Source organism: Pimephales promelas, chromosome 14 (assembly GCF_988280905.1).
Source record: "Pimephales promelas chromosome 14, fPimPro1.hap1.1, whole genome shotgun sequence".
Lineage (NCBI taxonomy): Eukaryota > Metazoa > Chordata > Actinopteri > Cypriniformes > Leuciscidae > Pimephales > Pimephales promelas.
The window spans coordinates 33,465,154-33,743,417 of record NC_142782.1 but is presented as its reverse complement, the minus strand read 5'-3'; the positions used below and the strand labels follow the sequence as shown (position 1 = coordinate 33,743,417).

The 278,264-nt window shown below is 37.5% G+C and overlaps 9 protein-coding genes and 3 long non-coding RNA genes across 23 annotated transcripts in view; 10 read left to right on the top strand and 2 right to left on the bottom strand.

Annotated features, from left to right (window-relative positions):
- LOC120489059 (uncharacterized) overlaps positions 1-20,639 on the top strand; it is a 57,142-nt gene extending 36,503 nt beyond the window's left edge. For 4 of the 10 annotated variants that reach the window (XR_016146566.1, XR_016146564.1, XR_016146565.1 and 1 more), the window contains exons 8-12: positions 3,784-3,852; positions 6,705-6,823; positions 18,189-18,278; positions 18,387-18,504; positions 19,890-20,637. The gene's annotated coding sequence lies outside the window, so the exon portion shown is untranslated. Of the gene's footprint in view, positions 1-3,783; positions 3,853-4,935; positions 5,446-6,704; positions 6,824-13,181; positions 14,324-18,188; positions 18,279-18,386; positions 18,505-19,889 lie in introns of those variants that run through there. The other 6 variants (XR_016146570.1, XR_016146562.1, XR_016146571.1 and 3 more) reach the window with 4 other exon arrangements.
- Positions 20,640-29,268: 8,629 nt separating this feature from the next.
- Positions 29,269-35,055, top strand: LOC120489058 (uncharacterized). 2 transcript variants are annotated; one of them, XR_016146561.1, is made up of 5 exons: positions 29,269-29,623; positions 29,937-30,299; positions 31,769-31,913; positions 32,234-32,281; positions 33,878-35,055. It is a non-coding gene; the product is annotated as an uncharacterized LOC120489058 (long non-coding RNA). The 2 variants fall into 2 exon arrangements; XR_016146560.1 differs by lacking the exon at positions 33,878-35,055 and having other exon boundaries at positions 29,270-29,623; positions 32,234-32,614.
- Positions 35,056-36,778: 1,723 nt separating this feature from the next.
- Positions 36,779-55,147, top strand: LOC120488990 (uncharacterized). The gene is made up of 3 exons (XR_016146559.1): positions 36,779-37,004; positions 38,650-38,835; positions 53,509-55,147. It is a non-coding gene; the product is annotated as an uncharacterized LOC120488990 (long non-coding RNA).
- Positions 55,148-55,855: 708 nt separating this feature from the next.
- Positions 55,856-72,961, top strand: LOC148973753 (uncharacterized). The gene is made up of 4 exons (XR_016146428.1): positions 55,856-56,022; positions 60,108-60,234; positions 70,537-70,648; positions 72,767-72,961. It is a non-coding gene; the product is annotated as an uncharacterized LOC148973753 (long non-coding RNA).
- Positions 72,962-105,719: 32,758 nt separating this feature from the next.
- Positions 105,720-108,145, top strand: LOC120489858 (4-galactosyl-N-acetylglucosaminide 3-alpha-L-fucosyltransferase 9-like). Its single transcript, XM_039687044.2, has 3 exons — positions 105,720-105,850; positions 105,948-106,138; positions 106,434-108,145. Exon 3 carries the CDS (start codon positions 106,442-106,444, stop codon positions 107,543-107,545), a length of 1,104 nt encoding a protein of 367 aa, XP_039542978.2. The 5' UTR covers positions 105,720-105,850; positions 105,948-106,138; positions 106,434-106,441; the 3' UTR covers positions 107,546-108,145.
- Positions 108,146-108,524: 379 nt separating this feature from the next.
- On the top strand, positions 108,525-113,638 carry ctu1 (cytosolic thiouridylase subunit 1 homolog (S. pombe)). The gene is made up of 3 exons (XM_039687045.2): positions 108,525-108,754; positions 110,578-111,094; positions 112,846-113,638. The coding sequence occupies exons 2-3, from the start codon at positions 110,599-110,601 to the stop codon at positions 113,379-113,381; spliced, it is 1,032 nt and encodes a 343-aa protein (XP_039542979.1). The 5' UTR covers positions 108,525-108,754; positions 110,578-110,598; the 3' UTR covers positions 113,382-113,638.
- A 1,529-nt stretch (positions 113,639-115,167) lies between these two features.
- pxnb (paxillin b) lies at positions 115,168-148,233 on the top strand. The gene is given in 15 exon segments (XM_039686800.2): positions 115,168-115,334; positions 136,806-137,014; positions 138,287-138,369; positions 138,480-138,619; positions 138,729-138,921; positions 139,000-139,147; positions 139,561-140,754; positions 141,186-141,452; positions 141,605-141,764; positions 141,767-142,002; positions 142,821-142,967; positions 143,359-143,532; positions 143,699-143,780; positions 143,856-144,004; positions 145,950-148,233. Coding segments are annotated over 15 exon segments (3,462 nt in total). The 5' UTR covers positions 115,168-115,321; the 3' UTR covers positions 146,217-148,233.
- A 682-nt stretch (positions 148,234-148,915) lies between these two features.
- gcn1 (GCN1 activator of EIF2AK4) lies at positions 148,916-217,502 on the top strand. Its single transcript, XM_039686345.2, has 58 exons — positions 148,916-149,012; positions 149,839-149,947; positions 150,816-150,879; positions 151,723-151,854; positions 151,945-152,053; positions 152,157-152,255; positions 153,493-153,627; positions 153,757-153,825; positions 153,912-154,020; positions 154,833-154,907; positions 154,988-155,116; positions 155,795-155,845; positions 156,339-156,437; positions 157,468-157,641; positions 157,732-157,884; positions 158,027-158,119; positions 158,980-159,055; positions 159,997-160,156; positions 161,459-161,648; positions 161,732-161,856; positions 162,758-162,936; positions 163,015-163,108; positions 166,371-166,484; positions 166,961-167,159; positions 169,296-169,445; positions 169,557-169,738; positions 171,431-171,511; positions 171,591-171,734; positions 172,708-172,832; positions 174,537-174,726; positions 174,971-175,041; positions 176,310-176,475; positions 176,556-176,750; positions 178,243-178,489; positions 180,817-180,938; positions 181,546-181,660; positions 183,064-183,243; positions 183,412-183,632; positions 184,767-184,835; positions 184,919-185,057; positions 187,364-187,560; positions 196,021-196,163; positions 197,106-197,223; positions 197,370-197,585; positions 198,845-199,009; positions 199,141-199,302; positions 200,048-200,140; positions 202,605-202,748; positions 203,334-203,603; positions 206,528-206,641; positions 207,572-207,802; positions 208,869-209,062; positions 211,183-211,297; positions 211,960-212,056; positions 212,190-212,338; positions 215,384-215,494; positions 215,871-216,092; positions 217,279-217,502. The coding sequence occupies exons 1-58, from the start codon at positions 148,920-148,922 to the stop codon at positions 217,402-217,404; spliced, it is 8,094 nt and encodes a 2,697-aa protein (XP_039542279.2). The 5' UTR covers positions 148,916-148,919; the 3' UTR covers positions 217,405-217,502.
- On the top strand, positions 187,654-195,277 carry LOC120484169 (uncharacterized). 2 transcript variants are annotated; one of them, XR_016146558.1, is made up of 3 exons: positions 187,654-187,874; positions 188,329-194,657; positions 195,112-195,277. XR_016146558.1 is itself a non-coding variant. In XM_089119884.1 (2 exons), the coding sequence occupies exon 2, from the start codon at positions 188,544-188,546 to the stop codon at positions 194,409-194,411; it is 5,868 nt and encodes a 1,955-aa protein (XP_088976010.1). In that variant the 5' UTR covers positions 187,654-187,874; positions 188,329-188,543; the 3' UTR covers positions 194,412-195,094. The 2 variants fall into 2 exon arrangements, 1 of the variants encoding a protein (XP_088976010.1); XM_089119884.1 differs by lacking the exon at positions 195,112-195,277 and having other exon boundaries at positions 188,329-195,094.
- A 1,999-nt stretch (positions 217,503-219,501) lies between the features above and the next one.
- rab35b (RAB35, member RAS oncogene family b) lies at positions 219,502-228,328 on the top strand. The gene is made up of 6 exons (XM_039686350.2): positions 219,502-219,700; positions 221,638-221,688; positions 222,974-223,097; positions 224,748-224,872; positions 225,954-226,078; positions 227,914-228,328. Exons 1-6 carry the CDS (start codon positions 219,649-219,651, stop codon positions 228,040-228,042), a joined length of 606 nt encoding a protein of 201 aa, XP_039542284.1. The 5' UTR covers positions 219,502-219,648; the 3' UTR covers positions 228,043-228,328.
- Positions 228,329-237,702: 9,374 nt separating this feature from the next.
- On the bottom strand, positions 237,703-269,292 carry bicdl1 (BICD family like cargo adaptor 1). Its single transcript, XM_039686346.2, has 11 exons — positions 268,504-269,292; positions 265,284-265,499; positions 253,566-253,682; positions 253,432-253,443; positions 248,913-249,059; positions 247,095-247,274; positions 245,679-245,897; positions 245,458-245,601; positions 243,810-243,940; positions 243,017-243,137; positions 237,703-237,993 (listed from the first exon to the last, which is right to left on the bottom strand). Exons 1-11 carry the CDS (start codon positions 268,897-268,899, stop codon positions 237,823-237,825), a joined length of 1,854 nt encoding a protein of 617 aa, XP_039542280.2. The 5' UTR covers positions 268,900-269,292; the 3' UTR covers positions 237,703-237,822.
- A 3,129-nt stretch (positions 269,293-272,421) lies between these two features.
- Positions 272,422-274,937, bottom strand: LOC120489553 (uncharacterized). Its single transcript, XM_039686460.2, has 9 exons — positions 274,855-274,937; positions 274,656-274,750; positions 273,950-274,026; positions 273,809-273,859; positions 273,471-273,683; positions 273,239-273,374; positions 272,969-273,153; positions 272,756-272,849; positions 272,422-272,642 (listed from the first exon to the last, which is right to left on the bottom strand). The coding sequence occupies exons 1-9, from the start codon at positions 274,868-274,870 to the stop codon at positions 272,535-272,537; spliced, it is 975 nt and encodes a 324-aa protein (XP_039542394.2). The 5' UTR covers positions 274,871-274,937; the 3' UTR covers positions 272,422-272,534.
- Between the last annotated feature and the right edge of the window lie 3,327 nt (positions 274,938-278,264).

Below are 278,264 nucleotides of genomic sequence, written 5' to 3'. Positions count from 1 at the left end.
ATCTATCTATCTATCTATCTATCTACAAAGTATCTATCTATCGTGTAATGAGAAGCTTTCCCTTTACTCACCTAGAACCACAACAAAGAGCACCCCCCTCAAACTCACACATCTCTCTCCATCACACACTCTTTCTTTTATCCCCACTGAAGCATAAACAGCGCTGTGCCTTTGTAAGTTGGCAGACGCTGCATATTTGCGTCGTAAAGCTCAAATCACAAGCTTCTGTTGTCATTTGTGAGGAGTCACATTGGATGTGGACTCATTTGAAGTGTCATTGATATGCTGCGGATTATTTGAACTCGCTGACACAAGTCAGCTCTAACTAGTTGGACATTTAAATTTCCGACCTCCAACTAAGACAGTGGCAGAAATCGGCACAGTAAAGGGTTTAACGGGATAATGCATTCCTCGATTTAATGAGCTGTGTGGAGGCAATTGTCTGCTTTGCACATGTTGGCTTACTGCTGTATTTCACACTTTTAAAGAGTGTCGGTGCAGATTTTAGCGGAATTGTGTGTCCGTGTTTTGCGTGACGGCGCACCAGTCCGCGGGGAAGTCGCTGCTTTATTTTCACGAACGCGACACCCCTGAGAGTCTCCAGCACCAACACTCACAGACACAAACATCAGCCATGGGAACCTGTAAGCTCGAATCACCTGTGCGCTGATGTCGTGGTTAAGACGTGCAACGAAGGATTCAATTTAGCAGACAGAACACCTGCTTTCACATATGTTTGAGGAGTCCCAGCGAAGGGACCTGGCAAGAGAGGAGAGAAAACCGAGACTCGTGTAAATGAAAGGAGCGCAGATGAAGATGAGCAAACCAGAGGTCACATCAGTTCTGTTTGATAGATACGTGACAGGGCCGTCTCTGATGTTGAAATGCTGTGGGATGTATAAGCTAGATGCTTTTAGTTCTCCCAAGATTGGCTCAAAAGGAGTGTGTTTTATGATCTGCTGGGAATTGCAGCCTCTTAAAGATATTGTTTGCCAGGTTTTGAAGAGTGAAACGGCATCCGCAATACATTTGACTTCTTTCAGAGTGACGATACAGTGGCTTAAAGAGTATGAATCACACAGCTAGAATCTACAAACAAATAATCTGTCAGGAAACGATTGGCTTTCAGAGGCACTTATTTTATTTTCTCTGTATGAACATTGACTCAATGACACCAGTTATGTGTATTAAGAAACTAAATGAAGAGTTCAGATGCAAAAGCCTCTAAATGCCATTTGAAATTTTCTTCTAAAATGACCATTTTTATCAAGCTTGTATGTTTAAGTTCAGTAATTTCACTTAAGTGTCAATTAATAGGTAATCTTCATTGCAATTTAAGTGAAATTACTGAACTGAAAATTACTGAAAATTTCAAATGGCACTTAGAGGCTTTTGCATCTGAATTCTTCAAATACTGTTTTAAAAATGATCCAAATACTGTAATTCTGTCGTAATTTATTGAAAAATAATGAACTGTTTTTGTTTTTGCATGTCAATGGGTTCCAAAGAAAGAAAGAAAGAAAGAAAGAAAGAAAGAAAGAAAGAAAGAAAGAAAGAAGGAAGGAAAGAAAGTCATAATGGTTTGTACCGACCTGAGCGTGTGTAAATGATGCTATAAATAATTGTTTTGGGGGTGAACTGTTCCTTTAAAATGCTTAAAGATATCTTTTGTCGTATCCACGGACAAATGACATCAGCAAAGTTACGCAAGTGCAACAAGTCTTGCGGTGACGTGACCGTATGATTCCAGTATCTCAACAGTCCGTATCGTGTTTCTCAGAGAGCGCTGAAGGCGGAGAGAGAGAAAGAGAAATCTTTAAGAAGTGTTTTACACCACCTGCGTTTCCGGCGGGGCTGTTGGGGTCCTGAGAGGGCTGCCCCACCAGCTGCCCTCCTTCACGCCTGTTTGTCAGGAGCTTTCAATAAGTCTCACATGCATCCAGCTTGAAGGGAAGAGTGAAAAAAAAGAGTGAAACGAGATGCTTCCTGCCCTTTTACTGGCGAGTGGCTTCGTTAAGGGAACCTGTGAAATCAGTTTAATAGGCTGACATCACCCCACGTCCCCCCGAGACCTTCTCTTCTCTTCTCTTCTCTTCTCTTCTCTTCTCTTCTCTTCTCTTCTCTTCTCTTCTCTTCTCTTCTCTTCTATGTTATTGAATGCATGACTTTCATCACACATCACAAAGGTTTTCCACATGATTAACTTGCTGTTATTCCAATTTAATGTACTTACGTTGGGTCAACTTAATGTATTAAGGTTGATTCAACTTATTTACTATGGTTGGGCTCAGCTTAAAGCTTCACTGTGTAACTCTTTTAGTTTAGTCTTAGCTAAAAACACTTAGTTCTTTCAAATATATATGTGCTCATTAGTGTATATTTACTTCGTAATAAAGTATTCTCGTGAGTGTATAATATGCCATTGCAAACACATACGGGTAAGGGGTTCTAATGTTGCCCCTCCATCTTGAAAGTACATTAGCCAAAGAGGGACATACCCGTTAATTCAAGCTTCGCCTTTCGCGTTTACGTTTGAGTTAACACTCATGGACGAGGTCGAACTGGAAGCCATGTTAATCTTGGACTACATTGGCCACCGTAGGATTTAAAATGAAATCGGAATTGAGAGGAACAGAAACTAATATTCCCTGAATAGTCATATACCTTTTCACCACTAGATGGGGGTAAAAATCACACAGTGTAGCTTTAATTTAATATTGTCAGGGAATTTAATAAGGCTCCCTGGTGTGGTTCAGGTATTAAAATTCATAATATTCATTCATCCAATACAATAAGATTCATTTTAGTGTTACACTAACATATTTCTAGACTATAACCATGTATTAGCTACTAATAGCACTTTTTTCATTTTTCAGACCAACCAAATTTATATGGTACTAATAATGGCAATGTAATTGAACATTAAACATAATTAAAACCCATTTTCTCAAAAACACATAAAATAACACTTAATTTAGACATTTATTCTCTCTTAATTCAGCCATATGCAAAGCATGCTGGGAACTAACAAGCACAGCCCAGTTTTATTTAACGCAACACAACACAAGTCCACAAATGTAATCCAACACAAACTGGTTAAGTAAACTTAAATTTTACATATTGAACACAATCAAATTAAGTTTGGACAAAATGTATAGCAAATTGTGTGTTAAGGAATTTCGACATTAAGCAGCAAAAATCACATTGCTTGTTTCCAAACTTATTATTGCATGCTATATTTGTCTACTGTATATGTGCAATTACTCTACACTGAACTGAAAAATGTTGAAAATAAAACAAAGATTAAACAAAATGTACTAAAACATTATTCAAATGTAATTTTGTATTTGTTAATATGTATTAATAGACCTGAGCTAACAACTACTAACAATGTTAAAAGTTGATTTAAGTCTCCAAATACATTCTAGGGAAGCAGAACAACATGTAAATAGAAAATTATTCGCTCAAATGTTGATGTCATTTCCACTGAAACAGGAAGACATGAAGACAGGGCGGGATTTATTAAACAGCTCCTCCCCTTTTTTTTAATTAGCCAATAGTGTTTCGTTATCACAGCTCGGCCAGACAGAGCCGTGTCCTCTTAATCTCTAACCGTTTCTCCTCCTGATCCGTATCGCTTTAAAATACAGCATTCTGTGCAGAATTGAATGAGTCCTTTACGTTACATGTTGTTCTACTTCCCTAGAATGTATTTGGACACTTAATGTTATAAAAAGCATTTATACATCTTCACTAACACCACTCTTTTCTTCATCGGTGAAGTCTCGGTGAATCAACTGGTGTTTCGGTGATTTGGAAGTGTGTGACTCAGGAGTCCAAGCCGAGGAACAGGTGATGTCCATCACACTCACCGCAAACTCGATACACTGACTGGCTTCATTTTCAACTCACATGATGATTTGGTGCTCAATTATATCAATGTTATTTATGCAATGTTGCTGCTTAGTATTTTTGTGGAAAGCATGATACATTTCAGGATTCTTTGATGAATAGAAAGTTCAAAAGAACAACATTTATTTTGTAACAAAAAAAAAGTTTTTACTGTCACTTTTGATCAATTTAATGCGTCCTTGCTGAATAAAAGTATTTATTAATTTATTTTTAAATCTGACTTGCCCAAAACGTACGAATGATATCACGATTTCCACAACTGTTTTCAACATTGATAATAATCACGAATGTTTCTTGAGCAGCAAATCATTATATTAGAGTGATTTCTGAAGGATCATGTGACACTGAAGACTGGAGTAATGATGCTGAAAATTCAGCTGTGATCACAGGATATAAATTATATTTTACAATATATAAAAATTAGGGCTGTCAGACGATCATCCAAAATAAAAGTTTGTGTTTACATAATATATGTGGGTGCACTGTGTATAATTATTTTGTATATATAAATACACACACATGCTTGTATATATTTAAGAAATATTTTCATGTAATATGACATGTAAATATAAATATTTTATATATAAATAAAAAATTTTTCTTAAATATACATGCATGTGTGTGTATTTATATATATAAAATAATTATACACAGTGCACCCACATATATTATGTAAACACAAACTTTTATTTTGGATGCATTTAATCGCGTTTAATCGTTTGACAGCCCTAATTAAAATGTTTTTACTGTACTTTTTATTAATTAAATTTAACCTTGGTGACCAGAAGAACACACACACACAAATGCTTAAGTATTCCAAATTTTATATATAAAGTAATGCTGTATATTTTTCCAAGTAGAGATATTTTCACTCGTGAAGTGTTTACTCTTTTAAACTCACCAGAGGATGAATTGCAGACCCTCCTACCATCTGACATTACTGAATAAAAGATCTTCTTCTTTTCAGACTTCTGAAAGGATAATCACTCCTTTTCTTTATTCTGCCTTTTCTCTTTCCTGAAGCCGAAAGAACAGGAGCAGAGGGAACGTGCACACCGGCTGGGTGAACCTGGGGTCAAAGGTCGGCCGTTTAATGGGGAGGTTCAAACGTTGCTCAAAGCGGATAGGAGTGCGAAGGTGTCATTAATGCCGAGCAGGAATGTTCCAATAAAAACAGCACTTCCTCATGCAAAGCTGCCCATAAAAGAGCACAATAAATATCTCATTAGACTGATAGCTGCTGGAACGGTGTATATATAGGACATCTCGAAAGCGCACGACAACATCCGCTAACAAGATGCAGCGCACTCACCCTTTATGGATGAACCGAAAATATGTCATATTTCCAGAGAAGCATCTGCATTGCAAATGAAGCTTATTGTTCTTTATGGGCCATCTCTCGTTGACTTATGCGGTGACATTGCCGGTGGGTGAGATATGAAAGACACACACCGATTCTTGTGGTGAAGTATGTCTGCAGATCTGGAAATCCAACCGCAATTACAACTCAAACCTTTCTGTTCATGAATGCGCTTGCGGTGGTTGATTGTGTTTGACTTAACAGCCAATCTCATATTTTGATTTTACACTCACCAACGATGCATTTTTTTTGATAAAAAAACAGCAATATTGTGAAATATTATTACAATTTCAAATAGCAATTTTCTATTTGAATATACTATCAAATGTAATTTATTACCGTGATCAAAGTTACATTTTCGATCCTTCTAATATATGCTGATTTGCTGCTCAAGAAACATTTCTGATTATTAGTAGTGACTATGTGCACCAACAATGTGATTATTTCCAATGATCAGTGTTACGACTTAAATGAGTAGTTCACTTTAAAAAAAAAAAAACGTTTGCTGATAATTTACGCACCCCCATGTCATCCAAGATGTCCATGTCTTTCTTTCTTCAGTCGAAAAGAAATTAAGGATTCCAGCATTTTTTACATATAATGGACTTCAATGGGGTCCAAACAGTTCAAGGTCCAAATGAAAGTTTCAGTGCAGCTTCAAAGGGCTTTAAATGATTTAAGAAGATGAATAAGGGTCTTATCTAGCGAAACGATCGCTCATTTAAAAATTTTTTTTAAAAAGTTTAAGTTTTATCAGCTCAAATGCTCGCCTTGCTCTGTTCTGTGATGCTTTTGAGCTTATAAAACTTTAACTTTTTTATTTATTTTTGAAATGAGCGTTCGTTTCGCTAGATAAGACCTTATTCATCGCCTGGTGTCGTTTAAACCCCTTTGAAGCTGCACTGAAACTCTCATTTGGACCTTGAACCGTTTGGACCCCATTGAAGTCCATTATATGGAGAAAAATCCTGGAATGTTTTCTTCAAAAACCTTAATTTATTTTTGACTGAAGAAAGAAAGACATGGACATCTTGGATGACATGGGGGTGAGTAAATTATCTGCAAAAGTTTTTCTTTTTAAAGTTAACTACTCCTTTAAGATGGTGTCATGACACGAGCAAACCTCTTCACTCCGGTTTACAGTACGAGCAATTTTCATTATTCTGATTATTCGCTAAGAACTGTGGTTAATTTTATTACAATTCAAATACCCCCATGAATAGCACAAATGAACTCACATACAGTACAGTAGTGTGTGTTACAGCCAGAGTGCATTACTGTAAATGTAATGTGATATAAAGTCACAAAATTATCTATAAAATCCCTAAATTTCACTTGGATCAAAGCAAGGATGTGTTTTATTTGACTTTCTGATGTATTTGAAGGTGATTGCCTTGACATTAAGTATGCATTTTTCTATTGTTTCTTGCAGTTTACGAGCATCCGATGCCCTCTGACCGATCGGGATGTGCAACTGGAAATGAAATTGTGTTACTGAGGCTGTGAGCGTTTCTGAGGAACAACTAGTCACTGGATTCGCCAGTTTACCAGGTTAGTGGTACCAAATATTTGTATTTTACAAAAATCTTTAATATTTGAAGATCAAATATGCATTTGAAGTGCTTAGTCAAGTCACATTTATTTATACGTTACTTTTACAGTGTATTCTTCAATTCTTCAATTATGAAACACACGCTATTTCAGCTCTAAAAAGACAATAGTGTCATCATTCAGCTCAAGTCAGTGTTGATTCAGTCTCAAAATTGATCAATTTATGAAATGAATGACATGCTTACAGTTGCAAGTAAACCAGAAACCCATTTTTGCCTGATAAACGATACGAAATCCTGAACGCATTTGCAATTTCTTTGCATGGAAAACATATTTCGGATGAACCTGCCTAACCTGATTGGTTGCTGCTTTTTACACGTTCAACTTTCTTTAGTGTGTAATGTCCCTGTTTGAGCATGAAAAAAAAAGCTCAAAGTTATTCTCTATATCAGTGTCAGTGTTTCTGAACTCGCCTCCATTGTAGTCTCGAGTTTTCTTCCGTCGCAATATTTAAATAATTCATACGCAGATTAAAGGGGCGGGGCCTGGTTGAGTTAGTAGTGTGTTAAACTGGCGGTTATGGTTAGGGGCGGGACATTTCCCAAGCACACTCGATGAGCTAGACCAATCACAACACGTCGCTCCAGTCGACCAATCAGAGCACAGTGTGCTTTACAGAAGGAGGGAGCAACTAAACAGAGCGTTACTGACAGACTGGAAAACGAGGAGCCGCAACAATGGGGAAAATAGTGTGTTTTTTTGAAGCATAAAAACCTGTTCTAGAGCCCAAAAGACTGAAAAGGGTCCCGTTTAACTCATTGTTTTTTTGTGATGTTATCGAATCATTAGACATGGAAACACACACATTAGCACATTGTTGAAAGGTGTAGCATCTGGCTTCTACAAACCCCTAGAAAACTCCCTCCCTTCCTTTCTGTTTCTCCTTTCCTCCTTCTCCTGGTTTATCTAAACAAGCTGGACTAATCCCAACTATCAGGGGATGCTCTGTCAAAACGTGCGGCAGGGGCCCTAAGGCGAACCGAGCCGGTGAGCAGCGCGCGCGGCTCAACCAGCTCACCAGTGACAGAGCAGAGGGGCCAGATTAGCATAATGCCTATCAGAGAGTGTGTGTGTGTGTGATGGCTAGAGAGAAGGAGAATATTTTGTGTGTGAGAGACAGAGCAAAAGCATATATGTTATATGAAAAAGGAACATGCCTGCATGTCTCATGTTCAAGTCAACACGGTTCATCTAAGTTTTCAGTCTGCGAAGCTCCATCCAGCCGTCTGTGTCCTCTGGGTCTGACCGCACATACGGAACCAGAGAGTGTGTGAATATTCATGCCCTGGGCCCTCGGCACCACCCAAACCCCCCTAAAATCCTCGGCGCTCTACCCCAGCGACGTGCTCCAGGTGAAGGCCAACTCACGAAAAGGAGAAGAAAGAATTAGTGAGAGGTTTGATGAATGACTCTTCCTTTTTTTCTTTAGCTCTCATTTCCAGGAATTAGAACATCTCGGGGTTTTTTTCTTTTTTTTCTGATTTTTTTTTTTCTGACTAAAAATGTTTGATTAGGATGGAAGAGTTGCAACTGATATCTGTTTAAAATTCGATTTTTTTTTTCATTTAAATTGGATTAATTCTAAAAAAAACAAAAACATGCTGGAGTAGCCATGTATGTGTGGGAAATAGTGTTATTATACTGTAGTATTTATTCATATTTTTAAATATCTACTTTTAATTTTAGTTTACTCATTTTGTTGTGGTTTGATCATTTTTTTAAATATTTAAAAAATTGTATTATTTAGATTTAATTTTGTTTTATTGGAATTTTAACAACGACAACGCTGGTGTGACCAGGGTACAATAATATTAACCTGAATAATTTTGATTTTTATATTTAGAGAGTTTAAACTGATATTTAGTGTTTTTTGTAGAAAACGAGTGGTTGCTCGTGCCAAACGGATCTACACAAGGCTTGATATTTGTCTGTGTTGATGGTTTCTAGGGTGTTCTTGGTGGTTGCCAGGCTGTTACTAAGGTGTTGTGGGTGGTTGCTAGGGCATTGCTAGGTGTGTTGGTAGAGGTCATTGCTTGGCATTTTCTAGGATGTTGTGGTTGCTTGTTAGGGCGTTGCTAGGCTGTTTCCTAGGTTGTTGTGGATGATTGCTAGGGTGTTGCTTGGCTGTGTCCTAGGGTGTTCTTGGTGGTTGCCAGGCTGTTACTAAGGTGTTGTGGGTGGTTGCTAGGGCATTGCTAGGCTGTTTCCTAGGTTGTTGTGGATGATTGCTAGGGTGTTGCTTGGCTGTGTCCTAGGGTGTTCTTGGTGGTTGCCAGGCTGTTACTAAGGTGTTGTGGGTGGTTGCTAGGGCATTGCTAGGTGTGTTGGTAGAGGTCATTGCTTGGCATTTTCTAGAGTGTTGTGGGTGGTTGTTAGAGCGTTGCTAGGCTGTTTCCTAGGTTGTTGTGGATGATTGCTAGGGTGTTGCTTGGCTGTTTCCTAGGGTGTTCTTGGTGGTTGCCAGGCTGTTACTAAGGTGTTGTGGGTGGTTGCTAGGGCATTGCTAGGTGTGTTGGTAGAGGTCATTGCTTGGCATTTTCTAGAGTGTTGTGGGTGGTTGTTAGAGCGTTGCTAGGCTGTTTCCTAGGTTGTTGTGGATGATTGCTAGGGTGTTGCTTGGCTGTTTCCTAGGGTGTTCTTGGTGGTTGCCAGGCTGTTACTAAGGTGTTGTGGGTGGTTGCTAGGGCATTGCTAGGTGTGTTGGTAGAGGTCATTGCTTGGCATTTTCTAGGGTGTTGTGGTTGGTTGTTAGGGCGTTGCTAGGCTGTTTGGATGATTGCTAGGGTGTTGCTTGGCTGTTTCCTAGGGTGTTCTTGGTGGTTGCCAGGCTGTTATTAAAGTGTTGTGGGTGGTTGCTAGGGCATTGCTAGGTGTGTTGGTAGAGGTCATTGCTTGGCATTTTCTAGGGTGTTGTGGTTGGTTGTTAGGGCGTTGCTAGGCTGTTTCCTAGGTTGTTGTGGATGATTGCTAGGGTGTTGCTTGGCTGTTTCCTCGGGTGTTCTTGGTGGTTGCCAGGCTGTTATTAAAGTGTTGTGGGTGGTTGCTAGGGCATTGCTAGGTGTGTTGGTAGAGGTCATTGCTTGGCATTTTCTAGGGTGTTGTGGGTGGTTGTTAGGGCGTTGCTAGGCTGTTTCCTAGGTTGTTGTGGATGATTGCTAGGGTGTTGCTTGGCTGTTTCCTCGGGTGTTCTTGGTGGTTGCCAGGCTGTTATTAAAGTGTTGTGGGTGGTTGCTAGGGCATTGCTAGGTGTGTTGGTAGAGGTCATTGCTTGGCATTTTCTAGGGTGTTGTGGTTGGTTGTTAGGGCGTTGCTAGGCTGTTTCCTAGGTTGTTGTGGATGATTGCTAGGGTGTTGCTAGGCTCTTTCCTAGGTTGCTGTTGTTGGTTGCTATGGTGTTGCTAGGCTGTTTTTAGGGTGGGGGTGGGGGGGGTGGTGGGTTCTTGTCCAGAAGGTGAAAATGCTCATCTAAACACTTATTAAAGTAGCAGCACACTCTCCTCAACACACATGACTTGTTGAATGAACAAAATCTTGCAGTGCAGCTCTCATCTTTTAAATGTGTTACAAAAACAAATTCAGCTTTCAAATTCTGTCAATTTTATTACGAAATTAAAACATACCATTTTGGGACTCTTTAATGTGGCGCCTTCGGTTCATACGAAGCGTGCATTGCATGAACAGCATGAAATAAACATGAATGAACATCAGAAGGTATGAAAGATAAAGTAGGCTACACCTTACCGAAAATCAGCGTTTCAACCACGGAAAGACGTCAATAAAACAGCTTGTAAACAACGTAACATAATGTTTCATTTACCTCCAAAAAACCCATTCAATGTCCGAAAAATCATTGGTCTGGTGGAAAATTTACTTGCCACTATAGATATACACTATATTGCAGATTCATTGGATTTCTACTTAACCTGTTTTATGATTAAACAAATCCGTCACGTTTTTATGACAGCCACCATTTAAATGTTAATGTTAATAAAAAAGCGGAATTACGTAGAAACGTAATTAAAAATTTAATATTATAACGTTGTTATTATAAAAAGCGTCCTTAAATGCAAGTATCCTACAAATCAGCTTATTATATGTTAATATTGTAGTGATGTAACTAAGGGTTTCTGCATGCCAGTTGTAGATTAAAAATCCTTCTAATTACTGACAGGTGCGACGTCTTATTCGGATGCGTCCGGTATTGTGACTGATCTGTTGTCAGGGGTCTTGCCCTCATGATTCCGTGTCTGTGTGTATCGAGCTGTAGTGTTGATGTGGATCACGTCTTGTGTTTGTAACTGGGCCGCATCTGTGAATGCACACTGGGCCTGTGTGTGTGTGTGTGTGCAAGGCCTCATTATCCGAACACTGAGCGCTGGGACACTGGCCTCTATCTGCAGCCCAGTCGCCCCCGGCATCTCTGCATCCCGACTGCCTCATCCGCACACACACACACACACACACTCACAGTCCGATGCCAAGTGAACTCTAAGGTTTAGCATCGGGCAGATCTAGCGCCTCTTATTGTTTTCAGAACCCATGAGCGCAATGGGACCCAATTGGGGCCTCATTACTTTATTGTTCTGAGTTGGTTTGGTTGTGATTTACTCATGGAATATTTGAATAATTCCTAGTTTGTTTTAGTTCGCTTCCATGTTTTTGCCTTTGCTTTGTTTTAAAGAGCATTTGTTCGTTTATTAATGTGCTGCGTGCTTGCATCAATCCCATCAAACTTTTTGTAATATTAATGTCCTGAAAACTAGCCCACCCGTCCTTCCCCCTCCTTGCTCTGTCAATTAATCTCTAATATTCACATGGCTCATTGAAACAAATGAGCATCTTGTGTTTGTTATTGCCTTTAATGGCTTCCTAATGTGCTGGAGTCTGCCTGCTTAATAATGAAGTATCAATATGGCTCAGTTATTAAGGCTTTTCATCATTTGCTGGACACTTGTTTAAAAGCACCTTGATTCGGAACCGAATACACAGAATAATAGACGCGGCGTGACGATCATGCATTAGGCGTACTAATCAATAACGCCTCTGTTTTGCTGAGAAGAAGTCACGGATGAAGTTGTTGCGAGCATCTTAACGGGGGACGACAAACACACGGTTTTGGAAAATAATGACCCGGGCTGCATCGCACGTATGATAAAGCAAAGCCAGGGGGTTTATTAACATCTCGGAGCCCTGTCAATCACGCAAAGGCCCGTCCCAGCGCCCAATTATCTTTGAAGCTCGGGCCTCTGGGCCTGGACGTGATCAATGAACGCGCTCCGTCGTCGATACGGGTGCAGAAGAAGACCTATTGATCAGCCAACACTTGTGGACAGCTTCCGTGAGCCGGATAATGTCAGATTGAACCAGCGAGAAGGTGTGTGTGTGTGTGTGTACAGTACACAAGCCTATATTTGGTCCTTTATAGGTGTGTTTATGTTGTCCGGTGGATTTTCTGTACAGCACTGTACAAGAGTGTTGGTTTAATGGTAATGTGAAATCTGTAAAATTTTAAATAGATTTTATACACTGAAAAAAAAGTGATCAATTGACTTGACTTATGGACTTGACAATTTCCAATAACTTTTTTTTTTTTAAAGTTTATTTAAAGGAGTAGTTCACTTTTTTAAAAAAAAACGTTTCCTGATAATTTACTCACCCCCATGTCATCCAAGATGTCCATGTCTTTCTTTCTTTAGTCGAAAAGAAATTAAGGTTTTTGATGAAAACATTCCAGGATTTTTCTCCATATAATGGACTTCAATGGGGTCCAAACGGTTCAAGGTCCAAATGAGAGTTTCAGTGCAGCTTCAAAAGGCTTTAAACGACACCAGATGATGAATAAGGGTCTTATCTAGTGAAACGATCGCTCATTTCAAAAATAAATAAAGTTTAAGTTTTATAAGCACAAATGCTCGCCTTGCTCTGTTCTGTGATGAAAAAACGTTCATCAAAATGAACAAATCTTTTTTCGAGTCATGACTCGATCGTTTCGCTAGATAAGACCCTTATTCATCGTCTGAAATCGTTTAAAGCCCTTTGAAGCTGCACTGAAACTCTCATTTGGACCTTGAACAGTTTGGTCCCCATTGAAGTCCATTATATGAAGAAAATCCTGGAATGTTTTTTTATCAAAAACCTTAATTTCTTTTCGACTGAAATTTGGGTTAAAACAACCCAGCATTTTTTAGAGGGTAGGGGTCGGATTAGTGTAGGGAGAAAGAATATACAGTTTGGAAAGGATAAAACTCATTACATCCATTTGGATAGCCAAGTAAACCTGTGTGTGTGTGTTCATTAGGTGGCAGGTGGGCAGCGTCAGGGCCAGGGGAGGCAGTGGCACCGCGGTAAAGCCCTAAAGTCCCGCGGGACGCTGGGATCAGGGGGAGGGTCACGATCCGTCCCGTCCTCCTCTCCACAGCACCTCAGCAGGGCTGACTTCCACGAGCAACAACCCCCTTCAGAAATACAGCAGCCTGCACTGTAATTAAAGCCTGGCCCAGACGTGAGACCGCGGCTGACACAGCATGGGACGGAGCAGAGACCCAGCGGACTGGTGTACATAAAACGAGTGCAAAACGAACAGACAGAAACAGACGCGCCGCCTCACACCCACATGCATAAAACACACACATATGCGCGCATGCAATCAAGATTAGGCACAAAAACACACTTTCTCACTCTGACAGGTCTGGAAATCAAAGTTCCTCCAAGTTAACTGAAAAACCACTCGCGCAGTCCCGCAGGAGCCCCCATAAACTAACAGTTTTTCTTAGCGGCGTGTAGTACGCGCCACTTTTGCGTAGCTCGTCGCCGCCTTCTCCAAATCTGTTTCCCATTCGGCGCGCAGGTCCCTCAGCTGGTCCGGTGTCTCAATTATGATGGATGATTATTACACCGAGATGGCTTTATGATGTATGCACTCGTTAAAACTAAAAGCCCGATCGTTGCGCTCGGGTAACCTTTCTGTACATCATTTTAAGTGTGAAACTAATAAAGCCGGCGTTTTATTTGAAGGACAGGAAATTAGGACGCCTTGATTCGGCCCGGAGAACGAGTGCTCAATAATCATAAGCTGCCAGACTGGAATTGTGTTTTTTCCGACTGCCTTCAATGTGACTGGAATATTGGTCGCGGCTTGTTTGGAAGCAGATGAGATTTTTAAGAGAGATGTATGAGGGCTCTGTGAATGCAATATAGCATAAACAGCAGCAGTATCACCCAGGAGTGTGTTTATGCAGTATATAGACATTAGTCAGTGTCATGACACTTTGTGCTTGATCCATTTCTGTTTTAATGTTCCAAACCAGCATATACACTTTATAGTGTGGACCCATTAGTAAATGTTAGTTAATCCATTGACTAAAATGAACAATGAGCAATAATCTTTGTAAATACAACTGTCAGTTCTCTTACAGTTGTATTTAGGGCTTGACATGAACTTTTTTGCCCATTAGTATAGCCACTGTGGCTAGTGGTTTTCCAAAGTTACTAGCCACTCACTTGCCACAATTAAAACTGCCGTATGGATATTTTTTAATATTATCTCATATTTTGGCAGTAGGTATTTTAGGCTGCTGTCACTTTAAAACCTGACGTATGGATCCATTTTACTGTGCGTTTAAATTCGCGGCTACCGCGTCTAGTTATACGCTTGAACACTTTGAATCCATTCGCGTGTCAAGAGCGAAATTGACGCGTGTAAAAACAAAAGTTTGAAACGAAATTTAAGCGCGTCAGAATCGAAAACCGTTGGCAGCCATCTTTTTATGTTGACCGAGCATTCATCGAGAGAGCGGCATAGGGATAATCGTCGCCGTGTTTGTGTCGCCGTACAGACCCTTCAGAAGCGAACCGTTTTTCACCATGTGCCTGGATGTCAGCGGTACTTCCGCCTGTCCCGCGTCTAGTTTGATGACCTGTTGTCCCGCATCGGAGCAAAGATCACGCTCTCCCTCATCCACCTAATCTGTCATTTATTTTTGTTTTGATGATAAATAGAGCCAGCCAAAAGTTACTAACCTGTCGTGTTTTTTTTTTTTTTACTTTTTTTTTTTCTCTCTCACATCCAGACACGAACTTATGCACATGTATGTTGGTTGTCTTTACATTATAATAATATTTCATATAATCTAGAAATGGAATAAATAACATTCGATACAAAATGAACATGTCTCATATATTGAAATAAAGTTTTAAGTGCTAAAATATTTGCTTTGTTGTGCATTACAACCTTAACAGGTATTTAGTCATATTACAAAATAATTGAAGCATCCAGATCCTTCACCACGTGAGCAAGCAGCTAGGCTCCTGATTGGTTAACGCAGACCGAATTGACGCCAAAGTTTCGATTTTTCGACTCGGGCGGCAGGCGCGAATTCGCGTCAAACGTGTGAATTCACAAATAGCACTGACTAATGGCGCTTTTCCACTGCATAGTACGGTACGGTTCGGCTCTGTACGCTTCGACTCGGCGCGGAACAGTTCGGCTCGCTTTTCGTTTCCACCGCAGTAGTACCCCTTCAAAGTGTGTGGGACTGATCGTTATTTGCGCGCGCCTCTACTGCCATGACATCATCTTAAAAGCGCCACATTTTCAAACCCACAACACAGGAACAATGGAGACTATCGAGGGGATGGTGTTCCTGATTCTCGGTATGTGGTTGTTTTTAACTGCTAGACGGAAAAATGTGTTTAAAATGAGGCTGATGGCAGCAAAACAAAATACTGCTAAAAAAGTGTCTCGTGAGTCGTGTCTCGTGTCGCAAATCCAATGACGCTAGTAGTGACACAGGGAATGACGATTCTGTTTGACCAATCAGTGATCTGCAGTGTTTCACGTCACATTTTAGTACCGGTACGGTACGCTTGGAACCTCAACAGACCAGGTACCATTTAAAGCGACCTGAAGCGAACCGTACTGTACCGTACCATGCAGTGGAAAAGCGCCTTAAATCATTCGCGCTTAACGCGGCAGACGTTCAATTCGCGGCAACTTGACACACGCTTCATTTGCGCCGCAGGAATTTTTGACGCGAGAGAGTGAGAAAGCACAGCTATCCTGTATCTATTCTGCGGTAAACGAGTATTCGAAGCGTTTCAGATATTTCAGTATCGAAATTTTTTTTTGACAACACTACATTGCACTTGGTTTGTTATATCCGATGTCTTTTTAAAAGACTACAATTGAAAAATATATATTATATAGGCTTATAAAATTCAACCCAATTCAATTCTGCTGAAATACACACGCATTTGGTGGGTATTAATGTCAAACCCTGGTTGTATTTACGAAAAGATGAAAAGATACTCTTTTTGATTTCAGTAATGTATTCGTAAACATTAGGATTCGATTTTTTTGTTAACTAATGCAGCAATGCCAAGGCCATGGATTCCATTCCTTATAAAACATTGAATGCAATGTAAGTTGCTTTATATAGGATACAAGTGTGTGTACCAAATGCATAAATGTAAAGTTGAAACTCGGTTACGATGCAAATGGGAGCCAATGGTGTTTGACATCATGAGTGATGCTTAATTGATCTCCTTTTGTGTTGCAAAAGAAAATCTTACACACTCTTAGAAGAAATGGTTCTATTTAGAACCAAAAATGGTTCCATCCCCCGCTTCATATATGGAACTCCAAAATGGTTCTATATAGAACCATTTTTTTTTGTAAAAGGTTCTATTGGCCAAGTATGGAACCCCAGGGTTCTATATAGAACCCAGAGGAACCCTTTTTTAAAGATTGTATAGAACCTTTTAGGGGTTCCAAATACGTAGCACTGATAGAACCTTTAAAGGTTCTATTTAGAACCTTTTCTTCTAAGAGTGCAGGTTTAAAAGAACATGAGGGTGTTTAAACGATTGCAGATTTGCTATTTCTGGCTTGTCGGTATACAGTAAGTTTGTCTCTCTTTGTTCACGGTGTATGTCCCCCATTTGACTTCCTGCCCTGGCCGTGGCCAACAGGAAATGAAGCGATCTTGTGAGCTCTCATGCAAATGCTATACACGTCAGTGATCTTAAATTAATCTCACAAGTTTCACATACTCAGCTGAGGGCAACATCTCCCCGACCTGAAGCCATGACACACACACACAGAAAACCCCCATGCTAGAAAAATTAATTAGCTGTTTGTCATCTAAAGCTGATCTCAGGGATTTTTGTTTTGGGGCTGGAGAGGAAGTGTCTGTGTGTGTGTGTGTGTGTGTGTGTGTGTGTGGTGGTGTGGTGGCGGGGTGGCGGGTGATCAGCATTACAATAGCAAACGCAACTCTTATTACAGTATTACAGTATGGTTTGGGGTTCTGAGGAGTGTGTATATGTACAGTAGGTGAACTGCACAAAAACATCCAGATCATGTTTCACCCTAAATTAAAAAAAAAAAAAAATTGCATGTATATTTTGTATGTATAAAATGAAGCATAAAGATGTATTTTGTATCATTGCTATGATACAAAAAAATTAGGGTTGTCAAACGATTAATCGCGATAAAATGCATCCAAAATAAAAGTTTGTGTTTACATAGGCTAATATATGTGTGTGTGTGCTGTGTATTATTATTTTATATATATAAATACACACATGCTTGTATATATTTAAGAAATATTTTCATGTATATAGATTGACATATAATTTATATTATATATAAATATTTTATATATAAATAATATTTTTTTTTTAAATATACATGCATGTGTTTCTATTTATATATATACAGAATAATTATAGGACCATGTGACAATTCAACTTTGATAACAGGAATTAATTACATGTTACCATATATTCACATAGAAAACTGTTCATTTAAATAGGAATAATGTAATTTCCATTTTACGGCTTTACTGTACTTTTTATAAAATAAATGCAGCCTTGGTGAGCATTATATTTCTAAAACATAAAAAAAAATCTTATCGACCAAAATGTTTTATCTTAAAATAAATTTTAAAAAAATTAGTTGGTGATTAATGAACAAAGTGAACTGCTTTACCAACTCTTTAACATATAATGTCAATTAAATCACGTTTTCTTTACTTATAAACTTGTAATGAATAATCATGAAGCTATCAAACTAACTTTAATGGCTGAGGCTGCTGTCATTATTAATATTAATATTACATCAGTCAAGTCATCTTTTAGGAAAGAAGTCATCAAATAGAAAGTCTGAAAAAGATCAAACAAACATCATATAAAATGCTTTTGTGATGTCATGCTTCTTTCTAGCCCGTATAAGATGACGATGTTAATGTTTTAATCACTTCTAGGGTGCGTTTTACTATGAATGACATTGTTTACTACTATACAGAAATCTCCTGTTCCCATGGGTCTTTCTGCAATGTTTGTCAGACCTAGCAACTGTAACCGAGGGGGGCGGAGCTCAGCAAATATTCTCTTGGTAGTGTTGTTCACATTATTCACCAAAACATTAAGAGGGATTAAACATCTGAACATCTATCCTGACAAATCGGCAGCATAACTTTTCCAATGCATATATTTTCTCCAGATTTATTGCATGTAGAGAGCGATGATGATAAAGCGCTCTGGCTTGGCAGACAGCTCATCTTGGGAAGCGTGTAAACTGTCAGATGAAGTTGTAATGGAGGAAGGCCTCCGCTGCTCAGGTTGGTGTGCGTTCTCTCCCACACCCGGTGCTTTCCGCTGTTTTCTTTGTTGTGAGGCTGTATTCCCCTGGCCCAAGGGCTCATGGGTAACAGCTGAAGCTGTGGCGAAGGGGCCTTGCCAGCCTCAGGGCCTCTGCCACCCTCTCTCTCTCTCTTTCTCTCTCTCACTCTTTCTATGTTACCCATATGGTCCGTCAAGCGCTAATTCCCCAGAGGCCTGTTAGCAGCACACAGCTCCAGTTCTGCCCCTCCTCCCTCGCTCCCTCGCTCACTCTCTCACTTTCCTCAACTCTCCTCTCACTCTACCACACAACAGCCCACAATCCCCAAGACTCGGCCTCCTATTGCAGCAGTACTGTAGATAGATAGATAGATAGATAGATAGATAGATAGATAGATAGATAGATAGATAGATAGATAGATGGAGAGATAGATGGAGAGATAGATGGAGAGATAGATAGATAGATAGATAGATAGATAGATAGATAGATAGATAGATAGATAGATAGATAGATAGATAGATAGATAGATAGACAGACAGACAGGTAGATAGATAGATAGATAGATAGATAGATAGATAGATAGATAGATAGATAGATAGATAGATAGATAGATAGATAGATAGATAGATAGATAGATAGATAGATAGATAGATAGATAGATAGGTGGATGGATGGATGGATGGATGGATGGAGTGATTGACAGATGGATGGATGGAGTGATAGATAGATAGATAGGTAGATGGATAAATAGATAGGTGGATGGATGGATGGAGTGATTGACAGATAGATGGATGGATGGAGTGATAGATAGATAGATAGATAGATAGATAGATAGATAGATAGATAGATAGATAGATAGATAGGTAGATAGGTAGATAGGTGGATGGATGGATGGATGGATAGATAGATAGATGCATGGATGGAGTGATAGATAGATAGATAGATAGATGGATGGATGGATGGATAGATAAATAGACAGACAAGACAGGTAAAATGAGAGGATGAGGAGGGATGTATGGATAGATAGACACAGATAGATTAATAAACAGATAAACGATATAGATAGATGTCTTTTGTCCCAATCATATTTTCTGTTCCCGCACATTGTTTTCTTTTAATGTGCCCCCCCCCCTCTCTCTCTCTCTCTCTCTCTCTCTCTCTCTCTCTCTCTCTCTCTCTCTCTCTCTCTCTCTCTCTCTCCAGCCTTCATCTGTCTTCCATTTCTCCAGGCTCTCCTCTGTTATATGGTGTGGCGCAGTTAATACTTGAATTTATTGGTCCCATTAGATGAATGAATTATCTCCTTTTTCGTAGCTCAGGAAAGCCGTCAGACTGAAGCTCTCTCTCGCTCTCTCTCTCTCTCTCTCTCTCTCTCTCTCTCAGGGCCGCAGGTACGAGGATCTCTTCTCTCTCTCCTCAGCCGGCTGTCCTTCAGAAATCACAGCACCCTTCTGCGGCTCTCTCCCTGTGACTGTCGCTTCAGCATGAACAGTAATGACGCTTTTATTTATATTGTGTTACAGTTCTTAACTGTAATTAGTAAAGTTAACTCGATCGAGCGGCTAACACACGGAGCGATTGATTTCTTCTTTAATCACTCATTTGCAGTGACGTCCCTTCAGGGTCCAGAGGGGCCGCTGTCTCTCTAAGTGTGATTTATTCCAGCTAAATGTGAACTTGTGTTCCTTCAAACTCTCTCTGGACCTTCCCCTTTAAAACTCACCAGACTTCATATCTTACATGACAGATGTGTGTGTCCCTCTATCTGTCGGAAACCGTCGTATTTAGGGCTTGAATCGATTCTTTTCTGCTCTTGGTGTTTTAATCATTTAGTAAAACATGTCATAACATGTCAAAAAAGATTGTTTTTGTTACTTTTTGTAAGTCTTTAACCACCGTTCCTTCATTTCAAGCCCTCACACTCTCGTGAATACGGAAATAAAATAATAATAATACATTTAAACAGTTATTCTGCATTATTTAATGCATACACTGGCTTGCATGCACACACACATTGAGTGCTAGCGCCCTCTATTGATCAGTAAAGCAGTTCTACATTGTTCTCGCTATTATTAATGTCATCATTAGTGATAAACATGATCTGTTAAAAACATTCTTGCAAGACTTTCTCTCTCCTGTTTTATTGGACATGGCAACATGGAAAGTGTTTTTATTAAAATGCATTGGTTTTATGTTCAATCGCAAGGTGTTAAGTCACTAATATATATTTTTCAATGATGTATGAGAGCATGACTTTAAATGTAATAAATGGTGTACATATTGGTACAAAATGGTACACTCTAAAATTGCTAAGTTGTTTTAACCCAACTTTGGGTCAAATATGGACAAACCCAGCCATTGGGTTACATTTTTTAATTCCATTTTTAACCCAACGTTTGGGTTTGTCCATATTTGACCCAAACGTTGGGTTAAACATAATTGATATTTCATTTTTATTGGCCTTTCTCCTTGTCTATAGTTCTAAATATTACGTGCAAATACCATAAAGATGAAATGAGTCACAACAGCATCATCATTAATACAACGCACACTGCACTGTATTATATTGCTGACTGTTTGCACTCAGAAACACATTGAAAAAACATGTGCGTTTGTGTAGGATGAAACAAACAGGGCAAACGATAACCCCGACTGTGCCACAGAGCATCAAAGGTGTGTGTGTGTGTGTGTGTGTGTAGACCTGCTGTCAGATGGGTGAATTATTTATCAGCGTGTTCCGCCTCCAATCTGTTTCGGCGACAGGAATGGATATGTGTATTAAAACAAACAGAAGTTCAGATTTGTTCATGTCTGTTGTGGACACAGACACAGGGCTGTGATGGCGGGACGGGGGGGCGGGACCCTTCACAGGGCTGGTCAACGCTCAACCACATCAAAGCCTGCCACAGCTTCTGGGGTGTATTAGTACAGCAGGCCTGACCATACACACTTTCAGGGTTGTTTATTTTACAGACGTCTTTTGTGTAGCTAAATATACACTCGGAACGCATTAAAATGTACACTCTAAACAATGCTGGGTTGTTCTAACCCAAATTTGGGTCAAATATGGACAAACCCAAATGTTGGGTTAAAAATGTGATTTAAAATGTAACTTTCACTTTCAGCTGTACATTTTTTTAAATTACATTTTTAACCCAGCATTTGGGTTCGTCCATATTTGACCCAAATTTGGGTTAAAACAACCCAGCATTTTTTTTTTTACACTGAAAAAAAATAATATGCTTTATCTAATCAATAAAATTGTGGCAACATATTACAAGCAATATTATTAATTAAATTGTACAAATTAGAATTAATTGGATTATTAATTTGATTAACTATAACTCAATTCTAATTTGTTCAATTTAATAAATAATATTGCTTGTAATCTGTTGCCACAATTTTATTGATTAGATAAAGCATATTCATTTTTACAGTGTATGTTATTAGAGAATCATGAAGTGAATAAGGTTTTTACGTTATTAAAAAAATGCTGGGTTGTTTTAACCCAGCTTTGGGTCAAATATGGACAAACCCAGTCACTGGGTTACATTTTTTTAATTACATTTTTAACCCAACGTTTGGGTTTGTCCATATTGGACCCAAAGCTGGGTTAAAACAACCCAGCATTTTTAGAGTGCACCATTTTGCAAACATTTTTGAACGAGAGAACCTGAGAAGTTTCTGGATACATTTCCCAGCACAAATTAATTGAAATATCAAAATCATTTCTGCACGCACACTCTCATAATTTTCTCAAGTTGTTCCAAATCCATATGGGAATTTAGCATGAATGCTAATTTTTTAGTGAACAATGACTTAAGTTTAAGTTAAAATGACTTCAGAATACATGACATCTTTTATGGTGATTTTATAATGTTTTTGCTGATGTCGAGCACCAGGAACATTCTGCTAAATGTTTTATTTTGTGTTTTACAGAAGTCATACAGGTTTGATGGTGACATGTCATTTGGTTGATTCAATGAACGAAATGACTAAATTTGTTTTGTTTTGATGATGAGAGTCACGAAAGTGCATCACAGAACAGAGCCAGGAGAGCATTTGTGCTTATAAAACTTTAAAGTTTTTTATTTATTTGTGAAATAACCGATCGTTTCACTTGATAAGACCCTTATTCATCGTCCGGTGTCGTTTAAAGCCCGTTGAAGCTGCACTGAAACTCTCATTTGGACCTTGAACTCTTTGGACCCCATTGAAGTCCATTATATGGAGAAAAATCCTGGAATGTTTTCATCAAAAACCTTAATTTCTTTTCGACTGAGGAAAGAAAGACATGGACATCTTGGATGACATTGGGGTGAGTAAATTATCAGCAAAAGTTTTTTTTTAAACTCCTTTAAGTTCAAATGACTAGTTTTTTATGGTGATTTTATAATGTTTTTGCTGATGTCGAGCAGCATGAACATTCTGCTAAATGTTTCATTTTGTTTTTTACAGAAGTCATACGTGTTTGATGGTGATGTGTCTTCCTTTAAAAAGTAAGTGCTACAAATGCACTTCATATTTTTTAGAAAAAATGCATCTTCACTTATGTTTTGTTCTAAATGTCGAAAGCACCTTGATATATTTGAGTGTTGTTCAGGGTTTCAGTGCGAGGCGTTCAGATAGACTCACAGGTGTGTGGGACGGTCTCCTCTTCATGATGGATGTGCTGGAGGAGGGCTGACAGCGGCTCGGCGTATGGCAGAGGTTTGGTGTTGGCTCAGCTGTAAAGATAAGAGCTGTCACTTTGAAATGGTTGAGGATTTCTGGCTGATGTCTTGATAACACACCTGTCAGGTTCTTTATAAGGTCTGCAGGAGAGTCTGGCTTTGTGGGTGATCTTACCTGCTTGTGTGTAATAAACAATCATTTGTAAAATAACAGTAATTGTCTAGTCAGACTGTGATTAATGCAGGCGAAGTGTCATGTCTGCGCCACAAGAGGCAACCAAATGGAATTGGAAATATAATAAGTTCTTAGCCTACTATAGATAGCCTTTCCGGTCGACCCTTATTTCGGAAAAAATATTGTATGGTAGTCAATGGCGAGAGACAACAAATACTTCGATCTGGTTTGAATTGTGCCCTGAATTACACTTATATGATGTTTGTCAATTTAAGATACATTTTAAAGTCAAGAAAGTCGTAGTTTGATGTAAAACTGCTGATGAAAGTACATAATTACAAAGACTACAAACCCCAGAGGTGCACATTTTCTCTCAATGAAAGAAGCTAACTTTACTGAGGCTAATGTCATTGTTTCTATAGCCTTACGTTCTAATCGTAACGTTACGCCGTCATGCCTGAGCGTGTTGTACCAGACTGCACACACACACACGAGCAGCGGATCTCGCTCGCTGTTTCGCTTCCTGGGAGATGTAGTTCATTGAGTGATTTTCACATAAAACTAAATGTTTCTTTTTTATGACAAACTGCGACTTTCTTGACTTTCAGAATTATCTTTTAAATTGACAAACATCATATGTGTAATTCAGGGCACAGTTCAGATGGAATAAAAAGATAAGTTGTCTCTCGCCATTGACTACCACACGTATTTTTTTCCGAGATAAGGTCCTGTGAGCGGGAAGCGGAGGGGAGGGACTAAGGCTCTCTATTGGTCAATCAAACGGGTAGCCCCGCCCCAAACTCTCTCCATTGGTTGAGTAAGAATGTCACTCAAACAAACAGGTGAACATGAAATCAACATATTGTTGGACTGGGATAAAAGACCAATATTTGAATCTGCGTCCGCCGATGACTGTCTGATTGGCCAATTAAATATTCATTCAGCAATATTAAATTTTTGAATATATTTTATTCCTGAGACAAAAGCTGAGTCACATGATCCTTCAGAAATCATTCTAATATGCTCAGGAAACATTAATGATTATCATCAGTGCAGAAAACAGTTGCTTCATATTAAAAAGCCCTCTAATGGGAAAAAAAACTGAAAAGTTTACTTTTAAACTTAAAAGAGAGCCTTAATGGAGTAGTTTACTTTAAAAAAAACTTTTGCTGATAATTTACTCACCCCCATGTCATCCAAGATATCCATGTCATTCTTTCTTCAGTCGAAAAGGTTTTTGAGGAAAACATTCCAGGATTTTTCTCCATATAATGGACTTTAATGGGGACCAAACAGTTCAAGGTCCAAAAGACAGTTTCAGTGCAGCTTCAAAGGGCTTTAAACGATTTCAGATGATGAATAAGGGTCTTATCAAGCAAAACGATCGCTCATTTAAAACAAAATTAACAAAGTTTCAGTTTTAAAAGCTCAAATGCTCGCCTTCGTTCATTTTGATGAACGAGTTCGAACGGGAGAGTGACGAACGCTCATCACAGAACAGAGGCGGCCATTTGAGCTTATAAAACTTAAACTTTGTTGTTTTATTTTTAAACGAGCGATCGTTTCGCTTGATAAGACCCTTAATCATCGTCTGAAATCGTTTAAAGCCCTTTGAACTATTTGCAGTTTGCACTGAAACTCTCATTTGGACCTTGAACCGTTTGGACCCCATTGAAGTCCATTATATGGAGAAAAATCCTGGAATGTTTTCATCAAAAACCTTAATTTCTTTTCGACTTAAGAAAGAATGACATGGACATGTTGGATGACATGGGGGTGAGTAAATTATCAGCAAAAGTTTTTTTGAAAGTGACCTACTCCTTTAAAAGAAGAAAAAATTGTTGTGTAAGTAAATGCACGCATTTATTGCCACGTTCTTCATTTAGAGACATTCGCTCACAGATTTTTTTTTTTCACGTCCTGTCAGTGTCCAGTGATCTCCCTATCCGTCATGTCCCGTGTGCCGAGATTGGACGGTTCCCGGCTGGTTATTGGGTGTTTGACTGTAAGATACATCATTGGCTGACGTTTGACCTCCTGCTAACTTCCAGAGAGGAAGTCCAGCCCAGTGGAAATCCTTCTTTGAAACTCTAGTACTCCGCTTCTCTCTGTTGTGTCTTTGAGTGGCGAATCCCCCCCAAAAAACTTTGCCTGTCATCAAGTGTCTCTCTCTCTCTCTCTCTCTCTCTCTCTCTTTCACACATGTTTCTCTCTCTGCGTGGAGCTCCAGAGGACCCTGCAGCTGGCCGGGGTTGTGCCCATGTAGCGCTGCTCTCGGCTGGGGCTCGGCGGGGGGCCGGGGAGGGGCTCTGGATCTCACTGAAAGAGAAAAAGAAAGAGATCAAGGATAAAATGAAAAAGAAATCTGTGATTCCCCCTGGCACCTTCCCCTCCCCTCCCCCCACATGGCCATTCTTTTTTATCTTCTACTTCTCTTACTAGCAGCCGTTCTTCTTTTCTTCTTTTCGGTCTTCTTTAAGAAGATGCTCGCTGTTAGATTCAGTGTCAGGTGCACTCAGACCGTAGTGAAAATGATTTAACAAGAGTATTGATTTCGGATTCACTTGTATGTCTCTGTTACAGCCTCTACTGAGATGCTCAGTTCATTTACTTTTAAGTCATTTAGTATTCTGAGATTTTGAGATGAGATTTGTAAATAGCAAAACAAGTGTATATATATATATATATACAGTATATTGTGCATCCAAAATAAAAATGTGTTCACATAATATATGTGGGTGCACTGTGTATAATTATTTTGTATATATATATATATATAAACACACACATGCATGTATGATTATATATAAATCTATATACAGTATATACATGAAAATATTTCTTAAATATATACATGCATGTGTGTTTATATATATATATATATATATATATACAAAATAATTATACACAGTGCATAATTTACATTATTATATATATAAATACACACACATGCATGTATGATTATATATAAATCTATATACAGTATATACATGAAAATATTTCTTAAATATATATACATGCATGTGTGTGTATTTATATATATATATATATATAATAATTATACACAGTGCACCCACATATATTATGTAAACACAATTTTTTTTTTTTTGGATGCGATTTAATCGCGATTAATCTTTGCATAGTCCTAATATATTTATATATATATATATATATTATCAGTATTAGAGAGGATGCATGTATACGTAACAGTACATGATTGTGAAGAAGATTAGAGTAGAAATGTGTCTTTCAGCGCTAAATACAAGTGTCACTCTTCTTCTGAGTGTGAATCGCTCCCAGAAAACAGATTTTGCATTGCACTCAGCCATGGGTTTGATTCCCATGAAATGCATAAAATGATCAAATGCAATGTAAGTTACTTTGGATTAGAGCATATTGCATAATAATAAATTCCTAGTGTCACTAATGCACATTTTCATTCACTTCTAGATTTAAATACACGTCACTCTTAAACCTTGTTTAGTTTGTGTCTGACTAGAGATACACTACATTCATTCCATCAACTTCAAATTTGGCTTTGATTTTATAAAAAAAAAAATATTGCACAGTATATTTGATTTACTGTAAATGTAAACTTCCATAACATTAATCTGCCGAGTGTTTCCTTTAAAACAAGACCAAACTTAGGTCTATATTCCAAAGCATTCTTAAATTACAACCATTTAAGTTTGAATAGTGCATTCTCAAAAAGAGGGGTGACAGCGAAGGAAATCTTTTGTAACAATCTTAATGAACTCTTAATGATTCCAAACCTTTTAATCAGTGGTGTGACTGTGGAACAGCACATAGCTTTCTTAAAAATATAGTCTGCATTCCCAGCAAGATCCAAACCCGCGTCACAATCTCCACCGGCGAGGCTTTGGCAGTGGAATCTGGCAGCGGTTTAACATTGTTATCAGCCCTCACGCTATTTACCTAATGCGTTTCTGTGTAATTGGATTACATGATCCCGCTTGTCAGCCCAGGTGTGTTGTGCATCTATTAAATGACTGACATTTTTATGTAGCTAAGCTGAAAGCTCCGGGCCTTTTGCACGTTGAGTGGAATCAGGTGCTCGGCTCGGTGTGTGAGAGGCTGTAAAAGTGCACACACTCCTTTCTTTGCTGCCTCCATCCACTTTTCTTTTTTTTTACTTTCCGTCCTGCCTCTTTTTTTGTTTTTTGTTCTTTCCGTTCCATTTGCAAGGTGTGATATTGCTTTAATTCAGCAGAAACATGTGGAATATCTCTGGGGATTACTGGAAGAGGAAAAACTCAACTTTTCTCTCTCTCTCTCTCTCTCTCTCTGCCACTGCCAGACTCGGGCAGCTTGTGTTGTAGAGCAGCAGGGTCTGCTGGGAATGAATGTAGTTAGTGCGACCTTTGACCCCGAGAGCTGTTGACATGGAAGGCGGCCAAGAAGGGCTCTTACAGGACCCTTTTGTTAATCTCATTCATGGCTCGCCTTTGCAAAAAAACCTAGTTGTGTGTGTGTGTGTGGAGGGTGTTGGCAGCTCTACTTGCTGGAATGTGCTCTCTCTCTCTCTCTCTCTCTCTTTCTTTTTTTCCCAGGCTTGTTTGGAAGAAATGGTGGGCCCAGGACCAGCGCGACTGCTTTAGCCCGGACCCTGCCCTTTCAGCTCAATCGACACTGACAGATTCCTGGCCTGGGATTGCCAACTGGCACACAGGAAAGAGTGATGGAGAAAGAGCGAGCGAGTCGGTCCCGGAGCAGGCCATCGACCAGAGCGGCAAACTTGAACTCTGTCCTGCCGATTACCAGGTGAACCTCATGAAAACATGTCCAAGTCATATTTCACCCCCTGCATGACCAAAAGACATTACATTTTGCATAAAGAAATAATGAGTTTTAGGACCATTTAGCATTATTTTCTTCACAAATATGCTCTCTCTCTCTCTCTCTTTCTCTCTCTATAGATACATATGTGACCCTGGATCACAAAACCATTGGCAACAATACATTGCATGGGTCAAAATTATCGATTTTTCTTTTATGCCAAAAATCATTATGATATTAAAGGAGTAGTTCACTTTCAAAAAAAAAAAAAACTTTTGCTGATAATTTACTCACCCCCATGTCATCCAAGATGTCCACGTCTTTCTTTCTTCAGTCAAAAAGAAATGAAGGTTTTTGATGAAAACATTCCAGGATTTTCTCTATATAATGGACTTCAATGGGGACCAAATGGTTCAAGGTCCAAATGAGAGTTTCAGTGCAGCTTCAAAGGGCTTTAAACGATTCCAGACGATGAATAAGGGTCTTATCTAGTGAAACGATCGCTCATTTCAAAAATAAATAAGTTTTATAAGCACAAATGCTCGCCTTGCTCTGTTCTGTGATGCGCGTTCGTGACTCTCCTGTTCGAACTCGTTCATCAAAATGAACAAATCTTTTTTCGTGTCATTTTTGAAATAATTGATCGTTTCGCTTGATAAGACCCTTATTAATCGTCTTGTGTCGTTTAAAGCCCTTTTTAAGCTGCACTGAAACTCTCATTTGGACCTTGAACCGTTTGGTCCCCACTGAAGTCCATTATATGGAGAAAAATCCTGGAATGTTTTCATCAAAAACCTTAATTTCTTTTCGACTGAAGAAAGAAAGACGTGGACATCTTGGATGACATGGGGGTGAGTAAATTAACAGCAAAAGTTTTTTTTTTAAAGTGAACTACTCCTTTAATGCATGCATACATTACCATCTTTCTCTCTTTATTTTTCTGCATTACAGTAATAAATGTGAAACTGTTTGGCCGCTGGTTTGATCCTCATCCGGAACCTGTAATAAGTTGCTCATCCGTGCTGAAATTATTCTATTGTATACTTTGAAATTGATCAGATATTCAACCAATGCCTTCAGCTCTATAGATGTGCTCTTCATGTCATTCTCGTGCGCTATTAAGGGCTCATGATCGCAGCTCTCAGGTCCAATCATGCACAAGTAACGCAAATAGCAAATGCAAACAAACCATGGAGCGAGTTGCACGGCCCATTTGCTCTCACTGTGTCTTTATTGTTCACCTATAGAGTTATCCTTCTCTCACAGAATGGTTTCTCTCTGGTCCAGCTGAGTGAATTAACATGGTCCCAGGCTACAGATTATATAGCACGTTAACCACTGAAAGAGATGTGCGCCGTTCAAGAAAAAATCAATCAAGATTAGCTTAGCCACCTCTCAATGGACCACTGTGAACCTCCTCGGGGGGTTAATAGCAATCCGGCGCGGAGAGAGAGAGGGACGAGAGACAATCGGTGATTATGTGTTTGACTCAACACGCACACTTTAACTTTGACATACAATATTACAAGGGAATACATTTTCTCAAAAATATGATGCTTTCGTTTAATAACAAAAAAATGTCTAAACATATTTAGAAATAAATTGTTAATTTAAAAAATAAAGATTCATATCTAAAATATATTAATTAAATACATTTAATTGAATTATTTAAATGAATTCTTAAAAATAGAAATGAATGTCGACTGATACATGAGAGGCCTCTTCTAACTCTTGTATCTAAATCATCAATGATTCGTGACGATTGTCTATTATTTCTCTCTTTAGGGACTCGTGGTCTAAATCTTTCAGCCGGCGTCGTCTTTAAATGAACACACACTACAAAGGGAATGGCTAACGCTGGAAATAAGAAGAATACACTCACCTGCAAATCAAAGGAATGAATAAATACGTCTCGTCTCGCCCCTCCCCTCCGTCAGCCTGGCGAACGGAGTCTGTTGCATGCTGGGATAGGGGAAGTGCCTGCCGGGGCTCCACAATGGCGTGCGGGTGTATTCGGGACCCTCCTCTTGTGTTGGTCTTGGCGGGGAGGATTTCACAGTCTGCTCAGCACAGCTGGATCCTCACAGACCTCACTGACTCTGGATCAGCCTCTCAGACGCTCCTCATGTGTGTTTCTGTAGGCCAGACGTGAGTATTAGGACGGAGGCAGACACTGTTGCTCAATCTTTCTCTCCTATGGCAGATTCAGTTCTGGGTTATATTCAGGAACCCTCGGTAGATTGTGTTCAGATTCATCTCAAAATACTATTAGTATAAAGCACAGGTTTGAAGGATTGATTATTCACAACACACAGTTGAAATTAATTTTATGCTCTATTTTAAAGTACCAATTTCCTTAAACAGTCCACAGTTAATTATCATTATATTGTTTACTAAAAATAATTATTATATATATATATATATATATATTAGGGCTGTCATACGATTAATCGCATCCAAAATAAAAGTTTGTGTTTACATAATATATGGGGGTGCACTGTGTATAATTATTATATATATATATATATATATATAAATAAATACACACCCATGCATGTATAGATTTAAGAAAAAAATATTATTTATATATAAAATATTTCTATATAATATAAATCTATATACATGAAAATGTTTCTTAAATATATACTATATACTAGCATGTGTGTGTATTTTTATATATATAAAATACAGTGCATCCACATATATTATGTAAACACAAACTTTTATTTTGGATGTGATTAATCATTTGACAGCCCTATATACTGAGTAATATATTGGAGTTATATACAGTATATATATCATCCTACACATATAAATGGTTCAGTTGTTAATAAAAATAACAACAATAATGTATTCCTCATTATTATTAAAATTAAGTATAGATGAAAAATAATGAAGATTTTTGTATTATAAATGTAGTTCTTATTATGAATCTAATTATGATGTATAATTGGAATGAATAATCATTCAATTGTATATCGTATTATTATTATTATTATTAATACAATTTGTATCATTATTAATAATAATACATTATTATTGTTAAACATTTAAAAAAAATATTATTTCAATAAAATATATTCATACTACAATTGTTATTATTAGTAGTAGTATATAGTAATAATAATTAAAGTTTGTATTATTTTAATGAAATGTAACAATATTTAAATATAATCATAGTTTTTGTGGCTGTTTCATGAAAGGCATGATTTTTTTTTTTTTATTTTACTTAAAGTATGCATTGCTGTATTAAAGCTGGTGTGTGTCATCGTCTGAATATTAAAAAACATTCTCATTTCCCATTTTAGTATGCAATGCATAGTCATTAATATGGCATATTCCACACACGCATCCATTGACCTGTTAGTCTGACGAATACAGGAAACATATTTGGAAACAATCATTGTACTGTGCAACTGCTAGTGTTGTAAAAGTGACTCTTCAGCTTTAAATCAGCATCTGCTTGTGTTTAAACTCTTCTCGGTATCTGTGTGTCCTCCTGCGCAGCTGTAAGCTAAACGCTAGTGTGTGTGTGTGTCTGCTCTTGGTTAGCACTGGCTCTCTGTGATTTACCTGCTGTCTGTCTGTCTTAATGTCTTCCATCTGCTTGACAACAGCCAAGAGACACGCTCACGACTCAAAGCAAGACGCGAGTGTCCCGGGAGGCCAGGAAGTCACCGTCCAGATATCAGCAAACGCTGGAGTCAGGACTCATGAAGATGCAGGACATTGAGGGGCCTTGTTTAACTTAACTCAGTATCGGTTCGTATTATGAAATTGGTTAACATTATTCTTGGTTAGTTCTGATAACATAAAGGTCATTTCAAATTCACAGGTGCAGAAAGTTGCATTTTCATGAAGCTATTTTTGTCTGGTGATTCATGCGAAATAAGACTCTATATTCAGTGACTGGTTAATATGCGTCTCTGTAGTTAAGGTTAATTGATTACAACTGGTCATGAATGATGTTTATGAATCTATTCTCCCAAACTAACATATTGATTTCACTGAGATGAAGATGTTAAAGGCATTTAATTGATTTTGTTTTGCTGTTCATTTTGTGTAATTGTCTGTCGTTGCAGTCAAACACCTGCTGGGCTCACGCGAACAGATGACCTTTCACCTTTAGGGTCTGTACTGCTTATTTCACATACTGGTATAACAGTGATGCAATGCTGTACTAAAATGAATAGGCTGCGACCATCATAGAAATTGAGGTGGTCTGATCTTCTACATTTGAATTAGTGGATATTTCATATAATTTTGTCTTAACCCAGTCTTGAATATTTGGTTGCATCCTTGAAGATAGACACTATTAAATATGCTGTGATGTTCTCAGAACCAGGTTTGCCAATATCAAAACTGGGAAATAGTTCAAAAGCTCTTCCTGATATTATTTTTAAAGAGACATGATCGTTTGGGTATAGATACTGTGCAAAAGTCTTAGGCCGTTAGTATTTTTTTACAAAAGAAAAGGGTTTTAAGCCAGATGTCTTTTGCTGTTGTGTGTCAGAAGAAGGAAATATCAGATCCAAACAATCCTTTTGCCAGTATATAACACAATACAATATATAATATTATAATCCAGTGAGAGTTAGGACTATTTTTAGATGCATTGCTGTATTAAAGCTGATGAGTGTCATTGTCTGAATGTTAAATATTAAAAAACATTCTCATATCCCATTTTATATGCATAGTCGTTAATATGGTATAATCCATACATCCATTGATATGTTAGTCTGACGAATACAAGAAACAGATTTAGATTAAAATGCTAACTTTGATATTACATTGTGGGTTTAAATGAATTAGGCTTGGACTTGGTGCTGGAAACCCAAGGACAATAGAGACACAAGAATAAAAATATTCATTATTCTGAAGCTGATGATTTTTTCTGACTAGATATTTTTAATATATTTAGATATATTTCAAATAATGTTGGACACTTTTTACTGGTCAAGTTGCATAAGTCATTTGGCATTATCAGGACACACAAATATTCCCCCTTTGAATTATTATACATTATAGTCAATATTATATATAGTGGTTTAATGTAGTACTGAGACTAAAACTTTTGGGAGAATTTTTTATCACACAGTAACTTATTTTGAGGAACTATATCCATGATACATATTGTAGCATTTTTGTATTGCGATATATTGTGGCACGATATATTGTTACACCCCTAATATATATACACATACAGTATATGTATATATATAGGGCTGTCAAACGATTAATCGCATCCAAAATAAAAGTTTGTGTTTACATAATATATGTGAGTGCATAATTATCTTGTATATATATAAATACACACATGTATATGCATTTATATTTAAGAAAAAAATATTATTTATATATATAATATTTATATATGATATATAAATCTATAAACAGTATATACATGAAAATATTTCTTAAATATATACAAGCACGTGTATATATATATATATATATATATATATATATATATAAAACAATTATACACAGTGCACCCATTATGTAAACAAAAACTTTTATTTTGGATGCGATGCGATTAATCGCGATTAATCATTTGACAGTCCTCTATATATATATATATATATATATATATATATATATATATTGATTTTAACTGAAGAAATTGCATTACAGCCTGTCTGAAGCCTGTGAGATTGATCCATGCGTTTGTCCGGTCTCGTCTGGCCTTAACTCACCTCTCATCATGTCTGATGTGTCTCTGTCAGGGAGGACAAGCCTTTATGAAGATCTCCTACTGAGGCAAGAGCATCCAACTCCACGGGCCCTTCACACTAAATAAACTTATATGTTTACACAAGACGGCGCGCCACAGAGGAGCCAGTGGGGCGTGTTACGCGCTCGGTCACTGGTCCCCGGGGGTTTACTGGGCATGTGGATGTAAAGGTGTCATGATCTGCAGACAGAAGCCGAGAGAGAGAGAGCTTGTAAGAGGATCCTGGTTGTAACTTTCTGAAACATCGTCCAAATCAAACGCAACTCTCTCCTTTCCTCTTTACGAGCTCCTGTGATCGCGCGCTCCGGCGTCCCGCTGGAATCACAGCTAAACCTTTGAACCCGGAGCGTTGCGTCCGAGAGCCCCGTGTCACCGCAACCCTCGGCTCCTCGCATCCAGCACTTCCCCTGCTTTACTTAACCTCTGACCCCTCGGACCCGTACAGTTCTGCGGTTCTGAGGCCAGACGCGAGGAACAGGAAGTATAAGGTTACAAATTAAATATGCGCATGTCATAAGCCATAAATCCGCGGGCTCTGCTGGCGGCGGCGCTACTGAAACGGCATGTGGCACACAGTGTCGACTAATAAAGTTTTAAAGCATTCACTTCCATCGGTATCTCTCGCGGGCGATGGGGGGGGGGATGGAAGCGGGGGAACCTGAAGCGCGCGTCGGCAGGAGGAGAGATGGAGAGGCGCGCGGGGAACAGACAGCCAGTTGTGAATCTTTGTAATATAACTATTAGTCTCTTTCAGGCGGGATGCCTTCGTTCATCCAAAAAGCACCGGGAGGCGTTATGACAAATGATATTTCCCTTTGATTCCTTCCCAAGCTTGTTATTAAACTGCGGTAAGTTATTGTTTCGCTGACTAAAATCTACAAGCCTCTCCTGAGATCCATTTTGAAGTGTTTGAACAAATAATTACCAGATGTTTCTCTATGAACAAGCGATCTTGATGAAAACCCTCAATCAGTGTCCCTCACGTTTCTGGATTTGACATGTTAATGTTCCCTCTCTCTTCTGTAGTTCCCCCGCGGGCGAGGAGGAGGTTATACCGTAAACATCAGCTGATGAGCGGCCTTCTCTCAGCTGATCCATCGCTCACCGCAGACAGGCCGTAAATAAGACACCTGGAGAAGATGAAGACGGTCTAGTACACACACACACACACACACACACAGAGAGAGAGAGAGAGAGGAAGAGGAAGCATTCGTGTATATGTATAGCCTTGAGAATCATTGGTAACACTTTACAATAAGGTTCAGTAGTTCTGAGAATGAACAATACTAGTTCAGCATTTATTAATCTTAGTTATTATTAAAGGAGTAGTTCACTTTTAAAAATAAAACTTTTGCTGATAATTTACTCAGCCCCATGTCATTCAAGATGCCCATATCTTTCTTTCTTCAGTTGAAAGGAATTTAAGGTTTTTGATGAAAACATTCCAGGATTTTCTCCATATAATGGACTTCAATGGGGACCAAATGGTTCAAGGTCCAAATGAGAGTTTCAATGCAGCTTCAAAGGGCTTTAAACGACTCCAGACGATGAATAAGACCGTTTGAGTCATGACTCGAAAAAAGATTTGTTTGATTTGATGAACAAGTTCGAACAGGAGAGTCACGAACGCGCATCACGGAACAGAGCAAGGCGAGCATTTGTGCTTATAAAACTTAAATTTTTTTATTTATTTTTTAAATGGCCGATCGTTTCGCTAAATAAGACCCTTATTCATCGTCTGGTGTCGTTTAAAGCCCTTTGAAGCTGCACTAAAACTCTCTTTTGGACCTTGAACCGTTTGGTCCCCATTGAAGTCCATTATATGGAGAAAATCCTGGAATGTTTTCATCAAAAACGTCAATTTCTTTTCGACTAAAAGTGAACTACTCCTTTAATTTCACCATTTACTAATACATTATTTATATCAAAGGTTGTATTTGTTAACATAGTTATGCACCGTGAACTGAACAATCAATGAACAGCTGTTATTTGATTAAGTAACATTAACAAAGATTAATAAATACTGTATTCCTCATTGTTAGTTCATGTTATTTCATACATTAAATAATGTTAACAAATGAGACCTTATTCTATTCGTTATAGCATCTCTCTAATCTTAAAGCCAAATCAGTTTTTCTGACGACTTTGTGATAGTTTGTGAATGATGCCGAATTCATGATGGAGAACACCAAAATATTGCTGCTTAGTGTAATATTTACATTAAATTAGAACGAAATCAATACTTTTATTCAGCAAGGATGCATTAAATAGATCAAAAGTGACGTATATTGTCACAATTGGGTAATGTTTGCAATAAAAATGCGTCACTGTTTCCACAAAAATATGAATTTTTCATCATTGATGATGATAATAATAAGCAATGTTTTTTTTTTGAGCAGCAATTCAGCATCCTTGGTAATCATAGACAATAGTATAATTGTGAATTAAATAATTGTTGCAAATAATGTATATTGTCAAAAAACACCACCATTTGGTGTAGGTAAGATTTTTTTTTTTTAATGTTTAATGTTCTTTCATGTTCACCAAGGCTGAAGTTAAGTTTTAAAGAAAGTTTTAAAAAAATATCAGATTTCTTTTTGAATATATTGTAAAATGTAATTTATTCCTGTGATCAAAGCTGTATTTTCAGTATCATTAGTCTTCAGTATCGCATGATCCTTCCGAAATCACTCTAATATGATGATCTGATGCTCAAGAAACATTTCTGATTATTATCAATGGTGAAAACAATATTGTTGAAACTATGAAACATTTTCTTTCGGATTCATTGATGAATACAAACTTCGAAAGAACATTTATTTGAATTAGAGTGTTTTGTAAATGTCACTTTTGATCATTTTAATGTGTCCTTGCAGATTAATATGATATTAATTTTAATTGGATGATGCAGTAACAGCATTCAGCAGCTGGGAAACGTCCTGCTAACCAGCCGCACATGATCCGCTGCAGTTCTTCTGATAAAGTTCAGATGTCATCAGTTACAGTAAGTGTGTGTGATCGTTGAACACTTGTTTTATATGCAGCGGACGGTTTGATCATGATCTGATCTGAGTGTATTTTAGGAGCCGTGTGTACAGCAGGCCAGAAGAGTACAGTATGTGAGTCACACTTAAAAATATCTGACTGTCAGATCAAGTGTCGTCTGTAAATCAGTGCCATGTTACATTTGCTTCGCCATTCATCTGATATATGGATCTGACATTGTCTAATGTAATGACGCTCAGACGTTTTAATGTGGGACTTAAGTGTCCACTTTTTAAGGAACGCTGTGTGTGCGTCTATTTGTGTGTCTGTGTGTGTCCGTGTGTGCGTGTTTGTGCGTCTGTCTGTGTGTGTGTGTGTGTGTGTCTGTGTGTGTATGTGTCTGTGTTTGTCCATGTGTGTGTCCGTGTGTGTTCACGTGTGTGCGTATGCATCCGTTTGTGTGTGTTCGTGTGTGTGAGACCATGTGTGTGCGTGCCGAAGTGTGTTTGTGTCAATGTTTGTGTGTGTCCGTGTGTGTGTGTATGCTTGTGTGTGTCCATGTGGGTGTCTGTGTGTGTCCGTGTATGTGCGTCTGTGTGTGTGTGTCTATGTGTGTCCGTGTGTGTGCATGCTTATGTGTGTGTCCGTGTGCATTCGCGTGTTTGTGTGTGTGTGTGTGTGTATGTGTCTGTTTGTCCATGTGTGTGTCCGTGTGTGTTCACATGTGTGCGTATGCATCTGTTTGTGTGTGTGTTCGTGTGTGTGACCATGTGTGTGCGTGCCGAAGTGTGTTTGTGTCAATGTTTGTGTGTGTCCGTGTGTGTGTGTGTGTGCGTGCGTGTGTGTCCATGTGGGTGTGTGTGTGTGTCTGTCCGTGTGTTTGCATGCTTATACGTTTGTGTGTGTGTGTGTCTCCGTGTGTTTGCATGCTTAAGCATTTGTGTGCGTTTGTGTGTGCGTATGTGTCTGTGTGTGTGTGTGTATCCTTGTGTGTGTGTCTGTATGTGTGCATGCTAATGTGTTTGTGTGTGTGTGTGTGTGTGTGTCCTTGTGTGTGTGTGCGTGCGTATGTGGATGTGTGTGTGTGTTTGCATGCTTACGCGTGTCCTTGTGTTTGCATGCTTATGCGTTTGTTTGTTTGTTTGTGTGTGTGTGTGTTTGCATGCTTATGCGTTTGCGTGCATTTGTGTGTGTGTGTGTGTGTGTGTGTTTGCACGCTTATGCGTTTGTGTGTGTGTGTGTGTGTGTGTGCCCCCATGTGTTTGCATGCTTATGCATTTGTGTGTGTGTGTGTGTTTGCACGCTTATGCATTTGTGTGTGTGTGTGTGTGTTTGTGCCCATGTGTTTGCATGCTTATGCATTTGTGTGTGTGTGTGTGTTTGCACGCTTATGCATTTGTGTGTGTGTGTGTGTTTGTGCCCATGTGTTTGCATGCTTATGCATTTGTGTGTGTGTGTGTGTGTTTGCACGCTTATGCATTTGTGTGTGTGTGTGTGTGTTTGTGCCCATGTGTTTGCATGCTTATGCATTTGTGTGTGTGTGTGTGTTTGCAAGCTTATGCATTTGTGTGTGTGTGTGTGTTTGTGCCCATGTGTTTGCATGCTTATGCGTGTGTGTGTGTGTGTGTGTGTTTGCATGCTTATGCGTTTGCGTGCATTTGTGTGTGTGTGTGTGTGTGTTTGCACGCTTATGCGTTTTTGTGTGTTGTGTGTGTGTTTGGATGCTTGTGTATGTGTTGTGTGTGTGTTTGCATGCTTGTGTGTGTGTGTTGAGTCCAGGGCTGTTGAGTGATGTGTTCAGGCTGTGAACAGCAGCACCTGTGTATCCGTGTGGGATAAATGAGCAGAGAAATGGAGATCTGTGCTGTGATACTCGCTGGATCCGATCTCTCCGCTGGGACCCGCAGGACTGACGCAGCGACCCCTCGTACGCCACCGGCTCTCTGCACACTTTCTAATAGCCTGGTGTGTATTTCACTTCAAAAAGTTATTCAGGCAGCTGAATGTGTGTGTGAACATAAATCGGCAGATAATTTTCAACTAAATGTTGGCAATGAGAGAGGCAGTGCGTCAGAGTGATTGCAAAAATGTCCTTTAATGCGGTAAAATTTGTATTACTCGTACGTTATTCCTTCTTTATTTTATAAAACAACAAGCACTATGTAAATATAATGGACAAGTCTTCCACCTTATAAAATGCAACTTTAGTGTAACCAGTGTATATTTATTTATATTATTTTATGTTATTTTAAGTTATTTTATTTTTGCCAGAAAAGAGACTACATAATACCGAATTAGGGATTCCAGAAACTGTTATCACAGTACATTGCAATATTTATTATTGTTATTTATTCAATTAATTTGTGGTACAGACGTGCATTTTATTTCTTTGTATGTGTAGAATTTAGTGTCGCATATATTCATTATAAATCGCTTTAAACTGCAACTCTTCTCACCAAATGTATATTTATCTTTCTTTGTAAATAAGCATTAGCACGTCCCGACTCTCCGCGTGTTTGATCCTTGTGAAGCTCAGAGCGCAGGATAACCTGTATCTGCATTTCAAACATCACGCCAGCCTCATTATCCCACGACTCGCCTGGAATCTGTTTGCGCTGTAGCGGAGTCTTACAGCCGGGCGAGAGATTGGAGAAAGCAATCACTTTCGTTCGGCTAATTTGCCAAAGTCCATCCATAACTAGATGAAGGAAGGTCTCGTTTAATCCGCTGTCAGAAAGTGTGACCCCCCCCTTAAAAACACAGCCGGGATAAAAGTGCAAACAGGATTAGAGCGTAATCCCTACAGATTGTTTGTGTCTTTCTCAGTTCGTCTTTGCCAGCTTGTTGTGGTCTTGTCACACCCTTTAGAGTAAAAACAGATGGAGAGAGTGAAGGAGGAATAGAGAGAGAACGAGGGAAGGAGAGCAAGAAAAAACACAGTGTGTGTGTGTGTGTGTGTGTGTGTGTGTGTGTGTGTGTGCATGCCGCTCTGGCCTCTGCCAGTTAATGAGAGCCGCAATGAAGCGGATACATTCATGGACAACTGAAGGCTGCAATTAAGGACAGAGGAACTGCAGTCAGCCACTTTGGATCTTTTAAATGTAAATATGTCTGTCCCGCTCAAAGAGCTTTGCAAGTCGCTTTAAATTAAAGCTCGCTCTTCTTAATGAGTGAGCTGTGATACCCATAGATAGACAGTAAAAGAAAAGGACACAGCGACCCCATTGATTTCAACGGAGAAAATTGAAGCCTGTTAAAAGCTGATCGCAGACTCAACCTGAGCACGTCACGTGAGCAACCTGTGTGTCTTCTAGTAGCTGTGCCGAGTGAAATCTGAATCTCACAGAGACGGAGAGCAGGAGTAACTTTATGACTCTCTATTAGGGTGACCACCTGCTAATAAGCCCAAGGGGGGACAAGGGGTATGTTTCTGAGGGACAATGTGGGACACTGCTTGGCGCGGCGGTGCCCCCATCCCACGGGAAGACTCTGATAGTGGTTTACCCATATCTAGAATTGTTACTATTGCCTTACTGTTTGTACATGAATAATTGTTAAAAAAAAAAAAAAAAAGCACATACATTAATAATGCCCTATTCCCTAAACATCTGTAATTGCTGATATATTCTCATGAATAGGCCAACCAATGTGTTTTTTTTTTTCTAAATAAAATGAATATTTTGAACATTCAATGAATTGACAGATGCACTTCAACTTACGATTTACTTTAGCTATTTAATTTGATTTATTTTTCATTACAATTAATTCACTTTAAATAAATAAAAATATGAAATTATAGGATTAACAGGAATTATAGTTCCTCAACACCACAGGAACAGTTTTAAAAAAAGTCGAAAAAAATTCTAAACTCACAACTCCAGAGGTTCACGGAACGACAAGGTGTGCTGTCATGACAACAATGAAAAAGTTGACATCAACCTAGTCAGCAGGTCACGTGGGAGTGGCAACCAGTCTTGGGGCATAGACATATGTCTATGGTCTTGGGGAAGTTCTCACTTTCTGAACTAGTTCAAAGTTTAGTTCACACATTTTAAAATGAACTAGTTCAGTTCAAAGTTTGCACAGAAATGTAAGATTGTTCCCATCTTCACCGACCTCGTTATAAAATCCGTTTAAATTATCATATTTGTCGACGGCGGCCGCGGTGCGACACTGGTGGCTTGTGTTGCCAGATTGGGTGTTTTTTTTCGCTACATATTAAGCCCTGTTTACGTTGAGGTTTAGCCGGGCTTTCGCCTGGAAGGCTCTATAGAAATCTGGCACCCCATTGAACGAAGTTAAACTGAGAGAACGTGCGTTCACAGACACCAGAATGAACGCGTTCACACGTTAATCAGGACAGGCAGTAAAACAATACGTTCAGTTCACCCACAATATGAACGAGTTCATGAACGTGAACGAGTTCAGGCACAACGTTTGGCTGCCTGGGTCTCGAGGACTGACCGACTTTTTTTTTTTTTTTTTTTTTTTTTTGAGCAAGCATTGATTATGCGTGACACGGTCTCAATTTGCGGGACGCATGAATTGGGCTTCAAACGCTGTGCGCGCACGCGCTACGCGGGACGGGTGGTCACCCTACTCTCTATGGGCTTCTCCCTTGTTTTATGTCATAGATCAAAACGTGAAAATATTGAGGCTTTGTTAACCACAGACCTTATTTCAGGCGATTTAGCAAAAACTCATTCAAAAAACCCATAGACTTTAGGGCGAGGGAAACGGAAGTGCTAATAAAATGCTAACTCACTTCCGCGTTTGGGCCTACAAGTGACATCACATCTTCGGCACTCTATTTCTCTACTGTGCGACAGAGAGTCGATTCGTTATGGCGCAATCGTTAGCCTATTTTTTACAAAAACTGCTTCTACGGGGCCATAACGTATAGATACAAGGTAATGTAGCCTTTTATACATTATCGTGTTTCTTTAGGAATAAATAATGGACAAATTGAGTATTTGGACGCCTCAGATGTAAAGTTATCCGCTGTCCAGATTGATCTCATGAAGTAGCGCGTGTATGACGCGCCAATTCGTATTTCCATTTTTGCCGTGCTGTCAACACGCATAATCGCTTTTCAGCGTGTTTATGAACGCCGTAGACTTAACATTACATTACTGTATATATAAATATATGACCTACCTCAACCCCGTCCCTAAACCTACCCGTCACTGGGGTTAATGCCATTTATGAGTGTTCCCCTTCCATTTCGCGCGGACATTTGACGGCGTGTCGGACGTTAATGGCATAGACATACATGCATACACGTGGATACACACGGATAGCTCAAAATGCGTAGAGATAACACGCCACTTGACTCGAAAGTAAATAGACAAGGACAGAGTACGGAGATCGAAGGTACAAAAGCTGTCGCGGTCTGTTTTTAGGGGTGCTTTATAGTTTCCTGGTCTGTGACGTCTCGGACTGATTATACAGATGTTTCGCGACGCAATCACGCAGAGCGTTCCCACCGCGTCTCAAACGCAGCTCGAAGTTCCCTTGAAAGGGAACAGCGTTCTTGCCCGCCAGACAGTACTTGTGACGTTATGTGCAAAGTATGAATACAGTATGTGATTTTAGACGCAGCCAGTTGTGAAAGATGGATGGATGGTAAAACAGATTGAGAAATGTTGTTCTCCATCCATAATGCTTGTGCGATCTCCAGATTGCGAGATCTGTATATAGTCTGAATAGAGCGTGTCACTTTCAGGTGGGGATTGAGATATAAAGGTATGCTTAAAAGTCTTTCTTTGAGGCACTATAAGGAGACTGCAACAGATAAGATCCTTTTTAACCTACTTTTGAAGAGGAACTGGAGTCCTTGAGTTTCGTTTGAAGTTTGTTTGCCGTAACAGCTGGAAAGAAGGTTGAAGAACCGCTCAGAACTGCAAACGAGGAGTTGATTAGTCCATGTGTGCGTGTCACCGTTAGACAAACACGTCTTCCACAACACAGTGTTTCTTTGTTTATCGAGCGAAAGAAAAACATAGCGTTGTGTTGTGTATCAGGTCGTTGTTCTCAGCTTGCGTTGCAAGTGTAAGAGGCAGCATTAATGAATAAACATGGAGGGTTAATGAAAGGAACTCAAGGTTGGATATCTCCTCTGCTGAGCAACCGATTTCCCACATGAAGTTTCCGTTAATGAGTATCAACGGGCTTCTTAGTGTTTCCTGTTGGTTTGTTTTCTGCTCCGCTTCACACCAATATTTGCGAGATTACAACAAACAGAAGGTGATAATGGCAGAGGAATATGTAAGCATCCCACAAATGAGACTGTCTGGCAAAATACCCTAAATCACTAAATATATTTTAAGATAATTTAGTCTATTTTTACCATCCATGAAACTTAAAGGCACTATATGTAAGATTTTTTTTTTTAGATTAAAATATCCAAAAACCACTAGAGCAATGTTATATGTGTACTTACATTATCCCAAATGTTTCCAAAAATATATATAAATATATTTTAAGGTAATTTAGTCTATTTTTACCATCCATGAAACTTAAAGGCACTATATGTAAGATTTTTTTAGATTAAAATATCCAAAAACCACAAGAGCAATGTTATATGTATACTTACATTATTCCAAATGTTTCCAAAAATATATATAAATATATTTTAAGATGATTTAGTCTATTTTTACCATCCATGAAACTTAAAGGCACTATATGTAAGATTTTTTTTAGATTAAAATATCCAAAAACCACAAGAGCAATGTTATATGTATACTTACATTATCCCAAATGTTTCCAAAAATATATATATATAAATATATTTTAAGATAATTTAGTCTATTTTTACCATCCATGAAACTTAAAGGCACAATATGTAAGATTTTTTTAGATTAAAATATCCAAAAACCACTAGAGCAATGTTATATGTATACTTACATTATTCCAAATGTTTCCAACAATTTTTAAATCCAGGGAAATTAGCAATTTTAACAGTGTCAATGACATCATTTCTGTGTTACCCTCGAATTCCGGTTCCCTAGAAACCATGGAAACACTAAAGATTCTTTCACATATTATGCTGTTTGGATACCTTTATTTACAGAAAACAAATCATTGTTTTATAGCTCAACATGGTTAGACTTATTGCGTGCATCTCTTGTTTTCTTGATTTACATCTCACATGTTTATAAAAAAAAGAAAGAAAAGTAAATCAAACAACACTATTCTGTTAAGTGGCTTACATGGCTTAATCAGAAAGAGCTTTATTTACAGTATATAGTAACAGTAATAAAATAAAATCATTTTCTCCACATAACCATGCAATGTTTTAAAATGAATTGCATGCCATTTAACAACACAAGTCAACCAACTTTTATTAATATGATATTCTAATATCGATCTAGCTTACTGCACACACTCAAAACAAATCAAACAGCGCTGCGTTACCCCACATTTTTAATTATTCAAAAAAAGTGTCATGTACGAGTAGTAATACAGCACTTGAGGCTGTTTTATTAGAATTAAATAAAATTCAAATTAAATATTATTATTAATGATATTAAGAATATTATTAAAGTTAAATTCTGTTCTTTGTATTTTATAAACAAAAAAAAAATAAAAATAAATGAAATAATGTTTGTTTAAGTGATCAAACGCAACTGTAACAAAGTTCAAGTTCAGGAAAGAAGGAGCCGAACTTTAAATGTAACTTTAATCGTAACTTTAATCGCAAAATAAACATAAACAACAAAACGGCGGCATATAAGCATAATAAAAACATGCTTGGCCCTGCCCTGCTTAATAAAATTTTACATATTAGCTCATTCATGACACGAGTCCCGTCGGATTGCTTTCCATAGGCAGTAACGCTGAAGACAACAACTCCCATAATTCCACACTCATTCACAGCATCATCAAGCTAAGCCTTTGAATAAGAGGTGAAAACTTAGAAACTGAGAAATTAACATGCCCAAACATTAAAGCCATGAATCTGGCGCTAATCGTGTGTTTGAGCGCTTGTGGTTCAAACCCATAATCCTGGTTCTTCCACTGTTCTCTGACTGATGTAAGCACAGCATGGCTCTTTGAAATACTGCCCTTGAAAATCCCATAGGAGTGAAGCTCCGGCCGTGTGTGTGTGTGTGTGTGTGTTTGAAGGAGGAACAAGAGACTTCAGGAGGCGTTTTATTTACATCTGTCTTTGTCATCTCGGTTCAGGACCACAGCGACATCCACTAACCAAAAAGTAGGTCAAAAGAAGTGGGATTTTGGACCATTCTTCACAAAAATGATACCATGGTATACAGTAGTACTTTGGTACTAAAATCTGTGTATCATTTTGCAGATAATCCTGCAAAGATTACTTTAATACTACTATGGTGTTATTTGAAGTACATTGGATAAAATGTATATACTGTACCATATATGTGTATTATGTATTATATATATATATATATATATATATATATATATATATATGTACATACATATATATATATATATGTACATACATATATATATATATATATATATATGTATATACATATATATATATATATATGTATATACGTGCTGGGCATAATCACATCCAAAATAAAAGTTTGTGTTTACATAATAATACATGTGTGTGTTTGTACTGGGTATATTTTGTATGTACACTGTAAAAAAAATATTGATGGTTTAACTTAAAAAAGTAAGTAACTTGGTTGCCTTAAAATTTTAAGTTGATTGAACTGGAAAAAGTGAGTTAATACAATGAAGGAGATTAATTTAATCATCAGAAACTCAAAATAATAAGTTATCTCAACTAAATAAATTATTATAAAGTTGATTTGACAAAAGAAAATATGTTGTGATAACAAATCTTGAAATATTTTTTTACAGTAAATACACACACATGCATGTATATATTTAAGAAATATGTGCATGTATATATTGTATGTATATTTATATATAATTTATATTATATATAAATATTCCTATTTTTTATATAAATAACACATTTTTCTTAAACATAAAACACAAACTTTTATTTTGGATGCGATTAATTGTTGCCCAGCTATGCAAAATTGCTCTGATCTAAGAACAGATCAGAGTTATGGAGGAAAACAATAAATCGTAGAATATATATTTATATACATACACACATTGTTAAGGTTGGTTTAACTATGTAAAGTTGCTATATTTTTTATATATATATATATATATATATATATTTTTTTTTTTTTTTTTTTTTTTTCCTCTAGAACTCTGATCTGTTCTTTGGTTCTGAAAGCATTCCAGTCTACAGGTGGCTGGAGCAGCGTGTTCAGAGCGGGTCACAGAATCCAAAACCCCCAAATAAAGTGGGAAGATTAACCTTGCTTCAGCCGGGGTCGGCCTAATGCTAACAGACAGAGAGCAGTTGTCGGCTCTTGTCGGGTCAGTCAGTGGTCTTGAGCGGTGACCCAGTGTGTGTGTGTGTGTGTGTGTTGGGCAAACACCATGGCTAGCCTGACCCCTAAAGGCCGGGGTGACTCGTGGGCGTGTCTGTGCCAGGATGGGGTGTGTGTGCGGGCCGGTTTAGTGCGGATGGTTTGGAGGAATGCTGAGGGTCTCGCAGCCAGTGGAGCGAGGAGGGGTATCAGAGTGCAGCGAGGGAGGGGACCCGTTCCCCTGTGGGGGTTACAGGGTTTCTTGCCACATCACATGGTCTATTTACCACCCCAGTGAGGGACAGGAGCATTTACCCCGCTGGCCCTCTAGAGCCTCATCCAAGGGTCTTGCACCGAAACCACACAGGCGCTTATACTTATGTTGTTGAAGCCGTTTTTGTACAATATTTGAATCTTTAGGGAACATTCCCTAAAGAAAAATGTTAATAGATGAACATCAGTTTGTTTGGCCCACAAAATGTTATTATATATTACATTCACATCACCATACTTCTGTGCAGTACTTTAACTAGAATTTTGTCTAGTTGTCTTTAACTAAATGTCTTTGACTGACATTTTGAGTGTTAAATTCTTCTGCATGATTCTAGAGTGTTCTGGGTGGTCGCTAGGGCGTTGCTATGCAGTTGCTAAGGTGTTCTGGGTAGTTGCAAGGATGTTGCTAAGACGTTTTGGGATGTTTGCTTGGGCAGTGATGCAGTCAGTTTCAGTTTGGTTGCTAGGATGTTCCTATAAGGTATTTGGATTGGTTGCTAGTGGTTTTTAAGCAGTTTTTAGGGTGCTCTGGGTGGTTTCTAGGTTGTTGCTAAGGTGTTCTGGGTGGTTGCTGGGAGCATTAATATGACATTGTTAAGGTGGTCTGGGTGGTTGGGGGTTGCTATGCAAATCCTATAAGGTGATCTGGGTTGTTTGCTAGGGCACTGCAATATAGTCAGTTTCAAAGGTGTTCCGCTGGTTGCTAGGATGTTGCTATGCAGTTGCTAAGGTGTTCTGGGTAGTTGCTAGGATGTTGCTAAGACGTTCTGGGATGTTTGCTAGGGCATTGATCCAGTCAGTTGTAGTTTGGTTGCTAGGATGTTCCTATAAGGTATTCAGGTTGGTTGCTAGTGGTTTCTAAGCAGTTTTTAGGTGGTTTCTAGGTTGTTGCTAAGGTGTTCTGGCTGGTTGTTGGGAGCATTAATATGAAATTGTTAAGGTGTTCTGGATGGTTGGGCGTTGCTATGCAAATCCTATAAGGTGATCTGGGTTGTTTGCTAGGGCAATGCAAAATAGTCAGTTTCAAAGGTGTTCCACTGGTTGCTAGGATGTTGCTATGCAGTTGCTAAGGTGTTCTGGGTAGTTGCTGGGATGTTTGCTAGGGCAGCCATTGATGCAGTCAAGTGTAGTTTGGTTGCTAGGATGTTGCGATAAGGTATTCGGATTGGTTACTAGTGGTTTCTAAATAGTTTTTCGGTGGTTTCTTGGTTGTTGCTAAGGTGTTCTGGCTGGTTGTTGGGAGCATTAATATGAAATTGTTAAGGTGTTCTGGGTGATTGGGCGTTGCTATGCAAATCCTATAAGGTGTTTTGGGTTGTTTGCTAGGGCACTGCAATAAAGTCAGTTTCAAAGGTGTTCCGCTGGTTGCTAGGATGTTGCTATGCAGTTGCTAAGGTGTTCTGGGTAGTTGCTAGGATGTTGCTAAGCCGTTCTGGGATGTTTGCTAGGGCATTGATTGAGTCAGTTGTAGTTTGGTTGCTAGGATGTTCCTATAAGGTATTCAGGTTGGTTGCTAGTGGTTTCTAAGCAGTTTTTAGGTGGTTTCTAGGTTGTTGCTAAGGTGTTCTGGCTGGTTGTTGGGAGCATTAATATGAAATTGTTAAGGTGTTCTGGATGGTTGGGCGTTGCTATGCAAATCCTATAAGGTGATCTGGGTTGTTTGCTAGGGCAATGCAAAATAGTCAGTTTCAAAGGTGTTCCACTGGTTGCTAGGATGTTGCTATGCAGTTGCTAAGGTGTTCTGGGTAGTTGCTGGGATGTTTGCTAGGGCAGCCATTGATGCAGTCAAGTGTAGTTTGGTTGCTAGGATGTTGCGATAAGGTATTCGGATTGGTTACTAGTGGTTTCTAAGTAGTTTTTCGGTGGTTTCTTGGTTGTTGCTAAGGTGTTCTGGCTGGTTGTTGGGAGCATTAATATGAAATTGTTAAGGTGTTCTGGGTGATTGGGCGTTGCTATGCAAATCCTATAAGGTGTTTTGGGTTGTTTGCTAGGGCACTGCAATAAAGTCAGTTTCAAAGGTGTTCCGCTGGTTGCTAGGATGTTGCTATGCAGTTGCTAAGGTGTTCTGGGTAGTTGCTAGGATGTTGCTAAGCCGTTCTGGGATGTTTGCTAGGGCATTGATTGAGTCAGTTGTAGTTTGGTTGCTAGGATGTTGCTATAAGGTATTCGGATTGGTTACTAGTGGTTTCTAAGTAGTTTTTAGGTGGTTTCTAGGTTGTTGCTAAGGTGTTCTGGCTGGTTGTTGGGAGCATTAATATGAAATTGTTAAGGTGTTCTGGGTGGTTGGGCGTTGCTATGCAAATCCTATAAGGTGTTTTGGGTTGTTTGCTAGGGCACTGTTTCAAAGGTGTTCCGCTGGTTGCTAGGATGTTGCTATGCAGTTGCTAAGGTGTTCATGGGGTTCTATTCAGTTGTGTTTTGATCAAAATCACTGTGAGCACTATGTGAGTCTCACCTTAGCAAACCCCTTTGACTATGATTGTCTTCAGTCCATGTTTTGAAAACATTAGTTCAATTTAAAAAAAAAAAAAAATCTCGTCAGGACAGAACATTCTTCTTGTCCATATTTCCGCTCTGCTTTTATAGACGTCTTGTCATGCACTTACGAGCGTTCATGCACAATAACACTCACGGACGTCTCTCATCAGCCCAACTGTACCGATGCTTTCTTTCTTTCAGCTTTGTTTGTTTTTGTGTTTTTTGGTTTTTATCATTCCTCCTCTTCCTCGTCATTACGCCGAGAAAGCAGGGCTTGCTTTTTTTCCCCCCGCTGCACGCTCTGAAGTCTTCCTCCTCGAGTCCCATCAGACCTGCTTCAGATTAAAGAGCGGGCTGGAAAGTGCTTCCTCTTTGGCAAAGAGCAAAAGCCCATCAATACAATAGAGCAGCTCTCAAGGTCTTTCTTTGCCTCTCTCTTACAAATATAATACCACATACCTGTCGATATTATTGAGATGCAGTGCGTAAACGCAGCCCCTCTCTCCCATTTCTTTTAACCTGTTAATGTGTATTGATTTAGGCCCACCATGCAGGACCGAATGCGTGTCTCGCTGTAGGGCTCTTCTGTTCGACTGCTGGATCTGACTCTTCAAGCTTTCAAGAGCCAGTTTCTTCTTTTATCAAAGCTCAGAGCGTAACTACTGTGGGGGCTTTTTCCAGGGTGGTGTTTATTTATTTATTTTTTACTAACCAATGTGTTACAATAGGAGAATGTGTCTGGATATGAATACTGATTTCCACAGAGTCAAAAGGAAAGGTTTTTTGGAGTGCAAGCAGATGCTTTGAGCCGTCCATCCATTGACTCCGCATCGATTTGTTAATGTACCGTATTCATGTTTCTGCTGTTTATTTTGTCCGATATTTCTTACGCATCTTTGTAAGTAACACATTGTTGTGACAATCCAGTGAAATTGGAAAGGCCTTGTGAAAAGGGTTGCAAAAAATGTAAAAATTTGTGTTGTAGAAGTAGAAAGATTCTCAACACAATCAAGAAGGAAATCAGCCAAAATGATATCTTAAGTATGTTATAAGAAGTAAGATGTCTTTCTTTCTTCAGTCGAAAAGAAATTAAGGTTTTTGATGAAAACATTCCAGGATTTTCTACAGACTCGGACTCGTCTCGGTCTCGAGACCATATTTTAATGGTCTTGGTCTTGTCATGGACTCGTGTCCATTTGGACTCGGAATTGACTCGTACTCGAACTTTTTTTTTTTAGGACTCGGAATTATTCCCGAGTCCACTCGAGTTCAATTCAAAATATTTTTCATGATTATTAATGTATGTTAATAAAATATTTCTTTAAATTGATTGACACGCCCAGTGATTGGTGATTTTCTAGTGCGCAACTGCGCATGACAAATTGTAATAAAATTACTTTTAACACCACCTACTATGTGGCCTTTTTACCCTAAACTGATCATATTTTTTAAACTCCAAGTAAATTCAGTAAAAAAAAAAAAAAAAAAAAAAGGATTTCTCTAAGTAAATAAAAATAAATTAGGTAATCAACCCTCACCGGTCTCGGTCTCGACTCGGACTCGACCGTCTCTGGTCTCGGACTCGACTCTCTATGGACTCGGTCTTGACTCGGACTCGACTCTCTCTGGTCTCGGTGTCGACTCGGACTCGAGTGAGGTGGTCTCGACTACAATAATGCACTTCATTGGGAACCAAACGGTTCAAGGTCCAAATGAGAGTTTCAGTGCAGCTTCAAAGGGCTTTAAACGACACCAGACGATGAATAAGGGTCTTATCAAACGAAATGATCGCTCATTTAAAAAGTAAATAGTTTTATAAGCTCAAATGCTCGCTTTGCTCTGTTCTGTGATGCGCGTTCGCATTTGCATTTGCATGCATAGTTAGACACGATCAAAGACTACTTTCACAGTTTAGATTTTAATTGATCGATTTAGCATGTGTAGTCGGTTTAACACTTGGTTTAACACTTGGTCATCCTAAGTTGTCGACTCTCGCAGGACACACGTCCGATGTTTTCTTTGTGGACTGTCTGTTAGTCTTTGATTTCAATTCAGTTCGTATCACTTCGTTTCATTTCAGTTTAAAACGTGTATTATGTTGACTGAGCTTGCTGGCGAGATCCACATTTGCTGAGTGTACAGGTATAACCAATAATGCATCCTAATTTATAATGTTGTTTTTGTCCTTTTTGAGTGCAACCATCTTGAAACTGATGTTGGATGTTATGAGCAGCACTCCACCAAATGCGAGCAGGTAAATGTATTGATAAGTGCACTAAGACCCTTAGTTCTGTGAAAGTCCTGCAGTGAACATCTGATCTCCTGGACTCCAGCATATGCTCATCGTTTACCGGCTGACGGAGGAACACACGCTCTCCTCTGAGGTGGACTTCCTGTAGCGTGTGCCTCTCTCATCCACACCAGCACTATCTGAGATTCCTGTCTTGTATCCTGTTGGACATGAAAGAGCTCCGGGAGAAATCCCATGAGTCTCGTGGGCAGATGGAACGGGAGGACGGGAATGTCGTCGGCAAGAAAGAGATCATTCTCTCCAGATGAAACAAGCGTGTGAGGATGAGAGAGATCTTTGTGATCTCCGCACGTTCGACAGGCTCAAAGTAACTACAAACACGTCCGGTAGTGATTTGTGTCGAAGAATTTATGAAAAATGAACGGTGGCCGTATTTTAGCACTATGGGCTCTGTCTTGCACCCTGGACAAATGACTTTATACACTAACGCATGTCTCATTCCTATTTTGCACCTGCGCAAAGCGGGCTTTTTTCCTCCACCGACACACGTCGGTAAACTAGGAAATGAACTTGCGACTAGGAAATGAAAATGTCGGAGTGATCCCGCGTGTATGTACGCCGTTTAATGTTCGAGCGAAACGAAGTAAAATGTAGATCTACATCTTGGGAGCGATATTTTTTTCCTAGGATGGTAGGGGAAAACTCATAAATGGCATTAACCCCAGTGACGGGTAGGTTTAGGGATGGGGTTGGGGTAGGGGTAGGTCATATATTTATATATACAGTAATGTAATGTTAAGTCAACGGCGTTTATAAACACGCTGAAAAGCGATTATGCGTGTTGATAGCACGCCAAAAATGGAAATACGAATTGGCGTGTCATACATACGCCATTTCATGAGATCAGTCTGTCCGGGGGCATAAAGATGCATAACAATAAAGATGGCGGAGGGAGATGACCGCGATAGACGTAATCAAAAACACACCCAAAGCTTGGAAAGCGGTCACAAAAACAAATCTGGGCACATTTCGGATTCTACAAAGTTAAAGGAGTAGTTCACTTTTGAAAAAAACTTTTGATAAATTTCTCACCCCCATGTCATCCAAGATGTCCATGTCTTTCTTTCTTCAGCCGAAAAGAAATTAAGGTTTTTGATGAAAACATTCCAGGATTTTTCTCCATATAATGGACTTCAATGGGAACCAGACGGTCCAAGGTCCAAACGACAGTTAATAAAAGTTTCAGATGCAGCTCTTTAAACGACACCAGACGATGAATAAGGGTCTTATCATGCGAAACGATCGCTTATTTCAAAGCTTATTCCAAAAATGTAACTTTTCTAAGGACAAATGCTAGCCTTGCTCTATTCTGTGAGGCGCGTTTGTAACGTCACGTAATACGTAATTACGTTCAAAAGGTCACGGGCGACGTAGCCGGAAGTACAGAATCAAAATCGTCCGACATCGTTGTTTTACCTTTTAATTCCTTTTTTTGTAAACGGCGTTTGAGTTAGTTTTCACGTTCAACCTATGCGTTCAACTTGTAAACACTCTGACTCTGTACTTCTGGCTACGTCGCCCGTGACCTTTTGAACGTAATTACGTATTACGTGACGTTACAAACGCGCCTCACAGAATAGAGCAAGGCTAGCATTTGTCCTTAGAAAACTTACATTTTTGGAATAAGTTTTGAAATAACCGATCGTTTCGCATGATAAGACCCTTATTCATCGTCTGGTGTCGTTTAAAGAGCTGCATCTGAAACTGTTATTAACTGTCTTTTGGACCTTGGACTGTCTGGTTCCCATTGAAGTCCATTATATGGAGAAAAATCCTGGAATGTTTTCATCAAAAACCTTAATTTCTTTCCGACTGAGGAAAGAAAGACATGGACATCTTGGATGACATGGGGGTGAGTAAATTATCAGCAAAAGTTTTTTCAAAAGTGAACTACTCCTTTAATGGGAAACTAGATAAGACTTACGCGGTGTGTAAAACCTGCCACACTAAAATCAATACAGCTAACTTCACGAACCATGTTGATCGTCGGCATCCTGCTGAGTTGGCTTCAACAACAACAACACACAAAGTCGACACATCCCAACTGATGAAAAATTTGCCGTAGAATTTTGAAGCATCGACATGAATCGAATCGTTACCTGGCGAATCGTAATCGAATCGAATTGTGAGGGCAGTGCCAATGCACACCCCTATTATTTTGCCCAACAATCAGTGTCATTCTCTTTCCCACAGGCCTCACGGAGACTCACCCGTGCGAGGAGGCAGAAAATAAAGAGGCTGGAGAGGCCGAGCAACATCACTGACCATGTAATTATCCACTCATGTCTCTGGGATGGCAGACGCCACGGCTCCCTGACATCTCTTCACCCGCTTCACCTGTCACTCATCTCGTGTTTCTGGCAGCCCTCGGCTGACCCGTCTCGCCCCCCCTCGTGACATCCACCCCCGTCCTCTGTCACCTTTCCCACCTTCCCTGTCACGCGTACGTGTCGACCAGTCTCATTTTCGAGTGAGAGGGCCACCCGTGGACGCGACATCTCTCTGTCTGCACGTCTCATTAGAAACAGCTTGGCTGTGGGGCTGACAGCACTAATCGAGGATCTCGACAGGAACCGGCCAATCTCGAGATCTGGCCCGCTCGTGAACCTCCCCGACCGCTGGCCAGAGGGAAAAAAACATCTGTCCGCAGGATAAGTGCAGTTTAATGGGGTTCCGCATCAGTTTGGGCCGAAAAGGGACATTTTCAAGGAACGGTCATTATTAACTGGTCCTCGTGAGGTGAATTTGGCAACACTTTGGAAACACTTTCGAATAATGCAATCTAAACGTTTTCTGACACATTATTAAAATCTAAAGTTGCACCTGTTAATGTTATTTAATGGACCAAGAAGTAACGATGATAATTTAACGTCATTCTCAGTGTAAGTTAATGCATTAACTACTGTAATGTCAACCAATGGGAATTTATTGGAAAGTCTCTTATTAATATTACAGTAGATTTATGAATGATCACCATGGTACTTACATATTATAGTATTGTCATGTCTAAAAATGATCCCAACCTGATGTTTTATCTGATGCATATTCACACCAACATCTATAGATATAATACAGAAGAAGTGTTTTTTTTTTTTTAAATTACGTTATTTTATTATTACGTTCACGTCACAGTATTATGACTTTGTCACTATCATGGTACTTTTTAATATTTATTTCTATTATATAATCTGTCTGTTTTTTCTTCATTCAAATATTAATTATTATTTTATTTACTTACACAGCAATATTACTTACTTATCATAAATACACATTACATTCCTGTAATTTTATTACAATATTTCAAGATACTTTTTTTACATTTTATTTAATTTAATTATTTTATTTTAACCTACTTTTTATTTTATAATTTAATTTGATTTATTTGACCTTTTTATCGCACGCTGAGGTGTTGGTTATTTCATTTTAGTTCTTAGCTTTATGTTTTTAGATACTCTCATGCAGGTTGGCGATGAACTGTACGATGCAGCGTAAGGTAAAACGAAAGCTTGCTTACCTATTCAGTTTCACATTGATTTTAAGGTCAGATCACTGACCGATCATTGATCACGAGCGTCCACATCCACACTGAATGCGACGTTTTTCTCCTCTTGTGTTTTTAATGTCTTGTGAATGTTTATTTTAATTTTGGGGATGGATCTAGATATTTCTTGCACAGCACTTTGGTCAACCAAGGTTGTTTTAAATGTGCTTTATTAATAAATTAGAGCTGTGCAAAGATTATTATCCAAAATAAAAGTTTGTGTTTACATGATATATGTGTGTGTGCTGTGTAGAATTATTTTTTATGCATGCATGTATATATTTAAGAATTATTTGCACGTAAATATATAAATACATAATCCATATTATATATCAATATTTTATATATGAATATACATGCATGTGTGTGTATTTCACAGCACACACACATATTATGTAAACACAAACTTTTATTTTGGATGCGATTAATCGGAATGCACACACATGTATTATGTAAACACAAACTTTTATTTTGAATTAATCGCAATTAATCTTTGCACAGGCCTAAAGTGACTTGAACTATTTGATGCATTTGATGGCCTGTTGCCCTGAATGAATCTCCTCAAACGTATATTTCTGCTATAGATCTGATGTCAGCGTCGGTCTTGTTGTGTTCTCGGATGTGACTGCACCAAACTCATCAAAGCTTCAGCGAGGGATGGAAGATGCAGCGTTTTCTGCCGTCAAACTAAAAAAGGAGGTCAGTTGCAAACCCTGCAGCTGTAGATTAACAGACATTATGAGGAGAATATGAGATCAGCTTTCAGATGGCCTTGTGCTGTTTAAACACAAAGACACAGAGTTAAACCCTCTCGCTCTTATTTCAGGCTTTGTTTGTCCTTGAAGGTTCAGCGTTAAGAGTCGAGGCTGCGTTTGATGTGTCTGATAAACAAGCTCATCGCTCTTATTGTTGTTCTAACAATGCTTTTCTAAAGAAAAAAAAGTGATAATTTCTTTAAAAAATAATTAATGAGTGAAATCCTGTGATTGCTGCAGATCCAGAGCGAGCTGTGAAATTCCGTCATGAATATTTATGAGGACGCGTGTGACCCGGGGCAGGATGTCGACGGAGTGCTATCCCAGCATGCCCTGCTGAGAGGGAAGTTGATCAGATCATCTTCAGCTTATTGGCTTCATTCTGTGTCCTTGTGTGAAAAACAGAAGAGAGTAAGTACACACTTCATCGAGAGCACAGCATTTCATGTGACTATTCATAGTGGAAAACAATCATGCTGTACAGATAGAAACCCTTAAAAACTACAGTAAGGTGATGGTGTCAAATGCTACACATTAAAAAATTGAACAGTAAAAGGGCCGTTCCACCGAATGGGTGACATTTGCTTGTTGTAACTCTTCAAAAATAAACTTTATTTTTGAACTTTTTCAACATTGAATCTAATACTACACATATTTAACTATTTAAAATTTGTATTGGTCAATCTCAGGCAACTTTATTTATTTTTTTACAAGGTTTAAGCAGAATATGGATGCATGTTTTCTCAATCCTGTTACCAAAAATCATGTCATTTAAAAAGCAAGTTTAGAAGCATGTCAATTAATTCCTTTGTTTTTCCCACAAGAAAGTGTTTATTTTAAAGAAACTGTTGGTTATATGTTCAAAAAATGGATATTTGTGCCAATAAAATCACTATTAAAGCAAGGTGTATTTTGATATAAAAAAACACAAAGGCATTTTTTCATTTTAAAGACGACCGAAGCCTCAAGCTTATATATTTTTTTAGAATTAATTCATTAAATAATTGTATAAATTATGGGCCAAACAAAAAATGATAAAAATAGTGGTTTAATTTTATTTTTTTAGAAAAAGTAACAGGACTGAAGGTAACAGGATTGAGTTTTTAAGCAAAAAGTTATCAAATATATGGCATATGGCCACATAGCATTGATGCTAATAGCGTGAGGACACTGAGCCATTTCTAGTGCCTTACCAAAAGTTAATATTTTTAAAATAAAACAATTAAATCTAAGAAAACGTTTAGATAACAGGACTGTATGTTGAGATTGACCTTCTCATTCATAGTTACAATTTCATCCAATATACAGAAACGAAAATGAGAGGAGTGACTTATAGTCGGCCCATTGCCTTCAGAAGATCCAGATGATGAAACTTACTGTTGAAAATGTGTCTTGTGGAATATTCCACGTTATTCAGCAGGGGGATGTAATAGTGTAACAGGACTGAGTGAAAACCTAGGGACATGACTAAAATGTGTATTTTATCTAAAATATTAGATCAAATGTTTTTTTCTTTTATCATTTCAGTTTGGAAATAAAGTCATACAAAAATGCAAGAAAAATCAGATTTCTGAAGGATTTTAATCATAATATTTCATGGTAAAATTTAGAGATCGAGAGTTGGGACATGCAGAAAATGCTTTTTTTTAGTGTTCCGTGTCGTTTTTGTTAATGTTTTTAATTATACTTTTTAAATTTGTAGTTAGCTAAATGTGCATGACATTTTGCTTAATAATAAAATGTATTTTAGAGATAATTTTCATGCAATTTTATACATATAAGGTCCTGGGGACAGAAATGTCACCCTTTCGGTGGAATGGCTCAAAAATGCTACAGTGCAAAATTGTTAATTGGTTAACCAAACGTTTTCTTACTAGATACGGGTAAATGACTGTGATAGATCTGGTTTTTGAAAGTGAAAAGAACAACTTATTGTGTGATTTACAGTGAAAAACCGCAAATTGACATTCCCACAATTCCCTGCACAGAAATGATTTCCCTTTATCCTTTGAGTCGGATCACAGGTTTTGGTAACAGGCCGATGCCTTAAATGAAACACATGCAGGCTCCGCTCGACACACTTTCTTAGGTAGTTACGCGGACATCTCCATGCTAACCGTGTTCCCCGACTCGCCTCCTCTCCAGAGTTAGTTACCGCGGCCTGTGAAAATGCAGGAGGGAAACTATTATCTGTAGTCTGGCGCTGGAGTGCGCCGCCTTCATTTCCCCAGTCAGCAGGAGTCCTGGCAGGGTTATAATAGCCTTACATGTGTAATTAACACATGGAAAGGCGAGCGGGACCTGTCGCGCAGGGACAGCAGGAGAAAGCGCTCTCATTCTTCTCTTGACTTTCTTCTCCTTTCTCTCGCTCTCTCTGGACGCGAACACACTTACAAACGTCTCCCTCTCACCTCCTCTCTCACTCTTGCTCTCTTTCACACGAGCTTTGTTCTCCTCTTTCGCTCGTTCCCTCGCTTTCACTCGCCATCTCCCACCTCTTTCTCTCACTGATGTCTCCTGCGCTTCTCTTGATCTCTTGTACTCGACCCCTCTCTCTTTTCCGGGAGCTGTAAAATGGTGCCGGCTCCACCACGCCGCTTCCAAGAACTGGGAAAGACACCCTTCAAAAGACATGGACACATGAAATGTGTAAGACTGAACATGAACTGGCTGCTTGCATTAGGGAAATAAACACTGGGTTAAATCTATGCCTTGTTTTGGCACTTTTATAAGGCAGGATTGCATGTATGCTTTGTAAAGGAGGCAATCCCAGAATGCAATGCGGTAAGGTCCAGGAAAAAATGACTCTGATTTGGCAAACTAGTAGTGAGAAATGTTCTGTATACACTTTAGTTAAGGGTCCAATTCTCACTATTAATAGTTGCTTATTAGCATGAGTATAACTGTTTATAAAACACATATTAATGTCTTATGCTAATCATATTCTACATCCCTTAATCACCCAATACATTATACCGTAAGAGTTTACTGAGGCAAAAGTAGTTAATAGTTAGTTAATAGTGAGAATTGCACCCTAAACTAAAGTGTGACCAGAATGTTACTGAGAAATATCAAGAAATGTTATTTTTAATCAAAAATGATCAGATTTTTAATCATATTTAAATATTTTACTCCATGTATGGGTTTCAAAAGTGGATTTCTATTAAAGATTCTTATTTCTGATATTCTCAAAAATTAAAGCTTATTTGTAACTCTTTTTTTTTTCTCGTCTTCTATTTTTCAAATACTTATTTTTTAATAGTTTTACCCTGGTTCCAGACATGGAATTTAAATTAAAATACGACAACATGAACAAACAGTACGATATTTATGTGTGAAAATGAAATCTTCACTTAAACTTTAATAAATGAATAAAAAATTCATACATTTCATTTAACTGAAACAAACTAAATACATGATTTGTGGTGAAAGTTATTATTTAAAACGGTGCCATTAAAGTGGCCATGGTTGAAGAAACACTTATTCAAGACTAAATTGGAAAATCTTTGTTGAAATACATAAATAATATTCAAACTAGCTTCTAAAACTGGTCCACGCTCAGTGCAAACAAAATGTAAATATTTTACTTTTCATCCAATTCTAAAAAATAATGATTTCACTCATTAAGTGTTTTCATGCTATTTCAAGACAGTATTGATATCTTATAAACATGCTAATGTCAAACTGAACTAGCATGTGGGTGGCTAGTCGAACCACTCGACTAGCAATTAACTTAGTTAGCGCTGACCAGTTCTACTTTACATATTAAAATTAGACCAATCTACCTTTTTATGTAACAGGCTTAAATAAGCAATGACCAGAAAAAAAACGAATTGGCTAACTTGTAGCTGCTAAGTTCTAGTCTGAGCGGTTTCTGGAGTTAGCGTCGAGTGTGTTCATAAGAACTGCTGATTAAGTGACTTCTGCCGGTGTAAAGCTTTTCAAATCACTCGTTTCTGAAGTTCACTTTGTGTTGTGTTGTGCTGTCAGTGTAGACCTAGACTGCTGAATTGGTTTAGGAACGGATCTGATGTAAAGAAATCCTCCTAAACCCCCCACTGAGTAACCCAGCGAGCGCCTGACAGAGCCCCGCTCGCAGAACCTGTAATTAACCGGCGATACATTAATTAAGAGTTAACGCCGAGAGAAAGGCTGTGGTCTAATTGAGGCCGACGTGGGTTGTAATTAGAGCTATAGTCACACATTGAGATTTTATGAATGAGTGACTTTGCCAGGTTTTGACGCCTTCTCGTTCTCGAGCACCAGCCACTAGCTGTTATTAGCCCGTGCGGACGTGAACGAGACAATATGTTGCCGGTCAAATTTCTTTTCTTTTTTTTTTTTTTTAATCCAAACAGCAGATTTTTTTCTCCGGGCTTTCTCTGACTCTCCCTGTTGTTAATTAGCGGTGTCCGACGCGTGGGGGAAGGAGGAGGTGGAAGCTGGGAATCCAATTATTTCTCTCTTTTTTGCCCCAAACGTTTTTTTTCCTCCAGCCGTGTCTGGTGGGGAAGAGGAGGATGAGCTGCAGAGATGTGGACAAGGACACAAGCAGGAGCGGAGGAGATGTCCAGGACAGACAGAGGCCGTAGCAAGAGTCTGTTCTGAGGTGTTCATGATGAGGTGACCAAATACATTTACACATTAATTCACTACTTCCCGTTTTAAAACTTAGCAGTTTTGTTTATTTATGGACACAGCACAAAGCTTCTTCACTTTACATAGAATTTGCACATTACAGTTTTTAAGATTGTTTATGAAAGAAGTGATGGGGAAGGCTGCATTTATTTCAGTAAAAACAGAAATATTGTGAAATATTATTACAATTTCATATAGCTGTTTTCTATGTGAATATATTGTGAAGTAGAATTTGATCAAAGCTGAATTTTCAGCATCATTACTCCAGTCTTTAGTATAACATGATCCTTCAGAAATCACTCTAATATGAGGATATTTAATTTAAAATTAAAGTATAGAGAGAGAGAAAGCTGGAGATATACATACACACACACACACACACACACACACACACACACACACACATATATATATATATATATATATATATATATTTACACACATACAATTTGTATGATCAAACGGCGTTAGCATTTTGTAACTTAACTTTCTGTATTTATTAATTAATTTTATATATATATATATATATATATACCGTATATATATTACCCATTTATTAGTTTATTTATATATTTGTTATTAATTTGTTTATTTATTTATTGATTCATTATGTCAAATTTACTTAAATATTCTTTCAATATTCTTCTTTAATTGTCACTGAAAATGACGTTTGGAATGACTTTAGCTGAGTACCTGGATAGTAATGACAGGAACTTTTGCTTTATTTTTAATAACTTGATTAAAAAAAAAAAAATTAGCTGTAATTTGTGAATAAAATTTTCATTGTCAATGAATTGTTATGGAGTCAAAATGAGTGAAGCAGGAGAGTCAGGATCACAGAGCAGAGCAAGGTGAGCATTTGAGCTTATAAAACTTAAACTTTATTTTATTTTTTTTAAATGAGTGATCGTTTCATTTGATAAGACCCTAATTCATCGTCTGAAATCATTTAAAGCCCTTTGAACAGTTTGCAGTTTGTACTGAAACTGTCTTTTGGACCTTGAACCGTTTGGACCCCATTGAAGTCCATTATATAGAGCAAAATCCTGGAATGTTTTCATCAAAAACCTTCATTTCTTTTCGACTGAAGACATCTTGGATGACATGGGGGTGAGTAAACTATCAGCAAAAGTTTTTTCAAAAGTGAACTACTCCTTTAATCACCCAATATCTAAACTTAACAACCTCTCTAACTATTAATAAGCAGTAATTAGGAGTTTATTGAGGTCAAAGTCATATTAATATGAATTGGACCCTAAACTAAAGTGTGACCGAATAAACAAAGTGCATTTTTGTGTTTCACTCTTAGTGTGAATAGACCTTTAGTCCACGATTTGTTTCACTCGTTCTTCAGTCGCACAAGCGAGAGAATCTCCACCTGGTGAGCAGACAAATCCTGCACAAAAGATCTCTTTAAAGTAAAAGTCTGTATTCTTATATCCATCATCACAACAGCTTGTACTTCATGTACAATCACATGTCGTCTCGCGTAGCCAGAGCTCCAGACTGACGGCAGACTGATTGTGATTGCAGCTTTACTTGGCTAAGGACGTTTGACTGACATTTTTGTTCATTTTTGACGTTTTGTTCCGTGTCATGTTTAGGGGCGTGCCAATGTGATGTCGACGTCCCTATAGACCAGTGTGCGTCTAATAAATTATTCATTCAAGGACTTTGTGCAAGTTTGCAACAATAGAGCCGTGAACTTCCAGGGATGTGATTTTTCCGGATTAATCCGGAATTCCGGATTTTCCGACCTGAAAATGTGACCTACGTGAATCATGCAGATCTGTAAAAAAAAAAAACTCCGTATATTTTCCTGCTTTTTTGTCCTTAGCCAATCACATGCCTGACTTGGCATACTTTTGAAAATCCAGCGTTGAGTTGATCCTGGTGAGCGCTCATTGTCACAGTCGTAAACACAACAGCTTTCTTCTTACACGAGGGGTTTAGGCATCAAGGCTAGAGCCCGACGGATAAAGGATTTTGAAGGCCGATACAAATATTTCTTGGTTTTAAAATCCGATATATCGGCCGATGTTTTTATTTTTTATGTTTTTTTCAGAAACGCACAACAAAATATTAACAGATTTCCCTAACATTTAGTTATTTGTAGCTATTTATGAGTTTTAACTAAAATAATATAATGCATTTTAATAAGAAACTTGTTTCTTTTATTGTCAGAACAGACTGATGATAGTGGCATTAGCTAGCTTTGTGATTAGCTAGTCTATGATGAGCCATAATTTAGCAATGGATAACGTTATACTGCAAATTGGAAAAGATATATTTTCAATATAACAGGCCAAGAATAGATTTAATTGTTATTCAAGCAATGTATGTGTCGTGACCAACTCAACGAGTGTTGCTAACAGGAACGGTGTAGAGTGCCCTCTGGTGGACAAACTATACAACTCCAACACTCATGACATGGTTCAAGCGTGTTTCGTCCGTTTTTATTTTATTTTTGAAATATTCATTTATCGGCCATTATAACTGCCGATACCGATAGTTTGGAAAATGCCTAATATCGGCCGATATATCGGTCTGGCTCTAATCACGGCAGATGAAAAACACGACACACACGTCTCCCGGGCATCCTGTAGAATTCAACCAATCAGATCGCGACTTTGAAACTCCTGAAGTGTTTCTAGAAAAGTGTGCCGTATGCATCCGGCGTTCAGCCAACGGTTGGTGTTCGTGAGACTAAATCACATGTAGTCTAAAATCTCTCTAATGTCTCTCAACCGGTTGTGTGTTTTCAAAACAATTGAAAACAGAAGCGCCGAGGATGAGCCGCTCAGGTCTCTGAGTGCAGATGTGCAGAAGATGAGCTTGTCTCTTACACCTCTGCTGCCGGCCGGAGGTCAACGGCTCCAGCGACGTGATTTACGAGTGTTTCTCCGGTCTGGAAGTCCAGTAGCTGTCGCTGACGCTCTCGTTCCTCTTCTCCTCCACTCCACCTCTCATCAGCTCGTTCATCACTTCCTCCAGCACATCGCTTCAAAGCGTCGCTGATCCGCGTGTGTCCGCGGCGAGGGAAACGGCCTTAATCTGAGTCACACTGCTCCATTGATCTTCAGGCAAGAGCTTCAGTTCACGGCTGTGTGTGTGTGTGTGTGTGTGTGATTGTGATTGTGAACCTGGAGATGCACGGCGAGCTTCTCGAGGCTTTAGGAGACCCAGCGAAGGGAGTCACTGGTGGAATAATCCATCCCTGGATCCTGTGAGTTTGTTGATCATTTACAACAGTCATGATTCAAATCGTCTGATAGCAGAAGTCTTACACACACACACACACACACACACACACACACACACACACACATTACAATGATCAGAGAGTGATGACTTAACTTTCAGTCTGTTTCTAGTCATGGTGACCACTTCTATCTGTCTATTTACCTGTGTATCTATCTATCTATCTATCTATCTATCTATCTATCTATCTATCTATCTATCTATCTATCTATCTATCTATCTATCTATCTATCTATCTATCTATCTATCTTTTGTATGTCTCTATCTATCTATCTATCTATCTATCTATCTATCTATCTATCTATCTATCTATCTATCTATCTATCTTTTGTATGTCTCTATCTATCTATCTATCTTTTGTATGTCTCTATCTATCTATCTATCTATCTATCTATCTATCTATCTATCTATCTATCTATCTATCTATCTTTTGTATTTCTCTATCTATCTATCTATCTATCTATCTGTCTATCTATCTATCTATCTATCTATCTATCTATCTATCTATCTATCTATCTATCTATCTATCTATCTATCTTTTGTATGTCTCTATCTATCTATCTATCTATCTATCTATCTATCTATCTATCTATCTATCTATCTATCTATCTATCTATCTATCTATCTATCTATCTATCTATCTATCTATCTTTTGTATGTCTCTATCTATCTATCTATCTATCTATCTATCTATCTATCTATCTATCTATCTATCTATCTATCTATCTATCTATCTATCTATCTATCTATCTATCTTTTGTATGTCTCTATTCAATTCAATTCAAATTGCTTTATTGGCATGACTGTACATATTACAATATTGCCAAAGCTTGTAACACATAGCATAGTGAAGACATCAATAAAAACAAAGTATTATAACAACTTAAATTGAAATGTACAAATTAAATTAATTGCAAAAAATAACAGTGTAACAGATTATAAATTCTATGAACGTTTGATACCACAGTGTTTTAACATATATATACACACATACACACATTACTGAGGGTCACTGTGGTGGACATTAGGGAAACACACTGAGGTCACACATTCACACACATTCACCTATCTATCTATCTATCTATCTTTTATGTCTCTATATAACTATCTATCTATCTATCTATCTATCTATCTTTTATGTCTCTATCTATCTATCTTTTATGTCTCTATCTATCTATCTATCTATCTTTTATGTCTCTATCTATCTATCTATCTATCTCTATCTATCTATCTTTTATATGTCTATATCCATTTATCTGTCTATCTATCTATCTATCTATCTATCTATCTATCTATCTTTTATATGTCTATATCTATCTGTCTGTCTGTCTGTCTATATCTCTGTGTATCTATCCATCTATTATTTATTTACTTATTTATTTTGATCTTATTTGTATTTTAAAAGTTACATGAAGACACAGTTTGTCTATTGTTTATTTATTGATGTATTTAATACCTTGAAAGATGTGGTCACTGTGAACTATCATGTAAAAGCAACAATCTCTTTAAACACACAGAAAGGGACATGAGGAGGAGTAAATAATGACTGATACTATTCCTTAAATTTTATGATAGCATTATGAAATAAAAATATTAAGCGATCATTTGTTCCAAAGTGGTACAACAAATATTTTACGAACTGGCATCGACCTGGCTTCATCATGACATATAGTATGTATATATATATATATATATTATTTTATTTTTTTAAATGACTGTATTAAGGTGGATTTGCATAATGCTGACAGCACAAACACCAGATCCAGTGAGACGAGAGACGATTCTGCTGAGCTCGTGTGCTTATGCTTCACAGTCGAGTCCGGCCGAGAGGGAAGACGGTCATCAGGGCAAAGGTCATCAGTGTCTTTCTGCCCAGTCATCAATCTCACAATCCAGCTGATCCTACACAAGGGTCAAGGTTTGGCTGGACATGATGGCCAATAAAAGCTGTGTATTCTTCTGATGCAAGACCATATTTAATCATAGATGTTTACCACCCGTCTCACAGCTTGCTATTGAAAAGCACATCAGCCAATAGAGATGTCGGACGCCTCCAGGTACTTCTGCGCCATGTTTCTCTCTTGCGTATTATCGCATGTTATAGATTCCACCCGCTAAAACGTGGCTCTTTTTCTTCCTTTCCAACTTCCGAGCTCACAGTCACAAATACTCCCTTAAAGCACAGCTCCAGCTCCTCAACAAATAATGGAGCGAGCACATCCGAATCAAACCTCCTCTCGCCCAAACCACAATTTTGTTTGGCCATTTCAAGGCCACCGGTGACACTAATAGCCATGCTTGTTTCACCATGACTACTTTCAGGCGGTCAACACACTCCATCAGCTCTCTCTCAAGACTCCATTTGGACTTTCATCTTCAGAAACCATTTTTTTCCCCCTCAAATATCCACCTTATTTCGCCCCCAGCGAGTGTGTTTGTTGGATACCCCACGTCTCTGCCCATTAAATGTAGCCTATCCTATGGCCTACTGACAGACATCAATGTAGCTTGAGGGTCTTTGGGTGCAGTTGAATATTTTTAGCTTTTGCCCCTCAGAAAGCTTCTTAATTATCAGGATGAAAGGTTCAGAGAAGGCGTTAAGTGTTGGGAAGCCTGGCTGGCAAGCGTTGCTCTTTGATCAATCACGTACTAGCGCACGGACCTTTCGCTAAATTGTGACTGACACCAAGCCGTTCATTTTTGTTGAAATAAACGTATTGTGCCTTTCGTTTACCTGGGTAAATGTTGGAGAGCAGAGCTGTTTGAAGTAAGCAACGTGATTTCTGTCGACTTTCGGCTGCGATAGCCTCGTAAAAGGCTTTCTTGCCCCAACAAGGCTGGTTGGAAAGAGGTTCCTAATCTTACCTGAAAGAAAACGAATTTGAGCTGATTATTTGAAGTGGACCAGGGTCAGACACTGCAGGATATGGTTTATGCCTGAGATGTTCGGCTCTGTCTTATTCTTTGTTATTACTGTGAAAGCCTGCACTGAGCACTGGATATGACAGTTTTATGTGTTATTATCTAAAATGTGCTCTCGCTGGGAATCAGCCTTTCCCCTCCCAAAAACACACGAGAGCATGGACAATGGAGGCGTTTATCATGAGCACTTTTAAACAACTTTATTATTCTAATTGTTTTTTGGTTTTTTTTTTTTTTTTTCATTTATTTCAACTTGTGCTGTGGTTGAGTATTGTATTTTTTTTAAGTTCTTTTTAAAATTGTTTTGCTTTCCAGAAAATACTTCTGGATACTTCAGGATTTATGGAAATGCAATAGTTTCTATAAACAAACTACTTGCCACTCTTTGCACTACGATAACTGTTTTAATTAATTTTTAGACTGTTTTTATTCTATTTTATTTATATATAATATTCTTATTTCTTTTTTTAATGTACTGTAAGGATTATTTATTGTATTTATACACACCCAGTGGAGAGCGCTACTAATTTCGTTGTATTGTAAAGTACAATGACAATAAAGGCATTCAATTCAATTCAATTTAGCATTAAGCTTTGTATTAGTAGGAAAACTATAGTATTTTTTTGAATTACCAATCTTTCCACTCTCATATCCCCCTGAGACGAGAGATTTATGTTTTTTTTTTTTTTTTTTTTTGTCTGGAAAATATCCTCCGATGATGCAAAAATTGTTCAGTCAATCGTCCACACATGTTCTCAACCCGCCTATAGAAGGTGGGTCTCACTCACAGAATGAACACATTGTGTCGGCCATCTTTGTTGGGAACAAGGGGGTAATCCATCAGCCGGAAGTTGAAGCTGCCGCCATTGTAGCGGGCTATCACCTGCTGTTAGCATCCCATTGACTCCCATTCATTTTGGCGTCACTTTGACAGCGAATAACTTTACATCTGAGGCGTCCAAAGACTCCATTTGTCCATTATTTATTTCTAAAGAAACACGATAATCTATAAAAGGCTCCATTACTTTGTATGTTACGTTATGGGCCCGTAGAAGCCGTTCTTGTAAAAATAGGCTAAAAATTGCGTCATAACCACTCGACTGTCCGTCGCGCAGGCAATCTTTTACTGTTTGTATTCTGTTTACAATTATTATTTTTATTCATTTATTTATCCTATTAATTTGTGGATTTGTCACTATGACTTAAATATGCAACCAGAATTATTATTAAGAATGATCTTATTTATTTTATTTTCGGCTTGTGTTTTTGATGCTTTATAGAGATTTATTGTGAATATATTTTCTACCCTCCAGCCTTTTAATCTCTTCACTGTAAAAAATATCCGTGATTTTAACAGTAAAAGACTGTAAAAATGCTACAGAGCAAAACTGTTAATTGGTTAACAGAAAGTTTCCGTACTTTATACGGTAAATAACTGTGATATAATTTTACAGTAAAATACCGTTAAATTTACAGTTTTGAAAGTGAAAAAGAACAAATCGTTGTATAATTTACAGTGAAAACCCGTAAATTGACATTCCCACAATTCCCTGTGTGACACTTCACATTTGATGTATTTTTGTTGAAATAACTTTAGTTCCTCATAGTTTTATTGTTTTTTTTCTAATCAGTTATGTACATTAGGGTTTTATGTAATGTTGTTAAATTAATGTTTATTGCATTTTTTAATTTCATGTGTGTTACCATGATGTTTGTGTGAATGACACTGTGCAGCTTCTTTATATAAATATTACTTAAATAAGTAATCACTTACGATGAGCTGTGATTGCTCAAGTAACTCTCGTCACTGCTGTGATGATTGATGGTTGTCAGTGTATTACAATGGTCTAAAACAGATATCAATAAGTTGGTAAATCAACATTTTATCAGAAGTCTGTAAAGTCTGTAAAACCATTAATGTTCCTACCGTATTTTTAACAGTGAATTTCTGGCAACCACAGCTGCCGGTTTTTTACCGTAAAATTTACGGTTTATTTTTTACAGTGTTAGTTAAATTAAAGGTCTAATTAAGTAATCGATTAGTTGGTTCTGTGTTGACTGTACAGACTTCAGTATTGTGCATTTAACTTTATTTATCCCAGATAACGAAGCGTTTAGTGTACATCCTCGGCCTCTCGGTGTTGAGAAGCCACAGCAGTGCCAGATGCTTTTAAAAAGCCGTCGTATCGTCCGCTCAGCTCCGTGACAGACCTTGCGGAAATATTATGATAAGCTCTCAAGTTTCTATTAATATCATAAAAGGATCCTGTTCAGGTCCTGCACAGCAAATGTCAGGGTGGGGCTTTTTTATTCATATATTCATCCATATGCTTCCGAGATTTACATGTTTTGCTCTGGGCCCCTTAAGCTTACGGGCCCCACTGTGGGGAAGTCAAAGAGGGGAGTTTGGAAGGGACAATGAATTACATTTACATTAAGAACGGGCTGTGCGTCTTTTGCATGCATCTCACGGGACTCTGTACTTGTTTACAACGTGTAGATGGGTTATTTAGTAAAAGAATGACCTTATAAGCTCTTTTCCTGCTTCCCATCTGTCCTCCACTCGCTCTCTTGTTCTCTTTGTCATGTGACGGTGTGTTGGAGTGGGTCGTGGTGCCGGCCCGTTCACGCCCGAGTGCTCCGAGCGCTCATGGTCATTATCTGACCCCAGCGCTCCTGCAGCTGCACCAATTAGTTTTGACCCAGAAGGAATTTCAGGAGACAGTGAGACAGACATGCTTCCGTACGAGGATGCTCACTGCACCCTCACACACACGCGCATGCATTTCTGTTTCTGCAAGTGTTTGAGTGCAGAACAGAAATAAGACGGGTCTATTTTAGTGCATTTTAGCATGTTTGTAAATAAGCTAAGCTGAGGGAATTGTCTTCTTTAAGGAAGCGTCCCGACTCAAACCTGGATTAGTTTAGTGTTTCCGACGTGAAGTGCACACGAGACATTTTCCTCAACAAAGCCTTAATTTGCATACAAATTATATGAGTTTTTATGACCCTACAAGTTTGATTAAACCATCAAAATAGGAAAATAGTCATTTAATCTTTTTTTTTTTATGAGGGAAGAACAAAACATTAAACTTGGTTAAGGGATTTATCTGACAAAATTATTTGGAAAAAAAGGGAAATAAATATGTATGCATAACTGTAAAAAATAAAACCGTAATTTTTACGGTAAAAAAACGGCAGCTGTGGTCGCCAGAACTTTACCGTTGAAAATACGGTGGGAACGTTAATGATTTTACAGACTTAAATTAAAATTTACAGTAATAAACCGAACATTTTTTTGATGAAATGTTCATTTACCAACTGATTAGAAAAAAAACAAGAAAACTATGAGGAACTTTATTTATTTTAAAAAAATATACAAAATTATACAATGAGTTGTTCTTTTTCACTTTCAAAAACTGTAAATTTAACGGTATTTTACAGTAAAATTAAATCACAGTTATTTACCGCATTTAGCACGGAAACTTTCTGTTAACCAATTAACAGTTTTTCACTGTTGCATTTTTACAGTCTTTTACTGTTAAAATCACGATTATTTTTTTACAGTGTATGTACGTATATGATATATGTGTGTGTGTGTGTGTGCTGCATTCATTAATTACTGCAATTTAATTACTTTTCCCTTGAAAATGTAGGCTAAAGTAAGGGATTACTCTTCTTAATTTTTCTGTAATTAAATTACATGTACTTTTTATAGATTTACAATTCAACAGTATATTCAACATCAACATTTTACGTCTAATGTCAAAATGCATGTTTTTAATGTAACCTTCTCCCTTTATTACTTTAATCTGTTCAAGAAAAATGCAATATTTACTTTTTTATGTGAAAGAATTAAAAGAGCAGTTTTATGTCTCTCCTTGTATTGTTCGACTGGTTGAGGTTGATGGTATTTAGACAAAGTAATTAGTAGTAATAAAGTAATGCAATACGTTTTAGAGAGAGTAATTCGCATTAATCAAACTCCACACTGTATATGTATACAGTATATACACTCACATAATATGTACTTAATACTAACATAATATTTTATAATATTTAATAATACATAAATTCTACTGATGTTCCTCATTATACCTGCAGCGCTGGTGCTGAAGACGTGAGCCGGCGGGACGGTCCCGAGTGCTCGAACGGTAATACTGTAATCTTCAGCCATTAGGGAACATCAGGACGGACAGACTGCGACATCACTGCGGTAATGAGGACACTAAACACACACTTCACTGTACCTGTCCATACATTAACTTTACAGGACGCATTTAATTTAGTATGTGGTCAAATTTGAATTAAATCAAATATGCATTAAAGCATGTGTGTGTCAGTCAGAATATTTAGTGGCCTTAATTAGTCTTAATCATTTTATTCACAAATCACTGGTCAAGAAATGAGTCATAATTGCACAAATACTGCAGATAAAGTAAGTTTGCCGACAGCTTTTTCCAGAAGAAGAGTCCGTCAGTCCTCTCGATGTTAATGGCTTCAGTGAAAGTGTCTCCCAGTTTGTTTGAGTTGAAATATTCACTACAGGGTTCAAATCTCGACTCTGTCATGAGCCTGATGGACTTGTTCTCGTGGTTGTGTTTTGCGGTGTGTGCAGGAGCATCGTCTTGTTGAAATATAACATCTGCTCGTTCCTGTTTAGATGACAACTTTTCATTTGTGGGAAGTGATTGTGTGATATTCTCCTGTCCTCCACAGCCTTAAATGACTTCTCACAGTGAAGCGGCATGCTAAAAAGCTGGAGATGCATTTATTATAATATTTCTTAGCAGATTTTTGAAGACATCACCATACAACTCGTGTTTCAATGCGATTCATCCACACACAACTTCCCATATTCTGCCACAAACTGCAATCTATCTTTGATGGCTTTTTAACCCTCTGGGCTTCTTCGTTAATGGGTTACACTTCATCCCGGTCAAAAACAGACAAAGCCTTAAAATTTAACTTTACTTTTTCCCAGGATAACCATTCAAATATATTTTTGTTCTATAATATTTTCGGATTATTATTTAGAATTTTTAGAGTTTTTTACGATACTTTGCATTAATTATATAATTTTTATGAGCTATTTTTTTCCATTTGAAATAATATATATATATATATACATATCAATATCATATCATATCATATCATTATTTCAATAAATGCAACATTTGACATCAAAATAGAGTGCCAGCTTAATAAAAATGTTCATGTAGAAGAGATGTTCAAGAAATTGAGATATTTCAAGCCTTTTATTTATTATAATTGTGATGATTATGGCTTATAGATATGAAAACCTTTTCACAATATTCTAATTTTGACTTTGGGTTTTTCATAAGCTGTAAGCCATAATCATCAAAATTATAACAAATAAAGGCTTGAAATATCTCTCTTTGCATATATTGAGTCTATATAATATATTAGTTTCACCTTTTAAGTTGAATTATTGAAACAAATGAACTTTTGCACCATATTCTCATTTTTTGAGCTTCACCTGTATACTCACACACACACACACACACACACACACACAGTAGTGTGATGTGGATATCTGTGTTTAGAGGTCATGCACTACAATTATGTCTGACAGTGACGCATGAGAAGTGATGCGTTGCCGTGTCCCATCATGCTCTCTGTCTGTACCGGCCAATTTAGTTCACCATTTCACATCAGATTTAAATGTGTGTGAACTTCAACACGGATATGTTTCATTCTGGATGCATTAGTTATCTTTTAACCAATATTTCTTAAAGCGATCATGGCTTTCCCTGTTGAAAACATTTTTAATCTAAATATCTGAATAACTGACATTAAAACAATCAGTGGACGTACAAATTCAGCGCGAGAGCATCTATTAGGCAAGGCAAGGCAAGTTTATTTATATAGCACATTTCATACACAATGGCAATTCAAAGTGCTTTACATAGAGGAAATTAAAATAATCAAAAGAAATCAGAATAATTAAAACAGTTTAGAATAAAAAATAAGAAATAATGAAAAATAAAAATTATGATAAAAAAAAATACAGTAAATTAAAACTATTTAGAATAAAATGAAGTGCAGGAACAGTGGCACAGTGGCATCTATTGGCATAACATAATGGGAATGTTTACTTTTTATTTAAAGAATTAAATGGATTTTAAATGCATATGTCCTGTCAGGCAATACACTAACATCCTCTTATGATTTTAAACCAATGCATGGCTGAGAAATGCAGATCAGATGTGATCGGATGTTTTTGCTAATTAAAGAGAGCATATCTTCATACACGGCATCATACAAGGCATTTAAGTGCATTGGTGTTCTGTAAATTCCTCTGTGCCCGTAGGCCGTGTCCTGCTGTCCCGTATCCGATCGGCCCGTTTGCTCACGGATGGATGACCTGGCCTGCTCTTCTGCGCTCTCTGGTTGCCGGTTGTTTTTGATGCCCTCGGGGTGTGATATAAACCAAGAGGACAGGAGAGGAGAAGGCATTTTACTAGGACTTCTAGTGTTCTTATGCAGGACTTTGAGCAGCAACACATAATAGATTGTTAGTTAATCAGGAAAAGTTAGCTCTCGTGATCTCTGTCCTGAGATATAGTTGTCGAGTGTCAACAAATAGAGGTTCAATGGTGCATTTCGCTGGTTGTCTCTCTGCCCACATACAGCAATAAATAAAGTGATTTTGATTCATGCATTTATAATAGTTCATGCTGCTCATTTTGCACTGCTGCAGTTTAACCCTAAAACCGTATTCTTGGACAAATGTGGGCAAAATAGTTTTGATTTAATTTTAAAAAATACTTCCCTTGATCTGAGTGCTATAAGACTTGGCTACTTTTCCTAAGTTTGCCTCCTGAACACACACAATTTATTTTTGACTCAATTCTACAATGTTAAGTGGGTGAAAAAAAACCCTCCTTAATCTTGTATTTGAGTCAAAAATGGGAAAAACTGTAATTCAGAGCATTCTAAAATAAGCCAAAATAAGACACCAGATGATAGCAAAGTCACTTCATCTTTAGGTATTAGCTCTAAGAACTTATTGGAATGATACTTTAATGTAGTTAAAAAAATAAACATAATTTACATAGAAAATATGGTACTTTTTGAAGTAAATAAATTCAAAAATACCCCCAAAATAAATAAAACCCCCATAAATGCATAGACAAAACTTTATCGAAGACAGTGACATAACATTTATAATAAATAAAAATTAGAATCACACCTGAGTCCTCTGTGCCCACATTTGTCCACAATTACACACTGTAAAAAAAATATTGTTGGTTTAACTTAAAAAATGAATCTGGTTGCCTTAAAAATTTTAAGTTCATTGAACTGGAAAAAGTGAGTTAATACAATGAAGGAACTTGATTTAATCACCAGAAACTCAAAATATTAAGTTGATTTGACAAAAGAGAAAAATGTTGTGATTACAAATCATGAAAATATTTTTTTACAGTGAATAAAGAAGTGCAGTAAACTATGACAAAACATACATTTATAACATGATAAATACCAGTTTGCGAAGCGACACCGGAAGCCGTATTGCGTTAGAAATAAGAGACATCGTGGCATCGATTCGGGAGCACAACAGTATCTGATTGGTACATGAGGATTTGAGAGGCCTCACCCCATACGCCCTCCTCCAGCTCACGGATCACTCTCCCCGTACCCCTGTTAATTGGCTGTCAAAAATGTGCAGAATTAACGGATTAATGACCCCAGTTTGTGAATCTTGAAGTTGTGGATGGAGATGAGGTAAACCCCCGCCCATGCCAGCCCACAACACCCACCCCTCCTTTACTTCCTCGTGCAATATCGCCACAAATCTGTATCCAGGACATTTGAGGGGATTGTGTTTCATTAGTTTGATTTGAGCGGACAGCACTAAGCTGCTGTGGGGCTCTGCGCTGACAGCTAATTACAGGAATCTGCCTCGTCTACTGATAGAGAACAATGGGCTGAGATGAGCCTCCGCCAGCCAAGGGGGGAATGACTGCATGGATCTTTATACATTTAATCTACATCTGAATATGTGGAAAACAGTCAAACGCAGCGCGTGCATACGGTAACGCACCTGTTCGCGGAGAACACGTCAATTACGCGGCTCTCTCTAAACGGTTCAACCCAAAAGCAAACAGAACTCCTCCACCGCCAGCAGAACCATTAAATGGTTTTAGTTGCAAACTGTGCAATGACTAAGCAGGCAGTAGTGATGCGCGATGGACGTTTAGAAGAGCGGTAGGCCTGGTCCTGTCAAGCGCACGCATCTCGTGCCCATAACCTGAAGATATTCCCCTTGAGCAGCTTCAGCATCATCCGGGGCCGTCCTCGTCTTCAGATAATCAACATTAAAACATGCCGCTCCATTCATGTGGACGCTTTCCCCCTTAAAAGAAAATTAAATAGATTAGCGCAAACGTCAGTAAATCAAACGACACATTACGCTCGCTACATTTGAAGCGGCCAGCGCGCGCATGTCAAAACAATCCAATTAGCTGTGTTTCTGGCCCTGGCATATTCTTTTGTTATGTTTTCCATTTTTTCGTATGAAAAAAAAAACTCGACTCGCTCTGTGAAATATTTGCTAGCCGATTGCACCACAGCGCTGCGCTGTCACGCGCCATGCAACAATGTTAATCCTACAAGCTGTCCCAAACTCCTACGTTTTTGACACACTTTTGCCAAGTTTTTTGTCTCCCAGGTAGCTGATGTCTGAGCTCCTGACATGTTGTCAGTGAGCGGCGAGAGAGAGAGAAAAAACTTTGGTGAGATGGAGACATTTCAACATAACGGCCATAAAGCTCAGGTCAGTCCTCCTCCTCGACGTCTCCTGCCTTTTTGCGGTTTCATCATCAACTCTTGTGATTGAGGCTCCGCTCGGCCCCCTCTCACGCCGCGGCTGTCGTTAATGTCACTCTGTGTCAGGGTGACTAAGCCGTGGCAACCGTGGTGACCCGTTTGGTCTGAGCAAAGGGTCTGCTAGTCTGTCGGCCACGGGGTCAGCGGTGCTGTGGCGATGTGTTTGAGTGACAGCTCGCGTGGGGGGATTGTTAGTGAGATTTTCCTGCATGGAGATGCCCTGTCATGGGTGGCACAGTGCCGGCCCCGCGGCGCCTTCGTTGGGACGCTGGCTGACAGGTGAGCTGTACAGGGGCTCCTTGGCCTCCTAATTGCAGCCCCTGGTCCTCCATTCTGCGGAGCGATCGGGTGGCGGAGGCCGACTCGTGTCCAGCTGCCCTTCCCTGTGCCGGTGACCACCGCACCTCCCTGGAGCCAAGTCTGGACGTGCAATGATGATATGACATGAGGACCTGGCACAAACATGGCAGGTGAATTTGATGGGTCAACAAGGACTTGGACACGCACGAAAACGTGCACGCACAAAAACCTTGTGTACTTTGGTGGCTTCCTGTCGGCAAGCGAGCATAAATTTGACACATGTTCGCATTTTCTGTGCACAATGCAATGCATGATCATAATTTGAAGGCATGCATGTGCAAAAACGTGCATGCACGGAAATGCTTTACAGCTTACTGTTGGCTTGCAGAAATTCGACTGGTTTTATAAGTATGAGGCTGAACGGAATATAGACATAGCAACTGTTTAATGCACTATAGACGTACACAAAGTGCCATTAATTTGCATGCACTGAAAATGTGCATGTGCAAAAACATGCATGCATAGTAACATTTTGTTCGTTGGTAGATTTCCGGTATGCATAAATTCAACATGTTTAATCAATGAGTATGAGGCTGAACAGAATATAAACACAGCAAACTGTTTAATGCACGTCGGTACACAATGCATGAGTTTAATGCACTATAGACTTGCACAAAGCGCCGTTCATTTGCGTGCATTGAAAATGTGCATGTGCAAAAACATGCATGCATAGTAAGTAACATTGTGTTCCTTGGTAGATTTCTGGCATGCATAAATTCAACATGTTTAATCAATGAGTATGAGGCTGAACAGAATATAAACACAGCAAACCGTTTAATGCACGTCTGTACACAATGCATGACTTACACAAAGTGCCATTAATTTGCGTGCATTGAAAATGTGCATGTGCAAAAACATGCATGCATAGTAACACTGTGTTCTTTGGTAGATTTCCGGCATGCATAAATTCAACACGTTTAATTTATGAGCATGAGGCTGAACGGAATATAAACACAGCAAACCGTTTAATGCATATTTGTGCACAATGCATGAGTTTAACACACTGGACTCGTGTAAAATCATTTTAATTTGCATGCACTGAACGCATGCATGCATACATGGAAATGTACTGTTGGCATGCATGCATAAATTTAACACACATTTGCCTTATGAGTATGAGGCTGAACAGAATATAAACTGTTTAATATATGCCTGTACTCAACGCATGAGTTTAATACACTAGATTCATATAAAGTGAATTAATTTACTCTCAAAGAAGCCGTGATATTGTGTCTGTTCCAGATGTAAAACACGGGAGCAGGTAGATTTATGTTTTACTGTTTAAAACATGAAGAGACGTATTTGTCAAAAGATACTATTAATGAATTCCCCAGTGTATTTTTGCATGTAAATGAATGTCATATGAATATGTATGTTTCTAGGGAAGCAATGAAATTACACTTTGAAGCAGAAGACAATAGAGGCAACGAAACTTTATTTGTCTATTGCACAAGTAATGGTTTGGTGCTTTAAATTGCTTGACAGTGAATGTCAAAAGCATATTTAATCTGACTAGCTTTGAATCTATCAAGATATTTATGGGATTTATGAAGCATTTGTCTTCATATTACAACTATACATAATCTAAAGTCTACACTGAATATGTCTGCCGTTAAGACTTTTAGATGTGGCATTTTACACAAGAAAAAAAATCAAATAAAAGGACAGTTGCAGTTTGTATAAATATTGACTTTGATCAGAGTGGCATACTAATCTTAATATTTCTACAGCCTACGCCTACAACAGTGCAATCAGAAAGATTTAATCAGACTGTCAAAATGTAAAATGCATACGTTAATGCCACTCGCATGCAAAATTATGAGACAACAATTCTCTTAAGGAGGGCAGATTACAATGTGCAGTTTATTCACTGAGAATGCATCGCCTAATTTACTTAATAACTACAAATAGTGAATGTTGTCAGGCCAATTTAGAGGCAGATATCCTGGTGTGCGCGCATGTGTGTTGCACAGGGTGCTGTTCCTGGCACTTCTCGGTGGCAGCTGTGCGGGGCTGGGGCTGGTGCTGGATCCTGGGGGCAGAAGAGCCTGCAGTGATCTCAGAGACTCATGGGAGATCACGGAGCCACACGCGCACAGATCTCGTGCTGCACCCAGATCCAAGATCGCTGTGCATGTAGGCCCATATTCAGAATCAGCACACGTTGCTCTGTGACGCGCGCGCGCGCGCACGCATACACACACGCTGCGCTCGAGAGTTTTAATTAGGCAGCCTGGAAACACACACAGCGCTCGCCTCGATCAGATTTACTCATCTCACGAACAGCCACATTCAATCGCTCTACGAGGGAAATGACACGTGTGCCACCTCGGAAATATTAGGGAACACCGATATGTGTGTGTGTGTGTGTGTGTGTGTGTGTGTGTGTGTGTGTGTGTCTCGGCTGGAGGAACGGACCGGACAGCGGCTCGAAGCGGCTTTTAAAACGTTGTTTGCTGGGGGTTCAAACATCAGATGCATTCAGACTCAGACTGATGATAGTGTCACCACACTGCCATCCAGCGGTAGCACACACTCACAACGATTGAATATGATTTGGTGAGTATTGTTTTTTAATTAGCATATGCTTTACATAATATAATGTGAGGCCCAATCAAAGCATAGCTGTCGCCTGTTCCACTCTGCATTATTCAGATGGTGAGCTCGTTCACATGACATAAAGCACAATAACATGATTCAAATACATTTTGTTTAAACAAACGTAGGCTATATAATGTGTGCATTGCAGTAAAACTGTTCACAGTGTATTATAGGCACACTATGTAAGATTTTTAAATTATCCAAAAACAACTAATCAAGTGAAGTCGAGCACTTTTTACAATATAGATCGTTTCAAAGGAGATAACAGGAAAATAATGCAACAAAGTTTGTTTCGGCTGTACGGCAGATCTAGAAGAAAATAGCTTCGTAGTCTTCCGTTTTTAATTTCACTGATGGGTTATTTCTATTGAAAAACATTTTAGTTGATTTATCTACATAGCCGCTCTGGAGAAAACAGTGATGTCATCATCCAGCTCAGATCATTTCTCATATAATGGTGTCAATGCTGGCAGATCAATAATGTTGTTAAATATTAAACGTCCCCAACTTAGCAAGCCAAAAGCCAAAAGCCTTGGGAGAAACCAGGCTCAGTCCCTCAGTTCTCCTCTGGCCAACGAGCGAACAGTGTATGATAATGATTCAGGCATTACAGGTCAGAGGTCAGATTGGATCGGAACATTCAGAATGTTATCCATTTCCATCTGGTTGAAGATCAGAGTCACGCCGGTATGGAGATGGGTTTGTTGAGGATCAGTACTGATGAGGCCTTCACATTTGCGAACCCTTCAGGGTTGCGTTGTGGTCGTGTCTAAGCGCAGGTCCTCCATCTGATCTGGATACGGCCCAGATCCGGCTGACTACATCATGCGTTGTGGTCGTGACTAGGCCAGATCCTCCATCTGGATAGGGCCTGGATCCGGCTGACTACATTATGCAATGTGGCCGTGTCTAGGCTCAGGTCCACCAATAATAGGGAAGACTAAAAAGACTATTGTGACTTCCATTTCATGTCGATTTTAAAAAATAGTTATAAATTTGGTAATAGCACAACTTTCCTCAACAATTCTATCATATCTGAGCACAGATGATGCCGTGTGAGTTATGCACTGCAGTGAGTGAAGCTTCTCCTGTAAGCAGCACTAATTAATATGAAAACAACATAAAAATAGACATATCTGACCTCAAGTCAGAGTAATGAACTGTTTTGCTTTGCGTTCAGTGTCTGAAGCGCTGGTCCACTCTGAGTGTGGGAGATTGTGTGTGACCGTCACAGTAATGGAGACTCAAGATTGACAGATTGCTCCCATGGTGGGCGTTAACGGCTGTGTATATGATGCATAGATGAGAGGGAGAGCGAGGAAAGCAGGAGGCAGGGAAGAAGCCATAGTGATTTTCGATAGGTCTCTCGTCCTGATCTTTGCATGGCCTGTGGCCTCTCTGGCCTCAAAACTAATCAATCAGCTCAACCTACTGCCTGCAGTACACTAATATCGAGCAGTGTGTGTTTGTTTATGTGTTGACTGGTTAATGAAACCCATTGATACATTTCCGTGTGTGTGTGTGTATGCAAGCACTTGCGTTTATGAATCTTTGCAACAGCTGCCTAGATAATGTCTTACTTTTAAAATGAATTCATTTTAAATTTCAATTTTAAAAGAATTGTTCTGCTTCAGCTCTCAAGTCTCATTTGCATTCATTTGCATATTCTAGTTTTTGTTTGTGCTAAAATTACTAAAACTAAAGCTGAAAATAACTCAAATAAAATGGAATAAAAGGACATAATGATAAAACCCATAAATAGACATATTTATAAAAAAATATTTAAATGGAAAATATAAAAATATAATCAAATAAAAAATACTACTATGTTAATGATACTAAAATGACATTTGAGTTGAGAACCAGTGATGTTCCTTTATGTGCCACAATATGCACAAATTATGCAACATTTTGTTGTTCAAAATCAACAAAATTTAAGTCTATACCTCATCAATATTTCTTCAAAACATGTTTTTTTGTCTGATTCACTATGGTAAGGCTATAACAAGATAGGTTTTGTGGGAAATTGCATACATGCTTCACTCACACATGCATGTCTCCTCATATCCCTAAATAGAGTAAAGTTGCTCCGGCTGCTACTGTAAAAAATATTTTCAAGATTTGTTATCACAACATATTTTCTTTTGTCAAATCAACTTTATAATAATTCATTTAGTTGAGATAACTTATTATTTTGAGTTTCTGATGATTAAATTAATCTCATTCATTGTATTAACTCACTTTTTCCAGTTCAATCAACTTAAAATTTTAAGCTAACCCAGGTTACTAACTTTTTTAAGTTAAACCAACAATATTTTTTTTTCAGTGTAGTAATCACAACATTTTTTCTTTTGTCAAATCAACTTAAATAATTTATTTAGTTCAGATAACATATAATTTTGAGTTTCTGGTGATTAAATTAATCTACTTCATTGTATTAACTCACTTTTTCCAGTTCAATGAACTTAAAATTTTAAGGTAACCAGGTTACTTACTTTTTTAAGTTAAACATCAATATTTTTTTACAGTGTGTGTGTGTGTGTGTGTGTGTGATGGGAGTGGCAGATGTAGCCGCTAAATCTCCAACATCACCAGTTTAAACAAACGGCGAACAGAGGAGAGTCTGCTGGAGAAAGAGAACGAGACCGAGCTCGTAATAAAACAAGAATCAACATTAGCTTGGCTTTTCAGAGATGGAGAGAACTGGGGGATGTGAAATGTTGTCGAAGTGATGCTAAAATGGTGTTTTATTAAACAGATAAACTGCGATATGCATCTCTCTAACAGAGTTCATTAAAGCATTATCTGCGAAGGCTCATGTTCATCCGCACAGAAGCACAAGCAAAACAATGTTCCTCCACAAAAAGCATGCAGTTTTGTTTTTTAACCACTTGAAGGCCAAAAGTAACAGTGTACCTTCTGAATTTTGGTCTGTTCATCTCACAACTGCTCAACATCTTCAATATTGTAGCATAAATCTTAAAACATCCTTCTGAAATTGTAAATGTAAAGACACTCTTCATACTTGTTTCGATCATGTATCTGTCAGTAAGCTTGAGTGTTGGACGTTCTCAGTATGTGTTCTTCTGCACAGCATATGTTGGCGTCGAGGAGCCCATGGGACCGGTGTTGCTGATGTATTGTGCTGGGCTGTTGGGGGTCTGAGCGGCTGGTCATCTGTTGTGTGGTGTTGGAGATTATGCAGCTTTATCATTAGAACAGATCCAGGAACAGCTGATCCTTGTACCAACCTCCTTTACACCTAATTAGCCTCATCAACAGCCTCACCTGAACTCAGCATGAAGCGCAGCCACCTGGGAGAAAGCGACAGGTAAAAATACCTCTCAGGTCCCGCCCAGCTCTATTATTACACCAGCTGCACATTAACTCACCTTTTACACACATGCATGAGTGGCAAAGCCTGCATAAACACCCCAAACACAAAGAAGCATGTGTGCATGTTTAACACAAACTGTGTTTCACAACAATAAATAAAGGCACAAGCATTTTTTCTTACATAAAATACCTTGATTTTATCATGTTTTTTTTGTGCCCAGCATTTTTTAGAGTGTACACTCCCATACACACACACACACACACACGTATATAAATTAATATATGAAGAGTTCAGATGCAAAAGCCTCTAAGTGCCATTTGAAATTTTCTTCTAGAATGATCATTTTTATCAAGCTTGTGTATTTAAGTTCAGTGATTTGACTTAAATGGCAATGATAATTACCTATTACTTGTTATTTAAGTGAAATTACTGAATTTAAATATACAAGTTTGATAAAAAATCATCATTAAAGAAGAAAATTTCAAATGGCATTTAGAGGCTTTTGCATCTGAACACTTTATATATATATATATATATATATATATATATACATACAAACTTTTATTGTGATTAATCATGATTAATCGATTTGATTTATTTGTACCATGGTAAGACTAATGTACAATTTTGTTATTGTTAATTCAAAAATATAAAATTTTAATTTAAAAAAAAAATCAGTAATTGGAATAAAGCTGAAACTAAAAATATTAATCCAAAAAGTCAAACTTTATTAAAAAAAAAATTATTTAAATTAAAAAAAAGGGAAAAACTAGAAATGTTGGCAACTAAATGAAGTAAGTTTATGATTGTACTAAAATTACTAAAACTGGCCTAAACATAAATTAAAATATAAAGAACAAAAAAAAAACATAACATAAAGACTAAAACCTAAACTAAAATTAAAATAACAAAAATAGTATTTATTAATAAATCCTATAATAGTATATTATACTAATAAAGTGCGTGTGTGCGTGTGTGTGTGCCCAGCTGCTGGTGTCTCACACTGTTAGTGTCCTGATATCCCCGTGGGTCTCCACCGTCACCAGGACAACAGCGCCAGATGAGCCGCTGTTGCATGCGGTGATGTCTATTATAGCATGTTGCTCGAGCTGCTCACTTTGCCTTCTTTATATTATGGTTAATAGTTACACATCAAAGTATAATAAGGCGGGTATCACTATTTGCGTACTTTTTTTCCATCATAAACAAAGTATTAAAGTCGAGTGTGTAAGTGAAAAAAGGAAAGTCCTCCAGCTACTTTACTGAGAGACAGGATGCACCAGTTTTACCAGCTGGACTGGAAAACACATCCAGAACAACTTTGTACGTAAGATTTCGTAAGTTTTACCTTTCACTAAACATATTTAGATATACGGGAAATCTTAATATGTTTAGTGAAAGGTAAGACTTACGAAATCTCGATGTAAACAATGCGTGAAGTTCACGCGCTAGCGATCACTTCCGGCGCATGCGCACGCAGACCGAAGCGCCCGTTGGACATGACTATGGTTACAAGAGGTAAAAACGATATAAATACAGTTCGTTTTCTCACACAAACCGCTCGATTCGTGTCTTAGGCCATCAATGAGTCATTAAATCATGTTTAATCTTGACTTCTCTCTGCATGTTCTTTGAGGTGGACCCAGGGTGACCCCCAAATGTATTAAATGACTGATAGACAACAACGGGTTGACCGAAAAAGATCAAAATTGAAACTACTGAGGAAACAAATACACCTACTACATCTTGGATGCCCTTGAGGTAAGCTAAAACATATCAATAATTCATTTCAAAGTAAACTTTCCCTTTAACACAGCAGCAGAAGAAGAAAAAGAAAGATAGTAAATGTGTCATTGTTCATTTGAAACGACTGCCTGCCATAACTCAATCCCATCCGCTGAGCCGCCCACCCACAATTCATTTCCTCCGTCTCTGTTGTCAGTCCCGTGTCTCTGCTCTTCTCCCCTAATGACGTGTGGAGTTTAATTAAACACAATCTCAGTCATCTCACCTGTCAGCTCTTCTCTTTCTGCCTGATCAGTGTCTGGCCCCCTGGGAAAGAGCCATCGCTCGCTCTCTTTCTTTAACTCCTTCTTCTCACATCTCACATCAATACACAAGCCAGGGACGGGTCATCTGAAGAACCTCATGTAACATTTAGAGACCATGGTATATGAACATGGACATCATATGAAAGAAGCATATCTGATATCACTGGACGGTGGTTTAAATATTAATTTTATACCATGAATTTCGGTAACACTTTACAATATGCTTAACTAATGCACATTTAATCACGTGTTAATGTTAGATAAACCATTTATTAATGATTCCTGCATCAGCAATTAATAAAGATTCTATGATTAATATGAATTGTTATGAATTAAATGTGTCATAATTCCATATACTGTAATATTAACTCGAAGCCATTTCATCTTCCAGTTGTTTGCTTTAATTAATCATTAGCTAATGATTTGCACAAGATATCATAATGTTATGACTTTACTGTTGAGGCACAACAAGTAAGGTTGTTAAGTATTAATTAAAAATCCTTTAAAACGGTTTTCAACGTTGATAATAATCCGAATCATCACATTAGAATGATTTGTGAAGGATCTTGTGACACTGAATAATATTGTAATAATATTTCATAATTTGATCTAATAAATGCAGCTTTGGTGAGAATAAGTGACTAAAAAAAACGGCAAATGTTATATGTGGTGTGTGACCCAGACTCCTTCAAACTTTCCAATGATTCCCATTCCTAAACATGACCTTAACCAGTATAATTATATTAAGACTTGAGACTTGAGTTTAGTCCGTTCTAGTTCGTCATGTTACTCTCATCATAATGATGTGTCGTCTTTACTGTAGCCACAGGCTCTTGTCAACTCTTTCTGCATGTCTCTTCACACACTCGTTGTTTCCGTGCTCCTGCTCAGGTGTTTCCTGACTATGCTTTTAGTCTCTGTTCTTTTTCTTTGTCCTTTGCGTTCGTCAGACTCTGTGTTTGGGACGGGTGGCTGTGGTGTGTGTGTGTGTGTGGGGTCAGTCAGGCGTGCGTGGAGACGGGAGTCCCCCGTGCCGAGATTCCTCGCTGTCTGCCTTAATTGAGACATACTGTCATAGTGACAAACACATTTGCATGGTGAGTGTGTTGAGGGGTTTCTGTGGATGGAGGGGGCAGGGAAGAACGAGCTGTTAATCAGCTCTCCATCTCAGAGAACGACAGAAAAGAGGCTCGTCTCCTGATGCTGACAGCTCTGAGAGGAGGGGTGCTTTCATACTCCTCTCTTCTCTTTCTCTCGCTCTTGTCCACTTAATGTTCAGCGCACACTGAACTAAAGTCTACGACTGAAGTCTTCCTCAGTTGAGGAAGCATGTTAAAGGAGTTGTTCACTTTAAAAAAAACTTTTGCTGATAATTTACTCACCCCCACGTCATCCAAGATGTCCATGTCTTTCTTTCTTCAGTCGAAAAGAAATTAGATTTTCTCCATATAATGGACTTCAATGGGGACCAAACGGTTCAAGGTCCAAATGAGAGTTTCAGTGCGGCTTCAAAGGGCTTTAAACGACACCAGACGATGAATAAGGGTCTTATCTAGCGAAACGAGCGGTTATTTAAAAAAAAATACAACAGTTTAAGTTTTATAAGCACAAATGGTCGCCTTGCTCTGTTCTGTGATGCGCGTTCGTGACTTCGTGAACTCGTTTATCAAAAAATCTTTTTTCGATTCATGACTCGAAGGGTCCTAGATAAGACCCTTATTCATCGTCTAAAAGCCCTTTGAAATTGCACTGAAACTCTCATTTGGACCTTGAACCGTTTGGACCCCATTGAAGTCCATTATAGGGCGTTTTCACACTTGAAAGTCCGCACCAAGGTCCAAACCAAAGGTCATGTTTTGAAACATTTTATTCTTTCAGAAAGTTTTGGTTTGGTTTCACACGAGCGCACTAAAGAACTTTACGTGACACACTTTTACGTCCTGTCGTCATCATCTATATGGGCTGCATCTTGATTGGTTTAGTAAATGGACGCGCGTCTGACGTCAGCGTGTGGTCAATTCGGCGGGTAACTTTGACAACATGAACGAACAGACGCATATCGTTATAACTATATTGTTTATTTTTATGGCATAATTATTACCGGCAGCACCAACTATACACAAGGCTAGCTCGAATTCGCCAAATGAACGTCCTCGTCGTGCAAACGTTTTATCGTCGCCGACAGGAAAGGAGGAGAAGACTGCAAGTTGACTTCTCATTATGTCATCAGACCATACTTCTATTAAAAACCACGTCTCCTCCTCTCCCCATGTGCTACACGGCTCAGTTTTTCCGGCTTTTTGGGAACCACCGGGACTTCCTGTAAAAGGTCTGAAAGTCATACATAAATGCTGTCACACTATAAACAAACCAAACCTTTTTTCAGTTTGATCCGGACCGAGACTACCTCTTTTCATCGGACCAAATTTCATCTGTTTGGTCCGGGGGAGGTTACACACCTATAATTTTGATGCGGACCAAACTGAAAAGTCCAAAAGTCTGGACCAAACAAGGTACAGTAGGTGTGAAAGGGACCTTCATTTTTTTTTTTTTTTGTAAACAATAGGCTGTATTTTCATACGCTTCACATGCTTCGTTAGATGGCCAACTCATAAAATACCAACACATTCTCATCCTCGGGCGTCATTTAGTGACGCTTTTTCCAATGTGTATACACCCTTTAGCGTCAATATAACTCGCTTCGGTCATAGGTTTAGGTCTGGGGTAGTGTCAGGGTTAGACCACTAGGCGGCGCCTTCTGGCCCATATTTATCTGCGTCTCATATTGACGCTAAAGGGTGCTATCATGTGTGTTGGATGTTTACGTATTGTCAAAAGCATCAGTATATGACACCTTGGGAAAATACCTACATGTTCCCATGAGATCGGATGAATCTAAAATAAATAAATAAATAAAAATAAAATATAATAAATAATAATAAAATAAATAAATAAAATGATCGGATGAATCTCACGACACCTCAGACTTTGAACGACACTCATTTTGCGCTACGGTATGGGTTAATGACAGTGTTTGATCGCACTCCGACAGACGTAAGAAATCCTAATTGCCCCGATGCAAAGATTTAAAGCGAACAGAATCCCTGCCGCTCAAATGCATTAGCGGCGGCTGCATTAAACTAACATGGAAACACGACGTAGCCGTTCTCATTGGCGGAGCGCTGAGAGAGAGAGAGAGTCCCTGCGGGTGCATTCTGCGCTCTACCATAAGCAAACTGAATATGCATTAATGAACTCCATTGAAATGCAAAGTCTAGCAGCAATTTGTTCCATAAAGCTCTTAGGGAAATATGGATTAGACAGAGGGGCGATACATTAGGTGTTTCAGATAGCTTTGAGACGTTGTCTTTTTTTTCTCCACCTTGCTTTTTCTTGACTGAGAGAACCTGCTGTGGTTTCAATATGCATGAAGCCCTTTTCATGTGGGCCGCTCGCTCTCTTTGTCTGTCGCTGTAGGTGGCATGAGGTGGTCAGTGTAAGGCTGGCACGCTGAGCACAGTGTTCTTCACATGCTAAAGGAGTCACACACAACAACACCTTAAATTGTGTTCTGTTGAAGATAGTCAAATCGGGCTAAAGTTTGGATGAGCTACTTAAACGACTTTTAATTTGACACAAGAAACACTATATGGCAGGAGAGCATAATTTATATGTAGTAGAAAACTACATTTCCCTGTAACGTCATCAGAAAAAAAATGCTATATTCTAGAGCCAGACCGATATATCGGCCGGCCGATATTAGGCATTAATAAAATGTACTATTATCTTAATGACTCGTAAATGTTTGTACATTTAGAAAAAGTTGATTGTGGTTTCCAAGCTCATTAATGTTAACGTTAGCGGTCTTCCACTGATGATAGTGGCATTAGCTATAGCTTTGTGGTTAGCTAGTCTATGATGAGCCATAATTTAGCAATAGATAACATCATACTGCAAATTGTAAAACATACATTTTCAATATACAGTGGTCTGAATAAGTTTTGGCACCCATGCTAAAGTTGCCTAAAAAGAGGACTAAAAAATAATCTTTTGGATATTGATCTTAATGCCTTAATTAGAAAAATGAGGAAAACTCCAACCTTTAAGGACACACATTTTCTTTGTGAATGAATAATGCATCATAAATAAATAAATGTTTTTCCTTAAAATACAGGGTGCATAAGTCAGGGCACCCCTATGTTAAATTCCCATAGAGTCAGGCAGATTTTTATTTTTAAAAGCCAGTTATTTCATGGATCCAGGATAATATGCATCCTGATAAAGTTCCCTTGGCCTTTGGAATTAAAATATCGTAAAAATTAAAATATATTGGCATGGTTTTACTTCAGTTCGCCTAATAGCTGGTTTGATTTGCATTGAAAGATGATCTTATGGAAAGTACCCCATGCCAATCTCAAGGCATGGTGAATGGTGTGTGATGATGTGGGGATATTTTAACTCCAAAGGCCAAGGAAACTTTATCAGGATGCATATTATCCTGGATCCATGAAATAACTGGCTTTTAAAAAAAAAAATCTGCCTGACTCTGTGGGAATTTAACATAGGTGTGCCCTGACTTATGCACCCTGTATTTTAAGGAAAAACATTTATTTATGTATGATACATTATTCATTCACAAAGAAAATGTGTGTCCTTAAAGGTTTGAGTTTTCCTCATTTTTCTAATTAAGGCATTAAGATCAATATCCAAAAGATGATTTTTTATTCCTCTTTTTAGGCAACTTTAGCATGGGTGCCAAAACTTATTCACACCACTGTAACAGGCCAAGGAGAGATGATAATTGAAGCGTGTTTCATCTGTTTTTATTTTATTTTTGAAATATCCATTTATACTGATAGTTTGGAAAATGCCTAATATCGGCCGGCCGATATATCGGTCTGGCTCTATTTGGAACTTGATGGACACAAAGCAAACCATGTCACAAAAACCACGGTATATGTGTAACGGTATAGATTGATGTATACAGCCTCGGGCCACCTGAGTGAGTCTGGTTCACACACACTTTCAGGAGGCCCCTGGTGTAGAGAAGAGAGCCACACTGAAGGGCCGAATCAGTGACAGCAGTGGCTGTACGGCTGCTGTTAGACCCTGAAGCGCAGACTTAATTAAACAGACCTCTCTTTAATGAAGTGGTCTCCTCCATCGATCCTGCTGAACATTGGGTCTCTTCCTCTGCTGGGTTGGCTGGCAGCCATTTGGCTTCGCTCTGTCAGCTCCGCGCGGCTAATTAGCTCTGTTGTTCTTTTGCCTCCCTGAGATTTCCTCCCTGTTTCATGTTGAGGAGGGAAATGCAAAGAGGGCTGGATCAGGCATATAACAACACAACTGCCACCCGTCCTTACATCCAAAACACGCTGCAGCGGAGACTGAGACATGTCTTCATGTAAAAGAGCACTCATTGTGTCTGTATGACTGTGTGTGGTTATATATGGTTAAGGGATAGTTCACTTTGAAATTAATTTTTGGTTTTACCTCTAAGGCATCCAAGATGTCTTTGTTTCCACAGTAGTTTCAATTTTGATATTTTTAGTTCAAACCGTTCTTGTCTGTCAGTCATATAATGCAGGTCTATGGTCACCACCTCAGAGCATGCACAGAGAAGTCCAAATTAAATATGATTTAATGACTCGTAAATGTAAGTAGATAGGGTTGGGTATCGTTTGAATTTGAGCGATTCTGATTCCGATTCCTTGTTTCGATTCCGGTTCCTAACGATTCTCGATTCCGATTCTTTTAAGAGGCAGGGTCAAAAAAGTTTAACTAACCTTGCTAACCAACGGCCTTTCTGAAGGAAATACTCCTGTCACAAATACTTCTTTTGTCACAAATTTTGCATTTTGCCGAGATTTCGTTATTTTTAGAAAAGTGTAGCCACACTTTGGATCGCCGACGTAAGCTACTCATGTTCGACACGCGTGGTTATGCCAACACTTCCGGTAGACGCTTCTTCGTAGGTGTTGTTCAGCGGTTTCTTCTTCCGCTCGGCGGACTGTGAATATCGAAACTAGGAATTGAAATTTAAACTTTTGAACGATTTGAAATTTGAACGATTCCGGGAAAAACGAAAAGTTAGTCCCGATTCCAATCGATACTCGATTCTCGATACCCAACCCTATAAGTAGAACACATTGATGGCCTAAGACACGAAACGAGCGGTTTGTGTGAGAAAACGAACACGTTATTTTGTTAGTGTGGGGCTATTTTGAGCTTTGTTAGTGGTATTAACTAGCGATTTTGAATTTTCGTTACTCTCTGCCCTAAATAGTGTTATACTAATCAGTTTTTAGAGATAAAACTCTTTACATTCGATTATCATAAAACAAATCTCAGAGAACGGTCGACTAGGTACCGATGTTTTATTAGACCAAAGGTTCATTATTGCGCTATGATTGAATCTGGAAATAAAGAAAAATGACTGTAATGACATGTCTGTAATTTGACCTCAAACAGATTAATTAATACAGACATCATAAACAACGTGGTTGAACGACCAATTTGCTACAATATGGTTTCAGGAACAGTCATAGCTACTTGATTTCTTCGACGATGCATTGATTTATGTCTTTGTACAGAAACTCACCAATAAATGAATCTGTTTGCAAAATAAAGTACTAGAAACCCAGTCTTGAGTAAAACTGTAAGTGCTCTATCAAAAAAGTAACTTGAGTAGAAGTTGAAGTGCTCTTTAAGCACCACACTTAAGTAGAAGTACTAAAGTATTCAACATTTTTTGTACTTAAGTATGGCAAGTAGTTTATTTAAAAATTCACTACTTAAGTACTAAAAGTACAAGTATTGTGTCATGTAATTATTAAAGAAAGCAGTCAAAAGTTTGAACTAGCAATCAAATAAGGCGTTTTGGCGGGATACAAATTTGCTTTGGCGGCCATTGCAGGACAACCCCTGCATTAGTTGTCAATGTGTGTGTCAATCAATACCATTACCCTATAAAACTGGCGCGTGATTTAGGCAGCATGAAAGCCAAATTGCAACGAATGATTCGTAAAATTTTTATAATTGTAACGAGTAACTAGCAGAACATTAAAAAAATATCGAAGTAAAAGTATTAAATTCATCGAAAATATCTACTGAAGTAAAAGTAGAAGTATGAGAAAAAAACAATACTCTAGTAGAGGACAGATACAGCATTTTAGTACTTAAGTAGTCCTACTTTGTTACTATACATCTCTGCAAACATGATATGAGGCAGGATTGGGATAAGCAGTCTCGATATAGATTTGCCTATATTCTTTTCCTATAGGGGTTTCAAAAAGGTTTTTGTTAAGAGTTGCCATGAACTATGCCAAGGTGAATCACAGCATTATAACCTTTTATTTGAAGCAAAAAATAACTTTGACAATCGGACAGAAAGACAAAGGTACAAGACTGAGTTTTTTGATTGTTATACAGTATGCATGGCCGGCACCTTCAGCAGCTTTGGAGGAATAACCGGAAATAACAATGTGAATACGTGATTGAACTGGCTGATTCGCATCAGTTTTCAGTGTTTAAAGAGGCATTCTTTGTGTGTGGAGCTTTAGACCACAGCAATGACAGGAGATGTTGAAGGTTAGCTCATATCAAGCGCACTCGCTGCAGAACGGCTTCATTCGCCACATTCACACTGAGCCAATTTAGCATCCGCGGAGCAGCATAATAATAAGATATACAATTATACGTATGCTGGACTGACCCGAAACCCTTAGACTGAAATCATGTCCTTATGTATGTATTCAAATAAGACGAGAGGTGTCTCCTTATGTGGGCAAAATGAGGCTCGAGAACGACGCAAATCTGTGAATAGGCGGGAAAGAGGCTGGCGAGGTGAGGCCGCGGCGTCCAGCTTCGCGTTTGTGAGATGCAAACACACACTGTAAAAATTGATTCATGGGAAATATTGAGAACATTTCACTAATGAAACCAAGAGATACATTTTCCTTATTTTTTTAAGGAAACATGCACAATTTTGAGGCTTGAATTGAGGAACCGATTAAGCTGATAAAATTAAGGAAAAAGGGAGATTTATGCGGTTTTATTTTAAGAAAAATAAGACATTTATGCGGTTTTATTTAGAGACACCATTGTTAGTTCCCAGCATGGCTGGTAATGGAGAGGAAATATTGAAGTTGTGTTATTTTACGTGTTTTTGAGTAAAGCGAAACAAGTTATGTTTGACATTTGAAAGAGTTTCTATTATCTTGAAGTTTCGATCGTTCACATTGTGCAGAAGAGTAGGGTGTGCATGTATATGTAGGTATGATCATTGAGTAAACATTTTGCTTTAATACTAGTGCAGTATCAAGTTTGGTTATGTGCTGTATTAGTGGTATACAGTCTTTTAATAATGTAATATAATTCATTCAAATTAATTTAGTCAAATATAAACAGGTTATTTCACACACTTTTGAGCGTCAACTTATAATAAAAAAGCATCTTCACTAAAAATATTATAGACTAAATAATTAAAGGGATTTATTCAGGTAGATGAAGGAAAGAAATCAAGTCAAGTCAAGTCACATTTATTTATATAGCGCTTTTCACAACACAGATTGTATCAAAGCAGCTTCACAGTGATAACATGAAAATCACTCAAAAATATTATGTGCATTATTGTTACCATAATTTTATTCATTAAAATAGCAGTGACATGTTTTACTATTATCATTGACTGAGGTATTTTTACCTGGTAATGAGGAAAATGAAAGGTTAACAATTCAGCTTACTGTAAATGTGAAGCTATTAAATGTTGTAAAGGTCGGATATTTTACAATTCAGGCAAAATTACATTTATCTTCTATTCTTACTTGTGATTCAGTTTTGTTTTATACATTTTTCTGCGAATATTTCAAATCAATTGTTTTTTTTTTCTCCCTTAAACCACTGGTTGCACCATGACCAAAATGGTCAGCATGTTTTTATTTCACTAGCATGATTTAAGAGTAACTTCAAAGCTCTTTCCACCCACTGAGTAACTTAAAGACATGAGACACACAGGCCAGTGATCGCATGTGTTTATTCTGCTCTCTGCTGGTGAAAAAGGTACAGTGCTAAAAAGTGAAGAATAGATAGGCCTACATCAGGACTTAACTACACACATAAGAACGTTCTGCTCAAAGCTGCCAGATACCAAAAAATAAAAAAATAAATAAATAAAATTCAAGATGCACTGAATCCAGTAAATGGCATCTAGTGTTTGTATGGCCTAAAAAGGAAAAAACCTAGTCACTTTTTTAGTACACTCTCAGAAAAAAAAGGTACAAAAGCTGTCACTGGGGCTGTACCTTTTCAAAAGGTAACCTTTTGTCCATTGTAGGTGCTAATAAGGACATTTTAGGTGCTAATATGTACATTTTAGGTGTTGATGTACATTTTAGGTGCTAATAAGTACTTTTTTAGGTGCTAATATGTACTTTTTAATTGCTAATGTGTACATTTTAGGTCCTAATATGTACATGTTAGGTGCTAAAATGTACATTTGAAGTGTTAATGTGTCCATTTTAGGTGCTAATATGTACCACGAAGGCAGTGTTTCCCAACCCTGTTCCTGGCGGCACACCAACACTGCGTGTTTTCTTTGTCTCCCTAAAACACACCCGATTCAACCCATCAGCTCATTAACCCACCTGATTATGAGCTGATGGGTTGAATCAGGTGTGTTTGATAAGGGAGACAAAGAATACACGCAGTGTTGGTGTGCCGCCAGGAACAGGGTTGGGAAACACTGACTTACAGCCCCTGTGGCAGCTTTTGTACCTTTTTTTTCTGAGAGTGTATGGCCTATCAAATTGAATTATATACTAATCTGGGTACTTTCCTGTTATCCGGACCCCACCATATACCATTTGGGAACTATAGTCATCCCTGATTGTTCTTAACCCCAGTGACAGGTAGGATTAGGGGCGTGGTTAGGGGTAGGCCATCGTGGGGTCCGGATAACAGGAAAGTACCCTAATTCAGGTCTAAGGCTATATTTAATAGACTGAATTGGTGGGTCAGTAACATTGTATAAACCTGGGCAAAATGGTGCCAGTCCAAGCCGGTCACAATTAACCCTCTGGGGTTGTTCGTTTCAGAGTCACACTCGAGGTGTTCGGGCCCAAATGGACCCAAAGGGCGGGATTCATATTTAAAAAAAAAAAAAAAATGATTTACTCTTTTTTTAATAATATTTTTTCTTTTCTTTTTTGGTGTTTTGATAAAATTAAAAAAAATATATAATTAGTATTAATGCAATAATTATGACAAAATTTCCCCCCATTGAACATAATAGAAAAAATATTTAATTTTTTTTTTTTTTTTTTTTAAGCTGTATTTCATTTTAGAGTCAAGCCTAGGCCTCATAAAAGCAATTTTTGAAATGAGATGGATACCATCTGGTGGACAAACTGAGCATTTTAAAAATGCAAAACACATGTATAATCTGAATTTTTAGTGTGTTTGTGTATAAAAGTGTGTGTGTGTGTGTGTCTGGATGTGTTTGTTTTGCACTCTTGATGTTTTATAGATTCACCCCTTCACTGTTGTGTGCTTTTTTTTCAAGATCGTGGCTGATTTGTAGGTTGTACGCACAAAAAAACTCAGTATTTTCACATTTTTGCCAATTTCCCATTCATTTTCCATGCGGGTCCATTTGGACCCCAATACCCCAAGTGTGACTATTATTTGTCCCCAATTTTTTTGGGTGTTCAAATACCAAATACCAACAAAGTCACCAAATTTCGGACCATTTCGAGAAAGCTGTGATATAAAAAAAAAAAAAAATTATTTAAATTCATCCATTTGGGCCGAACAACCCCAGAGCATATTGTCACTGCACATAGGCTCATGTAAATCAATATTAATATCTAGGCCTAAATTAGTCTCTCTTCCTCGTGTCCCTCATCTGCTGTGACTGTCCTGCAACACCACATGGTGGTCACCCTACGTCCAACATCAGCAACTGCATAAAAATCATGCAGTTTAAGCTACAAGAATTATATTGTAAAAAAAGTGCTGTGCCTGCAGGAAAAAAATGCACATCGATAGGATCGCTCTTATCTTCCACAAGCCTGTCTGAGAATACGGTTCTTCTGAAGGATTTCCAAGCTCCACGTGTGTCATCGCAACGACATCTCCCGCTTTACCTCAAACACATCCGCAAATGAACGACCAATGCCTGTATGTTTTTAAAATCCCTCACTCATCCGCGTATTCCCCTCAGAATCAATGGCGAGCGCTGTTTCCCCGCTGACAGCCCCAGAGAAACGCACCTCTAATCATGGCAGGGTGTCTGAACGCAAACACCGAGAATGACATCCCGTGCCAACAATGCACATCCGACACTTCTCTCTCCCTCCAGATCCCTCCTCTTAGCTCCCTCGCATTGTTTTCCACGCTTGTCTCCCGGCAGCGGGAGCGTTTCCCTCTCTTAGTGTCAATTAAAAGAGTGAACTCTCTGCATTTGTCAACATATCATCTCCGGGCCCCGGCGTGACGCGCCGATGATTTGTCGGTTCTTCCTGACACGGTGTGGGAGACGGTGATCTCCCTCATTAGAGACAGAGCGAGAGCCATCATATCTGACATGATACTTACCAGCTGAAACCCCTCCACCCTCATCCACGAGGCTGTCAGGCTTGACATATATGGCAAGCCGTTTTAGCTTAAATTTTATCCAACCATACTCGTCATTATTGCATTTTTACCAGTAAGAATTCAATTAGGAAAGCTTTACAATTTAATTCCTACTAGTAGCAATTACAATTATAGAGCTCTCTAATTAAATTCTTACTAATAACAATTACGATTAGAGAGCTGTCTAATTCGATTTTTACTAATTGCAGAGCTCTTTAATTGAATTGCTCTTTAATTTACTAGTAAGAATTCAATTAGAGAGCTCTCTAAATCAGTTTTTACTAGTAAGAGTTACATTAATAGAGCTCTTTAATGCAATTATTACAATTAAAAACTGATTTAGAGAGCTCAATTCAATTCTAAGAATGCAATTGCAGAGCTCTGCAATTCAATTAGAGAGCTCTTTAATGCAATTTTTACTAGTAACAATTAAATTAGAGAGCTCTACAATTCAATTCTTACTAGTATATAGCAATTACAATTAGAGAGCTCTCTAAATCAATTCTTACTAGTGAAAATACAATTACAGAGCTCTATTCAATTATTACTAGTAACAAATACAATTGCAGAGCTCTCTAATTTTGACTTCCATTCATTTTTAATTACAGAGCTCTCAAATTGAATTGTACTACTAAGAATTACAATTAGAGAGCTCAACAAATGCATTTTTACTAATGTCTCCATTGATTTCCATTCATTTTTAATTACAGAGCTCTCAAATTGAATTGTACTACTAAGAATTACAATTAGAGAGCTCAACAAATGCATTTTTACTAATGTCTCCATTGATTTCCATTCATTTTTAATTACAGAGCTCTCAAATTGAATTGTACTACTAAGAATTACAATTAGAGAGCTCAACAAATGCATTTTTACTAATGTCTCCATTGATTTCCATTCATTTTTAATTACAGAGCTCTCAAATTGAATTGTTACTAGTAAGAATTAATATTATTGAGTTCTACAATTAAATTCTTACTAGTAACAACTCAATTGCAGAGCTCTTTAATTCAATTAAAGAGCTCTTGAATTGAATTGTTACTAGTAAGAATGCAATTACAGAGCTCTCAGATTCAATTGTTACTAGTAACAATTATATTTGTAGAGCTCTCTAATTCAGTTATTAGTAAGAATGCAATTTTAGAGCTCTTTAATTCAATTACAGAGCTCTGCAATTATTCATATCTTTAATTCATTTTTTTACTAGTAAAAATTAAATTAGAGAGCTCTCCAATTGCATTCTTACTAGTAAAAACTGAATTAGAGAGCTCTCTAATTGTAATTCTTATAATAATTGAATTAGAGAGCTCTCTAAATGTTATTCTTACTAGTAACAATTCAGAGCTCTCTAATTAAAAATGAATGGAAGTCAATGGAGACATATGACTAGTAAAAATTCATTTGTAGAGCTCTCTAATTGAATTGTTGCTAGTAAAAATGCAATTACGACAACGTATAATTTAAGCTAAAACGGCTTGCCATGTGTCATATCATAACCATTAAAAAGATGATTGCGACTTTTTTCAATTACCAGTTTTCATCTCACAATTCTGACTTTATAAATCGTAATTGCGAGAAAATATAAAGTCATAATTTTGAGATATAAACTTACAATTCTGACCGTTTTGCTCGCAATTCTAAACTCGTTTGATCAGAGTTGCGAGATACTCGCAATAGCGAGAAAAAAGGTCAGAATTGCGAGTTTATTTCTTGAACTTGAAAAAATGCTTAACATAGCTTAATGTAGCTACAAAGACAGTGATGTTAAAAGGCCAAACTCAGTAAACGCCACACTAATAAAGCATACACTGTACAAAAAAGCAGATGAGCCCAGAATATGAAAGCAACACGTTTAATTAAGTGGAAACAAGCTTCCATGGACTGTAACGTAAGAACACTGTGTGTAACTCACAATCTGTTATGTTATCGCTAGCAATTTAGCGATATGCTAATTAGCATGTGCACTAGAATTTGATTTAAAGTTGCTGTTGAATTGCTATGTGAAAAAATTAGGGCTGTGCAAAAATTAATTGCGATTACTCGCATCCAAAATAAAAGTCAGTGTTTACATAATATATTTGTGTGTGCTGTATATAATTATTTTGTATATATAAATACCTATGCATACATGTATATATTTAAGAATTATTTGCGCTTAAATTCTGTATATATATATAAATACATAATCTATATTATATAAATATAAATATTTTGTATATGAATAACACATTTTCTTAAATATATACATGCATGTGTGTGTATTAATATATATAAAATAATTATATATAGCACACACAAATATATCATATAAACACAGACTTTTATTTTGGATGCGATTAATCGCAATTAATTTTTGCACAGCCCTAGAAAAAATACTTAGTATTTTTTTTGTACTTTAAATTATTTAGACATTGCTCTCAATGCTGTGTGCGATAACTTTACAGTATATGTGATTCCCTTATCTTCATTTGTCCTCATGTGATGATGTCATGTGCTTCCCTAGTCTCATGTGTTATGTTGTCGTTCGTCTTGTTTGTGTACGGGTGTGTCTTGGTTACTCAGTTCCTGTGTATTGAAGCCCTTGTGTTTGCCTTGTAGTATTGTGCCTGTAACATTGTCATGTCATGTTTGTTGGAAGTTAATCTGCACTTGGATTCTCACTCTTGCCTTCAGTGGGCATTCATTGCATATGATTTGTTTTTTTTACTGTATACAGGTTATTTAGCTACATATGATTTATGTACTGGATTTAAGAAAGTGAATGAAGATCAACTTCATCAACAACAAAAATTCATCAGTGATCACCAGCGCTTTCGAGCCCTTTTTCAAAATGAATCAAGTACTTCTCAAACAAATATCACTGATAATATTGTGGTCAATAAAACAAAATACATTTCATTATAATTAATATGACTATATACGAAACTAAAGTCACCTAAATTCACGTTTCTGTCAATCTGAGGTTGCTTTTGATTGCGTAATCTGTTGTCATCATCTTTACCTTAAAGGAGAACTCCGGCGAACAATGAACCTTTGGTCTAATAAAACATCGGTACCTAGTCAATCGTTTTCTGAGATTTGTTTTCATGATAATCGAATGTAAAGAGTTTTATCTCTAAAAACTGTTTAGCGTATAATGCTAGTAATAGGGGCATTGACTAAGTAAAAAGAAATCGCTAGTTTATACCACTATTAAGGCTCAAAATAGCCCCACACTAACACAGTAACATAATGAGGCTCCATACATGCAAAACGAAGCATTGAGAACTTTGTAAGTGTACAGACCGTTTAATAAGAAGATACTTTATGAAGACAGTTCACTTCGTGTATACAGACAGGAGCCATCTTAGAAAATAGTCTCGATAAGTCGATCCCCGAACGCCGCTCATACAGTTCAGAAGTTCGCTAAACTTCATAGTTCAGATCACTCAGCACGACGTTCGTGGTTTGACTTATCGAGACTATTTTCTAAGATGGCTCCTGTCTGTATACGCGAAGTGAACTGTCTTCATAAAGTATCTTCTTATTAAACGGTCTGTACACTTACAAAGTTCTCAATGCTTCGTTTTGCATGTATGGAGCCTCATTATAGTATATACATATACATTAACTTTATGTGTTATTTTTAATTTTTATTTTATTTTTTTTCTCTCTCTCTTTTGTGTTACATGATTTATGACATGATTTCTAAATGACTGACCGAAGAAATAAATAAATACAATAAATAAATACAAATTATGTTACTGTGTTAGTGTTGGGCTATTTTGAGCCTTGTTAGTGGTATAAACTAGCGATTTCTTTTTACTTAGTCAATGCCCCCATTACTACTGTAGCATTATACGCTAAACAGTTTTTAGAGATAAAACTCTTTATATTTGATTATCATGAAAACAAATCTCAGAGAACGATTGACTAGGTACCGATGTTTTATTAGACCAAAGGTTCATTGTTCGCCGGAGTTCTCCTTTAAATGCTAAATGCAATGTACTTCCCATTCTCTTCAATCTAAAACAGATTCTTACATGTGTAATCCCACAGTTTATTTTAATTATTGTGATCACTTCGCTTTTCTGCTTCTTGATTTGTGGTGGAGCAGGGCCTCCAAGAAAAAGAAAAAAGGAAAAACCTGAAACAAGAAAATAAAGATCATTTTGTTACTTCTAATACAGAAATCGTGTCCACCCAGTCGGCCTTCGTCAGGTAGCTTAGTATAATATAACCCAAAAGCTCCATCTGACCACAGGCCGACAGTCCTTATTGTTTTAACAAAATTATATTATAAAGACGATCGCTGTTTTAAACGACATCCTTTTGCCAAGTGCACCCAGCCTGTTTCAGTAGTTCTTCAATCATTTTTTCCGGTTTTTCCAGTCTTGCAACAGTATTAAAAGGCTAAACTAGCCTACTGATGATGCAAACTACAGGCAGACAAATGAGCCCAGAATATGAGCAGAAAGTGGATACTAAAAGACACTGGATACAAAATTTGGTATGTGAAAATCACCATCTTAGTCCATTAAGTTAAGCATTCTTTTGTGGTTTTCTACGTGAGGAAAACTTTTAACATGCAATTTGGTTTATTCTGGCTTGTTATATTTGATTGTACAGTATATATAAATCTTTTATACTGTTTTAATGCACGTGCTTCTGTGTCTGTTGAACATTTTAGAAATTTTTTCACAGCCATAAAGAGGTACAGCTACAGTTCTTCGGCATCCCTCGGGCTATCGTTATAGGGGGTTTAATACTTATTTGAGATTCTCATTTGTTAAATAACATTTGTCTCTCGCAGTCGTTCTGTTGGATTTCCACTCCAGAGAACGCTATAGACGGATTCACACACTGTCAAAAAAAAAAACTGTTTTTGTTTTTTCACTGTTTGTTTGATGCTAGGAATAATTTGAATATCAAATAAAATGTTATGACCAAAGGCAAAGTCAACGTACTTTTTCCAGTAACCTTATACCTCTCTTTCCATGAAGGTGTCATATGGCCAAACCTTAAATATTTAGTGTGTGTCTGAAGATCCCGGTTCCCCAGGTGTCTTCTTTAAGGTTAAGACTTAAAGGTGCAATGTGTAACAAAGTTGAGTATCTATTAACAGAAATGCAATATGACATCCATAACTATGTTTTCAGTGGTGTATAAAGAACTTACTTAATTAGCCGTAATGTTTTTATTACCTTAGAATGAGACATCAATAGCTCCATAACCGCGGGAATCCCCTTCTATGAAGGTCGCCATGTTGTGACGTCATATTCCTACCGTAGCCGAACGCGAACAAACAGCGCTACAGAACGCGTTTCATCACTACCTTGAAAGAGAAGTAGCGGAAAGCTGGAAGCTAGCCTTACACTCCGTGAGTAGTGTTTTTTCCCTTGTGAGTGGTGTAAAATATGTAGTTAGGATTGTTTCATGTAACTTAGTTCTCCCTCGCTGTGTTATGGGTTTGTTATGTTGGGGATAGATGTGCTGTTACGTTCGTGAGACAGCTGATGATTAGTATTCATGTCATTGACCGTAAAACAGTACGTTACAGGAATCACTAACCCGTCGATAGAGACTTTTACTAAAGTCTTTTATCACTAAAGTCGATCGCGAAGAATTTTAAAAATCAGAGAAAAAAAGCCTATTGTGTGTAGTAAATAGTATCTATGGGATGCGGAGATGACATGATTGTAACAGCGCGCGCACTTCCGACCTTTGGACTCATGCAGACGCGTCCCAGCTCAGCCACAGTAATGCCAGACGCTCAACAGCTCATATTAGCCAGCTAAACTATTACTACCCTGTTAGAAAAAATATATAGCTGCTCCCTCGCTGTATTATGGGTTTGCTACAGTATGTGGGGAGAAATGTGCTGCTGGTTACGTTTGTGAGACAATCAGCTGATTATTATTTTATTAAATTATATATTAAAACCCTTGATCCTCACCTGACTATGGCTTTGTAAACAGACAGTATTCATGATGTGGTTTATAATGGACTGTGGTACAGAAACAGTGACAATGTTACACACTCTTGGCTTACTCTGGCTATTCTCTGCTGTCTCAGCCGACGAGATGTTTGTCCCGTTTTAGCAACCGTAGCTTCTTCGAAAGGGAGGGGTGAGCAGTGGGCTGAGCCCTTGGTGCAAACTCGCAACCGAACCACTAGATGTCGCTAAAAGTCACACATTGCTCCTTTAAATTGATGCAATATAACTATAATAAATGACCCCATACGCACCGCAGACAAGTGTTTGTGCACAAACATCCACGTCAAGAAAGTAATACAGGAATTTGATCGTATTGTTGTGGATATACTGGATCTCCTGGTTGTGTACACACTGGTTTTGCCGGCCTGTGTTTTGTACTGTATGTTCCCACACAATAATGTCTTCAAACAAACTCCTTAAATTTGCTCTGTAGGATTTGTGTTTACATATCTGTAGCTCTGCCCTACTAACCCTCAAGTTAAACCTGTATAAATGTCTTTTTTTTCTGCTGAACGCAAAGATAAATTCTCTATATATTGATATTAAATTATTTTCTATATTTTTAAAATAATTTTTAGGAGACATTGTTTTTCCCAGCAGGTTTTCCACCTTATATTGTTAACGCCATTCTTTCTTCCTCATATCTTTTACAGTTGAATAAAATGTGTTTTATTGTCTCTTGTGTGTTACAGTGGGTGCAAAGTCCAGTGTGGTGTTTTCCTTTTCTATGTGATGTGAAGTCGAGTAATTATCTTTTCTCCTTTTGGATTTCTGGCCCGCCTAAAGCTTACGTCTACTTGTTTTTGTACATTATATAAATGTCGTCCAGTTTCAGCTATATCCCAGTATTCTTGCCATATTTTGTTTATATTTCCCTTTATAATGGTTTTCATTTCTGCTCTACATAACGGTACTTGTTTATCAACTTTTTTCCTGTTTTATCAACCCGATCTCACGACCAATTCGTACGAATTCGACGAATGATTAAAAAGTGGCTAATTCGTAACAATTCATACGAACTCACTCGTACGAATTAATACGATTTTGCTAAATCGTACATATTTTACGAATTGGCCAATTCGTATGAATTCGTACGAATGACCTACCCCTTACCCCGCCCCTAAACCTAACCATCACGTGGGTTTAGACAAATCGTACGAATTAGTACGAGTGAGGTCGTACGAATTAGTACGAATTAGACACTTTTTAATCATGCGTCGAATTCGTACGAATTGGTCGTGAGATAGTGTTGGTTTTATTGATCCTTTAGCCAAAACATCTACAATCTCATTTCATCATTTTATTTTTTCCCGCATTAATTTCCCACATGTCTAGTACAATTATGTGGTTTTGTTTTATTAATACTATGTATACTTTTTTCTTGATTTACCCTGAAAGAATGGAAGTGAAATGTGACAACATGCCCCATAGGTGCCTCACATTGTAACATCACCATATAACAGTTTAAAATGCTATCTCATCTAATCCAAAAAAACAAGTCAAACCAAAATATTTTCGTAATAAAATACAATTATTAACTTTTTCACATAAAGTAAATGGCATTTTTTTTAATAATTAAAAATAAATAATTTTTGAATATGACAACAAACACACCATAAAACACAGCTATACAGCATAGTTCAAAGCAAAATAATAATTAATCATTTCTGTACATTGACTCTCAGTCTTTGTTGGTCATGTTTTCTCAATAGAATTCATCAAAGTATAGAATATAAAAGCATATTTCTAATAGGGGCACATTGTAACCCAGTATGATAACATGCCCCGACTGCACAACTGGGTTTAAACCCTGCTAGTGTCTTCTGCTAGTTAACGAAGCATTAAAGAACAAGAATAAAATAATATGAGATTTGTCTAAACTTAAGTAAGAATTAAATGTTCAGTGATATCTTACAAAGATTTCAGATTTCATTTGGTGCAGTTTTTCTCTATATAGTGTTGAAATGGCAACTAGTAAATACACCAAGTTTCATCATGCCAGCATGTGTGGTGTAAGTATTTAAAACAAGCGTGTTACAACTAGCCCCGCGTTACTTTGTGCCTCGTGCTGCCCTACCTCTTTTTAGCTCAAATAGAGTAAATGCCAAGTGCAGATCTCTTAGATCTTTCTACTATTACTGGATTTTGAGCAAATGTCTGGTCTCTACACTGTAAAAAAAAGTAAAATAAAAAAAGTTTTCCTGTTAAAAATACAGTAGCAACATTTTAGGGTTTACAGACTTTTAATCATACATAATTTTACAGCAATAAACCGTCTTTTTTTATCTGATATAATGTTAATTTACTGACCTTTTGAAGTAATAATATCTGTTTTGCTCCATTGTAATACACTTACAGCCAACAATCTACTCAAGAGTCAAGTCACATGACCAATCAAAGCTCATCATAAGCAGCTCTTCCACAAGAAAATCAACACTATTGAAATTTAAAAAATGCAATAAGCATTAATTTAACAACATTAAAGCTAACATAAAAACGTACATAACTGATTAGAAAAAAACTAAGAAAATTATGAAGAAACAGTTATTTTGTGTTAACTCAAGGAAGGGAATTGTGGGAATGTCAATTTACATTTTTTCACTGTAAATTTTACATTGATTTATTCTTTTTCACTTCCAAAAACTATTTTTTCAGTAAAATTACATTAATGTACCATTTATATACATATACATATCACAGCTAGCATTTTTCTTTTTTGTATTTACCATTAAAATCACAATTTTTTACAGTGTGCACAGCTGTTATGGATAGATTTTCAGAGCTGTGAATCTTCAAAAAAGATCAGCTTTTTCAACATTACTTATTGCATTTTTATCATTACTAGCTACATTACACATGGTATTTACACATTGTTTCTTATTCCACTCATTTTCCTTATTGTTCTCCATATGTCTGATAACTGAGTTTCTCTTCTAATTCTAATACAGAATAGTAGGAAACAGCTGAGTGCAATCAATGAATGAACTGATGAGTGACAGACAGAATGCTGGGAAATGTCAAATGTGAAAGACACTGTGTGAGAGCCATAGAGTCTAATGGAAAACAAGGGAACACAACCAGACACTTGCTGCGTCCCAATTCGCATACTACCCGTCCTAAATAGTATTCGAAAATAGAATTAGTACGTCCCAAATCGTAGTATGTTGAAATGAGTGTTTCAAAGATACCCGGATGGTCTACTTTTTCCAGTCAGAATCCGAAGTGTAGATCGATGCACACTCTAACGGCTGATATTGCCCACAACCCTTTGCGCGTTGAACGAGGATTCGGTTAGAACTGCAAACACGAGTAAAAAGTGTTAAAAAAAAACTACAGACACGTAGTCGATACGGAGGACGCGCGAGTCCCCGCGGTTGTGTAGAGAGGTTTAGATAAAGAACTTCGAGTGATTAATTATCAGTAGGCCTATCTAACCTGACGAAAATTAATTTATTCAATGTTGTCCACATTATATTGCATTTGCAGCAGCATTGTGAACTTTTGTAAAGACAGGTTTAGCCATTACGTTTTAAATGCATCATCATATTCAAATTGCAAACACGAGGAGAGCATGAAAGACCCACAACTGACAGATGAACCTGCTCTCGTTCGGAAACCCGTTTGGTGCTCGCTCGTCTCGAAACGGTAGGAAATCAAATTAGATAGAATGGAGGATTTTAACTGTGACAACAAGATGATTGACATGGCAGTTTACGGTGACAGGATGCAACGCAGCACGCGACAGAGCTGTCCGTTAAAGATGACGTGATAGTATGTCCCAAAGCTTTTACTACACACTCAAAAGTATGTACTTTTTCCTCACAAAAAGAGTACATACTTTTAAGGGCGTAGTATGGTAAGCGAATTGGGACGCAGCAATTGTGACAGGTAAAAAAAAAAATAAAAAAAACAGTTGACATTTATTGTCAGATCAATAACACTTTTTGTATTATGTGAGCTACTATTGCTTGTACCATACCGAATTTTACCTCCACACTTCCCGCCTGCACATCTATACCACTTCTCTGTTATGTGGTAGATGTGCATATTGCTATAGAAACATGACCATATTTATGCCACTTAAAGCACCACAGTGGTCAGGTGGAGGATATGCCTTTTTATAGCTCATGCATTCTACACTTTATCACCAGGAAGACTCGCTTCATCAAACATAATTAAAACAGAGAAGCTATTGCATTTCTGTTGCCCCTGTCATATTACTAGCCTATCTTTCATTTGTTCTTCTGAAACATCTGTTACTCCTCGAATCATTTTTTTGTACTCACACTTTCTATAATTATAATTTATTCAGTCTTACGGCTTTTTATTGCTGCACTATATTTTCTACAAACAATCAACTGATCCGTTTCTCAACACCTTCGCTCAACAACTTGTTGAACTGAACAAATCAACGATTTGATTTCGCAAACATTGTAGAACGAATCTGTAGTTTTGAGGAACCGAAAGACAGGTAAGTCGAGCCCAGAGGGAAACTCCCATGCACCGACGAGGAGAAGGTGAGACCAGATGCCGGAAGCACTGGAGCTGATTGTCCGCGCGTAATGACGATTGTCTGGACCGCATTCGTGTGGAACATCATTTCCAGTTAAGAGTTTACATTATTTTGTCTGCAACTATATGTATTGAATGTCATACCTGTTATTTAGACTAGAATCTGACTGTATTTTTTTTTTAAATTGAGGTTGTTACTGATCTAGCTGGTCCGGGTTTGTTTGGATGAGGAGAGGCGGTGTTTCGAAACGTCAGAGCTTTACACTTGATTTTATCGGGGTTGAGTTTATATGTTTTGAGACTTCCGACTTTAGGCGACAGTGCGGTGCTCTACTGCGGAACACAACTGCAAATTTCTGTGAATGAAGGGCTCTTAAATCGGTGAGGAGGAGTTCACTATTCATTCCAAACATTCTATACTATCAGAATGTATAGCCTAGATCTAAACATTCCATTTGATTGTACGAGTCAAATGTTTTAGCCAGTTTTTTTTTTTTTTTTTTTTTAACTCTGACACAGTCTACCTTAGTCTAGTCTAGTCTATACCAGTCTACCTTATATTTCATTTAAACTTATTTTTGGAAATCAATGTAACATTACTTTTAATATGGAGGCACTTGTTTTTATTCTTGTGTATGTTCGAGGCTGATCATTTACTTCTCATTATTGTTTTTAGATCAGAAAATGTCAGGCACAAAGGGCTCATCGCTATGTCGCCTGGGTCTAATAGTGACGCTGGCTTGTATCATCTCTCTGAGCTTGATGTTTGTCATGTTTCAATCTCCAAAAAACTGTCCTCTTCCACCTCCTAGACCTGAACAAAGTTTGTCTCCTGAGAGCAAGAGCTCTCTTACTAATGCAATAGAAGACAAACCCGTTCTTCTACTTTGGTTCTGGCCGGAAAATTACAGGTTTGACTTCAGCGACTGCAAAACAATTTACAATATCGACAATTGTCATGTAACGGATGATAGATCTCTCTACGACAATGCAGATGCTGTCCTCATTTTTCACAAAGCCATCAGTTGGGACCTGACCAACCTTCCTCAATCTCCTCGTCCTCCGTTCCAGAGGTGGATTTGGTTTCATGTCGAATCGCCAACCAACACCCATAGAATACCAGGTCTGGAAAACCTGTTCAATCTCACTCTCAGCTACAGACATGATGCTGATATTCCTGTACGGTTGAAATTAAACACTAGGAAGAAACCAGATACGGAGTTTGTAATTCCCAAAAAGGACAAACTGGTGTGTTGGATTGTGAGTAACAATGCTCCCTCAACAGGTGTTGGCACAAGGAACAAGTTTTACCAAGAATTCAGCAAACACATCCAAGTGACTATGTTCGGAAAGGCTTATGCAAAGTTCTTGGATCCTAGCGAGTACTATCCCACCCTAGCTAGCTGCAAGTTTTACCTTTCCTTTGAGAACTCCATCCACAAGGACTACATCACCGAGAAGATAAATGGGCCGTTCGCTGCAGGAACCGTCCCTGTGGTTCTGGGTCCTCCTAGAAAAAACTATGAAAACTTTGTTCCCGGCGATGCCTTCATTCATGTGAACGACTTCCCAGATCCAAAGTCACTAGCAGACTATCTGCTTCAGCTGGACAAGGACGACGAAGCGTACCGCAGGTACTTTAACTGGAGGAAATATCTCTATCCGACTCCTCATTTAGTACAACAACTCCAAGAGTTTATTCTGCCTATTTGCACCGCCTGTGACCATATAGGACGACACAGAGAATATAAACAAGCTCATGATCTCTATGAATGGTATTTCAACTGAAGTCACCAATGATTCATTTTTCTACATGTATTTTTTGGATAATCATTATAGGTTTGCTTGTGTAAGGATGTATAAAAAGTCTTTTTCGAGATACTGTATTTTTAATATCATTTTGTAACCTTTTATTAATCAATTAAACCATAAATAATTATTGCACAAGCACCCGTGGAGCAGTCCCTAAGTTTTACACTTTTGGCGTGACTCATGAACTTGTTTTATAGTCTCTATGCAGGAGGCATTGTGAACAGAACAATACACGCTAATGTCTGTATTGTAAGATGCCTAAGACAGAACTAGGCTACAGGTCTGAGACAAACCACGTGTGCCACGTGACCCCGCAAGTGCCTTGGTGGAGTGACCTCTCACAGAACTGGCAGATCTGGCTCAGGCCATGAAAATGAGATGAACTGCAGGACTTAAAGCAGACTCGTCATTCAATGTCTGAGTTGTTAAATCTCAAATATTTAAATAAAGCAGTTGTAATTGAAAGGACATTACTTGAGTTTTATACAGATTTTCATGTCTTTCATTGTTGCCTGGTTGTTTCTTGTAATACAAATGGGGAACAGATTGTAAGCAAATAAAACTGGCTAACACTGATTCATCCTTGGGCGTGGTAGCAGCTTGTTAGCGTCTATTCAAATCGCACTGTTTTTATTATATAGCCTATCATATTATAGTATATTTACTGTAATTATAATTAGGCAGTGTCAAGGAAGAAGGTTTCCAACCTTCTTGCGTTGACTACTTGCACTGTTTCTGAGATTCATTTACTATTGACACATGGTCTAAAAATTCACTTACACCGACAAACGAATTGTACATTTAATATAGAATACATTTTTATAACTGCTATCTCATAATCATAACATTTGTACATTTTTGACATACAAGTTTAAATTTAAACTCTTATGCCAGGACAAAAGATGGCGCCAGAACGCAAACTGTGAAACAGGAAGTGACGGTCTTGAAACGTGTGATGTTTTATAGTCGTTTCACACAGATATCATGTGGATTTTCACGGGTTTCACAGCAGCCGAGATGTTCTGGGTTAAAAGCAATCATGAGATTAGTTTTAATTTGTCATTTAACTCATCAGCTATTTGTTTTGTAACCCTGGTTTAGCGTTTTATTTAACGTTACTCAAACACGTCATCGTCCTACATCTTCACTGTGGTTAATGATTTACATCCGTAGGAAGCACTAAAGGTTTGTAGTGTATTTTTGATCGGTTTCATAAAGTTCAGCTACTATTTCGTGTTCTACTTTAATTCTGTAATAATATGTTTCTCTCGAAAATTATTCTGAAATGCTTCGATTTTCTTAAATACTTTCATATTCATTCATACAGTTTCTGACCGACTGTTAACCCTTCAGACACTGAATTTATTTTAGTTATTAACGTTAGTTTGTTTAAATCGGCCATAGACTAGTTACAAACTCTTTATCAAACTGTGCATTGTGGTTTCTGCGTGTAATGACTATCCATTGGAAGATGTAAACAACACTGGTCCAGAAACACTTCCTGTTTCAGTTTGTAACTGTTTTCTTTAAGAAAACATCTTAAATATGTTTGTTTAACTTTTTGATTCAGTTTTATATGTTCTGTTGGTTGTATTTTATCCCAGCTTTTATGTTGTGTTAAAAAACTGAAACAGGAAGTGCTTCTGGACCAGTGTTGTTTACATTTTTCAAAATGCTCTGTAAGCAATTATGTTTGGATAAATAATCGTGTACATGTTTATTTTTTTTTTATTGAAATAATTATACATTACAGTAAATAAAAAAATACAACATAAATTAAAATAATAATACAATAAAAAAGAAACAAAAAAAAAAACAAAAAAAAGAAACCGGTATGAGATCATGAAGTAAATAACATAAAAGCTTCACATAAAGACCTCATACGTTTTGCTTTACTATTTTTTAACCCAAGAAGTAACTCACAATAATTTTTCATTTCTATCTGAAATAAAAAAAAATTTGGTTTCCCTTTAGCCCATTTTTGCTTGTGTATATGATATTTCCCCATAATCAAACAGAGGTTAACAACAAAGGCCACATTTGGAGATAAACTTTGTCTATTAAAATAAAAAAAGACCATGTTTATTCTTTAACATCTTTCGAATCAAACCGTACTGTATTGGGTTAATAAATATTACAAATAACTGTAATTCGTAGAATTCATATTCAAGCTAAACAACATTAGCTACGTTCATTAAATGGAAGTATTCCTGCTTTGAATTTTTATGTAAATTGCCGAAAGGGTTAAATCAGTGGTTTCAAACTTATGATTAAAAAAAAGCATCCCAAAATGTGATCATTTATTGTCATCCTAAATTTTGAAAGGCAGATATATATTTTCTAGGGCTGTCAAACGATTAATCACATCCAAAATAAAAGTTTGTGTTTACATAATATATGTTGGTGCACTGTGTATAATTATCTATCTATCTGCACACATATATTATGTAAACAAACATTTATGTTAGATGCGATTAAAAGATTTGACCACAATAACTTTTATATTTAAAGGCAAAAATTATCCAGTAAAAAATGCATGAAATATGTTTGTGAAAATATTTACGTTTCTTATGTTTTTTTTTTCCTCTACTCACTATAATACTGTACTTTCTGTAGATGTATTATGTATTTCTTTGAATCAATTTTTGAGATCAATTTATTTATTTTTTTTTATAATTTTATTTTAGTGACCTAATTAGTTCCTCTAGTCTTATTTTTTATAATTCAATTATACACTTTTCACACTTTTCCAAAACCCCTAGCACTTCTTTGTAGCGTATGTAATGTAATCTAATAAAAACAAAATATTTTCCATAATGTTTTTATAATATACATATTTCACTGTATAAATTTGGTCTTTGTATATGAAAAAGAAGTATGCCTTTGAAATGACCAGACGTTGATATTCTGAGGACAGTGACATCTAAAAGCTTGAAAAGGCCTGTGTGAAAGATCACTTCAGCGTGTGTTTCGATGAGTTATGTGATGATATGTGAAATGCTCTGCAGGTCCGCGTGGTCATCCCCATCATGCCCGTCCAGTGCAGTCACTGCGTTCAGAGACGGGCCGTGCTGAAGCGGCCCAAGACCGGACACTCCCTCTGTAAAGACTGCTTCTTCTGGGCGTTTGAGGAGGAGATCCATCAAACCATCATGTCCGCTGCGCTCTTTAATCGCGGGGAGACCGTGGCCATCGGTGCCTCGGGCGGGAAGGACTCGACCGTCCTGGCCCACGTGATGAAGCTCCTGAACGAGCGCTACGATTACGGCCTGAACCTCCTGCTGCTGTCGGTGGACGAGGGCATCACGGGTTACAGAGATGACTCCCTGGAGACGGTGAAGAGGAACCAGCAGCAGTACGAGCTCCCGCTGAAGATCGTGTCTTACGAAGAGCTGTACGGCTGGACGATGGACGCCATCGTGAAGCAGGTGGGCTTGAAGAACAACTGCACTTTCTGTGGTGTGTTTCGCAGGCAGGCGCTGGACCGAGGAGCCATGATGCTGAAGGTGGACAAGATATGCACAGGCGAGTAATGTCCTTTCCAACATGTGTTCACGAGACATTCGGCGAGAGTTAATGCATTGCATTTTGTGAATTAATACACTTAAATAAATGCAATTTAATTCTCACAGTTTAGTTTTGTTATATATTTCCGTTTTTGTTTGTGTGTTATTCAACATTGGGGTGATTCTAAGATCATCCTCTACTGACGAACAATACTAAATAAGATAAAGTTAACATAAAAGAGTCGACTCAAATTGAATTCACTTCTTGGAAGGATGATGATGTCGTTCGTTATTGATATGGAGTAGTTCATTGCTTTAGGCAGCTTAAAGTATATAGAGACGATAAAGTCAGAATGCTAGCTTTTGATTTTGTATATATTATGTTTTTGTGTGTGTGTGTGTGTGTGTGTGTGTGTGTGTTAAACAGAGCATATTTTTAGGACCATTTTCATCACAGCCAAAGTATGTAATTATTTGCAAGTAATGCAAAAAAAAAAAAGTATATAATTTTTATTATTTCCAAAACAATTTCACTGACTGTCATTTGTGTTGTACTGCCTTTATTTATGCTCTTTTAAATTAAAACTGTTTATGCATTTAAAAAATGTGGCAATTGTTTAATTGTTATCAAAAAAATAATGTTCTTAAAATAGGCATTTTTGTACTATATATATATATATATATATATATATATATATATGAAGAGTTTAGATGCAAAAGCCTCTAAATGCCATTTGAAATTTTCTTCTTTAATGATGATTTTTATCAAACTTGTATATCTAAAGATCAGTAATTTCACTTAAATGGCAATGATAATTACCTATTAATTGTTATTTAAGTGAGATTAATGAAATAAAATATACAAGTTTGATAAAAATCATCATTAAAGAAGAAAATTTCAAATGGCATTTAGAGGCTTTTGCATCTGAACTCTTCATATATATATATATATATATATATATATATATATATATATGTGCTGTAAAATCGATTAATCGTGACTAATTGCATCTAACATAAAAGTTTGTTTACATAATATGTGTATATATTAGTATATTTATTTATTAGGGCTGGGGAACGATTAATCGCATCCAAAATAAAAGTTTGTGTTTTCATATTATATGTGTGTGTAGTGTGTATAATTATTTTGTATATATAAATACACACACATGCATGTGTATATATATTTAATAAATATTTGCGTGTATATACTTATATATATATTTATTTATTTAATATTATATATATATATATATATATATAAAAATTTGATATATTCATAATAACATAGTTTTCTTAAATATATACATGCATGTGTGTACGCACTGAATTAATCGTTACCCAGCCCTATTATTTATATTATATATATTTCTGCGCTTATATATATATATATATATATATGTATGTATATATTATACAGTATTTGCACACACACTAAGTGTATTTCCACACACACATATAATTATAGACAGTATATTATGCAAACGAACTTTTATGTTAGATGCAATAAGTCGCGATTTGACTGATTTGCACTAATATATACAATTATTTGGGGCGGGGGGAGTGCTTGTTTCATGTGGTAACATCTAAATGAACCAATTTAATATGACTGAATCATCCTGAAACATTAGATTACACCTACAGATGTCTATATTTTCTGAGTTTCAGTATATTTTATGCAGTTCAACTCGTATTAATGTATTGTGAAATACACTTTGATTCTCTCAGAAATAGATGTAATCAAATGCGTTTGTTTGGTTGAATGAGCAGGTCACAATGCGGATGACGTGGCCGAGACGGTGTTGATGAATGTCCTGCGTGGGGATATCGCACGTCTCCGGCGCTGCACCTCCATCAGCACGGCCAGCGAAGGAGAGGGCGCCATTCCTCGCTGCAAGCCACTTAAATACGCCTACGAGAAAGAGATCGTCCTCTACGCCTACTTTAAGAAGCTGGATTACTTCTCCACAGAGTGCATCTACTCGCCGAACGCCTACCGGGGTCACGCTCGCGCCTTCCTCAAAGACCTGGAGTCCATCAGGCCCAGCTCCATCATAGACGTCATCCACTCCGGGGAGACGCTCTCCGTGAAGGCAGGGGTGAAGATGCCGGTCCAGGGGACGTGTTCTCGCTGCGGCTATATCTCCAGTCAGGCCTTGTGTAAGTCCTGTGTTCTGCTGGAGGGCCTGAATCGAGGTTTACCCAAGCTGGGCATCGGGAAACATCACCGTCTGCACGGGAAACTTCTGTCCCAGGAGCCTCTGACCGAGCAGGAGGAGAAGAAGCTGAAGGCTGTGGACTTCTGACAAAATCAAGAGTTTTTTTTGTTTTTTTTAACATGCTTGGGGTGGATGTTTATAATGTGAGGTGATTGTTTGAATTTCAACCACAGGGAAATGAATGTCACACATGTTGTATTCATAAGTTAAAGTTGTCTTTTAGAACCAGAGACACTCTTTTTAAACTCAAACACTTTCTCAACTCACAGGAGGAACGTTTAAGATGCTTTTTTTCGTCTTATTTAAACAATAACATGACAATAAAATGTTTTAATCATTTCTTATTTAGTTTTTATATCTGAAATGAAGATATTGGCTGCATCCAGAATCATATACTCTCTTATTATGAATAAGTAATTACTTCACGGCTGCTAAAAAGGTATGGGCACTTTAATTGAAGGGGTGTGCATAAGACTGACATAACATCTTGAAAATGAAGTAGGGTTTATGCATGTTTGTGACAGTCTTTTGTGCAATAATGACATTTTGAATGCAAATATGACATTGTTTAAGATGTCTGTCATCACATCTTGACATAAACCAATACATCATAACCTGTCAGAGACTTTGTCATGACAACTTGACATAAAATGAAGTTAAACTGTCATGACATTGGCTGTCATGAGGCATTTTAACTTTGTCATGTATATTTTTCGTGACCTCAACTACAGTGGTACTAATTGAATTTGTCATTAAAAGTTATAATGGCTTCATGACAGCCAATGTGAAAACCAACCACCTGACAGTTTAATATCATGTTAACCAGTTAAAATAAGTGCTTTCTTAGGTTTAATAATTAATCTGCTATGTCATATTTTTGAATTAACAAGTTAATTATCTCAGAATTAACAGATTAAGTTTTTGCTCTGTTTTTCTGAGTTTTTGAGATTATCAAGTCATTAATTCAGAAAAACAGAGCAAAAACTTTTTTCCATTAAAAAATGATCTCATCGTTCTGAGATGATTAACTAGTTAATTCCGAAAAACAGATTTTTTTTTCTTCAAGTGAATGCAATGCTTCCGTAATCCGTATAATATAAATAGCTTTAGAGTCAATGAAGCTAAAAAGTGACTACATGTGAGCTTAAATGTTCAATTCTCTCTATACCTTTATCAACTGTATAAACTAACTTCGTTACTCTTACTTGTCCTGATATAAAGTAGTGAAAATTTCTTCTAGTTGTGCTCTTTCATAGACAGATATTTGGTTCTTGTTGTGTATTTTGTTTAAATTATCAATATTTTAATACTTTTATTTAATAAGTGATTTGCGCTGCTTCTCTCGCGAGAAAAGAATCGCATTTTCACTCTTTCTCAACATTTATTTTTATTTTTTTTATTATTATTAACAACCACATGAAATACAAAGAACAGAGCAAACACCAGAGGGGAAAAAGAAAGAAGAAGAAGAAAAAAAATTCGACAATAGTACAAATAATGCAAAAGAGGATAATCACATACATAAAGGAGATCACTCTTTCTCAGCATGTGATTGGCTGTTCGCTACTGCTGATGTCACCTAAACTCCTAAACTGAGTTGACGGAGAGAGGTGATGATCAGCATCATGGTACCAACAAAGCCTGGTTGGATTGGTTTGGTTTTGTCAACTCAAAACTAATCCTGCAACCCTGATTTTGTTCAACTGCCATCATGGCGCAGGCCACATGCCTGTATTAAATATAGTCAGTAAGATAGATAGAAATTAACAAATAGTTGTAACGTTTCCATTCAAGACCGCCGCCGGTGTGGCGCTCTTCGACCAGCAGAGGGCGCTGCAGTGAAGCGCGTTTCTCGGTTGTGTGTTCAGTCAGTGTGATGTTTCGGGGGTCCAGTCCTGTCCAGCAGCCACAGACCAGCGTCTAGAACAGCAGGAAAAACTTGAGCTCAGACTTGTCTTCTGAAACGAGCTCTACACATCGTCTTCAGAGTCGGATTAGGAGCTGAGCACTTTCGGAAGCGCGCAAACATGGACGATCTAGGTAAAACGCATATTCCCACATGTTGTTTACAGACAGACACAAACATAGCGGAAAAATAAGAGAGGGAGAGGGAGAGAGAGGCTAACTACAGTAGCCAGTGAGCTAACGCACTAGAGTTGTGATACAAAGTAACGTTAATACTTTCTCCGAACGCGACGTCATAGTGATACAGTGTAACTCTTGACGTTCCATCCTTCTGAACGCGCTATTAGTGTCTGTTACAGTTACAATATTAGACTATCATGTGTCAACAACAACAAAATACTAACACTGAGGATGACTGTTGTTGGGCTGTACGCGGTTTTCCCCCTTTGACAAAACATATTCCGTCATTAAATAGTTATTAATCTTTTTCAAATGATTCTGCTTATTTGAAATCTCATTGTTTATCATTAATTACATTTTTCTTTCGCTCATACTTTCAGTCAGAGCCAAAACGCAGGTCGAGTCAAAGAAGTTGATCAGTAATCACAGGTTGTAGGTCCAGAGATACACAGATATGAGCTAAGACTTCAAAATATACATAATAAATATAAAATATAATACAGCTACGCCTTTGTATGTGTATGTATAAACGTTACAATGTGTGTCAACGATCAGGATAGCACATTTGATAGATATGCAGTGTGTAGTTCAGTATGAGTGGGACCTTTGCTGTGAGAATGAGTGTCGTGATGACCAGCAGAGACTGATGCCAATGGAAACATTACGAGTCACTTTGGATAAATGCACTAATAAGCCTCGGATAAAATGCATAAATGTTTTTGTTGCATTCGATTAATGCAATGCAACAAAAACATTTATGCATTTTATCCAAAGTGACTTTTTTCCCCCGCAAAAATGCAACGTAGATCACTTTGGATAAAATGCACACATGTTTTTGTTTACGTATTTATTAATTAATAATGTGAAGTTAGACAATCATTATCACGAAATTGTTTTGCAGTAATGACTGGTTGACTGCATTACTTTAGCAAACCGCAGGAATAATTTGACATCTGAAGAAGGAAGATATTTAATTGTGGTAGTTCAGTTCATGTTGTTTATCGGGCTGGAGATATAGAGGCGCAGGTCTGGAAGAGCCCGAGTGACGGGCGAGTGCATGCCGTCTTGGATGTGATGGTGTGAGGAGGACGGGGAAGTCCAGTGCCTGTGTTTGGAGTGGGGGAGGGAACTGAACTGACTCACTCGAGGGTCAAAGGTCGAATGAGAGGAGTTTTTTCCAACCAGCTGCTCACAGTGGAATGCTTTATTAGCTTTGTTAGAGGCGATCAGTGTTTCGGATTTAGAATTGGCCTGTTGATGAGGTCAAATGTGTTTGGACACTAATGCAGCGCTCTATGAAATCCATTAGTATTTTCGGGAAAAATTCAGTTCTAGATTTCATTTTAATGGTTTCATGAAATTCCAATAACTAAAATGGATGTCTAATCAATTTCATTAATACAACAATTTAAAAGTTTATAAATATTTAAACATTAATAAGGCCCTATGAAATGTCTTTTATGTTGTTTCTGGATCCTATGTTTACACATTTATTACCAAAAATGGTGGAAATCAAATGAATGCATGACTTGATTAACCTTTTTTAAATGTAATCAAATTCAATTTGCACAATTCTTTCTATTTTTTTGCCAAGTGCTGCACCACCAAGGTTTACAGGTAATTGTGCAGAAAAAAATGTGATATTCCTTAAAAATGTTTTAATAAATTCCTTTTATTAAATTATAAATATTCCGTTTAATAAATTATTATTATCATTACTTTGAGAAGTACATTCTTCAAAAGTAATATATTTCATTAAAAAGTCAGACCAAACTTTTATTTTGATGGTCTGTCGTGAAGACCTTTTAAGTTCCCTTATGTATATGATATGATGATAGTTTTACCAAATGAATTGGTGAAATGCTTCTGAAGTGACTGAAAACACCTCATTTTACACCTCAAACACCACCAAGGGCATCCTATTAAGTAGTTTGGCACGCAGGGATTGTATTTGTGAGAAAGAGAGAGAGAGAGAGAGAGAGAGAGAGTTGCTCTGGATCACCCAAGTTACACACACACATTTTTTCCAATTGGCCTCTGCATATAAACCTCAGCATTCTGGTACTCACACGAGGTTGTTGCGGTCACGCAGGTGCACAATGAGGGTGTTGTTCAAGCGAACGCTCTTCCTCATCTGGGCCTCATTGGACAAGTCGTTAAGGTAGTCGTTTGTGGAGAATCTCAGAACAATGATGATTTGTCTGTTCATTTATTTAAAGAATTTGGCTTTGGCCCACTCAACCACTTTTGTGAAGTAAACGCTTGATCATTTCCATCGGACGAGGAAACGCTCGTCTGTGGTTTATTTAAATAACATATAAAATAATACAGTAAAACAGTGATATTGTGAAATATTATTACAATTCAAAATAAGTGTAATATGCATTTTCCGACCCAATTTTAAAAAAAAAAGGCACGGTTTAGATTTAAATATGCAAAAGCTTAAGAGTCTGTGATTGGATCATTATTGCAGTGATTATTATGTTTCTAGCATGTCATTTCATTTCTTAAACACACATGTAGGAACTAGAAAGAAACACTTAATGACCATACACTCTTAGAAGAAAAGGTTCTATATAGAACCTTTAAAGGTTCTATCAGTGCTACGTATTTGGAACCCCTAAAAGGTTCTATAAACTCTTAAAAAAGGGTTCCTCTGGGTTCTATATAGAACCCTGGGGTTCCATACTTGGCCAATAGAACCTTTCACCAAAAAAAAATGGTTCTATAGAACCATTTTGGAGTTCCATATATGAAGCGGGGGATGGAACCATTTCTGGTTCTAAATAGAACCTTTTCTTCTAAGAGTGTATTCCACCAGGTCCAGACCTTGATCAAACACTCATGCACATCTAGATGGAAATAACATCACGACATTAATTTACATCAAGATGTAGATGAACATCAGTCTCACACACTCTCACCGATTCATCTGTGGAAATGATTCTTCATGCTCCTCACAATCTGAGCCTGATGAATCTTAACATTATCATCCTGCAATATGACCATGATGTGCTTCACACAATTAGATCTAAGAAATAGATTCTTAAGCATTTGCCTATTTAACCCCTTAACTGTCACCGACCCAGTACCGGGACGCCTAACTTTACTTCACTATATTTCTATTAAATCCTAATCTAATTATGACAAATTATATATTTTTGGAAAGGTCTAAGACTTCTAATTAAATATTCGACCCCTGTTTTGTGTTAAAAATTATGTAGGAAGAGTAATTAATGAATTTATGACAAGAGTGCACCTAAAAAAATCTGCATCATAACAGGAGGTCTGACCTTTGTCACAAAAAGTTGATGCACCCACTTTTAATCATTGAAACTTCTGTTTTTATGCTAAAAGTTCATAATAAAACATATAATCTAGTATTTTTAAATAAAAAATAAAAAGTATAGTATAACATTATCCTCTAAAAATTATAATATATATGTATATATTATCCTCTAAAATATAATAATATTTTTTATCGCCTTTTTTTATTATATCACATATTTTAGTAGTTATCATAAATTAGGTATCATTTGAAAGCTTATAAACTCAGAATTCATCCTGTAAAAAACATTTTATAATTGAATGTTGCGTTACCATAGAAACGGTACTTATTTTATGAGGCTCCTCCCCCTTTGGGCATCCTTATATTTCATAATTTATGATCAAAACCTTTTCTAATCTTGACAAAACACATATTGTCAGACAGGTCTGAGTCTCAAGGTTCCAACTTTTGTTAAGGCAGAATGTACACAACTAAATTCAATGGAATTCAATGGCACCCGGTGGCTATTTTTGGTACTACGCCTAAACAAAATCTCATGGGAACTTCAATTTTTGTGATATCAACTTCAAATTTGGAACATAACTTGGTTAGATTTATGGCTTTGATTTTATAGTAATTTTAGAGTAAAAATATTTTGTAAAATATATATTTTATATAAAATAAAAAATATATAGTACAGTATATTTGATTTACTGTGAATTAAAACTTCCATAACTTTTTCATACTTTCATTTTTTGAAGTGTTTTCACTTCAGCAATATTCTGCTGAGTGTTTTCTTTAAAACAAGACCAAACTTGGGTATATATTCCAAGGCATTCTTGAATTACAACCATTTAAGTGTGAATAGAGCATTTAACCCCCATTATCAAAAAAAGGGGGGGGGGGGGTGACAGTTAAGGGGTTAAATCCAAACAGTGATCCTTTTATTTTTGTATTTTGAAATGTAATTTATTCCTGTGATCAAAGTTGAACTTTCAGCGTCACATGATCCTTCAATAATCATTCAATTTTAGTTTTAATCATACCCTTTTTCCAGGATTCTTTGATGAATAGAACAGAAATATAATATTTGTAACAAATCACTTTTGATGCATTCTTTCTGAAAAGTATTAATAGCTTTATGAATAATCAGACTCACCCCAAACTTTTGAATGGTATATGTCATTTTCAGTTGAAATGGATTCAGAAGCATTGTGATCATGCAAACACAGAACTCATCCATCCTCGCATCAATGGCTGACGTTTTGTTGATTGATCACATAACACTTTCACTCTCTGTATGCATAGAAAAAGTGCTTGTCACTGTAATATTTTCACCTTGTGCTGGTGGTTAGGACACGGTGTGGGGAAAAGGGACGATTAGAAAAGTCTCATGGCAGTAACTCAGACTAAATCAGTTCCCTTTCGCAACACACACACACACACTGTTCCATGGCCCAACCTGCCCTCAGACCAAGGCTTCAGGGTCCGCCTCACTTCCTCAGGAAACAGTGGTGAAAGGAAGTGGCTTTGTGTTGAGCTCTTTGGCCACACTTTAAACCCACTCCAGAAACACACAGCGTCTCTGAGATGAGTCAGAACAGTGCTAGCATATCCTTTAAAGGCACAGCCCACCTGAAAAATAACTTTCTGTCATCATTTACTTGTTCAAAAACCTGTATGGCTTCCTTTCTTCTTAGGACCAAAAAGGCGATTTTTTTTTAAAGAATGTTGTGGTCCAAACAACATTATATGGACAAAAGAACACTTAAAGGAGTAGTTCACTTTTAAAAAAACTTTTGCTGATAATTTACTCACCCCCATGTCATCCAAGATGTCCACGTCTTTCTTTCTTCAGTCGAAAAGAAATTAAGGTTTTTGATGAAAACATTCCAGGATTTTTCTCCATATAATGGACTTCAATGGGAACCAAACGGTTCCCAGACAGTTTCAGTGCAGCTTCAAAGGGCTTTAAACGATTTCAGACGATGAATAAGGGTCTAATCAAGCGAAACGATCGCTCATTTAAAATAAATAACAGTTTAAGTTTTATAAGCACAAATGGTCGCCTTGCTCTGTTCTGTGATGCGCGTTCGTGACTCCTGTTCGAACTCGTACATCAAAATGAACAAATCTTTTTTCGTGTCATTTGGTTCATTCAACGAACGAATTGACTCTCGCGAAAAGATTCGTGGTTTAAGTTTAATGGTTTAATGATTGAAAATAAAGAAATTAAGATGGTTATAAATGATAATATTTTACAGTTTTATGTATAATAAAATTATTTTGTAATCATTATTTAATAATTTAGTAATAATAATGCTAAAAATTATTATTATTATTTTAGCCGTATTCATATATAATACAATTTTGTCAATTTTGATTTTAAATCACGTTTTCTATTAATCGTTTTTTTTTTTTTTTTTTTGAAAAACCACAATAAAATGTTTTCCCCCAAATCGTGCAGGCCCACATTACAACCCATAAAAGTTCCCAATTTGATTTCTATGCCAAGTTTTCTGAAGTCATCTGGCGCCGTGTGTGAGAAGCGCGAACATTCATTGCGTCAGGCTTGAGGTCAGTGATGCCAGACTTACAGCGTCATGTTATTCGAAAACTATTTTCAGTTTTTCCTCTCTCATATCCATTAGTTTCAGTCCTCATCATCAAACGCATTTTTAGGGAATTTAATCTTAGATTGCTCATAAGTGCATTCAGTCTGAAACAAGGGCTTTTTATGTGTGCCATTAAACAAGGCACGTAGAAACCTTGATGTTTAACTTAATAAAGTTAGCATGCTTTTATCGGTGGAGAGTCTTTTGACTCATAATCCTGTCATTTCCAGAGTATTGGCCTATCTGTTCTCACTTACGATCATGGCGTGTGCTGAGGGGCGATCAAAGCCAGACTTTGCCATGTGTTTTCCTGCTGTTATGAGGTGATTCAGATGAAAACGCTCTGCATGGCCTTTTCTTTCTCTATTTCCTTCGACCTCTTTTCTCGATGCCCCGCTCCCCCTCTCCCTGCTTGGCAGGGCGTCCGGCCTGAGACACAGCGGTGATTGTTTTCCTGATGGCCTTGGATGCTCCAGAGCTCGTCGTTACAGCAGAACTCTTCCCTCATGAGTGGATTTGGGAGATACTCCCTGTAAACGCTGCTGTGGAAAATGTTCCACGTAACGCTCATCAAAGTTGTGTGTGAGATCCACAGAAATGTGCAGATGTTTATTCGTCCATCGTGCGTGGTCGACCGAATCAATATTCAGTCAATAGAATCAATAGAAATATATTTTGATTAGCTTGTAGCCCTCAAACCGTATTCATATTATAGCCTTTAATCCTGTAATTGTGGACAAATGTGGGCACAGAGGACTCCTAATTTTTATTTATTATAAATGTTATGTCACTGTCTTCGATAAGTTTTGTCTATCCATTTATGTTTTTTTTATTTTGGGGGTATTTTTGAATTTATTTACTTCAAAAGTACCATATTTTCCATGTAAATTATGCTTATTTTTATGTTTTATTTTTTAACCCTTATGCTGCATTAGGGACATTTTTGGTCTTTTGCAGTTTAATTTCTTTGACCATTTTGGCTGTTTTAATGCAAATGGTATGAAATTTGGCAAAATTGTGACTTTTTGGATACATGTAAAAAATGTGATCCCATTTTGCAAAATATGTATAACACACACTGTGTAGATCAAATAGTAACACTCAGCACCATAAAGACCAAAAATGGCCCATTGAAACCCATTAAAACGTTGTTTAAATCTGAGGCTGTCAGTAATACATGAAACCTGATTTTTGCACAAACATCCTTTCATTTTGAAGCAAAAGCATTATATTTGCATTATATAGTGTATTCCACCAGATGACGTCACTACATATTTGGAAATGCACCTTATTTTAGGCAATAGGCAATGTTTAATAGGTGGCCATTTTTGGTCTCTAACGCGCTAAGTGGGATTTTTTGCAAAGTGGGACTGTGATAATCCAAATCTAAAGTTTTCTCTTTGCATTTAGTTTATTGAAAATAATTGAATTTTTGTGTTTTTTCCTCTTATACAAATCGATGGTTTCGCAAACAAAACTGGTAATTAAAGGGTTAAAATCCTGAAATTGAATACATTTTTGGTAGTTATGATGAGGACTGATGCTGGTTAAAAGATTTAACTTGGTAAAAGTGGAAAATAATAATAATATATAATATTTTAGGCAATGTTTAATATGTGGCCATTTTTGGTCCTTAATGCACTCAACGGTGTTAAAAATCTAATGCAGCACAAGGGTTAAACTACATTAAAATATCATTCCAATAAGTTCTTAGAGCTAAAACTGAAGATGAAGTGACTTTGCTGTCTTATTTTGGCTTATTTCAGATCAGAATGCTCTAAATTACAGTTTTTCCCCTTTCATTTCTATGGGTGCCCATTTTTGACCCAAATACAAGATTAAGGAGTTTTTTTTTTCACCCACTTAACATTGTAGAATTGAGTAAAAACAAATTGTGTGTGTTCAGGAGGCAAACTTAGGAAAAGTAGCCAAGTCTTTATACCGCTCAGATCAAGGGAAGTATTTTTTTTTTTTTTTTAAATAAATCAAAACTATTTTGCCCACATTTGTCCAGAATACGGTTTTAGGGTTAATTATAATACTTTTTTTAGATTGCAGAAAGAATGCAATTGTTAACATCCATCCAAAAGCAATGCAAAGTCCAACATATCCTGCACATGTTTGCAGATGCGAATACATAAAAATGCGCAGATTAAAAGAGTACTTACTTTAAAAAAAGTATATTATTTAGTGTTTTCCAGTACAAATATCTAAACATTCGTAAATCAAGATGTGTTTACTTGAGAAGCAAAATGACCTCATTGAAGAATTGATAAAAAATGTTTATTTCTTAAAACAAGAAAATAATATCACTTGTTTTCACTTGCGATTTAGTTTATTTTTTCTGACCCAATTGACATGAACTCGCTTAATGATGATTTTTTGAAGACTTAAAATCTTACGTAATTTCCCTTCTCAAGTAAATTTCTTTATTTAAGAATATTTCTTGTACTGGAAATCAACTAATTTCGTAGTCACTCGGGCTATTTTAACGATGTCTTTAATAACTTTTTGAGGCCGGCAAGTTTCAATCCCTCAAGAAGCCTATGGACTGGTATGCAGGAGTGATCCAGCTCTCAGATTTAATCAAAAATATCTTAATTTGTATTCCAAAGATGAATGAAGGTCTTACTGGGTTGAAAAACATGAGGGAGAGTAAATTTGGGTGAACTATCCCTTTAATGTAGAAAAACAATGAAAAGCAACGCTATGTGTGAACGGCCACTAGAAGTCATTTTTAATTAGCTAATCAGAATGATAAAATCAGTTAAATGTTATTTTAGTTGTATTTATTAAGTGAGATCGTTTAATCCAAATTAATTTGCGAATGAGTGATCACGGCACTCACGTAATCTCTGATTATTCTCTATTACTGGTTTTTGTGGGGTGTTTGTGGTCTCTTTTCCTGGTTTAACAACCTGGTTTATCTAAATAACCATCCAATCAGATTTGAGCTGTTACGAGTCGGTTGGATGTTCTCGCTTCACTGTTTGCGTAGGTGTCAGGAATAGACAAGGGACCCCCGTCTGCTTGGCTTGAAGTCCCGTTGGGAAGAGCTTTTATTTTGGGTGCCAAGTGTCAACTTTCCACAGGGGTGGGGTCGGGCACTTGAGATTTCTCTCGAAAATATCTGTCAATCCTCTCCTTTAACGCATTTCATGCTCTCGCTCCTCCTCAGACTTCCACGACCCCCATCCGTTGGTCTCGTTTCTTCTCTTGTTGCTCCTGGCTGTCTTTTCTTTCTCTGTTGTTTCTTTTGTGACCTGTGCTGCAGTCATCCTGTTGGCCCCCTCGCTCACCCCCTCTTGCCTCTCTGTTATAAATATCAGAGTAAGTTTGGTTAGAAGGTATAGAGTTTCCTTTGGTGAGGTCGCCAGCTTTGGCCTCTGGTCTCCAGTCATAAACAGGCAGAGTTTGGCCTCTTCTGACCTGCAGGAGAACGTCCACTGGTGGTTACACTGACCAGGACCTAAATGTGACCTATCAAGCATTTAAAAAAAGGTCTATATTAGAGCCCGGCCGATACGATACAAATATTTTTGGGTTTTAAAATCCGATATTCCGATATATCGGCCGATATTTTATTTATTTATTTGAAACTGGACATGATAGTCACAAATTCTGTCATGCTTATTTGAGTTAAGAGAACTGATGGGGATGTTCTTTTAATTGTTATTCAAGCAATGTATGTATCGTGACCAACTCAACGAGTGTTGCCGACAGGAACTGTGTAGAGTGCCCTCTGGTGGACAAACTATACAACTCCAACACTCATGACATGGTTCAAGCATGTTTCATCCGTTTTTATTTTATTTTTTGAAATATTCATTTATCGGCCATTATAACTGCCGATACCGGTAGTTTGGAAAACGCCTAATATCGGCCGATAATATCGGTCTGGCGATATATCGGTCTGGCTCTAGTCTATATATGAGTTCAGATGCAAAAGCCTCTAAAATTTTCTTCTAGAATGATCATTTTTATCACACTTGTATATTTAAGTTCAGTGCACTGTTAGATCCTACCAGGTTTTTTACAGTAAAATACTGGCAACACTGTTGGCAGTAATTTACTGTAAAAATGCACTAAAACTAATAAGTTGTATTTTTTTGTTAACTTGAGTTTTAGTGCATTTTTACAGTAAATTACTGGCAACAGTGTTGTAAAAATGCACTCAAACTAATAAGTTGTATTTTTTAGTTAACTTGAGTTTTAGTGCATTTTCACAGTAAATTACTGGCAACAGTGTTGTAAAAATGCACTCAAACTAATAAGTTGTATTTTTTTAGTTAACTTGAGTTTTAGTGCATTTTTACAGTAAATTACTGGCAACAGTGTTGTAAAAATGCACTCAAACTAATAAGTTGTATTTTTTAGTTAACTTGAGTTTTAGTGCATTTTCACAGTAAATTACTGGCAACAGTGTTGTAAAAATGCACTCAAACTAATAAGTTGTATTTTTAGTTAACTTGAGTTTTAGTGCATTTTTACAGTAAATTACTGGCAACAGTGTTGTAAAAATGCACTCAAACTAATAAGTTGTATTTTTTAGTTAACTTGAGTTTTAGTGCATTTTTACAGTAAATTACTGGCAACAGTGTTGTAAAAATGCACTCAAACTAATAAGTTGTATTTTTTTAGTTAACTTGAGTTTTAGTGCATTTTTACAGTAAATTACTGGCAACAGTGTTGTAAAAATGCACTCAAACTAATAAGTTGTATTTTTTAGTTAACTTGAGTTTTAGTGCATTTTTATAGTAAATTACTGGCAACAGTGTTGTAAAAATGCACTCAAACTAATAAGTTGTATTTTTTAGTTAACTTGAGTTTTAGTGCATTTTCACAGTAAATTACTGGCAACAGTGTTGTAAATGCACTCAAACTAATAAGTTGTATTTTTAGTTAACTTGAGTTTTAGTGCATTTTCACAGTAAATTACTGGCAACAGTGTTGTAAAAATGCACTCAAACTAATAAGTTGTATTTTTTAGTTAACTTGAGTTTTAGTGCATTTTTACAGTAAATTACTGGCAACAGTGTTGTAAAAATGCACTCAAACTAATAAGTTGTATTTTTTTAGTTAACTTGAGTTTTAGTGCATTTTTACAGTAAATTACTGGCAACAGTGTTGTAAAAATGCACTCAAACTAATAAGTTGTATTTTTTAGTTAACTTGAGTTTTAGTGCATTTTCACAGTAAATTACTGGCAACAGTGTTGTAAAAATGCACTCAAACTAATAAGTTGTATTTTTTAGTTAACTTGAGTTTTAGTGCATTTTCACAGTAAATTACTGGCAACAGTGTTGTAAAAATGCACTCAAACTAATAAGTTGTATTTTTTAGTTAACTTGAGTTTTAGTGCATTTTTACAGTAAATTACTGGCAACAGTGTTGTAAAAATGCACTCAAACTAATAAGTTGTATTTTTTAGTTAACTTGAGTTTTAGTGCATTTTTACAGTAAATTACTGGCAACAGTGTTGTAAAAATGCACTCAAACTAATAAGTTGTATTTTTTAGTTTACTTGAGTTTTAGTGCATTTGTACAGTAAATTACTGGCAACAGTGTTGTAAAAATGCACTCAAACTAATAAGTTGTATTTTTTAGTTAACTTGAGTTTTAGTGCATTTTCACAGTAAATTACTGGCAACAGTGTTGTAAAAATGCACTCAAACTAATAAGTTGTATTTTTTAGTTAACTTGAGTTTTAGTGCATTTTCACAGTAAATTACTGGCAACAGTGTTGTAAAAATGCACTCAAACTAATAAGTTGTATTTTTTAGTTAACTTGAGTTTTAGTGCATTTGTACAGTAAATTACTGGCAACAGTGTTGTAAAAATGCACTCAAGCTAATAAGTTGTATTTTTTAGTTAACTTGAGTTTTAGTGCATTTTCACAGTAAATTACTGGCAACAGTGTTGTAAAAATGCACTCAAACTAATAAGTTGTATTTTTTAGTTAACTTGAGTTTTAGTGCATTTTTACAGTAAATTACTGGCAACAGTGTTGCCAGTATTTTACTGTAAAAAACCTGGTAAGGTCTAACAGTGTGATTTCACTTAAATGGCAATGATAATTACCTATTAATTGTTATTTAAGTGAAATTACTGAACTTAAATATACAAGTTTGATAAAAATCATCATTAAAGAAGAAAATTTCAAATGGCATTTAGAGGCTTTTGCATCTGAACTCTTCATATAGTTTTTTCGGTCTTCTTTTTCCTAGAACAGGTTGTGGTGGATTTTCTTCCCTGAACCTGACTACTCTACAATAATGCTCACTCTAGTTGGCCAAGTCTTATACTTTTACCTCAGCGCGTCTACAGTCGACGACCTACCGGGTACTAATCCTATAACCCTAGCGCGTCTACAGTCGACGTCCTGCCAGGTACTAATAATTCTAACTTACTTGTTCTTTCTGCGCAGCTTAAATGACAGACAGACTTCAGCAAATGTCCTTCAGATGCTCTTTATTTCAGCTGGGAGTTGTTGAGCAATTCTCAGAGAATCTCAGCTTAAAAGAAGAAGTACACATGTTTTATATGATAAAGCCAGACACATTAAAAAAAGAATCATCATGACTAATTATTTCATTATGACTGTTAATGTCACACTCTATCAATATGATTGGTTACACTGTTTAAAGCAAGCCCCATCCCCTCATCATCCTTCGTTAGTGACGTCAGCAAAATATCCTATATCCTCAAAAAAACAAACAAAAAAAAAACAGTTTGTAAGGGGTTAACATTTCAGTTAATCACGTCCTAATATAGTAAAAGAACAGAACGTTCAGTTCATCGTCAAAGTTATATTGGACAAGGTTACATTAAGTCAAAAAGTTGTTAGATGGTTAGTTCATATTGAAAGTTCGTCTCATGGCTACATCCTAAATAGAAGGAACTAAGATTTACCTTTTTTTATTGTTAGATCTAGATTAGAAAGTTTAGTCACCTTGAGACAAAGAAGTAAAAGCATGATAGGTTTTATCACATGTTAGAAATATAAAATCAGTACTTTATGGTTAGTTAACATAATTAATCTTTGAATGTTAAAATTTCTATAACAAGGTTTTCTTGCTTGATTGTTCAAAAAACACATTATTTCCCCCATATTCTCCCCTCTTTCCCGAAAGCATCGTTAGACATTTTAAATTGAATTTCATAAAATGTTTTGTTTTATTGTATTGTTTGCTAGTGCATTTGTGACCAGCGTCTTACACACACTCATGATGCTGTGTGTGAAGGAGTTTAGTGGGAGTCCTGTTGCTGTTTAATCATTAGGGCTGGTTTTCTGGAATGTAGTGCTTTCATGGTTTCTGGTGTTTTTAAATATAGGTGGGTGATAATGGGTGGGATCGCAACAGTGAAATGAACTCCAGCCATTGTGAGGCCGTTTGCACCACATTCCTCTGCCATGTCACAGTTCAGCCCACACGCTCCATGCCTCTCTCTCTCTCTACATCATTTATGGGCCAAAATATAGAAGTAATAGAAAGCAAGTTCATGTTTTCATAATTTTTTTTTATTTAGGCAAGCAAAACTGGCCATATGGTTGTCACGGAAAAAGCTGTTGATTGGTGATGCATCAACTGATGATTTAGGTTTACTAAAATCTCGCATTAAAATTGAATTTACTTTCTATAAATTGGTCAGAGACATGGAAATGTTTAGATATAAGTGGGGAATAAATCAATGCATTTGTGATGTTAATGAAGATGGCTGCTTGGAATTGTATATTTAAGTGTATCTGTGTTTGAAAAAGATTTTAAAGCAAAATTCAAATCCACCCCAGATCACTCAGATCTAACTCTGGAAAATTTGTTTATATAGAAAAATTAATGTTTTTTTTTTTCATTCTTTTTGTAAATTAATAGACTATTAAAAGTCAAAAGTCTACCTCTCTCTCTTTCTCTGCATCTCTCTCTCTCTCTCCCTGCTTTTCTCTCTCCATACCCCTCTCTCTCTCGACCCCGCCCCCCTCCGTCTCTCTCTCCTCTATAGTGTTTCTGTGGCCGCTCTCTGGTGGAATGTGTGGAATTCTCTCCTCAGATTCTGAGTATGAAGCGATAAAGTGGTTAACAACCTCATGAAGGAGTAATACGATTAGAAACGAGAAGACCGAGACTCTCTGCCTGTTCAGGAGATATCAATGTCACACCAGGCCTCTGTTCAATAATGTGCATTTGTATAACCTTTCATATTGATCGCTTTTTATAAACCTCTCTCAGCTCTTAGTTTTATATGATCAGATTATGCTCAGCAATGCAGAAGAATGTAACTATGATAATAAGAAACGTGTCTTCCATATATATATATATATATAAAAGGATGTGTATGAGAATTGTGAGTAGCTGTTATACCACAGACAATAATTAAATTGTAATCGTGTGTTAATATTGCTCGTCTATGGGGCAATACATTTCTTTTGAATGCGTTTTGTTTGTTTCATGTCCATATTCATATTCTGCTGCATAAAAGGTCTGTAGTTTGACATTTATTAAGCTTAGACCCTGTGGATTTCTTCAAAACTAGTTCAGCTGAGTGTGGACTGCTGTGGATTAAGTTTAAGTTTGGTTTCACACCACTGTTTGCATGCATAATCACATTAACTAACCACTAGGTTATGTTCTCCGTTAAGTGAGTTGTCGGACCCTCCCTGGCCCGCAGTACATCCCTGCCTCAACACTGCCGCCTGCTGGCGACTCCACAACTGCGGTCACTGTGACATTATAACACTTAAAGGCAGTTTGCTGTCTCGCACAGAGACTAATCTAACAAAATCACCAACATTTAATATTTCATTTCTCATAGCCTTTTAAACATTTACAAAAAAAAATCTTTTTACATTTACAAATTTGGCAACACCCAAAACAGGATAGCCATGTGGTGCACAGGATATCCTGCCTCGACTCGCACCTCTCTGCCTTTTGTTCCTGTGTGCACATTATTGTTCCAACGAAGTGTGTTTCATTTTTGGTCACTTTTGTGGGCTTTTAAAAATATACTCTCTAAAAACACATGTGTCAAACTCTATTACTGTAAATGTAATTACACACGTCTCAACTACTGTCAATGATATTACCATGAACTGAACTGAATAGGCTTAAATAATGTACAGTTATTTAACAGATGCAATATTGCCTCTATTAGGTTCCTCATTTTCTTTTGGATGTCTCCTACAATAGGCTTCCAAGGTTAAAAAACACTTTAATATAACATAATCTAAATTGCACATCACCTAATTTCTTAAAGTGTCTGAAAACGGTTTGTTCAAAAGTTCAGTCTCTTTCAACTCCTCCTTTCCGAGAGTCTACTCTGCTCTGATTGGTCAGATGGCTAAGTCTACTCTGCTCTGATTGGTCAGACGCATAGATCAGATGGCCTAGTTGTGATTGGTCTACTCTGCTCTGATTGGTCTACTCTAATCTGCTCTGATTGGTCAGACGGCTCAGTCGTGATTGGTCTACTCTAATCTGCTCTGATTGGTCAGACAGCCTAGTTGTGATTGGTCTACTCTGCTCTGATTGGTCAGACGGCCCAGTCGTGATTGGTCTACTCTAATCTGCTCTGATTGGTCAGACAGCCTAGTTGTGATTGGTCTACTCTTCTCTGATTGATCAGACGGCCCAGTTGTGATTGGTCTACTCTGCTCTGATTGGTCTACTCTAATCTGCTCTGATTGGTCAGACGGCTCAGTCGTGATTGGTCTACTCTAATCTGCTCTGATTGGTCAGACAGCCTAGTTGTGATTGGTCTACTCTGCTCTGATTGGTCAGACGGCCTAGTTGTGATTGGTCTACTCTGCTCTGATTGGTCAGACGGCCCAGTCGTGATTGGTCTACTCTAATCTGCTCTGATTGGTCAGACAGCCTAGTTGTGATTGGTCTACTCTTCTCTGATTGATCAGACGGCCCAGTTGTGATTGGTCTACTCTGCTCTGATTGGTCAGACGGCCCAGTTGTGATTGGTCTACTCTGCTCTGATTGGTCAGACGGCCTAGTTGTGATTGGTCTACTCTGCTCTGATTGGTCAGACGGCCTAGTTGTGATTGGTCTACTCTAATCTGCTCTGATTGGTCAGACGGCCCAGTTGTGATTGGTCTACTCTGCTCTGATTGGTCAGACGGCCCAGTTGTGATTGGTCTACTCTGCTCTGATTGGTCAGACGGCCCAGTTGTGATTGGTACTCTGCTCTGATTGGTCAGACGGCCCAGTTGTGATTGGTACTCTGCTCTGATTGGTCAGAGGGCCCAGGTGTGATTGGTCTACTCTGTTCTGATTGGTCAGACGGCCCAGTTGTGATTGGTCAGAGGGCCCAGCTGTGATTGGTCTACTCTGTTCTGATTGGTCAGACGGCCCAGTTGTGATTGGTCAGAGGGCCCAGCTGTGATTGGTCTACTCTGTTCTGATTGGTCAGACGGCCCAGTTGTGATTGGTACTCTGCTCTGATTGGTCTGTACAGAATCGCTCTGTTTATCTGCGCTTTGATCTTTGTAACTTTGCAGACCCTTTACATTCACGAACAGCTCTAATACACACTACATGAAAGGTAATATCCCGACAAGAATAATTGGGGCACTTCAATATGCATGCATATTATAACATAAAACACAATGTATATTCATTCCAACTTGCATTTATTATAATCTTAATAATATTTTCTTTGACTTTGTGTAGTCTTGCCTATATTTTTAGAGCACGAGGGCGCGTCACACAACCTGTCCATGTTGACATCTGTGTAATTTGACTATCTTTTACCACATAGATGTATTTGTTTTAGAGCCTGCCTGACCAATATGGATTTTTGGGGGGCTGATACCAATATTAGGGAGTAAAAAAGCCTGATATCGATTTTCTTCATGTGTATAGTATCAGTCAAAAGTTTGGACACACTTTCCCATTCATGTATTCATGGCCCTGACCCCATCAAACGCACCTGTGATTTATTTTTGGCCGTGACCCATCCATCAGTCATGCATCACTGCATTAGACGGCTATTAGCCCATTAGTCATCTCTTCTGCCGCATATAATGCAATGGTTTAGGCATGTGTGGCATTGCCAGTGTGTGTGCTCTTGACGGTTGTAATGGTTCTGGTGGGCGCGCAGCACCAGGTGCAGGTCCTCTAGGGCCCTGAAGAGTCGCTCAGTTTATTTTCAGTATGTTTGCGCTGATCTCCATGCTGTAAATAGACGGGCTGTGTGCTGTCAGTGCCACGCGGTTGAACAGCAGGGGTTAAACATGGACATTCCCTGTTTTTGTGTGTGTGTTTTGTACAAAGGTCTTTACATGCACATTTTGCATGCAGTTTTTAATTGACCACACCTAATATTTCAGATGAATTTAGGATGCCAGAATTAGTCCCACCGCAGTCCTGCTGACATCAGCAGACGGGCAGACGTGTCCCAGGAAGAGGCTCCTGGGAGTAAAACACACCCGACTGCCATTTAAGGAGCACTTGCTGTATCTGCTGACTTTCTCACATATTTTGCTTGATGATGATGTGAAAAGGTCTCCATTAAAGTAAGAGCATAAGTAAGAGTTCGACTTATTTTTCTCTTGATCTTACACAGGTTTTAATAGGAAAACTTCTGCTTATTTATTTATTTTGTTTGAAAATCATCCAGAAAAACATTTATTTCATTCCATGTTTTGTTCAAGGTATAATTCCCATAATTCCCATAATTATGTGGAATATAGTCAGGATGTTGTAAACACTGTATGTGTTTAAAGTTGTCAGAGCAAGAAAGGGTTAATCGCAAGCCGTCTGCTGTGTGTGCCACCCTGTCACCTCTCCGTCTCTCTTCTCACACACACACACACACACTCATGCGCTCACACTCAGGTGTGACGGAATACTGGGAGACATTCTGGAATTCTCTAAATTCCGTGAGTACACGTTTAAATAAGCCCATGTAGGCAACATTAATGACCATTAATGATACACTTTGACCCTTGTGTAACCAGGATAGTAGCAGACGGTACTCCGTTTCACTGTTAAAAATAGAGCGAGTTCAAGAAAGAGACGGTTTCTGTTTAAAGTTCAAATTTATTCAATGTGTTGTGTCAGTTTTCCAGTGAATGTCACTGATTTTTGCATGACTACAGCTGCACGATTCTGGATACATTTAAGAATCATGATTTTTTTTTTTTTTTTTTTTTTTTTTTAAATAGAGATTGCGATTCTGAATGGACAACTAAACTCTGACAAAACATTACTTGCTGAAGTCGATTTAAAATTTTTTTTATTTAATTTGAATGAACGATTCAATGAGCCAGTCATAAAGACCACACATGTTTCATTACTGGATGAATCAGTGATTTTGAACTCTTTTGAATGCATGATTCAGTGACAAATATTTTTAAGTCACTTGTCGCCACCTATACATGACAACTACTGTAATGTTCGATGTGATCAATTGACATCATTGAGCCGAATCATTGTTGAATAAGATCGCATTGGTTTTTGAATCGAGATTGTGAGTAATCATGTAGCTTCAATGACTAGTTGTTTGTTCTGGATAACATTTTTTTAATAAATAATTTTGAATAAATGAATCCATTTCAAACTAAATTTAGATTCAGATTGATTGAAATGGGCTGTAAAAACCATTCAAGTTCAAATGGATTTGCTGATGAATCATTCAGAGTTCAGACTGTTGAATGAATCAAATCATGAATCACAAAAGGAGTCATCTCTAGCCACTAAAATCTTTTAGAACCGAGCAACTAGAAAATGTTGATCAGCATGACCTTTTAAGCATTTCAAAATGTACACACATTAACTGTTATGCAACATATATTTTGCCTGCATATTTATGCATATACAAAAAATAAATAAAATTGCCAAAGCTTTAGAGAACAAATGAGAATTTCCATAATATCTTTTGATATTTTCAGGTTTCCCATGACTTTGTTGCCTTGCTTAGTTGGCGACATTTAATATTCAACAATATTATTGATTGTGCTGTATTATTTTCATGTTATGACTGTGAAACTGCTTTGATACAATCTGTATTGTAAAAAGCACTATATAAATAAAGGTGACTTGACTGTCAACACTAACTGTCTCTGTATCAAACACTATCAAGATTTCAGGGACTGTGAATGGAAGCTCGGCTTCTCTCTAGGGTTTCATACACTCATCTCTGAGTGTCATTACGATGTCGTCATAGTTGATCTTCAACCATTACGTTTTTATAGCGTCTGCTGTGAGGTTGGTTTTGATGTGTCTGCTCATGGAAGAGTTCCAGTCGCTCAGGTGTCTCTCTCTCTCTCTCTGTGTGTGTGTGAGATCTCTGCCTGTACGGTATGTGACGGCTGCATGGCTATTATTGTCCGCTTGGATGAATGCATGAGAAAAGAGTGAGGTAAGAGCTTTATTAGGAGCTTTAAGACGGCATGTCTGAGATGTCTCTCCGTCTGTCTCTCCAAAGCTTCCCGTTGGCGGTTGTATGCATATAAAGGACAGGCTGGATTTAGAGTAGGCATGGCCAAAATATTTTATATTGATAAATGTATATAACAAAATAATTATAGTTCCTGTAAATCCAACCGCAAAATGATTTAAAAAAGAATCATGCGGTGATGACAATTATAGGATTATACAGTTATGTTTTAAGTAATTTATAACTGCTATTATTAGTTTGCTGTGAAAAATATTGTAAATAACAGATTATTAGTGTTTTACAAGACTTTTTACATGATTAAACCATCATGTTTAATTCAATGTGCTACTTGCATTTCTTTGTAATTGTAAAATGTTATAACAATTTCTGATTTCAAGTCACGTATTTTAACTAGACTAGAGTATTATTTCAAAAAAGAGGCACATTTTAAGTTTGATCGGATTGGTTGCATTCAAAGCCATTGCAAAAGTGAGCACAATGGTGTAATGGTTGAAAACTGCACTGCTGCCATTAAAATCAACACATCTGTCGGTCATCAGTAACAGAGTGGACTAGTTTTGTGTGGTTTGGGTAGACGGGGTTCATTGCTCGACTCGTACGGCAGGACAGCTCAGACAGACAGGGTCATCACAAACAGTGCTTTACAATTCCGAACCAAGATGTCCATGTCTTTCTTTCTTAGGTCGAAAAGAAATTAAGGTTTTTGATGAAAACATTCCAGGATTTTCTCCATATAATGGACTTCAATGGGGTCCAAACGGTTCAAGGTCCAAATGAGAGTTTCAGTGCAGCTTCAAAGGGCTTTAAACGATTCCAGACGATGAATAAGGGTCTTATAAGACCCTTTGAGTCATGACTCGAAAAAAGATTGTTCATTTTGATGAACGAGTTCGGACAGGAGAGTCACGAACGTGCATCACAGAACAGAGCAAGGCGAGTATTTGTGCTTATAAAACTTAAACTTTGTTATTTATTTTTTAAATGAGCGATCGTTTCGCTTGATAAGACCCTTATTCATCGTCTGGTGTCATTTAAAGCCCTTTGAAGCAGCACTGAAACTCTCTTATGGACCTTGAACCGTTTGGACCCCATTGAAGTCCATTATATGGAGAAAATCCTGGAATGTTTTCATCAAAAACCTTAATTTCTTTTCGATTGAAGAAAGAAAGACATGGACATCTTGGATGACATGGGGGTGAGTAAATTATCAGAAAAAAAAGTTTTTTTAAAAGTGAACTACTCCTTTAAGGGCTATTGTTGGGTACAATGTATAGTGGACTACCCAAACCTGAACCTGTACCGCGGAGAGGGATTTGGGCTGGTGCTACAGCTGGTAGAGCTGCGCTGAAGGACTGGATTTAGTAACATGACTGAGGATGGTTAGAAAGGTTGGAATGCACGACTGCGTTGCACAAGCAAACATCATATCTGTGTGTTTGAAGACGCTCTCTCTCTCTCTCTGAAGGAGAGACATATCATGCTACTGTCTCTTATTTTTAACCCTGTTCTTTCAGACTGTTATCTTTGGTCTAGCTGCATTATTATAAAAATATTATCGGTCTTTACAAACATACACTACCATTCAAATGTTTGGGGTTGGTAAGATTATTATTTTTTTTTTTTAAAGAAATTAATACTTTTATTATGAAGCAAGGACACATTATATTTATCAAAATTGACTGTAAAGACATATATAATGTTACAAAAGTATCACAGTTTCCACAAAAATATGAAGCAGCACAACTGTTTTCAACATTGATAATAATCAGAAATGTTTCTTGAGCATCAAATCATCATATTAGAGTGATTTCTGAAGGATCATGTGACACTGAAGACTGGAGTAATGATGCTGGAAATACAGCTTTGATCACAGGAATAAATTAACATTAAAATATTAAACAGTTATTTAAATTGCAATAATATGTCCTAATATTACTCTTTCTGATCGCATACTTCTTTCTAAAACATTAAAAATCTCAAACTTTTGAAAGACTGTTTTTATTTTTTACTTTAAAACTTTTTTACTCCAGCTAAACATACTTTTATATTATGACAGTCAAAACTAAATGATTTGATTCTTTCCCTGTAACTTGAAGGCAATGTACAATAAAGAATTTGTTTCTTCTTTCTGCACAGACGCATTGCTTGCGGATCTCGAGTCTTCCACCGCCCATATCTCCAAGTGCCCAGTGTTTCTACCCGAGGAGACGCCCTATTCCTACCCCTCCGGAGGGCACCTTTTCCAGGATGACTCCCCTCCTCCTCCCCTGCCCCCTCCCCCCTCCGCTGAGGCCCTGAACGGGTCCCTCTCGCCCCGGCCCGACTCCCAGCACTCCTCACAACAGGTTCAGCACAAACTATCTTTGGGCTTTCCAAAATAAGCTAGTCACATATAATATTCACAGCATCTCAGTGTGTCTTGGTCTTGCTTATGGGTACAAATATGTAGTTTATCTGTGGTTCTCTATTGATTTTACTTAGTACCCACTTAGTACCCATATTTTACATTGGGCATTAATTGGTTATCCAACATTTAGGATTAGTTGGTTATTCAACATTTAGGATTAGTTGGTTATCCAACATTTTAAGAAAAAAAGGTTTGGGAATCCTAAAAGTTGGATAACCAATTAATGCCCAATGTAAAATATGTAGTTTATCTGTGGTTCTCTGTTTATTTTACTTAGTACCCATATTTTACATTGGGCATTAATTGGTTATCCAACATTTAGGAAAAAGAGGATTGGGAATCCTAAAAGTTGGATAACCAATTGATGCCCAATGTAAAATATGAAGTTAATCTGTGGTTCTTTATTGATTTTATTTAGTACCCATATTTTTACATTGGGCATTAATTGGTTATCCAACATTTAGGATTAATTGGTTATCCAACATTTAGGAAAAAAGAGGTTTGGGAATCCTAAAAGTTGGATTACCAATTAATGCCCAATGTAAATATGTAGTTTATCTGTGATTCTCTATTGATTTTACTTAGTACCCATATTTTACATTGGGCATTATTAATTGGTTATCCAACATTTAGGAAAAAGAGGTTTGGGAATCCTAAAAGTTGGATAACCAATTAATGCCCAATGTAAAATATGTAGTTTATCTGTGGTTCTCTGTTTATTTTACTTAGTACCCATATTTTACATTGGGCATTAATTGGTTATCCAACATTTAGGAAAAAGAGGATTGGGAATCCTAAAAGTTGAATAACCAATTGATGCCCAATGTAAAATATGAAGTTAATCTGTGGTTCTCTATTGATTTTATTTAGTACCCGGGCATTTTATTACATTGGACATTAATTTTATTACATTGGGCATTAATTGGTTATCCAACTTTTAGGATTCCCAATCCTTTTTTTAACCCCTTTGACCTAAAATATTTATTAATGATTCTCTGATTCTCTGGCTAATGGTCACATCACATGCAGATAATTGGATTTTCATGAGCCCACTGCTGTACAATTTTTTTGTTTTTAAAATAAACTGGTAAATGAACCCATTTTGGATTGTCATACAGCCGTTTAGAATCAATGTATTGCAATGCATTACATTTTCAGTCAGATTTGCATAAACATTTATGCATTTTGGTTTTCTTCTGTTGAAATCCAGTCTCTGGGCCCTGCTCATAAAAGCACGTTGTCTCGGGACAGCAGTCCACCAGCCTCTCATACAGAAGAAGACCACGTTTACAGGTGAGTTACAGTACCACAGAAGCAATTCCGCTTAATCACTCAGCCCTACTTTCTTTGTCCTGCTATAATGAGAAAATGAAACCCTTATTGGCACATTTCTATTTGTCCAGTTTTCCTAACAAGCAGAAGCATTCAGACTCCTCATCCACAGCCATGACTTCTGCCCTGGGCAGCAACCTGTCTGAACTGGACCGCCTTCTTCTGGAGCTTAATGCTGTACAGCAAAACGCCCCATCTTACTCTAGTACAGGTAAACATGTAGACACACTTAAGGCCTGTTCACACCAATAGTGGTGCAAGTAATGCAAAAAATAAGATATAAAACCACATAATTGTACTTTTAAATCTCCTTTCTGCAGAGGATGCAGCACCTCCATTGCCACCTTGCAGTGTTGCCCACTATATCCAGGAAAATGGAGCCCACCCAGGGATCACACTGACACCTGCAGCACAGGACAAACCTCAGAGGAACGGAACGAAGGGGACAGAAGATGGTCGTCCCACTGTGGAAAGTCTTCTGAATGAGTTGGAAAGCTCCGTGCCTTCCCCAACGTAAGATCACCAGCACGGTCATCTCCAGATTGTGGATTTGCATTGTGGGTTTTAATGGAATGTCATTTGCATAAACAGGTCCAGCCCCTGTGCTCTAAGAAGTGATCTGACGGACGGACAGGTGGACACACCTTCGGAAGAGCAGGGCAGAATATCAGCCACCTCTGCTACACGAGAACTGGATGAGCTCATGGCCTGTTTGTCAGATTTTAAGGTGCAGAGCAATGTGAGTGTGTGTGTATATGTGTTACTAGGACAGTGTAAGTGAGTTGAAGAGACGTTGTGTCTGGGAATGTGTTCGGGAGATCTATTTCCAGGACTTACTGCTCGACAATCTGGGCTACGTTTGCCAAAAAACATTGTAAACAGATTGTAGAGACCTTTGGTGCCAATGGTGTCTACAACGCTGCTGTAGGGAAACTCAGTCCTGACCTTTTCTTGCTCATCTATGACTTCTAGCTTCAGTTCCATCTCATTGCTTTAACATTGTGTCCAGAATCTGTTTGGTTTTTTTCCTCAGCTGTTCTGTACATCTCATTGAAGCTTTTTCTTAATTATTTCTCATTCTCTGCCTCCCTTAATCTGTCAATCTCTTCTGTTTCCCCTCTTTCTACCCCTGTGCCCTCTGTATGTCTCCAGCCAAGTTCCTTAGGCTCCCTGAACTCTGAGCCAATGTTTGAGCAAACTACTACCATTGCTGAAATCCACCCTCCTCCTACGACTGCTGTGTCCAAATCCCTGTCCCATACCCTCCCAGTGGAACCAAGCCGACATTCCCCAGGTCTCTCCCCTTCTTTAAACTTTGATCTGCACATCGTGGAGGAACCTGGTGAACCGGGGGCTGCGCCTCCACCTTCCTTTCGACTGTCTCCGCCTGCAACATCAAGTCCTCGTTTTTCTCCGGTATCTGACCTAGGCTTGGATTCTGCCATAGACGTTTCCGCTTCCCTGCTCACCTCTCAAGTTGAGTCTCTAGTGGTTCTGTCTCAGACTATAACCACGACTACTTCACCCGGAGTTCGCGATCTTTGTTCCATCTGGGAGGGAAATCCATCTGCCAAACTAACAAGCTCTGGTCCGAAATCCTATTCACCTCTCCAGAAGTCTTCCCCAGCGTTCAGCAGAACCCCTGAACGAGTTAGTCCAGTGATGACACCTGCATCTATTGATCTGTATCTCTCCAGTTCTGAAGCAAAACCTTTGAGCCCAGTGCCATCGTTTCCCAGATCCCCAATTCCTACAGACTCTGGATCACCATCTCTGTCTCTTCCCAAAGCTGTTTCACCTCCTCTATTCCTTTCCTCTTCCCCAGCTTTAGCGGCACCCAAGTCTCCAAGCCCAAAACCATCACCAGGACCGCCTGAGCCAGCTGTTTCTCTCAAACCCCTTCCTCCGTCTAGACTTGAAACACCAACCTATGAGCCTTCTCTTGACGACGCCTTAGATAAACTTCTTGCCATGAGCTTCAGCAGGCCTGAGAACGAGATCACAACATCAGCAGCTTGTTGTGTAGGAACACAACCGGAAGTATACGAGGAGACGATAGTGGCGGCGGATCGCGGCGACAGTCATCTATACACGCACACGGAGAGCGAAATGGGGGACGGGATCTTGGAGGATCAGTCGGACTGCAGGAGTGACATTGACTGGGCTGACATGGAGCTGAAGATGGCTTATGAAGGACCTGATGGCTCCATGACCCCCATGACTGAAGCAAGCTGGATGGATGACTCTCTCACTCCCTCGTCTTGCCCTGGAACTCCAGACGGCCAAATGGACCTTCCCATGCTTCAAATGGCTGGTGCAATGGACCGGATCTCAGCCTCAGGACACGTATGGATGAGACTGCAATGCTTGTTGATTGAGAATGCTGTGTGCTCTGGAGTTATTCCAAACAAGGCTTGGAGTGGTTTGTTTGCCGGCATGTAAATTAAACATTTTTGGCTAAAAGTTGGAACTGTTCCTAACTCTGTACCCTAAATTATCCTTCTTCTTATTCTTTAATTTTCACTTTATTGTAACTGCAAGAAAAGCAGATGCACTTGAGTGTTGGTGTGTGTGCACTTGAAAACCAGTGGTACCTCTGTGCACTTGATAACCAGTGTTAACTACCACAATTTCCGTGCTAGAAATGTCGGATTCTGCATCTGGATCGCATCTGAATGCTTCCCCAGATCCCTGCTTGTTGTGATTGGTTTCTTTTGGAAATAAGCACCAATTCTCACAAGGCTTGTGGCATCTCAAGACGTTTACTGCTGTCTTAGATCAAATCGGTGATTAGACGCACCAAGGAGATTCAAAACGTCCACCCTATGTACCGAGATGGCCTGATACGTAGGAAGATGGGTCCCCTCATTTTCCACAAGAGCAACTCCCAGGACCGGCTCATTGAAGAACTGCAAGGCAAGCTGGGAATAGCCCGTAAAGATCGTCCGAAAAAGCAGCAGCCGGACGATTGGCTCACAGAAGGCGTCATCGTTATGTCCAACCCCAAACGCTCAAGGGAAGACCACAACAAAGAGGTGGATAAGGTAGACGGGACGAATTTGCGCATTTGTGCAGAAAATTCTGTTTCCATTAAATTGCTTTAAAGTTTCTCTATAATCACCTGCTTCTTTCTTCTCTATTCCTACTTTCCATCTCTTCCTCTCTCTTCTTCCGTCTGATTGGTGTCTTCCTCTAGATAATCATACCGCCCGAGTCTCCTCTTCCTCAGAGGAAGGTGATCCTACCTCCCCAATCTCCCCCGATCCCTCGCCCGCCTCCTCCTGCTGAGGAACCAAAGCGCCCCCCTCCGGTCAAATTAGCTCCTGCTCCTATGCCACCTCCACCACCACCCGCCCCCTCCCCCCTCCAAGAGAGCCTACCCCACCTCCCCAGCCAACTCCACCTCCACCTCCAGTTCCACCCAAGCCCCTGACCCCCGAACCGGTGGAACTTCCAGCTCCCTCCCCAAAACCCAATCCTGCACCCCTGCCCATCCCCACCCCCACCCCACCACCTGCCTCTGTGACCCCGCCCAAAGTGCTGGCGTCAGTGGGCTGCCAGACGGAGTACGACCCGCTCTTCCCTCCGTTGCAGGTGCAGACGTGCCGTCATTGACTAAGCATTGACTGTCTTACTGTCCTCTCCTAGAAAAATCACAAAACTTTAATGGATTTGTAAATTGAATGTTGTATGCTTGAGGGCTTGGAGAGATGTGTATGTTTGTGTGTTTCGAAAATGTAAAAATGCAGAAAGTTTTCGGGTGGTCGAGTTAGTGTAAAGAGACAGAATATACAGTTTGGACAATATAAAAGCCATTACGCCTATGGAGAGTCCCCACCAAACATGTGTGTGTGTGTGTGTGTGTGTGTGTGTGTGCACGTGTGCGCGCATCCCTCAGCCTCTTGTCCTGGTCATAAATATTAGATGCACATCAGCAGTTTGGACAAAGCACTTGGTCTGACAATAATTTGATTGGATTTGATTGGATCCAATTGAATTGGATTTCCATTCTTTACTAAATTATACTGTAAAATTTTAAATACAGTCACAATTCGTTGTGTTGGTATAATTTTGGGTTAGGGGGGTGTCATTTCTACAATAAGTACATAGTATGTTCATGCAAAACAGGACTGTAAAATAAAGTGCTACTATATTACCATAGTAATCAGGGCTCCGATGGTGTGAGGACCCTATTGGAATTGCTCCGTTTATTATATATATATATATATATATATATATATATATTTATTTATTTATTTATTATTTATTTATTTATTTTTTTTTTTTACTGACGCCTCAATGTTTTTCAAGTTTTAGGTGCTTTAAAAGCTCCCTGTGTTTTTGTGCTTGAGTAAACATTTTTTTGAAGACATTTTTCTTTTGATTCTGACTTTTGTCCTATCTATCTGTAGATCATGGCCCAGGGGAAGGGTCCACACGGACAGGTTAATAAACTAGACAACATGCTGGGCAGTCTTCAGTCTGACCTCCACAAGCTGGGAGTGCAGACGGTTGCTAAAGGAGTGTGTGGTGCCTGCTGCAAACCCATTGTCGGCCAGGTGAGAGTTGCAGAGATATACACAAACTATATATCACGCAATTCTGATAAAAAGTCAGAATTGGTAGAAAAAAGTTGCAATTGTGTGATATATAGTGGCAATTGCATGGTATAAATTCAGAATTGTGAGATATAAACTAGCAATTCTGACTTTTTTTCTCACAATTGCATGTTCAAATCTTGCAATTCTGACTTTATAACATGCAATTGCGTTTTATAAAGTCAGAAATGTGAGACAAAAATTCACACTTATCTTTTAAAATATGTTTTATTCTGTGGTGGAAACAAGCTTCCATAGATTTTAGCTGTCAGCCAAGATTATATGTTGTGTGTTTAGGTAGAAAGAGTTGTTCACATCTAAACAAAGGTTGTGTGTGTGTGTTTCTGTACAGGTAGTTACTGCGATGGGGCGCACATGGCATCCAGAGCATTTTGTGTGTACACACTGCCAGGAGGAGATTGGTTCCAGAAACTTCTTTGAGAGGGAAGGACAGCCATACTGCGAGAGAGACTACCACCATTTATTCTCTCCGCGCTGCTACTACTGTAACGGACCCATACTGGATGTGAGAACCAATTTTGTAATTTGATTTTTCAGTGTGAACAGCAAACAAAGCTCATCAAATCGAATGCTTAAGTGAGGGTTATTACCCAGTTAGAGTCATAACTACAATAAATACATAGTACACTGTTCATGCAAAACAGTGAAAGCAAATTTTTCTCACGTCACAGAAAGTGGTCACGGCGTTAGACAGGACGTGGCATCCTGAACACTTTTTCTGTGCCCAGTGTGGGGCGTTCTTTGGTCCTGAAGGCGAGTAAACACATTTTTCTTTGTTTTCTATTATTGTAAACTTATTATAAATCCAACTTTGTTGTACTTTTTCAGGGTTTCATGAGAAGGATGGGAAGGCGTACTGTCGTAAAGACTACTTTGACCTCTTCGCTCCTAAATGTGGCGGCTGTGCTCGTGCCATCCTGGAGAACTACATCTCTGCCCTGAGCTCTCTCTGGCATCCAGAGTGTTTCGTGTGCAGGGTGAGGGAGTGTATAATTAAAGGGATACTCCACCGTTTTTTTCATATTAAACTATGTTATTCCCTTAACTAAGACGAGTCCATACACACCTCTCTCATCTCAGTGCATGCACTCAATCACTCTGGCGCGCGACACACTTTGATTGCACTTAAAGGGTTAGTTCAGCCAAAAATGAAAATTCTGTCAGTATTTACTCACCCTCATGTTGTTCCAACCCCGTAAGACCTTCGTTCAACTTCGCAACACAAATTAAGATATTTAAGATATTAAGATCGCTCCTGTATACTAGTCTATAGGCTTCTTGAGGGAATGACTCTTGCTGGCATCGAAAAGTCATTAAAGACATCGTTAAAATAGTCCAAGTGACTACAGGGGCTCAATATTAAGTTTATCAAACGACGAGAACACTTTTTGTGCGCAAAAACAACAAACATTTATTTCAACTGTTCGTTTATTTCTCCCTCTGCCTCGAGTCAGGTTACTAGTTTAATAGCATAAGCTTCTGCTATTGTACGTCACACGCATCACACACACATGACCAGCGTCGGCCAATAGTGAGCCTTCGTGTGATGAAGCTCTACGCAATCACACTACGTTAACTGACTACAGGCCCATAGAGAAGGAAGTGAATAGTTGAAATAAAGTTGTTATTTTTGTTGTTTTTGCGCACAAAAGTGTTCTCGTCGTTTGATAAACTTAAGATTGAGCCCCTGTAGTCACTTGGACTATTTTAACGATGTCTTTAATGACTTTTCGATGCCAGCAAGTGTAATTCCCTCAAGAAGCCTATGGACTAGTATACAGGAGCGATCTTAATATCTTAAATATCTTAATTTGTGTTGCGAAGATGAACGAAGGTCTTACGGGGGTTGGAACAACATGAGGGTGAGTAAATACTGACAGAATTTTCATTTTTGGGTGAACTAACCCTTTAACTAGCCCAGTTCATTCAATATGGGCCAAGCAGAGAAGTGAGACGAGAGAGGTATGTATCATCTCCTCTTAGTTAAGGGAATAACACAGTTTAATAGGAAAAAAACGGTGGAGTATCCCTTTAAGAACATTCATTTTTAGTTGGTTTATTGCTTTGGTTTGGAAATACACTACTACCAGTTCAATTCCGAGTGATTACAATTTTTATCGAGATGTCGCTTCTGCTCAACAACTAAAATACAGCAAAAACAGAAATAATGTGATATATTATTACAATTTCAAATAACTGTTTGCCATGTTAAATATATGAAGAGTTCAGATGCAAAAGTCTCTAAGTGCCATTTGAAATTTTCTTCTAGAATGATCATTTTTATCAAGCTTGTGTATTTAAGTTCAGTGATTTCACTTAAATGGCAATGATAATTACCTATTAATTGTTATTTAAGTGAAATTACTGAACTTAAATATACAAGTTTGACAAAAATCAACATTAAAGAAGAAAATTTCAAATGGCATTTAGAGGCTTTTGCATCTGAACTCTTCATATTTTAAAATGTAATTTTATTCCTGTGATCAAAGCTGTATTTTCAGCATCATTACTCCAGTCTTCAGTCACATGATCCTTCAGAAATTGCCGCTCAAGAAATATTTCTCATTATTATCAATGTTGAAAAAACAAAACAACTTTCTGCTTAATATTTTTGTGGAAACCATCATACACTACCATTAAAAACTTCAGGTCAGTTTAAAAAAAATAAATGTATCACAAGCAACTGTTTTCAACATTGATACTAATCAGAAATGTTTCTTGAGCATCAAATCATCACATTAGAGTGATTTCTGAAGGATCATGTGACACTGAAGAGAAGACTGTAGTAATGATGCTGAAAGTAATAATATTTTACAATATTACAGTGTTTTTGATCACATAAATGCAGAAAAGACCGTAATAAATCTGAATCGTTCCGCACGTGTGTGTATCAGTGCTTTAACGAGTAATGGTGTGTTTCAGGAGTGCTTCACGCCCTTCATCAACGGCAGCTTCTTCGAGCACGACGGTCAGCCCTACTGTGAGGTCCATTATCACTCCCGCCGCGGGTCGCTGTGTTCCGGCTGTCAGAAACCCATCACGGGCCGCTGCATCACCGCCATGGGCAAGAAGTTTCATCCCGAGCATTTCGTGTGTGCCTTCTGCCTGAAGCAGCTCAACAAGGGCACCTTTAAAGAGCAAAACGACAAGCCTTACTGCCAGGGCTGCTTCATCAAGCTGTTCAGCTAGAATGATGTGTGTTGAGTATGATTTAGTGTAAAGTTTGTCTGTTGTTGTGTGTGTGTGTGTGTGTCGTTCAGGTTTATGTCTGACTCTCGACATCCCTACATGACGGTGCTGGTTAGGTTGAAAAGATAAGAGGGTATTTTTGAGAAAGTTTTATTGAGAAAGTGCTCACTGGTTGAGCTGCAGAGAAACTGTTTGATGAAGAGAACGGTTCTGGAGGGATGATGGGAAATTTAAGTTTGAGACACAATCGACTGAGAACTGGAAATCAACCGAATAACCAACTCGAGCCAATAGTCGCTGGGTGAATTTCATGAACAGATATCCAGGTCATATATCAGCCCCAAACCAAAAGAAAAACACGAAATTACATTGTACGGTAAAAATATTTTAGGACTATTAAGAATTTTTTGTATTGCGCCATTGTTTTCAGAAAAATTTAACACATTTAATTGAAATTTTGCACATTTATATGTGCATTTTTTTTCATCCAAATTCTCATTATTGTGATGCAATGATGCTGTAATATAATAAAAAAAATCTGCCAATAACAATATTTTTATTATTTTAAATTTGAATGAACTTAACAAATAATGCCATTGTGTGTACATTCTTCATTGTTAATAGTCCTAAAATAGGCTTCTTATAATTTATTGTTATTTATTGCTATTTCTTTATATTTTGGAGTGAAATATGACCCGGATGTGTTCTTGACGCCCGAAACGTTTAACATTGAATTCCACCTCGACGAATTGCTACTTTTAGTGCCTTGTTTTGTATTACAAATTTGACTAAAAGACTTTTAAACTATATACTAAACATGTAGTTTTGCATACAAGATATAACGTGGCGTTTCTAATCTACGTTGAAGTTGTATTTTATTACAGGAACATATGGGGTTAAATAAGATTACCACAGAAAATCATTTCTGCTCATCCTTCAGGTTGTTAAATCTAATGAAAAATGTATTTACAGTCAGTTTTGAAAGTAGTTAACTATGATATATATATAATTAACCCATAATATTCCTTCGAATGAACCAGTCACATAATAAAAATGACTGTTTTATTCACAAAACAATTACTACACAACCACTGATGATTCTGATCATCCTAGAAATCAAAGATGTGATATTGTTCATCGAAATAGCTGTGATTTTCAACTCTCGAATAGAGTATGATTTGATTGGAAATGAATATCCAATATTGTCTTGACACAATTCTAGACAATATTGTAACTGCTGTATTATGAAATTGTGATATTATACTATATTAATCCTTTTTTTTCTTTCTCTCTTTCATTTTGCATGGAAGTCTTAAGTGTCTTTCAGTCATTTTAAAGGGCGAGTTTGGAAAACTTGCTTTGATGGGTGAACCGATGAACACTTTCTTGTATTTTAAGAAACATGATGTCGTCACTGGAATAGAAGTGCTTTTTGCGATCAAGAGTATTAAATCTATATATGCGGTCCCTGATGTCTATTGTAATGGTGCGGCTTTCTGGATGCCTGATTGCGAATATGATTTATTGGATGCGTTGGCCGAATATACCAGCAAGTGTTTATTAAATGAAAGCTTTTATATGACCCGATGTGCCAGAGACACTACTTTGAAAGTAGAGGATAATTGCTTTATTAAATTGACTATTCTTTGATAACTCGATTGTAATAATCCGTCCTGTCTGTTGCTGTTCGTTTTGCTCCTAATCGCTTTGTGCCAAAAGAAATCTAGGGATCATATGATGTCCTGATCTGTTTTAATCACACATTTACACTGGTCGGATGTTGTGCCTTTGTTTATTTTGAGATTTTCTATCATATAAATCGATCTGATGCTTTTCTATTTCTGTTCATGAGTGTTTTAGTATCCCTTTACACATTTGAGCATATACCCAATGTGAAAACAGCTATGCATATTTTTTTTTCTCCTGTAACACTGTCACATTTTGTCCTGTGAGTATCGGTTACTGTTTCAATTCATGCAATTATATACAAATAAATCTGGTGTTTTAATGCACTGAATATTTTCCTCCTAATGTTGTTTTTTATTATTATTAAAATAACATATTTGTACGCAAGATAAGTGTTTTTGATCACACTTTTTGTTTGCTAGATTTATTAATTTTTATATTTATTTATTTTACTTGGTCTCTTTCATTTTAATGTATATTGATTAAAAAAACACTATATAAAATAAAAAGACAGCTTTATTAAAAGAAGAGAAAAAGTTTGAGCAGTGCTGGACTGGCTCCCTCTAGAGGCGCTATGCGGAAATTACAAACTCAAGCCCTGAGAAGCACGTGGCTCTTGAGCATAGAAATATACACTAGATGTCACCTTGGCAGTTCATTAGAACGAATGCGTCAATAGAGCCGCCATCTTGGAACAGGGGAGCCCCTCCACTTTAATGCATCAACGTCAATGTAGACAAAGGTCTGACGGAAATAAAATTATCATTTTTTTTTTGGTTCGTTACATGGTCAGACATGTATTAACCATTGATTCCAGAAAAAAATTAAAACATTCTACTTAGTTCAGATTTCATTCGTGTGAACATCATACAGCTCAAGAGTCCGCCACCATCAATTAATTCCAAGCAAAGGCAGAAAAATCAGCGTTCCCTACCTACTTCCTATGACAAAACGCCTGTTCCAAGATGGCGGCGGTTTTGACGCATGCTTAGAGCCCCAAGTTGACGTCTAGTGTATATGTCTATGGCTCTTGAGGACGGTAATGACTCCGGAAGTGACGACTTAAATCCTTTCCAGATCGAGGCCGGCAAGATGGCGGCGGACACGCAGGTTGGTGTGATTCGAACCGCTACTGCATGATCGTTAAAACTCAAACTTTTCTTCTGCATCTCACCACTTTCGTATGAGTTTTCTCATAAAGATGACGTGTGATCTGCGAGCGCGTGATGTCCAGACACACCAGAAAGCGCTGTGCCCAAGCGAGTGCGTGAATGTTCATTAATAACGACAAACTGAGCATTAACGATAGCTCAATTGCATAATAACCACATTAATTATGATTCTACTGTAATGTGGAGTGATTAAAACTGTTGTAAGTGTGTAACCCACTTAAATGCGTATCTGTTGATCTCAAACACGCATTCACTTCAGTTTCTCTCAAGAAAGTGCTAGAAGTACCATGTTTTGTGTGGTAAAAACATGTTTTTTTTAAACAATTTAACACTATATTATTATTATTATGAACCTCAAAATGCTGTGTAACTAACGTATACTGTAGCACATAAAAAAGCTGGCCAAACCACACAAATCACAAACTGTACCACAGCAATCATACATTGAGTCTAAAATACTAATGTAAAAGTATAATAAATGAATATCCTTCTGCCAGTATATGATGCTTTCATAATCGTGCATTTGTTTTATAAGAACGATGACTAACGATGTTATCTCGAGCTTTAATATAGTATCACTAAACGTAGTGATAATTATTGCAGTGGAATGATGTTTACCATGATGAGCTTTTGTAAGTTGTGCTTAAGATACTAGAAACAGACCCATATTTTCAATATAACTCCAATACATGATATATGATTATGATGTGATGTGTTTATTTCAATCAGCAGTGCTCTGATGGCTGTTATTTGTGTGTTTGTAGGGGCAGGTTTCAGACACACTGAAGAGATTCGCTGTGAAAGTCACTTCATCCAGCACTAAAGAGCGCAAGGAAATTCTTGGAGAATTGAAGGAATGTGTAAAAGGAAAGGGTGAGTTGATCTGACTAAAGGAATAACATGATTTTTCAGTTGCGGTCAAGCTCCAAAAATCACATAAAAACATTGTTAAAGCTTCATAACAGTTGTCCGTACCACTCTTACGAAATTTTGGTTCTCTTATGCTCATCAAATACAGTAAATCGTGAAATAATTTTGCAATTTAAAATAAAAGTTTTCTATGTGAACATATTGTAAAATGTAATTTATTCCTTTGATCAAATCTGAATTTTCAGCATCATTACAACGCTAAAAAGACGTCACATACAGAAGTTACATTACGTGTTTATTTATAGTTTGATCTGTCAGTGAAATTAAAGGAGTAGTTCACTTTTAAAAAAGCTTTTGTTGATAATTTACTCACCCCCATGTCATCCAAGATGTTCACGTCTTTCTTTCTTCAGTCGAAAAGAAATTAAGGTTTTTGATGAAAACATTCCAGCATTTTTCTCCATATAATGGACTTCAATGGGGTCCAAATGGTTCAAGGCCCAAAAGAGAGTTTCAGTGCACACTGCAAACTGTTCAAAGGGCTTTAAACGATTTCAGACGATGAATAAGGGTCTTATCAAGCGAAACGATCACTCATTTAAAAAAAAAATAAATAAAAAAGTTTAATTTTTATAAGCTCAAATGCTCACCTTGCTCTGTTCTGTGACGCACGTTTGTGACTCTCCTGTTCGAACTCGTTTATCAAAATGAACAAATCTTTTCCAGAGTCAATTCGTTGAATGAACCAAATGACACGAAAAAAGATTTGTTCGTTTTGATTGAACAGGAGAGTCACAAACGTGCACTTGGCTGTGCCTAAAGGGCTTGTCTGAACTGTTTATAATTATTTGTGGTTTAATTCTCTCTTCAGACCTTCCTGAGCCGGCCATCAAAGGACTCTGCAAACTCTTCTATCTCACCCTGCACAGATACAGGTGTGTGTGTGTGTGTGTGTGTGAGCGATCTCTATCTTTTAGAGTCTACGGCCCATCCTCGCAACGGACCCTCATCAGAAATTAAGACTGCTATAGATGCAACATGTATAAAGGCCCAATTTATACTATACTGAAGTATTATTTGGACAATATTTTTAAGTTTGCTTTCTACTCACTACGGTACTTTTTTTATGTATAAATTATTTATTTAAATTCAAACTTTATAGTTCACTCATTTATTTGAATTAAAGTTGTAATATTTATTTTAAACATATTATTACTACTTATATCATTTTATAATAATCTAATTTCTATCATTTTTATTATAAAAATAAAATTTTTAACAATTCATTTATTTTATTTATCATTTGAACTTCTTTTTTTTTTATACAATATTTTTCTCTAAACTCTTCCGCTGACCTCCAATAATAAGACCATATTATGCCCTTTTATAAAGTCTCGATATAGTTTTTGGACTGTACTAGAAAAGATTTTTTATGCATGAATGTTCAAAAAACACATTATTCTCCGTTGTTGCGACTCCTTTCTTCCTAGTCTGTCAGTAACGCTCTGTTAAGTTCCCGTCTCATTGAAGCCCCTCCTTCTGAAAAGCACACTGTGCTCTGATTGGTCGGCTGGAGAGGTGTGTTGTGATTGGTCAAGTGCGTCGAGTGTGTTTGTGAAATGTCCCGCCCCTTTCCATAACCGCCAGTTTCAACACACTACTTACTAACTCAACCAGGCCCCGCCCCTTTGTTTTGCGTATGGAATATTGTGACATGTCCTCTTTAAAACATGCGAGAGGGATTTTCTGATGAAGGTGGATTTGATTGGTCTTCTCAGGGATGCCGCATCCCGACGGGCTTTGCTGTCGGTCATCGAAGTGCTCGTCCAATCACAGCCTGATGCCGTCGCGAGCAACCTCCCCCCCGGTCTGCTCAGCTGCGGGGTGGTCAGCAGGGGCGGGATGCCTGGGTGAGCGACCGCACACATCTTATGCTAATCAGATGCAAATTTACCCAAGCCATGATCTATACATACGATATAATGTCAAAAATCCCTCAGGAAGAGCACAGCGTCCGGAGCCTGCTGCGCCCTGCCATGGACATGTCTGATCGTCCGCACCGTGTTTCCCACCGCAGACAAGAGAGAAGGTGCCAACTGGAAGAAACTGGTCCGTTGCTTTCGTGTGTTTATTAATCACAGCTTAGTTTAGCCGTCGGTCCGAGATCTCTACATGCAATCTATCCAATCATATTCTCTGTTTGTCCAATCAGGTTGAGGTTCAGAGTTTGCTGCTGGCTGAGGCGGTGGGCGGAGCTTCTGGGAACGCGCTCAAGTCAATCAGCAAACGCTTTCACAAGCTGTGGAAGGAGGTAGAGCTAAATTAATTCAGTCTGATGTCTCGTACAGTGTGGTTTAAAAATGTAGGCTCGGTAAGATTTATTTGATTAAAAATACTGTGATCTTGTGAAATATTATTGCAGTTTAAAATAACTGTTTCCTATTTGAATACTTGTAAATGTAGTTTATTCCTGTGATGAATGAAAGCTGAATTTTCAGCATCATTACTCCAGTCTTCAGTGTCACATATTCCTATTTAAAAAAATGTACAAAGAAATTATTTTCAAGAGGTATCAAGAAGCACTGTAGTGAAAGTAGGAGTACTCCATTGTTTATGTTGTTTTTCTTTGTTTGTTTGCTCAGTCATTTTTAGTCGTACTTTTTATTTTGTTTTTTTATGTTTTGCTGCTTTTATATATCTGTATAGGTGTATGGATGTATAGAACAACATGATGATAATAATAATATGTAATTGTAAATGTAAGACTGTAAGAATTTAAGGGGTAGGAGTATATAAGTTTTACTTCTTCCTACTCCTTTTCGCACATATAATAGAAGTATGTCAACAGCAAAGAATTATACATATATATTTTTGCGGCTCATTTGTTTAGATTTTTCCTAAGTTTTTTAAACATTGTTTCATTTTATATACTTTCTTTTTATGTTCGAAATAAAGATTTCAAATTCATAAAATTAAAATTCACATGATCCTTCAGAAATCACTCTAATATGAAGAAACATTTCTGATTTTTATCAATGTTGAAAACAGTTTCAAACTGCTTCATATTTTTGTGCAACTGTGATGCATTTTTTTGAAATGGAAATCTTTTGTAAATTTATAAATGTTTACTGTCTTTTTTTATAAATTTAATGCATAATTTCTGCATTAACATGTGTCATGTTAAATGTTTTTTAACACATTTTTTAATCTTAGAATGTGTTATTCATATATAAAATATTTATATTTATATATAATATAGGTTGTGTTTTTATATATATATATATAGTATTCACGTGCAAATAATTCTTAAATATATACATGCATGCATATGTATATATATATATACCAAATAATTATACACAGCATAAACACATATATTACGTAAACACAAACTTTTATTTTGGATGTGAATTAATCTTTGCACAGCTCTAATATATATATATATATATATATATATAAATGAAACACGGTTTAGTGCAGTTTTAGTTTTGTATTTCTATTTAAGTTTGTATTTCTATTTCTATTTAAGTTTGTGTTTGTGTGTGCAGACCCCGGGTCTGGTGGATCAGTACATGAGCACTCTGCTGAGTCTGGACCAGAGCTGTGTGTCTGTACCTCTGCTGGGAGTGTGTGTGGACTTCTGCACTGCGCAGAAAGACATCGCCACCATCAACAAACACAAGGTGATACACTTACGCATTTATATATGTTTCAGTATTTATTCATATTTTGATTTAGCTCTTTTATTATGACATAAACTGCTATTAATAATTTAACTTTTATTTAACAATATTAACACTGTTGTGTTTTAGGCGGCTCTCTTGGACCTGTACATGAAGACGGTCCTCATGAGTAAGACCAGACCGCATCCGCACATACTGGTGAGAATCTGTGGCAGGACTTTGTTGCATCAATACTCTTTGCAGTGTCGAGATCATAAAACCTAAAGATGAATGTGTGTGTTCAGGAAAAGAGCGCCCCGATGCTTCGTCACATGACTCACTCTGAGTTTAAGGAGCAACTGCTGCCAACGTTACAGAAAGCTCTGCTGCGTAGCCCGGAGAACTCCATTCAGAGTGTGTGACACACACACACACACACTATATTTATATATGTATATTTAGACACACTGTATACAATATTGCAGTTAATGTTTATTTTATTTAAACAACAAAAATGTTTTGTATGGTTTTAGTTAAACATAATAACTCTGCTGGATTTTAATTATTAACATATATATAACAAAATTATATATATATAAAAATGTTTTCTACCAGTCCATAGATAATTGCTTTTGTTTATAGAATTGCTCACATGAGATAGTTAGTGTATTAGTGTCAATTACAAGAATTGTTTTTTAACGTTTTTTGGAAACCTCTTTTTCTACAAAGCATGAACAAGATATTTCTTATTACTATACTGATCATTCATTAGGGCTTTGGGGGTTCATTAGGGTTAGGGCTGTGCAAAAATTAATTGCATCCAAAATTAAAGTCTGTGTTTACATAATATATTTGTGAGTGCTGTATATAATTATTTTGTATATATAAATACAGACACATGCATGTATATATTTAAGAAAATGTGTTATTCATATATAAAATATTTATATAAGATTAGATTATATAAGATTATATAGATTATGTATTTATATATATATATATATACAGAATTTAAGCACAAATAATTCTTAAATATATACATGCATGCATAGGTATTTATATATACAAAATAATTATATACAGCACACACACGTATATTATGCAAACACAGACTTTTATTTTGGATGCGATTAATCGCAATTAATTTTTGCACAGCCCTAATATAAATATATATATATATATATATATATATATATATCAATCTCTGTTATTGGTCTTTCCTCCAGCGATCTCCTCCATGTTGGCGTCTCTCACACTCGACCTGAGTCAGTACGCGCTGGACATCGGGAAGGGCATCTCCAGTGAGTCGTCGTCAGTGATTGAAAGGTTGGTCTGAGGGGTCACATGCAGGTTTAATGTGATGTGTGTGTGTGTGTGTCAGGTCAGCTGAAGGCCAATAACCCAGAGCTCATGGACCAGGCGGTGGCGGCCCTTCAGAATCTGGCCCAACAGTGCAGCGACCCGAGCGCCGTCCAGGACCTCGTCAAACACCTCTTCGCCATCCTCGGAGGTCAGTGACGACTTTCAAGCTTTCAACGGTCATGTACTCTTAAAATTATCATTTCTAATAATGGAAAATACATAGAAATCATATTAAAAATCATTCATATTTTAATAGTGAATGTATACACTACCAGTCCAAATTATTCATGTTTTTGAGCATCAGCATGAATTTTCAGCATCATCACTCCTTCAGAAATCACTCTAATATGCTGATTTGATGCTCAAGAAACATTTCTGATTATTAATGTTGAAAACAGTTTGACTAAAACTTGACAGAAATACACATTTCAAAAGTTACGGTTAACTAAAATGATACTACATGCTAAAAAAAAATGTAGATGATACTTTTATTAGGCAAGGATGCATTAAATTGATCAAAAGTGACAGTAATGAACATTATAATGATACAAAAGATTCTATTTCAAATAAAATGTTAATTTGCATGTTCTATTCATCAAAGAATCCTGAAAATAATGTATTACAGTTCCCACAAAAAATATTAAGCAGTAAAAACTGCTTTCAACATGATAATAATATTAGGAACCATTATTAATAATTATTAAAAAATAACATGGAATCTCAATAAAAGTATAATATGAAGCATATCCAATAATCATAACACATCATCTGACACACACCACCAGATCCTGGTCACTTTTAAAGCAGGATATGTTGTTTTGCACAGGCTCCGAGGGGAAGCTGACTGTTGTGGCCCAGAAGATGAGCGTTCTCTCGGGTGAATATCTGCTCATTACACCTGTTTGCTTTTCTTTTCTAAAAGCTACTCTTGAATTAAAGTGTGAGTGTCTTTTGATTACTGCTAATTTCCATCAGGAAACCTGTTTGTTTTTACTTTGCATTTCTGCTGCACAGTGGTTTTCTGTGTAACATGCACTAGACGGACATCTTTGACCCCTCTGCTTGTTTCTTGCGTCTTTTGCAGCATTTTGTGTCAAATTAAAGGAAGTTCAACTTTAAAAAAAATTACTTTTTTTCCATTCCACTACCGTACGTCTTGCGTTTTTAAATGTGAAAACACACGTTTTGTTAAACTCACTTCTCATGAATATGTACTTTATACTTTATTTGTTCCTTTTAAGGGAAACTTGTTTTGAGCAATACAGGTAAAAGCTGCGTAACAAGATACTCGCATCAATACCATAACGATCACTCAGTTGTGAGTCTTTAAGTAATGTATTAAGCTTCATTTATGTGTGTTTTTGCATCAGGAATCAGAAGTTGCAGTCATCACGCAGTCTCTGGCACTTCCTCTCAGTCTCTGAGCTCCAGTGTGGCTGTGATGTTCATTCCTTTCCTGCAACAGGAAGGTGAGAAACATAATGGATTTTAATTACATTAAAAAGTAACTTTTTTTTAATGAACTTTTTTCATACTGGTTTAAACACTGAACATCCACATTAGTCTGAGAGCTTTCATAAATGTTTTTTTTTGTTTTTTTTTTTAGTGGACTGGGGTTCATGAGTTGTTACGCTAATAAAGAATTAAATTATTATTATTTTAAATTCAAAAATAAATTCAAAGCACTAACAAGTTTTATGTTTACTTGTCATGACCATTAACTGACAAACTGTAAACATGCAAATTCATTGTTAAATCTTTGAACAGTGTTGTTTTAGTATCACTGAGAGACTATTATAATTTTTATTAGCAGTTTAAATTAATTATTATTTTTATATTGTCCATTTTCGTTTTAATTTTGTGTTTCATTTTTTTTTTAACTACATCAAATTAAACTAAATGAAATGAGAAATGTTTCTATGGCAAATAGCTAAATAAAATAAACAATTTTTTCTTTCTTTTTTTTTTTTGTTGACATTTATTTTATCTTAAGTAGCCAATATGTTTTTATTTTTATTTTAACCCTAACCCTTAACTTAAAATCTCAGTAGGAGTCCAAATAAATATTTTAAATTAAATGTTGTGAATCCCTGACTTAAAATATCAACATTTTATTTCTACCCAGTTTGCTATTTCAAAAATTTAAATTTATTTTTTTAAATTGTTTTGTTGCAAAATTGGTTTTAAATTAATAATTTAATTTACATTAAACAATCTTTTTTTAATTTTTATTTAATATGCAAGTGCATCAAGTTAAACTCAATTAAAAGAAAAATGTTTCCATGCCAACTAGCTAGTAAAATATCTTACTAGTAAAATATTTTACTTATAAAATATAAGTAAAATATCAAGATTGATTTTTTTTGCTATTTATTTGCTATTTAATGACTTAATGTGAAACTTTTTGTTACAAAATTGGTCTTACTAGTAATTCAATTTACGCTAAATAGTCTTTCATAAAGCCTACTATCTGCTGATTGTTGTATTGTGTGTTTCTAGTCCATGAGGGCACACTGGTACACGCGGCGTCTGTGTTATCGCAGTGGACGGGCCGTTTGACGGTGGACGTACCCTCTGAGTTGAGGGAATGGTTTAAAAAAGCCTTCGGCCTCAAGACGTCCACGTCCCTCGTGCGTCAGGCGTATCTCCAGGCCATGATCGGGGCTTTCAAAGGTCAGTCGGACTGCTGGGATGCTTCACATGGGCTTATTTGATTTTTTTTTGTCAAAATAAAAAGCATCTCTATGTCTCAATTCTGTTCAGGTGACACTCTCAGTCAGGCTGTTGACCTCCTACCTCTCCTCATCCAGACTGTGGAGAAAGCTGCTGCCCAGAATACCCAGCATGCACTGCTGTCTGAGGGCGTGACGGCTTCTGTGCTGCTCTGTCGGCTGTCTGTGCTCGACTCTGTGTCTGGTGAGCGTTTTTACATCCACCTATTTTTGGATATTGCTTATAAACGCTGGATTGAAATTTTTATCACACAAGATAAATTCACAACTTTGGATGGAAACATATCTACTGAAACTGTGTGATCTTCATGTTCATGTGTCTTTAGAAGCGAAGCTGGTGTCGTTCTGGAACCTGATACTGGATGAAAAGAAACCTCTGTTCACCACTGAGAAGTTCCTCTCTCAGGCCAGTGAAGAAGGTCCGAAACGCCCCGTTTATCAAACTTATCCAGAGGCCATTTTAGGATTTCATTGACGTGACTTAGATGAAGAAGGCCATATTAGGCTTTTTACAAAGTCTTGATTTTGTTTTTGAGCCCTACTAGAATAGCTTTTCATGCTTGAATGTTCAAAAAAACACATTATTCTCCACATATTCTCCATATTTTACTGCTGTTTCTAAATATGCAGTTTTTATGTCCCGGTGACCAGTGAAAGCGCAGCTCTGACTCTCTGCCCATTCATTTAGATAGGAGCCTGGACTTGTTAGTCCGAAATAGCTGCCCGGAGGCATTGCCAAGATGGCGGCCGAGTGGCACGACTTGCACTTTGATTTAAATGATAAAAGTTGAGACCATTGGTGGCAATTGTTGTAGTATGCCGTGGGTGGAAATGATTTAAATGAGGAATATTGTGATGTTCCCGGGAGGCGTTTCATGGAGTTCAGAAACACTGACACTGATAATGAGAATAGAGTTTTTCATGGTCAAACAGCAACATCACACACTAAAGATAGTTGAAAATGTAAAAATAAGATTTGAACAGCTGGTAAAGGGAGGATTCAGAGTCAAATAACCTCAGGTTATTAATTTTATTAATTTTAAACTCAGGTTAATATCTTAATTTATAATTTCAGTATTTCAATTATTTTTATTTTAGTTATGTTTAAAGTTGTTTTTCATCTAAGGTTTGTATTTTATTCTATTTCCGCTTAATTTTTATTAATGAAAATAATTTTTAACAGTTTTAGTTAACAGTAAGAACACTGATCAGTAAATCTGATGATCACACACTCTCTCTCACACACACACACACACACACACCTGTTCTGTACCCACAGCTCTGTGCACAATCCTGCTGCTGTGTGAAAGACTGTTCCTGGATCAGCCACAGAGACTCAACAACAGCAAGTCTCAGTGAGTCACTACTATTTTCCCTGAAATGTTTTGTGTAGAATTGAATTATTCGTTGAATTGGCAGAGGGAATTCTATTTCCTGTGTTTAATTTTACGTTTTAGTGTAAACAAACATCTAAACTAAGCATTTGTAAATCATTTTAATTTCGTAATGATAAAGAATATTGAATCAGAAAACTTTAATGCAACTCTAGTATCATTAAAAGTGGGCTATGATATGCAGAATAAAGCCTAATGGGATCTTGGGTCACCCTAAAAGTGTTATTTTACCTTGATTTGTTTTACCTTATGATGTAAAAAATATTGACTGCTCATTTACATATTATTTTTGTATTATTAATATACTTAAAGGATTTATTAATATTTTAAATTAGTTTTAAATTAGTAATTGACCCTAATGCAACTTTGACATCTCTGAAATTATGCTAATTGTATTTATTAGAAGAATTCATAAACATTTCAGATGCCTTCTGGTTCTGTTAGTGATCATGTGACTCAAACTACCAGGCATGCACCGATATTAACATTTCGGACGATACCGATAACCAATGATTCTTTATACTTGAAAGCCGATGAATCGATATATTGGTCGATAAATCTAAATCCAAATTTTTATTTCATTTTTGAGAGTCTGATTACTAAAACAAAAGTCTCACCATTAAAATCCATATCCCAAGCACACATTTATAATATTCTCATTATTATATGACGGGCATAAAACTATTTTTATTTTTTTTCCAATCATATTTCAAGCAATTCCAAACCATCATGTTAAACAGTGCATCTGCAATCTACATGAATTATCAGCTTTAATATATCGGCCTAATTTTCTTATCAGGCCGATAATGATAACACTAAAAATGAACATATATCGGCCAATACCGATATGGCGGCCGATATATTGTGCATCCCTAACTCAAACCCTTGTTTGCCGTCCTCAGGATGTATCATCAGGCCACAGTTATGGCGCTGCTGTCCCGGCAGTGGTGTGTGCGTAAACATGCTAAGCAGACCGTGAAGAAGCTCCTGTCCTCGCTGGGCGGATCCAGCCTGGCCCACGGCCTTCTGGGAGAACTACGTGTCATTATTAACAAACACAAGGTGAGTGAAAACGCTTACTGTACGTTCACACCGCCGCCGACTTGAGCGTCAAAGAAGCACTCGCCCCGTCAAGGACGCTTGTCAAAAAGTACGGGGAAGCTTGTTGAGAATCTGTGAAATGTAATAAACAGAAAAAAACAGCCAATACATCGAAGAAACCTTTTATGACAGCATTTTTATAACCGTCTTGGTCACATTTGGTCGGGAAAAATACATTTTTAGCTGTTATTATTATTATTATTTGCTGTCAAATCGGTGTCACCGTGAGCACATGAATTGCATTCCCGCTTTAAGACGAGCGTTCGTAAATATTTCAAATAAAAGTTGCGCTCATGCGGGCCCTATAAGCAAATAACTTCAAGTCATAAATGAGAGGAAACCTTTAGGCGAATATTAGCTCCTCTTCCATTTTCTTGGAAGTAATGTTTTGGTAGGAACGAAAGTTTACATTAGGGCTGGGTATTGAGACAAATTTCTCAATTCGATTTGATTTCGATTCACAAGCTTGCAATTCGATTCGATTTCGATTCAATTACGATTATTTTGGATATCAGTTACAATAAATGGCCATTTTTCTCAAGGAAATCAAATCTCTTAACTAATGCTGTAAACTATGGGAGTCTAGTTGTAGCCTATAGGCTTCATTAGCCTAATATGAAGGTAATAATGAACTGTTTTGTAGCTATACGAACACTTAAATTACACTTTTATATTTTTTTATAATAATAAGATTATATGAAATATAAACATTTAAATGGTGTCTGTCATAAAAACTTGCCAGATTTATTCAAATATGCATTAAATATTGAAGAACATTAATATTATAATGCATATGTAATATGGTGTATATATTTATCAAAGATTATTGCGATTTTTTTTTTTTTTTTTTTTTTTCATTCATTCAAATGAAACAGGATGACTAATCGATTCTTGAGATTTAAGAATCGATATCGGTTCGTAAAAATGAGAATCGATTAATATCGAGAAATAGATATTTATTACCCAGCCATAGTTTACATTGTATGTTTCTCCGGAATCAGCCGGCGCGAAGGACGTCTATATTCCGCTGAACCGCGTCACAGCTCATTACCATAAAGTTGAGCTTCTTTCAACTTTCTGATTGACACTCAAAACACCCAAAACGCGGCATCGATGGATTTGACCGTAAGCCAGCTTCCAATGAAAATGAATCATTTCCGGCCGCTTTGGAAGCTCAAGTCGGCAGCGGTGTGAATGTACGGTTAGGCTACTTTACGCTTAAACGTGTTTTGAATTTGCTAATTTTTTCGTCTCTTGAATCAGATTCTGCCGTCAGAGGCTCTTTACACGGAGACGGGCGAGCTGACTGAGATGGGGCGCTCGTATGTTGCTCCGCGGGTCCTGCTGGACGCTCTGAGGGTGATCTGCTCGGCGGCGGCCCAGTGGAACGACCCGGCAGAGGCGGAGAAACTGGCCCTGGATATTCTCATCGTTACCCATCATCCCTCCATCGGTCTGTCTCTCTCTCCCTGTGGATTTGATTGCATCCGTACAGGAATATCCCAATAGATGTTAATCGCGCTCTTTCTTTTCCAGTGGCCATCAGGTCTGAGTTGTGGCCTTCTCTGCTGTCCACTATGAAGATGGACGCTGCGGATTTCATCGAGAAACACCTGGAGAAGATTCTACCTCGCCTGCTAGAAGCCAACACGGACAACCAGGTGCATTTAAAGTTGTGATTATTGTGACATGTTCAAGTGAAACGGATTCTGGATCTGGAACAAGAAAAAAATGTAGGGCGGGGCTTGATTTTGTCCTTGTGGTTTTCTATTGGTGGACCTCATGTGAGTGACAGGTTGCCCCGCCCTCTTCATCAGAGATGAGATGTCGCAAGTTTTTCTGGTTCAAGATTATGAGGCACATGAATTTAAAAAAAGAGTGATGTGCATGGATAAATATTGTATAATAATTACTGAAAAAAATAGTATTGTCTATTTTGATTTCATTGTGACTTTAATTTTGTATTGATATGGTAGGGCAGACATTTTAAGATCAATATCAATAGATAACGGCCATTTTCTGATTTTCCTAAAAAAAAAAAAATATTGTGTAAAATTTATGAGTATAATTTATTTGCTGTAAAATAAAATATGAATTAATTTTTATACACATCTTATTTGATATATATTGTATATACTATATTTTCGATCAAATGCATTTAAGAGACTTCATTCAAAAACTTCAAACCATCTTAAATTATTACATTGATGTAATAGGACACACATTTAAAAGAGTAGTTCACTTTTAAAAAAACTTGCTGATAATTTACTCACCCCCATGTCATCCAAGATGTCCATGTCTTTCTTTCTTCAGTCGAAAAGAAATGAAGGTTTTTGATGAAAACATTCCAGGATTTTTCTCCATATAATGGACTTCAATGGGAACCAAACGGTTCAAGGTCCAAAAACAGTTAATTTCTTAAATTCCCTAATTTCTTTTCGACTGAAGAAAGAATGACATGGACATCTTGGATGACATTTTTTTAAAAGTGAACTACTCCTTTAAGATTGGGGTCAGAGTTTCTCTGGATTTCTGGTTGTCATTGTGTCTCTCTCGCTGTAGGCTGTTCAGAATGCTGTCGGTTCTCTATCGCTTCTGTCTCCAACTAAACTGCTGCCGCGTGTCATGGATCACGTGACCCAGCGCTTGTCCAATCATGCGATGATCCAGGTGACGCGTCAGGAATATGCAATCATGCGAACGCCAGAGGGAGAACTTTATGATAAGAGCATCATTATGAGGTAAATTGGACTGAATCAGTTCAGATGGAATGAATGAGGTCTTGGTTGTGCTGTAAACACCGCTGTTGTTTTTGGCAGCGCGCAGCAGGAGAGCACAAAGAAAGGCAACATGAAAAGAGAGAACAAGGCTTATTCCTTCAAAGAGCAGATCATTGAAATGGAGCTTCAAGAGGTGAGAGAGAAACACACAAAAAAAGTTGTTTTGGACTTATGTTCTAGTGTGCATTAGGGGTGGTTAATCTGTCTGATTTCCCGATTCGATTCGATTACGATTATTGAAGTCCCGATTCGATTACAGTCGATTTTCGATTATTAACGATTGTCGATTACCGATTATTGATTTTCCATTTCACAACAGTAAACGAAAATACACTAGACCAACACATGATTATAATAGCAGCAGCAACATTTTGGTATTAATTGCACTTTTTATTTGTTTGATATTCATTGAAAATATAATGATGGTTAGTGAGGACATGCAAACATGCTTGTTGTCTACTACTTAGGCAACTCATTATCTTTAAATTTATTAACTTTAAATTTTTTTTCAAAAGCAATTGTGTTGCATCATAATGCAAATGCACCTGGTTCTATTAACTCTTTCCCCGCCAGCGTTTTAAAAAAAAGTTGCCAGCCACCGCCAGGGTTTTTGACGATTTTCGCTAAATTTGAATGCCCCCGCTGAATATTTTCTTCCATGAATATATGAAGATGATATATATAAAAATAAAGATCTGAGCCTCTGCTTTTAGGCAAAAAAAACGTTTTTATTTTATCTTCATCTGTTCTTTTTTTATTGCCTCTTGAACAGAGGTAGGTTTTGTCAAAAACACAACATTTTGGACAAAAAACTGAGAAAAAGGTGTTTTTATCAAACAAGTGCATTTAAAAGCAGAATACATTCAGATGTTGTTTCCTTCATATATAAAACTTTCCAAAATAAATTAAAAACATAAAATAAATGTAAAATATATCAAATTTCCCAGGATGTAAGGGAAATGTAACTTTTGCAATAAAACTTCTGCCTCTCTGTGTTCTACCTGTGAATAATGAATAATTGGAATTACAATAAACAGGCCTAGACACACACACACACACACACACACACACACACACACACACACACACAAATACATATTACAATGTGGTAAATGTGCACAAAGAGAGAAATAATTTGACAATTACACCTTCATATTTAGACAGCCACACATAAATGCCTGCACACACACATACATAATATAGTGTCATAATATTATACGATCTATCTGCGGCACGTCCATGGCTAGCATGAACATGTGCATCTCTCTCACTGACTACTTCGTCCCGATCAGATTCAGAATTATCAAATAAAGAGTGATCGGACTCCGAGTCCATTAACCTCCAGTACTTCAGCCATATACCTCTGCATTGTCTGTCTGATACATTCTCACTACTCCACTGTTTGAGACGATTGCAATCTGTTTCTCTAAACAAAGAGTTGCGCAATCATTCAGGACATGCGCGCAGGTCTTCCTTACCGTATACCACCTAAAACACGGATACCCGGAAAATTCCGTGTTTGGCGCAGATGCGTTTTTTCATTAAACACGGAAAATTCCGTGTTTGGCGGGGAAAGAGTTAATTGACAGCATTAAAATGTATTTTGAGATGTCCTTCAATTGAAAATATTTGAAGCAAGTTTGGGGGACTTGAAGGGCACCTGATTCAGAGAATCACCCAGAAATTCAAAAGAACAGCATTTATCTGAAATAGAAAGCTTTTGTAACATTAAACAATACCGTTCAAATGTTTGGAGTCGGTAAGAATTTTTATTTAATTTTTTGGGCAAAAGAAAAAAGAAATCTATACTTTTATTCATCAAGGATAAATTAAGTTGATCAAAAGTTAAAGTACAAGACATTTATAATGTTACAATTTGATTATCTGAATCTTTTGTGTGTGACTATAAATAATTTGCTTTAAAAGTACAAAGTAATGACCCATAAAGAATTAATGCACAATATATTTTATTAACATTACAAAGAACGACCAGGAAAATAAATGTGTGCCTGAACTAGGAGCATACTTGTAGTAAATAAATAATATAACGACTGGTGCAGCCGAGTGTTTTTCCTCCTCTGGCTGGAAAGGTGTCATATGGCTTATCATATTTGTCGTGTTTCCGTCGTTGGTTTTATTCCACAAAGCGTACAACTAGTGCGGCTCTTGTCCAGCTCCTTTCCCCCTTCAACTTCCGAAGCCAAAATATCCACACGTCAGCTTTTAACCTAACAAGGAAGGTGTTTGGATCTCGCGTGCCATCTCATCTCTGTTATGTGCACGCCACAGACGGTCCGGCCACTGCACTTCCGCGCTTCAGAGTTCCGTCTTTCGCGTTCCGTCAATATTACGTTATTATAAATACATATAAAAATTTTTTTTTTTTAAATCGATTTTTTGACATTTGTGAATCGATTCAGGATCGTCCACGTCCGCATCGCGATGCATCGAGAATCGATTTTTTCCCCCACCCCTAGTGTGCATACTGAATAGTTACTTAGTCAAATACAGTATGCAACAATAAATATTTCCAAATGAAATACAGAACGTTCTCATCTCATTGCATTACCTGTTTAATTTAGTTGTCATGTTAAAGATAAACAGTTATTTAGCAAATTTATACAGTACAGTGTTTTGCATCAAAACTTGCTGCCCTATTAAATATTGTGTAAAATGCATAGTGAATGAATATATAATAAAATTTCAGTGATGGTGATAATTATATGTACATCTTATTTCCTGTCGAATATTTTATTATATATTGGCTATTCTTTTATCAACATTAGCCATTATCATTAAATTATACCAAATAATGAAGTCTAGTCATTAAAAATCATGGCCAATAAAGCATCCGGTTCATCCACCACACTAGCCGCGTTTCCATTACCCTTCAAATTGTGAATTAAAAATACGCACAATGGAAAAACGTCAATTTCGCAAAAACTCCTGTTTATCACAAAAAGGTTTTTACGCTCACAGGAGGTTTTTCAGGGATATATTTCGCAATGGAAACAGTTTTTGCATTTACAGTCACCTGACTTGCAGTGTGTTTGGACAATACGGGACATTATTAAATTCATAAAAAGAATTACAGGAATACTGGATTCTAAACCCTTAAAGAAATGCCACAATCAAGACCAAATGAGGGAGAAGCACAAAAACTCCTCATATTAATATAAGTTTTTGTTTTAGTCGCAACGGTTCATGGAAACGGCATCAATAGTTTTTAATCAATATTTAGAAAAAATCCCGTGCAAATCTGTGATGGTAACGCGCCTACTGACAAATGAAACGAGGTTAAGCGCATTGCATTGTAGGATACAGTATCTGGTGTAGTGTGTGTTCTGTTTTAGACGGCACGTTTGACTGAGCCTCCGCTTGTGTTTGTCCTTCAGGAGATCAAGAAGAAGAAAGGCATCAAAGAGGAGATCCAGCTGTCCAGCAAACAGAAGGAGATGATGCAGACCCAGCTGGAGAAAGAGTCCAGCATCCGCAAGAGATTGCAGGAGGTGAGAGGTCACACGCTACCGAAGTCCACCCGAGACGCATCATCGTCAACTTTAAGACATTCAAAAATGTGTTCATGCACATGTATACCTCTATGCTAAATATTGTTTAAGATTGCACATGACACGAAAGGAAAAAGGGGACTCCCGGAAGTGCGTTGTTGTTGGTTGAGCGAAATATGTAGTCTTATTAAGTCCATTTCATTTTTTTCCCCAAATTCAGTTTTTTCTGTTTTCATTTATGCAAATAAATTTTTTACAGATTTGCTTCCCCCGGTCTGCTTTTTCTCCAGACATACGTTCCTCTCCCACACAAAAACTGAATTTCATTTATTATTATTATTATTATGATAAATTCCATGAAATTGAAATTGGCCAATCCCGTCCGCGATTCCATGATCACAGAAATTATAGGCCCCTAAATATGGTGTGCATGAATAAACGGGTGATGCTAACTAGTGTCTCTTGTTCTCTCTCAGTTGGACGTGGAGCTGCAGTGTGTGATGGGTCTGTTAGAGGCGACTCTGGCCCGTCGTCCTCCTCTGATCTGGGTTCATCTTCCTGCAGTGTTGCAGGTTCTTCTTCCCCTCCTGCAGTCTCCTGTGGCGGCTCCACGCGTCACGCCCGTGTTCCTGCGCATCGGCGTCACTCTGATGCCTAAACACCTGCACTACTTGGGTAACCCTTCCTTTTTTCACATTTACGTGATTTTTGTGAATGCAAATTAGTGTTGGGCGATATGCTCCATTTTCATATCGTCCTATCGTCAGCCTGTGAGATCGGCGATACACGATATTATCGTGAGGGGGCGGGGCTAACTTATTTGATTATTAACTTGATTATTTAGCCTACTCATTAATTTGCTTGTTTTATTAGCCTACTTCGTTTTATATACGAGAATCTTTTTTCTATTTTGCTAGCAAAGGTGGAGTGTTTATTAATAGGATCAGGTTATTTCCTTATTAAAAAAAAAGAGATCCTAATCCTTTTGTTTGTCAACGGGAAATTTACGGACACATTAGCCTATCCTCATGCCGTTACATGCAGCATTTTGACTAGGGCCTATTTCTGCACGAGATGAAAACACGTTTTAATAATTTCTTGGGTCAGAAAAAGTCTGAGTTTGCGATATGTGCCCCCCTTCACATGCGCACTTCAGTAAGCACGAAGTACGCGGGTTAATGTGTTTTAAATGCCGATAGAAACAAGAGCAAGGGCCAAACGTCTAGCTGAGTCGATCGGTTTATACTTGTACTTATGACTTGACTCTGATAAAGGAAACGTTTACATGACCACATGCATTGTCAAGTTTATTCAACATAATCAGGTTAAGAACGTCGTCGCATGTAAACGCGCTCAATCTCTGAAAGTGAAAGTAAAAACGGACTGCTTTCGGCATCTGCATTAACTCCGCGTTCCCTCAGAGACGACGATGATAACGGTAACTATAATGCTATTTTAGTGATATTATTATTAATACTATTTAGTAATTGTATTGTTTTTAGTGTTAGTGTCATTAAACGTTTTGTCAATGTGTTACGGAAACAAATACTGACGAACAACGATGCCGTTTTCATCTTGGATCTGTAGGAAATTGAATTTTGCGTCTGTTAAAACGAGCACTCTTGATAATTTGTGAATGGATCACCTTGCAATTAAATTTTGATGTGGGATGTTTTTTAGTCTGTTTTAAAAACATTCTCTTAGAGGAGTCCTCATTAGTGCGTGTGTTGTTGCAATTGTTATGAGGTGATGTCGTTGTAAATTTAGGCTACAATAATAATACTAAATTTAATAACAATACTAGCTTTATAATAATAATAATAGGCCTAATAATAATAATTTAATACATTATGGTAAAACGAGCCAATTATCGTATTGATATCGTCAAAGGCATCTGCCATCGGCGATATGTCATACTATCCTCGATACACGATACTATCGTCTATCGGCACAACCCTAATGCAAATGCATGTTTAACTCTATTAAACTACTGTATCAGGTTTGATGTGCCTCTGGGTTATCAAAACCTGTCGCTGCTACTATATGCCTTCTAGTTCGTACTTTATTAGCAAGTAAAAGGCCTTTTAGTATAATGGTGGTTCAGGTTTATTTTGCTGTGAAATCTTTAATGATTTTTGTTTAGTAGACATAAGATTATCTTTAATATTATTTGTAATATTTCAAGATATAAACACTTTTGTTATCCATGCATCAAATCCATGTTCAAATCTGTGAGTGTCAAATATGATCATCAGTCGTTTGAAGAAGGTTTATTTTTTCATCTCTTTATCATCATTGTATTGCATTGTTGGATCATAAAACATAAATATCATCTTACTAAGATATGTTATTGGCAGGTATAGAGTGACAGCTGATATTAATATGCATTTTATGCAATTTTTAGCTATACTGTTATAAAGATCTAACTGATTTACATTACGAGCTAGAATTTCATCTTGGGTTTTGGCCAAATAAATATCAGCATTTGCACCAAATTGCATATTTTCTCTTAATAAAACTGAGGTGTTTTTCTTCCTTGAGTTTGAGCTCCGTATTCTCACTACATCAGACTATTTAAGTCATTAAAGCCCGATGCATCAAATATGATACGCCAAAACACGTATGCAAACTTTTAATCTTTTTTAATTTTGTCTGAAGGTTTGATAAAATGTTCCATTTAAAAAAAAAAAAAGATGATTCTGACTTATTTCGTATGTTAAAGTGTTAAAGCTGTTCGTTCTGATTATTTTAACATTTGTGATTAACAGATGTGAATGTGGCTCAGATTTGTTTTTCTCTGTATATTTTTAGCGGTTCTGGTGGGTCATGTGACCTTGCGTCAGCTGAAGCCAGAGTGTGATTTGGATCCTGCTTGGGCTCAAGAAGATCTGAACACAGCGACGCAGCGAACCATCTCACTGCTGCATACACACACGACACCTCAGAGAGACGCCAAAAGCGGTGATTAACACACACCCACATAAACACAAATGGATATAAACTGAATTACAACAGGTCTAAAAAAAGAAATAAAGAGCTTCTGTAACTTGGCAAACCTCTCAATGATTGCAGGGTCAGAAGCGGTTGCCCTGTCGGCGCCGGCGTTCTCCTTCTGTTTCCCGCTTCTTCAGGCTGTGTTGAGTCAGAGCAGCGGATCCTCAGAGGACACGGAGCTCACAATGACCCGCGCGCTACAGGTCATCAACACTCACGCACAGCTGCGGGCGCATTCGGACGACACGGTCATAGACGAGGTACGGCTGGGTTTGCCATTAATCTGTGGTTTTCATTTAGTGATCCATCAACTTGGCTTTTACTGAAGTCATTCAGGAATTTTAGATTTCAGATTTGAAATCGATCCTAATTTTGTTGGGTTTGCTCAGATATTAAAAATGAGGAACAAATCGTGCCAGAAAATTACACGTAAACGCCATTCATAAGGGCCGTTCACACCAAAGATGATAATTATTAGAGCCAGACCGATATTAGACATTTTCCATAATATCGGTATCGGCAGTTATAATGGCCGATAAATGAATATTTCAAAAATAAAATAAAAACGGACGAAACACACTTCAATCATCTCTCCTTGGCCTGTTATATTGAAAATTAATGTTTTACAATTTGCAGTTTGACGTTATCTATCATAGACTAGCTAACCACAAAGCAAGCTAATGCCACTATCATCAGTGGAAGACCGCTAACGTTAACATTAATGAGCTTGGAAACCACAATGAACTTTTTCTGCCTAAATAAAGTAATGATTACTGTATTTATAACTAGCGTATCTCTAGTTACAGTCCCTGCATTGTAAAATGTAAGTTATACTTGCGAGGAGTGAACATTTAGACATAGAGAAAAAGTATCAAACGTATCTTGTGCAGAAAAGTTAGCTTTTCTTTTACACGTGTGTGAAATCCAACAATATTTAATAAAAAAAAAAATATCGGCCGATATATCGGAATATCGGATTTTAAAACCCAAAAATATTTGTGTCGGTATATCGGCCTTCAAAATCCTTTATCGGTCGGGCTCTAATGATAACTATAGTGATAACGATAAAGATATAGTTCAGAAAGACTGTTCTGATTATATAACGAATTTCAGAGTATGATTTTTTCCAGCTGATGAATGATAAAAACAACCAAAACAATCAATTGTCAACCAATCAGAATTCATCCTGCTTTAAGAGCCTGAGCATTAACGCGGCATTAAAACTGCAGTGCGCTAATGATAAACAGGACGCTGTTGTCCGCTGGTGTGGACGCTAATATAGTTAACGTTATAATTCTTGATTTGAACAGGCCTTTAAACTGGACCAATCATGTTATTTGATTATTTGTCTGAATGGTTGTCATTGCTACTGCAGCGATCTCATGGGATTTTCTGATGACTGAATTAATAATTGGTTGACCACAATTAGGTGCTCTAGGATATGATGATATGAATTTTGTGATACGAAATATTATTATATGAATTTTATTAAATTAACTATGAATGTTTCATGTCAGTGGCTTAATCAGAATCTCCATTTGCGTCTTATGGAGATTAAAATCTCTTATGAATATCAATAATAATTTCTGTTTAAAATTTCTTTTGAATAAAACAAACTTAAGATTACATTATTAAAAAATTGTTAAAATATTTAACAAAATAAAATATTATTAAAATATTTTTCTATGACTACTATATATATAATTTAAACATAGTATAAAATGTTATATTTTTTATATTTGAAATGCACAGTAAAAATAAATAAATTAAAAATGTAACTACAAACGAAATCTGTGAATGTTTATAAAGTGAAATCTCATTCATGTGCCCTTGATTTTAAGATGATTTGCAATTACTAAATTGTCATGCTGGCATATGTATGCTGAGTCTATCCATGTGTGTCTAACTGAAACGCCAGGAGTTTCTAATGATGTGTTTTCCTGTTTGTCCAGACTGGCCCAGAGCTGCTGCCCAGAGTCAGTATGCTACTACTTTTGACCAAAGTGATTGGCACGTCCACCATTCGCCTTCAGGTAGAGTCTCAAATCAAAACACACACACACACACAGTATTTGAGGAGAGTTGTGTTGTGACGGTGTGTGTTTGTTGTAGGTGCTGGCATCAGACTGTCTGACGGCTCTGTGTGCCAGCGCTGGAGGACAGGAGGGATGTGCGCTCGCCGAACAGCCCGAGATCGACGTTCTGCTGGAGGCGTTACTGTCCTCGTGCTTCTCTGTCAGAGACGCTGCGCTGCGGGTCAGTACCTTTCTGACGTCATCTTGACTTTGAACACGTTTGTGTTGACAGTAGAGCCAGACCGATATATCGGCAGACCGATATTAGGCATTTTCCAAACTATCGGTATCGGCAGTTATAATGGCCGATAAATGAATATTTCAAAAATAAAATAAAAACGGACGAAACACGCTTCAACCATGTCATGAGTGTTGGAGTTGTATAGTTAGTCCACCAGAGGGCACTCTACACAGTTCCTGTTGGCAACACTCGTTGAGTTGGTCACGAGACATACATTGCTTGAATAACAATTAAAAGACCATCCCCATCAGTTCTCTGAACTCAAATAAGCATGACAGAATTTGTCACTATCATGTCATTTAAAAAATAAATAAATAAAATATCGGCCGATATATCGGATTTTAAAACCCAAAAATATTTGTATCGGTATCGGCCTTCAAAATCCTTTATCGGTCATCTCTCTCTCTCTCTCTCTCTCTCTCTCACACACACACACACCCCACATATCCACCTGAACACCAGAGGGCGTCACACACACACGCCATATATATCCCTATCTCTGCATCTGAATAAACAGAAGATTGAAACACTTTGATTAAACATGACTAATAAACACACGACTGCCTTATTCTGTGTTAGAAGCACATCATCTCACAGGAGGATGAGCTCAGCTGTTTGGAGTAAAGGCATGTGATTAAATGTTGTCTATTGTTGGACAAGAGGATCATAAATGCTTCTCATGTTTGAAAAGATGTTCATTTTCAAATGTGTGACTCACAAAAAACTCAGTGCTTTCAGATGCAAAGCTCATCAATGACACGCTGCGCATGACAAATAATCACAGCCTTTCTATTTCTAAATCGCGATAAGCCAAATCGGTTTTAGTGCGATTACGTGGGAATCGTGCAGCCCTACTTTGATTGACAGTATACTATGAAATGTTTTTCTTAAACCTGTGGCCTGACTGTGGTAGGGTCTTCTGGAGATGGAGTTGGCGTTACCCACCGACAGCGCTGACGCCAGCGGTCTGAAGATGCTGAGGAGACTGTGGGTGGCCAAATTCGATGTGGAGGAGGAGGGCAGAGCTCTGGCGGAGAAGTGAGTCATGCAGTTTCACACTGCAGCCTGTGGTGCTGGCTCTCATCAGCTTCACACATCAGAGTTTGGGTCGTGATAAAGCTGTTTTCCAAACTCACTCCGGGGAATAACACTCAAGCTCATTTAAAAACAGGCCTCTGGGAAATGGTTTGTCATGTGGACTCCAGTGCGGTTCACAGTTGTTAGGAAAGCCATCCGGGCTATTCTGTGGAAATCAACTGCTGTTGATGTATAAATTTATAGCAAACATTTTCTCATTTGCGTAAAAAAAAAAAAGAAGAAAATTTTAAACATGATTTCTCCATCCTAAACGAATGGACATTTAAAAAAAAAATGAAAATGCATTTGTGTTGAACTAAAATGGAATAAATTTCTCACGATAAAATGAAAAAAAAAAACACAATTTCTTTTTATGCATTTGTGTTGAACTAAAATGGAATAACATCAAATCAAATAAAAAAATACATTGTCAACAGCTAAAATCATGGACATTTCTAAAGTTAAAAGATAAAAAATTATACCGAAACTTGTTATTTACCTAAACCTGGAGTCACAGCAGGTGTGTAAAAGAGAAGTCTTACGGTATTTTTGATAATTTCATTTTATTTTGACACTAGTGCATTCACTTTAGAAATGTAAATAATTGTAAATATGTAAATAAATAAAAAATATTTTTTTTAATGACTTGAATTTTTTTATTTTTTACACAAATTATTCATTTTTGGCAATGTTATATATATATATATATATATATATATAAACTTGAAAAAAAAACTTGAATTTTTACATATATATATATATATATATATATATATATATATATATGTATAATATTACCAAATATATATATATATATATATATATATATATATATATATATATATATGTATAATATTACCAAATATATATATATATATATATATATATATATATATAAACTTGAAAAAAAAAACTTGAATTTTTTTTTTTTACACATTAAATTTTTTTTTAAAAATTTAAAAATATATTTTTTATTTATTTACATATTTACAATTATTTACATTTCTAAAGTGAATGCACTAGTGTCAAAATAAAAATGAAATTATCAAAAATACCGTAAAACTTCTCTTTTACACACCTGCTGTGACTCCAGGTTTGGGTAAATAACAGGTTTCGGTTTGTATTCAATCTTCTAAACCCGTCAGATTGTCTGCTTTTTGGCGATTGCCAAAGCAAATTTTTGTCCCGCCAATAAATAAAATAAATATACCCCGGGCTATTATTTGCAGTTTTACGGTATACGTTATTTCACCAGACTAAATCCAGAACAACTCTTGCAACATCTCAAGACGCTTGAAGAAACCTACGTCTCGAAGACGTTAACCGCAGTTCTTCTGGATTTAGTCTCTCAGTTTCTTCATGTAATCACAGACAGACTCGATGATGGTGAGATCAGACCGGCTGTTGGCTGGTGTCATCTCTCTAGATTATTACAATTAACGGCAAAAGGAGTGTTTGGAACTGACACAACAGTAAACAATATAAATATCTGCCTTAAAACTATTTCTTGGGTTGAAAATACTAAAACTAAGACTTAAATCCATTATTTCACCTGCTATAAGATGATTTGTAAATGCCGAATCCATCAGTGAATCATTGATTATTGTTGAACCGCTCTGCAGTGGCGAGTGTTGCTCATGCTGTGTGTGTGTGTGTCCGTCTCAGACTCTGGCAGGCTCTGTGTCTGGATCTGGTCCCTGAACTGTGTCCGCTCCTGATCGAGGACGTGATCCACCACGAGGAGGCGGTGCGGTCCGCGGGCGCCGAGGCCTTGTCCAGCGCCGTCAGCCAGTACCGGGAGCAGTCGGCCACCGTTCTTGCCCAGCTCACCGAGCTCTACCATCAGAAACTCTACGTGAGTGGAGACACTGGAGATTTAGGACCACGCATCAATATTTCATCAAGCCCCTTGCAGAGCTTAATTGAAATTCATCTGGGAAATTAAAGCCGTTGTGTTAAGTGTCATAAATCACTCAGACGGGCTTTTATAATTCGTTTTTCTTTTTTAAATCATTGCCCTAATATTTAAAATTGAAATCGTCGTTTGAATGGGATGGCTTTGAGTGATGCTCAGGGATTTGTGTGTGTTTTGTGTTCAGAGGCCTCCGCCGGTTCTGGACGCTCTGGGACGCATCATTTCTGAAGCTCCTCCAGACCAATGGGAGGCCAGGTAAGAGCATTTACATGATGGCTGTGGAGTTATTATAGATATTTACTTGGAAAAATTACTTAAAGGAGTAGTTCACTTTTGAAAAAACTGATAATTTACTGATAATTTACTCACCCCCATGTCATCCAAGATGTCCATGTCTTTCTTTCTTCAGTCGAAAAGAAATTAAGGTTTTTGCTGAAAACATTCCAGGATTTTTCTCCTTATAATGGACTTCAATGGGGACCAAACGGTCCAAGGTCTAAATGAGAGTTTCAGTGCAGCTTCAAAGGGCTTTAAACGATTTCAGACGATGAATAAGAGTCTTGTCTAGTGAAACAATTGTTCATTTCAAAAATAAATAACAAAGTTTAAGTTTTATAAGCTCAAATGCTCGCCTTGCTCTGTTCTGTGATGCGCATTCGTGACTCTCCTGTTCGAACTCGTTCATCAAAATAAACAAATCTTTTTCGAGTCATTTGGTTCATTCAGCGAACGAATGAACCAAATCGAACGAATTGACTCGGAAAAAGATTCGTTCATTTTGATGAACGAGTTCGAACAGGAGAGTCACGAATGCGCATCACAGAACAGAGCAAGGTGAGCATTTGTGCTTATAAGACGTATACTTTTTTTTTTTTTTAAATGAGTGATCGTTTCGCTTGATAAGACCCTTATTCATCGTCTGGTGTCGTTTAAAGCCCTTTGAAGCTGCACTGAAACTCTCATTTGGACCTTGAACCGTTTGGACCCCATTGAAGTCCATTATATGGAGAAAAATCCTGGAATGTTTTCATCAAAAACCTTAATTTCTTTTCGACTGAAGAAAGAAAGACATGGACATCTTGGATGACATGGGGGTGAGTAAATTATCAGCAAAAGTTTTTTAAAAAGTGAACGACTCCCATAAAACATTTTTTTTTCTTTTAGTTTGTATTTACTTGATGAATTTGAACAACATCTGTGACTATTTTTCCTTTTGTTATGTAGTTCAGGTAGGCTAGATTTCATTCTTTAAATCATTACATCAACAAAAAGTTGACTTGATTAGCAAGTAAGGACAAGGTTGTCATGTCATCCTCATGCAAAGACGTGTAATATTCTGGTTATACCTTCAAAATGTATATTAAACATCATTTCCAGTGCTTCACATTTGCCAAATTTGCAAAATACAAAGGATTATTGTGCGATAATCAACAACATGCTACAGATGGACCAGCATTGGGTTGAGTCATATATCAGGTTCCTCCCTGGGACGGGCTTGTGAGTGATGCGTTTCCTGTGTGCAGGTGTGGCATCGCCCTGGCGCTGAATAAGCTGGCTGAGTTCTTGGATGAGAGTCAGGTGTTGCCCCTGTTCCTGTTCTTTGTGCCGGACGCTCTAAACGACAGACACGCAGAGGTGCGGCGCTGCATGCTGGAAGCGGCCCTGTCCGCCCTCAACACACACGGCAAGGTAGCGTTTCCCCATCCTCAGGACACGCTCTCGTTCTCCTGAAGCCACGCTCACTCTCTGATGCGGTTTCTGTCTCTCAGGACAACGTGAGCTCTCTGCTGCCCGTGTTTGAGGAGTTTCTGAAGAGCGCGCCGCAGGACGCCAGCTATGACTCGGTGAGGCAGAGTGTGGTCATCCTCATGGGCTCGCTGGCCAAACATCTGGACAAGAACGACCCGAAAGTCAAACCCATCATGGCCAAGCTGATCACTGCCCTCTCAACTCCGTCACAGCAGGTCTGCTGCTATTCTTGCTTCTGTCCATTTCAGATGGTCAAGTTTAGTCTTATAGCACTTTCCACAATACTCCATTGTTTCAAAGCAGTAGGGCTGGGAGAATAAATCCATTCACCTAACTATCGGGATTTTTTTGTTTACATAATCGATATTAATTCACATTAAATTGCTTTATTTTTGTCCTTGCTTATAGATGAGGTTGACAGAAGGATGGGATATGCTGTTATCTATGAGTGTTAAGTGTCGTAATGTGGATTCGTGAAAGCGACGTGCACTGAAAAGCCCTCACTGTGATCTCGATTTAAACACCCACGAGACCTTTTTCCAATTCGTCGGTCTATTAAACCTTTGACAAAATCATAAAACAGCTTCACAAACACTCTTTTCAACCTTATTTCTGTGATACAAGAGTTCATTTGATCACAGAAGTACTTGGATAAAAGTTAATTCCAAATATAAACGTGAGCGATCGTTTCGCTAGATAAGACCCTTACTCATCCTCTGAAATTGTTTAAAGCCCTTTGAAGCTGCACTGAAACTCTCATTTGGACCCACTTTTTCAGCATTTTCAAATATTGCCAGTGGGTGGAGTCAGGCTCTGAACAGGGGTATAGTTACCCTTTATAATAACGCATTTAATGATTACATTGTTTCGCCACTAGGTGGCAACAAGTGACTGTTTTATTCAAGAAAATTTAGTACTAGTTCACTTTTAAAAAAACGTTTGGTGATAATTTACTCACCCCCATGTCATCCATCCATCACCGTCCACGTCTTTCTTTCTTCAGTCGAAAAGAAATTAAGGTTTTTGATGAAAACATTCCAGGAATTTCTCCATATAATGGACTTCAATGGGGTCCAAACGGTTCAAGGTCCAAAAGACGGTTTCAGCGCAGCTTCAAAGGGCTTTAAACGACACCAGACGATGAATAAGGGTCTTATCTAGCGAAACGATCGCTCATTTAAAAAATAAATAAAAAAAATTTAAGTTTTATAAGCTCAAATGCTCGCCTTGCTCTGTTCTGTGATGCGCCTTCGTGACTCCCGTTCGAACTCGTTCATCAAAACGAACGAATCTTTTTTCGAGTCATTTGAACATAATGACTACTCCTTTAAACTCAGCAAGATGTGATGAATCGCTTTTGTAAATATGACTCATCGTATACATAATGTATAGTCTGTGTGTATGATTTGGCTTTTGTGTAAAAAAAAACTGCAATACGTATTGTATCGGCTCCCAAGTATCGTGATAGTATCGAATCGGGAGAGGTGTATCGTCCCAGCCCTACAAATCAGCTTTTCCATGCATGATTAACATGATCGTAATCTTCATAATTGCATTTAGCAGATAAGAGCCAGGCGATAACACAGTTGATATTTGCTCTAAAATGTGTATATATAAATATAAATATGTATTTCTAATTACAGTGATCCATGTAAATGACAGCGTTGAAATATTCCCATGCATCTCTCTCGGTGTGTTCCTGCTCAGGTTCAGGAGTCGGTGGCGAGTTGTCTTCCTCCTCTGGTTCCCGCTATAAAGGAGGACGCTGGTGGGATGGTGCGGAAGCTCCTGCAGCTCCTGTTGGAGAGCGATAAATACGCCGAGAGGAAGGGCGCCGCTTACGGGCTGGCCGGGCTGGTCAAAGGTCTGGGAATCCTGTCCCTCAAACAGCAGGAGATCATGAGCACTTTGACGGACGCCATCCAGGACAAGAAGAACTCCAGACGCAGAGAAGGTGAGGGGGCATTAAAGGAAAAACTAATGCATTCAATTTCAGTGAAGTGGGCTTTATTGGCATGACAAATTGTGTTTGTGTGTATATATATTAGGGGTGTAACGGTTCATAAAATTCACGGATCGATACGATACACTTGTCACGTTTCGGTACGTTTTCGATACTGCAAAAAGAAAAAAAATGCCTTGATTTAATTTTTTTAATTACATTATCATAAAGTATGATTTTTTTATTTTTTTTATTTTTTTTACTTTGAGCAATGATGGAGCTTCACTTGACTTTTCTTAGGAGCGTATAAAACACAACGGGTCTTTTAAAACACAAAATGAAATGTAATATTGTAGTAGGTATAAACAAAGGTTTATTTTAGTTCAGATTAACATTTGAGGGCAGCAACTGTATTCATAATGTCAAAATCAAACTGACATGATGAAGCATTATAGCCGACTATTCCTGCCAAACTCCCATGGTTACAGTTATGGTTACTACAGTTAACCCATGATGAATGTCACTGATCTGTGGACACTGGAAGTTCATTCATGGCACAATGTTTCTCCTGGTTTCTCCTGCCATTTGATGTTGGGCAATGTTGTGGTCACGCCAGTGTCTCTTACATTATGAACGCGCTTGCCACATGCAACGGGCCTACATTTGAAATAACGAAATTTTGGTCTGCAGGAAAAAGGGTCCAATGAACCGTTCTGTTTAACCCCTTAACTGTCACCGACCCGGTACCGGGACGCCTAACTTTACTTCACTATATTTCTATTAAATCCTAATCTAATTATGACAAATTATATATTTTTGGAAAGGTCTAAGACTTCTAATTAAATATTCGACCCCTGTTTTGTGTTAAAAATTATGTAGGAAGAGTAATTAATGAATTTATGACAAGAGTGCACCTAAGAAAATCTGCATCATAACAGGAGGTCTGACCTTTGTCACAAAAAGTTGATGCACCCACTTTTAATCATTGAAACTTCTGTTTTTATGCTAAAAGTTCATAATAAAACATATAATCTAGTATTGTTCAATAAAAAATAAAAAGTATAGTATATATAATTATAATTGAACGTTGCGTTACCATAGAAACGGTACTTATTTTATGAGGCTCCTCCCCTTTTGGGCATCCTTATTTTTCATAATTAATGATCAAAACCTTTATTAATCTTGACAAAACACATATTGTCAGAAAGGTCTGAGTCTGAAGGTTCCAAATTTTGTGACAAAATTGATATTTGGACAGAAATGTATTAATTTGTTAAGGCAGAATGTACACAACTAAATTCAATGGAATTCAATGGCACCCGGTGGCTATTTTTGGTACTACGCCTAAACAAAATCTCATGGGAACTTCAATTTTTGTGATATCAACTTCAAATTTGGAACATAACTTGGTTAGATTTATGGCTTTGATTTTATAGTAATTTTAGAGTAAAAATATTTTGTAAAATATATATTTTATATAAAATAAAAAATATATAGTACAGTATATTTGATTTACTGTTATTTACTGTTTTCACTTCAGCAATATTCTGCTGAGTGTTTTCTTTAAAACAAGACCAAACTTGGGTATATATTCCAAGGCATTCTTAAATTACAACCATTTAAGTTTGAATAGAGCATTTAACCCCCATTCTCAAAAAGGGGGGGTGACAGTTAAGGGGTTAAAAATGCGAACCGAAAGCCTTGTACCGAACGGTTCAATATGAATACGTGTATCGTTACACCCCTAACATATATATATAATTTTTTTATATATATATATATATATATATATAAAACACACTGCATAACCAGAAAAAGTTTGGATTTAAATAGGCAAATGTTTAAGAGTCTGTGATTGGATCAGTATTGCATTGATTATTATGTTTCTAGCATGTTATATGTTTGGCTCTTGCATTGTCAATACAATGCTCCTTGATGGAAATAAATGCATACATTTTTGGTCAAGATCTTGTATTGTCAATGCATGGGTCCAGCACTCTGTAAACTAAAGTCTTGTCCAGCACATCACAAAGACTTTCAACGAGTTGTGAGGAGGTTAGAGCGGAGGTAATAAACTAAATAAATGCATTTAAATGAAGCAAAAACTGAACTGAGATTATTAACAACAATGCAAATGAAGTAAACCAGTGATTTGATGAAAAAAATGGACTGATTTTGAGCCAGTGGTTAGTGCATGAGTTGTGGTCTTGTGTACTGTTCCAATTCCCTCCTTTCCACTGAAAATTATACATTTAAGAAAAAAGCTCATGTTATAATTGGGCTACCAAATGAAGTCGAAGGTTAAATACATACTAAGCTCTTCATTTTCTGTCTCACAGGTGCTCTGTTCGCGTTTGAGATGTTGTGTAACATGCTGGGGAAGTTGTTCGAGCCGTATGTGGTCCACGTCCTCCCGCACCTGCTGCTCTGTTTCGGTGACGGGAACCAGTACGTCAGAGAGGTACGACATCCCTCCGGTCTCACACTGCATCATAACCAGGTTTTGGCCCACACTTGTGGTCTTTGCACTTGACCACTTGTCTACTTGCATGACGTATTTCCTGTATTTGGCCCAAGAGTTAAAGTAGGTGTAAAGACTTTCCCTTTTTATTGTGACTGTCGCACATTAATGCTAAAACAATATATTGTCCAGCCCTAATCACTGCCATTATCACATATGCTATGATAATTTGATTTGATTTGAATGCCTTGCACATGAAACAAAAAAAGGCATCAAATACGTCTAATAAGTCCAGGACTTATTTCCATTGTGGTCTTCAACACATCACATCAAAACAAGAAAGACACTTACAGATTGTGTGATAATCAATAACATAAAAACCCCTGATTCTAATCCGCTACCAGGCATTGATTCTCTTTTTGAAAGAGTTCATGCTGGAAATGAGTTTAATTTGTGGAAATTTAATTAATTTGACTTGATGATTACTTGATTCACTTTTTTCTGCTTTCACTAAGGATGGATGGATATGTAATATTGTAAATGAATGCATCTGTGGCTGTGCTCTATTCTCCATGCTGAATCATGATTGGTTGTTTGGCTGTTTCAGGCTGCGGACGACTGTGCCAAGGCCGTGATGAGGAACCTGAGCGCTCACGGGGTGAAGCTGGTGCTCCCGTCTCTGCTGGTGGCGCTGGAAGAGGAGTCCTGGAGAACCAAAGCAGGTCTGCTGCTCTATCTCAAATATATTACCATATCAATGTGTAAAAAAAATAAATAAATATATATATATATATATATATATATATATATATATATAATATTATATTTATATATATTTTATTTTTTTTGTGAATTCCTGGGAAGCTAAATAGTTTTTTGAGAGTGTAGTGTTCAGCCTTATAATTATTGTTTTTTAATTTTTATTTTAGTATGTGTTTTTTTATTATAGTACAAAAAAAATTATAGTAGTAATTTATAAAAAAATATAAAAGTATAGTAGTAAAAATTATTTTATTTTAATTATTATAATTATAATATTTTTTATTATAATTACTATTGTTTATTTTATATATTATTATTACTATATTTTTATTAATCATCGCTATCTCACATGGAAATGCAGAGCACTGTTGTCTAATTATTTTTTATAGTATTTGAATTATAATTATGGTTTCTTTCATACTTATGTATTTTAAATTATTATTAATAGGAGTAGTATTTTATAATTGAAGAGTTCAGATGCAAAAACCTCTAAATGCCATTTGAAATTTTCTTCTTTAATGATGATTTATGTCAAGCTTGTATATTTAAGTTCAGTGATTTCACTTAAATGGCAATGGTAATTACCTATTAATTGTTATTTAAATGAAATTACTGAACTTAAATATACAAGTTTGATAAAAAAATCATCATTAAAGAAGATTTCAAATGGCATTTAGAGGCTTTTGCATCTGAACTCTTCAATTATTCATTATCATTGTCTCACTTAGAAATGCATGTAATTTTATACATTTTTTTATTATCAATCTTCGTTGTCTCACGTAAGCAAGGTACTCGAGGCTGTGCTGTATGGTGAATCAGTAACGGCTGAAGGGCGTTGTTAGGCTCGACACAAACAGCTGTTACTTACTCACGAGACAGCACTTGCCTCAAGTACCTTATTGCTTTTATACAATGGTTACCACACAATTAAAAATATTAAAGTAAAAAACATGTATCAGTGCAACTTTCATGAAGTAAAATCACTAAAAGCCTTCCTTCCGCTAGAAAAAATAGTCCCTGACCGTGAACAGCAACAACGCTCCAATGTGTAATATATGCATGAAAGCTCAAAAAAACACAACATAGGAACTGCAGTGTTGCGCAGTGATACATAGAGCCGTTGGGTGAAGCGGTCATAGCCATGTTTATCATGAATAAAGCACAGCTATTGACCAATCAGAATCAAGGATTGGAACTAATGTTTTATAAATGGAAATACAGATTTTTTTTAAACGGTTTATTTTATTATTTATCATATATAAAACTATTATTTAATATATATATATTTTGTTGTTGTTCATTATCACTATCTGACTAAATTTAGAAGCATAGTGTTTTAGTTTCCTGTGTAATGTGTGTGTAGGGTCCGTGGAGTTGCTGGGTGCGATGGCGTACTGTGCTCCTAAGCAGTTGTCCTCGTGTCTGCCGAACATCGTCCCCAAGCTGACGGAGGTTTTGACGGACTCTCATGTGAAGGTGCAGAAGGCCGGTCAGCAAGCGCTCCGACAGATCGGCTCTGTTATCCGCAACCCTGAGATCCTGGGTATGAATATTCATGTTTGAAGACAGTGCTTAAGTCATTATTTGCCAGTCTAGGATGACAGGCGGTCTGTTTGGTGTGTAAATCTGCTTGTTTTGTTTGGGTGGGTCGTGTGGCACAGTGTTAAAGGAGTTGGGCTTTAATGTTAAACTGATATTGTGAATTCGGCAGCGATCACCCCCATCCTGCTGGACGCTCTGACTGACCCGTCTCATAGGACGCATCACTGCCTGCAAACGCTGCTGGACACCAAGTTTGTGCACTTCATCGACGCTCCGTCTCTGGCTCTGATAATGCCCATCGTCCAGAGGGCGTTCCAGGACCGATCCACCGACACGCGCAAGATGGCCGCGCAGATCATCGGAAACATGTACTCGCTCACTGACCAGAGGGTAAGACGTGATTCTCACATGACCTCGTTTATATCCTAAATATTGTGTTGATGTTAGAAATGTTAAAAAGTTGAGTCAGTTAGCCCTGTATTCACTGCAATAGTGGACAAATGTGGGCACAGAGGACTCTAATTTTTATTTATTATAAATGTTATATCACTGTCTTGGATAAAGTTTTGTCCATCCATTTATGGTGTGTTTTTTTTTATTTTGTGGGTATTTTTGAATTTATTTACTTCAAAAAGTCCCATATTTTCTATGTAAATTATGCTTATTTTTATGTTTTATTTTTTTACATTTTTTAACTACATTAAAACATCATTCCAATAAGTTCTTAGAGCTAAAACTGAAGATGAAGTGACTTTGCTGTCTTATTTTGGCTTATTTTAGAATGCTCTAAATTACAGTTTGTCCCATTCATTTCTATGGGTGCCCATTTTTGACCCAAATACAAGATTAAGGAGTTCTTTTTTCACCCACTTAACATTGTAGAATTGAGTCCAAAAAATTGTGTGTGTTCAGGAGGCAAACTTAGGAAAAGTAGCCAAGTCTTATAGCGCTCAGATCAAGGGAAGTATTTTTTTAAAATAAATCAAAACTATTTTGCCCACATTTGTCCAGAATACGGTTTTAGGGTTAAAAAAAATGTTGTTGGAAAAATTAATTCAGCAAGGTTGCATCAAATTGATTAAAAAAATACTGTTCTTTAGAGTTTTTTTTATAGATTAAAGAATCCTGAAAAAACGATCAGTTTCCACTGAAATATGAAGCAGCACAACTGCTTTCAACATTGATAATAATACGAAATATTTCTTGGGCATCATATATAGAGTGATTTTTGACGCAAAACAAAAGAAACAAAAAAATCTTAAGGATTACAAACTTCACTGTATATTGTATTTTTTCTTGTACTTTCATATACACTTTTAGTGTATTTTTATAAATGTGGCGTTTAAAATTGTTCATTCTGATTATTTATTTGAAATTCTGTTGGAATGAAATGCTTTAAAAAGCTATAAGCCCCTTAGGCCAGTGATTTCAGATAAGAACACCTGTTAACCGTGGTAAATCACTGTAACGCACAGCCTCGAGTGGCTCATTACTTTAATACCTTTTTTTTAAATTAATTTGCAGGATCTTTCTCCATACCTACCCAGCGTGATTCCAGGACTCAAAGCGTCTCTGTTGGACCCCGTGCCCGAGGTAATATAGTCTGCACTGACCCGTGGAAACTCTTAAAGCCCACTCATAAACGGTTTTTAATGGCGTCTGTCAATCTCTCTCAGGTGCGGACCGTGTCTGCTAAGGCTCTGGGTGCCATGGTGAAGGGTATGGGCGAGGCTTGCTTCGATGATCTGGTGCCGTGGCTCATGGAGACGTTGGCGTCGGAACAGAGCTCTGTGGACCGCTCTGGTGCCGCTCAAGGTGATTCACTGCACCGTTAGAGGGCAGACGCAGCACAGTGCACTTTTGAAGTGAGGACGACATATGCTCTTAAAGGGATAGCTCACCCCAAAATGAAACTCAGTCAGTAATTACTCTCCCTCATGTTGTTCAACCCCGTAAGACTTTCATTCATCTTCAGAACACAGATTAAGATGTTTTTGATTAAATCCGAGAGCTGGATCACTCCTCCATAGGCTTCTAAGGGATCGAAAGACCAGAAAAGTTATTAAAGACATTGTTAAAATAGTCAGAGTGACCACAGTGGCTCAATCTTAAGTTTATCAAGCGACGAGAATACTTTTTATGCACAAAAAACTAAGTTTTCACCCCAAAATGAAAACTACTGACAGTTTTCATTTTGGGGTGAAGTATCCCTTTAAGTTTAAACATTTATGCAGATGCTAAATAGTTGTTTTTCCCTAATAAAGGAAAAATCTTTATGTTGAAGTTACTAAAGGTTACGGTGAATTAAACACCGGATGCAGTTATTTATAATTATAAGCAAGCCCAAAATAAACAGAATATTATTTTGAAATGTCTAGTATTTGGTATTGCTAGATGCTCATTCAAAATGATGAGAAAGATATGAAAAATATGCACTAAACTAGGGATGCACCGAAATGAAAATTCTTGGCCGAAACCGAAAACCGAAAAAGAGGAAACCAAGGCCGAAAACCGAAAACCGAAATAAATTATGCCAATTATTAGTATCATTGCATTTATGGCTATGACTGTGTACAAACTTTACTAAAATCAAGGCATTGCAATTGCATAAATTAATATAACATTTTCAAAGAATAAATCAATTACAATATATGCAAATATTTATTTAGCACAATGCACAGTATAAAATAAAATTCAAACTAAAATGTTTAACTTGACCCCACTCATGTGTACACTAAATAATAATCTGATGGCCTGCAGAAAGGTTTTAAAATGAAATGTTCTCTCAAAAACAAAGCCGAGCGCAAACTTCTCATCATAGCACCCAGTTTGCATGTCTAAATTAGTTACATTTTAAAAATGTAGCATACAATAGCATAAAAAGCCTTTTTAAATGAACAATGGTCCATGTTTAATACAAATGTACATGAAACTTAAACATGTTTAGTGAATGTAGAAAATATTTAAGAGAGCATTAATTTAGTTCTATACATACATGTTCCCATATACATATTTTTTTTTGTAATGTAACAAGCAATAATCTCAGGGTTTACTGGGTTTTACATGATTATTTTTGTATTGGTGGAATACTAAAAAATAAACATTGTCATGTATTTATCTGTCTTCTTCTCATCGATTCCTGATGGTTAGAGGACAGGTACACTTGAGTCGTCCCCTGTCGTTTCAAGGAATAGTACAACAAGACGCGCAACGGAGTGCGCGTCAAGTATAAACGCTTCGACCGTTTGGAGCGGTGCACGCGCTGTTTGTGGAGACTCGCGCTGCCTTGTTTACTTTCGCCTGCCTCCGCTGCGCGAGTCTTATTTATAATTTCTAATTGTTTCATCCACCTTTATCTGCTCTAAACTGCGTGCCGCCATGACGACGAATCCGTTGCGAGCGGGTCAAGAGCGGTGCGCGCGCTGTCTGTGGAGACTCGCGCTGCCTTGTTTATACTTTCGCCTGCCTCCGCAGCGCGAGTCTCCACAGACAGCGCGCGCACCGCTCTTGACCCGCTCGCAACCGGAGTCGTCGTCATGGCGGCACGCATTGTTTAGAGCAGATATAGGTGGATAAACAAGGTTTCCGTCTCCTCGCGGGTTCAGATACACTGAAATACGTCCACACCGCAGACATGTTGCTTCAGACAAGCACGTGCAGGTCGCGGTTTTTGTTTGCGTCATCACAACATTTCGGCCGTATTGTTTCGGTGATAAAAGTCTTTCGGCCGAAAACCGAAAATGCACTTTTGGGCCATTTTCGGCCGAAAATTTTCGGCGGCCGAATATTCGGTGCATCCCTACAAGTAAACATTGTCATAATCCATCAACAGTAGATCATTAGCAATGTATTGGCATAAATGTGTAGTATTATTAATTGATTGTAAACTGCTCTGAAAGCGTGAGCCTGCAGAATGTGAAATGGCGTCATGTTCCTACTTTTAATTAAATCATCGCCTTGTGAAATTGAATAATCACATTAGGCTCTATCACGGTTACTGTTTTTCTATCCCCAATTTAAGACCTCTTAAAAATATTAATTTGTTTGTTATGCCATTTAAGACTTTTTATGACCTTAAATTTCATGGAACTGAGCAACGCTGTGCTGTATTCCTCTGTTAGGTCTGGCTGAGGTGATGGCAGCGTTAGGTGTGGAGAAGCTGGATAAACTGATGCCAGACGTGGTCCAGACGGCCAGTAAAGTGGACATCGCTTCTCACGTCAGGGACGGATACATCATGATGTTCATCTACCTCCCTCTGACCTTTGGGGACAAATTCACCCCATACGTGGGTCCCATCATTCCCTGCATCCTAAAGGTCAGAGAACACGTTTAAATACTTATTAATCATTTCGCAACATTTCAATGTGTGCATTTTGAAGTTCAACAGAAGAATTTCAACACAATTGTAAAGAAGGACTCGTTATTAATGTCTTGGTAACGGGGATCAGCCAATCAGCGCCTTTGTTCTGGAGTCACGGAGAGGACACCCGTTTTGCGCGAACTGATAGGTTTCGTTTTTGAGTTAACGGTGAGAGTGGCCGGGAAGCCCATCGTAGATATTTCTGAGGAGAATAGTTAATAAATCAGTCATCTGTGCTGTGATCCGTGCATGTGTGCGTTCAGAGACATGTGAGTACCCTGGTGAATGTTTTACATATGTGTATTTTGGTGTATTAGGGTATTTATGAGTGTTGTTGAATCTGAGGTACTCAGTTGAAATGCAGTATTGTTAGCTAAAAGTTCGCTAACAGCACATTAATGCCTAGTATTATTAGTAATATACTACTATTGTGCTTATGAGTATTAATCTGATACTGCATAGTTATTCATGGAGTGTTTATAATGATTATGTAGTCGAGAACTATGTGTTTTGGTTGTTGTTACTGAGAGAAGGCGGTTTAATTTAATAATAAGCTAATGTGTGCTGGTATATTATTTTGTTTATTTGATTTAAATAGCTAAAGTTACCTGAAGGGAAGATTATACTAAATGACAAGTATTAGCTTTAATAATTGTATCCTGACAGCATTTTTTGTTACTTATATGCTGATATTTTTTCTTTTCTTTATTGTTGTTGTTGTAGAACCACACACATACTGTACATTTTAAGAAGACAGACAATCATCTGTTGGCTATCAATAAACCCCTTCAAGAGAGTCAGAGCATCCAGTTGCATTCTTACCGATGCACCACAGTGGTCACTTATCCCAACAAGCTATAATTACAGTCCTAGCTATCAAGGTCTTCGTTTCAAATTGGTCCTTCGAGCCGGAGGTTGTGTGACTGCTGTGAAGGAGGATGTTTCCATATGGTAGAGGTGAGGCGACGCCACTTCCTAATACCCGTCCGAGACGTCAGACACGTCCGCCAACCTGGTTTGCTGATTATGAAGTCTCCCTGCCTGTTGTGGAGGGACCCCCCCAGGCTGCATCACTCTCCTCACAGCCCTCCTATCAGATGCAGGAGCCCTATTACAGTAGTGAGAGGATTGACCAGATGTCAAGCACTTCACAGCTACTTGATCAGTGGAACCGGACTGGTGCTCGCTCTAAGTATTCCAGAGAGTCAGTGTTCTCGGGACCCCATTATGAGAGCACCCCAGCTAGACCACTGTCTCACAGAGTAACCCCAGGGGCTTCACCTGAAATATTAGATGAGCTGCAAAGGATAAGAGAGGAGAACCAAAGGCTTCAACTCATCGTAATGGAGATGCAAACACAGCTTAATCTAAGTAAAGGTCCAGATCCATCACAACACACTGCATTCTCCCCCCCGGAGTACAGCCCGCACGCTCAACCCTCAGTGCACACTGCCGCCACTAGCTCACTAAGACCCACACCACAGGTTACGGCCCATACTACATTAGCACCTGTGCAGGTATCCAGTAAAATAGAAGTGGACGATGAAGACTGGCCCCTTCCCCCCCCTCCAGTGGCAGATGATGAGGAGAAACCACAGCTATCCACTACCACACTGCCCACAGAGTTAGTGGTAGAGTTGATGACATGCCTTAAGAAGATGGGGATTACTCAGGAGCAGCTTCCTGAAATGTCAGCATCAGAGAACAGTAAGCTGGTTGCATCTGGTCGGATGGTGAGGTCACACCAGCCGACAGAGCCGCAAGACCGTCCACATATTTTACCTCATGTGATTCCTCCTGAGCCAGGCGCAGCTGATGGACAGAGACCCGAAAACGTTCACTCCCGCCAAGCAACAGAGTACATATATCGGGGTCCTCAACCCACCATCCCAGATTTTAGTAGAGGGGACCCACGTGAGTTTGCTAGGCTGAAGACCTCCCTGGAGAATCTCCTCCCCAAGGATGCTACGGAGAGGTTTAAATATCAGATTCTAGTTGACCATCTAAAATTTGAGGAAGCACTCCTCATTGCTGACTCATATACCAACTCTACCCAACCCTACACCGACACTATGGCCTCCTTAACAGAGCACTATGGGCAACCTCACCAGCTAGCATTAAGGCGGATTGCCGATCTGATGGAGGCGCCTAACATCCGTAGTCAGGACATTGCTGCCTTTAAAGGATTTGCCCTCAGAGTGAGAGCCCTGGTTGGCATGCTCGATCAGCTTGGAGAGAAAGGCCATATTGAGCTTCAGTGTGGGTCCCATGTCACTAGGCTTATGTCCAAGCTCCCGCAAGACATGCGGTCTGGATTTCTGAGACACCTACAACCCCTCGGCATCCGTGTCCCTACGCTGTTAGACTTCGCTAGCTGGCTGGAGTTTGAGCTGCAGATTCAGGAGTATGGATATGAATCCCGACCCAGAGAGAACCCGGAAGGTAAAAGGGAGAGACGGAAGGACTCAAAGTATGGCAGGCCAACCACAGTCCTCCATGGAGCGGAACAGTCTTCAAGTGGCCCGACTGTCCCAGTATTCCCATCCACTAGTGCCAATCCACAAGGCAAAGTCACTCTGCCCTGCCCATACTGTACCGATGCCCTGCATTACTTGAACCAGTGCAGTAAATTTAGCCAGCTAACAACTGAGCAGCGGAGAGATTGGATCAAGAGAAACAGGCGGTGCTGGCGTTGTGGTCGCTGTCATCAGGCCGCACAGTGCAAACTAAAGGCCAGGTGCAAGAATTGTAATGGCAGACATCTGGAAGCTCTCCACGACCTTAACATTAGGTCAGCCATAGTGACACCAGCCACAGAGAACACCTCCTGTTTAGTGAGTACCGCCAATGAAGTTCTCTACTTGGATAGGCAGTCTGGCTGTAGTCAGGTGCTCCTGAAGGTAACAAAGGTTGTGCTACATAATGGAGAGCAGGCCCTGGAGACCTACGCGATACTGGATGACGGGTCAGAGCGGACTATGTTACTTCCAGCCGCTGCTAAAGAGCTTAAACTTAAAGGGGAACCAGAGAGCCTCGCTTTAAGGACTGTGCGCCAGGATCTTAGAATTCTACAGGGTATGTCTGTCTCCTTCTCTATTTCTCCTGCCAGTCACCCCCAAAAATCCTACAAGATCAGGAGAGCCTTTACTGCCGATCAGCTGGGGCTGGCAGAGCACTCACAACCGGTGAAGACACTCCAGCGCAAATATAAACACCTGAAAGGACTCCCTTTGCAAACATTGGAATGTGTTCATCCCATGGTCCTGATTGGGTCAGACTACACGCATCTGATCACGCCAGTGGAACCGGTTCGTATGGGTCCGCCTGGAGGACCAGCCGCTGTAAAGACCAAGTTGGGCTGGACTATTCAGGGCCCAACCAAGATCCTCAGACAATATCTCCAGCCACAGCAGTGTCTGCATATCGCCACACAGTCACCCTCTGCAGAGCTCCTTCATCATGTTGAGAAGCTATGGCAAATGGACGTATTGCCTTATAGGAGTGAGAAGATGGTGATTCGCTCAAAGCTCGATCAAGAGGCAGTTCGCATGCTGGAAACCAGGACAGTGAGGGTGGAAGTCGACGGAGTCAATCGCTACGCCACCCCTTTGCTTCGTGTAAAGAACATGCCCTGTCTCCGTACCTCCAAGGATGCTGTACTGGCGAGTCTGCGGAGCACCGAAAGACGTCTGATGAAAGACCCAATACGAGCATCAGCCTATGCAACAGAGATCCTGAAATTGGAACAGGCAGGGTATGTGAAGAAGGTAACAGAAGAAGAGCTGAGTTTGTCTACAGAGTCCTGGTTCATACCTCACCACATGGTGAGTCATAATGGGAAAAACAGACTCGTATTCAACTGCTCCTTTGCATACAAGGGCTATAACCTGAATGAGCTTCTGCTACCAGGCCCCACATTGACCTCCAGCCTGTTAGGTGTCCTGCTAAGATTTCGGGAGCATTCTGTCGCTATAAGTAGTGACATAAAAGGCATGTTCCACCAAATCAGGCTGCTGCCAGAAGACAGATCCCTGCTTCGTTTTGTTTGGAGGGACCTGAACAAAGAGGCGCCACCCTGCACTTATGAGTGGCAGGTCCTCCCCTTCGGAACGACATGCAGCCCCTGCTGTGCAACGTTTGCACTACAGAAACATGTGACCGACCATAGCCAGCCAGAGGAGGACGTCAGGGTGGCCGTTGAGCGTTATTTTTATGTGGATAACCACTTACAGAGCCTCTCATCCCCTACAGCAGCAAGACAGCTGGTTGACAAATTGAAGATGTTGTTAGCCTCAGGGGGTTTCGAGCTGCGTCAGTGGACTAGTAACGTTCCAGAAGTTATCAGTCACCTTCCAAAAGGGGCGAGATCCGAGAGCAGTGAGTTATGGTTCACAGAATCAATGGAGGATCCACAGGAGCTCGCACTTGGACTCCGATGGCTTTGTGCCTCAGACACTCTGGCATACAAGTGCAGCCTAACTGACCGTCCCACACCTACTATGAGGAATATCTATAGTACACTGGCACGTCTTTTTGATCCACTTGGCTTTCTCGTTCCCTTCGCCACGCGGGCCAAAATCATTGTCCAGCAATTATGGAACAAAGAGAGAGAGTGGGATGACTCGTCACTGCCAGATGACGCCCTCAAGGCCTGGTTAACTTGGGAGAATGAGCTGCAGCACCTTCCAGAGATTGTCTTGCCACGATGCTATTCAAGCCCCCCTCTGGATCACCCAAGTTCCGTCAGGAGCCTCCACATATTCTGTGACGCATCTGAGAAAGCTTACGGATCAGTTGCGTATCTTCGTACGGAGGGTTCAGGTGGTAAAGTGGAGGTGGCCTTTCTGACTGCACGTTCTAGAGTGGCTCCTAAGCGCCAGCAGTCGATACCTCGATTAGAGCTATGTGCGGCGGTGACTGGAGCTCAGTTGGCAAGGTTGTTGCAGCGTGAACTCACCCTGGTACTTCATGAAGTGGTACTCTGGACAGACTCCACCACAGTTCTTACATGGCTTCAGTCAGACTCATGCAGGTTTAAGGTGTTTGTGGGCACCAGGGTCTCCGAGATCCAGGAGCTGACTGAGGCCCAAGCATGGAGGTACGTGGATTCTGGAAATAATCCCGCAGATGACATTACGCGCGGGAAGACCCTAACGGAGCTGGGGGGGGAGAGTCGGTGGAAGCACGGCCCAGCATTTCTGCGCATGTCATCTGAGTATTGGCCTACTAAGCCAAAGGCTGAGCAGTTGGACGCCACAGAGCTTCGCAAGGCTACATTCTGCGGCTCTATCACCACCACCCCTCTTCCGCCCTTACTTGATGCCAGCCAATTCAATGGTTTCAGGGACATGTTAGAGGCGGTTGTGAGGTCTCGCCATGGGGCGGCAGGTAGCAAGTCAACGCCAACTGCACAAGACTATCGGGATTCTGAGAGAGATTTACTGAGGCAAGTCCAGTTAGACTGCTTCGGGGAGGACTTTCAACTCCTCTCAGAAGGAAAACCTGTCCCTTCCACCAGCCGGTTGATTACATTAGCCCCTGAATATGATGATCGACTGCAGCTGATCCGGGTTGGAGGCAGATTGCGTCGCAGTGACTTTCTGGACACAGAAACCATTCATCCGATAGTTCTGGACCCAGCTCACCAGGTGTCTAAACTCATCATACAAGATGCTGACCGTGATCTTCGTCATCCAGGCTCAGAGCGACTCTTTGCAGAGCTTCGCCGACGGTACTGGATCCTTCGGGGAAGAGAAGCTGTGAAGCGGCATCAGCACTCCTGCCCTGATTGTCGGAGATGGAGAGCAAAGCCTGCAGTGCCACAAATGGCAGACTTACCTCTTGCCCGCCTGCGGTTAATGAAACCACCTTTCTTCTCTGCAGGAACAGATTGTTTCGGGCCCTTCATGGTCAAAATCGGACGGCGTAATGAGAAGCGTTGGGGTATATTATTTAAGTGCCTTACTACCCGAGCTGTCTACATAGACGTCCTGACTAGTCTAGACCAGGATTCCTTTCTGATGGCCCTCCGCAGATTCATCTCACGCAGAGGAAAACCAGCGGAGCTTCTGTCGGACCAGGGCACAAATTTCAGAGGGGGAGAGAGGGAAATCCACGAGTCTTTCAAGGCACTGCACCCCACTCTACAAGCAGAACTGGCCAAACATCAGATTGAGTTCAGATTCAACCCTCCAAGTGCGCCTCACTTTGGTGGTGCATGGGAGAGGGAAATCAAATCTATCAAAGCTGCCCTGTATGCTACGATCCAGATGCAGACAGTGACAGAAGAAGTCCTGCGCACGGTTCTGATCGAGATAGAGGGCATCCTAAACTCTAAGCCCTTGGGGTATGTATCCAGTGACGTTGCAGACCCTGACCCAGTAACCCCCAATCTGCTTGTGATGGGGCGGCCCGACCCATCGTTGCCTCAAGTGTTGTATCCAGAGTCCGAGCTGTTGAGCCGCCGCCGCTGGAGGCATACGCAGGTCCTCGCTGACCAATTCTGGAGGACATTTATTAGGCACTATCTTCCTGCCTTGCAGACACGCACCAAGTGGCAGAAAGAAGTGGCCCCACTACAATCTGGTGCTGTTGCCATGATCGTTGACCCACAACTTCCGAGGGCACTTTGGCCTATTGGCCGCATCACTAAGGTTATCCCAGGTGCAGATGGGAGGATTAGGACAGCAGAGATCCAGGTGAACAACAGAACTTACACCCGGCCAGTTGCCCGTCTTGTTCCACTTCCTGCCATACCTGAGACAGCACCTGAGACCAATAGTCCTTCTCTGGGACAGCAAATTTGACTGTGCAAATTTGGGGGCGGCTGTAAAGAAGGACTCGTTATTAATGTCTTGGTAACGGGGATCAGCCAATCAGCGCCTTTGTTCTGGAGTCACGGAGAGGACACCCGTTTTGCGCGAACTGATAGGTTTCGTTTTTGAGTTAACGGTGAGAGTGGCCGGGAAGCCCATCGTAGATATTTCTGAGGAGAATAGTTAATAAATCAGTCATCTGTGCTGTGATCCGTGCATGTGTGCGTTCAGAGACATGTGAGTACCCTGGTGAATGTTTTACATATGTGTATTTTGGTGTATTAGGGTATTTATGAGTGTTGTTGAATCTGAGGTACTCAGTTGAAATGCAGTATTGTTAGCTAAAAGTTCGCTAACAGCACATTAATGCCTAGTATTATTAGTAATATACTACTATTGTGCTTATGAGTATTAATCTGATACTGCATAGTTATTCATGGAGTGTTTATAATGATTATGTAGTCGAGAACTATGTGTTTTGGTTGTTGTTACTGAGAGAAGGCGGTTTAATTTAATAATAAGCTAATGTGTGCTGGTATATTATTTTGTTTATTTGATTTAAATAGCTAAAGTTACCTGAAGGGAAGATTATACTAAATGACAAGTATTAGCTTTAATAATTGTATCCTGACAGCATTTTTTGTTACTTATATGCTGATATTTTTTCTTTTCTTTATTGTTGTTGTTGTAGAACCACACACATACTGTACATTTTAAGAAGACAGACAATCATCTGTTGGCTATCAATAAACCCCTTCAAGAGAGTCAGAGCATCCAGTTGCATTCTTACCGATGCACCACAGTGGTCACTTATCCCAACAAGCTATAATTACAGTCCTAGCTATCAAGGTCTTCGTTTCAACAATTGTTAGAAATTATTTAAATTGTTTGATGTCAACATGAAAACAAAATTATGTGATGCTTTATTTTCTTTAAAAAAAATAGATTTATCTTTTTTAATATTTAAGAAATATTAAATGTTTAATTAAATGTTTTTTCAAATGTTTAATTTTAATATTTAAGAAAATGTATTTTCTTACTAAAGAATTATTATTAAAGTGGTTAATGCTTGTTTTTATAATATTTATTTACAAAAATTAATCTATTTTCTTAGAAATAATAATTTATAACTAAGAAAATAAATATTCAATTTAAATATTAGTTACTTATATAATATTAATATTTAAATTGAGAAAATAATTGAGATTTATTATTATTAAAGTAATTATACTAATTATATTTAATAAAATAAATATTAATAGATAAATAAATATTTATTTTCCTAATAAATGTTCCTGTGCATTGATGGATCAGTCCATGTTTCTCTAAAGAACAAATTTCATTCAAATTTAATAACTCTATTTTTCGTTGACTTGAACAAGGCCAAAAATAGTAACCAATAATATCCTAGAATACTCTGACATTTCAAAGGATGGCATTAGGGTCACATCTTGTTATTTGACACTAAATATTGTTTCTCTCTTAAATTCATCGTTACTTTGTTTATCCAGGAATATTGTTCTCATCTAGTCAGAGATCAGCTGGTCTGTTTGAACGACTCTGGGTAGATAAAGATCTGTGTGTGTATGTGTGTGTTCAGGCTCTGGCCGATGAGAACGAGTACGTGCGAGACACGGCCCTGCGTGCGGGCCAGCGCATCATCAGCATGTACGCCGAGACCGCCATCGCTTTACTGCTGCCAGAGCTGGAGCAGGGCCTGTTTGATGACCTCTGGAGGATCAGGTACCACACACACACACACACACACACACACACACTCCCATCAGCCTTTTAAAGGGATAGTTCACCCAAAAAGGAAAATTACTCCATGATTTACCAACTTTTAAGCCATCCTAGGTGTATCTGACATACTTCTTTCTGACTAATACAATCGGAATTATGTTAAAATATGTCCTAGCTCTTCCAAGTGTGTGTTGAAGTCCATAAAAGCACATTCATCCATCATAAAAGTGCTTCACATGGCCCTGGGGGGGTTAATAAATGCCTTCTGAAGTGAAGCGATGCGATTGTGAATGAGAAGCATCCATATTTAAAACTTTATTGACTAAAATAACTATCTTCCGGTAGACGGCCTACGCGGCTTAAGGCAAAAGATATACTGGACCTGACAAAAAACAAAACAGTCAAAAATAAATAAATGAAGAGTTCAGATGCAAAAGCCTCTAAATGCCATTTGAAATTTTCTTCTTTAATGATGATTTTTGTCAAGCTTGTATATTTAAGTTCAGTGATTTCACTTAAATGGCAATGATAATTACCTATTAATTGTTATTTAAGTGAAATTACTGAACTTAAATATACAAGTTCGACAAAAATCATCATTAAAGAAGAAAATTTCAAATGGCATTTAGAGGCTTTTGCATCTGAACTCTTCAAATAATAAAGTGTCGAGCATTTTTATAATGGATGGATGCGCTTTGAAGGACTTCCAAAAACAAAAACCCTTTCACTCCCATTATAAAGCTTGGAAGAGCCAGCACATTTTTTAATATAACTCCATTTGTATTCATCTGAAAGAAGAATGTCATATACTCCTAGAATAGCTTGAGGGTGAGTAAACCATGGGCTAATTTTCATTTTTGGGTGAACGGACCATTTAAATGGTCCTTCCATCAGTTCTGGAGTTTAGACTGGTGCTGATGCGGAGGGTTTGTGTGCTCTTAGATTCAGCTCGGTGCAGTTGCTAGGAGACCTGCTGTTCCATATCTCCGGGGTATCGGGAAAGATGACAACAGAGACGGCGTCAGAGGATGACAATTTTGGCACGGCCCAGTCGAATAAGGTAACCCATAATGAGCCCCTGGATTCATGGCATTCAGGACAGCTGTGCTTTCATTAGAATACGGAAATATATTCCTCGTTTCCTGTTGTGTCTGTGTTCTAGGAAACGGTGTGTGTAAAAGTTGTGTTTTTTCGGACTTTCCCCAGGCCATCATTGGAGCGCTGGGCGCAGAGAGACGTAACCGTGTGCTTTCGGGGCTCTACATGGGCCGCTCAGACACACAGCTGGTGGTGAGACAGGCGTCTCTTCATGTGTGGAAGATCGTGGTGTCCAACACGCCACGCACGCTTCGAGAAATCCTGCCCACACTCTTCACGCTTCTGCTGGGCTTCCTGGCCTCCACCTGCCCGGACAAGAGAACGGTACAGTCTCAGCCGAAACACATGGTGCATGGTGTTTGGAAATTGGCTTCCATTCAAATAATTGCATTTTACTTTATTTGGAAAGGGGTCATACCCATACGGCGTAATGATATTTATTTATACATAACTTTTTAGATTTTGATTCGTAAAATACAGTAATACAATTGTAGCAGGACTTTTGTGTAGTTTGGAAGTCAATGTGTATTTACCTTCATATGCATTGTGCTGTAATGTTTTTATCATTATTATTATTTAAATTAGATTTTGATTGATAAAATACCGCAAATAATTATAGTAGGACTTTTATGTAGTTTGTAAAGCTTCGTGTATTTAGCATCATTCACATTGTGCCTTAATAATATATATATTTTCAAGATTTTTTATTAATTTTCTTTAAATTATTTTTTTTATTTTTTTATAATGATGACGATGAATAAAATGCCATAATGACTTTTATAACAGGACTTATGCACCGGTAGTTTGTAAATCAATGTGTATTTACCTTCATATGCATTGTGCTGTAATGTTTTTATCATTATTATTATTTAAATTAGTTTTTTTTTTTTTTGTTTAGATTTTGATTGATAAAATACCATTGTAGTAGGACTTTTATGTAGTTTGTTAAGCTTTGTGTATTTAGCATCATCCACATTGTGCCATAATAATGTGAATTATTATGGCATAATAAAATATATATTTTAGGGAGGGGTTCAAGATTTTTTAGTAATTTTCGTTTTAGTAATTTTAATTTTTATAATGATGATGATAAATAAAATGCCATAATGACTTTAATGCACCGGTAGTTTGTAAATCAATGTGTATTTACCTTCATACACATTGTGCTGTAATGTTTTGTGTTATTATTTAAAAGAGTTTTATTTTTTTTTATTTTTTTGTAGTAGGACTTTTATATCATTTGGAAAGCATTATGCATTTTATAGAATTATCCACATTGTACTGTAATAATGCAGATTACAATTAAGCCATAATGAAATCATGCAATATTTTTACTATTATTATTATTTATTTATTTTATTTTTCAAATGTATTTATTTATATTTTGATGAATAAAATACCGTAATGAATTATAGTAGGACTTTTACGTCATGTGGAAACCAATGTGTATTTAGCATTATCCGCATTGTGCCGTAATGTTTCCGTAATAATTCTTTATTTTTTCATTATACATTATTACAGTTCTTTTCATCCTAGATTTTCTTAAAGTGAATGGTCTGTGTTTCGCCTCTGTCCTGCTTCAGATCGCCGCTCGTACTTTGGGTGACCTGGTGAGGAAACTGGGTGAGAAGATCCTGCCCGAGATCATTCCCATCCTGGAGGAAGGTCTGCGCTCGGATAAGAGTGACGAGAGGCAGGGCGTGTGTATCGGCCTCAGCGAGATCATGAAGTCCACCAGCAAAGATGCGGTGAGTTGCACCTACCATTTTGCAAGCAGGGACATTTGGAGGGGGAAATCTTTACCAGGAACTTCATTTAGACCTTGCTTCCTGTGGTGGAAACGCTTCTGTTGATCATGTGACTGATGTTTGTGTGTCAGGTTCTGGTGTTCTCCGAGTCTCTGGTTCCCACCGTGAGAAAGGCCCTGTGTGATCCTCTGGAGGAGGTCCGTGAAGCGGCCGCTAAAACCTTCGAGCAGCTTCACGCCACCATCGGTCACCAGGCCCTCGATGACATTCTGCCTGCACTGCTCAGACAACTGGTACTGCTTTCTACCCACAATCCTCGCCTTTACTTTGCACTACTGTTCAACAACAACAAAAACTAGAGCAAAATGTTATGCATGAGTGTGGATCGTGTTAAAATTACAGTAAAAAGGTGAAAAATTATTCCAGTGTAAATCAGCTGTTTCCTATGTGAATATATGAAGAGTTCAGATGCAAAAGCCTCTAAGTGCCATTTGAAATTTTCTTCTAAAATGATCATTTTTATCAAGCTTGTATATTTAATTTCAGTAATTTCACTTAAATGGCAATGAAGATTACCTATTAATTGTCATTTAAGTGTAATTACTGAACTTAAATACACAAGCTTGATAAAAATGGTCATTCTATGTGGGCATTTAGAGGCTTTTGCATCTGAACTCTTCATATAGTAAAGTGTCATTTATTCCTGTTTAAAAAAAAAAGTTAATCAACAACCTTTCTTGTCTTCTTTTTTGATCCACTTCAAATGTTGACTACAGTATTTGCAAATATTTTTAAAGATTATTTGATGAATAGAAGGTTTAAAAGAACAGCATTTATTGTAAATATATTTTTTGTAACGTTATAAATGTCTTTACTGTCACTTTTGATCGATTTAATGCGTCCTTGCTGAATAAAAGTATTGATTTCTTTAAAAGATGTCAATCTTCTAACCCTAGCTGCCAGTTTCCATCACCCAAGCTGCTTTGAATCATGCAGGCTTTGTGAAAAGCACTAAAATGTTCATGTTTTTTGTTGCAGGAGGACGAAGAGACGTCAGAGTTTGCGTTGGATGGATTGAAACAGGTCATGGCTGTGAAGAGTCGTTCAGTCCTGCCTTATCTGGTTCCCAAGGTGAGTTCTCCTGACTCGTGGCCTCTTTTATCTAACCCGATTTGTAGACTTTGACTGACTTCATAAAAGCAGCTTTCTCAGGCCAAGACCCGCCCATCTCACTGACATTTAAAGTGATCAACCACAGTCTGGGGTTTTAATGTAGTTATTTACAGCATTTGTTAACTTGTTGCTAAACATCTAAATCTAAACTATGATATTTCAAAGATTGAATATCACAAACCGCACTAAATTTACTCCTCAATTCTGACTTTGTTTCCCTGTCCACACCGATTTAGTATCGCCACACAATGAAAATTGAAATCTATTCAAATTATACAACTGTATGTATATCCATCCTTATCCAGATACATACACTATACTCACAATTAGCCGAATGCACTGTATAGTACATCTCAACCGCTTGATTTATTAAATCAGAATATTAGTCAGCGATATTTTAAAAGTTGTAAATATTGTAAATTCGGCTTTACCTGCAGACACACATTACACTCAGTTAAAGCCATATATAATAGCAAATCTCACCTGCATGATTTTTAATTTTGTAGCAAAATGTGACTATATTATCGCCCAGCTCTATATATAAAGTTGCATATAGAAGTATGTTCAACTTCATCCACCTTCATGTAGGGTGAATATACTTTATACTCTGCAACTGCTTTATTACTTTTATCATTGCAATATTTATACTGTACTATTTTGTCAATATGCTAAATGCAACTATAAAGGCCATTGCACACTGAGTCCGAAATTTTCGCACGTTAAAAAAAAAATTCGACCTCTCGTTATGTCAATCATGCTTGCACACCGCCTCCGAAACTTTCGTCCGTCATAAAAAAATTCGGATCGGGTTCGATTTTCTGCGTTTTTCGCATACACAGCCAGCATTTTGAGAGGTTTTTTGGCAATTCAGGGCCGGCTGGAGCTCATTCCGCACATCATTTCACATATGTGCAGTGCTTTCAGTTTCGGGATTCAATTCGATCAAGTTTTTTGTTTTCTTCTCTCGATTGGATTATGAAATGAATAAACCTCCCCTTTCAATCAGATTGAAATTTCGGATCGATTAAAAGGTCTGATTGAGCAGCCAATTCGATAACTAATGTATTATTTGGGTACAATATATAACAGCCTATATACAGCTGTTTTGTATGTGCTTCCACCGGGCCGTGTGTGTGTGTGTGTGTGTGTGTCTCCATACCTTGGACATATTGCCAGTCTCTGTTCAGAATCGATTGGTTCATGGAAATTGGTGGTCTTGTTTTTAAAATGTGGCTCCAGCATCAAACTTTTGAAGTACATTTTGAATCGCAACTCCTTGATAAGGAACTCGACTTCCTCTCGGCGCAATTTCAGGATTGGATGGAGGCAATATTTTCTCTTTCTTCTCTTTTCAATAAGAGAGAGGGCAACAAAATCATACTCGCTGCAGCTTGACGAATTCATTTTGTATTTTTGCGTTTTTTCCCGCAAAGGTTTAATAAATACGCATCGGTCTCAGTGTGCAAGGTTTCTGTGCGTGACGAATTTTTAGGCTGACAAACACGAAAAAACGCATACGAAAATTTTGTACTCGGTGTGCAACGTCATTAAGATATTGATTTTCTGTAAAGCTGCTTTGAAACAATGTGTGTTGTAAAGACTGCTATAGAGAGTCTAAGTCCCTCCCCTTCCGGTCGACCACCATGGGACCTTATTTCGGAAAAATATTGAGTGGTAGTCAATGGCGAGAGACAACAAATATTTTGATCTCGTTTGAATTGTGCCCTCAGTTACACATATGATGTTTGTCAATTTAAAAGGTACATTTTAAAGTAAAGAAAAACGCAGTTTGATGTAAAACCGTTGAGGTATAAGACTGTGAAAATACGTAATTACAAAGACTACAAACCCCAAAGGCGCACATTTTCTCTCAATGAATGAAGCTATCTTTACTGAGGCTATTGTCTGTCATTGTTTCTAGTGTCTTACGTTATAATCGTAACGTTACGCCGTCATGCCTGAGTGTTTTGTACCAGACTGCACACACACGAGCAGCGGATCTCGTTTCTCTTCCCGGGAGATGTAGTTCACAGAGCGATTTTCACATAAAACTAAATGTTACTCTTCTGTTTTATGACAAACTGTGACGTTTTTGACTTTCAGAATTATCTTTTAAATTGACAAACATCCTATGTGTAATTGAGGGCACAGTTCAGACGGAATAAAAAGATAAGTTGTCTCTCGCCATTGACTACCATTCATATTTTTTTTCGAAATAAAGTCCCATGAGCCGGAAGCGGAGGGGCGGGACTTAGGCTCTCTATGATGACTTGATTCTGTGGAACCAGCCAATCAGATTAGAGCTTTCTGCATTGAGAAAGCTCTTGCCCATTTTAGATTTGCCCAGTCTGCATGAGATCTGTGGGTGTTTTGTCTCATTCCTTTCACTTGTTGAACTGTTGTATATTTTTCTCCTCTATAGCTGACGGCTCCTCCTGTAAACACGCGTGTTCTGGCCTTCCTGTCCGCGGTGGCGGGAGACGCTCTGACGCGTCACCTCGGGGTGATTCTTCCCGCGCTGCTCTCCTCTCTCAAACAGAAGCTGGGCTCAGAGGAGTGCCTGCAGGTGAACACCACATTCACACTGATCCTGAAACAGAAATGATGACGAGTCAGAATAGGTCGATGGTGTAAATGTGTCTTTTCTAGGGCTGTGAATCTTTGGGTAGACAGCGAATCGATTGGATTCACGATTCATAGGTTTTCGATTCGATTCATGAACGATTTGTGCAAATTCAGAACGATTCGATTCGATGCGATTCACATCCAAATTCGATGCGATTCGATTGATTCGATTCTTAATTTTTTATATGCATTATAGTATTATTTCAATGCTTCACCCATCTTTGTCTGGGTTTGTGAGCGCCTGAAACCAATCAAATGCGGATGTCGTATGACGGCCAATGCGCGAGGCAGCTTGTACCAGGAACACTTCAAGGTTGTGTTTATATATTTTAAACCACTGAATCGCTATAAAATCGTGATTAATTCGATTCTTAGCCTTTTAAATCGATTATTCACGTAAATAAACGATTCACGATTCAAAATACATGTTTCAGGATCGATGCATATGCATCGCCAGGATTTATAATCGATGCATCGAGAAAACGAGTGAATCGTTACACCCCTAGTCTTTTCTGTCGTTCGACAGGAGCTGAGCAACTGTCAGACGGTGATCCTCTCGGTGGAGGATGAAGTCGGCCAAAGAATCATCATTGATGATCTCCTGGAGGCCACGCGAGGAGCAGACGCCGGGCTGAGACAGGCGTCCGTCACCATCCTCAACGGCTACTTCTCGCGAACACGACTGGACTACAGCGTTCACACACGCACGCTGCTGTCCGGCCTCATGCGGCTCATGAACGACCCCAACCCGGAGGTGCTCAGCCAGAGCTGGGAAACCATCAACTCCATCACAAAGGTAAACAACGCTTTCATCCGTGCAGATCTTCTCAGAGACCCTGTTTATACCTGCCATTATCATCTCATGTGATCACAAGACATGTGTAGATTAGCTTCATGACTCTTGACCTCTAGTATGAGACTTCTGTAGCAAAATAGACTTGTTTGATTCAACCTCGATTTAACCTCACTGAAACCCCTGTGTTTGGTTAAAGGAGCAATGTGTGATTTTTAGCGACATCTAGTGGTTCGGTTGCGAGTTTGCACCAGGTTTGCACTAAGGGCTCAGCCCACTGCTCACCCCTCCCTTTCGAAGAAGCTACGGTTGCTAAAACGGGACAAACATCTCGTCGGCTGAGAGAGCAGAGAATAGCCAGAGTAAGCCAAGAGTGTGTAACATTGTCACTGTTTCTGTACCACAGTCCATTATAAACCACATCATGAATACTGTTTACAAAGCCATAGTCAGGTGAGGATCAAGGGTTTTAATATATAATTTAATATAATAATTAGTGTTGTCAAAAAACTCGGTACTTCGGTACCAAGTCGGTACTAAAAAAAAAAAATGTTACGGTACCAGCTTTTCTAGGTACCGAATACCAGGTTCGTCCAGTTCTGTTCTAGACGCGATGTCTGAAACGTGCACAGTTGCGTCCTCTTCATAACGCTGATATGGCTCTCTCTCTCTCTCTCTCTGAATCCACTTGTTGAAACGAAAGGAGGAAAGAGCCACATATGGAAATATTTTGGATTAGGCTAATGTCACGTTGCCATAAGAGGCCGATTACATGCAAATTCGCAATTTCAAATATAGGCGCGATTCAAGCGCGCTCATAATAAAAACTCGCGTGAGAGCAAGCGCTTTGGAAAGAATAAGCACGCGCAAAAATATAATTAAAAAACACGCGCGACATGTGAACGGCCTCTAAAGTGCTTTCGGGGTAGTTTTACGAGTACATGAGCACAGTAGTATCCACCCGACACCAGAGTACTACTGGTATTAGTATTGTCATTTAATGTCAGTGCCAGTTCTAGGCGTATTCTTGCCTTTATAACTCAGCAGGTTTAAAAAGCCTTTTTAAAATTAAATATGAATTCAGTTTTAGATTAATAAAAGGACAGTCAAGTCAAATAAAACATGTTTTATGGTAATGCTACAAAGATACCATTCATAAACATTACTTGGTTATCAACGCATTGAGTGAACAATATATTTTTACAACATTAATTAATGTTTGAAAATGTTATTTATTACAAACACCTGATTGTTAATGTTTGTTCACTTAATTCATTGTGCATTAAATAAATAATGGATTAAAACTTTACAAACAACTTTAAAAATGTGTTAGTGTATACTATTGTTTATTTTAGGTCATTTTATCTAATCTTTTTCTAAAGTGTTTATAATACAAATGTACAGTTTCCATACTTGTAACCGTGATAAACACTTAAATATATGTAAATTTAAACTAAGCTTTGGTACCGAAATTGGTACCGAGAACCGTGAATTTTAACTGGTATCGGTACCGAATACTGAAATTTTGGTACCGTGACAACACTAATAATAATAGTAATCAGCTGATTGTCTCACAAACGTAACCAGCAGCACATTTCTCCCCACATAGTAAACCCATAATACAGCGAGGGAGCAGCTATATATTTTTTCTAACAGGGTAGTAATAGTTTAGCTGGCTAATATGAGCTGTTACTGTGGCTGAGCTGGGACGCGTCTGCATGAGTCCAAAGGTCGGAACTGCGCGCGCTGTTACAATCATGTCATCTCCGCATCCCATAGACACTATTTACTACACACAATAGGCTTTTTTCTCTGATTTTGAAAACTCTTCGTGATCGACTTTAGTGATAAAAGACTTTAGTAAAAGTCTCTATCGACGGGTTAGTGATTCCTGTAACGTACTGTTTTACGGTCAATGACATGAATACTAATCATCAGCTGTCTCACGAACGTAACAGCACATCTATCCCCAACATAACAAACCCATAACACAGCGAGGGAGAACTAAGGTACATGAAACAATCCCAACTACATATTTTACACCACTCACAAGGGAAAAGTCACTACTCACGGAGTGTAAGGCTAGCTTCCAGCTTTCCGCTACTTCTCTTTCAAGGTAGTGATGAAACGCGTTCTGTAGCGCTGTTTGTTCGCGTTCGGCTACGGTAGGAATATGACATCACAACATGGCGACCTTCATAGAAGGGGATTCCCGCGGTTATGGAGCTATTAATGTCTCATTCTAAGGTAATAAAAACATTACGATTAATTAAGTAAGTTCTTTATACACCACTGAAAACATGGTTATGGATGTCATATTGCATTTCTGTTAATAGATACTCAACTTTGTTACACATTGCACCTTTAAGTGTATGTTGGTATATATTGCAGTTTATTAATATGAATCCATGTATTGTTGCTAATGCACTACCATTTAAAAGTTTGGAGTCAGTATGTTTTTATAACAAAACAAAAAAAAATACATATAATTTCAAATAAATGGTGTTCTTTTGAACTTTCTATTCATCCAAATTTGAGCTGTTTTCAACATTGATGATAATCAGAAATGTTTCTTGAGCATCAAATCATCATATTAGAGTGATTTCTGAAGGATCATGTGACACTGAAGACTAATGAGTAATGATGCTGAAAATACAGCTTTGATCACAGGATATAAATTACAGTTTAAAATGTATTCACATAAAAAAAGGTTATTTAAAATTTTAATAATATTTTTGATTTTACTGTATTTTTGTAAAATGAAGCAGAATATATGCATTCCTTGTATATGCATTAAATATGCATTTTTGCCACTACTATGGTTTAAGGGGAAATGTGGTGAAATATAACTGTGGGATCTCGTCGCTACATTTCTCATAGTTTCATTATGTTGAGAGTGGTGAATATAAAACTGTGTGTTTGTGCAGAAACTGGATGCTGCCAGCCAGCTCTCCATGATCGATGACCTGCACCGAGACATCCGCTCTGCCGCCGCTGAGGTTAAAGGTCAACACTTACCTGGCTTCTGTCTGCCCAAGAAGGTGAGCATCAGCAAACGTCAGCACATATCATCTCTGATGGCACATAATCAATTTAGAAGTGTTCAGAATGACACTGTCTTTCCTAAGGAAGTACTAGGAACTACATGGGTTAGGTATACCCAGTTATTTTGATCACTATCAGTAAATGGTATGTACATGTGGAACATGACTCTAAAATAAAGTGATAAACCCAAATTAGATTAAAAGTGCAAAATTACAATTATGTTCAAGATTATAACTGGATGCCACTCACTGTATTAAACATAGTGATGTCATTTGATAACATTGATAACAAACAACTACATATTGCACACAATTTTACATACTATTTTAAAAGGTTAGCATACTGTATAATAAGTATAATATGAAAGAGGGTTGTTATTATTAACCTAAACTATTATACATTTTTAATTAAATTTTTCTTCTTTTTTTTTCATTTTTAATTAAACCTGAAATAAAATATATTATAATAATTACAAATATCAGATGAAAAATTTAAATAAAAAAATTTAATTTGAAGTACCAAAATATATGGAATAAAAAGTAAAAAAAAAAAAAAAGCTCATTTTATTGTGCAATTACAAGATTATGTTTCACAATTCTGCCTTTTTTACTCAGAATTGTGAGAGATTAAGTCTGCATTGGGAGATCCAAATTCACAATTTCTGAAAAAAAGTCAGTTTTGTGAGATAAAAAGTCGTAATTGCTGTTTTTTTTTCTATTGTTTTATTTTTATTCCATGGCGGAATTACTAAACCTGTAATAAAAATAAAGCTAAATCGATATATATGAAAAATAAAATGACAAAAGCACATAACAAAATAACTAAAATGAAAACCTGAAAACATTAAATAAAAGCAAATTCAAAATATTATAATGATGTATAGATATGATGTGAAATGCCCTCTACTCAACATATATTTCCTTCAGGGAGTGACGTGCATTCTCCCCGTGCTGAGGGAAGGCGTGCTGACAGGAAGTCCCGAGCAGAAAGAGGAAGCGGCTCGAGCGTTGGGAGGAGTCATTAAACTGACGTCAGCGGAGGCGCTCCGGCCGTCTGTGGTCAACATCACTGGACCGCTCATCCGAATCCTAGGGGACCGTTTCACTTGGTCTGTGAAAACCGCTCTGCTGGAGACGCTCACTCTACTCCTGGCCAAAGTCAGTGTCCATCATGCCTCTGTCCTTATGTTGATGCACACTCTTGATTAGTGTCAAAAGTATAGATTCAGTACCTGAAATTTAAAAAATGTGTCGCTGTGAGCTCGAGCCCGACCGATAAAGGATTTTGAAGACCGATACAAATATTTTTGGGTTTTAAAATCCGATATATCGGCCGATATTTTATTTATTTATTTATTTTTTCAGAAACGCGCAACAAAACATTAACAGATTTCCCTAACATAGTTATTTGTAGTTATGTAGTTTTAACTAAAATAATATGATCAAGCATTTTAAAAATAAACTTGTTTGTTTTATTGTCACAACAGAACAGAGGAACATCAAAATATATTAAAGTTCTGATAAAGAAAATAATAATTAGTCCCTACATTGCCTTATAAGCTACCTTATAATTACAATGTCAGCTTGCTTATCCCTTTACCTGCACTTTTTAAATTCTTTCCATCAAACCATTTTCAATCATTAGTTACGTTTGATACTTTTTCTCTCTGTCTAAATGTTCACTCCTCACAAGTCTAACTTACGTTTTACAATGCAGGGACTGTAACTAGAGATATGCTAGTTATAAATACAGTAATCATTACTTTATTTAGGCAGAAAAAGTTCGTTGTGGTTTCCAAGCTCATTAGTGTTAACGTTAGCGGTCTTCCACTGATGATAGTGGCGTTAGCTAGCTTTGTGGTTAGCTAGTCTATGATGAGCCATAATTTAGCAATAGATAACGTCATACTGCAAACTGTAAAACATACATTTTCAATATAACAGGCCAAGGAGAGATGATTAAAGCGTGTTTCATCCGTTTTTATTTTTTAAATATTCATTTATCAGCCATTATAACTGCCGATACCGATAGTTTGAAAAATCCCTAATATCGGTCTGGCTCTATTAGCGCTGTTGAGCAGAATCATAAACACCTCTGATTGGCCTTTGAGTATGTCGGTGATTGGGTACAATGATCAGGCGTCGCATTTTTTATATTTCAGTATCGACTTCGGTATTTTTGACAACACTGCTCACGATTCCTCTGTGTCTGTGACCCGTACAGGTGGGCATCGCTCTGAAACCCTTCCTGCCGCAGCTCCAGACCACCTTCCTCAAGGCTCTTCAGGACTCGAGCCGGGCCGTGAGGCTCCGGGCCGCAGAGGCTCTCGGTCAGCTGGTCGCCATACACACTAAAGTAGATCCACTGTTCACCGAGCAGCTGGCGGCCATACGCAACGCTGAGGACTCTGGAGTCAGGTAGAGTGAAAACAGTGTTACGCTTCCTCCTTCTTTCAAGGTGTGTGTTCTCGAGACACCAGACACTGTTGTTGTGCGAATGAGCGGGTTTTATGTTAACTGATGATCTTTGCAATGAAAGTGAATCAATCAAAACTAACTTTAACTGGACAATAACTTTATTCTAGAGCTTAGGGCTGGGCGATATATCGAGTTTGTACGATGTATCGTTATATTTTTTGAAACGATATGGAATGAGGCAATACCGTTTATATCGATACAGTAGTTTGATATGAGCACATCTGAAAAATAGCGGAGGTTGCAGTGTGAGCTGCTGCAGTGAAAGTAGCTAGGCTACGTAGTACAATTTGTCCTAAACATGACACAAGCTTATATTAATTGCGTCAAAATCACTTTGATATAGTTAACAAGTTTAAGGCAGCTTGCCGCCCTGTCAAATGCTCTGACAGACACTGTTGCTGACTGACAGATATACTTGCGCTGTTTAATGCGTTTGAGATGTGCTTTCCTCAGTGCTCAACTTACATTTCACATATTCTCCATCTGTAAATGTTAGAAAGTAAAGCAAATATGTCCATTTCACAACAAATATGTCCATGTCAGAAGAGGACGAGCTTCTGCAAGTGAATCTCCGCTAAAATTCATGCTTCCTTGAACGAGCGCCGGCGCGCGCATGCGCGTGAATAGTACTACGTAGTACGCAATAATTCGGACTAAAATAAACATATTGCTAAAATATTTGTTGTTGGAGAAAATAAATGTGCCATATGTGGAATTTTAAACCTACAAGTATATATTTTTAATGAAAGTGAAAGTGATTATAATGGGGTAATCAAATGCAGGCTAATATAATTAGTTTGTGCGTTTGTTTTTGTTTTTATTTTCATTTTTAGTTTAGCTTTTAGTCAATATAAAAACAAAAGCTTTTTGCACATAATATATTGCAAGGATATCATTGGGCCGAATGTGAATAGCCTACATATATATATATATATATATATATATATATTAAATATAAAGATTTTCTTTATCTAAATAGAAAACGTAGAAAGTACCGAGATATATATCGTATATCGCCATTTGACCAAAAAATATCGAGATATGATTTTTTGGCCATATCGCCCAGCCCTACTAGAGCTGCTGTAAAGCCACAACCTGTTACTTTAATGTCCCGTTATCACTGTAAAGCTGCTTTTTGAAAAAAAATCTATATTATTAAAAGCGCTACATAGATGAAGGGTGACTTGACTTGAACACTATTCAAATACACTTTCTTGTTCGTTTCTTTGTTATTACAAGTGAAACTCGGGAAATTAGAAAATCGTGCAAAAATTAATTTATTTCAGTCATTCAACTTAAAGCTACACTGTGTGATTTTACCCCCATCTAGTGGTGAAAATGTATATGACCATCCAGTGAATATTAGTTTCTGTTCCTCTCAATTCCGATTTTGATTTTAACTCCTACGGTGGCCAATGTAGTCCAAGATTAACATGGCTTCCAGTTCGACCTCGTCCATGAGTGTTAACTCAAACATAAACGCGAAAGGCGAAGCTTGAATTAACGGGTATGTCCCTCTTTGGCTAATGTACTTTCAAGATGGAGGGGCAACATGGCGAGCGACATTAGAACCCCTTCCCCGTATGTGTTTGCAATGGCATATTATACACTCACGAGAATACTTTATTACGAAGTAAATATACACTAATGAGCACATATATATTTGAAAGAACTAAGTGTTTTTAGCTAAGAATAAACTAAAAGAGTTACACAGTGTAGCTTTAAAAGGTGAAACTAATATATTAGACTCATTACATGCAAAGTGAGATATTTCAAGGCTTTATTTGTTATAATTGTGATGATTGTGGCTCACAGATATGAAAACCATTTCACAATATTCTAATTTTGAATTTGGGGTTTTCATATCTGTAAGCACTAATCATAACAATTATAACAAATAAAGGCTTGAAATATCTCACTTTGCATGTAATGAGTCTATATAATATATTAGTTTCACCTTGAAAGTTGCATGATATTGTAATTTTTCGAGTTTCACGTGCATATCAAAGTTTGTCAAAAGTAAAACTGTAGTTTGTTCTGTGTCGTTGCCCGTGCCGCAGGGAGACCATGCTTCAGGCCCTGCGCTTTGTCATCCAGGGCGCAGGGGCAAAGGTCGACCCCAGTATCAGGAAGAGCATCACCACCACACTGCTGGGCATGCTGGGACATGATGAGGTACAGCAAGTGTTTCATTTTTTGTCTTTGTTTTACTTGAGAGATTATAAATCATTCAAAAATAAAGTAAAGACTAAAGTCCCATAGTTCACTCAAAAATACAAATGTATCCCATGATGCACATCCTAGGTGATTATGACTCAACACAGAGTTATATTAAATAATATCCTGGCTCTTTCAAACTTTAGGCCACTTTTGATCTTACAAATGTAGTAAATGTTAAGATTAATATTAAATAAGATTAATAAATGCTTCAGAATTATTGTTTATTGTTAGCTCATGATAACTAATGCTTATTGTAAACTGTTACCAATACTATGAAGGCAACGTTTAAGTTTATAATATTTTAGTAAATTTTGAAACTAAGATTAATAAATATTTAATAGGATTTTTCATGCTAACAAATGTTAATAAATGGAACCTTGTTGTTTTTACCAAAATCAAAGTTAATTCATATTTAAATATATTAGCATTTATGAATGTAATTATGATTATTTTCCTATTCATTTTTGTTTTTGCACTTAAAGACAAAAGAATGTGAATGCATGATGTGTTTTTGTCTTTATAACAGTATCTAGCACAGGATGTGGTTGTGAGAGTGTCAGTGTAGCCTTACCTTTCTCTCTCTGTGTGTGTGTGTGTGTGTGTGTGTGTGTGTGTAGGATGCCACAAGAATGGCCTCTGCAGGCTGTATTGGTGAACTTTGTGCCTTCCTGTCTGAAGATGAGCTCAAGAGTGTCTTACAGCAGCATGTCCTCGGTAAGATCACCCACAAATCATGCACACTTCCTGGTTGTAATTTGTGATGCGATGAGCCAAGAAAACCAGTGTAATCCAGATCATATTATGCCCTTCTCCTCCGTCACATGTTTGTCTGTCTCCGTCTCTCCAGCGGATGTGTCTGGTGTGGACTGGATGGTGCGTCACGGCCGTAGTTTGGCTCTGGCTATCGCAGTGAAGTCCGCTCCTGAACGGCTGTGTGTGGATGAATACAGTTCCTCTGTGCTGGAGACCGTCTTATCAAGCGCCACCGCAGACAGAGTAAGAGCCGTGTGAAATCGGCGTGTTTAGGGCCATGTAGACCTGAAAACAATGACAACAGTCTAAACTCTTGAATATACCAACATTTGTTCACAGTGTTGGGTAAGTTACTCTAAAAAAGTAATTAATTACTAGTTACTAATTACCTCTTCAACAGTGTAATTAGATTACTATACTAATTACTCTCTTTAAAAAGTATTTAATTACTTTTAATTACTTTCAAAATCCCATATCAATCTCAACCAGCTGAATGATACAAGGATAGATATGAATCTGTTTTAATTCTTTCAAATAAATACTATAAAATTGCATGAATTATCCTTAAACTGTCCGAGGTGGAGAAGGTTACATTATAAAAACATACTTTTTAACATCAGACAATACACTTTGATGTTAAACCCACTATTGTTTTATGTCTGATCTCATGACATTTCACACTTTTTTCATACATATTTTACAATAATTCATACGAATTTGTATGAGTGCGGTCGTAATATTTAGGTAATATTTAGGTAAAATAAATACGTAATATTTATTTAATATGACACCTCATAGAATGCATACGAATCGCTGTGAGATCGGATTGATCCATACACAGTATTTACCTCAATTACATCAGAAGTAACTGTAATTAAATTACAGATAAATGAAGAGTAATCCCTTACTTTACATTTTCAAGGGAAAAGTAATTAAATTACAGTAACTAATTACTTAGTATTTAGTTACACCCAACACTGTTTGTTCATTGCTTAAACCTTACAAGCTTTGCTAAATCCTCTGGCTGGATTGGTGAGCTATAATCCTCATGAATATAATCAACTAATTTCATAACCTTTCAATCAATATATGTAGAGGCTTCAATCACTTTTTGGCAGGTGAAATAGTACTGCAATAATGATGGTTGTATTGGCCCTTTACAGCTATTTTAATAAGTAAAAAGTAGTAGGTGAGTTATCAGTCAGATTTAACCCTTATGAATATTATTAACTAATTTCAGGGCTGAAATAACCTTTTAATTAATAAGTAGAGGCTTTAATCAGTTTTTGGCAGGTGAAATACATGCATTATAATGGTTGTATTGGCCCTTTACAGGTATTTTAATAGGTAAAAAGTACTTGCACGTTATGCCTGTTTGATCCACATAAAAGCAACTGCATTCATAAAGAGAATGGGCGATACATGTCCCGCGACCAGCAATTTATCGCTTTTATCCTAAGCGACTTACAATTGCCATATATGTCAGAGGTCGCATGCCTCTGGAGCAATTAGGGGTTGAGTGTCTTGCTCAGGGACACATTGGTGTCTGACAGTGGATTCGAACCCGGGTCTTTCACACCAAAGGCATGTGTCTTATAAACTGCGCCATCACCACCCCATGAAGTATCAAACTCATGAAGGCATGAAAGCGACGTTGCGATAGTCCTTTCTTCCCTATTGTGCCTTATATCCAAGTGAAACAGAACAAGAACAAATGTTGGGCGGGGTTTGATTTTCTCCATGATTGGATGGTTGTGGTTTGCTATTGGTGGATCACATGTGTGTGACAGGTTGCTCCGCCCTCTTCATCCGAGAAGAGGAGAGATGCTGCATACAATATTCTAACTCATGGATTAAAAAAAAAGATATATTTTATACACTGTAAAAAAATATTTTCAAGATTTGTTATCACAACATTTTTTCTTTTGTCAAATCAACTTTATAATAATTTATTTAGTTGAGATAACTTATTATTTTGAGTTTCTGATGATTAAATGAAACTCCTTCATTGTATTAACTCACTTTTTCCAGTTCAATCAACATAAAATTTTATGGCAACCAGGTTACTTTTTTAAGTTAAACCAACAATATTTTTTTCAGTGTAGTACTCACAACATTTTTTCTTTTGTCAAACCAACTTAAATAATTTATTTAGTTCAGATAACATATAATTTTGAGTTTCTTATTATTAAATCAATCTCCTTCATTGTATTAACTCACTTTTTCCAGTTCAATCAACTTAAAATTTTAAGGCAACCAGGTTACTTACTTTTTTAAGTTAAACCAACAATATTTTTTTCAGTGTAGTAATCATAACATTTTTTCTTTTGTCAAACCAACTTAAATAATTTATTTAGTTCAGATAACATATAATTTTGAGTTTCTTATGATTAAATCAATCTCCTTCATTGTATCAACTCACTTTTTCCAGTTCAATCAACTTAAAATTTTATGGCAACCAGGTTACTCACTTTTTTAAGTTAAACCAACAATATTTTTTCAGTGTAGTAATCACAACATTTTTTCTTTTGTCAAACCAACTTAAATAATTTATTTAGTTCAGATAACATATAATTTTGAGTTTCTTATGATTAAATCAATCTCCTTCATTGTATCAACTCACTTTTTCCAGTTCAATCAACTTAAAATTTTATGGCAACCAGGTTACTCACTTTTTTAAGTTAAACCAACAATATTTTTTTCAGTGTAGTAATCATAACATTTTTTCTTTTGTCAAACCAACTTAAATAATTTATTTAGTTCAGATAACATATAATTTTGAGTTTCTTATTATTAAATAAATCTCCTTCATTGTATCAACTCACTTTTTCCAGTTCAATCAACTTTAAATTTTAAGGCAAACCAGGTTACTTACTTTTTTAAGTTAAACCAACAATATTTTTATACAGTGTAGTAATCACAACATTTTTTCTTTTGTCAAATCAACTTAAATAATTTATTTAGTTCAGATAACATATAATTTTGAGTTTCTGATGGTTAAATTAATCCCCTTGATTGTATTAACTCACTTTTTCCAGTTCAATGAATTTAACATTATAAGGCAACCAGGTTACTTTTTTAAGTTAAACCAAAAATATTTTTTTTACAGTGTAATAATAATAATAAATACTAGAGATGCACAGATTAAAATTTTCTAGGCCGATTGTGATTATTCAGAGTTTGATCTGCTAATTCCGATTTCATTTTTCTAACCACTTTATAGCACACACAAATATTTATTTTTACTTGTATCTCATCGATTTGTGTGTGTGTGTGTGTGTTCTGCAGATCCCCATCGCCTGCAGTGGCATCAGAGCCATGGGTTTCCTGACGAGACACCAGCTCCGCACCGGAGGAACCGAGGCCGTGTCACCGCGCATCATCACACAGTTCGTGAAGGTGAGCATGACGCTCCTGGACTAGCATAGACAGCCTGCTGCATAATTTAAGTGTTACCAAAAAAGTATAATGCGTTAACTACACTGAACAATGATTGTATATTCATGTGTTAGTAAATGTTGAAATTGCCATTGTTTGTTCGTGTGAACTAATATTACCAAATGAAACCTTATTCTTTGTGCAACTAACATTTCAAAACTGTGGAGTGGTACAATTTTGATCAACGTTTGTCTGTTATATTCCATGCGTACAGAAAATGCACACTTTCTACAGTATACATGCTACATACTGCGTATTTAAAAGATGCTTCTTAGTATGTCATTGCGAACGTACACGCACATCAGAAATGTTGACTCTGTCGTGGCTCCTCCCACAGTCTTTGCAGAACCAGTCGAGCGACATCCGCCTGGTGACGGAGCGCGTGCTGTGGTGGGTGTGTAAGGAGGCGGAGACTCCCGCTATTGAGCCCAATCTGGTCAAACCGGTCATCAAGGCCCTGCTGGACAACACCAAGGACAAGAACACCAGCGTCCGAGCCCAGAGCGAACACACACTCGTCAGCCTGCTGCGACTGCGCCAGGGAGAGGAGCGCATGCAGGTCAGGACTTATAGTGTTTTACCCACTTAACCCTTGAGGCGCCAGAGGTTTTTTCCTAAAACGTTCGATTTTGACATCTTAATTTCAAAATAGCTATATCTTAAAAGTGATAAAAGATAGAGACTTTCTGTAAATTAGAGAAATATTAAGAATGATCCAAAGTTTATGTAGGGATTACATTTTCCCATCTAACTTGCATGTTATGAGTTCATATGGTGGTGGCAGTCTTGGATTATAGAATTTTCATGAAAAGAAAATGATAAATGATTAGTTGAAATGATAAAATGCAGCACTTCTTTTCACACAAAATGCTATATTGAGCAATACTGAATGCTCAGGTATATAGGAAGTTGTAAACTTTTTGCTACTTTATGCATTCGGTTTGTTTCTACCATTTATTAGTAATGATTTACACAGTTTTACAGTGTTAAACTGTGTAAATCATTACTAATAAATGGTAGAAACAAACCGAATGCATGTAGCGGATGGCCTTTTTTTGTACAGTAGGCACTCTGATTCCATATAAAATCCTAATAAAAGGCCTTAAAAATGTCTTGCATTCAGATTCGATGGGCCCTTAAATATCTCGGGTCACATTACCGCTAAAATTTCTCCAGTCTGGCGGACCCAATGTCCGTCAAATAACCAGCGAAGCATCGAATCGCAAGAATGACTCTCAATAACGATCGCTTTGATTTTCTTTTAAAAGCACATTTAGCACATTTGATTATATTCTGTTATATTATATTCTATTCTATATTATATTCAAAGCACATTTGATTATATTCTATTCTATATTTTATATTATATTCAAAGCACATTTGATTATATTCTGACCTCATTATGGAGGTTCATTTTTAATGCAGCAGTTTACATTTTTTGTAGCAAATAATTAAACTGAAAATTAACGTGCATTACTCAAATATTAATATGCACGTATATAAAGTAATGCATTACTTGATTCATTACATCAAAAAAGTAATCTGATGTGTGTCATTATCCAGCTCGATTCAGTTCGAATCCGATAATGCCAGTGCGTCCAGTGGAGTTCTTTTCTAATAATAGCATTACTGAAAATGAAGTGTCTTTTAAACAAACGAACCAAAGGCGAATATTCACAGCTTGACCTCGTGACCAATCACAGTGCAGCAATTCAACTGCCGTTTGCATGTGTGGATTTTTTCAGAGCATCAGTGCGATCCTGGACTCGGCCAGTAATGATCTGCTGTCAGAATGTCACCGCAGATCCTTGAAGAAGATCTCCAGCCTTCCCGACTCCAACGAAGAGATCGACGACACCATCCTCACATGATTGACAGCTTCTGGTGATCACACTCTCCTCACGCTAGCTTTGACTGTCCTCATCATTTACGCCTCAAGGAAAGCCTGGGAAAGTATTTATTGAGTCGAGCCCCTAAAATCATCACCTGAAATTGGCATTTTCCTTAATTGCCTGGTAATTTGTAAATGTGCATTTTTCTTTTGGTTTTCTTCTGAAAAAGGAAGTATTAATTTGTGCCAATTCTTTACAAATTGCTGTTTTGATTCCCTTTTTTATTTAGTTTTGATGGTGAGCAGTTCATCGCTGTGTCAAGCTGTTGTTAACGTGTGTGTGTGTGTGTGTGTGTGTGTGTGTGTGTGAGTGAGAGTGAGAGTGAGCCATTAACAACCCAAAGGATGTGATGCTGATTTTTTCCAGTTAGCGCTGTGTCCTCTAAAAATGGTTGTATGAATACATAGAAAATGAAAACCTTGATTTAATAAACGGTTTGACTTAAAGAAATAATCTTTGTTTGTTTTTTTAATGCTTGACATTTCATGCATACTAATAGCACAATATTAATAACTCACTGAAGTATTATTTTCTAGAGAAATTACCCACTTATATTACCCACGCTCAAGTAATTGAACTGAAATAATTCAGAAATCAAAAATGTGAGTTATTACGCTGGATATTCTCTAAACTAATCCTGGGATGATTATAAATGCTATTTAAGGAGGAACATAAATGCTGGAGACTTTACTGTACACTAAAAAAAATCTGAAGTAAAATATCAGTTTTGTAGAGAGAAAAAAATTATATATATATATTGTATACATTTCAGACACATCTGTGGATTTACTGTAGTCACCCATATTCATGTCAGTTTTGAGCTCATTAGCAACAATTCAGCCGATCCTGGGGAATAAAATCTGCAGTTTTTTGACAGACTCAAAGTTTAAACTGCTTTGAAAAGTTTTCTGGCTCTCGCCGAGAAAGTGCTGAGATGACATGGATATATTTCTGTGTCGGCACAAAGGGAGAAAGAATGACGCATCAATTGTCATTGTCAAAAAGGCACTGTTGTGGTGCCATGGTATCAGATGGGAATATTTAAATAATATAGTACTTGTCTCTAATGAGTAACATATTCAAATATCATGCTATATACGTAAAGAACAACATTTTTAAAATTTTAATTTTTACGTTTTATCAATTTCAAACTTTAATGGGTGGTGAAACGCTTCAACGTTTTGCTGTAATGATGTTATATATACAAATACGCATATTTTACATTTATACACTGCTCGGCAGGGAAAAAATGGCTGTTGTTAAAATATGCAGATGTTGTGTTATTTAATGTAAATGTAATGTTATTTCCATCACGAGGTGCATCAGTTTTTGGTCAAGATCTTGTATTGTCAGTGCAAGAGTCCAGCACTCTGTAAAGTCTCGTACAGAACATCATAAAGACTTTCAATGAACTTGAGCTCTGGATTCAGGAGCCGATTCATGTGTGGAAATTATTCTTTATGCAAAATCAGTGCAATAATGATCCAATCAAAGATTTGCCTATTTGAATCCAAACAGCGACTTTTTCTTTTCCTTTCTTTTTTTTTCTCCTTTTTTTTTTTTTTTTTTTGCCGGTCATTCACAAATAAAGATGCTAATATTAAGCCAGTGTACAAAAAATGTTAACGTTTTGCAAATGAAAAACTACATCCTGACACTTAAATTCTTTTAAATTAAATAAAAAAAAAACGTTTTGGATATATTATTTGTCATTAACATATGTTTATATATATATATATATATATATATACATGTAAATATATATTAAATGAGTGTGATATCCTCTGATCTGTTGCCGAAAACGTTTTTCAAAAGAAAATTTACATCCTGACGCTCATTCTTTTTAATTAAATAAAAAAATAATATTTTTGTATATCTCATTCGCCATTGACCTACTTTATGATTTAAAAGAAATAATAATAATTTAATGAGCGTGACATCCTTTGATCTTTTGTATATTTGGCTCGTTGGCGGCTGCTACGTCATATGGCGTCGGCGCGCTCTGATTGGTCCGTTAGACGCCCTGGTGCAGGAGGAGGAAGCGCCGTTTCCGGTAATGAGCGACTGACTGACTGACTCCTGACACCGACAAACCCGCTGCTTTCGGCGTCTATCGGGGTGAAATTCCGGGCAGGACCTCAGACGGGTTCCAGCCAAGCGTTCGGCTGGACAGAGGCGTAAAGCTGAAGTGAAGGCGCGGGGTTTGAGGCACACTCCACCGGCATGGCCCGCGACTACGATCACCTCTTCAAGCTGCTGATCATCGGGGACAGCGGTAAGAGACGCCGGGGATGCGGGACGGGAAGCGGGCCGGGGCGAGGCTCTGTGGGGGTTTGAGTGTCTCATTTTGAAGCTGTGAAGTCCGACGGGCTGTAAATAAGCGCAGGTCTGATTTAATGGACAGATGAGCGTGTTTATGTCATTGTGCTGCTGCTTCGTGGGCCGATCGGGCTGATCACAGCAGACAGGCCCGAGATCCACAGTCTGATCTGCTGCTCATCACTCCCATCATTTATTCACTACTAGAACAGAAGTGCATTGATTTAAGTGACCACAGAAAGCATTTGATGTCACACTAAATGTGTCTGAATGTCAGTGCATTAGATAACACGATATCAAAGCAAAACAAACACTTTTACAATAAGGATACAATAATAGATCTAGCTGAAAATGTATATGGTATTGTGGCACTTTCTGGTACATGTTGATGTTCATATTCAAGTCTAATGACGAAAACTGAAGGGAAATAATCCTGCAGGAGAGATGTCATTCAGACATGATGAAGGGGTGTCACTGGTCTGAGCAGCTGATCATTTCTGCTGTTTGTCATTTGACACAGAAATACTTGATTTGTTTGATGTGTGTGACAGCTGAAGTAATTGTGATGTAGTGTTTGATTTGTTCTTTGCACCAAAGTAAGGCGAGTGTCCTGTTTTTATTAAGAGCAGCAACACCTCACAGTGGTTCTTGTGGTTTGAGTGTGTGCACCTCGTCGTGTGAAGCAGTCACACACACACACACACACACACACACACACACACACACACACAAGATCAGTCAAGTTTGGATTTGATAATGGCATACATTTTGCACTGAATTCTGATATATAATCTATATAAAGAAGTTCATAGTATGTTTGTGTGTGTGTGTATATATATATATATATATATATAAAATGTCTGTGTTTTTGTATTTCTTTGTTTATTTCATCTTGCATTCACTGGGAATTGAACCCATGACCTTGATGTTGCTATACTCCTCTGTCCGGTGTGTGTATATGTATATGTAGACATTTTTTAATGACGATTTTTTTTTTAGCTTCGTCAGGTACAAGAATTTCTTTACTGTCATGTTTTAATACGGTCAGTCACCGCTCAGCACAGCTGTGCATACATGCGTGAAGGACGGACGCTGGCACTGACCCTACAGTAGATGTTTCTGTCCTCTGAGGGCTTTTATTTGACCTCTGGTTCAGATCTGACCACTAATAAAGGGTCTGCATGATATGTTGCAGATCTGTGGTCTGTGAAGAAAGGAAATGGTTTGGACACTGGAGATCTGGCATGTGATAGCCCTTATATTGAGATCTGGCATGTGATATAAGATTTCAGATTTAAACTTTACATTGCTATATTTAGTTGCGGCTAGATTTGTTCGATTATGTGGTCTTTTTGAGAGAGCTGAAATATTAGTCTGCAGTTGTCCATGTTTTTCACAAGTTCTGCTCATTCTCCAGGAATCTGTGTTGTCTTTCACTAAATAAAGCCTGTAAACTCTTTTATCCTGTGTGTGTGTCAGGAGAGGATGTTTGCTTGGTTTATCTTCCTTTCTGAGAATCAGCGGTCGGTCTGTTGGCTGAAGTCTCAGACGTTCACTGACAGTAATTCGTATTTCACTAAAAAATCCCACGAGCTCCCTGATATGGCCTTCTCTATCATCACTGTCGGCATACAGCACCTGCAAAGAGCAAACCCACGAGAGCTGAAGAACGTGACCGCTCTAATTCTTGTCTGAATACAATAATCTGCAGTCAGTGTGGATGAGATGTTATAATTTGAGAAAATGTTAGGTTTTATCTATAAGCAGTAAGCGTTGTGAGCAGACGTTAGCCTGTCTGGTTCAATAGAGCCTGTATTGATCATATTCATCTGAAACCTGCTGCATCATATGTTGTATCATTCTTTGCTTTTGTTTGTCGTTTTTTTGTCCCAGGTGTTGGAAAGAGCAGTCTTCTGCTGCGTTTTGCAGACAACACTTTTTCAGGTAAGATCAAGATGCGTGATGTCATCGGTTTGATTTATCATTATTGAGTACAGACTCGAAGCCAGGAATGTGATAATGTTACAGCTGTTTGTGTGTTGAATTTTCTTTTTATTTAATGAACGAATTAAATAAAAATTCGTATTAAATAAAAATAAAAATGTAAAATACATTTGTACAAAAATGTACAAATACTTCCAAGTTCTTATTTGCAGATTTTATTGTCATGAATTAATTTATGGAACTAAACAAATTTAAGTAACTCTTCTTGTAAAAGAGAAATAATATAATTTTATATTATAATTATATTTTATATTATATTATATTTTATTTATATTTTAATTATATATTATATTATAATTTTATCCATAAGACTTTTCAGCAAGGATGCATTCAGTTTATCAAGTTGTTAGAGTAAAGATATTTTATAACGTTAAATAAAAATCTATATTTCAAATAAATGCAAGATCTATTCATCAAAGAATCCGGGGAAAAAAAGTATCGTTTCCACAAAAATATGATATTTAAATAAATCTTAATTAAATATGATGTATATAGCAAATCATCATATTAGAGTGATTTCTGAAGGATCATGTGACACTAAAGAGTAAAAACTGGAGTAATGATGCTGCAAATTCACAGGAAATAAAATATATTTTACAATATATTCACATAGAAAACAGTTATTTGAAATCGTAATAATATTTCTGATTTTACTGTATTTTTAATCAAATTAATGTGGCCTTGGTGAGCAGAAGAGACTTCTTTCAAAATTCTCAGTGACCCCAAACTATATAATGTTAGTGTACATGGCAAAGAAAATATATGAAGAGTTCAGATGCAAAAGCCTCTAAATGCCATTTAAAATTTTCTTCTTTAATGATGATTTTTATCAAACTTGTATATTTAAGTTCAGTAATTTCACTTAAATAACAATTAATAGGTAAATATAATTGCCACTTAAGTGAAATTACTGAACTTAAATATACAAGCTTGATAAAAATGATCATTCTAGAAGAAAATTTCAAATGGCACTTATAGGCTTTTGCATCTGAACTCTTCATATATCACTGTAAATATTAGTAGGGATTATTCAGTACTCCCTTAAATTTAAATATGTTAATGCTGAAATCGTTGTCTCGTGATGTGTAAGCTGTATGTAGGCCAACAGTGTGATGTGCCTAAAATTACTTTCTGTACAATGTTTGCAGAACTAATAATAGAAATTAATGGGTAGATTTTCCCCGTTTGTACATGCATCGTTCATCGGTGTTATATTGTGTTGTAGGTAGTTACATCACCACTATAGGAGTCGACTTCAAGATCCGGACGGTGGAAATTAACGGAGAGAAGGTGAAACTGCAGATATGGGACACAGCGGGACAAGAGCGTTTCAGAACCATCACGTCTACGTGAGTCACATGACATGATCAAACCTGCTGCTATTTCAAAGTTAACCATGATACAAAGAGGTTTCAACATTTCGTACTTCATTCTTGAGAAAATATTGTATCACCACCAGAACTGATTCATGCTTGAAGTTTGTGTTTGATACTGTCTGACAGGAAGTAATCAACCCAGTAGATATCAAACCTAACACTCATTTATATCTGGTATTTCTCTCTAGAAATGTATTAAAATAGTGCTTTCACTCTTAGCTTCAGTAATATTTTAGAAAGTGAACTATGTTTCAAGACGACTGTTTTTCTGTGTGTTGTGTGTACGAGCGTGGCTCTTCACTAACAGAACACCTCAGGGACTCTGTTTGAAGTTTCTCATTAGTTGTGTAACGACTGTGAATCCTGGGACTGAAGCTTTCCATGGGTTTTATTGCACAGTTGCATGTGGCAAGAGAATCCAGTCATTTGCAAACACACCATTTATTTAATAAACTTAATTTGTCTAGAAGCTTTCGTACAGAAAATGCTTCATAAAATAGATTGAAAGTTTCAATTGGTTAAATATTTCCAGATTTTTAAGGTATTATTGGTAAAAGCAGCTTTACCTGAAAACATATGGCTTTCATTAAAGTATTCAAAACTTTAAACCACATCTTTGCCCTACAAAATGTACAGACGCATTTCTTGTATTCGGACTGGTGTTAATGTGGCGACATTACGTAGCTAACAAGAGAATGTATGCCACTTCATTAGTGTCTCGTTAGGGAATGTACATGTTCCTGCATGTTTATGCGCTTTGATCTGCTATGATGGCAGAACTGTGACAGGCTCGGCCAATGACAGAAGGGCTTGGTCGCTACAGACCGCTCAAAGAGCTCTTTGTGTGTGCACTTGTCTTTGTGTCTGTGTTTGGAGACAGACGATGGCCTGTGCTTTAAGTCAGAGGGCTGTTCCTCTGTTCACTGTTGGTTCCTGCTGGGAAATGAAAACTAAACACTTTCTTAAAGGGACAGTTCACCCAAAAATGAAAATTAGCCCATGATTTTGTCATCCTAGGTGTGTATGACATTCTTCTTTCAGTTATATTAAAATGTCCTGGCACTTCCGAGCTCAATGGGTTTATGTTTTTGGAAGTCCATCAAAGCGCATCCATTCATGATAAAAGTGCTCCACGCGGCTCTGCGGGGGTTAATAACGGCCTTCTGAAGTGAAGCGATGTGTTCGTGTAAGAAAAATATTCATATTTAAAACTTTAATGACTAACATAACTAGCTGACGGTCTACGCTAGTCGAGCTGCGCCAAAAGAGTAACACTTGAACTTGACGCACAAACGCAGTTGTCCAGCTCTGTGTGTTTGAACCGCGAGAGGCGTCAAAGCTTACGCTACTCCTACATCTACATCGTCCAGTGTTACTCTTTTGGCGTAAGTCGACTTGTGTAGACCATCAGCCAGAAACTAGTTATTTTAGATGATGAAGTTTTAAATATGTATATTTTTCTTACACGAACACATTGCTTTACTCTAGAAGGCCTTTATTTATTTATAATGTCGTAAACACTTGGATGGTTACTGGGTGAGTAAATCATGGGCTAATTTTCATTTTTGGGGGAATGATCCCTTTAAACTAAAGTCTTTAATACTCTTGATTTTCCATTTTCAGGTATTACAGAGGAACCCATGGGGTCATAGTGGTGTATGACGTCACCAGTGCCGAGTCATTTGTCAACGTCAAACGATGGCTGCATGAAATAAACCAGAACTGTGATGACGTCTGTCGAATATTAGGTCAGTTCACCATTGCAGGCTCTACACCAGTGTTTCTCAACCCTGCTCCCGAAGGACCCCAACCAAGCCGGCCAAGGGCTCTCTCGCTCTCTCTCTCTCTCTCTCTCTCTCTCTCTCTCTCCCTCTTACACCTGATTCAACTCATTAGAAGAAACTCCAGGACCTGAAATGAGTGTGTCAGAAAGACACTTTCAAAATGTGCCATGTTGGGGGTCCTCCAGGACAGGGTTGAGAAACACTGCTCTAGGGTTGTGATGATTTTACCATGATGAATCTTCTAAAAAATGTATTTTATTTTTTTTGCATTTTAGTTACAATAAATGGTCAGGGTGGACAGGGGGAGGGGGTGCAGTTAGTAAAACTCTTATTTATAAAGAATAGAGCCAGACCGATATATCGGCAGACCGATATTATCGGCCGATATTAGGCATTTTGCAAACTATCGGTATCGGCAGTTATAATGGCCGATAAATGAATATTTCAGAAATAAAATAAAAACGGACGAAACACGCTTGAACCATGTCATGAGTGTTGGAGTTGTATAGTTTGTCCACCAGAGGGCACTCTACACCGTTCCTGTTGGCAACACTCGTGTATAGATGGATCTCTCCTTGGCCTGTTATATTGAAAATGTATATTTTACAATTTGCAGTATGACGTTATCCATTGCAAAATTATGGCTCATCATAGACTAGCTAACCACAAAGCTAGCTAATGCCACTATCATCAGTGGAAGACCGCTAACGTAAGTTTCCTTTTAAAGTGCATTGTCATATTTTGGTTAAAACTCATACATAACTACAAATAACTAATGTCAGGGAAATCTGTTAATGTTTTGTTGCGCGTTTCTGAAATTTTTTTTTTAAAAATGTGGCCGATATATCGGAATATCGGATTTTAAAAACAACAATTAGAAGTTGAACTGGTATCGGCCTTTAAAATCCTTTATCGGTCGGGCTCTAATAAAGAACTAAACAAAAACATCCATGATATGAAACCTTTAGTGCATGAATTAGTAGTACTGCCAAAGGTCACTTCTGTATTAACGTCTCTCTCCACTTCTGTCATGTTGTCCCTTCAGTGGGCAATAAAAACGACGATCCAAACTCTAAGGTTGTGGAGACGAATGACGCACAGAAGTTCGCAGAGCAGATGGGCATCAGTCTGTTTGAGACGAGTGCAAAAGAAAATGTCAACGTGGAGGAGGTGAGTTCCTCAGGGCTCTGTCTTAGGACCTTTCAGATTGGGCTGTAAAAACACTTTCAAACACTCCTGACTCACTCATGTGCAGCTTCCAGGCCTGGAAAAATCACTGAAATGTATTTTTGCTCTCTTCTAGAATATTTTAATTCATATTTCACAGAATGATTACTTGAATAGTCGATTACTTAATTTCAAGTTGTCAAAGAAAACTTGGCAGATTGAAATTTAACTAAACATTGAAATTAATTTAAAAAAAGGGTATAAATATTAGTACTGGGCAACGATTTATCACATTCAAATAAAAAAATTGTGTTTACATAATATATGTGTGTGTATTATTGTGTCAAAAAAAATTGTATAATTATTTTGTAAATATAAATGCACACACATGCATGTATATATTAAGAAATATTTGCATGTATATACGGTGTATATATATTGGGGCTGGGTATTGAGACAAATTTCACAATTCGATTCGATTTCGATTCACGAGCTTGCAATTCAATTCGATTTCGATTACGATTCGATTCAATATCGATTATTTTGGATATCAGTTACAATAAATGGCCATTTTTCTCAAGAAAATCAAATCTCTTAACTAATGCTGTAAACTATGGGAGTCTAGTTGTAGCCTATAGACTTCATTAGCCTAATAGGAAGGTAATAATCAACTGTTTTGTAGCTTTACAAACACTTAATACACTTTTATTTATTTTTATAATAAGAAGATTATATGAAATATAAACATTAAATGGTGGCTTTCATAAAAACTTGCCAGATTTATTCAAATATGCATTAAATATTGAAGAACATTAAGATTATAATGCATATGTAATATGGTGTATATATTTAGCAAAATGCTCCTCTCTAGAGTTATTTTTTCTAGCTGACTAACGAGTTTATGTGGGTTTTCTGAGGTAAATATGACGATACATGACATTGATTACAAGCTGTTTAACTGACGTCTTTCCACGTTTGAAACGCTGATTGAGCGAATCAATGTGACATGATACGGATTTCGATAAGTTGTACTCTATCTTTTAACACACTTTCAGATGCTCATTCATGTTTATTTGGCGCTGTAACTGGTATTATTATCCCGGAAGAGAGATCAGCGCTGCTGCTTCTCCAGAGCGATCTCACGCCACAGCGCCAAAACGCTATTTGTGTCTTTGAATTTCTAAAGAAAATGGACGTAATTTAAAAATTGAGACTTTGTTTCATATCAATAGTAACAAAGGACAAAGATTATTGCGATTTTTTTTATTTTTTATTTTTTTATTATTTTATATATTTTTTTTTTGGGATGCGCGCAGCTGTGATACAATGCTCCATTCATTCAAATGAAACAGGATGACTAATCGATTCTTGATATTTAAGAATCGATATCGGTTCGTAAAAATGAGAATCGATTATTATCAAGAAATCGATATTTATAACCCAGCCCTAATATATATATATATACACAGAATTTATATTATAAAAATATTTTGTATATAAATAACACATTTTCTTAAATGTATACAAGCATGAAAGTGTTTATATATATATGCATACACAAAGTAACTATACACAGTGCACACACATTATAATGTAAACACAAACTTTTTGGACGGCCCAGCACTAATGCATATATATATATATATATATATATTGTAGGCTATAGGCATGCATGCGTGTGTTTCATCTGTTCATCCGTCATCTACAGCGGCTTCCAACACGGCTCATCCATTCAGATTTTAAAGCTGGATGTGTTTAATAAAGTGTGTTAGCTTTTATCAGAATCAGCGCTGGATGGTTCAGTAACGTGTACGTGTGTGTTTCTGGTCTTTGTGTAGATGTTTAACTGCATCACAGAGCTGGTGCTCCGGGCAAAGAAAGAGTCTGTGGCCAAACAGCAGCAACAGCAGCAGAATGATGTGATTAAACTGGGCAAGAATAGCAAACGAAAGAAAAAATGCTGCTAGTGCACGGACAGACGTTCCTCTGCACATGCGGACGGACTGTGATCGTCTCAATTACACAAACGCAGGGCGGACACAATGCAGTCCTTTCTGGACCGAGTCAAGCCACAAAGACTTTTTAAAAGAAAATGTACAGATTTTATCGGAGTCGAGGAGTTTCACGTGGAATTGGTGATATTTAATAAAAACATCCTCCTCCTTTATTGGAGGACCAGCAAGCTGACATGATCGCCAAACCGCTTTCAGAATTACTCTCTATTATCCGCCATCTCAGGAGTGATTTTTTTTTTCTTCTTCTTCATCATCATCTTCTCTTTCTCACATTTTTGTGGAATGCCAGTGTTTTTTTCTGCAAGAACAATTAGGCCTTTTTTCCCCCTTTTTTATGAAATAATGCAATTACAGACATTCACTCATCATGGACTCCGTGCAAGACAGATGCCAACAATTTTTCAGTTCTAGCTCAGTCTTTTGATTCTCTCATTCCCTCAAATCTGTTCCTTCCTTTCATCTCAGATGAAGAGCATGTCTGTTTTAGATGTGAAATTAAGTCAGACCAAGTCCATTTCCCGCCCAAATTCTCATTTTACAATGCAATATTGTACAATTTTTCTACGTCATGATAGTATTTGTTGTACTGCCTTTAATACTCCTTTAAAATAGTCTTTTTTTTTTATGCGTTATTAGTAAGAGGATCGAGTCAATCATTATCATGAAAAAAAAAATGGCCTTGTAAAAGGCTTCATGCAAAATCTAGTTTCTTTTTTTCCTTTAGATTTAGGGCTGAACATGTTTCGATGAGGTTAGTTATCCGGTGGACGTTCACAGACGTCTTTTTCCGCGTGTTTTTCTGCTTTTGTGCTTCCCGTAATCTCAGACGGTATCGTGACCGAATCGCCCTCTCGTTCGGTGTTGCCATAGACTTGCTGGAGTCGCATCTTTGGGTCTTGAAGCCGATTTGTTCTCCCGCATCTCATCGATGAGTGATGTCAATGTCATACGAGGTTGTAACACATTGCTACGAGTCCTGTATGGAGCACAAGATCCTCAACTCATCCGGACACTGATCCAAGCAAAGTTAGAAAAAAAATAAAAATGCACAGTTGCAAAGGGTGTAATATCAAATGTAATATGTTTTTATATATGGGCGGGAGATGTTATGTTAAAGTGTGTAAGCCAAAGGGGTGTTCATCCCTAAACAGACACATTTCTTGAATTTTGAGTCTTTATGGCAGATACCCGACCTGTGAGATCTTCCTTTGGGGGTGAATCTCACGAAAACGTGACCGTGTCACAATTCAACCCTAAAGAAAATATTTTTCATGAAGAAAAAGAAGCCTATTTTCCTATGTTCTTTGCATTTAAATTGTGAGTGTATTAAAACAAATGGAGATGTATGGTGATTATATGACGCAATGGATTTAGATATGCAATTCACAATATGCAAAACATATTGCTTCATTGGTTAATTGTTTTAATATCTATCTTTTTTGAGCGTTTTTGTGAGATTCACCAATAGGAATCCTTTCATTATTAGTATTAATTCAGTGAGCCAAAACACGGCAGAAGCCCTAGCTGTGCCGTGAGCCAAATTCAACCTAGTCATGTGACTTCTGTTCATCATATTTGTGCGTATACTTGCACGTATTATGTCCATGCAAACTGTGCTGGTTGAAACACTTTTTTCAGCTGTGGTTATATTATACACTGGAGAAAAGAAATGTATTATGGACCTCCCCTTTATGAATTAAGTCATTAATAAATATTTTAAAGAATCAATATTTGACACAAGCTTTTTTTGTCCTCGTCTTTATTAAGCATCTTCAGGGAACATCTGTTCACAAGCTATCTGGCTGTTTATTGCAGATTCCTCCGTTTTATTAGCGGAATAACTGATGATTGAGAGACGTTTGCATTTGTGTTTTTTATTGTGATGCATCACAGTGCGTTCCACGTGAAGACATTGGAAGCTTTTTAAACATGTTTATGTTTGCATTTGTATATAACTTGGTATTTTCAAGGAATCTGTTGGAAAAATAACAATTTGGTCATTATAAAAACATACACCATATTGTACTTGCAATGAGTATAAATGCCATACATTTAGAAGTATAAAATCTTCCTTATTTACATGTTTACCATGATGTTACTTACAAATGTACAGGTAAATACACTTTTTGTCTGCAGTCTTTGCCTGGAAGTGAAAATATTATTTAAAAAAAAAAATATTTTTTTCTTCTTTTGAGAGACCAGTTGCATATGGCAAGCCGTTTTAACTTTTCATTTCCAGGATATGAATTCTTGATATCAAAAAATGTAATTGCTAATATCTGTAGTAATTGTGAAATGTCACTATAGGCTGCCATTCAAAATCAATTGTTAATATCAAGAATTGCGTTTTTACTATTAGAAATATCATTTTTGATATCAATAATTACATTGTTACGAATTCCTGATATTAATAATTAAATTGTTACTAGTTGAAATGTCTATTCTTGAATTTTTACTAGTGACAATGTTCATTTCGGATATCATGAATGTGATTGTTACTATTAAAGCCATTTTAGATATCTGAAATAAATATTGATATCAGAAATACAAAAGTTAAACTTTTTACTAGTAGCAATTGAATTATTGATATCAGGAATTCACATTTTTACTAGTAACAATGTATTTATTGATATCAAAAATGATATTTCTACTACACTGTAAAAAAAAATTGATGGTTTAACTTAAAGTTAAACCTGGTTGCCTTAATTTTAAGTTGATTGAACTGGAAAAAGTGAGTTAATACAATGAAGGAGATTAATTTAACCACCAGAAACTCAAAATTATATGTTATCTGAACTAAATAAATTATTTAAGTTGATTTGACAAAAGAAAAAATGTTGTGATTACTACACTGAAGACAAAAATATTGTTGGTTTAACTTAAAAAAGTAAGTAACCTGGTTGCCTTAATTTTAAATTGATTGAACTGGAAAAAGTGAGTTAATACAATGAAGTAGATTAATTTAACCATCAGAAACTCAAAATAATAAGTTATCTCAACTAAATAAATTATTATAAAGTTGATTTGACAAAAGATAATATGTTGTGATAACAAATCTTGAAAATATTTTTTACAGTGTAGTAAAAACTCAATTCTTGATATCAATAATTGATTTTGAATGGCTAGGCAGCCTATAGTGACATTTCACTAGTGAAAATACAATTACAGATATCAGAAATTAAATTCTTGATATCAACAATTAAATTTTTTGATATCAAGAATTCATATCCTGGAAATGAGAAAGTTCAAACGGCTTGCCATAGTTGCAGACGATTGATTTAATCTGATGTTCTGATTTGTATTGAGGATCATGTTCACATGAAGTTGACGTTTTAGCAGCTGTTTTTTAAGATTTACTGCAAGGATAAATATATATATATATTAATAAATATATTACATTAATTTTCAGAAAGTGCATTTAAGGAAAGAAATGTGGCGCTAATGAAAAAAAGCTGGTGAGAACAATTAATTTTAGCTTTATACAACATTACTCTCATCCTACTTTTATCAAATATGTTTTTCCCCATGTAAAATAAGCTTTTTGGTTTGCTTATAACAATCAGATCAACAGGATCAGGACAGAATTGCTTAATATTCAATATTTCTATTAAAATAATCTTATAGAAGGTTTAGTGATTGTTTTTGTCTTATGAATGAAATCTACACAGAAAGACATGCAAGTGCTGCTAATTTGACTGATGTTTTAGAGAGGGTTTTTTCTGGAAATGAGAGAAAGACATTCACAACAGCAGCTCACACAGATATAACACACTGGAGAGACTTGCAAAAACAGTGTTTAAATGGCAAAAGGACAGATAGTACAAAGTCAATGTGACACGAAACATTTACATAAGTGTGTAAAACGCAAGACAAAAAAATCTAAAGAAATGATAGAAGAGACTCATTGAAATGTTTTCACATGGAGAACAACAGAAAAAAAGATGAGTAATACTGTAAACGTGGAGCGATTCAGGCTGTGGCTGCTGTCTGGAAGATTTAAACCACATTTGTGATTTATGTTTGACAATTTGCTAATAAAACGTGTTTAATTCATGTGTCAGTCAGGAGAAGCACGACAGGAATTCATCAAAACATCAAAAATCCTGTTTGCATCATCCAACTGCAATTTTCTAAACTGGTATTTGCTTATGTAGTCAATAATATTCAATTAAATGTAATTGAGAAGCATTTTAACAAGACTGTTTATTTACATAGTTTATTTAGTTTAAATAAAATGCTTAAAGGTGCACTATGTAACTTTGTTCAAAATTAGTCGCTACACATTCAATGCTTTTTCCAAAACGTGTTTTTGTCTTACACTGATTCACTATGGTGAGGCTATAGAGTGCCGAATGATGGCGTCACTCTGTAGGCCAAAACTTGAAAGCGAGTTAGCATTTTAGCACTCCCGGTTCCTTAGCTCTTAAGTCAATGGGATTTTTGAATGGGTTTTTGCTTAATCGCCTGAAATAAGGTCTGTGGTGAACAAAGCCTCTAAATATTTTCCCGTTTTGACCTATAAACTTTATATAGGCTTCAAAATGTATACATTTTGGATTAACTTGTAGAGATTATTTTGATAGACAAAACGATTTTCCAAAAGTCTATAGGGAAAATGCATAGCTTTTCGATCGAGGGAATCCACGCGCCGCTAGCTTCCGAGTTGTCCTACAAAGTGACGTCATCACTTCGGCACTCTATTATAAATGTTTATATTTCAGATCTGTCTGGATGGTTTTCGCGGGAAATTGCGTACATGCGTCGCTCGCCCGCGTGTGTCTCGTCATATCTGTAAATAGAGAAAAGTTGCCGAGCTCGTAATAAAACAAGAATCAACATTAGCTTGGCTTTGTGAAATGTTGTGAACGTGATGCTAAAATGGTGTTTTGACTATTTAACAGATCAGTAAGGTGTTTTATTAAATAAAATAAAATATTGTAGATACATTAAACTGCCAAATGTATCTCTCTAATAGAGTTCATTAAAGAATTATCTGTGAAGGCTCATGTTCATCCGCACAGAAGCACAACCAAAACAACGTTCCTCCACAAAATGCATGCAGTTCTGTTGTTTAACCACTAGAAGGCCAAAAGTTACATAGTGCACCTTTAAACACTGAAGTTGATCAGTTTTGTTATAAAATGCTTTTTTGTGCAAATTTAGTAAGATAATGCCTTATTTGCAATACTGAAAGATCATTATGGTTAATATTCATGTGACTTTGTTACAACGAAACTTGCATTGTTCACCTGTAATACCTCTCCAGACTGGATCAGTCATCTTTATTCACATTGGATCGCTATAGAATGATGTATTGAGTCTGGATTCGACGGGTTAAGATGGTTTACATTCAGCTCTAATCAGACAGCGGACCTGTTCAATCCTCCAATCAGACTGCATGACAGACACACGCTTGCATGAAGAGTTTTCTAAAAAAAAAAGTGTTGATTTATCATTCAAAAGTTATACATTTACAAATATATTGATTCCTTTTCTTATTCCAAACCTATTTGTGTCTTTGTACGTATAAAAAAAAATCACTCTTTGGGTTTCTCCGAATCAGAAATCACCTCTGCGAGAAAGAAGACAGCTGCATAGCTTTGCTCAAAACCTGCCCAACTTTCACTGACTGAACACACACACACACACTGAACACTTTTGAAAGACACAAGACACACCCATTTACAGCTCACGATCAGGACACAAGTCATTCTCATAGGCTGGAACCTCCACATGCCGAGTGGCTGGAGGAAGTACACACTAAAAATGACCCTGACTGCGTTCAGAACACCATACTAGCACACTACACTACTCATGATCTATATACAACAAATCAATACTCAAACAGTTGCCAAAAACAGCATTGAATACTGCTTCCCACAATGCAATGCACTTGACTTGGCCTTCCATTTACAATGAATAAACCGAACGAAAATAAAACAATTTTGACTCATTTGATTGGATTATCAAAAGTGAAACTGAATTTAAAAATTGCTTAATTTCATATTTTTTGTGACTGCGACGTAGCGTACTGCGCCTTTAAACAAGGTTACGTTCTGCATACAGCGTCACAATATTCATTTAAATAATAGTAGGCCTACGTCGTATATTTTGCGCCGTCTTCTAATATTGCATTCTGAACACAGCCGCAGTTTCAGTGCATCTCGACTCGGAGGACTGCTATTTTCTAACGGTGAGTATTTCTGTCTGATTTATACTGTGTGTGTGTGTTTGTAAGTGTGTAAACGATATTTCCAACGCAGTATTTTCAGTTCCATTAATTACAGCTCAACACGTCTGCTCTTTGGTTCATTCACATCACAGATGGGGGACACAGACGGCCTGAACGCTTTTCTCCAGGTAACGTTACGTCTGATTAAATAAACACAATATGTTTCCGTTAAAGGGGACCTATTATGCAAAGTTCACTTTTGAATATAATTATGTGTGTACACAGCCATCCTGTTGTGGTAAAAAAAAATCCGTACACTCCCGGTTGTAATTTTATCATATCTAATATACACATGATTTCTCTTCCTGCTTTTTATGTTCACACACATCGACTGTTTTGTGAAATTTGTGTGTTTTTTTGGCATAACCTTGTGTTTATACGTCAGTTTAAGCGCAATATGACGTGAAGGAGAACTTGGTTTAATACTAACGGCCGGTTTTCTGCGCGCGCGCTTCGGGTGTGTGTGCGCGCGCAGAGAACCACATATCGGAAGTTTAGCTAGACTGATAAAACACTTTAATAAACTTTTATGATGCAGAACTGCAATGTCACGTAAGTGTGACCGCGGTAGAGATGATAATTGAAACCAAAGAGATGTTTTAGTTTTTGTCTGAGTATCCGAGGCACGAGCTGTTGTACTGATATTTTTCCTTTTACTCAAAACTGGGTGTAATATTCACTCAACGCGGTATAATAAATGATCTGTGGGATATCTTGAGCTGAAACTTCAGACACATTCTGGGGACACACGACACTTATATTACATCTTGTAAAAAGGTGCATAATAGATCCCCTGTTGCATTATTATTTTCATGTTGCGTGCTTTTCATAACGATCTTTTTTATATAATATTCATATGGTTGTTAGAAAGTTAAAGGGATAGTTCACTTTGAAATTAATTTTTGATATGTTTTAGCTTACCTCAAGGGCATCCAAGATGTAGGTGTCTTTGTTTCCGCAGTAGTTTCAATTTTGATATGTTTAGCTCAAACCGTTCTTGTCTGTCAGTCATATAATGGAGGTCTATGGTGACCACCTCAAAGAGCATGCACATGATTTAATGACTCGTAAATGTAAGTATTTAGATACTGGAAATCGCTATGGAAGACGATTTCGATATATCAACAGACAACGTTGAATTTTTTTCGCAACTGCGTGAGAGATCACTTCCGGCGCTTGCGCAGCCTTCAGATCACTCGGACGTGGCTGTGATTACAAGAGGTAAAAACGATATAAATACTGTTCGTTTTCTCACACAAACCGCTCGTTTCGTGGCTTAGGCCATCAATGTGTACTTACATTTACGAGTCATTAAATCATGTTTAATTTGGACTTCTCTGTGCATGCTCTTTGAGGTGGTGACCATAGACCTGCATTATATGACTGACAGACAAAATATCAAAATTGAAACTACTTTGGAAACAAAGACACCTACATCTTGGATGCCCTTGAGGTAAGCTAAAACATCCCAAAAATGTATTTCAAAGATATCTATACCTTCAATTACATTCACCTGTGTGTGTGTGTGTGTCTGTGAGTGAACCCAAGAGCAGACGACTGTTACTAATTTCGACTTGTTGCAGCATTCAAACATCATCTATAATCAGGCCAACATGGAATCTGTGTCCGAAAATAACCATACGCCATCCACGTCACGCTACACATCCTTCGAGTAATACCGCAGTACACATTGGGTCGGTCCACAGATTCCATCAGGGCCTGTGACTACAGCGTGACGCTGAAAACATTAGTCCTGAAGTCTAGTTCATCCTGAGTTGAGTCTCTAGCGAATCCCGTGATTTGTCGGTAAGCGGATGTTCCTCCGTCAGTCTCTGGCAGTGAGGTGAGGACGAGCTTTCCGAGGCACTCGCAGGGGAAACTGACCTCTGATAGGACTGGAGAATTCTGGGAACCCTGTTGAACAGACCCTGACGCAGGGCTGCGTCTCGTCAGATTCCTGTTCAGCTCCTGAAGCTTTCCGAGTGAGGTTTGAGGGTACAGATAAAGTGCAAAATGTCTCAAAAGCCGTCAGAGGACTCGTCCGTTAGCGCAGTGCTTCTCAACCGGTGGGTCGCGACCCAAAAATAGCTCTATGACTTTGCTTCTACAGTCAATTTTTGGGTGTTGAATTGCATATCAAATTTAGATTGCACTGTTTTAACAAAGTAACACATTTAAAGGAGTAGTTCACTTTTGAAAAAACTTTTGCTGATAATTTACTCACCCCCATGTCATCCAAGATGTCCATGTCTTTCTTTCTTCAGTCGAAAAGAAATTAAGGTTTTTGATGAAAATATTCCAGGATTTTTCTCCATATAATGGACTTCAATGGGAACCAAAAAGTCCAAGGTCCAAAAGACAGTTAATAACAGTTTCAGATGCAGCTTCAAATGTCTTTAAACAACACCAGGCGATGAATAAGGGTCTTATCATGCGAAACGATCGGTTATTTCAAAACTTATTCCAAAAATGTAACTTTTCTAAGGACAAATGCTAGCCTTTCTCCATTCTGTGAGGCGCGTTTGCAACGTCACGTAATACGTAATTACGTTCAAAAGGTCACGGGCGACGTAGCCGAAAGTACAGAGTCAGAGTGTTTACAAGTTGAACGCATAGGTTGAACGTGAAAACTAACTCAAACGCCGTTTACAAAAAAAGGAATTAAAAGGTAAAACAACGATGTCGGACGATTTTGATTCTGTACTTCCGGCTACGTCGCCCGTGACCTTTTGAACGTAATTACGTAATACGTGACGTTACAAACGCGCCTCACAATATATTACAAGGCTAGCATTTGTCCTTAAAAGTTACATTTTTGGAATAAGTTTTGAAATAACCGATCGTTTCGCATGATAAGACCCTTATTCATCGTCTGGTGTCGTTTAAAGAGCTGCATCTGAAACTGTTATTAACTGTCGTTTGGACCTCGGTTGGACCCCATTGAAGTCCATTATAAGGAGAAAAATCCTGGAATGTTTTCATCAAAAACCTTAATTTCTTTTCGACTGAAGAAAGAAAGACATGGACATCTTGGATGACATGGGGGTGAGTAAATTATCAGCAAAAGTTTTTTCAAAAGTGAACTACTCCTTTAATGTGATGCATATTTGTCAGTCATACAGTACATGGATGAAACTGATATTTACTGTTTGATTTTAATCTTAATCAAATTGCGGAAACAAGCAATATTCAATTAATTGCATTTATGAGATTCTGGATTTATTGATAAATGTGGTTATTGTGCATTTAAAACATTCAGTTTATGAGTACTATAAGTTGCATGGGGATTTTATATGAAATTCAAACACACATAAATTGAAATATAAAATCTATATTTATATTTTTCGAGTGCATCGACGCAATCAATCAAGGCATTTTAGTTGTGTTTTTTTTTTTTTAGGTTTGTACGATAAATGAGCAGCACCGGTTGAGAAGCACTGATTGTGTCTTTCGTTTGTTGTACCCTTCCTCACTGTCTTCCTCCATGTCTTCAGAGAATCTCAGTTCTTCTTGAAGAATGAAAAGAGGCGCTTGTCTCTGTCCGAGAGGCGATGGCCTCTTCTGGAAGAGGCGGCTCCTCCTCGCGACCCGCTGAAGGAGAAAGGAGGATCCTTCCACTCCTCCTGGTGTTTATCCATCAGTTGTTGATCGATAACTCTGTGCATATCATCCTGAGAGAGAGAGAGAGAGAGAGAGAGAGAGAGACATCAGCGCTGGACTTTGAGACAGAAAAGAGGCCACAGAAGACAGTCTGAGGTGAGTGAGAATGGATGAACATGAGTCCTGTGGGGCATGAAGGCTGTTTTCACACTGTTCTCTGAACGAAATTAAAACTATTAACTCTTTCCCCGCCTTGACGGAATTTTCCGGCTTTCCGTGTTTTCACTGTAATAGGGTAGGGGGCGCTATGACACATCTAATGAAAGAGCACAGAATCTCCTGATCAAAACACAGAAAGAAGCGATGGCACATGTAAATACACGAACATCAACATTAAACAGCAGATTCGTCAACACTGTCAGGACCCAGGACGAGCTTTGAGTGCGTTTGACTCGATCTACACCATCTGTGTTTTGATCATCGTTCTGAATCCCATATCAAAAATGTTGCTTTTTTTACTAAACTTACCCACTGATTTAAAAAAAAAAAGAATAAAACAATTTTGTTTAAAAGCTTATATATTTGTTTGATATATTGCATGTTCAGATATTCATAAAAAAATATTTTGGGGGGCATGTAAAATTTTCAAAAATGCTGGCCGTGACTGGCGACGTTTTTCGGAAACACTGGCAGGGAAATAGTTAAAACATTTTCAGTGACTGAAATAATATTAAATATAGATATTAGATTCAAATGAAAAACATGGATATTAGATAACTTTTTGGCAAATAACTGAAATAAATGTAATGCTTTATAACAAGGTCTTATTATCTAACATGACTATATACAGCATTTATTAACTTTTTTTCATGTCACTTCATCTTGTATTAAATAATATTAACCGATGCAGCTTTTGATTTTAAAAAAATGTATGAGTGAATGTTGAGATTAACAAAGATTATGTAGTATTTTATCATTGTTAGTTCATGTTAACTAATGTAGGTGAACCAATGAAACCTTATTGCAATGTGTTACAAAAAAACGTTACTAAAACTAAAGCTGGAATAAAAAATAAATGAAATAGAATAGAAATAAATGTAATAGCTAATTAGAAATATATAAAACAAAAAATTAACACTTGGTTAATTACATTAACATAACATGAACTAATAATGAGAAACACTTAAAAAGCGTTTATTAAACGTAATGTTAATTTCAATATTGTATCTGTTAATAAATTGCATTTTATTAACTAATGTTGACAGAGACTGACCTAGAGTTAGTTAAATTAATAAAATAAAATGACTAGAATTAAAACTGAAAACACCACAGTCGATACTAGGGATGGGCAACGATTAATCGCATCCAAAATAAAAGTTTGTGTTTACATAATATATGTCTGTGTAGTGTGTATAATTAATTTATATATATAAATACCCACACATGCATGTATATATTTAAGAAAAATGTGTTATTAATGTATCAAATATTTATATTTATATATAATATTAATTGTGAATAAATATATATAAAATATATACATGCACATATTTCTTAAAAATATACATGCATGTGTGGGTATTTATATATACAAATTAATTATACACACTACACAGACATATATTATGTAAACACAAACTTTTATTTATTTTTATTAATCGTTGCCCATCCCACAGTTCTCTTTTCACGCAAGCATTCTCTTATCATGTTTGCTCTAGTGTGAAAATGCCCTGAAGAACAACACCACAATGACATGAACGGCGACCTCGTGACCTCATGACCCGGGATGAACATGGATACGGGGAAGACGGCGAACCCGAGCTCACCTCTAAGGCAGGAGGGAGTTACCATAGGGGAGAAGGGGTCTGTATGGAAGCTGAGAAAGGCCACTAGATCAGAAACCACAAGAGCCACACAGTGAACAGCCCTGAGGAGGCAAACTGCAGGCGGAGAGAGAGAAAGAGAGAGAGAGGGGGAAGCTAAGAGTTAAACACACACACACACACACACACACACTCACGGGATACTGGTGAGGCAGAGCGACAGAACCGCTGATCTTTGCTTTAATATGAGGAGAAGGACAGATGACCACACACTCAAACGGACACACTGACAGCTAAAGTCAACATGAAACTGCACTCACAACACATTAAACATCTGTAATGGACCATAGTTCCCTTTTAATCTGTGACTGGAAACTCATGAGCATTTACACGGATCCCAATAGTAATGTCTTTTTCAAATCTATTATTATCTTATATTGCCGTAAACTTTATAAATGTGAACGTTATCTGGCTTTAAATTACCATTAACTACTGATTATATTTTCCAAATGTTGTCATGTACAATAGTAAATTTTTTAATGTCGTGAAAGCATGATTTTCATCAAGACCAACTTATTTTGTGAGATGGACCAAGAAAACCTTTTTACAATTTTTATCACAAGTGCATCGGCAACACTTTATAATAAGGTTAACTTTAGTTAGCAAACATCAACTAACAATCAGCAATATATATATTTTAGAGCGTTATTAATCTTTGTTAATGTTAGTTAGTAAAAATAGAATTGTTCATTGTTTGTTCATGTTAGATCACAGTGCATTAACTAATGTTACCAAATACAACTTTTGATTTTAATAATGTATTAGTAAATGTGAACAAAAAGTGTTACCTATGACTTTTATAGAGCGGTTACATACAAAACTGTTTAGTCCTTGAATTTTGAAAGGTGAATTTTATAAAAATGAGGGCTGTCAAATGATTCATCACGATTAATCGCATACAAAATAAAAGTTTTGGTTTACATGTGAGTGTACTGTGTATAATTATTTTATATATATATATATATAAATACACACACATGCTTGTATATATTTAAGAAATATTTTAATGTATATATATATAAAATTTATATTATATATAAATATTTTATATTTAAATAATATTTTTTTCTTTAACATAAATGCATGTGTGTGTATTTATATATATACCTATAGTATATATATACACAAAATAATTATACACAGTGCACCCACATATATTATGTAAACAAAAACGTTTATTTTGGATGCGATTAATCACGATTCATCGTTTGACAGCCTAATAAATATTTTTGTAAAATGTTAAGTCTGTATCTGCCCGTGAAGCTGATATAACAATACATTTAAATACATCCAACCAACATCATGTACAGTAATAGCCTGAAACAAAGACTAAATACATATTTGACTTCTGATTGACATTGACTGTACAGTCTAGGTGACGACATCCAAAAAAAAAAGAAAAAAATAGAGAAACTGTTTTAGTACATTTAGATTTTTTAATATTACAAAAACATTTAGATTTTGTTTAGATGGTATGGATTAATGAATTGTGTTCAATAAGATCAGGAACGCGTCGTAAAGTAAATACAGTCAATGTTGACTTCATGTTGACTTTAAGGATAAAGGGCCAAAGGAGAGAGAAACAGACAGAGAGAAAGAGGCTGACCGCTGCCATTCATTACAGTTTAGCATCACAAAAGCTCATTTACTGTGTTAATGAATGTAGCACGTAAATCTCGCCAGTCTTTTCACAGAACGAGGGTTACCATCACGACAGTGGGTTGGAGTTCTTGAATGGCTATTTGTAATCTGAATGTCTAATATGGCACACAAATTTCTCATGATCTGACCGCTTGAATTTTACAGTGTATGTCGGTGTATGTGAGGTAAATGTAAAGCGCTTTGGTGGCCGTTGGGTCTGTTAAAGCACTATATACTGTAAATGCAGTCCATTTCACCAGTTACCATTTTACAGGATAGTCAGGAGACGTGTGTCGTGTTCTTAAAGGGATACTCCACTTTTTTTGGAAATAGGCTCATTTTACAACTCCCCCAGAGTTAAACTGTTGAGTTTTACCGTTTTTGAATCCATTCAGCCGATGTCCGGTTCTGGCGGTACCACTTTTAGCATAGCTTAGCATACATCATTGAAGTGGCTAAGACCATTAGCATTTCTCAAAGAAAAAAAAAATGACCAACGAGTTTTAATATTTTTCCTATTTAAAACTTGACTCTTCTGTAGTTACGCCGTGCACTAAGACCGACGGAAAATGTAAAGTTGCGATTTTCTAGGCTGATGGCTAATAATTCCTGCGTAATAATCAAGAAACTTCACTGCCGTACCATGAGTGCAGCCGGCGTAATGATATGGGGTCAGGCTAATACCGAGCTGGGGACTATTTTCAGGCGCTGCGTCATATCATTACACCTACTGCAAGTTTTAAATAGGAAAAATATCGACACTCTTTGGTCCTTTTTTTGCTTTGAGAAATGCTAATGGTCTAGTCCACTTCAATGATGTATGCTAAGCTATGCTAAAAGTAGTCCCGCCAGAATTGGAGATCGACTGAATGGATTCAAAAACGCTAAAACTCAACATTTTAACTCTGGGAGAGTTGTAAAATGAGCCTATTTACAGAAAAAGTGGAGTATCCCTTTAAACGGTCCGCCTGGAAACAAAGCCGCTTTGATGCCAAACCCCCTCGTGGAAAAAGAAAACCGTCATGTTTAAATCTGTGACGATGAGCGCTAATCAGGATCAACTAAATGCTGGATTTTAAAAGTATGTGAAGTTCATGTTCATAGACGTCTAAGAGTTTTGCATGCCTTTCTGTTATTGTAGGGACATCAACGTTACATTTTCACACCCCTAAACATGCTGCGTAATAAAACGAACAGTGATTGGTTGCTTTACATGTCAGTCAGTTGGCCTTTGGGTTAGGGTTAGGGTTAGGGTGTGGTCCTTGCCCAATGAAAGCTGTGTTGGAGTTTCCAACCCTTCTGCCATCAGTCTGAAGCTCTGGCTATGCGAAACCCCACGGCACCAATGTTAACAAGCACGTTAAAGACCACAGTTAAATTGGTGCCGTGACCCGGATGGGAGTGAGGTTTATTGTGCGGTCTTTGTCTGACATTCAATTACACCATTGGTATTGCTCCATGGGATGAATAGTTTGTGTTCCCCACAGGTTTTACCTTTGCATTTGTTAGTAATATGTTGTGTCTAATAACATTCTGTAATGGGATTCATTGGAGAGAGAGTGAGACTAACCTGCCAGGCTTCTAACTGCTGAGACAGGTTGAGTTTCTGCTGTATCGCATCCAACAGCTGACTGTTCAAAGACATGATGTCTATCTTACACTTCGCCAGCTCCATCTCCACGGCTTTCTTCCTGTAACAGGGAAGACGAGAAACGAAAGAGTCAATGAACTGCATCGTGAATGGCAGAATGGTGTCCCAGAGGGAGAGGCTGCCAAAACATGGTGGCCTGAAAAGTTTTTGGTTCATTTGTCAACTGCTGGTCACTTGATTTCAGGAATTAGTCACATCTGTTGTAAGTAAAAGAATTGCGCTTGTAGTGTACTTCTTATCTTAAAAGTATATATTTAAAAAAAAAAAAACTTTACTTGCATATAACTTTACTTGTGAGTTTGGAGAAGACGCACCATCTTTGTCCAGGTCATGTGACCTTGAGAACGTAATGCTTTACGACCGTCACGTGACCACAAGCTCGGAAGAGTCAAGGAAAAGAAAACAAGAAACTGACCGTGTGAGAAAACCGAGTCTCACTCGGTCAGGCTTTCACTTAAAATAGGAGCTCTTAAAGGGGCCACACCTTATTTACGACAGTACAAGTACTCCACAGCGACTCTAGGGGTCGCATTTGACAAAATGGAATTCCTACACTTTATTAAGTGTCAAAAACTCGTATGTATACTCTTTAAAGTATAATCTTTGCTTAAGGTAGCCTACTCTTTTTAAAAGTATGCTAAAGTGTCCTTCCTTACAGGCTGAAGTATAATATTAAGCAAAAAATGTGTAAATGTGTGTCAGTCATACTTACTTGGTAATGGCTTCATCTCTGTCTCGTATCGCACTCTGTAACCGCTCGCTGGGTTCGTGGACTTCCGCCATCGCTCTCAACCTCTCGTTCTCTTCCCTTGAAGAAGAAACTTCCACCGAGAGCAGCGCCACCTGTAGGATCCGAAGAAGAACCAGAGGACGGATGAATCGATGAGCTCAGGTGTTTATATAAGGCCTGGCCCCACACGCCAAATAATGTCCGATTGCTAAATTGTTGCTATGTTGAATGCGGCTGCAGATTTTGAAGGGGAATCATGGATGCCAGCTCGAACCCCGCCCACAACATTTTTTGGTTGGGAAGTTCGGTCTGGATTCGACCCATTGAGGAGTAATGGGCTCTATGCACGGCGGTATTTCCGATGAAGATGTAAGGATGCTCGATAACTTCCGCCGATCGTAGAGTCCAATGCAATACCGAGAATTTATTTTGAATTTTATACTCCATGGTTATACTAAAGAAACGTTAGTCACAAAAACAGATAAAACTGACACCCTTCGTTGTGTTAATGCTTCTTTTTAAAATTATATTAAATAAACATAACTATATATAAAATTACATCTAAACGTATGTACGTTTTGTTTCAAAGACAATAGCAAACTGACATTGAATCAACGTGGAAACATGACATCGAAACAACGTTGATCTGACATTGTTTTGCTCATCGAATTAACGTTGAACCAACGTCAGACGCGTCATTCTTTCAAAACTAACGGAAAATCAACTTGAAATCAACGTTATGAAAGCAAACCAATTTTCGATTTTCATTTAACTTTGAAGAATGCCGCGTCTGACGTTGGTTCAACGTTAATTCAATGAGCAAAATCAACGTTGTTTCGATGTCATGAGAGACGTCGTTTCCATGTTGATTCAATGTCAGTTTGCTGTCTGGGGAAGACAGTACATTTTGAAGACTCTGCCATAATTTTCCTCAGTTTTCCTCCGCTTCAATCTCCACAACCGAAATGGACGAGCATCCTTGCGTCAAATGCGGAACTTATGCGTGCATATAGCCCATTAGTTCAGAAATGGTCGGGCCAATCAAATTGCCAGGGCGGCTTTATACAATGATGGACAGATGATATGCAGTTACGTAATCATCACGTCATCAAAGAGCGCTTGGGTTGAACTGGTTTCCCTCAAAGATGGCCGCCGCTGGAGAACTGAGATGTATAGATTCTGCTATCGCGTCTGTTGTAAAAGAAATCGACAGCGCATTCATTTTAAAAGACGAACAGAGAACTGCAATCAAGGCATTTGCCGATCGGAAAGATGTGTTTGCCGTCCTTCCAACGGGATTCGGCAAAAGTTTAATTTATCAGCCGTCTCCGATGGTCGCTAAGAAGACGGGACGTGACGAAAACCCTGCGGTCGTTGTGGTTTCTCCATGGAGGACCAAGTAAAAGAAGCAACACTCATTATTTGTGTAGTTGAGTTCTGTTGACAACTATGCGTAGCTCAACATACGTCACTTACTGCCTTGCTCTGATTGGTTGTAGGTTTATCCAATTGGGATTGCACAGTCGCGGAAAGCTCAACCCGAAAGCGAGCAAACCAAACTCCCGGATTTTGAAAACCAAATGTGACCGCCATGGCGTAAGTGTGTATGTATGGATGTGTGTGTGTGTACCTGATTATGGAGCTGTAGCGCCTCCTCCTGGCTTGTGTGTGTTTTTTCCTGCTCCTGTTCGAAAAGTTCTCTGAGTTCTCGCAGCTCCTCGCTCAATTTACGAACCTGCTCTTCCAGAACCTCCTCGTCACTGCGCCGTGAACCCTAAACGCATGCAAACTCGTTGAATAGTGTGAATTTGACTAGAGACAACTTTCAGATTTGGATGTGATGATTGTTACCGTAGATTCATTGCCGTCCAGCAGGTTTTGTGTGAGTCTGCGCAGCTCCAGAAGATTAGCGGGCAAACCACCCACGGGGACGTCTTTTGCCGACAACGTCTCCGAGGACTCATCCATGGAGGAGTCTGTGGATAAGGCGGAGTCTGTGATGTCACTTCCTCTGAGCTGTGAGCAGATGGACCGCACCTGACAGTAAGCCTCCCACAGCTGCAGCCGGAGCTAAAGGGACGGAAAGAGTGTTTGTGATTGCACTTTTTAAAGATCATTTTATAGGAATTTGTTCTTGCAAAAAGCTGAGCACATTTAAGAGCTGAGCACATCTAGAAAAATGCATATTCGCTATAAACTACAACATGCATTCCATGAATTTTTTAAAATGTTATCAGTTCGATTACAGTACTCCTCCAGGACTGTCAATTTAAAAGTCCCTGATATATCCTGGTTTTCCAGGAGTGTTGAATCCATGAGTCTTCAGTGAAAGGAGACCAATCCTGTTCATTCTGCAAGGTATTTATATTGTTTGTTTTTCATTTTAAAGGAGTAGTTCACTTTTAAAAAAACTTTTGCTGATAATTTACTCACCCCCATGTCATCCAAGATGTCCATGTCTTTCTTTCTTCAGTCGAAAAGAAATTAAGGTTTTTGATAAACGTTCCAGCATTTTTCTCCATATAATGGACTTCAATGGGAACCAAACAGTTCAAAGTTTCAGTGCAGCTTTAAACGACACCAGACGATGAATAAGGGTCTTATCAAGCGAAACGATCGCTCATTTCAAATATAGATAAAAAAGTTTAAGTTTTATAAGCACAAATGCTCGCCTTGCTCTGTTCTGTGACGTTCGTGACTCTCCTGTTCGAACTCGTTCATCAAAATGAACAAATCTTTTTTCTAATCATTTCGTTCGTTGAATGAACCAAATGACTCGAAAAAACATTTGTTCATTTTGATGATATCCATTATATGGAGAAAAACCTGGAATGTTTTCATCAAAAACCTTAATTTCTTTTCGACTGAAGAAAGAATGACATGGACATCTTGGATGACATGGGGGTGAGTAAATTATCAGCAAAAGTTTTTTTTTAAAGTGAACTACTCCTTTAATACTTAATACATTTATTTTTTTGACTTGGGCCATTTGTTTGCCAATGATATATACTGTATATGGTCGAAGGGCACAAATTATGGCATTTGTTTTGTAGCCTGGCTAACGTCAGACCTCCTCTCATTAACACTGAGATGTGGTTAGGCAACTTCTCGTATTGCTGCTCTGTGATTGGTCCCCTAGATGAGGCAAAAATTTGGTCCATGCTATCCAGACTGTGATAAAATCGCACAGTATGGGGAAACCCAGGCTACTTATTCTGTAGAATTAGCCCAAATATTGCGCAAGTAAAGCGTGTGTGTCCGCTGTACCTGCTCTCTCTCCTGCTCCAGCTCCTCCTGCTCCATGCTCTGCTCGATCTCACAGAGAAGACTGTGTGGGTTTGGACTGAAGCCCTGGAGACTGTGTTCCTCCGTCAGCTCCTCCACGCGAGCGCTCAGGTTCCTGTGGGACACGCGCACCTCCTGCAGCTCCAGCTGGCTCTGCCGCAGCTGTACCAACACACACACACACACACCTGAGGGAGTATACCGGCCGGGGCTAAACACAGGCTGGTGGCCGAGGGGTGTTTACTTTAGTTAACTCGGAGCAAGCTTTCTTTATACATCATCTGTTATCGTGTAAATACGCGTATTTGTCACCTATGATTCATTCATTCCACTACCGGACGTGTCTGATAATAGAATTAAATCAGTGTTTTTAATGTAGTGATTCATCTCTCAATGTTATGCTCTATTTTAGACCAATGATATGACCGAACATTACTTTAAGCACTAAAAAAGCACTATTAATTTATTTAGAGGTAAATCTTTTTTTTTTTTTTTTGAAGCGATTAATGACTTTTTAAGAACAGAGCGCTCAGTAAATCAGAGAACTGGAGGCCGTCCAGCATTATAATACACTGACTCAAACTATCAAACACGCAAAACAATGAACTACTAAATCTATAATAGCACTGAATTAAATGGAACAAGAAAAATAATGACAATTTTTTTTTCTGTCTTTGCGCCATATGTCAGTTTGGTTTGAGTTTTCAATGATTTCCTTTCATTCAAATTTCATTTCAATATAATGCATGAACGGACAAAACTTGTCGATTTACAGTGCCAGTCCAAATTAACTGCACGATTTAAAGAGAAAATTAAAAGCTGCAAGACAAGTAAAGGCTGTTTTAGGACAATTAAAGATTTTTGCATTATTGCATTACTTTTAATAAATAAGACCCACTGTAATCTTTTCACTTTTTTATGGCCAGAAATTCGAAGCATATTACATTTCAAATATATGTTGTAAACAATGTGGCTTCATGAAATATATATTTTTTTATATTTAAATTATATTTCACTTAAACCTTCAAATATCAAAATATATCCCAAAATGGGCTTTAAGGGGCAAGAAAATACATTTCTAAATATTGTGTGTAAATTCAGTTTATATATATATATATATATATATATATATATACACACATTTTCCCGACAATAAAAATATATTTCGATTGACAGGTTGATATAAAAATGGCTCAAAAATATATAAGATATCTGTAAATATATTTCAAAATATTTTTTTATTGCATCTGTTTTTTTCCTCCAATAAAAATATATTAACAACGCAAAGTACATTTGAAGAAACTAAATATTTAAGAGTTGTTTTCAGAGCAAATGATGTATATTTATATTATAAAAAATAATGTTTTACTTTTATAATATTTTTATAATTTTTATTTATTTTTATATTAAATATATATATTTATGTATAATATTTTTATAATGTTATTTATTTATATATATAAATAAATAAATAAATAAAAATTATAAAAATATTATAAAAGTAAAACATTATTTGTTATGATACTGGCAAAATAATAAGTCATAAATCCCATATATTTAAAAATATTCAAACATGAAAAGAATAGGGGTAATATATATATATATATATATATATATATATATATATATATATATATATATGGGATTTATGACTTATTTTGTCAGTCCAATCATATACAGTTTTGCTTGTCATGTTGTTTAGTGAAAAACCCTGATGAAGAAGATGTTTGTTTTGTTCATGTTGTTTAGTGAGAAACCCTGATGAAGAAGATGTTTGTTTGGCGTGTGACAGCCGCTCACCTGCAAGTCCTTCTCGTGACACTGTTTCTCCAGCACCAGCGTTCGCTCTCTCAGCTCGTCCACCGTGTTCTGCATCTGCTCGTTCTCCTCCAGCATGGCGGTCACACGTCTCTCCAGTTCCTGCTTACGCTCCGACAACATCTGAATCTGCCCAACGAGAGCGGGAAACATCATCATCAATGATCATCAGGATTCATCTGAGGTATTCAGACCAAAACATCGGCAAACTTTAAACAATGCTTGTCTTAAAGAGTGAAGATTACAGTATATGATCAGGTTTTCAAGAAAAACTGGAGTGTGTTTATTGGGTTATGTTGGACTCGGGTGTTGTTGGAATGCCGTGTTGCCAGGCTTCATCAGAAGGGAGTCACGAACACCTCCATAGTCAGGAATGTGCGCTTGATAACGGGAATATTTCTGTTCAAAACACCCCATGAAAATGTTGTGTTTCAAGTATCATTATCATCTCACTGGTTTCTCCTACACTGGTGCAGAAACAATTTTTCACACAAGTAACACATTCATTAATTGAATTTGGAATGTATTGACATTGAAAAAAAGCACACACACACAAAAAAACAAATATTATCTCTGCAAAAATGCTTTTCTTACTTAGTATTTTTGTCTTTTATCCAGTCCAAATATCTAAAAAAAAAAAATACTTCAATCAAGATGCAATTACTAGATTATTAAAATGACAAGATATTGTCTTTAAAAAATAAAATAAATCAAGCAAAATGATCTGCCAGTGGGGTAAGAAATATTGTTTGTTTTAGGCAAAAAAAAAAATCTTGTCGTTTTAATAGTAAATGCATCTTTAAGAATTTTTATTTGGACTGGAAACGAGAAAAATACTAAGATAAGCATTATATAATTCAGAATCAGTATTTTAGTTTGATTAGTTTGAATTTGCTTTTATTTTTTATATTTTTTTTAAGTAATGTGCTTTTGTCATATTATTATTTTATTATTATTTAGTATTGCTAAATAGGGTTTATTTTTTATTTTACTTTTAGTTAGTTTCCGTTTTAATGTATTTCCATTAAATAATTCAATTTTTTAGTTATTATTATTATTATTTAGTATTGCTAAATAGGGTTTAACTTTTTATTTTATTTTACTTTTAGTTAGTTTTTCGTTTTAATGTATTTCCACTAAATAATTCAAATTTTTAGTTTTTATTATTATTATTATTTAGTATTGCTAAATAGGGTTTAATTTTTTTTATTTTACTTTTAGTTAGTTTTCGTTTTAATGTATTTCCATTAAATAATTCAATTTTTTAGTTATTATTATTATTATTATTATTTAGTATTGCTAAATAGGGTTTAATTTTTTATTTTATTTTACTTTTAGTTAGTTTTTCGTTTTAATGTATTTCCACTAAATAATTCAAATTTTTAGTTTTTATTATTATTATTATTATTTAGTATTGCTAAATAGGGTTTAATTTTTTATTTTATTTTACTTTTAGTTAGTTTTCGTTTTAATGTATTTCCACTAAATAATTCAAATTTTTAGTTTTCAAATAATGTTTATATTTATTTATTTCAGCTTTATTTCAATTAACAGAAATTATTAATAGTTTCAGCCAACAATAATAACCCTGATATGAATCTAATGAGAATCATCATTCAGAATTTGAAGAGGAGATTGTGTTTAATTGTCTTGAAAATAATATCAAACTTAATCTGACTGGTCCTAAAATAGGTTTCGTTTACTTTAGGCTACATATAATGTCTTGTTTGTTTGTTTTATGTTGAAATGTGACCAAGACAAGGTAGGTCCCTAGAAAAGTACCTCAAAAAAGAGTGTGTGTGTGTGTGTGTGCAGCGCTTGAAAAGAACATGAGCAGAAGTTTTGGTGTCTCTCCCTCATGTAATGACCTAGATCTGCTAACCTATTTCAGCAGCACTGAGGGATTCTGGGTGATTCACTGTACGCCACACCTGGACTTTTAATGCATACTTCTGCTTATCTTCAAACTAATTTGAAATCAGCCTTACGAGACAGTGACACTGGTGTATTTATGTGCTGGTCGGCCCAGAAGCGTCGTGGATGGGAACAGACACCCATTTCTCAGTGTCTGGCACTGGCGGTATTTTCGGGAACACCCAGACATTGCAGCATTTGCTCTTAAAATAGAACAGAAGTTTTCCTCTCTCGAGTACACACACTTCACATGGGAGAATTGCTACTAATGAGCCTTTAGCTTTAGTGTACTGACAGGTGATCCATGCTTTCATGTTGTTTACACCCAATTATGACCCGAACATCTGAATCCAGACTCATCAAAATATTTCCCAATCTTCTATTGTCCAGTTTCAGTGAGTCTCAGCTTACATGTGTTTCTTCTGCTGCTGGAGCTCTTCTGCTTCCAGGTTTGGTGTGTTGTGTGTTCAGAGATGCTCTTCTGAAGAACTGAAGCTCACTGGATATTTCCTTTCATTCTCTGTGTGTGAAAATCCCAGTAGATTAGCAGTCTCTGAAAACTGAGACCAGCTCATCTGACACTTTCAAGTCACTTAAATCACCTGATGCTCAGTTTGAACTTCAGCAGATCGTCTTGATCATGTTTACATCTACATTGAGTGTCTGCAATGTGATTGGCTGATTAGATATTAGTGTTAATGAGCAGTTGAACAGGTGACCTAATAAAGTGGCCTTGTTCTCTGCTAATTCATCTCTGCTTCTTTATACTGTAGGTCGTCTCTAGTGATCAGAGAGAGAGTGAGACTGATCCTGTAAATCAGCTCTGGTGTGAAGGACAGCACATCCCTGTATCGACCACTAATCTGTGAGTAACACTTCATCTCAGTACTGTGTGTAAATCTGGTGGAACCATAAATCAGTGATGAATCAGATGCTATTATTATGGTACTTTGATATACAGTGGGGTCCAAATGTCTGTGACATTGTAATTTTTTCCACTTTTTTTAACTTCAAAGTTTGTCGTTTATTTGTGAAATGTATTAGCAATTTCTAAGTGAAAATTTTTTCAAATTAAATCCTATAGCAATTTTTTAAACCCTTATATCTTATATCAAAATATAGTTGGGAAGAGACAACATGGTTTACACATGCATACAAAACCAGACATGCATTAGATGCGGATGTACCGGTATGTATTGAAGATTGTTTTAAGTGACATCAGCAACCCTATAATTTAAATAAACCCCGCCCCCGGGTCCGGGAACGCGATATATATATTATCAAGACAGAATATGCTAATTAATGACTAGAAGATAACTACACATCAGCTACATATTCATTCAGAAATGTCCTGTTGTCACTTCATGAGTCTCTCTATCACTGACATCATCTGATTGGCTAAAAGGTTTTGAAATTTTCAGTGCATATGTGTGTGAGGTAAAAGGACACAAGCTGTTGTAGCTCCGCCCCCTGCGCCGGCAGCAGCAGCTCATTTGCATTTAAAGGAACACACACAAAAACGCTGCGTTTTTGCTCACCCTAAAAAAGTGACAACTTTAACATGCTATATAAAAATATCCGTGGGGTGTTTTGAGCTAAAACTTCACACACACTCTGGAGACATATTTTACGTATTGTGAAAGGGCATTATACCACTCCTTTAATGATGGCGATCTCAATCTGTAATTATTGATTACATAATAAGGAATTATATCACTCCAAAATTATTTAATATTACTGATTAGTTGAGCTTGTTTCCATATTAGTTATTAGTAGTAGCTGAAGTGTTAATATAGTACTACTCATTAGTCCTGCATTACTTCCTGCATAGTAACATGTTCATATTAAAGGGATAGTTTACTTTTTTGATATGTTTTAAACAATATAAGTACTGTTCATTTTCTCACACAAACCGTTCGTTTCGGCCATCAATGTGTACTTACATTTACGAGTCATTAAATCATGTTTCTATGACATGGACCCCATAGGTCTCCATTATACTGTATGACTGACAGACTAAAAATATCAAAATTGAAAATACTGCGGAAACAAAGACACCTACCTCTTGGATGCCCTTGAGGTAAGATAAAACATATCAAAAATTAATTTCAAAGTGAGCTATCCCTTTAATGATTGCCAATTATGCTATGCTGACTTTGGCTACTGATGCTTTTGGGAAACACATGGAGGAATATTTCCACTGAGCTTGTCGCAATGCATTTTGGGGTCTCACAAATTGTATATAGCTCTCTCGTTAGGGAGATCGCGATAATAGCTAATCTACAGATCTGCATTTTTCGGCTTAAAACAGTTTCCTCAGTTCAGAGTTGAGCAAAGCTTGATTTGAGATAGTTGTTCTGAACAGACCAGAATCCATTGATGACGGCCCGTGAAACTCGAGCTGGCATTGTTTGTCCTGCGCTGTCACATCAGAGACTCCAGGAGCCAATTACATGGCCATCTTTCATTGATGAGTTAGCGAGAAGTATGACATAAGAAAGCAATCAGGATATGATCCAGCAGTGTTTTGCATCACATCACAGAACACACACATGCAGAAAGGAGGAAGCGGTTTGTGAGCACTTACTTCAAGCCTTTGCTGTTTAGTGGATGATACAAATAATCATTTGAGGAAGGAAAACAGAGGAAAGCAGATTTTGAAATATATCATGGTGTCATGACTCTGTAAATAAATAAGATCCGCATCCCATAATGCCTCACCTCGGCCTGTAGGGTCTCGAGGCGCGTCATGTGCTGGTTGGTGGAGATGCTTTTCTCTTTGAAATCATCCCGTAAAGAATGAACCTGAGTAGACAACTGTTTCTCCACCTCGGCGGCCTGCGGACACAAACACAGAAAATTGTTTTAGCGTCTCATAGATGTAGTCTATATAGGCTGCTTGTACTGTATGTGAAGTATGAGTATATAAATTGCCTGTATGAACGAATTACCAGGACATTTGCCAAAACCACTGGATGAATTTGGAATAGCACTTTCTATTAAACCTCGCAGCCAGTGTGTGAGATACTGTATCCCACAATGCAATGCACTTGACTCTTTATTTCCAGGGTCATTTTTTATTAGACAAAATTTTGTTGAATTAACAATTATTATTATTGCTTTACAAGGTACTTGAATTTACAACTAGCCACTGGATTTAACAATTAGTTTATTTCATTTATATTTTGATATTTTATAGGGCTGTCAAATGATTAATTAATCGCGATTAATCGCATCCGAAATAAAAGTTTGTGTTTACATAATATATGTGGGTGCACTGTGTATAATTATTTTATATATATAAATACACACACATGCTTGTATATATTAAAGAAATATTTGTCTGTATATGGATTTATATATAATTTATATTATATATAAATATAAATATTTTATGTATAAATAATATTTTTTTCTTAAATATACATGCATGTGTGTGTATTTATATATACAAAATAATTATACACAATGCACCCACATATATTATGTAAATAATACAAACTTTTATTTTGGATGCGATTAATCGTTTGACAGCCCTAATATTTTAACAAGTCCCCGGCTGCATAATACATTTTTAGCAATCAATTTAAACTTCTTAATTTATTATTATTACAAACCTTACAAGGCACTGTGCTGATATGACTGACTTTGAGCCACTGTTTTTAACAATTTGTTTATTTTATTATAATGTTGTTTTTGTTGTTGTTGTTTTACAAAATCCGGTTTACAAGATATCCAGCTGAGACTGTGGGTGTTTTTGAGCCAGTGGATTAGCTAAAGTTTGCCAGATTAATGGCATTCGGAAATTACTAGCATGTTAAATAGATATAGATCAGTGTTGTGCAAGTTACTTCCAAACTGTAATACATTAGGTATTACTTGTTACTGTTATTTAAAAGTAATTCATTACCTTACAATATTACTGTCTCAGAATTGTAATGCGTTACATTACTCATGTATTACTTTTGAGTTACTTTCACCAAAATAACTAAGTAGAACTTAACTTTGGGGCTGTAACGATATGCAATATGAAACCGAAATCGCGATTCGCCACACGACTCAGATCCACGAACCTACAGAATCGCGACACACCTCTTCCAACTCCAGCGTTATTCTCCTTACCGTCCATATCCAATGCTGCCTTATCAAAAAAAAAAATGCAGTCAAAACTTGAAATAAAAATTCTCAGAAAATACATGTATTGAAACGTATATAGGCTACTTCCTTAAAGGACTCCAGACATTAGACAAATATCAGTCTATGTTTTATTTTTAATATTAGGGAAAAGACACACATTCATGCGTGACAAAAAAATAGGAGGCAAAATATATTTTTTGTAATTCTGTTAATTACACTGCGCAAATCGGATGAGGAAGGGTTGGCTCTCCAGTCTCCATAGACCTTAAAATATTCATTTTATTTTAGTTTTCGTGTTCGCATTTATGAGGAAAAAACAATGTTACAGACGCGACCGCTCTGAACTGGCACTGAAAGACTGCTTTAAAACTTTCACACAGTCTGTTGCCTTTAAGAAGTTAAAGCAGACAATAGGCTACACTGTAATACAACTGTAATACAAGCCTCACTGAACATGTAACGAGTAAAATATTACTGAAAATTGATTAGTAATGCCTTACACTACTGCGTTACAGCAAAAAGTAATATGTTACTGTAATGTATTACTTTTGTAATGCGTTACTCCCAACACTGATATAGATATAGACCAGATGAGCCTGTTACAGGAATTAAGACAGAATTAACACCTTCTTGCTATCTTCATAATGTTAGCTCAACAGTAAGCCTGCGAACGTTATATTTTTTCATACAGAATTGTATTAAAAGAAAAACAAAGCCTGTTGCTGGCCTAATAATCTATGAGCATGAGTCATATTACTGAGAAACCCTACCTACACACACACACACGCCCCCAGACTCACACCCACACACACTCATTGATCACACTTGGCAGTTTGTAGCATCTGTAGCAGAGATGCCTGTGTGTGGATTGGACGTCTGCGATCAGGCCACTGCAGCTGCGAAACACTCATTAGACGCTAAACTGACTCGCATCATCTGTGACCGTCACCACGGCAACCACGAGTCCCGGCTACATACAAACACAACAATGCCACTCGCGACCGTATGAACTTCGCTGCTGCAATATCTCTCACTGAATATGTTCAATTCAATCAGATTATTAGCCTGATCCCACCACACTCTCACACATTTCATTTGTAGCTACTGTACACACAGAGTCTGGCACATTTGCTCCATTGACAAGCGGTAACTTCCGTGTAGGCGGGTAACGCTAACGTTTACGCTGTTGAAGTCTTAAAACGACAGTAAAAGTAACAGGTAAACATTCATGTAATCCTACTTCAATTTCTCTGTTAAATCTGGGTATGGGGGAAGTAGTGTGTGTGTGGGTACTGTGTGTGTGTGTGCTTAAAAAGGTACCTTTTAACTTGTATTGAAATTATTAATGTATCGTAAATTGTCCTTTTGTATGTCGTCTTGCTGTTAAATTAATTGGCCTTCGGGGACGTATACAAATTAAGTAAAGTAAGTCTAAAACTATCTGCTATAAATTATAATTAATCGCTAATATTTGGTCGTGACGTATGCCGACTCAAACTATAGCGCACGACATCAACGTCGTCGTTCTCAGCCTCTGTTCGCTGATTGGACCGGTAAAAAATGATGAGATTGATTGATTTTTAATGAGAATGAAAGCGAGGCTGTGAGGGATAGACATGCATCTCGTCAATGGGCTGTACTGTTATTTAATGTTTTTTCGGATTGTTCTGCTCATGAAACACTGGAAAAATATCTTTCCATGTCAGTTGACAAAAAACTCCCGACAACGTAAGCTGTGGAAAATTTTAAGTAATCTAGGAGCTTTATTCAGCTTTATACAGCGGATGCCATTGTAAACATAACCGCCTCACAGACTCACTTTCATACCTGTCATGGCGCTGCTCTGAATAAGGTCTATAGCGTCAATATGAGACGCAGATATATATGAGCCAGAAGACGCCTCCTAGTGGTCTAACCCTAACACTACCCATAACTGAAGCGTGTCATATTGACGCTAAAGTGAGAGAAAATGTTATGTTAAATTAATTAGAAAATGTACACTTGAAATTGGGTTCAAATTTGAAACGACATTTTTAACCCAACATTTGGGTTTGTCCATATTTGACCCAAATTTGGGTTGAAATAACCCAGCTCCGTTTAGAGTGTAGTGTTAAGGATTCTGACAAGTGACAAGTACCACTCAAAGGAACATTTCTGCACTTTTTTCTGACAGTGTGCATCAGAATATGTCAAGGTTGTAGTAGGATCTTAACTTTATTTATTCACTGTTTGTTTTTCCTGACAGGAGGATTCTCCTGATACAAGAGTTTTACTAAAATAATACTCAGCAGTTTTCAGAAAAGGTCACCCATATTGCCTTTCTGTTGGCACAGATAAAGACTCGAGACTGATAAAGAAATGTTTTAAGGAGCAGGTTTCAACTTCTAGAGTGACACACTGGCTTTGACTCATTTCAGATTGCTAAACTTCTCGTTAGTTTGATATTGTTTAAGGTGTAAGCCAAAAAACGTCATCAAGAATATTTAATTGCTCGGCTGATTCATGAAACGAAAAGCAGGGGGGGAATTTGAGGGAGTTCAAGTAAGGTTATTTTAGTATTATTGACTCATATTTTGAATTAGGCTATGCTTTTATATTTTCAGTTTTCATTTTAGTTAAATTTTTATTATTATTTTTAATATTATTATTTAGGATTATTTTTTTTTAGGGGTGTAACGATACCCTCATGTCATGATTCGATACATATCACGAAACTGAACTCACGATACAATATTATTGCGATACTCCAAGACATATGGTAAAAGGTTAACAAAAAATGTACTGTTGATTAAAAATGGTAACTTTGATATTACACTGTGGGTTTAAATGAATAGACTTGGACTTGGTGCTTGTAACCCAAGGACAATAGCGACACCAGAATAACAATATTCATGATTCTGAAGCTGAAAATAATTTTAGACGAATATGCTTGCACCCTTTCTGACTAGATATATGTAACTTAGATATATTTAAAATAATTTTGGACACTTTTTTTACTGATCAAGTTGCATAAGTCATTTGGCATTATCAGGACCCACAAATATTCCCCCATTGCATTATTATACAGTATAATCAAAATTATATATAGTAGTTTAATGTAGTACTGACACTAAAACCTTTGTGAGATTTTTTTCACATACAGTAACTTTTATTTTGGCGGAACTATATCCACGATACATATTGGTGCATTTTTGTATTGCGATATATTGCGGCACGATATATTTACACCCCTAATTTTTTTGTTATTAGTTCAGTTCCAGTTAGTTATTTTAACTTATTTCAGTTAGTTGCCAAAGCAACATTTCTAATTTATGTTTAGTGTATATTTCATATTTTTTCAGCTTTGTTTCAATTAACAGAAATGCTTTTAATAGTTTTAGTTGTAGTTAATAACCCGGGTTGAAAGGCACAATCCGAGATCCAAAAAAATGACTGGTGTCTTTTGAGAAGAGATTATAGTTTGCTTTATAGTCTTGACCAAAATAAACATCTGCAAACAGGAAGAACAGTCGTATGTGTCTTCCTGTTTATGTTAGTGATTAGATATTTTTGAGCTTGCATTAAACTGAGAGAAAAGTGGTCACTCGGGAGACTTAACTACGTTCTCGGTTACTTTTTATAAAATATTTTCCTTAAAAACAGAGATAAATGAGGCATAATTATTACATTAAATAATGTGGAGTGGCTCAGATCATTCAGTCTTGAAGAAGCTGATGAGAAATATTTGGATTAACATTGAAATCTCAGACTTTTTGATTGTAGACTTTTTGACAAGTCTTTTCCCTAAAATCTGAGAAGAGGAGGTTTAATTTAGCGTCTTTTTTTTTTTCCACAGGATCTAACATCATTCTTCATAACGGCATTTAAAACTGAACTGTAATTACATTTGCATCACCTTCACGAATGATAATCAAAGAGCGATTAGTCATGTTGGTGTCTGTCCATTCAGCGGTGTAATCTCAGTGTGAATCGTGTCTGATGTTGCAGGTCGACATGACCCACAGCAGACGCGCGTCTCACACACTCACTCGTGTGTATTGAGCCGCAGACGCGTCACATGCCGTGAGGTTGCTTGTTCTTTCATTTGTGCCTCATTTACATAACAAAGAGCAATGCTTAAGGAAACTCCTTTTTACACTCATTTAGAGTGTCTTATTGGTTGAATCCGATATTGGGGTGGAGGTTCACGTTCCTATGGTAACACATGGATTTGAACATGACACTTGAGGTTGCCATAGCGATTTGTGGGAATAGTGATCGGAGGTGCTGAGACAGGCCTTAGTCATACTGTCAGAGCAGGGTACCTGTGACATTTCTGAAATGATCTCCGTCCACATTAAAACGACTGAAAACGCGGATCACGTGACCATTCACCAACACTGGGCATGCCGGTGTAAACAGGGATTGACGAATCAGGGAAGGATACGTCATGACCGATAACACCCAATCATGGAGCCAAGCCTCAGCCCCTGCGTCAGCGTTTCTGAAGTCCTACGTTTTGTCCCGTCTACATTAAAACGCCCTCTGGAGATTCAAAACGCAAAACGGAGCTGCAGCGTTTCTAAACTTCTCCGTTTTAGGTCTTCGTTTTTCCCGTTTTAGTGTGCAAACGTAGCAAAAGGTCTCCGTTTTTAAACGAAAACGCAGTAGTGTGGACGGGGCCTTAGTATCGAGCATCAATCTGTGTGTCGTCCTGCGGCATTATCCTTTTCAAACTAGACAGGGAGAAATCACCTATAGCAACCACACAGAACAACCTAGCCACGCCCTGGCAACACCCTGACAGCACATCGGCAACACCCCAGCAACGTGGCAGTGAGTTTAATGTAGTTTTAATACACAAGTTTACACTCCAAATCCTGCAGTAGCACCTCAATGCAGAACATGAGATCCACGGGGAGGAGTCGGATCAAGATCCAAGGGGTGGAGATGGGTAGGATTAGGGTTGGGTTTAGGGATCAGGGGGCGGAGTTGGGTAGGTTTAGGTGTATGTAAGGTGGGAGGAGTTGGATGTAAACACAGCGACGGTTCCACTACTTCGACTGGAGATGGCGTTACTACTTATATAGCCTAGGCTTATAGTTGATATCCGAACTATATCATAGGCTACTTGGCTAGAGTGCAAAGTGTGTGCCATGATGATAATTAGGCGCAAGAGAGAGGTGCGGGCGCGATCGAACTGTGTTTGTGTGTAAACAATGAGGCGCATGGACATTGCATCTTCGTAGCTGGTTTGACAAAAATTCAAAAGATTTTTTTTTTTTTTTTTTTTTTATAAAAAATCGTTTTTGAGATTGTTTCAACTATATATTCAAATTCACCAAAAAAAAAATGTGTTCATAAACATCTGGGGAATTCACATGCTGTACATGCCATCTAGTGGTTACACCATGATTCTACGCTTTTTCTCTATACTGTAACCAGATGGTGCTAATTTTCTTCAAAAAAAAAAATGTTTTTTCTGAAGGCGTAGACTCTATATTAAACTAAAATACTGCATTAATAATTTTTTGAAAAAAATAATATATATATATATATATATATATATATATATTTACATGGCAAAAATAGACCATAAATATTAATAAATTCAATCAAATTGTCTCAAAATACTAAATTACAAAGAATAAATATTATAGAACAAAAATAAATTGCATTGGTTTTACTGGGATGGAGGAAATTTAATTTTTAGGTGTCCGGTCACTTTTGACCGGGAAGGTAACAAGTGTGACTCCGAAACGAAGAGCACCTGAGGGTTAAAGTTTGTGTCGGTGATTTCAGGCCCAAAAATAAATGATCACATTCATCTAATTTTTCCTAACGATCCGCTAGCTGCCTGCCCCATAAGCAGGCTGTCAAAAAACGCCTCTCTGTAAGTAGCCTCAGCTCTGAAATCTGCACTGCACACAAAAACAAATCGGTACAACCACCACCACTCAAAACCAAAATAAACAGTGTTCCAACCAATCACCGACAGGGGCGGGTTTTGTGAGGTTTTGCGCTTGACCTTGATTGGTTGAAACACTTTTTATTTTGGTTTCGAGTGGTTGTACCCCAATGTTTGTGTGTGCAGATTTGAGAGCCGAGGCTGCCTGCAGAGACGCGTTTGACGGCCTGCTTATGGGGCGGGCAGCTATAGCAAATCGTTAGGAAAAATTAGACAAATGTGATCGTTTATTTTTGGGATAAGACGTCCCAGCAGGGTTAACCATAGAAGGAGCTCTGAAACTGAAGAAAGTCTCTGTCTGACCCCACAACCTGTTACCCATGTTACTTTGCCATTCATTTCCAATGCAGCCAACCAGTGAACATATAATCAATGGGATCATTTATAAAATCACTCCATCTTGATAATGAAATGTGGGTCTATTTTTGTTCGTTGTCCATCTCCCCTCATCCTCTCTCTCTCTCTCTATCTCTCTCTCTCTGTCTCTCTCTCTCTCTCTCTAAACCTTTGTAATGTAATTAGTAAAATTCTCACTGATCAGATTAGGCTGCTGGGGTCCTCTCTTTTTTGACAACCCCCTGCTTCCAGGACTGGCAGACAGACGTGTGTGTGTGTGTGTGTGTGTGTGTGTGTGTGTGCAACAGAAAGCATCTGTCCAACACAACACAATATGTCCAGTACATTAGCTAAGCATTAATGCTGTCTGTATTAGCTAGGCATTACCTACTTGTCAACCTCTACTTCATTATCTAGTTGAGTTACCACTGTCCCTCCAGAATAAAATCTGTCTCAGATGCTTAACATTTTACAGTAAGGTCCTTTATGTAGCTTTTCCACTGCACAGTACCAGCTCGACTCGACTCGGTTTGGTTTCCCACTGTGTAAAAGTTCTGAGCGAGCTGAGGCGATACTAAAATGCGACGGAAAAACAATGCCGACTGATCGTCACCATTCACTGCGTAATCATTGCACGCGCTAGATGGAGTATCCAGAATAACCCCGCTATTTTTAAATAGTAAATTTAAAACTAAAAAGCTGAAATTAACATGAAGATAAATAAATGCTTTAGAAGTGTGTAGTTCATGTTAACTAATGTTTACAAATGAAACCTTATTGTAAAGTGTTGTCAATGTTTCTCCTAAAAGATCCTTGAGAGAAATAATAAAAAATGCAATTGCTGCATACAATTAAGTATAGGGCTATATCACACTATTGTTCTGTATTGGGCTATTTAGGTTCTGATATGTACATTATAGGTGCTAATATGTCCATTTCAGGAATATGTCCATTTTAGGTGCTAATATGTACATTTTAGGTGTTAATATGTACATTTTAGGTTCTGATATGTACATTTTAGGTGCTAATATGTACATTTTAGGTGCTAATATGTACATTTAGGTGCTAATATGTACATTTTAAGTGTTAATATGTACATTTTAGGTTCTGATATGTACATTTTAGGTGCTAATATGTACATTTTAGGTGCTAATATGTACATTTAGGTGCTAATATGTACATTTTAAGTGTTAATATGTACATTTTAGGTTCTGATATGTACATTTTAGGTGCTAATATGTACATTTTAGGTGCTAATATGTACATTTAGGTGCTAATATGTACATTTTAAGTGTTAATATGTACATTTTAGGTTCTGATATGTACATTTTAGGTGCTAATATGTCCATTTCAGGAGCTAATATGAACATTTTAGGTGCTAATCTGTACATTTAGGTGCTAATATGTACATTTTAAGTGTTAATATGTACATTTTAGGTTCTGATGTGTACATTTTAGGTGCTAATATGTCCATTTCAGGAGCTAATATGAACATTTTAGGTGTTAATCTGTACATTTAGGTCCTAATATGTACATTTTAGGTGCTAATATGTACATTTTAGGTGCTAATATGTACATTTAGGTGCTAATATGTACATTTTAAGTGCTAAAATGTACCACTAAGGTACCAATATGCAGCCTTTGGGTGCAAAAGTGTACCTTTTGAAAAGGTACAGCCCCAGTGACAGCTTTTGTACCTTCTTTTCTGAGAGTGCAGAAAATTCATATTGAGTGCAAAGTTTTCTCTTCTGAAACTCGAAACATCTACTGTAAGAAGCAGGAGACTGTTTTCCTAAATAAACATTTATGAGATATTAATCAGATCTCATTTGTGATTTTCTTTCAGTCAGATATGTAACCGCAGACTGTTCTTGCTCTGTTCCAGTCGGCTATCCCTAATGCTGTTGGTAAAGGAAAGAGGATCTAGATTAAACCCTAATCCCACCTGAGTTCATGCATGACTCACTCTGCCTTATGTCACTTCCTGTTGCTTGTCCCACTGAAGGAAGGTCATCTGAGTCTGAACTCTGCAGCAAGAGATCCATTAGTAGATCTGTCAAGCCCATCTAGTTATCTCATAATCAGAGCCTCTTTCTTGCTTCAGAGAACATCACCATCAGCAGCCGACGAGCTTCTGGGTTTAACTACTTAAACTAATTGAAAACAACAGGGAACTACTGATGGTAACCGGCCACACCATGGCTACTACCCTTACTACAAGAAATGTGTTTCTATTTATAGGCTGATATATGTCAGAACTAAATCATTCTGATATAAAAACCAATGAGGTTCGTTCTCGTGTTACGCAACACGTTTGAGCTTCAGTGAGAGCCAATGAGGTTCGTTCTCATGTTACGCATCACGTTTGAGATTTTTCAAGAGCCAATGAGTTTCCTTCTCGTGTTATGTAGGAAGTTTGAGCTAAGAACCAATGAGGTTCGTTCTCGTGTTACGCGGCACGTTTGAGCTTCAGTGAGAGCCAATGAGGTTCGTTCTCGTGTTACGCGGCACGTTTGAGCTTCAGTGAGAGCCAATGAGGTTTGTTCTCGTGTTACGCATCACGTTTGAGCTTCAGTGAGAGCCAATGAGGTTCGTTCTCGTGTTACGCGGCACGTTTGAGCTTCAGTGAGAGCCAATGAGGTTTGTTCTCGTGTTACGCATCACGTTTGAGCTTCAGTGAGAGCCAATGAGGTTCGTTCTCGTGTTACGCGGCACGTTTGAGCTTCAGCGGGAGCCAATGAGGTTCGTTCTCATGTTACGCATCACGTTTGAGCTTCAGTGAGAGCCAATGAGGTTCGTTCTCGTGTTACGCATCACGTTTGAGCTTCAGTGAGAGCCAATGAGGTTCGTTCTCGTGTTACGCATCACGTTTGAGCTTCAGTGAGAGCCAATGAGTTTCGTTCTCGTGTTACGCATCACGTTTGAGCTTCAGCAAGAGCCAATGAGGTTCGTTCTCATGTTACGCATCACGTTTGAGCTTCAGCAAGAGCCAATGAGGTTCATTCTCATGTTACGCATCACGTTTGAGCTTCAGCAAGAGCCAATGAGGTTCATTCTCGTGTTACGCATCACGTTTGAGCTTCAGCAAGAGCCAATGAGGTTCATTCTCGTGTTACGCATCACGTTTGAGCTTCAGCAAGAGCCAATGAGGTTCGTTCTCATGTTACGCGGCACGTTTGAGCTTCAGTGAGAACCAATGGGGTTCGTTCTCGTGTTACGCCGTACGTTTGAGCTAATTTGAGTATGCGCTTAGAATAAACAGTCCGCTGGTGTGAACGCTAGTATAGTAATAGTTATTGTTTATTAATTTATTTATCATTTTAACTTCTAAAAAATTAACTACTATAGTTCCTGGTGTGAACGGGCCTTTATTCTCTTTTCTGAGAACATGTTCTGGTTTTACTGGTGTTATTGCCCCTCAGCTGGAAGACCATGTGCTGCCAGTCTTGATTAGTTTATCATCATCAGTTCTTCTGCCATTATGTGTGAATATTAATAGAACCATGTGGTAATAGGAAGTGTGTGTCGGAGTAAATGAAATTGACAAGGATTGACAGCATTAAAGCATTATGAGGCCTGATTGTGAGTGTTAGGGACAGCTGCAGTCAATCTGAACGTTAAAAATATTAACATCAGTCTGTCAGGGGGACGCTGGTGTGATTGTTGTGTGACCTGCGTCATTGCTACAACACTACAGCCATCCTGGGGCAAAATCAATGAGACTCAATGACAATTGAAACGCGCCTGTGAACAAGAGTCGCACAAAGAACCTGCCATTACTAAACTCAGCTTCAAGTTTTCAAAACACACCTTCATCATCATCATCATCATCAAGTATTTTTCCCTCTTCTGACCCATTGCAAACTGTTAGCACTACATCCTGTGATATCAGCCAGCATCTCCACCCGTTTGAGTGCACTTAACAGAGACCATCCAGTAAGATCTGTGTGTGTAAACCTCACTCCCCTGGCCTCAAGAGACACACTAGCTAGCGACTACACACACACACACACACTCACCCTGCTGAGCTGCTCCAGCAGCCGATGGTTCTGTTCTGACAGCTCGCTGATGGCCCGGCTCTTGTCCCGGTCGGCCTCACGCAGCTGCACCTGATGTCTCTCCAGCTCCCCCTGCAGGTGTTGCACATCTGTCTCCAGTTCAGCCACCCGGCCTTCCCATTCCCCCTCGCGATTCTCCAAACGACGACGCAGCTCATGTTTCTCCTGCTCCAGGAGCTGGAAGAGAAACAGGGTCACTGACATTTATTTACAATTAAATGCTTTTTAAATTCCAATTAAATTCCTGGATTTGATTAACTAGTTGCCAAAGTTTGCCAGGTTGGATCAAATCGTTGACAGATTCAATAAGACTCTGAGTGGCAAATAAACTAGCAAGGCAATAAAACTGAATGTTTTGTGAATGAGTTGAGTTGAGAACTGAACGAGATACGCTCCCATTCACAAGTTTTTAACATAAAATTCACTTGTACATTCTGAGAATCTTTTATATGTGTATTATTTATATACTGTATAAATATGCAGTATATATATATATATATATATATATATATATATATATATACATATATATACATACACTCATCTAAAGGATTATTAGGAACACCTGTTCAATCTCTTACTTATGTAATTATCTAATCAACCAATCACATTTAATCTTCAATGCATTTAGGGGTGTGGTCCTGGTCAAGACAATCTCCTGAACTCCAAACTGAATGTCAGGAAAAGGTGATTTAAGCAATTTTGAGTATTTCACAATCTGCTCAGTTACTGGGATTTTCACTCACAACCATTTCTAGGGTTTACAAAGAATGGAGTGAAAAGGGAAAAACATCCAGTATGCGGCAGTCCTGTGGGCCAAAATGCCTTGTTGATGCGAGAGGTCAGAGGAGAATGGGCCGACTGATTCAAGCTGACTTTGACTGAAATAACCACTCGTTACAACCGAGGTATGCAGCAAAGCATTTGTGAAGACACAACACACAGAACCTTGAGGCGGATGGGCTACAACAGCAGAAGACCCCACCGGGTACCACTGATCTCCACTACAAATAGGAAAAAGAGGCGACAATTTGCAAGAGCTCACCAAAAAGACTGGAATAATGTTGCCTGGTCTGATGAGTCTCGATTTCTGTTGAGTAGAGTCCGAATTTGGCGTAAACAGAATGAGATCATGGATCATCATGCCTTGTTACCACTGTGCAGGCTGGTGGTGGTGGTGTAATGGTTTTCTTGGCACACTTTAGGCCCCTTAGTGCCAATTTGACATCGTTTAAATGCCACGGCCTACCTGAGCATTGTTTCTGACCATGTCCATCCCTTTATGGCCACCATGTCCCCATCCTCTGATGGCTACTTCCAACAGGATAATGCACCATGTCACAAAGCTCAAATCATTTCAAATTGGTTTCTTGAACATGACAGTGAGTTGACTGTACTAAAATGGCCCCCACAGTCACCAGATCTCAACCCAATAGAGCATCTTTGGGATGTGCTGGAACGGGAGCTTCGTGCCACAAATCTCCATCAACCGCAAGATGCTATCCTATCAATATGGGCCGACATTTCTAAAGAATGCTTTCAGCACCTTGTTGAATCAATGCCACGTAGAATTAAGGCAGTTTTGAAGGCGAAAGGGGGTCAAACACAGTATTAGTGTGCTGTTCCTAATAATCCTTTAGGTGATTAATAAAAAAAGAAAAAACACCGTAAACTTAAAAGTGATACAGCAATAAAACAAAAATGATGGCATGAACACCATCATTATATAGCAGTATTAGCTCTAACCCTATTAGTTCTAAGCTTTTGTGGCATCAACTATTTTAAATAACCCTGGCCCTAAACGGCACGCAACAGAACAGCGTGTGATTGGTCGCCTTACATGTTGGTCATATGGTCTCTTCCTGTCTAAGTGTGGCAGAAAAGCTGTAATGCTAGTTAGACACGTGGATTTGATGGTTTGCGAGGGTCAGGCAGGTTCAGTCCCGGGCACCTCTGAGAGCACTAGCTGTAATTGCAGAAAATGAAATCTGGCACTGATTAAAGCCCGTGAAATCCACTGTGAAGGCTATCAAACTAACTAAGCGTAGAAGTCATTTCAATGCTGATTACTTGCTTTATAAGAGGGTGTTAATATGAACAAATAGGGATTCCTCAAACAAAGGGCGATTGTCAGAAAATATAAGTATGTTTGAACTACTGTAGGATGTAGATTAAGGCGAGAGGTTTAAGTCAAAGGTGCGTGGAGAACTGCCAGGAACCTGTCGAGGATCTGGCCATCGGACAGCTGATCGGAGCCAAAGCACATTAGCTTAGCTTGCAGCATCGCTGAAAAAGCCCATATAGGTCTGAACGAGGTTCAACTCAGTCAATGGTCTATTCAGTGATAGTAAACGCAGTCTGGACATGTATGGATGCCGTTAACTCTGGTTCGAGTGTTTGTGTTTTCACAATGCACTATCATAGACATTATTACTAGATAATACTTAGAAACAATTAGCATTTAAGATGTGTGGATATTTGTGCAATTGTCTTGAGATACAGATGGAGTTGGTGACTCTTCAGGAGTTCAGCATGAGGAATAATTTTACACGCTAATGTGTTCAAGTCATTTAAATGATTTGCTCCATCATGCTCTTTAATATTTTTATACATCCTGATTAATAATTAAAAAAGCAGACTGACTGCACACCCATGTAAACAACGCATGCATGCAAAATCAATCAGCACTGCTGATAAACAAAGTATTAGATTACTTAGATTAGAACTACTAACTTTTATAGTTATGTGTAATCATGAATAATTTACTCTTATTAATATAGTAACTTGATTATTGATATTTGGGGGGTTACTTTTCATTTTCTGTTTTCAATTGATTCTGTACACTGTAAAAATGAATATGCTTTATCCAATCAATAAAATTGTGGCAACAGATTAGAATTGAGTAATAGTTAATCAAATTAATATTCTAATTAGTTCTAATTTGAACAATTTAATTAATAATATTGCTTGTAATATGTTGCCACAATTTTATTGATTAGATAAAGCATATTATTTTTTTTTTCAGTGTATGTGTGTGTGTGAACCCCGAATTCTGCAGAAAACTAAACAACTTTAGGAATCTGACAGTCAAACTTATGGCATGTCAACTTGACTTGACTTTTTGTTTATGCAAACTGTTGGGCATGTATCTACACCCAAGTGGAGTTTTAGAGCTCCTCACCTCCAGTTTGTCGTTTAAATCCTTGGTAATTCTGTCATATTGCTTTGTGAGGTCTTGGTTTCTTTCAAGTAGAGCTTTCCCCAGTTTAGCAGCGAGGACCAGGTCCTTTTCTTTCTGCCGGAAGAGCGACAGTAGATCAGAGTCCTGTCCGCTCACAGGTGTCTCTGAGGCGGATACCTCCAGATCGTCCTCCCGTTCCCCGGTGAGCATGGCCAGCTCCTCCTCCAAAGCCATGCCGAGCCCCCCGGGCGCGGTGTGTATCAGCGTGAGGGTTTGATATTCCCCGGTGTCTGGCGAGCTTTGACGGCCGGGATCGAGCGCGAGTTCCATGCGGTCGCTGTCCAGCTGCGGTGGTGCTGAAATCGCGCTGCGCAGGTCGAGGCAAGACGCGGACATCGCCGGAAAAACGACAGATTGAGCGCTTCACACCCGGTGAACCCGCGTTAGTCCTGGGTCCGGGTGACCTGTTTTGCTCTGGGTCGATGGTAACGCCATTGAAATGGGTAAATCGTTTCCAGTATGGTTATATGAGCAGCTCTAATCACTGTCTTGCCTCAGCGTCTCCAGTGACAATCAATGTATCATTTAGCCCAATAAAATCCATCAATCTGTTTTTGAACACTCTAGAGATGGCTGACCTTCACGTTAACCCCCTTTATGATCACCGTCCAGTCGTTGTGTCCACTCCAGAGCACCGGGGTCCCGGTTATTCCCCATTATCGTCGCCCCTCGCTCACATCCCTGGCCTATACGACACACAAATACGCGGATTGCTCTCGTGCGCGAGCCTCCTCCCAACCCCGTTCCTGAGCGCGCTCTCTGCGTCCGTGACGTCAGCTAATCAACCTGCTCCTCGTAGCCACCCATTGGTCGATTGTGATAACGCCATATGCTATAGAAGAACTGGGTGAAAGACATGTGAATGTTGCTGCTGCTGATGGTGTGAAGGGAAACAGCCTGTTCTGGATGGTTACTGACCTTAGATAAGCTCAAGACTTGTGTGGTGGTCTTTTCATAATATGCATTATTTGGTTTACCAATACCAAATACTGCTTCAGTTGTGTGCACACACACACACAGTCTGATTCACTACTTTGTGGGGATCTCCATAGACGTTGTTTACATAGATAGATGTTTTTTTTTACAGTCCAAACTGTATATTCTGTCCCCTTACACTAACCCTAAACTTACCTATCACACACACACTTATATATATATATATATATATATATATATATAATTTAAATAAATACAAATGTTTTTAACAAATGTTTAACACGTAACAAATGTTTAAATTTAATGTGTAGATTCAAATGTTTAGGTTTAAAAAGCGCAACTCTCTGAGAGAACAAAGCAAATTAACATTTGAAGCCCATCAAATCACCCAAACTCACACAAGGATGGTTTAATGTAAATGATTATCTTCGAGTATTATACATGTTTAGTATCGTTTAAAATGTCTCAGTGCAACTGGTACAAATGTCTTATTTCCAAATAAGTAAAATAATAAGGCTTTTTAGAGTTTAGAGATGGAGTGGATGGTTAAACCCTCCTGCTCTCAGAAGGTGTTAGCTCAATGCTAATGCTAATCATCTTCCACCCCCAGTAAGTCTGGGACAGTGTTTAAGGTACATTTCCACTGTGAACTCATGTTTACAAATGAAATGGGGTCTGTCTATGAAATGCAGCAGAAGGCTCGGGCCCCTTTTCTGTATCTCAGAGTCCGAGTCTATCAGCTTTATGTATTCCTTAAATGTCGGGTTCGTCTTCTCTTTATTCCTGAACATTTGATGTTTTGTATTGATTATCTTTGAACTGATGATAAATTTACCACTCAAAAAAATTACATGTTGGCTTTAATTAATTTTAATTTGTCAACAGGTTCCACATAACTGGATTACGTTAAACAAACATAATTTGTTCATGTTACTTCAACATAATAGATTAGTCTCAGCGTGAATTTTTAAAGGCTTCCTGACATGATTCAAAGGCATTTTATTATATTCATTCATCCATTTATATTTCATTTGATTCAGTGACATTTAATTAAATTGATAGACTTTCGCTAGCTATTTGCTAGCAGCTATTACACACTATCAAGTCTTCCCCCTTTTCTAAATTTCTCAAAAAAACCCATAAAATACCACTTAATTTTAATAATTAAACCTTATGCAAAGCATGCTGGGTAGTGGGAACTAAAAGCACTGCCCAGTTTCAGTTAAGCCAACACAAATCAATCATGTAATCCAACACAAACGGATTAAGTAAACTTAAGTTGTTCGTAGATTTAAGCAGATTGAACACAATAAAATTAAGTTCGGGCAAAATGGCAGTCGGCTCGCACTATACACTGTAAAAAATATTGTTGGTTTAAATTTAAAAAATAAGTAACCTGGTTGCCTTAAAAGTTTAAGTTGATTGAACTAGAAAAAGTGAGTTAATACAATGAAGGAGATTGATTTAATCATCAGAAACTCAAAATAATAAGTTACCTGAACTAAATAAATTATTTAAGTTGATTTGACAAAAGAAAAAATGTTGTGATAACAAATCTTGAAAATATTTTTTTACAGTGTACTGCCACCCTCTGGACGTACACTTTAATGGTTTGTGTTTAGACAACACATTAGGATTTTGTACTGTCAAGTTGAGACACAATTACATAGACCTTAATAGAAAAAAAACATGTAAAGTCAAAAAATACAATTATTATAAGTAAACTATATAAATATATTGTGTATATAAGTGCAAAACCTCTAAAATTATTACATTTGATGATTCTAACTGACTTTGATATTATATCATTAGAGTTAAAAGGAACAATCAAACGTTTCACTTATATTTAATGATGTGCAGATTTTATTTAAAACCTTTTCATTTATGGAGTCAGATGAAATAACGAGAGAATACATATGAAAAATGTATTACGTTTAATCAAAAATACTTTCTCAATATATTATCATTTAAACCATTTAATCCCAAATTTTTCAATATCCAAATCATGTGTCATCATTAGTATCACTTTAAAACAATCAATGATAATTTTTTGAATTTTTTTAAAACGGTGGGAAACTGTGTTGTATCAGCCATTGATTGGACAGACTGAATATAGGTCTATTTGACCTGTGCAGTGTGTGCGTGTCAAGTCAAGTCAAATATATTTATATAGCGCTTTTCACAATACAGATTGTATCAAAGCTGCTTCACAGTATCAATCAAGACAACTTAACAGTGTTTGTTTATTCATGAAAAAAAAGACAATCAAGTTTGGTAGAGTTATGATAGGTCGTTTAATTTGAATAACTGAGCAAGTCAAAGGCAACAGTGGCAAGGAACCGGAAAACTCCACCAGGTGACCCGATGGAGAAAAAAAACACACTTTGGGAGAACCCAGGCTCAGTCGGCGGCCAGTTCTCCTCTGGCGTTTATGAACTAGAGGCCAAATTTACAATAACTGTAAGATAAAAAATGTATATGAACGTTTGGCTAAATAAATGCGTCTTTAGTCTAGTTTTAAAGTAGTTTTAAACTGATATCAGGAAGGCTATTCCAGAGCTTCGAAACTAAATGTGAAAATGCTTACCACATGCTAACCACGACCGATCAGACGGGGCGGAGTAGACTCATTTAGACCGAAATCATCATTTGCTTTAAGCCAGGTTTCAGTAAGGCACAGAACATCGAAATTATTATCTGTGACCATTTCATTTACAATAACCGCTTTAGGTGTGAGCGATTTAATGTTTAGAAGACCTAGCTTTAGAAATTGTTTTAGTTCACTAATAGCTTTAATAGTTCTAATAGTTTTGTTCACTAATAGCAAGATGTGCGTGTGTGCGTGTGTTACGGTGTTTGTGTGCGTGTGGGGTTTGTGGTTACATATTACATTACATATTCAATTTCAATATCTACTAGAAATGCACTGATATATTATTTAATGGGTTCATGAGAATCTAATATAAAGAACACAACATAAACAAACCCCCCTTCCTTCCTTCACCCCTCCGTCTCCTGTCTCTTCTTCTTGGAGTCTAGTAGGGAAGGCAGTGTATATCCGACTCCTGCTTCTTGGGTTCATCCTGTTCCTTTTTCTCAACCTTCTTTGGAGGCAGCATGCGTGGCATCAGCTTTTTTCCCACCTGCAATAGAGATGTGATTTTTAAGTCGGCATCACACTATTGATTCATATTCAAATATTAATGAGCAAGACACACGTGTGAGGGAAGTAGTGCAGGTTCTGTGTGCCACCTACTATTTTCACTGGAGGAGCAAGAGCAATATCCCGTCTTTCCTGTATCCGTCTCTCTCGCCGTGCTTTCATCTTAGCCTCACTCTCCATCCTGCCACTGTGATAGAGAGAAAGCAAGAGTTAAATTAGCAAGAGCTCAGTTTTATCAAACCATAAAATGATCATCACAGTCGCTTTATCACTTTGTGTCGTGAAGACATGTATTTATATATTTACTTCATGGCTTTGTGTTTCCAAAACTGGTTTAGTAGTTTGACGTGTGCTTCATCTGTCATGTTTTCCAACAAGTTTGAAGTCAATTCATCAAGGTCTACCAGGATAAGACTTGGAAAATGAAGGCTGCAGGAACGCTCAAAGATCTCCATGTAAACGTCCGTCAACTTCTCACAGTACCATTTGACCTGGCGAGACAAAAGCATGAGTTATGAGATCACGTATGACAGATCAGCCGTACACTGTGAGTGATGGGACACGTTGTGCACTTACTCTCAGTCTTCTAGTGATGACGCCCGAATCCTCACTACTCAGTTGGCTTTTTATATTTTCTGGTTTATCTTCCTCTTGTTTAATGAGGAGAGCCATTTTCTGCATCTCCTTGTCCCTCTGGTTCAACCTCTCTTGTCTGCACAAACACACACAAAGCAAAACACTGTCGTCGGTTCCCACAGATCGGAAACTGTGAAGAAATTAAATTCATCATTGTGCACAAGAAACGTACAACTTTTCCTTTTCATACTCCAAACTCTTAATGAGCTGTTCCTCTTCATCCATTTCTTCCGTAAAGAAAATGTATTCCCGCATAATTCTCTCTGTGAGGTCATCCAGGTCGACCTCTTTCACTTCCTCTTCCACTTCCTCTTCCACATCCTCTTTCACTTCCTCTTCAGGTTCTGGCAAAGCCCTCTCTTCCATTTCATTTTCAGGAACTTTTCTGAAAGAGATTACAGGAACAGAAATGAATATGGATAATGCTATCAGTAGTATCTTCAGTAAATGGGATATGCAAAAACATTGGCATGTCAGTACTATTGTTTATTTTTTATTTTTATTACTGACCTTTCAAGTTGTGCTTCTTTTTTTAAAAGTGTCCTGTTCGCATCCTGAGCCCTGAAACATGAAGAAATATAAAATGAAGAGCTATATAAAATGAAACTTTTTTTACAAACCAACTTTTAACGATGTTCGAAAAGTAGTTACGTTTGTTTGGCCTTTGCATTCTGGACTTTTGGACCGGGTTTAAGACAGCCACTATCCTTCTGAGATAAACAATATGCCTGAAAAAAAAAAAGGGTTTCTTTTATTAAAGGTTTATGTAACTGAGAAAGTGAAAGAGAGAAAGGTTCACAGAAAGACTACAGATGATACACACAAATGAAAAACCTAATCCACACAATTTACAAGCATGTAGTAGAGCCCGACCGATAAAGGATTTTGAAGGCCGATACCGATATAAATATTTTTGGGTTTTACAATCCGATATATCGGCCGATATTTTATTTATTTATTTTTTAAACTGGAGATGATTAGTCACAATTTTTTTCATGCTTATTTGAGTTAAGAGAACTGATGGGGATGTTCTTTTAATTGTTATTCAAGCAATGTATGTATTGTGACCAACTCAACAAGTGTTGCCAATAGGAACGGTGTAGAGTGCCCTCTGGTGGACAAACTATACAACTCCAACACTCATGACATGGTTCAAGCGTGTTTCGTCCGTTTTTATTTTATTTTTGAAATATTCATTTATCGGCCATTATAACTGCCGATACCGATAGTTTGGAAAATGCCTAATATCGGCCGATAATATCGGTCTGCTGATATATCGGTCGGGCTCTAGCATGTAGATATATTTCATATTTTCAAAGTATCATATTCATTTGAACTGAATACTAAATTCACTTACTTCAAGGCGTGTTTCTCGTAACATTTCAGCCCTGAGTTGATCAGCCTTGATGCCGTATCCTAAATAAACTCGTGGGTCTAAAGACGGCGACGATCCTGCATAAAACATCACATTTATTTCATGTTAATATGGTTGTTATGAAGGAACTTATGTAGAATTCATACTCAAGTGAGATGTTTTGAATAGAAATGAAGCAAACCAGTATCAGATTCCATGAATATCTTGCAGGCTCTTTCATAGATAGGAGAAAAGTTCACAGGCTCCAGTCTGTGCTGGCGGAGGAGCTCCTGTTGATGATAAGCCAGAAGAAGAAGAAAACACCTTAATACTGTGCCCAACATATGAATGCAGGCTTAATATTAATAGTAACCAAAGATGGATGAAACCGTCTTACCCTCAACGTCGCAATGACTTCTGCGTGTGTCTTTCTAGGCACAGGTTCTGCAGTCTGTGCAGGACTGACCTTGCGAGATGGATTGACATCCATTTTGTGATCTAAAATAGTATGCAGATCCAAAATCCTACAATCAAATAAAATGTTGTGATCTCAAACCAGATAGAGATCAGACCAATTCAACTCTACTAACACAGATCTGGAAATGAACACCGATCTAAACGGTTATAAAACAGCAAACTGGACCAAAAGCGTCCACTGAGTGAAAATGCAGATTCACCGATTCAACTGAAGATCAGATGTCCAATCGTACACTTTGCACACTAATCAAAAGCTGTAGTGTACTGATGCAAAAAAATCGTAAATGTCCACAACAGCAACACTAAATCGCATAAAGCAACGGGCAGAAGCGAATGTTCAGTGAGAATCAGCAGCTTGTTTTGAGATTGTTTTGATTTAAAAATAGGCTTGTTTGAGATGCGCCTCGCCTCGTTTACACTGCATGGTTCAAGTGACCCAAATCCGATTTTTTCCTCTCATGTGGCACAGATCGGATATGACCGATGAACGTGTAAAGCAGGAAAAAAAAACGCATGGATTCCGATTTTCTCGGATCGGATTCAGGCCTCATTCATATGTGGTAATAAATCGGATATGATTCAGATACGTGCATTTGCATGTGCCATGTAAGCAGACAAATCGGATATGTCCCAGTAAATGCGAGTCACGCGATGGAAGAAATTTACACACAGTGAAGCAATGCGGAGGTTTCATGTCTTTTGAGTGTTTGGGGTGAAGAGTGCAAGCAAAAATGCAGGATTGTTACAGAAATAAATCCGTTTTTGAAGACATTTCACGAGATATGATGCATCGTTTTAAGTGCTCATGGCAAGAGCCTCTCCTCTTTTTTTCTCCGCCGTATGCGAGACCAATGTTTTATTGAAATATTGTGGAAAGAAAACACTGGATAATTTTATTCGCATCTGCATCCAATGAATATCTGTTTTGCTTAATTTCCCGGTTCAGAACAACCAGAACGTCTGCATTTGCTAGTTTCAGCAGTGTAGTGTGAATGGAAAAATCGGATATGGGTCACTTTTAAAAGATGATGTAAGCAGGTCGTCAAAAAAATCGGATATAGTCAGAAATCGGATTTGGGCATCAAGACCTCTAGTGTAAATGCAGCCTCGTGCCTGTAGCAAAACCGAGAGATGCGATTAATATAGACAGACCGACAGACGTTGACTTTCCTGTATGAGACTATAAGCATGCTCAAAAATAAAACTTCTGGATGCAAATCTCATAATAGTCCAATTTCTCCCATAATATTTGGTCTTTTCAATTAAAAAAAAAATAATGAGTGGAATATGACAATATGATACAAAAATGTATATGGGGCTGAAATTAGAATCTAAATATATTTTAGGTCTCTTGAAAGAATATCAATGAATGTTGAATTTCCAAAGACATTGAGTAAAGTTAGTCTATTTTGTGTATTATTTGTTTAATTAGATATTTAGTTGAGTTAACGGAGTTTTAAATTTAGTTTGAGCACTGTAGAAAATTGTGCTAAATGGCAGGAATGTAATTAACATGACAGATGCACACAGACCGTCATTGTGTTTTGAAAGGGTTTGACCTCATTATTATACAGTGAGGTTTCTGCAAGATCATACAAATACCAGATAACAAACATTCAGATTACTAAAAGCATTTCCCAACAGCAGCAGCACATCAGTAGCCTATGCTGTCGGGAGAACATGATTCCCAGTGATTCAATCGGCTTGATCTCATTTAATCTCCTCTCACAATATCAGGACAGTATGTGAGAGAGATGCCTCCGTGCTTCAAGCTAAACACTTGTTTTCTGATGGTTCAGTGCTCCTCCTTCACCATGTGATAAATGTGTTTCGCTGAGAGACGGAAACATACAGGAAAGAATGAGGGATTATTCAGAAACAAAGACTGAACTTGTGGACCATAATATTGACATACAAAGGAAAGTGGGTCACTGTCATTCCAGAGCACAAACCCCAGAGCTGGCCGTCCAATCACTGTAGCTCATTTACTGAAGGATGAACGGCAGAAACAACATGTTTGGAGGATGGAGGAACAGGAGCATCAGGGGATTGAACGTGCCTTTTGTAATCCTTGTGATTAAAACACAGTCGCTCTTCAACACATGCTTGATGTTGTTGATCAATCTGCTGCTTTTGTAGAAGTCGGCATGAAACAAAGTTGCGATAGTCTTCTGATAGGCTTCTGGAACTGGAAGAAATGGAGGGCGGTTTGCTATTGGTGGATCTCTCGTGAGTGACCGTTTGCCCCGCCCTCACGCAAGTAAACACGTCATCAGAGAAGAGAAGAGACGCAAGAGGGAGGGGAAGTTATTTTAATTAAAGACTAAATCATTCAAAAATAATGGATAAATCGTCTATAATAAATACTGCAATATTCCATAAAAACAAGACTTTAAGAAGAGTGTTTTAAAGCACTGCAGAAACAACTTAAGCAGGAAAACAGGCGAGAGAAGAATTAATGAATTATAATAATATTAGATAATAGAAACTTATTCATTTAAAACTGGAAAAATAAAGCAAATGCTAGGAAAATCTTTGTTGTTAAGCAAAGTAAACAAATGAGCTATAAGTAAATAAAAAATATGTAAGAGAAAATAAATAGTGAAAAAATAAACTTTTTTGTTGGTAAAAATTAATATTTAAAAATTAAAATGTGTTGTTAAACAAACAAATGAACGAATAAATAAATAATTTTTGAGGGATGCTTCAATCTGTTATTTTATTTGTTTGCACTCTTAAAGTACCAGATGAAATATGTTTTCCAAATGAACGAATTAACTCATCGATTAACTCGTATTAACTCTTCCTGATATTTTAAAGTCCCCCTGTCAAAAATTTGTCCTTTAAAACTCATCTTTGATTTAAACTTCGATTTTTCTCGAAAACATCCTTGAATGTACACCTTTGCCTCATTTAGTTTTCGAGGTCATATGCAAATTAGCCCCGCCTCCACTCACTCACACCAACTGAGATCCACTCGTTGACGGTCACATTGATCTGATTGGTTACAAGGTTTGTGACGTCAGAAACACCGGTGATTTCAAACCGTGTTTTTGAGACTGTCTTTGTTTCACTGCAGTTTTAAGCAGAAAATACTTGTCGACTTATGAATTTACACATGGTTTGTCTTGAAAA

Excerpts from the sequence above, each read along its gene's own strand:
- LOC120489858 (XM_039687044.2), top strand. The coding sequence starts at position 106,442 with ATGTCAGGCACAAAGGGCTCATCGCTATGTCGCCTGGGTCTAATAGTG.
- bicdl1 (XM_039686346.2), bottom strand. The coding sequence starts at position 268,899 with ATGTCCGCGTCTTGCCTCGACCTGCGCAGCGCGATTTCAGCACCACCG. Across the intron at positions 253,683-265,283 it reads TGCTGGAGCAGCTCAGCAGG|GCCGCCGAGGTGGAGAAACA; the intron begins GTGAGTGTGTGT and ends TTGTGTCCGCAG. Across the intron at positions 243,138-243,809 it reads AGAGATGAAGCCATTACCAA|GAAGAAAGCCGTGGAGATGG; the intron begins GTAAGTATGACT and ends TCCCTGTTACAG.
- rab35b (XM_039686350.2), top strand. The coding sequence starts at position 219,649 with ATGGCCCGCGACTACGATCACCTCTTCAAGCTGCTGATCATCGGGGAC. Across the intron at positions 221,689-222,973 it reads TGCAGACAACACTTTTTCAG|GTAGTTACATCACCACTATA; the intron begins GTAAGATCAAGA and ends ATTGTGTTGTAG. Across the intron at positions 224,873-225,953 it reads TGACGTCTGTCGAATATTAG|TGGGCAATAAAAACGACGAT; the intron begins GTCAGTTCACCA and ends TTGTCCCTTCAG.
- ctu1 (XM_039687045.2), top strand. The coding sequence starts at position 110,599 with ATGCCCGTCCAGTGCAGTCACTGCGTTCAGAGACGGGCCGTGCTGAAG. Across the intron at positions 111,095-112,845 it reads GGTGGACAAGATATGCACAG|GTCACAATGCGGATGACGTG; the intron begins GCGAGTAATGTC and ends TTGAATGAGCAG.
- gcn1 (XM_039686345.2), top strand. The coding sequence starts at position 148,920 with ATGTCTATGGCTCTTGAGGACGGTAATGACTCCGGAAGTGACGACTTA. Across the intron at positions 157,885-158,026 it reads TGTGCTCGACTCTGTGTCTG|AAGCGAAGCTGGTGTCGTTC; the intron begins GTGAGCGTTTTT and ends ATGTGTCTTTAG. Across the intron at positions 200,141-202,604 it reads TGCCTTATCTGGTTCCCAAG|CTGACGGCTCCTCCTGTAAA; the intron begins GTGAGTTCTCCT and ends TCTCCTCTATAG.
- LOC120489553 (XM_039686460.2), bottom strand. Across the intron at positions 273,684-273,808 it reads AAAGAAGCACAACTTGAAAG|AAAAGTTCCTGAAAATGAAA; the intron begins GTCAGTAATAAA and ends AATCTCTTTCAG. Across the intron at positions 273,375-273,470 it reads GAGTATGAAAAGGAAAAGTT|ACAAGAGAGGTTGAACCAGA; the intron begins GTACGTTTCTTG and ends GTGTTTGTGCAG.
- LOC120484169 (XM_089119884.1), top strand. The coding sequence starts at position 188,544 with ATGTTTCCATATGGTAGAGGTGAGGCGACGCCACTTCCTAATACCCGT.